The sequence below is a fragment of the Nyctereutes procyonoides genome, unplaced genomic scaffold, assembly GCF_905146905.1.
Source record: "Nyctereutes procyonoides isolate TBG_1078 unplaced genomic scaffold, NYPRO_anot_genome, whole genome shotgun sequence".
In the NCBI taxonomy this organism is placed as follows: Eukaryota; Metazoa; Chordata; class Mammalia; order Carnivora; family Canidae; genus Nyctereutes; species Nyctereutes procyonoides.
The window spans coordinates 50,598,522-50,886,879 of NW_026575043.1; the positions used below are offsets into that span (position 1 = coordinate 50,598,522).

The 288,358-nt window shown below is 47.5% G+C and overlaps 3 protein-coding genes, 1 long non-coding RNA gene and 1 other non-coding gene across 20 annotated transcripts; 3 read left to right on the top strand and 2 right to left on the bottom strand.

Annotated features, from left to right (window-relative positions):
- The first annotated feature begins 6,831 nt into the window (after window positions 1–6,831).
- On the top strand, window positions 6,832–22,634 carry HRK (harakiri, BCL2 interacting protein). The gene is made up of 2 exons (XM_055322961.1): window positions 6,832–7,163; window positions 21,865–22,634. The coding sequence occupies exon 1, from the start codon at window positions 6,832–6,834 to the stop codon at window positions 7,105–7,107; it is 276 nt and encodes a 91-aa protein (XP_055178936.1). The 3' UTR covers window positions 7,108–7,163; window positions 21,865–22,634.
- A 5,650-nt stretch (window positions 22,635–28,284) lies between these two features.
- RNFT2 (ring finger protein, transmembrane 2) lies at window positions 28,285–96,858 on the bottom strand. Of its 12 annotated transcripts, XM_055322012.1 has the most exons (13): window positions 96,620–96,858; window positions 94,746–94,918; window positions 94,435–94,527; window positions 94,179–94,237; window positions 89,002–89,480; window positions 88,536–88,612; window positions 85,477–85,577; window positions 81,891–82,044; window positions 41,720–41,869; window positions 40,402–40,467; window positions 40,186–40,287; window positions 37,394–37,537; window positions 32,549–36,604 (listed from the first exon to the last, which is right to left on the bottom strand). In XM_055322012.1, exons 2-12 carry the CDS (start codon window positions 94,767–94,769, stop codon window positions 37,412–37,414), a joined length of 1,431 nt encoding a protein of 476 aa, XP_055177987.1. In that variant the 5' UTR covers window positions 94,770–94,918; window positions 96,620–96,858; the 3' UTR covers window positions 32,549–36,604; window positions 37,394–37,411. The 12 variants fall into 12 exon arrangements, with proteins under 12 accessions (XP_055177980.1, XP_055177991.1, XP_055177981.1 ...); XM_055322005.1 differs by lacking the exons at window positions 32,549–36,604; window positions 37,394–37,537 and adding an exon at window positions 28,285–29,468; XM_055322016.1 differs by lacking the exons at window positions 32,549–36,604; window positions 37,394–37,537 and adding an exon at window positions 28,285–29,468 and having other exon boundaries at window positions 89,002–89,195; window positions 96,620–96,857.
- A 96-nt stretch (window positions 96,859–96,954) lies between these two features.
- On the top strand, window positions 96,955–151,527 carry SPRING1 (SREBF pathway regulator in golgi 1). Of its 5 annotated transcripts, none has more exons than XM_055322018.1 (6): window positions 96,961–97,217; window positions 107,288–107,444; window positions 111,330–111,481; window positions 111,871–111,984; window positions 138,947–139,005; window positions 141,173–141,307. In XM_055322018.1, exons 1-6 carry the CDS (start codon window positions 97,107–97,109, stop codon window positions 141,198–141,200), a joined length of 621 nt encoding a protein of 206 aa, XP_055177993.1. In that variant the 5' UTR covers window positions 96,961–97,106; the 3' UTR covers window positions 141,201–141,307. The 5 variants fall into 5 exon arrangements, with proteins under 5 accessions (XP_055177997.1, XP_055177993.1, XP_055177995.1 ...); XM_055322020.1 differs by lacking the exon at window positions 141,173–141,307 and adding an exon at window positions 151,500–151,527 and having other exon boundaries at window positions 96,962–97,217; XM_055322021.1 differs by lacking the exons at window positions 138,947–139,005; window positions 141,173–141,307 and adding an exon at window positions 115,867–116,263 and having other exon boundaries at window positions 96,962–97,217.
- LOC129507546 (uncharacterized) lies at window positions 142,390–153,852 on the bottom strand. Its single transcript, XR_008664030.1, has 3 exons — window positions 153,518–153,852; window positions 144,335–144,556; window positions 142,390–142,522 (listed from the first exon to the last, which is right to left on the bottom strand). It is a non-coding gene; the product is annotated as an uncharacterized LOC129507546 (long non-coding RNA).
- Window positions 153,853–243,770: 89,918 nt separating this feature from the next.
- Window positions 243,771–243,874, top strand: LOC129508444 (U6 spliceosomal RNA). The gene has a single exon (XR_008664182.1). It is a non-coding gene; the product is annotated as a U6 spliceosomal RNA (small nuclear RNA).
- The last annotated feature ends 44,484 nt before the right edge of the window (window positions 243,875–288,358 follow it).

Genomic DNA, 288,358 nt, shown 5'->3' on the forward strand with positions numbered 1-288,358 from the left:
AGACACAGAGAGAAAGAGAGGCAGAGACACTGGCAGAGGGAGAAGCAGGCTCCATGCAGGAAGCCTGACGTGGGACTCGATGCCAGGTCCCCAGGATCAGGCCCCAGGCTGAAGGCAGCACCAAACCGCTGAGCCACCCGGGCTGCCCAAATAAATAAAATCTTAAATAAAGAAATAAGTCTTTGTTTCTTAAAAAACACTTAAAAAACACAAAATAAAAAACACAAAACAAGATGGAAGGTTGAATTTGGCCTGCAGGCCATGGTTTGCCAAACCCTGGTAAAGGCAATAACGGTGAGGCAGAGACTGTCAGCTACTATCTGTCCTTTCCCTCCCTTCTAGTAACAGAGCTCTAACATATATTAGCTAGGGACAGTGCTGCTTAGCTAAAAGACTACATTTCCCAGCATCCCATGTAGGTGTGGCCGTGTGAAATGAAGGTGTTAAATGGTAATTCTGGGAATGTAAGAAGTGTGGTGGGAATTCAAGAGGATCAGGAGACAGTGTGTTATGCCTCCAAAGGCTCTAGGGATGAATCTTTCCTTGCTTCTCTCTTAGCTTTTGGTGGTTTTCAGCATTCCTTGGTGCTCCTTGGTTTGTGCCAGCATGACTCCAGTCTCTGCCTCCCCTCGGTGTCTGTACAAATTTCCATTGTATAAGGAAACCAGTCATTGGATTAGGTCCCCACCCCCCCCAATTCCATATGACCTCATCTTAACTTGTTTACACTTGCAAAGAAAGATCTTATCTTCCATTAAGGTCGAATTCATAGCTTTCAGTTGGGGATGAACTTGTGAGAACTTCTGAAAACACAATTCAGCCCAGTACATGTGTGATATCTGGAGCTGTGGCAGCCAGCTTACTGCAGTGAGATCATCCTGAGGGCTAAAATCAACATAGTAAGGATGGTGGAGCAGAAGCATAGGCATAGTCTGATTCTTTTTTTTTTTTTCATAGTCTGATTCTTAATGAAAATTTCTACTCTAAACCCAATCTTAAATTTCCCTTTCTCTGGATTAGGGATTGACACACTTTTTCTATACAGGGCCAGAGGGTAATATTTTAGATGTTGCAGGCCATACAATTTCTGTTGCAACTACTTAACTCTGCTGTCACAGCACAAAAGCAGCCAGAAATAATGCCTAAATGAATGAACATAACTGTGTTTCAATAAAATTATTACAGAAACAGGCAGTTGGCCAACTGGTCCACATACCATAGTTTGCCAACACCTGCTCTGGACTTGTCAAGCAAATAATAAAAATCCTTATGATTTAAGACTCTACCAGTTGGATTTTCTGTTACTTGTACCAAATACATACTAAATGATACATCCAGGACAGGGTTTCTCACAGGTACTATTGACTTTTTGGGACAGATAATTTGTTATCTGATCATCCAAGGATGTTAAGTAGCATCCCAAGCCTGTACCCATTAGATGCTTGCAGCACCCTTCAGTTTTGATAACCAAAAAATATCTCCAGACACTGCCAAATGTCTCCTGGGGAGCAAAATTGCTCCTTGTTGAGAAGCACTGATCTGGAAATAGCTAGAAATGGAATCACCTGGTCACAGGGCATGTGTCTGTTCAGCTCTTCCGGGGTTTGCCAAACCGCCGTCTCGCATTTACCCTCATTTACCCTTTCAACAGTATAATTTCAAGTCTAGCGATTCACTTGTTTAAACTCAGCTCAGTTGCCTTCAATACAGTGATTATTGCCTGAGCAAAGGACAATATGTCTGAATTTTCACAGCAGGAGTGCAGCTTTAATTAACCCTATGTCTTGTGACTCCAATAATCAAGGCATTAGGTTTTATTTAAGTGAGGTTTACCATTTACACTTAAAGTATTGATGAGACTATAATTATGGGCTGGTTAATTTTTTTCTCCCCCTGCTGTGGACATTCGTTTGCTGTTTCCTCTTTACTTACAACAAAAAGACCCTTAAGGGAGAGGTATCAAATGAATAATTAGGAGATCCCTGGAGAAAGAGTTACCCTATTTTTTCAGGTATCAGAGGGTGAAAAAGGATAAATGTGAGAGATGAGAGCTGTCCTACTCTGGGTCTATTGAATGGAGGGAACTTTCCTGGGAATAACTGTGATGTAATTGAATATTGGACTCAACTGAAATCTGAGTCCTCTCGTTTTCCCAGTGGGTTTGGGTCAGGGTCCCAGTTCTGTTTCTTAAGTGGATGCTTAATAATCCCAATAGAATAATGAGGACCATAACTAATATTTATTGAGTGCCAAATACTTTGCTCAACACTGATCATTCTTTTAATCCTCATAGCAAGCCAGTGAGGTAGATACTATGATCACTATTCCTATTTTACAGATGGGAAAGTTGGAGGCTCAGAGAGGTAAAGATATACGCCCAAGGCACCTACCTATTTCGTGGTGGGGCTAGGGTTCAAACTCAGATCTTTCTGGCTCAGAGTGTCAAACCACTCTGCTGTAACTCTGACTTCGATTCAAGAACTCTGTTGTTCACCAAGCCGACTCCTGGCATCAAATCTGGCCCTGGCATTAATACATGGCTTCAGGAAACACAGCTGTTTGGAGGAGGCAACAGCTGTTCATTCATTTACCACTTCACCAAGCCACACGAATTAAAACACCATAAGGTAAGGCTCACTCAGTCTCAAACACCAGGATAGGTAATTATTGCTTTAATTAAAGAAAAAAATACCCCTCCCCCTCCTGCTTAAAACACTTGAGTATTGATTTCTGTAGGAGGGAAGGGAATGATCGGGGCAGGAAATTTTTGTATGTTCTTGATGATAATTGTATATTGTGTATGTTTGAAAGAGAAAAAGACAAATCAGGATGCTTCCCATTCATTCAGTCCCTCACTCATTCATTGAGTCTGTCTTTCAACGAATATTTACTGAACATCTGTTATGTGCTAAGCCCAGTGTGCAGCACTGGGACACCATAGGAAACCTTCATGGATGAGAAAAATCTGTCTTATTTCTTTATGAGAGAGAGGCTGCACATCCTTGCATCTTTTAGGGAAAGTTTTCTCTGAATAAGGCACTAACTTGATTTCATGAACTATTTCTCGAATCATCCCCTAAAGCCTATCCTCCCTTAAAAACTTCCAGCAGGACATGGAAGAGGAAGAAGGGAACGTGTAAATGGTCCTAGAACTCAGTCCTTCTCAAGAACCCAGGAAAAGGTGCAAGTGCATACCTGCCAGTCAAAGTGGCCATGGTCTGGCAAGTATCTGCTTCTAACTTCCCATTTAGGACATCCCCTGTCCCTCTATTGCCTCTATATTCATCTGCTAGGGCTGCCATAACAAAGTGCCACAACACTGGGTGGCTTAAACAACAGAAAATTATTTTCTCAGATAATAATAAAACTCTTAAGGAGTTGGCAGGGTTGGTTTCTCCTGAAGCCTCCCTTCTTGGCTTGCAGATGGCCGCCTCCTAGCACTCCTGGTGTCTCTCTTTATATCAGGACACAAGGCTTCTTGGATTAGGGCCCACCCTCATGACCTAATTAACCTTAATTACCTCTTTAAAGGCCTTGTGTCCCATTATGGTCACCCTGAGGTCCTGGAGGTTAGGGCTTCCACATAGGAATTTTGGGGAAGACACAATTCATTCCGTTAATAGCCTCTCTCCCTCTTCCCAAGTGCCCAGTGGTGACATAATGCTAATGAGCACACACCCTGGAGCCAGGCAGCGATGTGACCTTGGATAAGTTCTTTAAACATTTTGCTTCCATTTGTTCATCCCTAATATCCAACTAATAATAGTACCCATCCAATTACCTAGGATTGTTAGGAAGGTAAATGGAGTTATTATGTCTAAGGCCTTAGACCAGTACCAAGTACTAAATAAGTACTATATAAGAGTTTATTAAATTGAACATTTAAAGGAAAAACTCATTTTTTAAAAGATGTTATTTATTTGACAGCACACAAGCAGGGGGAGTGACAGGCAGAGGGAGAGGGAGAAGCAGGCTCCCCCCCTCAAGTAGGGAGTCCAAGGTGGGGCTTGATCCCAGGGTCCTGGGATCATGACCTGAGCAGAAGGCAGATGCCTAACCGGCTGAGCCACCTAGGCGCCCCCAAAACTCATTTTTACTGAAGTGTTAGGAGGGTGTAATGTTACTGTCCCAAAGAATTTGCCTTTTCTGATTGATACTAATGTCAGTGACGGAACAGCCAATTCACAATAGGGGAATAATATATAATTGAGGGTGCAGGTCCTGCAACATTCTCCAAAGCAGACTGCTTAGTGACTACATAATCTACTTTAAAATCTTAATAGTAGCCACATTTATTAAATGCTAACAATGCACTGGACACCATGCTGAGAGCTTTACCAGTATGAGCTTTTTTTAAAAAAAAAAGATTTTATTTATTTATTCATGAGAGACACATAGAGAGAGGCACAGACATAGGTAGGGGGAGAAGCAGGCTCCCTATGGGGAGCCTGATGCAGGACTTGATCCCAGGACCCCAGGATCATGACCTGAGCCAAAGGCAGATGCTCAACCACTGAGCCACCCAGGTGTCCCTGAGTATAGGCTTACTTAATTCTCATAAGGTAGGTACTATTTCCACTTTACAGATGAGAACGTGGAGGTTCCAAAAAGTCTCATTTCTAGGCCAACTTCCCCAGTTCGTGAATGGTAGGGATAGGGCCAAAGTACTCCAGTATGAGCAAATCAGGGACTGTCAGATGTAGAGTACGGAGGGGGGGATGTCTTCTCTTTTCTCCAACTTCCCATCACCCTTCACTTTTCCCTCTGCTGAGTGACACATCCCCACGGCCAAGGCTGCACTCTCTTTGCTACAGAAAACATCCAAGCGGCTGGGACCCAACCCAGCGCCACCTTGCGAGCCTAGCATTTCAAGGGGCAGGCTTCCAAACAGGGTAATAATCGTCCCATTAAAATTAATGTCCATGAAGTGAGCCGTTAAAAGCGTGCAGATTAAAAAGGGGGGGGGAGGGAATTGTTCAATTTAAATCCAAAGGGCTTTTCAAATAGACACTGTATCTTCATTCTTGGAACGCTACACCGGGCAGTGGATCAGGTCCCCTCTGCAAAGACTAGGGGGGATTAAGGAGGTGAGTCCCAGGAGAGTGAGGAAGTGGTGCTGGCCAGAAGCAAAGGGAACCAAGGTTTATTCAGGGCCCGCTGCATGCCAGGTGCTTGGCATACATTTCTCTCATTTAATCTCTGCCCCAATCCTGGGAGGGAGGTATTATTATTCCCAGATTACAGGGGGCAGTATAAAACCATGGTTAAGTGCTTACAGTCTGCAGCATTGCTGCCCTAATTTAGATCCAGGATTACTCTTCACTAACTCTTTGAACTTGGGCAAGAGGCCTTACCTCCCTGTGCCTCAGTTTCTTCATCTGTAAACTAGGATAGTAATAGCACCCACCTCCCCCCTCTCAAGTGTTGGGGGATTTACTTAAGGCAGCCCCGCGGGGACCTGAGCCCCAGAAGCTGCACAGAAGGCACTCAGAAGCGGAAGTGTTGATCCTTACTAAAGATAGGAGAAGTCTGTTTGAGGGCAGGGCCCACCAAGATCACACTGCAGAGCTGGGACCTGACCCTGCTGGAGGCCACGGGAAGTCTCTCTGCAGGACAAACGCAAACCCAAACGATGTTCCTAGTCTTGAGAATGTTTTTCTAGAGACCAAAGGACTGGGTGGGGCCTTGGCAGCCTTCTGCCAGAGGGTAAAGACACCATCGAAGTTTCCTCATCAGGTCCCGGACAGCTGGCCTGCAGCCACCTCTCACTCCTCCAGTTTCTTGAATCCCAAAGTTATCTGAATCCCATTAAATTCAAGCTCAGAGAAGGGCTCGTTATCTGCCCCCAAATCCTGAGCGTCCCTCGCCCGTCGGTACCTTCGCGAGCAGGGACGACTCCAGCCTTTCCAGGCGAAAAGTCCCCTGAGCCCCTCCCCCTCGTCGGCTCCTCAGCGTCTCCAAACGCGTCTCCAACTGTAACCCTGGAAAAGGATATTCACAAGGAAGCACACAAAAATAAGTTTCCTTCCAGAAAGCCCTTCGCGAGGGTCTTTCGGGCGCGCGCCCCCGCGGCTGGGGACGACCTCCAACCCCCCACCCCGCCTCCATCGAGCTCTCCGAGGCGCCGGGGTTGCCTTAGGGTCTGGCCGGGAAGCCCAGAGCGGGGTGGGGGCGCGTGTCGGGTGTGTTCAGACGCGAAGCCTGTAGGTGCCGAGTCCGACCTGAGAGTGGGCAAGTCGGGTTGGATCTGGCTCTCCCGGGAGATTCTGGAGTCAACCCACCTCCCCCAAACAACACAATAGCCTCGGAGTATTTTCGAATAATGCAGCCGAATTCTCTATCAGCTTCATCCAAAACGGCAAACAAGCCTGCTTCCCTCGCCAAATCGGAAGCAGAGCTGAATTCAGGAAAAAGGGAAGGAGAAGGCCTTCCCTCGCGCCCTCCGCCTCGGCGGGGGTCCCACGCGACCCCCCCGGCCCGCGGCCCGTCCCAGCGCGCCGCGCCCCCCGCTCCCCCGCTCCCCCGCGCGCGCCCTCTCGCTGCCGGCGCCGCTAGGGTTAAAAGTTACCTCTCGGTTTCTTCTGCCTGCAGCCCCCCCCCCGGGGGCCGGATGATGTAACCCCCCTCCCCGCGCCCTCCCCGCCCCCCTCCACCATGTGACACTTTAATTAATAATAGCGCCGTCAGCACAACAAACGCACAACACAAGGAGAAACTTGGTGTCCAGGGGAGGCCCCCGGCGGCTGGAGCGCGGCGGAGGCAGGCGCGGAGGCCGGAGGCAGCGGAGGCGAGGGGCGGCCCGAGCGCGGGGAGGGAGCGAGGCGAGCGGTCATGTGCCCGTGCCCCCTGCACCGCGGCCGCGGGCCCCCGGCCGTGTGCGCCTGCAGCGCGGGCCGCCTGGCTCTGCGCTCGTCCGCCGCGCAGCTCACGGCCGCTCGGCTCAAGGCGCTCGGCGACGAGCTGCACCAGCGCACCATGTGGCGGCGCCGCGCGCGGAGCCGGAGGGCGCCAGCGCCCCGCGCGCTCCCCACCTACTGGCCCTGGCTGTGCGCGGCCGCGCAGGTGGCGGCGCTGGCGGCCTGGCTGCTCGGCAGGCGGAACTTGTAGGAACGCGGGGCTTCTTGGTGGGGCCGGAGCCGACACCCAGCCGGAGAGAGCAACAGGTACGCGAGCGGGCGCCGGGCGCGCGGGGCCGGGGGCTGGGCACGCCGCGCGGCCTGGGGGCGCGAGGGCGGCGGACGCCTTTGCTTTCTTCTCTTCGCGTCTCCGTGCCCCTCTGCTCCCTTCTCGCGCCGGGATCGCCGGCCCCTTCCCGTCCGGGTCCCATCGCTCCTTCTGAGGGCCAGGTCCGCGGTTTCGGGCCTCTTCTCTCCACTCCTTGAGCGCCTCTTGCCACTCTCTCCAGCGGGATGGCTTTGGGGCGGGCGGGGGAACTTTAGCCTCCATCATCCCCAAGTAAACACGCACTGCGAGTAAAAAGTGTGTTTGCAGTGAGGACGCAGTTACAAGCCAAGCCAAAGAATTATCATCCATCGCGGATTCGAGGCAAGTTCCCCCCCCCCCGCCCCCCGTCCTCTTGCGAGCCATCTGCAGCTCCTAAGTCGCCACAGGCTCCGAACCCACTTCTTTAGCGGCACCTCCCTCGTCCCTCTGTCCCCGCGTCTCCCCGAGTGCCTCTCTGGATTTCCAGGGTTCCGCCGGAGCCGTCTTTCCCCCACGGCCCGCGCACTTTACAGTTTTCCTCCGCTTTGCCAACTTCTTCACTCCTTCTGCAACGAGGTGTCCCGTTTCTGGAGCTGGGCCTCCTCTCCACCGGAAGGTTGGAACTGAGATGGAGAAGGAGGTGCCCCCAAAGTGGGCTGAGACCTGAGGCTGTTAGGGAAGCCCCAAGGGGGAGGCTTTATAAGAGAGCATTTATCGAGCTCCTTCTGGGTGCTAGGCCGTCAGTGTTCAGGGACGGAATGTTTGAAAGCTTGCGGTATGCTGGGCGCTGCGTGCTGGTGGGCGTGGAGAGTCAGGATTGAGCACCCACTGTGTTTGGTCCCAGTGGGAGAACGGTACTGAGCATCCTCGGAGCACTGGGCCCTTGGGGTTGGGGAATTATTGAGCACCAGCTGTGCGCCTAGGGGAGCAAACGTGTAAGGGATTGTCTTCTCAGATTCTGGAACAGAGCAGAGCGGCAGAGAATGAGAAGGAGAGAAAATCAGCCTGAGCTCACCACAGGTGGGTCTAGGGCTGGAAGGTGGAGGTCGAAGGTGAGAAAGCCACGGCCCCAGGGTGCCCCCACCCACAGATGCCGAGCGCTCGGCCCCGGGGCCGAGCCGCGCCGTGCACCGACACCCTGAGAAGCTGGCGCGGCGCCCGCGGGGAGAGGCGGCAGCCGGAGCGTGGGGGGTGGCAGCGCCCGGGGAGCTGCGGGGGTGCGCGGGGTGTGAGCCGGGAGCGCGGGCGACAGATGTCGCGTGGGCCGGCGCAGCTCGGGCGCTGGCGAAGAGAGGTGCGTGCTTCGGGGCGCTCTCTGCCCGGCTCCCTCCCGGAGGTCCCATCCGCTACTCCCCGTCCGGGGAGAGGGGCTGCCCTTGGCCGGAGGGGACCCGGCTGGGGCTGGGACAGGATCCCAGGGGCAGGAACAACATTTTGGACGGGGCGTTGGGCGGGGGGGGGGCGGAGGGAGGAGCAGAAACAGGGAGTCGAGCGGGAGACGCGAAGCCCACAGCCTGGAATTTAAGGGGAGGCGGAAAGAAAGTGGAAGGAGAGGGAAAGAAAAAGCGGACAGTGAGACCAGGAAAGGAAGACGGAGCACCTGGAGAAGAAGAGACAGGACAAGTCGCAAGATAGTGGGGATGTGAATTAGAAGCAAGATGCGAGCGAGAGGCACCCAGGAGGACGGCGAGGGCAAGGCCTGCCGCGGTCTCGGGGTGCAGGGAGGCTGGGAGGGCGCTCCCTTCCCAGGACAGACAGGGCGGTGCACGCGAGGCCGGGCGCCCACCCCGGGGTAGAACAGACCTGTGCGCGTCGGGGCTCCGGGTGCTCCGGGGCCGCGCGCGGGAGGACCGGGGGCGCCCCTCTGCACCCGGGGCGCGGGAGGAGCTGGGAGCCGGGGTCCCACGCGGCAGGGGAGGGCTCCGACAGCAGTGTCGCTACTGCAGATCGTCGGCGCCCTACACTTTATTGCTCCCTCCTCACTTTGCTTCTGCCCCAGAGTTCCCGGCTGCCTCTCGACCCCAGGCCACTCCCGGGTTGTTCTACCTCCGGCGGGGCCCCGCCTGCGTCCCCTGCAGCCACACCCTCCCGGGTGCTCCCTCCTCGCGTGCCCTAACCCCCGAATGCCCGGCTCAGCTTTCCTGCAGCGCCGCGCCTCCCTCCCCCGGGACACGCGTGGAGTTATGTACCGCGCGATTCCTGCGCTCCCGCCCTGGGCTTCACCAGGCTTGGGCTCCCCGCCTCCCTGCCTGTCCCAGACCTCAAGATCTCCGGCCGCCACCTCCTGCCTGCAGCCACCTCCTGCCTGCAGCTCGGGCTTTGCGTTTGACTTAATTGGGGGAAACCCGTCTTTTCCCAGCCTCTCTGCTAAGTTAGGAAGACGGGAAAGAAGGAAAATCCACTGGAGGAAGACAGTGTGTTGAGTTCCGTGTGTGGTCCTCTCCACTTTTCCTACCGTGGGGAAGTGGGAGTGCTCAGAGGATACCTTATGTATTTCAGGGAGGCATGAGCCAGCCCTATTGGGCAGGCAATTCTCTTAGGTGTTTAGGGTGAACTTGACTATAGGCAGGGCAACAGTGTCAACAGACTGGTTTTGAGCCTCCACTGTGAGGCAGCAATACTTCTTTCAGAAGTCATCCTTAAATAAACAAACACATGCGAGACTCAGTTTTCCCCATATTTAAAATGGGGGCAATAATAGTACTTAATGGCAAAAGTGCTGTTAAGAGGGTGAAATGCATTCACATCTAGAGAGTTCTACGACAGTGCCAGATGCATAAGAAGTATTTAAATGTGAGCTCCCATGCTTATGATTGTGCACTTAATATATTTCTTTCCCAAAGCAGACAACACTCTGCCTTTGTTAGGAGGCAATTCCCCACCATCCCTGTGTGACCTCTTGGGGAATCAAGGCCAGATGGGCCAGGACAGTCCAGTGGTAAAAAGCATGGGTTTAGGGATCAGATGGAACTGGATTTAAGTCCCAGCCCAGGAACTTGCTGGCAGTGTGACCTTCGGTAAGAACCGTAACCTTTCTGAGCCTAAACTGGAGCTGTACCTCTTCTAGGACTGTTGGAAGTCTGATGGGAGAGCATCCATTTAAAGTGCCCAGTGCAGTGCCTGGCACTTAGTTCACTCATCAGAGGATGTTCTGAAATGGGTAATGCCATTCCTATTATTTCAAAGGGGAAACGGAGGCAGAGAGGGTTCCCTGGAGTCCCAAAGGACTGGTGGCAACATCAGAAATGGAATTGGAGTTTCTGTTTTTGAGCACACGGCCCCCCAGATGACTTGGGGTGGGGGGCAAGGGAGGAAAAGACACCAGGCAGCAAGCAGAGGGGGCTATGAGCTATGAATTCCTGCACTAGAGAGATTCCCTTCCTGCTAGAGCCTCAGGGGAGGCTCCTTGGAGGCTGGGGGAGGCCAAGAGGAAGATGGGTGGGATTTAACCAGTCACTGCGCGGCAAAGATGGGAGAGAGGGAACAAAGATGCTTTCTGGTGAGCACTGGCTGGTGGAGGCTGGGAGGCAGGGAGAACTGTGCCTTGGGAGGGGGCAGGGAGGGAGAGAGTACAGCCAGGGAATCTGGCTGTGAGAAGGGGCCCACAGTGTGCAGATCTCACCTTGGGACGAAGAAGAAGGGGGAAGAAGAAGGGGAGGAAGAAGACTCTGCAGGCCCAGGAGGCGCGACTGGTCAGCAACAGGGAGATAATGGGCCGGCACAGCTTGCTTTAATGAATTAATGACGGCCTGGCCTGCCAGCCAGACATGCTAACTGGTTCTTGGCAGGTACTTTGGGGCCTAAGTAGTTAAACCGAGAGGTGCATCCCTCCAGCCTCCCACCCGGCCTACTGCACCCCTGCCAAGATTACTTCTAGAGCTTGAAAGCCTAGGCCAGGGGAGGGAGCAATCCAAAAGGAAGGAGACAGCTGTTGGGGAGGTACCCCCCGGGAAGGGGCCAGATGTGCAGGACCTTGGCAGCCTTCCCACCACATGGTCCCTGTCTGGAGTCACCCGCTTGCCTAGTGAGAGGCCAGGGCACAAGTGACTGAGCTGTCAATGTAAAAACAGCTGCACCCGGGGATAATTAAATACACCCCCAGATGTGGGCTGGGCGGATTTGGCAACCTCTGACTTTTCACAGTCCGGTCGGCTCTTCAGACTGCTACTGGGGGAAGGGAGGGGAGAAGGGGGGACTTCTATTTCCCCTGTGGTCATCACCAGTGTTGTGTGTGATAGGATTTCATGGGAACAATGGGATGCCCCGCCGTATGTGACTTCCTTGTCACATAGTAGGCCTATAATAACTATAACTATGTAATTAATCAATTAATCAATCAATCAGCAACCATGAAAGATAGGTATTTCCAAATTCAGCTGCTTCTACTTACTCAGCTATTCATTATTGAGTACCTACGGGATGAAGGACTTTGTGGACACAGGAAGGATCAAGATACATGAGGTCCTCTCCTCATGTACATTTTAGTGGAAAAAGACAGATAAGTTAATAAAGATTGTTCTGGTTACTGTTGCTCTGTAACTACTTCAAAGCTTAGTGGCTTCAAACAATTGTCTGATTATGCTTATATATCCTATGGGTTAGGAAATCAGATATGGCATAGTAGGGGTGACCTGTCTCTGCTCCAGGCTGGTTGGGGGCTGGAATCATGGTGGGCATGGGGAGGAGGTAGCAGGGGCTACCCCCTGTTGCACCCCCTCTGGGGCCTGGGCTTTTCCACCGCATGGCAGCTTCATGGTGCTTAGATTCTGAGCTGGTGACTCAGAGCTCCAGGAGCAAGCTTCCAGGGGACCAGGGGGAAGCTGCTTTGCCCTTTCTGATCCAGCTTCAGAAGTCATTTAGGTTAGAAGTAAGTCACAAGCCAGCCCGTATTCAAGCGGAGTGGAATTAGATACCACTCCGTGGGGTGGTGACAAAGTTCTAGAATAGCACGTGGGACAGGAGATGATGTGGCCATTGGATTACACAATCTAACACAGAGATGATTTCAGAAAGTGCCAAGGACTCTGAAGGTATTACAGGAAGGGAATGTAATAGAGAGCCCAGGGGACTCCTTACCTGCAGTGGTTAGGGATGGCCACTTTCAGGAGGAGTCAGGAGATTGGTGACTTGAATGACAAGGACCTGGTCACGTGAAGATTTGCAAGAAAGGTGTTCTGGCCAGATGACAGCAAGTCCAGTGCTTGGGAGGTGAGATTTAGCAAGGTGTGTTTGAGGGAGAAAGAACCCCGAGTAGTGCGGCTAAGCCACATGAACTTGGGGAAGAAGTCTGAGAGGCAGGGAGTGGCTAGATGAGGCCATGGTAGGAAGGCTGAGTTTGGTTCCAAGCTCAATAGGAAGAAGAGGGTGAGAAAACCAAGCTCATAGAGACTTTCATCAGTAACGGGATCCATAGTGCAGATGGTGTGTGAGCAGGCACTTCACAAGGGCAGGGGGATTATGTGACGCAGTAAAGAGGACTATTCCATCATCATGCGCTTGCATAATGCATTGCGCACCAGCTAGGAGCCAGGTGCCAGGATGCAGGGATATAGGGATCAATGAGTCTCAGGTCCTGGCCTCAGATGCTCCTAGACTCTCACCCCAGCCTCTCAGTGGAAATGAACTAGTTCATCTCCTGCCAGGATCTGAGAGGTCCTGATTCCTGTACCAGCTCATCGATACTCAGCCCTCTTCACCCTTAGAATGTTGTAGATACTGGCTGGATTTCCATCACGTAAGGAATGTTACCATTCAACTCAGCATCATCTCCCTGTCTCCTTCCTGCCCTAAACTGGTGCCCCTGCTATTGGGTGAGGGATCTCTGTTTTAACCCACAACAGTGAGATGAATCCTTTTATTATGGCTGGATGCCCAGGGATGGAGAAATGTCCTTTACCCTCCCATGGAGAGAAAATTGGCTGCCCCCACAGAGTGTTGCCATCATTGAACCTTTGCTCCGTAGACCACAGACTTGGGCAAGATGGAATGAAATTACTTTGGGAAATTTTATGTGATATCCTCTCCCTTTTTAAAAATAGCCTTTTGTGGATTACAAAAAATATTACAAGTTCCTTATTAAATACTTGGAAAATGCTGAATAAAAGACCATTTTTGTCGATTGTTTTTATCTTACTGCTCACTGTTAACTTTTCTATAGGCTTCTTTCCATTTTCAAAAAATGCACCGATGGGGACTTCAACAAATGGAATCACTCGCTCTAGATATTTATTATCTGTAACCTGACTTTTCCATTATAGCACAGACATTTCTCTATGCCCTGTAATATTTTCTATGACACACTTAGAGTTGCTTGCTATTTCATGATTTGGCTCTTCCACCATTTACCTTCCCAATCCACTACCATTGGACATTTAGATTGTTTCCAAAATGATGGTGAGCATCCTTGCGTATAACTCTTTGGGCACATCGTGGATAATTTTCTTTTCTTTTAAAGATTTTATTTATTTATTTATTTGAGAGAGAAAGAGGGAGAGCACAAGTGGTGCAGATGGAGAAGCAGGCTCCCCACCGAGCAGGGAGCCCAACTTCATGTGGGGCTGGATCCCATGACCCTGGGATCATTACCTAAGCTGAAGGCAGACACTTAGCCGACTGGGTCACCCAGGCATCCCCATGGATGATTTTCTTAAAAATGGCTCCAAGTCAACTGTATGCTATCAAAGCATATGTCAACATTCTTTCATTGTAACAGTTGTCTAAAGGGCATAAAGCCTTGTGGTACAGGTCCAGAAGGGCTTTCTAGACAAAAATTGCCATTTACTGCCATGTCTCAGTTATGTCACTGGCCTCTTGAGTTGGCTGTCGCCATCCTCAGCTGAATCTGTGGATTTTTGTGTGTGGAATGTTCTTTGTGGAACACACCTCCAGCTATTGCTGGAATGCCTGAGAGTGCAGATGACTCCATGCATGCCCATCCCAATGTTGAGAAAAGCTCTGAGTCAGAGCAATGTTACTAAGGGTTTGGAGAGCTTCCCCTGCCTGCCTGGCTCTGCCTATCACCGTGGTACAGCCAGGTACTGTGTACATCTGATATTCTTGGATCTAGCACATGGTACTTAATAAATACTGAAAACCGCTCATACTGATGATGGGGAAACTTAGCTTTGGGCAGGGGGAGGTCTTCAGAGAGTAGGAATGTGTCAGGGACAATGGGATGGATTTAAGAAGAGGTACCACTTTCAAAGACAGCCCAGATGTAAAATATTTTCGGTGGCACACCATGGGGCCCAAGTCTTGATTCTGAGAATTTAACCATTATCTGATTCACCCAGATTTTATGCTGAGACAGGACAGCTTAAAATGTCTGTGGTGGAAAGTGACATGAACTTTGGAGTCAGGCTGACTTTTGGATCAGGCCCAGAGGCTGCCATTTACCAACTGTCCCTTTACCTTCTGAGCAGAATGGGGGCACGTCACTGATGTTCAGAAAAATGTTAGAATGTGATAGATGGTAGTATGGGATACGTATTGTTCTTATTTGTGATAAAATTCAGTCTGTGAGCCCATACTCATAGGATGGCGGGAACTCATAGGAGACTTTATAGAGCATTTTATTTGGAGCAGTTCCCAGTCTTGCATTGTGGCTCACAAGCAGCCTGCTTAGGCTTCTGTACCAGGGGTGGGGGAACCTCCAGGACAGGATTTCCCAACCTGGGAGACACTGGCCTCCACATCCCGTTAGGGCACCAATCATGTTGATTTTGCCCATCACTATATCCCAAGCTGGGCATGGTGACTAGCACAGAGCAGACATCCAGTAACTACTGAATAAATGAATGAATAAGTGGATAGATAAATGAATGAATTCGGGGAGGCCTCAAGGAATTTAGGATCCCCCCAATATTACACAAAACATTGGCCAATTTCATACTTCTGTGTTTCTTCCTACTTGAGAGAGAAACCAAGACTTTGGTCGAATCCTCAAACGATCTATGATCCAAAAGGTCACCATTCTAGAAATACAGCCAGAGCTACACAGGACTTTAGAGACCAGCTGATCCAAGTCCCTCACTTTCCAGAGAGGGAAACTGAGGCACAGAGATAGCTGCTGAGGTGCCTTTCAATGCCAGCTGACTCTATCTAAGAGTGTCCCAGTGTCTAGTCAAGGGTTCCAATCTTAGCCAACCTTTAGCCGGGTGGTCTTCCGGCTAAATCAGGCCTGCCAGTTGGGTTTTGTTTGACTCACATGTCCCCCCAGCACTGAAACATCAGGCACATTCTTGTAGAAGCCCGTATTTCTAGTTTTTCTTAAACAAATGGAAAGATCTGAAAAGACCGGGTCTGTATTCCCATGTGATAGCAAAGGCTTGGATGAGTATCAGAAGCCCCTTTAGATGGGACACAGATTCTCTGCTTACCCTGACCTCTCCTGGGCACACTTCACTGGATCCATGCATATATTTAAATTTGCAACCCCTGCTATTTAGGGGACCACTTGGCCAGACATCCCTTGATGCATACACACACCCACACACATACCCTATTTTAAATAAGTGAGATCATCTGTTCATGTTGTTCTGTAATCTGCTTTTTCTCACTAAAAATAGATTGCCGATCTCTTCCCATGTCAACAAAGAAAGGTTTCATCATCCTTTTTAATGGCTGCATGGTGTTCCATTGTTGGATAAACCATGATTCACTTATTTGGTCACCTCCCCAGGGGCATTTAGGTTGTTTCTCATTTTCTAAGAGTATGAACCAGGTGTATTCTTGTTTGGACAAGTTTGCAACTAGAAAAAAAAGTGAAGTTCCTAGCAGTGAAGTTATTGGGTCAAAGAACGAGCATGTTATAATGTGGGAAACATCAGCAAGGCTACTTTAAGAAGGGTCTGCCCATTTGATTTGGTGTCCATCCTCTGCTGCCTCCCAGATCTCAGTGCTACCCTCTGGAAGTCCAGTTAGTGTGCATTCAAAGTCCATCTGCTATAATTTCATAGTGGGCAGAAGCTCTCAGTTCTCTGCTCTCTCCTCACAGACTTTACGTAATCAATAACCATTCACTGAAGCACTGATGACCACTCAGTGATGAGCTTGGTAACCCCTCACTGAGGCACTGATGACCACTCACTGAGGCAACGATAACTCTTCACTACTAGCTGGGCTCTGGGCACAGGGGAGCCACCATCCCTTCCAGCAGCTGCCAAATGGCCTCTTCCTCTCTCACATGCCTCAGATCCAGCCTCTTGCTTTTTCCTTTCTTTTTATAAAAGATTTATTCATTGGGATGCCTGCCCCGCATTGGGCCCCTCCCCCACTCATGTTGGTGAGTTTGTTTAAAAGATTTTTAAAATTTCAAAATTTATTCATTTGAGAGAAAGAGCAAGTGAGAACATGAGCAGGTGGGGAGGGGCAGAGGGAGAGAGAGAATCTCAAGCAGAATCCCAGCTGAGTGCAGAGCCCCACATGGGGCTCGATCCCAGAACCCTGAGATCATGACCTGAGCTGAAACAAAGAGATGCCCAATGAAGAGTCAGCCATCCAGGAGCCCTAGCCTTCTGCTTTTTCAATCCCCTTATCCTACCTCCTCAGCACCTACCTTCCTAAGTGGGCAGCATGATGAACTTCAGGGATGGAGACTGGAGACACAGACCAGAGCAGTGACCCCTCTAGGAAGATTTGCATGGAGACCTTTGTCCCCATGATTCTTAGGTGCTAGGATCAACTGCTGGTCCTGTCTAAACTCCACAGTCAAAACCAGCTCCCTGAAACCAAGGACAGAGAGTGGGGGAGTTGCCACCATTATTCTCTTGCTCACATATCCACTCTCACCCAGCAGGTTGAAATGAGCACCTACTCTGGCCAGGGCATTATGATGGGCTCTGGGGACATAAGGATGAGGGGGAGAGACACGGTGTCAGTAAATGCACAGAAAATATTCTGGGAGGCTTAGCGGGTGGAGTGACAGGGGCTTTCCCTTTATTTCTCTCTCCTCTGCTGTTTGAATTTGTAACTTAACACTTGTGCAAACAGCAAGACCAAAAAAAGATCTGTTTATTGTTTTTTTTTTTTAATTAAATGTTGAGACCTCTTAGGAGGGGACCCAAGAGTCCTCATCTCAGATACAGGAACAAGGGAGCAAGCCTCTGGCTTGATCTACTGCTGCAGTGGGGCTTGCCTTCACAGCTTCCTACCTTTGCACCCACAACAGGGTAATAGCACGGTGCTCCAGGGAGGTAGGGCCCTGATGTTCCACATTCTCCCCTTTGCCCACCTGCCCCCTCCACACTGTGGGTGCCAAGTGGAAATAGGGACTTTTTTTTTAAAAGGCAAAGTGTCATGGCTCTCTTCAGCTGTGAGCTTTGGTTGTGAGTCAGCATTTGAGAAAGTTTTTTATGAGCCAAGTTTGAGGAAAAACATATCAGGGGCAGAACACTGGCTCAGAGGGGGTGGTGGACTTTATTTCTTAAAAATACAGCTGACCCTTTAACAACATGGGCTTGAACTGCATGGGTTCACCTATATGCAGAGTTTAAAAAAAAAATAAATATAGGACAGTATTGGCAATGTATTTTCTCCAACATGATTTTCTTAATAATGTTCTCTTTTTCCTAGCTTATTTGATTACAAGAATTACAGTATATAATACATAGAACATACAAAATATGTGTTAATTGACTGTTGATGTTATGAACAAGGCTTCTAGTCAACAGTAGGCTATTAGTATTTAAGTTTTGGGAGAACCAAAAGTTATGGGGGGGGTTTGATTGTGTGGGGGGTCAGTGCCTCTAACCTCCACCTTGTACAAGGGTCAACCATAGTTTTATTTATTAAAAAAAATTTTTTTGAGAGAGAGCAGGAGGGGTGGGGCAAAGGGAGAGCGAGAATCTTAAGCAGGCTTCACACTCAGCACAGAGCCTGACACGGGGCTTGATTGTGCAACCCCGAGATCATGAGCTGAGCCAAAATCAAGAGTTGGACACTTCATCAACCAAGCCACCCAGGGGCCCCTGGGCTCTTAACCATTACACTATTTTTCATATCTGTACGCCTCTTTATATGGATATGTAGATAGGCACATACACATATACATATTCATTAAAGGAAAAAAGATCTGGGATCATGCTGTTTGGCCATTTGCTCTTTTCAATTAAGATTCATAGCACCCTTAGGGGCTTTCTCCGTCTCTTGCCCCCCCCCAAATAAATAAATAAATAAATAAATAAATAAAAATATTAAAATAAAAGAACCATAGTACATTTAGATTTGCCTCTTTCTAACACACAGGTAGCTTAATGTGTTAATCCAGTCTCCCACCGATGCACTTACAAGATGTTTCCAGACTACTGCTATTACAAATAAAGTTGGAAGGAACACTCTTGTGCATATTTAGGTGACTACTTCCGTGGGCAAGCTTCCTGGCCTACCGTGTCACATTTAAGATCCCCAGAAGTATATGTGCAGGTGCCCACCATGTAGGGTGAGGTGACATGGCATCCACTGGCTGCACAGAGGCGTGCTTCTAATGTCCATCTGTCACTACGGACACCAACCTGCCACCAAGACATAAACAGGTGCCCAGTTGGTCCATGTAGCTGCTCTTGGAAGCTCTTAGAAATTTGACTCGTTATAGGTTTAATGATTTGCAGGAAGGAAAAGTGAAAATCCTTTACCTACTTTTGCAAGAAAATTCCATTCCTCCCATGGATGGAGCTGATCAGTGCCATAAAAGTAGAGTTCTCTTACCTCTCCTGATACCATCATCATTTTCCCTTCATCACCAACATTCGACTGACACATCTACACAGCCTCACTCTGCACAACTTTGGGATGTAGGTCCCTGATCATCATGATCCCCTGATTGAGCTGTATGTGTCACTGCCCTTGTGCTTTGCTCTGGCCCTTTCCCCACTTAAATGATCCTTCCTTCTTCCAGTTATTGAAAAAAAAATATGAATGCATCTTTTAAAGACCCAGTTCGAATCGTGGTTCCTCTCAGAAGCTTTCCTGGTGAGCACAGCCACATCCTGACTCCTGGGCTGTCCATACAGCTATGGACAGTGGTCTTCGCCGTTCTGGCCTCTGGGATGTCACATCTCCCCGAGAAAGGCTGGAGGCAAATCAAGGGCAGGCTCTGGGGCCTCATCTAGTGTCCAGAGGAATGCTCAGCACAAAGTCAACACGCTCGGTAGCACATAGGTGTGATTCCTTTCTTTCCCTCCATCCTTCCTTTCTGTGCATGCTCAAGGCAGCGTGATTATCTTAGGCTAGTGCCGCAGGGTTCCACTGACCTTTGAAGATCAGTGTGACTAGGCACCAACAACGTGAGTTTTTTAGAGTTTACAAAAGCGATTTTCATAAACCAAATTGAGTGTGTTTATCAACTGAGTTAGTGGATGACTGCGTCAGTATCCCATGAAAACCCAGGGCGGCAACACAGTAATGCAGATGTCCTCCTTTGCTCTCATGGAATAGAAGGAGAATCGGGGCTTAGGTGGTCGTAAAGGTCTTTTTGCCTTCACCTGAGCAGGACAGAACAAAAGGACTGAGGTCACTGATTTGGATCCTCGTGTCAGCTCAGGGGTCCATGGGATTGGAACTCATGTGGTTCACACGGTCATACATACTGATTAAGGGTACAAGTAAGAGGCAGAGAGTCCCTCCCCAAGCTGAGTAATCAGAGAAGAGTTTAGTGAAGTTTCGGTGACCGAATGTAGACAGGGTTTAGGAAAGCAGGGAGGAGTAATGCAGCACCACCGGGCAGGCCACAGAGGAGAGCCGTCCACCCCTGCCTGGAGGGTTGAGGTGAGGGAGTAGGAACCAGAGCCTGGAGGGGGACTTGGAGTGCAACCAGAGTCTAGCCCAGCAGGCACTGGGGCCCCACAGAATGGGAGCTGGGGGAGTACACACCCTGGACTCCTACCCCATCGGGGCCTTCTGTTGACCAGACCCAGCAGGAAAACCCATTAGTGCTGTTCATACAGGTCGATATCCCGGATTCTCTCCAGTTCAGAAAGTGATCTCTCTCCCACTTTGTCTCCTACACCACTTGGTCTGTCCTGTTCACATGGCAATTCTCATACCCCCTGCTCTGGACCAACGTGCCGTCCTCTGCGAACTTCTTGCCCGTGCTAACTCTCTGGCCTCACCCCTTCCCCGCCCCATCGCCCAGGCTTTGCTGGAGTCTCATCAAGCACCTTGACCTAGTGGGGGTATTTCATTGCTCTGTTCTTTCCTCTGTCCTGCTTCTTCCCTTTGTCCCTGCCACTCCCCCATCCCTTTCCTCTGCTCCCTCTTCCTCCTCCTCCTGATGTAACTCACCTGCCAGAAAATCCATCCTTTTGAAGTACACAACTCAGTAGTTTCTATTGTATTTCCAGAGTTGTGCGGCCATCCCCACAATCGATTTTAGAGCATTTTCATATCCCCAAAAGAAACCCTATCCCCACTAGTGGTGACTCCCTCACTCCTTCCTCCCCACAGCCCTGGACAACCACTAATCTACTTCATGTCCCTAAAGACTTGTCTCTTGGTGACCTGTCATACGTTGGAACCGTACAGTATGTGATCTTTTCTGTCTGGCTTCTTTCATTTAGCATAATGACTTCAAGGCTCATCCGGGTTATAGTGTGTCCATACCTCCTTTTCATGGCTGCACAATACTCAATTGAATGGAAATACCCGCTTTGATCAGTCAATGGACTTAGGGGTCGTTTCCACTTTTTGGCTATTATGGATAATGCTGCTCTAAATACCGATGCGCAAGTTTTTGTACAAATATATGTTTTTCAATTCTCGGGGGTAAGCACTGTTTTTTCTGCCCTTCCCAGAATGCCTCATCTTATCCTGGCTAATTTCCTAGCATCGCTCAGTACTCTTTCTCTTAAGGGCTCTGACTCCCCCTTTCCCTCCTGGGCTCCCATAGTTCGTGTTTATCCAGACTGCTCTTCTCACGACAATGTCCTTGATATCAAGTTCTTCTTATCTCTTTCTGTTGGTTTCTGAACCCCTTAAAGGGCAAGAGCTATGTCATTGGGTTTGTGACACCTAACATGATTCTTGGTATGTTTTGGGAATGAATGAATAAATGAGAGCAGAGACTATCCTATAAGCCTGCCTTGAGTATGGATCTGTGAAATGAATAGATGAAGGTCCTGTTCCTGATTTGGAGGAGCAAAGGGGCAGAGTGGTTCTACATTCTCTCTCTCTCTTTTAAAGATTTTATTTACTTCTTCATGAGAGAGAGAGAGGCAGAGACATAGGCAGAGGGAGAAGTAGGCTCCCTGCAGGGAGCCCCATGTGGGGCTTGATCCCATGACCCTGGGATCACGACCTGAGCCAAAGGCAGACGCTCAACCACTGAGCCACCCAGGGCCCCTACATTCTCTTTTTTAATCACAGAAGATGCCTACATCTGAAAACAGAAATGGGTGTGTGTGTGCACAAACAAATGTTTGTTTAGGGATGGCTGCTGTGTGGACAGGGCTTTGGCCATGGTAGGGATGGGGGCGGGTGCAAAATCTAGCTTCTGGGGAGCCCTTCCTCCAAATCAAAGCTTTGTGTCTAGCAGCTCTCTCCCATCCCCCTCTGCCTCCCTCCCGGACATTTCGGGGCTGGCAGTGCAGAAGCCCAAGGCACTGACGTCATCCCCAGCAGCTGTCTGCACGTGCCTACTGACCGAAATACCAATCTTTATTTCTGCAGGTTGGTGAAAAACCCTGTGTCCTTGGAGAAAGCTGGTTCCCGTTTTCCTGAGGGGGAGCCCAGAGCTTGAAAGGCCGCAGTTGGCACTTCGAGAAGGAAGTGAAGAGGAGCCTGGAGCAATAGTAGCAATGTGTGCGGAAAGGAACTGGGGAAGCCCTTTGCATATCCAGCTGCAGAAACAGACACCCCAATGCTATTTACATACAGCTCTATATATATAAAAAAAGAAAATATGAATATTACTACTCAGTGCATGTGTTGTCAAGGACACAGTCCCCTCCCTTTTCTGCACCTTCCCATGTGAACTTTGATGCTTCTGTGTCTGGGGCACCGGAAGAGAGATGCCTACTGTGTACCTAGGAAATCTGCAAAGACTGGTGGGAGTTAGCCCCAGAGTTGACCCACCACCTGGGGAGGGATGCTGGTGGAGTGAGTGGTGAAATTGCAAAAAGGCAAAATAGAGAAAAAGCAAGGAGGACAAGGAGGAGCACTGTAGGGGCAGTCTGGGATTCTCCATTTCTAAAGTCTTGACAAGTCCTAGTCTCTCTATACCTATGTAGGTAGATAGACGGTCCTGCTGTCACATCAAGACAATTGAGATTTTTTTTTTCCTCCTACCAGTCTGGTGTCTCTGGTGCTTCACTTAAATTTTGCTGGTGCTGTGTTCTTGCCGGTGCTGCCATGGTGTTCTGTTGCCAGACTGCAAGGCCAGGGGACAAGAGAGATTTCTATTTTGCTGTTTCAAATTCTCTTTTTAAAGGGACAGGTCGCAAAAGTGCCACTTGAGAGTCTCTTCTCTTTCTCTGTGGGGATGAAAATCCAGAGGCGTTTTTTGGAGCAAACCGTGGGATCTGGCGGGGAGGGAGGGAAGGGATGGTATGGAGTGGCTTGCTGGTTACTGAGGCGGAAAGCTGACCTCATATGTGACTTGTTTGCTATGTCCTCTACCCCCGCAAAAGTATCTTGGGAGTTCAGCCCATGGCCTCCCCCACTCCCCAAGGGGATTTCAGGGCTTAGGTTTTTATGGATTAAAGAGCCAAGGAATGGCTACGTTCTGGTCAAGGGTGATTTATAGGAGGAGGCACTGGGGGAGGGAGCGGGTCATTTAAATGAAATGCACCAGCATCTCACTGACTGACAGAGGGTCTGATTTTTTTCCCCCAGGATAAGCTACTATTTTCATAAGTTTCTAGAAGGGCTTAAAAAAAAAAAAGATGTGTGCTGGACTGAGAGTTGGCTGCAAAGCCTCTTCAGGGAGCAATTATTATTTTTTGCTTTTATTTTTTAAAATGCAAAAAAACACCAGGTATTATTCCTCTGAGCTGGGTCTCACACGGTGCCCTGTGCAAAGCTGAGGTGGTGGTGCTCCAGACTGTGAGGGGATCAGACTGTCATTCTGCAAGGCTGGATCTGCAGGTCACCACCCAGTCCCTATGGACAGGGGGTCCACTGGGCTGATTTGCAGACACCCTTGCAGTTTTAAGAAGCCAGCAGAGGGATCAGCCGTTGCTAAGGTTGACATGGGGTTGAATTATTCCCCACAGGCTTTGTTGAAAATTGCCAGGTCCTTTAGAATGCAGGACCTTTTAGCGCTGTTGCAAGCTGGGAGCTGTCTTTCTTTCTTTCTTTTTTCCATGCCTTATGTTTTCCTAAATAGCCCTTTAAAGACAAATGTAACCCAAAGCACTGAAGGTGAGGGCAGTCTGTCCGCCTCCACCTCCAGAAGGCTTGTGCAAAAGGAAAGCTTGTTAATGGAGAGTTTGCTCCCTTTTGTTGAGGGGGGCCCTCCCCACATTTATGTTTGCAGGGGATGAGTGTGTGGGCAGGTCTGCAGAGAGCAGCAGGCAACATCCCCACCAAGCCACGAACTTAAAGAAGGCACATTAATTAGAATGATATGAAACACGGTGTCTGCCTCTGTATTGTCACTTTCCGAGCCAAACACTAGAGTCTTTCCGGCTCAGCCCATTTTCTGGGGAGGGGGTTTTCATTACTATAATGGTACGTGATCACAGCTACTCTGCTGCTTTAAGGCTGTACCCTCAACACTGCAGTAGGGCCACACTGACCATCCAGACACAGGGGAGAGGTGATATGTCAGAGAAGCTCTTTTTTCAGCCCCGACTTACCTACTAGCTTCTGACATTTTCGCAGGAGGATCCAAACTCCAAATGCTGGGGTTGGTGTTTGGGGCAATTTTGATTTCAATGAAGCCACACTGCTGAGAACTGGACACCCGTGACCTCCTGATGGAGCTTTATAGCCAAGTCCCTTGTACATATTCTCTTATATTAATAGAAACTGTGTATTTATCTAATCCTGGCTTTTTCTTGCACATCATTAATTTGAGTGCACTTCTCGACTGCCCCGATTTTTGACAAGGGGTTGTTTTTAATGCTTGTTTTTATATGAGATTTGACTTCTTGATGGACATTTGTATTAGGAAATTGAAGCATGATATATATGTATATATTGTCTCCACCGTCTCTGAGGCTGCATTACTTGGATTGCATGAGATAGTGGGGTGTTTTTTTTTTTTTTTTAAATATTTCCACAGTGTGCAAAGTGCTGGCACCATCCCTCCCTCTCTCCCCCGCTTTTCTCCGGCTGCCAAGGAGTCATTGATTTTGATTAGCTTCACTGCAGAGCGTCTGTGAAGAGAGGGAGAGGGAGGGAGGCTTTGAAATAAATTTTAAAAAAGACCTCATATCGGGTTTCAGCAGACAGCAGTGTGTGTGTGTGTGTGTGTGTGTGTGTGCGTGTATGTGCGCGCACGCGTGTCCGTGCAAAGCAGAGGGAGGCCTCTGAGATCATTGTTTAGGTAGCTGCTGCATAATGAGGTGAGGAGCAAACAGAAGGGCCTCCTTCCTGATGGTACTGGTTGCTCTCAGAGGGTGGGGGTCCAGAAGCCACAGGGACAGGAGCCTCCTGGGACTTTAACATTCCCATTCCAAATTAGATCTGTTCCCTTCTGGAAGCTTCTTTCCCCATCCCCCATAAGCAAGTAGGATCTCCTTACCCCATTTCAAATTTGGGATTCCATTTCATGTTCCTCCTGGCCTAGATGTAGCTGGAGTAACAGGTTTCTAGGAGGAAGCCCATTTCCCTCTCTGGCTGCTGTCCATGGTCCTAGGCCATGAGCCTCTCCTAGAACCCAATTCCCATTTTGTTTTCCTCTCTTCCATTGAGCTACTGGAGACTTCTTTTCTACTTCTCCCAGTGGTCTCATTTAAGAAATTCTTTTCTATTTTGATGGAAAAAAATGGTGATTTAAACAATATTGTCACAGACTGATGAAACTGTGACTTTGGTTTCACAACTTACGTAGCAGATCTCGTGCTATTATCATGTTTCTGACCTTGATAAAATATCACTTCCCCTAGTTGGGAAACTGTGAGAGTCCATATCTGATCCTGCACAAGTCTCTTTTGGGGACACTGGTTTGCCACTGTGGACTTTTTGAGTGTCCACCTGGTATCAGAAGCTGCCGTGATCAGAATGCAGATTTTTTTTTATGTTGATACCAACTCCTTTTCTGAATCTTTCCTTAAGTCAGCCTGGGCCAATCAGAGTCAGAAGTTGCTTGGAGGGTGAGGGGGCACAGGCTAAACACCCTAGCCTAGTCCCATAGGAGCTGATGGAGGATGTTGGTGTCATTAAGTGTCATTTTAAAGCTTAGACCAAAACTTTCTTTTTAAAATAGCAATTTTTTCCATCCAATACCTATTTATTGAGCACCTACAATGTGCCAGGTTGTAGAATCCCATCTGGGAAGAAACTTATGTATGGAGTGTGGAGGGGCAGCCCTGCCTGGAACCAGATGATGCTAATTGTCCCTTTCCAGTCTGGTTCATGGTCTTTAACAGATTTGTCAGGCCATCCCTATCACCCCAAGCCTTGCTGGCAGATGGTTCTATAGTATTTATATTTACAGAGCACTACTAGTCATGGAGGAAATTAAAAAGCCTGTGATCTCAACTGACACCCAGCATGAAAAGCCTAGCTCTTTCTTGCTGCTTCATGCAGTAACAAAAGCCACCATCTACAGCGTGCTCACCACTCCTGAGCCCTGTGGAGAGTGCTTTACACGTTTCTGCAGTTATTCCTCATACCCATTCTGGAAGACAGTAGTTATTATTCCCATTTTACAGTTGAGGAAGCCGAGACTCAAAAGGTTTTCAACTTAGCCTAAGGCTGCATACAAAGAATGAAGTGGCCAAGCCAAGATTTGAACTCAGGACTGTATGACCCACCCCCCCAATCCCCCCAAGCAAACCCATGAGCTAACTGCTCTGTCACACTGGATTCCCTCCTCAGCTGGTCCAGAGCATTGCTAGTTCAAGGGCAAGCACAGCCTAGGGCCCAGCAGGGAGCAAGAGAGTGTTGCATTTGGGAACACTCCAGAACAGGCTGGATTGGTTGAGTTGGCAATTTTATGTATTTATGCCCTGCCATTTGTGTCCTTAATTTCTCTAAGGTCCCTTGGAGGAGCGTCTGGTTTGCAAACAGGGCCTGTTCAACTTACTTCCTAGGACATGGGAAGCTTTTCTTACCTCTTTCCTGTCCCCTCCCTGACCGGAACCCTTAAGTCTTTTGCACTATAAGTGCCCAGGAGTCTATGTGTGTGTGTGACAGGGATAGCTGTGGAGGTGTTTGGAACCTCGGTGAGGCCTCTGGCTCAGCCAGAGAGGCAATAAGCTTGGGAACATTCCATTCTGGGTTCTAACCTTGCTGGTTTGTTGTGCTCTTTTGTAAGAGGAATTTCATACCTTGGAGACGCTTTGTACATATTTGTAATGACTTTATTAAAAAACTGGTTGTGTGCTTCCAGCCAAAGGCCTTTGCGTTTTCATTTCATTTTGAAAGATTGGTCCCCAAAGATTATGGGAGGATCTGTCTGTACACCCCAACCTTTCCTGGAGCAGGAGGCCACACTCACCTCCCTTCTCTGAGGGTATTTCTGAGAACTCCCTAAGGGGAGGATTGGCCTAAACAGTACCCTTGGGTTGGCCAAGACATTGAGGGAACCCGCCTGACAGTTCAAGATCAGTGTACAGAACCATCACTTAGGCACGGTGCCATGCATATAAGCTATAATGGCTGTGCAGACTGATGTCTCCAAACATGGGCACAGGGGTCTCTCTGGTGGGCTCCTTTTACCTACATTTACCTGGTCTAAGATACTCTGAGCAATCAAGTTGTAGTCTTTTCCTAAGAATGGTGAGTTAGGGACAGGTGGTTTTTCTAGATAGTAAATGCTTTCTTTTTCCTTAGGGACCCACCCCTGCCTCACTCTCCATCTTTGTGACTTAGAGGTGTTGACCCTATCCTTCTACACACCCCTGTCCCCACAGCCGGGGCTCAACACCTGATGCAGTCCTGGCCAGCAGGACGCCAAGTCCCAAAGGCCATAGGGGTTGGTTTGGGGACAAACTAGCAAGTCAGCCTCAGGATTCCTGCTGTAGCTCTGAGGAAGCAGAAGCTCTTTGCTGGGGTTGCTAAGCTGGTAGAACAGAAGCAGAGAGCTTTTGGAGGCCATCTTACTGGCACATGGGGAGTGACTGCCTCAAAATCACCCTATCTTAGAGGAAAGCAGGATTGAGGGATGGAAAGACATGACTCTATTATCACTAGAACCCCTGAACATAGCTATACTCGAGGCCCATACTGTCACATGAGCCAAATAAAGCCATTCTCTTACTTAAGCCATATTTGAGTTAATTTTCAAATAATTGCAACAAAAAAGTTCTGCCTGATGATGTTTTTGTGACATCAAAGTTTTGGTTTCATATCCATGTCCTGAGAAGCACACACTGTCACCTAATGCTATTAATTTACATTTTAAATGTCCTTCACAATCTGGCACCCAGGCAAACCCGCCTTGAATCATTAGCTCGTACATTCTGGGTCTGTCCTCTGGTTAATCACCATGGTAAGCCCTGCAGGTGACCTGCCCAGATCCCTTCTGACCCCTCCTACCAGTTCTGTATCCCCATCCTGCACTTTTATGTGCTTTGTGGCTGCTGGCACCTTCAGAGCCTCAGGGGCTCCTCCACCAGCAAGCCATATCCAAGGACTGATGGTGCACAAACAAAAAAAACCTCAGGATGGGACAAACCCTGAAATGCAGCTGATGCTCTAGAGCTCCGAGAGACCACACTGAGCTGGGACTTCTCTGAAAGTCACCCTCTTACTTGGTTTCTTCCCCCCTCCTTTACTGGTTTCTCCTGGGAACACTTCCTAAGCATATGCAACTCAACCGATCCGCTTGGGGGGCGGGGGGGGGGGGGGGGGGGAGCAACATCAGACAACCACCCACTGCTGCCTGAAGTGCTTCTCAGCATTCCTCCTCCAACACCTCCACCCAGCTTCAAGAGGCAAATGGAGATTCAAGACCACGAACCGAAGTTTCATCGATAAATGATTATTTATTAGCAGAAAGGAACTTAAGGGAACATTAAAAACATCAAAGGCCGCTCTGTCCAGCCCAGAGGAAAATTACTAAGAGATTCCAGGACTTGCTTTACATTTCCTCTTTCCAACCCAAGGTCCCAGGCGCCTGGAGCCTCCAAGCGTCTCTCGGGTTCTCCTCTTAGGAAGGTAATGAGCCTGTTCCATCCAGGTCTAAAGCTTGCCTTTTTATTCTCACATTAATTATGCTCATGATCTTCTACATTAGGAGAGCCATTTCCAAGAGTTTCAGGAACTTGAGTCAGTGAATCATAAAATATTAAGAGCAGGATACTCCAACCCGATACTCGATTAATCCTGCTTATAACAAAGGAGTTGCAGAGCCAGGATGGGCAATGGAGAATGTTCTTTCCCAATGACAACCCTTGGCTGCTTTTACCAAAAGGGATGCAGATTGTAATCCCTTCACGTGGTGGGGAACATATGTAGTCTGATGTTTGGGAGACTCTTAACCGGCCGCTGTTCCTCCTCAGGGCAGAAGTTCCTCCCATCCAAAAGAAAACCTCCAGAAGGAACTTTCCTCAAGGGGATAGGGAATGAATAAGTAAAATCTTAAACTAAGTCCTCGCACCTGCCCCCAAGTATCCCCTGCGTGTGACACTGTTTATAATGTCAGAGTCATGGCTCATTATTTGAAGACTATTAGAGATGTGTGGGTTTCTTTTCTCTTTTTTTCTGGTGACATGAGTGAAACTGTCAAGCCCACCAGTGCCTTCGCCGCTATTCTACACTGTTAAGTTTTCCTAGCTCCAGCAGCTAATCTACAAGGTTTCATCATCCTAAAGATGGCTTCGAGGAGGTGAAGTGAGTTCCCAAAGTCATGTGGAGTTTGGAATCAGAATTCTGGTCTATCTGCTCTGTCACAAGCTAGCACTTTAATAAATCTCCAGCTCCAATTTCTTGTGTCTCTTTGATGGCATCTGTAGGCAGGGTGATCTTTCTGATAAAAACCAGTCACAGAAGCTCCTGTTGCTTCTCTTTGGTTCTTCCTCAAGGCAGGGAGAACAGAGCAGCCACATCCACCCGGCCCCCTTTCCCTCCGCTTCCCCTTCTGACTTGATTATCCAGGCAAGTGGGATTGTAACATCGCAGCCATTGCCATAGTAACAGAGCTTGAAAGATGCCACGCTGCCCTGGAAGAGATGTCTTGCTGGGTACCAGGAAAGAGCCAGGGATGTCAGGCACAGGAAAAGGTCCTGGCTTGATAACACATGGGGGCAAATGTCCTGAAACTATTGGGGATGGGGTAGACTTGTTATTACTGGCTGAGAGCGAGGTGGCAGTGAGTCTCCCACCATTTCTGCTGGGGGCTTTGTTGCTAATCTGCTCACGAGCCACAAGATTGATTTCTCTGTAATGCCGTTGGCACCAGCCCATCGTGCTGAGGTTGATGGTGAGTGAACAGAGTGGGGAGAGGGTTAGGGCAGGCAAGATTCCAGAAGCTTCTAAGTGATCACCTGTGCCATCTCCTTCCACATTCAAAGCAAGTGGAGAACTATTCTGTTATGGAGATTAGTAGTTCTGCAGTAGAGATGACAGAAACTCTGACTGCTACTGTACTCTATGCCACCACACTGCCTTGTGGAAAAATCCACCACATGGATCATGCATTTTGCTCTCAAGGCCACCAGCAGAGAAGGCGGTGGCCACAGGCACTGTGGACAAGCTGAGACTTTAGTGATGGACAGGACAAGAACAGAAGGAGGAGCAGAGAGATGAAGACAGGTGTGGAGACCCAGTGATATCTGCATTGGGACCAGAGCTGGCCATTCTCGATATCCAAATGCGATTGTGCATCCCAGCCAGAGCCCAGCAACATTGCGATTTTAAAGACCAACTCTTTCCATGAACCCAGCCACAGCTAGATTTCCAGAGCCAGGCCTCACCGTTGGCATCTTCAGTGAGACCCAAAGCAAATGTGCTATGCACCTGGGCCACTGATGGGCACCAAAATCACCTCTCATGCTTCTACAAATCCATGTCTGCTGGGCCCCACGCCTGCAGCGTCTGAGCAGCAGGGGAGCATGGTGGTTGAGAGCGCAGGCTCTGAAGCCAGGTGGGCCTGGTTGGAAACTCGGTCCACCACTGCTACCTGGATGACCCTGGGAAGTTACCACATGGGGCTTGGTGCCTCAGTTTCCTCATCCTTGAAAGAGAGGAAGCAACAGTACCTCCAACCCAGGGGCTGTTGCAAGGATTACAAGAGGTCATCCAAGCAGGATGCTCATCTTGCATGAAGTGCTTGGTACACTCAGTTATTTAGGTACAACATGGGGCCCCAACATTTTTATTTGGGAAAGGCTCCATGGTGATTCTAATCTGCAGACCTGTGCCATCTCAGGAGGGGCTGTAACCTCCAGGCCCCTCGACCTCCAGGCCCCTCCCCACCCAAGTACCACGTCAGGTCAGCATGAATTAAAATAACAACAGGCAGGACCTGTGTGTCACCTGTCCCTTCACGTGGAGGGGGCAGGCGACCCACCTGGAGGAGGCTGAGTCTGAGACAGGAGGTTTGTAGGGGAGAACGGAGGCATGCGCTATGCCCAGAACACAAGAGGAAGGTGAAGGTCAGGACAGGGGGCTGGCTTTAGGGAAATTGCTGGAGAAAGGCAGCAGGCAGGATAAGAAGTGCTTGAAGCCTGTTTTCCAGGAAGCCCCCGGAGCCGGACCCATCATGCTGGCCACCCCTCAGCTCCCAGAGCATGCCTGGGAGCCCAGAGTCTTAGTTTTTCAGTCCCTAATACACCTGGAAGTGAGCCGAAGTGGCCCCGTCTTTCCAGCAGCGCAGGGTGTCCACAGCAACCGAGCGGCAGAGCGGGCAGGTGCGCTCCCGATCCAGCCAGAGGCAGAGGCACTCCTCACAGAACACGTGCTGTGGGGACAGCAATCAGTAGGACTGGGATACTTTGCCGAATGGCCGCTATGTGCCAGCCTCGCTCCTAGGAGCTGGGAACATAGCAGTGAACGGAATAGATGACTCCTGCCCTCATAGAGCTTGCACTCTTGTTGGGGGAGATGATGGGCCAAATCAATCTCCAGAATACATTAGGGAGTATATCAGTGATAAGTGCTGAGAAGAAAAACCTGGGGAAGTGGGTAGGGAGTGCTTGGGAGGGCTGCTGTGTTCAGCATGGTGGGCCAGGAGGATGTCACTGAATACTGACATCCGAGTGAAACCTGAAGGAGGGTAAAGACTGAGGCCTGAGGATCTCTGGGGAGAGTGCTATAGGCAGGGGGAATGGCTTGTGCAAAGATCCTGAGGCAGGACTATGCCTGCTGTGCTGCTGAGCCTGGGGATGGAGGGTTATTGGGCAGGCGATGGGGTCAGAGAAGCTATGGAGGGATGTAGATTGTATAGGGCTCTATGAGTATCATGAGGCCTTTGGCTTTTATTCAGAAAGAAGTAAGGAGCCATGGTCAGGCTCTGAGCAGAGGAGTGACCTGAACAGGATTTGCATGCATGCATGTATGTATGTATGTATGTATGTATTCATGACAGACACAGAGAGAGAGAGAGAGAGAGGCAGAGACACAGGCAGAGGAAGAAGCGGGCTCCATGCAAGGAGCCTAACGTGGGACTCGATCCCAGGACCCCAGGATCACGCCCTGAGCTGAAAGCAGACACTCAACCACTGAGCCACCCAGGTGCCCCCAGAATTTGCATTTTTAAAAGAGCCTTTAGCTGCTGGGTTGAGAACAGAGCTCAGGGGTTAAGAGGAAGACAAGGAGACTGGAAATACCAACGAGTTTTACCACTTTTTAGCCACTGGACAAATGACTCAACCTCCCAATCCCTCAGCTTCATCTGTAAAATGAGAGGTCAGGTGAAGTGGAGAGAATCCCCTCTTTTTCTAAGTAAGCTCAATGCCCAGTGTGGGCCTTAAACTCATGACCTCAAGACCAAGAGTCGCATGCTCTACTGATTGAGTCAGCCAGGAACCCCCAAAATGCAGTTAAGAGTACTCCACTCCTAAGAAGACTGATGCTCATTAAAAGTGTTTAGACATAACAAGTGAAGGCAGTATATGATCCTCAATTGGAGCCCGGTTGGGGGTGAAGCCTAGCTATGCAGGATATCTTAAAGACAATTGGAGAAAGCCATATATATGCTATATAATATTATGATATACTATATTATTATATTATAATACTATGTCTTATATTTCATATAATACATAATACTATATATACTAGATAATATTTTATACCAATTTTAAATTTTCTGGGCATGACGGTGGAATTACAGTTACGGGAGAGAATGTCCTTGTTCTTCAAAGATGAACACTGAAATATTTTGGGATAAAGAATCAAAATGTCACCAACTTATTCTCAACTGGTTAGGGGGAAAATCATTAACATCAAGAAAAGACAAATGTAAAATGCCAATGATTAGCGAATCCAGATGAAAGATAAAAGGGTGTTCATTCTACTATCCTTTTGCTCTGAGGCTTTGCAATTTTTCAAAAGAAAAGCGATGATTTAAAATGATAATATGAAAATCCAAATACAGTGTTTCTTAAAAAGTTTTAAAAAATTAAATTAAAAAGGCACTTAGAGCCCTGCCTGGCAAACACCAAATGTGCTATAAATGTTGGCTATCACATAGTAAGAGTTATTATTACATTATACCTATCTATCTGTCCCTCAGTGCCAGATTGTAACCTTGTTGTAAAGTGTATAGTAGGTGCCTACTTGTAAACAGTGCTCTAAAGGAGAGCTCCATTATCCTCTATGCAACAGGGGACCAGTCTAATCCTGGAGGTAGTCAGGAAGGCTTACTGGAGGAGGGCACACTTGTGTTGAGGCCTGAAGGACATTTAGGAGTTAAATGGGTGAAGAGAGCGGGTAGGGATAGTGCATTCCAGGCTGAAGGGAGCAGCTGTGTGAAGCCCCTGAGATGGGAAGGCATTGAGGCACACAAGGATGGCCAATGTGGCTATAGCTGGAGAGTGTAGGGAGTGGGCGGCAGGAGGTGAGCAGGCCACAGAGCCTTAAGGGCTGTGCCTGGACTCTCACCACGGTCTGAAGGGCAGGACCCAGGGTTCAGCAGGCCCAGCAACTTCTCTAGACTCCCACCTAGGGCACTCAAGGCCCTCCATAATGGCGCCCTCCTCTCTACCCCCTTCTCCTCACCCTTCCACCCTGTCTCCACCCCAGGGTAGCTGATGTCACTGACACACTGGATGACTTGCAATGCAAAGCTCTTCCATACTGCTAAGCCTCTGGGCAAGCTGTAATGTCAGTCTGGGATGCCCTTATGGCCTTTCTCCATCCTTAGCAGCCGGTAGGTGCCTACTCCTCTTAGAAGACTTAGCCCAAGCCATCACACCTCCCCTGCTCCGGGATGTACCTCCTCCATGCCATACAGTGCCCAGCAAAGCTAAGTGCTGACTGTGCCTTTCCCTTTCAGGTCCTCCTGGGGAGGACCCTCTCACAACATCACACTCATGCCTCTACAATGATCCGCAAACTCATCTATCTTGTTCACCGCATTAAGGGCTTCTGGAGGGCAGGGACCATGCTGCCCACAGGGTCTTGAGAATGTGGCTGATGCTCAGTAAATGTCTGCTCAACAAATGAGGGAGACTTAAACTGGTTCCCTGGGAAAAGGAGGTACTTACATAGAATAAAGCAACACAAGCCCTGTTCACATGAAGCTCAATACCTGTGTCAGGTGAATGGGAAAGGGGCAGCTTTTCATTCTGTCATCCATAAAACATTCATGGAGGCTCTCACAGGTCTCATTCAGTAGTTCTCAAATATTTTGGTTCCAAGACCCTGTCTTTATGGTCTTAAAAATCATTGATAATCTTAAAGAGCTTTTATATATGAGGGTCAAATCTGGCTATATTTGCTGTATTAGAAATGGAAACTAAGCTCTATTGAAAACACAAGACTCCATGAGCTAATGAAAATGAAAAGGAACACCAGGGGTTTCCTGGACTACACTTTGAGAACCACTCTTCTAACTGCTCCTTTACCATTTGACATACCCTCCGGGTGGCAAACTTCATGAGGGTAGCAACTGTTGATGTGTTCCCACTGCCCAGCCCTGAGCCTGCACAGACCAGGGATTCCATAAATGTAGCTGACAAAGGAATGCCTTCCCAGGTAGGTCAGGTGGGAGATTCTGGAGATACCAGGATGGTTCAGACCTGGCTCTTGCCCTCTGGGAGCTCACAGTCTCCTTCTCAGACAATGAGGCAGGATGGGATCCAGTGCCAAATAAAGAGGTCTGAAGAACACACATCAACCCAGGAGTCCAGCTGGAGAAGGTCACCATCTTGGACCTGCCCCCAGCATCTGGAGAGAAGGACTAGACCCTATAGAGGGAAGGGAAGGAGGGGCCCCTCTTGGGCTTGGAAGTGTAGGATCGTGTGGGTTTATGGTCAGTGGGGAAGGCAGGTGGCATTGGGTCACTGACTGTTCCCTGGCTGTGCCTCCTGGAGCACAGAGGTGGGTGAGGAGCCCCTGGTGTCACCCTCCCCTCCCCCTGAGTTCCATCCAGACTCCCCAAGTCTTGCTCAAAGATTTGGAGCAGATGGGTAAAGTGAGATAAGAGATCTTATCTTGGGACAAGAGCCCCCCAAACCACAGTAGTTAACCCCCATTTGAGTGAGAGAGGGCAGCTCCTAGCCTGGCACTTGGGGTTTGGTGTGAACTGAGAAAAAAAAGGAAGCAGCCAGGCCAGGTCTAGGTGGATGTGTTCAGGTGAGGAGTACAAGTAATGATTAATCATAGGCCTTATCCTTCACTGAGCACAAATGCTGTGCCAGGCACTTCTAATGTCCTTTATGTACAGTCTCATGACAGCTCACAGAGCAGTGAGACTCAGAGAAGGAGAGCCACCAGCCCAAGGGCACACAGCTGCTAAGTAGTGAGGCTGGAATTCAATACTTCAGAGATGTGGTAAGCTGACTTCTATCATGACTCCCAGTAATCTTCTCCTCCTGGGATTCACACCCTGTGTAGCCAGTCCCCTCCCCTTGAGTGTGGCTGTACTTAGGGACTTGCTTCAAGCCAACAGAATAAAGATGATGGGACATCACTTCTGAGATGGAAGTTACAGCAGACTGTGCCTTTCATTTTGTTCATACTCTTCCTTGGGCTTCTCACATGTTCACTCTGATGAAGTCAGTGTGACAAGCAAGTTGAGGTAGCTTTTGGCCACAACAGTCAGTGAGGACCTGAGGCCCTTGGTCCTACAGCCCACAAGGAACTGAATCCTGCCACCACCATGTGACTGAGCTTGGAAGCAGATCCTTCCCCCAGGGTACCCTGGCTGTTATGGGAGCCTGGGAGAGGCTCTGAAGCAGGGGACCCAGCTGTGCTGTGCCTGGATTCCTGACTCCTGGAAACTCTGAGATGATAAATGGTAGTTGCTTTATGCCACAGAGTGTTAGAGTAATTTGTTATGCAGCAATGGGTAACTGATACAAGAGGTATCTGACTTTACAGTACTCTCGCCCATTATGTTCTATGATGCATACTGGTCACACATAGAGATTGTGGGAAGGGGTGTTTGTAGCACTTGACTGTGAAAATGACATTACTGAAAGTGGGGCTTCTATCAAACAAGACACACACACACACACACACACCTCCTAACCACAGATCCTCTTTAATCACACAAACCCAGCCAGCTTTGTCCAGATTTAGAATTAAACACTTACACTGAGTATTGGCCTTACAGGCTATTCTTTTCAAAACCCATACACAGATATACATGTCACCTCATTGGACTATATTTTAAGAGCCTGCAAGCGGCTCAGGGCAAGCATTTTCATTCCTGGGTAACAGAGGACACAGAGGGTTAGTGCTGCAATGACATGTGTTGCTCAGGGTTGCAAAGTTGGTGCTGGGACGTTGTCACTGCTTGAAAGTACCTGATGCGTAAATGCAAGGGTCGAAGAGTCAGGTGTGGAATCTGATTCCAGCTCAGCTGTTCATTCACTCCTTGGAGAGGATGTGCACAAGCTTAGCTGAGCAGGAATTTCCAGGAAAAGGGCTCTAATCTTTTAATGCAGCCTAGAGGGCATCCCAAAGCCAGAGGCTGCATCTGGTAGAAAGGTCCTGGCCTCTGAAATCCAGGGCTCTGGGCTGGAATCTGGTTCTGCTGCTGAGGAGAAAGGAGCCCTCAGGCAAATCTGGCCTTTCTTCTTGCTGAGCTCACCTCCTTCTCTGTAAAGAGGGTCACTGTTTCCCCCACAAGGTGTCTGGAAGGATGGAAATGGCTAAGGCCTGCTATAAAGCATTAAGTGTGAGACACCTGTAAGCACAAAATCAACAGGAGTCACCATTCCCTTGCCCTCTTTCCTTTTTATTACCAATACTCAAACAAAGCAAAACAAAAACAAAACAAACTCATAGTGATGAAGAACCTTGACTTTCCTCTGTGGAAAGAAGTCCTTTAAATAAGCCAAGTTTCTGACTGTGTGTTCAGCACGCCCTTTCCTTGATCCCCCGTTGCCTGGGAGGAGGCAAGCCGCAAATACTTGTGGAATGACTAACTGGGCAAGTGCATCTGAGTGGAGAGCTCTCACCTCTGGGCATGCTCAATGTCTGCCTGAGCAGCTTCCCAGGGTCTGATGGGTGGGGGTGGTGGGGCAGAGAGGTGGGACATGTGTGTGAGTGACACACTGTGCTTAATTAGATGCCCCTTTGAAGGGGAGATAGGATGTTCCTTTAGCCTGGTGGGCTCTTCATCTACCTACTCATTCATCTGTCCTGTTCATCTAACCATCCATCCGCCCATCCATCCATCCAAAATTTACTGAGTCAGTACTGTGATTCTGCTGCTAGCTAACAAGACAGCCATGGTCACCACTCTCAAGTTTGCTTACACTTTAGCAAAGAGGAGACAGGCCTTTCATAGCCAGTTGTCCAATTAACTAGCTGACAACTGTGATAATTGCTATGAAGGAAAAACACAAGGATCTCTGAGGCCATACCACTGGGAGCACCGGCTAGTCCTGGGAAGCAGAGTCAGGGAAGACTCTGAGGAAGAAACATTTGACTCATCATTCAAAGCACTCAGGAATTAATGAAGCCCTTTTACCTGTTGAAATCATCTGTGCTAGTCCAGGCCCAGCTCCCGGCAGCAGAGCGACACTGGGTTGGCCAGGACTGTGGGTTCCAACCACTGCTGCGTGTGGCCAGTGCTCCTAGATCTAGGACAACCCTCCCAAGAATTTGAATCCAGCTTTGGGAAGACGTCATGGCACCAGGAGAAGAATGGCAGAGAAACAAACACAAGAAGGCTGGGAGAGATTGCCAGAAAGGAATAAGGAAGACTTTCACCTTGATATCATGTTCAAATAATTGCTGCCACTGAGAAGGCTCTACAGATGGCTCTGAACCATGTGAAAAGATGCTCAAGTGCACTTGTAATTAGGGAAATGCAAATTAAAACTGCACTGAGATAGTGTTCGTCACCTGTCAGATTGGCCAGACTCAGAGAAGGCTGGAACATGCAATGTGCTGGTAAGCGAGGGGAGCAAGAGGTCACGTCAGGCTCCGCACTGGGAGCGTAAACGGATACACTCTTTATGAAGGGCAATTTAGCAATATCTGTCAAAACCGTATACCCTCTGACCTCATAATTCCACCACTAGGAATTTATCTACCAAGAGCTTGCTGCACATGTGTGAAATGGAATGTGTGCCAATAAGAGCCGATATGTATTGAACACTGACCACATGCTAGGTGTAGTTTTAAATGCTTCACTTGCATTAACTCATTCAATCAACACGATGGGCCCAGGCAGGTGCTGTAGATCTCCCCACTTCTGACCTCTCAGGACCGCCAAGCATTGTAATAACAGAAGATTATAAGCTACTTAATGCCCACCCACAGGAGAATGATAAAACCAATGATGGTCCATCTACAAGGAAATGCAAAGAAGGAGCTATTTCTTAAGATAGAGTTTCAGGTCAAAGAGTAAGGATGCAGAACACAGCTTGGGGAGAATATGCTACAACATGGGTCTTTCTGAAAATGACACATTTGCATGTGTGTGTGCATGTGTACATATGGGTGTTTAAAATCTATAAAGCATCTCTATGAAGATATATAGGATACTGTGAAACTGGGAGGAGGGTAGGAAGCTGGCCACCACTTTCCTTTTTGTGTCTTTAAAACATCAAAAAAAAAAACCTTTTAATTTTGGAATAATTTTAGACTTACAAAAAAGTTGCAAAGATAGTGCAGAGAGTCCTTGTCTGACACCCTCATCAAGTTTTCAGTGCCCCAGTATCATCAACTGGCTTTTCTGGCTTTATTTTCTAAATCAAAGCCAAGAAACCCCCATTGAAAACAATACTAACCACTAAACTCGGGACTGTATCTGGATTTCCTCAAACCAGTTTTCCTCCTTATGTCCTTTCTCTGTTCCAGGATCCAACCCAGGTCCCATGCTGCACTTAGTCCTCCATGACTCCCTGCTCCTGAGTTCCTCAGTTTGAATTCTGAGTCATGCAAAGATAGTCTCAATTTAAAAATAAATAAGGGGTACTTGGGTGGCTCTGTTGATTAAACAATTAATTGTCTGCCTTCAGCTCAGGTCATGGTCCCAGGGTCCTGGGATCGAGCCCTGTGTGTGTGTGTGTGTGTGTGTGTGTGTGTGCGCGCGTGCGCGCGTGTGTGTATACATATATACATGTGTGTATCAGGCTCCCTGATTATGTGTGTGTGGTATACACACAATCCCTCCCCAGGCATGGATTGCCCAGCTAGTCCTGAGGAGTCTGCTTCTTGCTATCCCTCTGCCCCTCCCCCTGCTTGTGTGCACTCTCTCTAATAAGTAAATAAAACCTTAAAAAAATAAACAAAAACCTCCTAGCATCCCCAAACAGCAAAATAAGAAGTTTTGCTGGTACAAAAAAAGGACCTCACCTCCTGCCCTCTGAACCCGGAGGGTGGTGGTGGTGGTCATCAAACGGGGGAGCATCTGTGTTCCCATTCCTGCCAGTGTGTAGGCTGTGCCTCCTGCAAAAAGCCTTCCCAACCTGGAACTCATCGCTCTCTATCCAGGTCCCGTGGGATGCTGCATGAATCTCTCTTACACAGCACTTATCACTGCCTGCCTTGTTTCATAGTTATTTATGTATGTGTCTGTCTCCCCAAGGAGACCGTGAGCTTCCAGAGGAGAGAACAGGGTCTCTGTGCCCTCTGCCTCCCCTCCCCGGTATCTGACAGGATGCTTTGACTCATACATCTGCTGAATTGACATCTTAGTCCCTGATGTCAGGAGCAGGAGGAGGGGTACATTGAGGGGGTAACCAGTACTTACTGCTATGGCTTGGTGACCCACAACTAATAATGAAAACAAATGGTAATAGGAATTATGATGATGATAACAATTTTATCAAGAGCAATTTTTATGGGTGAATAATTCAAATTTGGTTCTTTCATAGATGATCTCATTTAATCATAGTAATAGCTCTATGAGGTAAATATATATGATGCCCATTTCATAAACGAGAAAAACCAAGGCTCAGGAAGATGGAGTGATCCATCCCTGCATGGTCCAGAGTGCCACTGGGATTCGTACTCAGACTATTCTGACTCTGCACCATCCCGAATTTTTCATTTTTGACACTTGACTGATAAATCCAAGGCTCAGAGAGGTGAAATAACCTGCCCAAGGCCACCCACCGAGTAAGGGGAGAACTGAGATACGAACCCAGGTCTGAATGACTGACTCCAGTCTTCACCATGTTGTTCCCAAAGACCCATCCCAGAGCCCCAAAGTTTGGTCCTGGGGTTAATCACATGGAATTTCTGCATGGGACAGGGCCCCAGAGGCACCCCCAGCTTCAGGCCCCAATGGTTCTGCCTGGCCCTGCTCACCTGGCACATAAGGATCAGAGGCTCTCGGAACTCAGCTTGGCAAATGGCACAGGTATCGCCGGCTTCTGTGCACTGCTGCCCTGTGGCCCGGACGCCGTAATTCTGTTTGAGGGAGGAGAGAGAGAGAAATCCAGCTGTGGACCCTCACTGGAGCAATGCCCTCAGATGCACTGTGAGATCTGTTCCTGGCTCCTGGTTCTTTTGAAGTTGGCTCACCTGAGAGGTGCAGAGAAGTTTCAGGGCTTTCCTAACTCCGCCCACTCGACCACAGATGTCAAATGACTGAAAGGAGAGGAGAATGATTCTTGAAAAAGTGTCCAAGGGTTGTTCAGGATCTCTCTCACCACCCCCAAGCAACCCCCACTGACCCCTCGTCTTTGATGACAAACATTTCAGGGCACTCTATCCCATTTGGGGCTCCTCATTCCCATCAGCTTTGCTTGGCATTCGTCTTGCTCCCTATGTCAACAGTCTTCCTTGCTACCTGACCAGGATAGCAAATACATGACACGCATACTGCATTCTTCCCTTGCCAAGCCCAGCACAGGCATTGCTAATTGATCACAGCACTCTTCTTCTGAGCCCACTCCAGTCAAGCATTACCAGTCAATCAGAATCAGTAGGCAAGAGAAGCCCCAGTGGTGGACAGGGCATGGATTGCCCGGCTAGCCCTGCTGGGAGGAAGGGAAGGGAAGAACACATGCATTCCCCCAGGATTCTCTAAAGCCAGAAATAGGGAAGGGAGAAGAGAAGGATGTGCTTATGGTTGGAGGGGGGGGAAACCTGACTGGTACCCATGATGGAGAGAGAAGTACTGCATCCTGACTTACGAGGAATGGAAACAAGTTTGGGGTAAAGTGTTGTCTATGGGTAAGAGCTCTGGGCTTTGGAAGCAGACTGCCCAAGTTTGACACTCACTCTGCTATCTTTAGCTGAGTGATGCTGGGCAAGTTGCTTCTTTCTGAGCCCCCATCTCCTCACCCATAAATATGGAGTAATAATGGAAATACATGAAGGGAGAGCATATGGTGAGCTTTATGGGCAAGAAATTACGGTGGATTTAACCGCAAAAAGGAATGAAGTATTGATATATGCCACCACGTGGATGAACTTTGGAAACATGATGCTAAGTGAGAGAAGCCAGACACCGAAGACCACACAGTGTAGGATTCCATTTATGTGAAATGTCCACAATAGGCAAATCCTTAGAGACAGAAGGCAGACTGGTGGTTGCCAGTGGCTGCGGGAGGGTAGTGAGCAGGAATGGGGAGCGATGGCTTAATGGGTACAGGGTTTCTTTTTGGGGTGATGAAAATGTCTTGGAACTAGAGGGTTGGGGTGGTACAGTCCTCTGAACCTGCTCAGTGCCACTGAGCAGTACACTGTGAGGTCATTAGTGGTTAATTTTGTATTGTGTGTATTTTATTTCTATATATAAAAAAAAAAAGATTCCAAGCTCCCCACTCGCCCCCAAGGCCCAGAAAAATGCATGAATCTTCCTTGGCCTAACCCTCCAGTCCCTGGCCCACCTCACCTTGCAGAGGCTGTAGAGAACAATCAGGACCCCTCCTAGGAAGTAGCTGTTGGAGGAGTCATCTCCCATGATGTATTTATACCACAGCTGGATGGGGACGAGCGATCGGAACAGCTGGCTCAACTCCTCAATGACCAGATAGAACTTTCCCTGCAACCACACAGAAAGCATCAATTATTATTAGCTGTAAAGACCCAAAGGACCCTGACGGAGGTCCCCCAGCCTGGGCAGTAATGACGTTCCAGGTCACAGGCAGGCCATTAATCAGCTTTGGAAAGCACTCAGACCTGCTCCTAATGGGTTTGCGATATGGCTGGGGAGACGTGGCCCCTGCCCGCTGCCTTCACCCACTGCCCACCAGCCCTGAGGAGCAAAGCTCTGAGGATCACATTTCAGGGAGGGAGAAACTGGACACTTCTGTTGGAGGGTTGGAGTATCGGTTGGTCACTCCCTAGTGCCTGCTGTGGCTTTGGGGGCACAGTCCCTGGCCCCACACACAGATTGCCTTTGCCTTGAGGGCTGACCTGCCCTCAGTGCATGGGCAGGGTGGACAATAGGACACAGGTAAGGGCAGGCCTGGAAATGGGGAGGGGATATGCATTCTCCTTCCCAGCTCTACCCACCTACTGTCTGCAAGGAGGCAGGATGACATCTGGGCAAAGAAAGATGCATTTGGGGCTAGGCTTGAAGCTTACATTGCTGCAAGTTCACGAGCCCCAGCTTCCTTATCTACAGAATGGGAACCACATGTCCTATCTTACAGGGTTGCTCTGAAGATTCTCTGAGATAAATGGGAAGAGCATCTAGCACTGTGCCTGGCACGACGTGGCACTCAACAAATTCTATTTCCCTTCTTCCCTTTGCCCTTGGACAAGTCCCTCAAGCTTTCTGTGGCCTGAGCTATAAAAGGAGACAAAAATAACTCCACCCTGTTGTGTCTAATAAAGTTAAACGAACATCTACTTATGCCCCAGCAACTCTCCTTCTAGGCAGGTACCAGGGAGAAATGAAAATATATGTCTGCTTATGTGCCAGTGATCAGATAGCAATTCTATTCATAAAAACTCCAAACTGGAAACAGCCCAAATGTCCATCAGTGGAAGAATGGATAAACAAATTGTGGCATATTTATACAATAGGATACTGCTCAGCAATAAAGATGAACAGATGACTGATACACGCAACAACATGGATGGATCTCACACGCATTACGTCCAATTGAAGGAGATGGTTATAATACATATTGTACAATTCTCACACGAAATCCTGGAATAGGTTAATACTAATCTGTAGTGATAGAAATCAGATCCGTGGCTTCCTGGGGTGAGGAGGAGGACTATGGAAACCATCAAGGAACTTTTGGGAGTCACAGAGATATTTTATAATGTGATTGGGGTGCTGGTTACACAATGGCATACATTTGCCAAAATTCATTGAAAAATATGCTTCAAATCTGTGCATTTTTTGTATTTACTGACTTAGTTTAAAAAAAAGATTTAATTTATTTGACACACACACAGAGAGAGAGAGAGAGAGAGAGAGAGAGAGAGAGAGAAGCAGACTCCTCGCTGAGCAGGGAGCCCCATGTGGGGCTCGATCCCAGGACCCTGGGATCATGACCTGAGCAAAGAAAGCAGGTAGATGCTTAACCACTGAGCCACCCAAGCACCCTCATGTTTTGTATTTAAATTATACCTCAATAAAGTTGATTAAAACAAACATAGAAAGAAGAAACCATCCCTGTCTCATGCATGCATAGCCTTAGAAACGTGAATAGCATTTGCTCCAACAATTCTGTTTTTAGAAATTTATCCTAACAAAATAATCAGGGATGTGCACTGAGATGTGTAAGAACAGTCACTGCAGGATTCTTTGTAACAGTCCAAACAGAAACAAGTAAGTTAAATGTATAACAAGAGGGTGTGATTATGGTAGAGATCCTAACGGAAAGCCATACAGCCATTCAAACGTTATGTTGAAAAATAACAACTTGACTGAGAAGAAACCCAGCACCTATCATATTAACCAAGGGATCAAGATTTACATCTTCAGCAGTAAGTTACACTGACAGCACAATGTGATTCACTGATAACATAGTATCACCTCCGTGGTGAATTCTGGTCAACAATTTATAAAACCTGAATTGAGTCATGAACTAATAAGAGACACATTCAAATGGAGGGACGTGCCGCAAAAGCAATGTCCAGCACTGGGGCGCCTGGGTGGCTCAGTGGTTGAGCGCCTGCCTTCAGCTCAGGGCGTGATCCCGGGGTCCTGGGATTGAGTCCCACATCGGCTCCCCACAGGGACCCTGCTTCTCCCTCTGCCTATGTCTCTGCCTCTCTGTGTCTCTCATGAATAAATAAAATCTTTTAAAAAAAGGTCCAGCACTCTTTGAAAGTGTCAAGGTCATAAAAGACAAAGGCAAGATCAAGGAAATGTCAGGTCAGAGAGGATTAAGGAATAGCGCAGATGAATGTAACACAGAATCTTGGATTTGATAATCTCTGGACTATGAAAGACATGTTAGTGGGACAAGTGGCAAAATCTGGTAAGGTCTGTAGTTTCGTTAATAATAAGGGCAATGATGTTAATTTCTTGGCTTTGCTCATTGTTCTGTGTCATAGTGGATGTTAACAATAGGGGGAGCTGGGTGAAGGGCACGTGAGGACTCCACTGTTTTTGCAACTTTTGCTTCAGTCTAAAATTTCAAAAGGTAAAAAAATAAATCATTGTAGTGAAGGATATCTCTTGACTCAGAGAAATATTCAGTTCTGAATGGGAAGGATATAAAATACAGAAACACTTATTTTCTTTTTGTTTTTCTGCCTTTTCCAATTCTTTTCCTTTTTTGTACTGAGCATATGAGATGTTTACATTAGAAGGGGGAAAAGGTTATAAAAACATGTTGCATATCCATCAAGTGGATGATGTCTGGGATGACGATAGAGATGTTACATCCAACCCATGATATTCCACCTTGATGGGTGGGGGAAGGGGACTCTTTGAAGCAGATGTGACCACATCTCTCAGGCCCAAGGAAGGGCATCCAGTTGTCCACTCGTCCCAGTGCCTGACCTTAGTGACTGTATGGCTCTGTCCTCATTGTAAGGACCCTTTACCCTCTCCAGACTCCCACCAGTTCTGGACCCCTGGACATATGCCCAGAAGGGAATGCTGGTTACCTCTGCAGTCTGTGGGAAGGTAGGGAACTAAGGTATGAGGTGGGGGTGAAGTGACTAGGTAAGTCTTCTAAGACCCATATAAGCTAAGCTTGAAGGGCTCGCTACTCGACCACCAGCCTCAGCACTGTCAAGGAGTTGGTTAGAAATGCAGAATCTCAGACCTCATCCCAGACCTGCTGGAACAGGACCTGCAATGTGACCAGTTTCCCAGGCAATCTGTGTGCACATTCAAGTTTGAGAAGCTCCGTTTTAGTGGATAAGTAGGAAGCAGAATAATGAAGGAAATGTAGGGAGGATGAGGACGAACAGGTGTTCTAGAAGCCCAGAAGTGACAGAAAGGATGGACAGTGGCCCCATGCCATCTTGGTGGGCAGCCTCCTACTCTGTATGCCTGGCCTCACGGTGGGTGAGGACATGGCCATCTCATGAAAGGTCCTATGTCCCTGTGTCTCGGGAAATCCCTGTAGGCTGGCATCTAGCTGACTCTGGGGACAGACCCTGCTATTCTCCCCTCTCAGCCAAATCTTGCACAACCAGCCTGGCTTGGTGGTCAAGAGTGCAACCTCAAGAGCCAGATAGCCTGGGGTCAGATCCTGCCACCCACCACCTTCTTACTACTGCTTTAATCCACCAGAGCTTGGTCACTGTCTTTGGATCCCTAATTCTCAAATTCCATTAGTTGTGGGCTAGTTCCCTGGTCCAGGCCCCAAGCTTCCTACTTGCCCACGAGTGGGTCTAGATCAGAGGTTGGCAACATTTTTCCACAAAGGACTAACTCATGAATACTTTGGCTTTGCAGGCCATACAGTCTCTGTCACAACTATTCCTCTCTGCTTTTGAAACACAAGACCAGCTTTAGACAGTAGGTAAATATAGAGGGATGGCTAAAACTCCAAAAAAACTTCATTTACAAAAACAGAAGTCAAGAGCATATTTGATTTGTGGCCTCTGGCTTACCAACCCAATTCTAAAATGCCAGATCCTGGACAGCCCTGGTGGCTCAGCGGTTTAGTGCCGCCTTTGGCCCAGGGCGTGATCCTGGAGACCCGGGGTCGAGTTCCACGTCGGGCTCCCTGCAGGGAGTCTGCTTCTCCCTCTGCCTGTGTCTCTGCCTCTCTCATGAATAAATAAATAAAATCTTTAAAAAAACAAAATAAAATGTCAGAACCTGGATAAGTCAAACCATGGTGGGGACTCCAACACATCCCCAGAATTTCAGAGCAGGCTCAGGTACCAGCTTCTTGGCCCTTCCTTCTGTTACTTCACTATGCAGACCAAAACTCTTCTTCTGCAGATGGAATACCGTCCCCTACACTCTGGAGAGTGAGCTAACACCTGTTCATCGTCTAGGTGTCAGCCACCTGTCATGTGCTATGAAAAGACTCCCACAAGTCCTTAGTTAGATCAGGTGCTCCTGTTAGACCCACTAAATCACTCCTTCAGAGCACTTCTCATAATAGCTAGAAAATTATTTTAGTGTCTGTCTCTCCCACTGGACTGAGCCCCATAAGCATAGAGATGATCTGGCTCCCGGTCGTGTTGCCAGCATCTAGCAGAGAGTTGATGCTCGTTTAATAACTGGGGACCTTTCTGGGGCTAGAGATTCCACCCTCATTACTCATGTCAGCTCCTCAAGTTCACTGATGGAGAAGGAGAGGTGGAAGAGAGAACTTCTCTTTAGAAGCAAGCACCGATGTCACAGAAAATAAAGGGAGCGAGTGTCTGTGTGGCACCATGCTAAAGGTAGCAATTAGCTGCTGGGGGGGGGGGGGCCACTTGGAGAAGGAGATACAACCACCAGGGAAAAACTGGGCATATCCCAGTGAAACCATCTCTCTCTAATTAAGCAGCTTTGTAATTCCAGGTTTCTTGAGCATGTTATTTCTGACGACCACCAAATGGAATGTGTGGTTTCTCTGGGGTGTCAGGGAACAAGGAAAGTGATCAGATTGTGAGTCTGTCTGGCCCCCCTGCCACCCGTGAAGGGGAGCAGGAGCAACTGCCACGGGACCAGGACGCACGAAGAGTTCTCTGCTGGGATTCTGAGAAAGGGGGAGGCGGGAGCAACAGAGATGGGAAGGCGGATTCTGAGCTGACTTCCATACTGCCAGGATGGGAGGGGGGTTACCCACAAAGTGACATTGGAAACAAGGAAACAACAGAGGGCTGACTCTGGGAGGGGGTGGTGGTAAATGCAGGAGAGCAGGCAGCAGAGAAGCAGAAGAAATGAACAGAGAAGGAGAATTTTTGAGAATGCACCTATGTGGGAAAGGGGATTTGAAGAAATTTGGGGGTGAGAGGTGACACATAATCAGATAGTTATTAACATGGGGATCCCTGGGTGGCTCAGCAGTTTAGCACCTGCCTTCGGCCCAGGGCGTGATCCTGGAGACCTGGGATCGAGTCCCCCATCAGGCTCCTGGCATGGAGCCTGCTTCTCCCTCTGCCTGTGTCTCTGCCTCTCTCTCTGTCTCTCATGAATGAATAATAAAATAAAATCTTTAAAACAAAAAGATAGTTGGGCAGCCCGGGTGGCTAAGTGGTTTAGCGCCACCTTCGGCCCAGGGCCTGATCCTGGAGTCCTGGGATCAGGTCCCACGTTGGGCTCCCTGCATGGAGCCTGTGTCTCTGCCTCTCTCTCTCTCTGTGTGTGTCTCTCATGAATAAATAAATAAAATCTTTTTAAAAAAGATAGTTATTAACAGTGTAATATATAAAGAATTGCGTAGACAGGGATGAAAGATCTTTTTCTGAATCAAAATTCATAATATTTATAGTTTTGCCTGTTTATGAATGTCTTTCATACATATTTCTCATCTACAGAAGCAGAACAGTACAGAAGTTAAGGAACGGGATTTGTGACTCCAAGATCAGATCTGTACCTACTAAATTGGTTGATTTTAGACAATAATTTAATGGCTCTGAGCCTCAGTTTCTTCATCTGTAAATGGGGTTGAATATATATATATACATATATATATATGTACACACACTTACAAATATATATACATACACACACACAGTGGTGTGCAGGCAAACCAGGTCTCTGGAATACAACCAAATAAGGCCCTGATTTGTGTGTTTGTCAATTTCTGTGGTGTAAATATTCCCACAAGGGCCATTTTAAGCTGCCAAGGGTTTAACAACTGCTTGCAAGTTTCTTGAACATTTAACCATTGGCTCTGGCAAGCCAGTGCAACCTGGCAAATGAACCTAAGACCCAGATATCCAGGAAGGCCTCAGTATGTGACAGGAGCCAATAAGGACTCTCATGATCATCCGAGGTTATGGGCATTATTACTGCTGACTTCTTTTGGAGATGAGAAACGTCAGGTTCAAGAGAACTAAGGGCCACCAGAAGGAGGCTGAGGTGCTGTCTGGGACTTCCCAGCCTGGGCCCTGTCATACCTGGCAGCCTCCATGGCCTTCCTCTTCCTCCTACAGGTTGTGAGAAGCCCAGGCTACAAAGAGAGACCATGTGAAGAAGATTTATGTACATCATTCTGTGACCTTCTCAATGAGGTGACATTTGTGCCAAAATGTACAGAATGATGTACATAAATCCCGTTCCTTAACTTCTGTACTGTTCTGCTTCTACCTATAAAGAGGAAGAGGCTCTGAGACTATAGGTTGGAGAAAGAGGCAAGGAACCCAGCCAACAGTGAGAACTCAGGTCTGGGACACAGGAGCCTGGGCAGATCATTCCAGCCACTGTAGCTGATGCATCGCACCTGTGAGTGAACAGGCGATCTCAGATGATCCAGCCCCAGTAGACACCACGTGGAGACCAGCTATCCCGGGCATACCTTGATAGAACTCCCGACCCATGGAATCATAAGTGATAATATCATGGTGTTTGTTTTGAGCCAAACAACACAACACAAAACAAACCCAAAAAAACTAAAGCACTTGGGTGAATGGGTGACGGGCACTGAGGGGGACACTTGACAGGATGAGCACTGGGTGTTATTCTGTATGTTGGTAAATTGAACACCAATAAAAAATTAATTTATTAAAAAAAAAACTAAAGCACTTATCTAAGGCTATTTAGCTGGTGCTGTGGATTGGATCAAATCCCCCACCAAATCCCTATGTAGAAACCTAACCCCCATGTGATGGTATAAGGAGGGGCCTTTGGGAGGTTATGAGGCTGGAGCCCTCAGGAATGGGATCAGTGCCCTTATGAGAAGAGACAGAGCTTGCATGCATGTGTGCTCTCCCTCTTCTCTCTCTCTCCCCCCCCCCGCCCCCCGCCGTCCTATGTGGGGACACAAAAAGAAGATAGCCATTGGCAAGCCAGGAAGAGGGTTCTCATCAGGAAGAAATCAGCCTTGATTTTGGACTTCCAGTCTCTAGAGCTGTAAGAAATAAACGTCTGTGGTATTTTCTTAGAACAGCCTGAGCAGACTGACACAGGGAGCACACAGCCGACCTGTGATATGGATGCAGGTCTTCTGTTCTATTGATCGGGTTCAAATCCCAGCTCTGCTACTTTCTAGCCATCTACCTTTGGCAAGGTACTTCCTCTCCCTGTGCTCAAACCCCTACAATCATCTTGATTGTCCTCTCTCCGATAACCAACATCCAATCCATCAAATCCTATTAGAAACAGCTCTTTGCTTCTGCTTGCCCCTATGTCCTCGTCCTTCTATGTTTGTTTTTTTTCATTCGCACGGTATCTAAAATGAGCTTTTCAAAATACGAGGCAGATCAAATCATCCCTGAGCTTGAACCTGTGAAAAATCTGTTTCACTCGGAGTGACATTTGAAAGCCTTGCCATGTCTTCCAGATTCTGTAAGATCTGCTCCCTGCCCACACGTGTGATGGGGCCCATTTCTCAAAAAACAAAACCAAAAACAAGCCAGGCGCAGGCCTACCCTAGGGCCTTTGCACTTGCTCTTCCCTCTCCTTGGAGCACCCTTCGTCCTGAGATCTGCCAAGTTAGCTCCCTCACTTCCCTTACATCTTGGCACAAATGTCACCTCATCGAGAAGGTCACAGAGTGATGTACATAAAGCAACACCCCTGCACTCCTTCCCCACTTCACCCTGCCACTCTCCACCTTCTTTATTCTGCTTTCATGTTCTTGATCGTACTCACCTCTGACACAGTGTATACTTCTTTGTGATGAGAAGGTAAGCCCCTGCAAGGGGCTTGTGTATAGGCTCTGTGTCTTTCTAGTACTTATTTCTGTCTGCAGAAGCTAGAATGGTGGTTGGCATCAAACAGGATGCTCAGTACATCTCCGCTGCATGAGGAAGTAGGCCTCAATGTCCTCCTCATACATCAATGGATGTAGTAATAATATATCCCTCAAAGGGTTGTGACGCTAATAATAACAAATATATACACTGAGGGCTATTTACTTGTCAGGTGTTGTTCTAAGCACTTTGTATTAATTCATTTGGTCTTCACAACAACCTGGGGGATAGGAGATCATTATCCCTATTATATAGAAGAGTAAACTGAGGCACAGAGAGGTTAGGTCTGTGCCTCAAGGTCACACAGCTGGTAGGTGGCAGAGAAAAAGTTTGAACCCAGACAGGCTGGCTCCAGAGGTCAGTTTTAAATCCTTCCTGGTCAGAAAAATAAGTCACATGCAGAAAGCTTAAAACAAGGTGTGATGTGTCACAGTATTAAAATACTGGGGGCACCTGGGTGGCTCAGTTGGTTAAGTGTCTGCCTTTGGCTCAGGTCATGATCCCAGGACCCTGGGATTGAGCCCCAGATTAGGCTCCCTGCTCAGTGGGGAGCCTGCTTCTCCCTTTCTCTCTGCCCCTCTCCCTGCTGTGTTCTCTCTCTGTGTATGTCAAATAAATAAATAAAATCTTTACAAAAATAAATAAAATAAAATATTTCTATTAGTATTATTCTTCCAACTGCCTGTCAGCTAAAGGAAGCTCATTTTGGAGTAAAGAGCTAAGGAGAGACGTCACAGCCACTCTGGGTGCTGGCTGACCCATAGGCCAAGTTTCCTGGGTAAGTCTGGTATGTGGCTGGCAGCCAATGTTTGCCAGCATTTTTTTAAAGCTGGCTAAGGGCTGGTTAGCACTCCAGGACTGTGCCAAAAAAGCCAGCCACGATTCTATGTGGAGAAAGACAGCTGTGCCTCCTCCTAGGATGTTCCTTGGGGAAATCTGATTATTGAAGACCCCCGCTTATAACTTTCCATGGCTCCCCACTGCCCTCCCCACTGCTGTGTAAGTCTACACAGCTTATCCAGCCCTTTCCATGTGGCCCTGTCTACACTGGAGCCATATGGCCACCTTGCATGTGCATGAGGCTCCTGCTCACTTCTGCACAACCTGGTCATTTCCTTCCCCCATCTTACCTTGCCATTCTTTCCCTGAGTTTCCATGGATCACCTCCCAAAATCTATTCTGCTTCGGGGGAGAGCTTGTGACCTTGATTGTGCCTACTGTACAGGATTCCCACAAGCATCCGAGTAAATCAGTGTTCCTCAGAACATGGTCTGGGACCCTGATGGTTCCCCAGGACCCTTCCGGGAAGTCTGTAAAGTCGAACTATTTTCATAATAACACTAACACATTATTTGACACCTTTGCTCTCTACCAAGTGTACATTGGAGTTTTTCCTAAGGCTTATGACATGTGATTTGCAACAAATGGGAAAATGCAGGGATCTTCTCTTGAGCCAGGTATTAAAGAAATCTATAAAAAAATAAAATGCCTCTCTTCTCAGTAATTAAAAAATACAATTATGTTCCATTAATATTATGTTATTAATGTTAATGTGCAATTGGCTGAATATTTTTAATTAATTAGTATTATACAAAGATCACAGTTCTTTTTTAAAGCTGTATTTATTTAAGTAATTTCTACACCCCACATGGGGCTCGAACTCATGACCCTGAGATCAAGGGTGGCATGCTCCTCTGAGTCAGCCAGGTGCCCCAAAAAAGTCAGCTTTAATTTCTATTGACAGTGAATGTGGATAGCTGTGACTCATGTAAACAGAAGCTCCCTTGGTTCTCAATACTTCTGAAAAGTTTGAAGAGGGGGCACCCAGGTGGTTCAGTGGTTGAGCATCTGCCTTTGGCTCGGGTCATGATCCCATAGTCCTGGGATGGAGTATTGCATCAGGCTCCCTGTAGGGAGCCTGCTTCTCCCTCTGCCTATGTCTCTGCCTTTCTCTCTCTCTCTGTGTCTCATGAATAAATAAATAAAATCAAGGAAGGAAGGAAGGAGGGAAGAGAGGAAGGGAGGGAAGGAGGGAGGAAGGGGGAGGAGGGAAAGGGAAGGGAAGGGAAGGGAAAGGGAAAGGAAAGGGAAGGGAAAGGAAAGGGAAGGGAAAGGGAAGGGAAGGGCAAGGGCAAGGGCAAGGGCAAGGGCAAGGGAAGAGAAAGGAAGGAAGGAGAGAAGAGGACCTGAATCAAAAACATTTGAGAACTTTCAAGAAGCACCTGGCACAGAGTAAGCACTCAATAAATATTACATGTTTCTTGGACTAGACTGTGAGCTTCATGAGTGCAGAGAATCATATCCTGTTCACCACCTTTCCCCTATGCCTCATCAGAGTGGGTCCCTAGTTGCTGGATGTCACCCTAACCTTTCTCATCTACTTCCTTAGTCCTAGAATCCTCAACTTTGTAACTGGATGCAGAACTATCTTGAACAAAAGACTGTATCTTCCAGCTTCCCTTGTATCTAGATGCCACTTTGGTCACTAAGATAAAGTATAAATGTAATGTGATAACTTAAGAGAACCTTTCACCTTATTCTCCCCCCTTTCCTCCATCCTGCTGTCTGGAACTTGGACTTGATGGCTGGTGTTCTAGTTTCCATTTTGGACCATGAACAGAAGTCCCATACCCTAGCATTAGTGAAGCAATGAGCTGAAAGGTGTCACATTACTAGGTTTAGGTTGCTCACCTTTGGGTTTTATGTGAGAAAGAAATACACTCTTTTTACATTTAAGCCACAATTATCTTGGGTTCTTTGCTGTTATTAGCTTATTCCAATTCTAACTAATATGGGGGCTTGGCATCTAGTAGGTGATCAACAAATGTTTATTGAATGAGTGAATAAGTGAATGAGTCAATGGGTGGGCTCAATGGTCATGGTTCAAACTGCTAGGTTTTTCACAAGGGTAACTCAGAGAGAGCCCTAATGCTGAAGGTGCTAGGAAGTGAGGGTCTGTGTATAAGGAAGGGTTTATAAAACGGTGAGGCTGAAAGGAAGAGGCTTGTCCAGTGCACCATGTGGGAAAGACATGAAGTGCAGAAGGAAGAAGGGCTGTGGCAGTGGGTGCAAGTCCCAGCTCTGCCTCTTCCAAGCTGGTAAGGCCCTGGAGTCTGAGTGAGGACAGTGGTGAAGAGCACAGATGCTGGAGTCAGATGACCTGGACTTGAATTCAGACTGTCTCTTACCGACCAACCTAGGGTAAGTCACTTACCCTAGGGTAAGTCTACCTCTATGCTTCAGTTTTCTCAATGGTAAAACGGACTAAAGGTAATACCTATCTCCTAGGGTGGCTGGAAGGATAAATGAGCTACTGCAAGTAAAGCACTGAGTCGGGTGCCTGGCACATGAGAGTACCACAGCCCCTGCTATCAGTCTGGCAAGCATAAAACATCTTTCAGACAAAATGAATTAAAGCTTCATTAAACAGGATGGCAGTAGATGAGGAAGGCAGGATGGAAAAGAACTGATTGTCATCTGTAAACATGTGTAATGGGAAATGGTGTCAAAGCACCAAGTTGGAAGTCAGATAGTTGGGGGTGCATCCTTTGTAGCTGTGTGGCTTTTGGGCAAGTTGCTTTCCCTCTCTGGGCCTCGATGTTGTTTTGTGTGTGATGGGGGTTTTGACCCAGCTCTGACATTCTGGATTTTTCTTTTCTTTTCTTTTCTCTTTCTTTCTTTCTTTCTTTCTTTCTTTCTTTCTTTCTTTCTTTCTTTCTTTCTTCTTCTTTTTCTTTCTTTCTTTTTCTTCTCTCTTTTCTTTTTCTTTCTTTTCTTTCTTTCTTTCTTTCTTTCTTTCTTTCTTTCTTTCTTTCTTTCTTTTCTTTCTTTCTTTATTTCCTTTCATTCTGAATTTCTAAGCACTGTTACAGGAACTACTGGTAGAAGAGTCTGTATTGTAGCGTCACTTCGGCTGTAAGTGATAGAAAGCTAACTTGAAGTAGGTTAGAGAAAGATCGTGTTGCACTGGTCATGAAACTGTAAAGGCAGAGGTGCTTTGGTTCCAGTATGGCTGGGTCCAGGAGTGCAAACAATGTGGCCAAAGATGTCTATTTTTTTTTTTTAATTTACTTACGATAGTCACAGAGAGAGAGAGAGAGGCAGAGACACAGGCAGAGGGAGAAGCAGGCTCCATGCACCGGGAGCCCGATGTGGGATTTGATCCCAGGTCTCCAGGATCACGCCCTGGGCCAAAGACAGGCGCCAAACCGCTGCGCCACCCAGGGATCCCTATTTTTTTTTTTTTTAAGATTTTATTTAGGGCAGCTCCAGTGGCTGAAGGCAGGTGCCAAACCGCTGGGCTACCTGGGCTGCCCCCAAGCCAATACTCTTAAAGCTTTAACTCCAACACGAAGAGAGATCTGTTTCTCCCTGGACCCATTCACCAAAGGAATAGCAAACCTCCATCTTTGCATCTTTGGAACCCAGCTCAGAGGACAAAGGAGGCCACTGGCTTCTATGATTGGTTGGGCCTGGACACATGGTCAGGGTGGACCAGACACCATGGCTGATAGCCTTATCAGAATTACAGGGGAAGGGGGATGCAGCTCCCCCAGCCATAGAAAAGGGGTGTCAGGAAAAGGAGGCTGGAAAGCTTTCCCGAGCTAAAGCTAGCACAGGGCCACACAAAGTCCTTGCAAAGCCCTCCTTTCCCATGGGGGGAAATAAGCAGGACTTGCATCCAGCCTCCTGGGCTGGAGGGGCCCCGGGGAAGAGCAAAGAGCCCCTCAGCCTGCCCTATGGTTTTCCCACATTTGCTTTGCTTGCCCTGAACTGCTCGTTATCTTTTTTTTTTTTTTTAAGATTTTATTTATTTATTCATGAGAGACATAGAGACACAGGCAGAGAGAGAAGCAGGCTCCATGCAGGGAGCCTGATGTGGGACTCGATCCCAGGTCTCCAGGATCACGCCCGGGACTGAAGGCAGCGCTAAACCACTGAGCCACCGGGGCTGCCCTGCTCATTAGCTTCTGATCGTGACCAAGATGGAGACTTCCTGCTCCGAAATGGACAGGCAGAGCAGGAGGCCTGTGGGTCTGCTATGATTGGAGGCTGCACGGTGACCACAGAGCCCTTCAGAACAATACAGAGAACAGCGACCTCTGAAGTGCTGTGCCATCCGTGCCTGAACTAGTCTTCTCCATCTCAAGAAGGCTGCCGGTGGGGATGGCCCTGGAAAGTGACTTCAGAACAGGGTAGCGAGGAGTGGTGGGAGAAGTGTTGAGGGAACAGGGGCTGAAGGAAGGCTAGAGGAGGGCAGGAGATCATGCAGGAGGGGAAAGGAGCAGAGAGTGATCTCCTTATCAAGCACTTAGCATGGGCCAGGAATTGCACATCCGCTGTTTCCCTGGTGGCTAGTTATGGCCCGTTCCCATTTCCTGGATGAGAAAGCTCAACAGAGAGAGGGAGGGCGGAATAGATTGTGGGAGACTAAGTTCCTTGGGAGAATTACAAGAGGGAAGAGAGAAGAAACCAGCAGAAAGAGAATTAGAACCGGCTCACAGTTGGGTGATGAAATTTCTCTTTGGAACACTTAGTACCTACATGCTGCCCCAGACTCCGAGAACCTAAGGAGATGGACCCTGTTATCACCAGTCACAGTTAAGACGTGACGAAACACAGGCTCAAAGCGGCAAAGCAGATTGTTCAACTGCTAGACAGGGGCAGGGACAGGGTTCGAATCCAATCTGACTTCCCATGCTCCGAGCCACTAGGATGCAGACCCGAGGAGTTAAAGTGAGAAACAAAAGACACAAGATGTGTGCATGTGGGGCCTGGGAGAGAACTGAAGAGGGACGATGGATGTCAGAATAATGGGTGCCCTTGTCAGGGGTACTGACCAGAAGGAGGAATGAAGGAGGCTTCTGGGAGCTGGAAATGTTTTATATCTGTGCTGCCCAATACAGTGGCCACTTGTCACATGGCTACTGAGCATTTTAAGTGTGGCTAAATCCAGATTGAGACGTACTGAAAGTATAAAACACACAGGGATCGTCCAAGACTTAGAGAAAGAGCTCATTAAAATTTTTGTACTGATTACCTGTTGAAATACTACTACTTTGGACACACCGGGTAAAAGAAAATGCGCGGTTAGATTAATGTCACCTGCTCCCTCTTACTTGTTTAACGTGACTGCTGGGACATGTGAAGTTATCTAGGCGGCTTGCATTACATTCCTATTGAAGAGCGCCGAGATCTTGAAACATATGGACATACATATACATGTTTTACATATAGATACATGCATATGCAAAATCTCATCGAGCCTGTACATTTATAATTAGATCATTTCACAGCATGCAAGTTGTACCTCAATACCAAAAAAAAAAAAAATAATAAATAATAATTAAAAAGAAAAAAAAAAAAAGCCGAGAGCCGGGCAAGCCAGGATGGATGAGACGAGAACGCGGCAGGTGGGGGGCGGGGCCGGCGGCCGCTCGTTACCCGGCAACGGGCGCTGCCGGTGACGTCACCGGCCGGTGGCAGCCATTAATCCCCCTCCGGGCGGCGCGGGCCGGCCGGGCCGCCTGCCTCCTCCTCCCCCGGGCCCGGATGAGATCACCGCGGCGGGCGGCCGGCTGTCCCCGCGCTCCCAACAAATCGACTCCTCGGCGAGCGCCGGCATCTCATGATCTCATGGCCCCGCGGGACGGCGCCGGCCGATGAGGTCACAGCCCCGCGCCCCCGGCCGCCCCGCTCTGCGCGCCGCGGGCTCCGGGGTCCCCGGGGTCTCCGCGCGCCCCGCGCCGGCCGCCCGCTGACCTCTGCGGACAAAGGAGGTCGCTGTCGGCGAGGGGCAAAGCCGCCTTCTCCGTCCGTGCAGCCCCCCGCCGCGGGCACGTGCCAGCCGGCTCGCCCGCAGGACGTGGCAGCCGCCCCGGGAGGCGGGAGGCGGGAGGCGGGAGGCGGGGGTCTCCTGCGCCCTGCCCGGCGCGGGCTCCGAGGCTCAGCGCGCTCAGGGACCTGCCGCGAGCAGGGCCTCGAACCCGGGCGGGGCGGGTTGGCCCCTGGCCGCTCCCTTTCCCTGCACCTCCGTCCCAGGCCCTGCTCCACTGGGCCCGGCGGTGATGGCCTCGCTTGCTGGCTGCCCACGGCCTAGGGGGACAGCTTATAGTACAGGTCACCGTTCCACGTGACAAACCAACCCACGGCGCAGTACCGTAAGGGCTGGTGTGCATCCCTGCAAGGTGAGATGACTGGCCGCAGAGCTGGGATGTGGTCCAGGAGCACAGCCTTTGTATTACTCTTCGCCACCTTCTCCAGAAGAGGAGGAGGACTTCCTACATACCTTCTCTCCTCTCCCACCCACAGGGTCGGCCATCAGTCGCAGAGCGGCCAATGAGACTCTTAGAAACCTTCACAACTCACTTGCCAGCAGCAGGTTCAACATCACCCACTGCTCACTAACAGCTGCTCAGCAGATCTCAGCAACCTGCATTGCCATGGCGGACAGGGAGGAGGGCGAATGACACCGTGCCCCTGTGCCGCGCCAGACACGGAGTCGGAGCTCATTACCAAGGGCAGAGCTGTTGGGAGGGTACTTTCCAGCTCCGTTTTGCAGATGAGAAAACTGAATTTACTTGAACCAAACTCGGATGCCAAAGAAGTACAAGTCTCACTTTCAATGCCATTTGTGCAGAGGAAGCCCTTCTCGTTGCCCTAAATGAGTCTCCCGTGAATTATTTTCTGCCTAGTGCTGATCACAATTGGAAGTTTTGCATGTCTGCATGTTTATTTGATGATGAGCTCCCCAACCAAACAAAAGCAGGGACCCGGTCTGTTTCATTCACGGCATTCCTATACCTACACAGGGCCTGTCATACAGTAGATACTTAATATTCTTGGTGTGAACTCAAAGAATTCGTGGCTCAAGCTGGTAGGCAGTGCTGATTTTCACATCCAGGTTTGTTTGAGTATAAAGCCTGGGCTTGTTGCATTCTCTCTAGGAAGTCCAAGGTTCTTGGTACAAGGACTTTATTCACTGTAAAGTTCCTCAGGTGCTCACTCAGAGCCTATTAATTCTAAGTTTATTACAGGATCAACAAACTTAATGTTTGGGTCTTCCGACCAGCAGCATCCTTGCTTGGTAACAGGAGAGAATTGAGGAGAAATTCGTAGGAAGTATGAAAGACGGTAGGGTTATACGTAATAGCTCAGCAAGAAAGGACACAAAAAAACCACACATAAAGGCAACGAGGAAGGGTCACTGCAAAACTCAGTGGTTTCTCACAAGCAAAGGAAGGGAGGGAGATGGATGGAACCCAGGATGCGCACACAGGGAGTTTCTAAGGTGCTATTAATTTTCTACCTTTTTTTTTTTAACACTTTATTTATTTATTTATTCATGAGAGACACAGAGACAGAGGCAGAGACATAGGCAGAGGGAGAAGCAGGCTCCATGCAAGGAGCCCGATGTGGGACTTGATCCCGGACTCCGGGATCAGGACCTGAGCCAAAGGCAGATGCCCAACCTCTGAGCCATCCAGGCATCCCAATTTTCTACTTTTTAAACACAATTATTTGTTATTATTTTTTGTACCTTATATGTGTTATTTTTTAAAAAGCCACAAGCAGAGGGCACCTGGGTTGGGCTCAGTGGTTGAGTGTCTGCCTTTGGCTCAGGTCCTGATCCTGGGGTCCTGGGATTGAGTCCTGCATCGAGCTCCCCACAGGGAGTCTGCTTCTCCCTCTGCTGATATCTGCCTCTCTCTGTGTCTCTCTCATGAATAAATAAATAAAATCTTTAAAAAAAAAACCACACAAGCAGAAAATTTGCCCACTCCTTAAACCAACTGTAACAATTTCATGAGCCAGGGGACAAATCAGTACCCTTATCTACAGATGGGGATACTCAGCTCTGTTACAGAGAAGTTCATCATTTTGCCTAAGATCCCGGAGCTAGTAATGGGCAGACAGGATTGGAATCCAAATCTGTCTGATGTCAGCATGGACACTTACCCACTATCACATCTTGGACACTCGATATTAGTCAAAATGTCTGTTGTCACTTTCTCCCTCACATCCCCAATTTCCTAAAAAAAAGTCCTCTTTCTACTCTTCTGGCTTCTATGCCCAGGATGAGGTGGAGGCCAGAAAGCATGCCAAAGGCTAGGCTAGGTCTCTGGTGCTGTGGCCCTTGGGGCCGGCTGACAGAGTCCTTTGGGGCCTGCCGTTGGCCCCACAGGAGTCACTAGACTGGGAGGAGAGCTCTGCCCCTCAACTGTAGCAGGCATGCACCCAATTTCATTGGTTGTGGTTCCCTTGATTTAAGAGCTTCAGACCCATGAACAGGAAAGGCTTAGGCCACGTGTCCCAGCAACATGCACATCAGGAGCCTCCTTACAAACAGGGCCTTGCTCCCTGGGACCCAAGAGAGGCCCAATTATAAGGTGTTGATGATTAAGCCTGAAGTGGCCTGGGATCCTGTTAGCTGCAGAAAGGCGGTCTCTTCCCTCTGTCTCAGTCCCAGGTGGATGGACGTGCTTATCTGTCCCCATGTCAGCTATAGTCTTAGGCACAAATGCTCTGGCCACAACTGCCTGAGCCTGCCTGCCTCCTAAAGCACTGGGTGTCAGGTGGAAGGAAGAGAGACAGGCAGAGATGGGCAGAAGATGCCTCCTTCCTGGCTGTCTAGAGCCCATGACTTGGAACTAGATGGACATGAGCCCCAGTTCCAAGTCTGTCCTTTAGCTGGGAGGTGACTTTGCCCAAAGGTGACATCACCTCTCTGGACCTCAGTTTCCTTATATCTTCAAAGGGTATGGGGAGGGTGGTGGTGGGGTGATAGGTTTAATAGTGGGCCCCCAGAGGATGTCCACATTCTATACCTTGGAACCTGTGATGGCATCTTGCAAGGCAAAAGGAATTTTGTGTCTGTGCAGATGTGATTCAGTTAAGGATTTTGAGAAGGAGAGATCACTCAGGATTATTGGGGTGGGGGGAGAGACAATGTCATCACAAAGATCCCGTCAGAGGGAGGCAGGAGGGTCAGAGTGAAGGGAGCAGAGGTTGGATAGATGTGCTCCGAAGGCAGAGGAAAGGGGTCAAAGCCAAGGAATGCAGGCAGCCTCTCCAAGTGGACAAGGCAAGGAAAGCGATTCTCCCCTAGAACCTCCACAAGGAACCGCTCTGCCAACACTTGACTTTAAGACTGCTTTTGGATTTGTAACCTCCAGAACTGTAAGATAATAAATGTGTTTTAAGCCACTAAATTGACTTAAAATTGTTACAGTAGCAATAGGAAACTAATACAGGGAAGAAATTGTTCCCACCATCACAAGGACAGTGTCAGGGTGGGATGTGCAGATCGTCTTATTTTAAGGTCTCTCCCTGAAGGGCTGGCTCTATGGCAGGATGGGAGGAAGCCAGGATGCAGGCCAGGGCTGGGACAGGGAAGAGGCCTCTGGTGTTGTAGTCCCCTGTCGCCTCTGTGACTGTATCTACCACCAGGACCAGTTACATAACTTGTAATGTCCAGTGGAAACTGAAACTGTGGAGCCTCTTAAAAAATCATTTAGAATTTCAAGACAGCGGCAGCTGATCATTAAACCAGGCATGGGCCCTTCTGCACAGGTTGCATGTCCATGAAGTGGGCCCTGTCCCCACCCACCACTGCTCCGGCCACACTGACCTGTTACTCCTTGAGCTTGCCAAGCATGCTTCAACCCCAGAGCCTTTGCACATGCTACTTCCCTTGCCTGGAACGCTCTTCTCCAGATGTATGCATGTACACTCCCTTGCTTCTTTCAAATCTTTGCATGAATGTCCACTTCTTAGTGAGGCCTTCCCAGACCATCCTATTTAAAACAGCGGCGCCTGCCACTGCATTCCATTTTATTTTTCTCTACCTCACATACCGCTTATTTATCTCAGCATCTCATTCACATCAGTACCTTGAAAGCGGATACTGTGTCTCGTTCATTGCTGAGTCTCTAGAACCTAGCACAAAAATACTTTTTGAATGAATGAATGGATGGATGTAAAGAGAGTAGAGCCTGGGTGGCTCAGTCAGTTAAGTGTCTGCCTTAGGCTCAGGTCATGATCCCAGGGTCCTGGGATTGAGCTCTGCATCAGACTCTCTGCTCAGCCGGGAGCCTACTTCTCCCTCTCCTCCCTACTTGTGCTCTCTGTTACTATCTCTGTCTCTCTCTCTCAAATCAATAAATAAAATCTTAGAAAGAGTAGGATCACGCTTGGCATGGAGTAAGTACACTGTGACTGGTTTCTGCCTTGTTGCAGTGGCAACATTATCATCATTTCCTCCTAGGGAATGTGGGATGGGGGGGGGGAAGTCATGCCTTCCAGGGCCCCCTCTCCTCTGCTACTCTGTTTCTTCACTAAATAATAAACTGTGACTACCACTTACTGAGCTGCAGTGATTAGAAAGCTTCACTCACAGGCATGATCTTGCTTAATCTTCATATCAGTATGATTATTATCCCCACTTTACAGATGACAAAGCTGAGGCTTAGAGCCTCACCGAAGGTCCCATGGCTAATAAATGGAGCGACTGAGATGGAACCTGCTTGTCTGACTCCCAGTAGACCCTCTCCACTGACTGCACACAGCCTGCTTCAGAGCAAATGTGCCTTTGCCACAATCACAATTAATTACATAGTTCATCCTCTGTGTTTTGAGTGCCTACGGCACCATGCACCAGGCCAGAGAGAAAAATGAAACATATGAGACTTAGCTTCTGCTCTTACCAGGCTTGGAGGGTTTTTTCCGGGGTGGGTTGGGGTTGGGGGAGACAAGCCAGCAATCAGAGCATCATATGATGCACACAGAAGTAACCCAGGGACTGTGGGGGCACATGGGTGAGTCACCAAGCCCACCTGGGGCCAGCTTAGGCCCAGGCCTCCTGGGGGAAGTGAGATGTTAACACAGACCTGTGAGCAGTTAGAGGTCAGCCAGATGGGGTTGAGGTCAAGAGGACAGACAGTGTTCTCAGCACGGGGAACAGGAATTGCAAAGGTCTGGAAGTGACATAAGGGGGGAGGGACCAAGACAACTTCAAAGCCGGCAAGTGATGGGTGGGATGTTAGGCCAGAAAGAGACAAAGGCCAGGCACGCAGTCAAAAAGACTTTCCTAAAGGAGGGTAATTGAGTGGGTAAAAGTTAGAGAGGAAGACAAACCATGAGAGACTCCTTATTCTGGGAAACAAACATCGGGTTGCAGAAGGGGAGGGGGGTGGGAGGATGGGGTAACGGGGCAACAGGCTTTAAGGAGGGACATGATGAGATGAGCACTGGGTAATACACTATATGTTGGCAAACTGAATTTAAATAAAAAAACAAACACACATACACAAAGACTCCCTTGCCTCTGAGAGGCTGCAAGATTATGAATAAAGTGCTGAAATCCTGGGGATGATGGTCTCCTCCTCTTAAAACAGGAACAGCCCTAGACCTGGAAGCCTGGCTGCAGAAAATCCCTGCCTCACCTAGTGCAGGGACACGTGCGTTTTCAGTAATGCCAAGCCTCAGGGGCCTGCAGGAAGCCAATCAAGGCCAAGCCGACCAGGAACCAGAGAGCACGCCCCTCCTCTCTGCCACCATCTTGCTGCCCCTGCACACCTCTGTTGCTGTCGCTCAGCACATATTTATAGAGGGCTGTGATGAGCCAGGGACCCTGAATATGCACACAGTAAGGGAATACGTCTCTGCATTCCAGGGGTCCACTCTTTCTGTCCTGTCCTTGTTCTTTGGTGCGTGTCTCTCCCCTATCTTTGTCAGCCCCCTGAAGGCAAGAATGGTCTTGCCTTCACAAGGTCTATCCTCACAGCAAAGATGTAGCAGGGGCTGCAAACTCTCTGCTAAGCCTCCCTAATTCATGATTTTATGTGCTCCTCACCGGGCTCCTCCTCGAGGCAGGTAATATTATCTACTAGTCCTCTATACAGATGTGGCTCGGTGGAAGCCTGAAGCTGTGAGCCTGCTCACCTAGTGTCAAAGCCAAATTCAAACCCAGGCTGCCCCACGATCCTGTCCAGGGCTGGGCACAAATAGGTAACTAGGAAGTGTAACCCTTCCTTCCTTCTTTCTTTCCTTCCCTCCCTCCCTCCCTCCTTCCTTCCTTGGGCCATTCTGACCTTGGCATTTCTGAGCCCTGAGGAGAAGAGTCAGAGGTCAGCCAAGTTTTAGTGGGTTCTGAGCCTCTGATCAACCTCCAATCTCCAACCTCCTGCTGAGCCCTGTGAGGGTCATGAGGGAAGACATGCAAAAAGAAAAGCATATACACACATTGAGCATCTACTACCTATCAAAAATTGCCGAAGGCAAATTTCACCTGTTTTATTTAAAATTTACTTTCTAGCTCACCTCATATCTTCCCTAAAGCCCTTCGAGGTAAACAGAATGATCTCCTTTCTCAGAGATGAGGAAACTGAGGCACGGAGCGGGCAGGTGACTGGCCAGAGGGCGCTACCCACAGTAATGGCAGAACCAGGGTTCAAATTTGGATCTGCCTGCCTCCAGAGCTCACTCTAGGATCTTTTTGGACAAGCCGAGGGTTGAGAAATGTAAGCAAGCTGTGGGCTCCCTTGGGCTAAATCTGTTCCAAGCCCCTTCTTTCTCCCCAGGGAAGGAGGAGCATCTGGGTGCAAAGTGAGGGCAGGACAGCCCCAGCCACAGCACTGGAAGCCCAACAGTGGGAAACCTGTAGCCCACCGCACTTCTGCAGGCCTCCACCTGGAGGGCGGACGTGAAGTGGACGCCTCCGAGGCCACCACAGGGAGCTGGCTGCCTCCCTGATCATTTAGCTGAAGAAGAGCAAAATAATCACCACTTAGATGGTTAATTAATCCTTGCAGCACTCCAGAGTCAGTAGGGGTGGCCACCACATAGCTGTAATGTTGCCGGGAAAGGCAGAGTAGGGACGTGGGCCTCCCTGCCTGGCCCTGTGTACTCACACCAACCATTTGCATGCTCCCAGCTATTTGTCTGAGAGTCACTGCACACCTGCCATGTGTCACTGGGTCTAAGCACGAGAACGGCAGATTTCCTCTCTGCCCTCCTGGAACTTAGAGCCCAGTGGGGAAGATGTTCTACAGTTACCAGGAAAAATGCACACGCCAAACTGGTTCCTACTTCCCTGCCATGGCTCTGTCCGGCCCCTCTCCCTGGCATGTTCTGTTGGCTTGGCCTGGCCTGGTTAACTCCCACACATCTTAAAAACTCAATTCTGAGGTCCTCCTATGTAGGAGGAGGTCTGAGTGCTCCTTCTGTTTCCCAAGAGGGCTCTGTGGTCACTGCTTCCCTGCCTACCGACCCATCAGACCATGAGGTTTGAGCTCGAAAGTCTTGGGTCACCATGGCTCCCACGCCCAGCACTCGGTCAATCTGTAGAATGAATATATGAGATGGTCAATCATGTGACCCGGTAACCTGTGGTTCCCCCACCTGTACAAGAGTGTTCTTCTGGGTCTAATGTCTGTGAATAACCTCCAAGAGACTGGAGGGGCCTCTGGGATGTCCAAACTGGCATTACTCATCACAATTGACCCCTACTAAAGTCATAAGCAGGCCAAGGCCTCATGCACCCCTCCTGCATCAGCCAAAATGGCTGGTGTATCCATCCCGGTTCTCTGTACCTGCAAGGAGCCGAAAGCCAACAGGGACTTTGGCGGGATTGTGGCTTACCTCGGGCTTCAGAGGAGCACTGGAGCGCCTCACAGTCCAAGCAGAAGGACCCTCCTCTTGACTGCCAACTTGCACATACGAATGGATCACCTGGGGATCTGGTTAGGATGCAGACTGCCCCAGGTGTTGAATGAATGCACTCAGCTCCCAGGTAACTCAGTTCCTGGGGTAGGGCTCCAGATGGACCCTGCTTGGGCCAGGTGTCTGTGCAGGATTTTCAGCAATGGACAGGTGGGTGGGGAATAAAGGGACACCAGGAACAGCCACAGCCCTGGTCCCCATTCCTGTGTATCCACTTTTTCCCCAGGCGGGCCCTGGGCTGGGGTGGCCACACTGGGGTGGGTGGTGGTGGGGGGGTATTGACTGCAGCTGGGGCAGAGCCGGGCCAGCTCCCTACGCAGTGACCGTCTGAACTGGTGAAACGTATCATCTTTCAACCTGGAAAGTGATTTCCAGAGGCCCCGGTGCAGGGGGCCGGGGTGGGGGTGGGGGGGAGCCAAGTGGCAGGAGAGTTTAAATAGCAGCTGTGTTCCTAATTTCCCCAGGAGGAGGCCTGGCCGCCCCTCCTCCGTGCTGAGTGTTTGCCATTAAAAACAAACAGTATCATTTGGTTCAATATAAAATGAATTAAGGGAAATTAAACTGCGGGGGCCATGTGGCAAGCCTTGTCCTCCATTGTCTGAAGCCGTTTTTCATCTTCCCCAGTGAGGAACAACAGCTTGGGGGGTGTGGAGCAGAGCAGGACTAGATACATAAATAAATACTACCCCCCACCCCCACCCCACTGCCTTCCAGCATGAGGGGTTTGGGAAATCTCAGGTGGCTGCCCTGTCCCTCCTGGGTCCCCTGGCAGCAGAATGTAGCCTTTGAGAGTCTCCCAGGGAACAGAGTGAGGGAAAAAAAACAAAGCACAACAAGAACAACAGAAAACGAGGTGTAGGCCCCTGAGACTGAGCTGGGCGGTCGGGGTGGCAGAGGGGGTAGATCATGGACCAGAGGCGGCTGGGGGTAGGGGGTGTGGTCCCTGGATTACTGGGGAGCCATTCCCACCAGTCAGCCACCTCGCTGTACCATTTGTGTTGGGGGAAACGGAGTTAGGAAGGTGTGGCACAGGGAATGATGGGCAGAGAGGGCTGTGTGATGCTTAAGACTGCGGGTTCTGGAATGAGACAGCCAAGTTCAAATCTGCCCCCCCAGCTGTGTGACCCTTAGCAAGTCACTTACGCTCTCTGTACCTCAGGCACCTCATCTGCAAATGGGGGCTACAGGAGTATCAACCTCAGCAGGTTGTTGTGGGGATCAGTTCATGTTTACGAAGCTCTTAAAACAGTATTGGGCAAATTACTTACTATTATGTATTATGATATTTAATATATTCTGATGGTTGGCCCTTGGGGCATTTCCCTTGGCACCTGGAAGACCTCGCCTTAAGTCATAGCTCTGCCACAGGCTTACTGTGTGACCCTGGGTAAGTGAACACAAACTTGCTGAGCCTCATCTGCAAACCAGGGATTCTCATGCTGGGACACAGACTGCTAGTGCATCCCCATGTCCATTCTCCTCTTCTTCCTTTAAAATCAGAAGCCTGGGGGCACCTGCATGGATCAGTGGGTTAAGTGTTTGCCTTCAGCTCAGGTCATGATCCCAGGGTCCTGGGATGGAGCCCCATGTTGGGCTCCCTGCTCAGCAAAAAGCATGCTTCTCCCTCTCCTCTGCCCCTACTCCACCCCACTCATGCTCACTTTCACTCAAATAAATAAAATCTTTTAAAAAAATAAAATCAGAAGCCTGATTTTTTTGTTTTGGTCCCTTGGCACCCAGCTAAGAAGATGCTCCCAGCTTCCCAGGCAGTGACTGTGACTGGTAGCCAATGAGATGTCAGTGAAAGTGACAGGAATTATTTCTGGGAAGTCACCCACAAAGCGACAGGGATACTAATGACTGTTGATGAAAAATCCTAAGTAAGTAACATAGTGGCATGCACGATCCAGAAGCATATCAGAGGATACTACATCAGGCGCAAGTGGGTTCATTCCAGCAATGCGAGGCTTAAGAGGAAACCTGATGATGCAGGTTTTTCACTGTAATAGATCTAAGGAGGAAAATCATTGTTCAAGTTCAATGACCAGTTTTTATCTTAAAAATTTCAATAAACTGGCCTAGGTAGATATTTCCTTGATGTGATAAAACATTGGCCTCAGCCCCCAAATCAGCATCTCGTTAAATAAGGAACAGCAATAGTTCGTTTCAAGCTTTGACTTAGGATCTAGCATCCAGTTATGCAACCAGACTAATTTAGGGCTTGCTACCAGAGGTATTGTGTAAATGTGATCAGCATCTACAATCAGTCAACTTTAAGTAAATGAGATAACGCCTTGATAACCTGGGTGGACCTCATCCATCACCTGAAAGGCCACAGAACTCTGCAAATGCCAGAAATTTCCATTTTCTTTACATGGAGGAACTAAAGTTAAAGGCTTCATCTATGTTCCAACAGTGATTGGTTGGGGCTATCTGGGTTGCTGCATTGAGATGATCCTGGGTGAAGCAGGGTCGTGATAAATTAGTGATGCCTGACACAGGCTGGTAAGTGGGTGCTTTCAGACTGTTTGCTATCTCAGGCTTCAATACTTCAGGGAGGAGTAGGCACCTAAGCTACAACCTTTAGGCAGAGCAAAGAAAGAACAAATCCTAGGGGTGACTGTGGTGCTAAGAAGCCTTGTAAGCCACTTGTTGCTTTAGAGTAAAATTAAAAATTAGCCTGGCAATTTCAAATAGTCAAGTCCTTAATAATGACATTTAGCCAAACTCACTTCTGTTGGTTTCTAGCAGAGCCTCTGGCCATATTTCACACTTTGGGGTCTTCTAGTTCCTGAAGTGGCTGTCTGCTGTAGATTACTGAGTTCCCCCTTAGACACAGCTTTCTTACAAAGGCCAAATTATGAGGAATTAGGAATGTTAATAGTTTCAAACTCCTGATCAGGGTTAGCTAACTTTTTCTTAAAGGGCCAGACATTAAATCTTAGATTTTGTGGGCCATACAGACTCTATTTCCACTACTCAACTCTGTCTTTACAGCATGAAAGAAGCCAAAGACAATGCTTAAATGCACGAGCGTGGCTATGTTCTAGTAAAACTTTATCAAATAAGCACTAGGTCTACAGGTTGGGATCTGCCAACTCTGAACTAGATTTTGCAGCATATTATGCTCCTCAATAAAAGGATTCCATGGTTAAAAGTTGGGGAAATGTCAAACTAAGTGAAATGAATTTCTTGACTGCAGGACTTCTCAGAGCCTCCACTATGTTAATGTGCAAGCAGGGTAGGGGGTGGGATTTATGGCTTGGAGGAGGAGACAATGGTCTAGATAATTACCAAGCAGTGCCTCTGTGCTGGGAGGAGGGGCTGTGGGAAAATGAATCAAAGAAATGAGCATTGTCTTAAGGGGAGGGGGGTGGAGTGACATTTAAGTTGAGTCCTGGAGAATCATAGAATCAATGTGTCAAAGAGTACTAAGCAATTCACAACTATCTAAGGTATCCTTAGAGGAATCTCTATGAAAATCCTTAATAAATCTAAACTGGGGATGCCTGGGTGGCTCAGCAGTTGAGCATCTGCCTTTGGCTCAGGTCATGATCCTGGGATCAAGTCCCTCATCAGGCTCCCTGCAGGAAACCTACTTCCCCCTCTGCCTATGTCTCTGTCTCTCTGTGTCTCTCACGAATAAATAAATAAAATCTTAAAAAGAAAATTTAAACTGTTTCCACATTACAAAAATCCAGCTGATCCCCATCTCCCCAAAAGCTAACTTTTATATATTGCGTGCCATAAGATATGCAACAGAATGCTCTCAACACCCTTTGAGGTAGTATATTGTGCATCCCCCCTAAATGTCCCACCTTGACCCTCAGGACTCTACTAGAATGAGCTATCTCAACTGGAGTCTGTTTTATTACAGATTTTACAGATGTAATGAAGGTTACAGATCAGTTGACTCTGAGTCCATCAAAAGGGAGACTATGTGGGTGGGTCTAATCCAATCACTCAAGCCCTTTAAATGCAGAAGGGGAAGAAGTCAGGAAAATATGAAGCAGGAGGAGGAATCCACAGCCCATTTCTAGCTTGAAGTGGAAAAGCCCCAGGAAAGGACAGAGAGTGGTCTCTGGGTGCTCAGAGTGACCCCTGGTTGACACCCAGGAAAATGGGGTCTTTAGTCCTACAACCACACAGAAATAAACTCTGCCAACAACCTGAATAAGTCTGGAAGTAGGTTCCCCTCCAGCACGTCCAGATAGGAGCCCAGCCTGACCAACACTTTGATTTTGACCTTGCGAGACCCTATGCAGAAAACATGGTCAAGTCCAAGCCTGGCTTCTGACCTACAAAACTGTGAACTAATAAATGGGTGTTGTTTTAAGCTGCTAAGTTGGTGGTAATTTGCTAGGCACTAATTGAATAATAGTGGTAGGCCCTATTATTATCTTATTTTATAGATGAGGAAAGGTGAACAAGCAGAGGCGAAGTTGCAGGGTCCCACAACTACTAAGTGACAGTGGATTTCCCAAACAGAATTTGAATGCAAGCGGTCTGGTTTTTAACCATTAGGCTGTGTGAAATGTGAAATGATCTCAAACAAGTGAGGTGGAAGCTGCATGTAGAACATTATTGTTTGATTAAACAATAATAAAATCAAATATAAAGCTGAGTGGGATAAGGGTACACGTGCGTTTGCTTGAATATGTATACAACAAGCTATAAAAGATCCAGGGAGGGGATCCCTGGGTGGCTCAGCAGTTTAGCACCTGCCTTTGGCCCGGGGTTTGATTCTGGAGTCCCGGGATCGAGTCCCACGTCGGGCTCCCGGTGCATGGAGCCTGCTTCTCCCTCTGCTTGTGTCTCTGCCTCTCTCTCTCTTTCTGTGTCTCTCATGAATAAATAAATAAAATCTTAAAAAAAAAAAAAAAAGATCCAGGGATAATCATGACCTCCTTGGGGGGGCAAAACAGGTGCCTGGGGGCAGGTGAGGGAAGGGGATTTTTCCTTTCTAAAAAACATATGCTGTTTTTGGTGTTTTAACTTCTGAATCCTGTGACTCTATAACCTATTTAAAAAAAAAAAAATAGGGATCCCTGGGTGGCTCAGTGGTTGAGCATCTGCCTTCAGCTCAGAGTGATCCCAGGGTTCTGGGATCGAGTCCTGCATTGCGTTTCCCATAGGGATCCTAATTCTCCCTCTGCCTATGGCTCTGCCTCTGTTTGTGTCTCTATGAATAAATAAAACCTTTAATAATAATAATGTATCCTCAATAACTAGGGGGATGGCAGAAAGTTGGGACACACAGAATGATTGCAAAAGCACTCTCAAGAGAGGACATAAGTGTGGGGAAACCGGTGTGTGAATATATTAGTTTTCCAGGGCTGCCATCACAAAGTGCCCAGACCGAGTGGCTTGAACAACAGACATTTATTTTCTCTCAGTTCTGGCGGCCGGAAGTCTGAGATTGAGGTGTCAGCAAGGTCGGTTTCTTCTGAGGCCTCTTTCCTTGACTTGCAGATGCCTGCCTCCTCCCTGTGTCATTACATGGTCTTCCCTGTGTGTGGGTGTGTATATAAATTTCCCCTTTGATAAGGACACCAGTAGGATTAGGGCTCACCTAAAGACTTCATTTCAAATTAACTGCCTGTTTAAAGGATATTTCTCCAAACAGTTGTGTTCTGAGATACCGGGGGTTAGAACTTCAACATATGAATTTGGGGCAGGGGGACACAATTCAGCCTGTAACAGTAGGGGAGTTGACTCAGGATCATAAAACACATTTAACCTAGGGTTTCTTGACCTTGGCACTGCTGACACTTTGGATCATTCTCAGTGGTGGGGCACTGGCCTGTGCACGTAGGATGTTTAGCAGCATCCTTGGCCTCTATCCACTAAAAACCAATAGCAATCCCTCCCAACCCCATTGTGGCAACCAATGATGTCTCCAGAAATTGCCAAAGGTCACCCCTCACCCCACTAGTTGGGAACCACTAGTTTAACCCCTTCTAGCACCCCCAGTACAGGACTCTGGGGCAAATGCATCTGGCCCTGGGAGAAGTTCTGCACTTTTATACACAAAATGATGTGCCATAAGGACTGGAGCATAGGCCTAGGCCATCCAGACCTGCCCTAGTGTAGTCAGATATCTGCTCAGGAGGGCAGGGCAGAGAGGTGAATGCCTGACCTCCAGAAGGGGAGGGAGACACACTCAATGGGAAATCACTCTGAAAGTAAAAGTGCTGGGTTCAGGACCCAGAAAATAGAGGGATTTTCACAGTCTGAAAAGCCGCATGAATCCTCTCTGCTCTCACATCAGAGAAAACTACCTTTCCTAATTTTTGTCTGCTCTCCCTCTCCTGCCCTGTATGTGGAAGCGAGCTGGTGAGGCTGGCATCTCGTGGAGTCTCATTCAACAGGAAGATCGGGTTAAGATGATTTTGGACTTAGGAAGGGCTTCCTCTTTCCTATTCTTTTTTTTTTTTTTTAAGATTTTATTTATTTATTCAGGAGAGAAACACAGAAAGAGGGAGAAGCATGTTCCCTGTGGGGAGTCTGATTGGGACTCAATCCCAGGACCCCAGAATCATGACCTGAGCCGAAAGCAGACACTCAACCACTGAGCCACCCAGGTGCAGCCTCTTTCCTATTCTTACAGCAAAGACAGAAAGTTAATCAAATGCTGGGTTCTTTGGAGAAAACACTTGAGCGAAGCCTTTCCTTGTTTTCAGTTGTGGTTGATGCTAGTAATTACCCAGCAAGCTAGGTACATGGCCTTCTACCTTCTGAGAACCTAAGAGGCTGAGAACCTCAAGATGACCACTTTAGGGATGAGGAACCTGAGATGTCCAAAGAGTGAGGTCACTTACTCAAGGTCATGTAAGGAATACATCAAGGTGCCAGAGTTTGAATGAGGTTTTGCTCAAGGCCAGGGTCTTCTGTTCTGTGGAGCCACCTCCACTTACTAGAGCTGGAGAGCTCTTAGACAAATACCAGCTTTTATGTTTCCCTCTATCTGAGAAATGGGCAGAATGACAGCTGCCTGCTACCCATACCATTGGAAGGTTGAATAAACCCTGTCCTCAGAATGTTCCAGAACAGTGATGTCCAACGAATGTTCTGGGATGACAGAAATGTTCTATATCTGTGCTGCCCAAAATGGTAGCCTCCAGCCATGGCTGGCCACCGAGTGCTGAAAACATGGCCAGGGCAACTAGGGAATGGGATTTTAAATTTAACTGATTTAAATGTAAATAGTTACATGTGGTGGAACCTGGCTGGCTCAGTTTGTGGGGCATGCAGCTCTTGATCTTGGGGTTTTAAGTGTGAACCCAACATTGGGTTTGGTGATTACTTAAAAATAAAATCTCTATTTAAAAAAAAAAATAAAATAGTCACATGTTGCATGTGGCTGCCATACTGGCCAATGCAGCTCTAGAATTCTGGATGAAGAGTATTTCATTTTAATAAAAAGAAGGAGCACTGCGTACAAGCCAGATTTTTTGTTCTTTCTACTTAATAGTAGGAGTTAGAGATGCATGTTTCAAGAACAAGATTTTTGCTCTTTTAACTAGGTCTGGATTAGGTTAATATAAAAACTGGTTTCATACTTATTTTTATATTCTCAGGGTATAGGATCGCCCATGTCAGTCCACAGGTCCTAAATAATGTTGTGGGTTGGGCTGGGGAGGGAAGAATGTGGGCAAGAATCCTATGTTCCCAAGGAAGGAAATAAAATAGGGGTGTGGTAATACAGGTTGAGGACAACCATTTTCAGCAGGGTGGCCAGGGATATGACACGGTCTCAGAGTAAGTGACCCTGGAGCAATGGAGCAAGACTTGAATGATGGAAAGGAGATAGCCATGGGGACAGAGGGAAGAAAACTGTCCCAGAGGGAGGAAACAGTAAATGCAAAGAGCCTGAGAAGGAAGGTGCTGGGTACATCGGGGAGACCCTGAGGCCACTGGTGGTGGATCCAGAGTGAGCAAGGGAGACAGTCACTGGTGATAAGGTCAGATAGTTGGGTAGGAGCCAGATCAAGCAAAGCTAAGACATATGGATCATATAAGTTATCTGGATTTATAATGACAAGTGAGTGTCTAGACATGCAGCCAGTGTGATGGTTTAGGGTCAAGGTTGCCAACCAGTGGTTGCCAACCTTAACCCCATCCCCATTTTGGCTGGCCAATGAGCAAAGCTCTCCTGGGAGGCCCAAGTGTGAGAAGATTCCTGACAGGCATTCCAGTGTCTGGAGGCACCTGGGAATTGGTGGCTCACCCAGCCTCACACGTCAGGGACCACAGAGCCATCAAGCAAATCAAAATGCCAAAAGCCCTTCCAGTATAACGATTATCATATTAAAAACCAACCCACCCTCTCAGTGGATGGCATGGAGGCACAGGACAGAGAATCTGTGCTGTGTGCCATTAGGGGTCCCTGACAGATGTGCTCTTCCCCCTCCCTCCCACCTCCCCAGCTGCAAATGAAGACCCATCCTTTTCTTCTGCCCAGACAAGGATTGATGAGGATTCGGAAGAGCACTCAGACAGGCAAGGAAAGGCTGTGAACCTTTTCCAAGCCTGCAATTTATCTTGAAGAGACTATTCACATCACTTTTTACAGGCTGGATTATGCTCTGACCTGGCACATTAATCTCGCCGAATAAAATAATAATAATCAGAAAAAGGGAGCTGGACAGTTGCCAGGGAGGCATTAATAATTGTCACCCATACCTTGGCGGCGCAGGGAAAGGGTGTCAGGTCCCATCCCCACCCCCTTGCCCCCAGAAGTGCCTGCAAGAGGGGGAAGGGAGTGAAGAAGCCATAGTCTGAACTTGGGGGAATTTTGTATACATGGTGGGGACCCCTCTCCTTAATCAACACTGAGCAATTTCACAAACCAAACCAGGGAATGTACATAGGAGGGAATCTGGCCCTAGTAACTCAGACCAAGGATTCTGGAGTCAGACTCCCTGAATTCAAATCCCTGCTCGGCCACTTACAAGCTGTGTGGTCTTGGGCTATCTCCTGAATCTCTCACTTTGATTGTTTTCTCCTCTGGAGAACATGGATAAAGGCAGTACCTGTTGGAATGTAAAACGGTATAGCCACTGTGGAAAACAATATGGCGGTTCTTCAAAAAGTCAAAGAATTATCCCATGACCCAGCAATTCCACTCCTAGGTATGTACCCAGAAAAAATGTGTTCAAACAGATGCTTGTTAACAAAACATAACAAAAAAAACAGATACTTGTACACAAATGGTTGGAATAGCACTTTCACAATAGCTGAACAGTGTCCATCAAACCCAAATATACATAAATGGGTGAATGGGTAAATAAATGGTGGTGTACCCACGCAATAGAATGTGATTCAGTCATAAGAAGGAAAGAGGTCCTGACACCAGCTACAATGCAGATGAACCCTGAAAGCATTATGTATAGGGGAAGAAGCCAGGCACAGGGTCACATAATGGATGGTTCCACTTATTTGAAAAGTCCAGAAGAGGCAAATCCAGCAGATTAGTAGTAGTTGCCAGAGGCTAGGGGTGCATGAGGGGGAGTGACTGTGAGCGAAGTGGGGAAGGCTCCATTTGGGGTGATGAAAATGTCTTAGAACTAGACAGAGGGGACAGTTACATATAACTGTGAATATACCAAATGCCACTGAATTGTAGACTTTACACTGATTACTGGTTAATTTCATAGTATGTGAATAGGACTTGGATTAGAAAAAAACACAAAAAACAACAGCCCTTGCCTTGTAAAATGTCATAAGGAAATGAACGTCTGGCCCGTTCAGAGCGAGCGCCGACTCCACATGAGCTGCTCCTCCTGCTAGGTGGTAACTATGGGGTTTGCAACCTTTGGCATGTGATTTAACCCAGTTTCTGCTCCATGACAAGAGAAACCAACATCTACCATCCCAGGATTAAGGCTGAATGAGACAATGTCTTCTGTAGACTATAAAGTCCACGAGTATGGGGGATTTTTGTCTACTTTGTTCACTGATATATCCTCAGTGCCTAGAACAGTGCCTGACACACAGTTGGCACTTAGGCAATATTTCTTGAATGAATATCATGGCTTAACACACTGCCTAGCTCCTAGGAACTGCTCAGTAATGCTTGGCTGTATTTATCATTATTAGTTTGACTTCTAGGTTTCTTTGAGGCTCCCTCTGTGGTCCTTCCTAGCACAGAGGAGTAACTGCCTTGCTTTGTGGATTTCTGCGTCTTCATGACAGAGTTGTTTGGACAGCTACCAAATACAAGAGGTTTAAGCTGAGCTGGGAAAGGAATTTAACTCTTGCTTCTGGTATAAGAGGAGGTGGTGAGATTTAGTGTAGCTGGCTAGGCTATCACTCATTCACTCACCTATCCATCTACCCACCTGTCCATCTGTCTGTCCATACGTCCAGCCATCCATCCATCCATCTATCCATCCATCCACCCACCCACCAACCTTCCTCTCCAGTCATCAAATTCATCCATCTACCTATATATCTAATGCATACATGTACCTCTATATACATATAACAAATGCTTCTGAGTGCATATGAGATGCCAGCAACCCATTGACAAACAAGCTAGATGCATTCATTTCTGCTGTCACAGAGGTGACAAGCAGAGAAGGCAGACAATTAAGCAAGCAATTATAGTCAGGGTAGGGAGTGCTAGAACAGGAGTATAGGGTGCTCTGGGAGTCCTCGTCAGGGGCACCATCCCTAGCCTAAAGGGGCAGGGAAGGTTTCTATGAGGCTGTGATCCAAGGAGTGGGAGTTAATTATGACACAAGGCAGGGGAAGGGTCTTTGAGGCAGAAGGATCAGCAGGTGCAGTGGGTAGGAGACTGGATGCCACACAACCCACTCTGGAAACTGTACAAGCTAGTTATGCAGTGTCTCAGTGCCTTGGGCTTCTCATCCAGAAAACTGGATAAGGAGAACATTTATCACGTGTTGGTACTAGTCAGTGTGTGTAGAGACACGAGAGAAGTAGAATTGGGCTGAAGCACAGAGAACAGGGTGAGAGGCTGGGGGAGGGAAAAGGCAAGTGTAGGGAGAATGCAGGTGGACAGGTAGGTGGGACCAGTGGCAGAGGGCTGCAAAGCCTTGCCTGCCTCCTGTCCAGCAATGATCAACCCGCCCCTCCCTCCATCCCATATCCAGAAAGTCTTTTTATCTTTGCAGCATCTCAGGCAGGGTTTTGTTAATATCTCAATTCTTCACAGGATGAAACGTGTTCAGGGGCGCGAAGTGACTCACCAGAGGCCTAATGGCTAGAATGTGGCAGGGTTAGGAGGGGCCAGGAGCTCTGGCATGTGGCTGGTTCAGGGCCTGGCAGGGACCCTCCTGCAGTGGCCAGCCTTGGGAGTTGGAAGATGTGGGTTCTTACTCTGATTCTATCACTGAGTGGCTGGGTGTCTTGTACTTCATTCAGCCTCAGGATAGTCAGTGAAGAAATGGCCAAGGACACCTGCTCCCTAGAATCTGCAAATGTGACCTTATCTGGAAAAGGGGTCTTTTAAGAAATCATTAAGACTCTTGGCATGAGGGCGCCTGGGTGGCTCGGTTGGTTGAGTGCCTGCCTTTGGCTTAGGTCATGATCCTAGGTCCTGGGATAGAGCCCAGGCTCTATGTCAGGCTCCCTGCAAAGGGGGGGGGGGAGGTCGAGTCGAGTCTGCTTCTCCCTCTGCCTCTCCCCCTGCCCATGTACTCTCTCGCGCTCTCTCGCTCTCTCTCATTCTTACTCTCTCTGTCTCTCAAATAAATAAGTAAAAATCTTAAAAAAAAAAAAAAAAAAAACTCTTGGCATGAGAAGAATATCTTGGATTACCCAGGACCCTAAATGCAATCACTTATATCCTTAAAAGAGACAGGGACACTTCATGCACAGAGAAAGCCACATGGCCAAAGAGGCAGAGACTGGAATGGAAGCCACAAGCGACACCAGCAGCCACCAGAAGCTGGAAGAGGCAAGGAATGGATCCTCCCATAACATCTAGAGGGAGTGCTGCCCTCCAACACCTTGATTTCAGCCTAGTGATATGGACTTTGGACTTCTAGCCTCTGGAACTATGAGAAAACAAATTTCTGTTGTTTTAACGAACCAGACACAGGGTGATTTGTCTCAGGATCATGAGTTTTTCATCTAGAAAGAGGTGATAATAAATTCTCTCTTACGGGGCTGATGAGAGCCTGAAGTAAAGATATGGGAAAGAATCTAGCAAGAATCAGACTGTATTAGGTGTTTAGTAACCATACCTGCCTGCTTTCCTTATCCTTCTCCCACATCCACTTTGAAGTAGAGCTTGGGCTGTGAAGCTGTGAGGCTCTGGGTAGCCCAGCAATAGCATGAAGCGGTAACAGCTCTGTGACACTGAGAAGCCACCTACCCCCTCACAGCCCATCTCCTACCCATCCATGAGAGTGATGGTACCCACCTAAAAGGAAGGGGCCACATAAGGAATCACACAAGAAATACTCTTAGCAAAGTTTGAGGTACACAGTTGGTGCTCAATAATTCCAAGCTATTATTATTCCAGACAGTTGATGCTCATTGAGCATCATCACGTGGCTAGGTTTATGTCTCTTGCCCTCAGTGGACACTGAAAAGATTTCCCATCTTATTTCTATCTGGAGATAGTCCACAGGAAGGCACAGGGTAAGGACTGAGTAAACTCCACTTTCTTCACCATGTCGCTCACCCACCTGTTTATTGAGACCTACCCTGCCTGATGCCGCACTCAGTCTTGCAGACAAAACAGACTTTCAGTTCATGGGAAGGAGGACATGGGCCTAATAATCACATGAACAGGTAATCCCAAAGTGTCACAGTGCTAAGAAGGAGAAGGTTTGGGGGATCTGAGTGGAGGCCCCAGAGATGAGCATCTGGGGCCATCCCCTGACAACAGCAGCCCAGACTGGGGAGGGACTAAAGCCAGTGTAGATGCAACAGTGGCCCCTGCTCTTAAAAGTGTATAATTTGGGCAGCCCAGGTGGCTCAGCAGTTTAGCGCCGCCTTCAGCCCAGGGAGTGATCCTGGAGACCCAGGACTGAGTCCCACGTCGGGCTCCCTGCGTGCTTCTCCCTCGGCCTATGTCTCTGCCCCCCTCTCTCTCTCTCTCTCTCTCTCTGTCGCTCATGAATAAATATTTTTTTAAAAGTGTATAATTTGATAAGCTCATTACATGCACACACCTGTGAAACCATCACCGCAGTCAAGACAGTGACTACATCTATTACCCCTTGGTAATCCCTCCCTCTGATCCCTTCGGGCAACACTCTAGCTCAGTTACATTTTCTGAAGTTTATATAAATAGGATTATAAGGTATACTCTTCTTGGTTACAGTTTCTTGTACTTAGCACCATTGTTAACTATTTTAAGATTCATTTATCGTTTGTAACAACAGAGCTGACCCTTGAACAGTACACCATCAGGGGCACTGACCTTCATGCAGTCAAAAATCTTCAGATGATTTTGACTCCCTGAAAACTTTACTAACAGCCCACTGTTGACCAGAAGGCTTACTAGTAACAGAAAGTTGATGAATACATATCTTAGATGTTATATGTATTATACACTGCACTCTTAACAATAAAGTAAGCTAGAGAAAAGAAAATGTTAAGGAAATCGCAAGGAAGAGAAAATACACGGACAGTCCTGTGCTGTGTTTATCAGAAAAAATTCTTGTACAAGTGGACCTGTGTGGTTCAAATCCATGTTGTTCAAGGGTCAGCTGTGAATTTTGACAGCTGTATTTTGAGCTGGAGATACCAAAATCTGTTTCTCTCCTCACCTATTAATGGAAATGTGGGTGCTTTCCAATTTGTGGCTATTATAAATAAAGCTGTATGAACATTCACACAAAAATCTTTACATACACACAAGCTATCACTCCTCTTGGGTGCATGCCTATGGGTGGGAGGGCTGGACTATACGGCAGGTGTTTCCCTCATCTTTTAAAAAACTGCCAAACTGGGGCACTGGGATGGCTTAGGGGTTGAGCCCAGGTCATGATCCTGGGGTCCTGGGATCAAGTCCCGCATCAGGCTCCCTGCATGGAGCCTGCTTCTCCCTCTGCCTATGTCTCTGCCTCTCTCTGTCTCTCATGAATAAATAAAATCTAAAAAAAACAAAAAACAAAACACACACAACCCCCCCCCCCCCCCCGCCAAATTGGCTTCCAAAGAGGCTGTATCACTTCCATTCCCACTGGAAGCATCTGAGTTCCAGTTCTCCCACAGCTCTGCCCACCTGTGGTATGTGGTGTGCTCGGACCTTTTCACGCTGGCCACCATCATTCACGTGTGTGCCATCTCATTGTGGTTTTCATTCCTAAAAACTAATGATGCTGAACATTTTTTCAGGTACATATTTGCTACCAGTAGATCTTCTTTGGTAAAAGGTGTTTAAATATTTTGCTTGCTTATTAATTGAAAAAGAGTTTAACACATCTGTTCTTGACGAAGGTGTGGGCAGGATAGAGGGAAGGCAACCAGGAGTGAAGAAGCTTCCCCAGGAAGGGAGCTGTTATCTCCCTAGAGATTCATTTACTGTTTGTAGAATAAATGGAAAGAGTGAAAAGGGCATAATTACTAGTTCTTGACAGGAAGCTGTCTGTGAGGGGCTGCCCACGATGGGACCTGTGTGTTCAGAGCGGTTTCCTATGTCTGTGAAAGGGGATGGTAGTCAAAATAGTACATCCATGGGGCTGTGCAGATTCAATGAGCTTATGTGTATAAAGCACATAAATAAATAAATAAATAGATAGATAAATAAATAAATAAATAAATAAAATCTTAAAAAAAAAAAGAAGCATTGTGAATCATTCACTGAGCATTTACTATGTGCTGAGCATGGGGCAGAGCAGTTCCAGTTTCCTACCAACAAAATTTCTTATGAGGTTGGCACTCAGGAGGAAGCTGCCATTCTTATCATCATCTGACAGATAAGGAAACTAAGACTCAGAGGCATTTTGTCATCTGCCCAAAGTCACACAGCTAAGAGGGGGTATAGCTGTGACCTGAATGTAGATATGCCTAATGCTAAAGTCTGCGTGCCTGGCCATCAGGCCACACTGCTTCCCACTGTCAAGTCCCTGCCGCCTCCCTGGTACGTGGTCTGAGCTCAGGGGGTGAAGGGTAATGGTGATGATGGTCTTGGAGGGGCAGGTGGGGAGGCATCTCAGGACTTCCTGAGGTCTGTTTCCTTGTTGTCTTTCTGTCTATGCCATTTTAGACTTCCTGACGCTGCCTCTGAACAGCAAAGCTGTGGCTTTGTCTAAGGAAACCGCAACAGCCTAGGATTGTGGTTCAACTGGATAAACTACATGGTGGGAGAGTAAAGGTGAGATTGGGCGGGGGGGCGGGGGGGGGGATCGAACTCAGATCTCTCTATTGGTCTCTGCCCCCAGTTGCTGACAATGAGCTCCTAAATCCCTTGGAATTTCCTGGAGTATCCTTGGTTCTAATGAGATTCCTGGTGGGCTCCGGGATGGGGGTTGCTCACCAGAAAAACCAAGCCATGATTAGAAGCTTAGGACTTTCAGCCCTACCTCCGTTATTGCAGAGATGGGGGGATGGGCTGGAAATGCAGTTAGTGATTGATCGTGCCTATGTGATATGGCTTCCACAAAAATCCCAATAGTGTGGGGTTGAGGAACACATCCACATACCGGGAGGGTGATGTAACCCAACTCCATGGGGACAGGAGCTCCTGTGCCCAGGACCCTTCCAGACCTCACCTTATGTGCCTCTTCATCTAGCTATTTATCAGTATCCTTTATCATATGCTTTATTACACAACAAGTAGGTAAATAAAAGTGTTTCCTTGAGCTATTCTAGCAAATGACTGAACCCAAGGAGTTGGGGAAGCACAGGTGACAATCTCAGACTGGCAATTGGTACCTGAAGTGGAGTGGGTACATTTTTGTGGGACTGAGCCCTTCACGTTGTGGGATGGGATGCTGTCTCTAGGTAGATAATGGTGGAATTGAGTGGAATTGTAGGACACCCAGCTGGTGCCAGAGCATTGCCTGATGTGTGGGAAAACCACATGTGTGGTCAGAGTGCTGAATGTGTGAGTAAAGGAGGGACACAGTAGTGTTTTTCCTATTCATTTGACCAATGGCTTTGGGCACTGAAGATGGACAGGCCAATTCCAACCTGTTGTCCTTCCCGCCAATGCCTGGTATGAATTCTGAGTGTTCTGAAGATGAAAAGATGGCTGCCTTTACCGAATGGAAAGCAGGATGCTTCCAAAATTCTTTAGTGCATCTCCCTCTGTCTAGATTCCCTGCTTCAAGTCTCCTTGCAGAGGCAATGGCATTAACTAACCCCTAGAGATGCTGTCTTTTCCCAAGTCTGCTCAGTCCTCTGAATTACAGTAGTTACCTCCCAAGACCTCTCTGGGCCAACATCTGCCTGCAGGCCTTTCCAGTGGGCAAAGCACCATCACCTCTGCCCCCCATCTTATGTCCACAGCAGACATCCCTCATCAATCATGGAATTTGTTTCTTCTGAGCCTCAGGGACTTTCCCTCTATTTTTTTTTTTAAAGATTTTATTTATTTATTCATGAGAGACACAGAGAAAGAACCAGAGACATAGGCAGAGGGAGAAGCAGGCTCCCTATGGGGAACCTGATGCAGAACTCAATCCTAGGGCCCTGGGATCACTCCCTGGGCCAAAGGCAGACGTTCAACCGCTAAGCCACTCAGGTGTCCCAGGACCCTTCCCTTAAAAAAAAAAACAATGCTTCTAAAGTCACACAGAATTGAAACCTATGATAGCCATCCTTCCCTGGGAGAAGCAGGACCTAGGGCATGGCGACATGCTTTTTTCCTTGCACAGATGAAATTTACAGGCAAATTGCAACAAGGGCCATTTCGAACAATGAAACTTAGAAGCACCCTTGCAGAAGAGAGGAAGGGGACAATACAGAACATGCTCAGGCTCAGGGAACTGTAAGAGGTGGGTGACAGGCCCTGTTTATTTGATATGCTGGCATCAGCTCTGCCTACACTTATTCTTCCCTCCTCCAGAGAGTGCCCCAAATCCCCTGCATGGTCAGTGGGACTGGGCTACTGGGTGGCCACAGCCAGTGCCTACCTTGGATTTGACAGCCAGGATGATCTTGGGCAGGGCCACTATGAGGCACTTGAGGGCGATGGTGACATACTTGAGCACAAAGTCAGCAATGCCCACAATCCACAGCAGGTCGAAGAAGTCCAGTGTCTCCAGGTTGGGCTTCAGGAATATGAGGCTGGTCGGGGGGGGGGGGGGGAGTAAAGGGGAAGATGGTTCAGAGAGTCAGGATGCTCAATGAGGATCCCTGGCCATTGGCAGTTCCTCCTATTCACTCTGGGAGGCTTGTAAGTATTACCCGTAAAAAGAGTACTGAACTGGGAATCGGACATCCTTGTGCTGTTTTTGAATCTGCTACTAACTTGCTGTGTGATCTCAGTATTAGAGATACCCTCAGAGGGTATTTAGCCTCTGAGCCTCTGTTCCCGTGAGGGCTATGCAACAAGATTGGCCAGGAACATCATTAATTAAGGTGTCCTTCAATTTTAGAATCCACAACAGGCTTCAAAAGAGGAAGAAAAGGAAGGTAGTCAGGCAGGCTAGCCAACACTATGTTTGGAGGAGGGGAATTGATGTGTAGGCACTGTGCTAAGCCCTCTATCTATTGTATCTCTTTGCCCTGCACAGTGAACACCGCTTATTCCCACTTTATAAATGAAGCACTGAAGCTTGGAGAGGTGGAATAAGTTGCCTAAGGTCACACGGCATGGTAAGTGTTTGGGCATTAGTATCAGAGAGACCCACAACTTGAATCCAGTTTTCTCCATTTATTGAACCTTGGGCAAATAATGTTATCTCTGTAAGCCTCAATGTCTTCATCTGCAAAATGGGACTCATTCCCTCCTTCATAGTGTTATTGGTGGAAATCAATGGGATAATAGACACCTATGGACCCCGCCGTGCAGCAGTGACAGTAAGAGCAACTCTACGAGGTAGGCACTGTTACAAACCCATTTTGCAGATGAGGAAACAGAGGCACAGAAAGTTAAAGTAACATGCACAAGGTCCTACAAATACTAAAAGATAAAGGTGAATTCAGACCCAGGTATCCTGGCTGTGGTTAATGCTTTGGATCTTTTTCTATAGCAGCCATACTCTATACTCTATACTTGGAGTATGTAAACCTATTTTACTGATCTGTGACCAGGTAAGTTAACTTCACGCTCAGTTTTTGTACTTGCCCTGTTAAACACAGACAACAAGCCATTCTGCACCTGACATTGGTCCATGGACCATGCTTTGAGTAGCACTGCTCTCTACCACCTGAGAATGATGTTGTTCATAATAATAATATAATAGCTAAGTTATCTTGGGTGTTCACATCATGCCGGTCTATTCTATACACTTTACATGTCTTAACTCATTTCATTTTCCCAAAGACTCTATGAGGCAGGTTCTGTGATTATTCCAATCTGTGCTGGAAAAATTGGAGTCCTAAGAGATACAGTCACCTGCCCATGGCTCTTGATGAGAATGGGAGCCAGGATAGGAACCAGCACCCAACTGTGCTGGTCCACTCATTTTTCCTCCTGCTTGATTCAAGGCTCTGAATGAAGGCCACATCAAGTCCTCTCTGTGCCCCCATAAAGCAAGGAACAGTGCACACAGCCCAGCGTGGATGCTTTCTGAATGCTTCTGCTATATTCTGCTGGGCTGGCAGGAATTAGCACAAACTGGGCTCTCTTATTATAGCATCCTAGCAATGAACCAGTCTATTTCTCACTTTTATTTTTAAAAATATATTTCTATTTATAATAAAGATCCTCAAAGAGGAAGAATGGAGCAAAATCAATAAAAACCAATCTATTTTGGCAACCACTCCTGATTCCTTCTGTGTCCCTTTCACGTTCTAGTCTTGTCTCGGGTGGACACCTCACCTCTGGGTTTGAACGGCCATCCACGTTATAGCCCAGGGACAGGCTGGCAGTCCTGGGCACTCTCTACCTCTGCTCCTGTCCTACCCTGGGACCTCAGGATGGTCGGCTGACTTCCATGCTCTGCTTCTCTATTACACTTCTGTGATGGCAATACAATGAGATCTGCCGTCCACCTTTATCTGAGACACCAGCTGGTATTAGATTCACCTGTCTGGGTTATAGTCCACCGTCTTAAGTGTTTTTTCATGTTTTTGCTTTGGGAGGAGAGGCAGGGCCAGTATTTTTGCAGATTGATCGCTAAGTCCACTTTTTTTTTTAATTTATTTATTTGAAAGAGAGAGCTCAAGCACATGTGGATATGGGGGCAGGGGAAGGGCAGAGGGAAAAGAGAATCTTAAGCAGACTCCACACCCAGGGCAGAGCCTAATGTGGGGCTTGATCCCAGGACCCTGAGATCACGATCTGAGCAGAAACCAAGAGTCAGATGCTTAACGAACTGCACCATCTAGGTGTCTCTAAGTCCACTTATTTCTAATGTTTGCTATGAACTTTAATGGACTGATGTATTTTATTGTCAGTTTCACCCTTTGTTAGGCATCACTGCCAACAAGGACGGTAATTCACCATGAAATAATATCAATCATGATACGATTATGATATATCAATGTTTCAGTTTACCCAGTACTTTTCATGTATTCTAACATCTGGTCTTCCGAATAATTAGCCTGTCAGGTGGATAAAGCAAGAATAACCTGGTCCTGGTTTCACAAGTGAGGAAACTGGCATAAGGAGTTTCCATTATTTGCCGAATGGCACAAAGCTGCTAAGTGGAAGGATGCTGATCGTCAGATTTCAAATGCTAGGAAGATTTAATCTCCTAGGAAGAAGAAGATTTAATCTCCTGTCAAGGACTGCCTACCAGGACGAAGACTCATTAGGAAAAGCTTCTTTAAGCCTCAGTTTCCCCACTTGCAAAATGGGGCCAGTAATACTCCGCTGGGTCACTGGGAGGTAAAATAAGGTAATGGCTATGGATATTACTTACAAACACACTCTAGACCACTGACATTATTATGGAATGGGGCTGAGCTCTGTTACTTTTCTCCTAAGCTTCTCTTTCTCTCTCTCTCTCGCTCTATCTCTGTTTCTCTCTCTGTGCTGCCAATTTGACTCAGCCCTGGTTCGATGGGGGCACAGAGGTCTAAGCCTGCGAATGTAATCATGCCCAGAGATTGGCATGAGCTGGAAATTCATCCAAGTTTCTGGGAAACTCTACCTCCTCCACCCTCCACCCACCAGGACCTTGATATTCTGGGCCAGACAGTAATGCAGTGTGGGATGTGTGTTGATGCCTTAGAACTAAGTCCCCAAATTGCTTTTATGGGGTGGTCCCAGAAAGTGGAGAAATTGCCCATTCCTCAAAGTCTATTTTTAAAAGAGACATACATGATTTGAAAGTTTGGCTGGAGTTTCAGCCTACAGGCCCTCACTGGCCAATCCTCTCCCACCTACCCACCATGTAGTTACTAGAAAGTGTAAAATCACACATGTGGCTTACGGTATATTTCTACTAGAGAGCTCTGCTTTAGCATGCATGTATACAAGAGGGTGGAATTTAAAACTTACATGACACAGAGCCACTGCATTATTCTCAAGTGAAGGAGTTGTGTCCTAAGCCCCACAAAGCATCCCCACACGCACTTTTCCACTAGGGGCCAGACCCCTCTGCTCACCTGTTGTACAGCTGTTGAGAACTGAATGTATAGAGCACATATAGGGTGTTTCCTGCCAGAAAGGCCAAGATCCATAAGATGACCAGCACCGACCTCTTCTCCTGGAGACAAAGCAAGAGATTTGTAGGGATGCTGCAATACCAAAGGTGCACACAACAAAACATTCCAGAACGTTCTCTGACAAGTGGAAACTTTTCCCTTTCTCAAAGGTTTGGAAGAAGCAGGGCTGATGATGAAGGGAAGGGCACTGACATCTTCCCACCCTGCTAGAACCCAAGGGGTGGTCCCAGAGAAGGTGACAGAAATGTAGAGCCTGCTATGTGAAAAAAGCAAGAAGGCTCTGTGGTTAGCAGCACAGATTCTGGAACCAGATGACCTGGGTTCAGATCCTTGATCTGTAATCACAGGACTGGGCAAGTTACTGAAACGCTCTGCATTTCCTTCTCCTCATCTGTAAAATGGATACATATGAGACTCCATTATAGAGTTATAAGAATTGATATCCACTAAACGCTTAGAACAGTACATGCATGTAGTGAATGTTAGTTCACATTCATTATAAGGACCTGACACACACAGCAGGCAAGCAGCTCTTGCTCAAGGGCACGTATTTTGAGCCTCAGTATGTGAAGATGGGAGTTTTGTTAAAGATTAAGTAAAATTTATAAATGTGAACTTCCAGTCTGGTATGGGCTCATGTTTTGAGCTCACTAAGTGGCAGGATTCAGACTTTACAACGCAACACTAGATTCAGATCTATAGGCTAGTGAATTCTGCTCTTGCTTTTTCCAGCCTGGACAGCAGGACTACTATCCCAGCCTGACCATTCAACACAGGGCCACAGTTATAGGGTTAAAATTCAAGCTTACACACATGGCCAACAAAATCTTTCCCCAAACTGTCCCTATTCTTTCTCCAGTCCCATTTCTGATTAGACTCCAGGAATACAAGCTGGAAAACCTTCTTGGTTTCCTGTTTCCCAGCAGCTTCTCAGCCTGAGAGCCATCCCAGGGAATTTCTAGAGGAGGCACGGGGCAGGGTATGCTCCTGCCCATGTGCTCTGGGAGATACACACAGACCCCTGTCTGCTGATTCCCCAAAGCTCATCTTTTCCTGGATCAGGGCGGCTGCATTGCTGGAATAAGATGAGGTCATAACTTTCTCAGTGGAACCTTCTCTGTGGTTTGGTAAATGCTCCACTGTCTCCAGACACAGCTCAGTGCCCCATGCATGGTTATAGAGCACATTTCCATAGAGGAGACAAAATAAATGCATCTCCATCCACCTATTATTCCAGGAGTGGTCAAGGTTAATAACCCTAGAAACCACCTCTATCCAACCAACTGCTCTTATCAATGTGAATAATCTGCAAGGCAGCCCTTATTACGCCAATAAATAATAGATTCCAGCTTAATCCCCCTGTAAATCCAAATCAAAGGTGGAATACAAAGAGAGAATTAGCAATGCCCTGAAAAGCCAAACTCTGAAGGACAAAGGGGAGAGTTCTCTAGTAATAAGCTGATATTTCACAGAAAATAGGCAACACCAGCTGTGTCTTCAGAGGGTTCAAGGATGCCTACCTAGAAAGTCTATTCATGGATATTGGAATCCTCTGACCACTAAAATTTAAGCCAAGGCACCATTTGGAATGTTACTGCATATGAGAGCCAGCCCCAAAAGTGTCCCACTCTGGTGTTGATCAACCTGCTGTTCTAATAGCAGCAGAAGGGAGTTTGCATTTAGAAGATAAGACCAAGGGTCAAGAAGAACCTCTGGCTCCACGCCTAGCTCTGGACCTCAATGTGCTCATATGTCAAATGGAGACTGAGCTGCCCTCTGTGCCTTATAGAGGCCCAGATGCTTTTAAGAAAGCACCAGAGAATGACAGAGAGAAGATGGGTCAGAGAGGATGGTGGCTATTAGGGGATCACATGCACGGCAAAAGGCATAAGCTTGTTAAAAGTAGCTCAATTAAATGTCTCCTATATGCCAGGTCCTATGCTAAACATCTCCTAAGCACTACATCATTTGGTCCCCTCTATGCATGTATAAGATTGGTGTGAATGGTTCATTTTCCAGGGTGGCACCAGAGACTGAGATCCCCAAGGTAACCTATCCTAGGGACTGCACGCAGGTGGCTGGAGGAGATGGGATTTCAATCTGGGGGGGAGCACAGCCCATAGGCCCAAGGCCTGAGTTCATAGCCGGACACTGCCACTTTCACAGACTATGTGATCTCATACACAAGACACTTGATGTCTCTGAGCCACTATCTCCTCATTGGGAAAATGAGGTAAGAATGACTCTGCCTCCCTCCTGGGATGCTGGGATAAATCTGCAAGATGAACTATGCTGCTGCCTGCCCAGCTTTTTGTGTGTGGCATGGTTAGTGCTGAGTGGGGATTAGATGGGAATTCAGGATGATGGTGGTGAGGCTGGATGGTGAAGCTGGTGAACCAGCAGCGCCAGTGGGATGGACTCAACTGCGAGAACAGCCAGACTGATAAGGGTGCTATGGGCATGTCAGGGAGACACTGCTGTTCGGAGGGTGTGGGGTAAGGATGTGGGGATCTGCCCGGAGGTGGCAGGCAGAAAAGTGGCCTCCCAGAGATGTGCCATCCTACTCCCCCATAACCTCCAGATATGTTAGGGGAAGTTCGATTGCTGATCAGCTAACCTTAAGATGAGGAGATGCCTGGATTTTCTAGCTGGGCCTGATGTAGTCACAAGAGTCCCTAAAAGTGGAACTGGAGACAGAGGGGAGAGGCCCAGGGACAGGTGGGCACAGAGGTGCAAAACTGTGGGCACAAAGGAGAAGGAACAGGGCCATGAACTACAGAATGTGGGTGACTTCTAGACCCTGGGAAAGGCAAGGCAAGGGCATCTCCTCTGAACCCTCAGAAAGAACAGTCATGTTGACACCTGATCATCACCTGGAGAGACTCCCTTCAGACTTCTGATCCACAGAACTATAAGGGAGTAAGTCTGTTGTTTTAAGCCACTGAGCTTGGAGTCACATGTTACAGCAGCCTAGGAACCCGGTTGGCCAGGTGACTCACCTTCAGAGAGACCTGTTCTCGCAGCGTGGAGTTGGCATAGGCAAAGGTGCTGGCCATCCCGATGCACACGGCAATGCCTGCAGGACAGAAGAGGTCCTGGCTGCCCGCTCAGACTCATCAGGCCTGGCCCCGGCTTACCAGGGAGCAGGGATTACCAGGGATTAAAAAGTCACTACCCTTTATTCTTTCACGCCAGCCATGCAGCAGCAGAAGTTTCTGTAGGACACACAACAACCCCCACTGGACAGAGGACAAAACAGGCTCAGAGAAGGCGAGTGACTCGCCCCAGGTCACACAGCTGGTTGACCAGGATCGCAACCCACGTCTGACTCAAAATTGCATATTCTTGAGCACCATGCACCATGAAGGCCTCTACAGCCTTGCCTGGTGCTTGGGATAGGGGGCCCCTGACCTGGCAGATGAAGCCCCACCCCGGCTGCCACACCTGTGACCCCCTTGGACTCACCGAGCTTGTGTTGGAAGCACACTTTGGCCAGGAGAATCAGGATGAAGGGCAGGCCTTTCTGGAGCCAGCAGACCACGGCCTTCAGCTCGGACAGGGCAGGGGCGGGCGTCCCCGGCTGCTCGTCACCCCCCTCATCCGAGTGGGCACGATGGTCCCCGCCCACATGCTGCAACAGCGAGCTCCCGCGGTGGCCACTGTGGTGGAAGTGGTGGTGGGGCTGGCGGTGGTGATAGGTGCCCCCCTCGCCCCGGCTCCCGCCCTCCTCCCTGGATGCAGGCATCTGGATGAACACGTCCCCGCCTCCAGCCGACGCCCCCAGCACCAGGCTGGACGGGAATGGGGTGGCAGGCAGGCTGCCTGCTGGGAGGCCAGGGAGGCCGGAGAAGAGCGCAGGTGGGGAGGCCGACTCTGCCTTCAGACTCTCAAAGACACCGCCTTCATCCACGCTCGCCTCGGAGCTGAGTGCTTGGCTGCGATTTCTGGGCCAGGAGGGAAAAGAGAGCCCCACCAAGTCAGGTGGAGGGAAAGACAGCACCCCAGTGGAGAATGGGGGGCACAAATAAAGGTATCAATATTGTTGCAGGCTGAATTGTGTCCCTGCTCCCTATTTCTATGTTGAGGCCCTAACTCTCAGACATCAGAATAGTGACTGTATTTAAAGATAGGGTCTTTGTAGGGGTGATTAAGTTAAAATGAGGTCATTAGGGTGGGTCCTCATTCAATATGACTAGTGTCTTTATAAGAGGAGATCAGGACACAGACACACCCAGAGGGAAGACCACGTGAGGATCTGGGGGATAAAAGGAGGCCATCCACAAGCCAAGGAGAAAGGTTTCAGAAGAAATAGACCCTGCCCACACCTTGATCTCAGACTTCTAGCCTCCAGAACTGTCACACAATAAATTGCAACGTTTAAGCCACCCACAGTGCGGTACCTTATCACAGAAGCCCTGGCAAACTGAAACAAATAATACTAGCAATAGGGTCATAATCTTCACTGAAAACTTACAGTGTGACACGTACTTTTCTAACGGCTTCTCGTTGATGAAATCATGAAACCCTCCTATCAACCCTGTGAATTAGGTACTAATATCACCCCATCTTACAGATCAAGAAACTGAGGCACGGAGAAAGTAACACATCCTGAGTCACATAGCTGGGAGGGGACAGAGCAAGAGAGATTCAATTACCTCCAGAGCCTGCTTTCTTCACCACTCTACACAAAAGGCTGCACAGATTCTATGATTCTAGAATAACCTCAGGAACCCCTGGTCCTGTAATCTTCAATGACTCCCAGTTTCCAAGAGGTCCCCCAGCCTTGGTCATAGCTGGTATTTGGAGGGCAGCAGACAATAATTTCAAGAAGACTCAACAGAAAAGCCCACCCTTTCTAGGGGCCTTAGCAACCCTGCACTCACTGTTCTCATCTGAAGATGATAAAAAAAAAAAATTCATGGATAGAATTCCTATGGGATCAAATTTAGAACAGCCTTTTCTTAAGATTTTATTTATTTATTTAACAGGGACAAAGAGCACAAGCAGGGGGAGGGGCAGAGGGCGAGAGAGAAGCAGGCTCCCTGCTGCGATGCAGGGATGGAGCCCATGGATCCTGAGATCATGACCTGAGCCACCCAGGCACCCTCAGAACAGCCTTTTCAACATACTCAGCACATAGTAGGTGCTCAATACATGGGAATGATGTTCTCTAATCCCTAGGGAGAAACCTCCAGGGCCAACTGCCTTCTGTAGTCCTAAGCGCAGCCTCCCATACTAGAATTCAGCAAAGGATTCTGTGGCTCTTTCAGAGCCATTGCTGGAGGAGCAGAGAGCCCAGAGTTACCCCCTAGCAGAATGGAGAGCCCTGAACTGGGTACATTTTCCCATGAGCACCATGCCCTGGAGTCAGGAGGTCATCTCTCTTGGGTTTGCCTTCTTTTCAAATGGGAGCATGATGTGGAAACTCAGGGTATATAACAGATGCAAGTGGAGCTGATTTGCTGGGTGTGTATGTGTCAGGGAGAGGGGCAAAGAGCCTCCCTCCCCTCTCTCTTCCCGCCAAGGCGCCTCCCAGACCCCTATGGTACTTAAAATATATCATGACCTTACTGAATGTGTGAGCTGAGTTCCACTTATCCTCTGGACCCCACAACCAAGGGCACACAGTAGGTATTCAGTTAAATATGCGCTAGCTTTCATCCAAGCACATCACACTAGACTCACTATAATCTACTGTCCACTCAGAGACCCAGATGTATTGTCAAAAAATGCATATTTGATTAGTTTGCTATCCCACTAAAAGGACTTCCCATTCTAAATTTCTTCTTGCAGGCTCAGATAAACATTATACATAGGGACTAGTATCATTCCCATTTTATGGATAAGGAAACTGAGGCTCAGAGGGGCAAAACTGTCAGATGTCCTGGACTCTGTGGCCTCAAACTCAATGTCATCATGTGCCTTGTTCTCATTACCCAAGGGCTTCTTACTACAGGGTCTTTGCATAGACACCAGGATGTCTTCCCAGCCCATCCCATCTGGGTAACCTACGCCTGCCTATTCATCAGATTTCAGCTAAAATCCCTCTTGCTGGGTGGAGCCCTCCCTACCTCCCAGACAATGACAGTGTCCTTGTTTCTTGTTTTCACTGTACCCTAACTCACTGCATGGTATTGATCCCAAGTGTCAATTCACTGCTTACCTCTGGCTCTCAACCCTGGATGCCCACTGTAACTACTCAGGGAAGCTTCTGAAAGATACAGGGGCCCAAGATCTAGTGTTAACCAACTGAATCAAAATTTCTGGGTGAGCCTTGACATCTCCAGTCCGTGAGAGCCCTGTAGGTGATTCTAACGTTCAGTCAGCACCAAGAACAGCACTTTAGACTGGGCCCTGCTCCAAGAGGTTGAAGATCATGATTGTTCTTAACTGTGTCACTCCTGCCCAGCACAATGCACTGGGCACACAGCATGGTCAATAAATACTGTTTCAAAGAATGAATGAATGGGCAAACTCAAAGCTCTGAGAAGGCCTGCAACTGAAGAAAAAAATCAATTCTGTTGAAACTTGGCGTTACCCAACCTTATTTGACAATGAGATTCTTTTATTCTGTGGGAAACCTATTACAATCTTATAGGACACTGGTGAAACCCAGCAGGGGAAATGGTGGCCTGGAGAAATCTTGGGGTTGGCTTCTCTAGCTCCATAAACTTGAGGAAATTATCATAAATCTGGTGCAAGGGAGGGATTGGAGATGGCTACCCACTCTCCCACCCCATAGCCCATGCCTGCTAAAAACCCAGCAGATGTATGTCCTACTCCCTTGGGCATGGGATAACAATAAAAACAATATTAATAACAACAACAACAGACACCATGGCTATGACCCTCAAGGGGCCGTGAGCTTTTTCTGCACATCAAGAAACTGAGCTCAGAAAGCAGGAGTCCTGGCAGGTGCCCATGCTGACCCACAGAGGGGCCAGCCTCTCTCTGCCATTGGGCCCTAGAAAGCCTTCCTGGCCCCCTTGAGCTCACCAGTACTGAGTTTACTGGGCTCAGGGGGCCTCTGGTACAACCAGGGAAGACTCAACCCACCAAAGAGCTTTTTATAGCTGGCCTCCCTTCCCTGGGCCTCTCCTCAGTATCCAGCTGAGATTTCAGCCTAAATGGGAAAGAATATTCCTTGGAGGACAGAGGCTGTGCTTCCACCTTAACTATTTCAGGGTCAGAATGTGAGGCAGCCCAGGAGGAGAAGTGGATCCATCCAGATAGGATGCAGTCATAATGTGGTGACTCAAAGTATGGGCAATGGGCTGGGGCCTGAATCTCACTCAGCCTGCTGCTTCCTGGCTATGTGACTTCAAGTAACTTACTTACCCTCTTTAAGCCTCAGTTTCCTCAACTGTAAAAATAATGGTAAAAGTAGTCCTGACCTGAAGAGGCTAATGTGAGGGTGGCACATGGTAAGCACGCAATATACAATGGCCATTATTTTTCTGCTGTCGTCTTTAGGAGCAGACAGCGAGTCTGTGTTTCAGAGGCTAGAGAAAAGCTCAAGAGGCGCGATTATGTGCCAGATGCCCTGTTTGTGCATTTCCATACTCACTTGCTCATTTACAAACAACCCTGTTTTCTTATCTGCATTTTATGGATGGAGAAACTGAGATCTGGGGATGGAGTCGCTTGCCAAACGCACCACGGGTGGGAATGGCTAAGCTGGGATTTTGGCCAGTGTTCCTCCTTGTAGAATGGGCAGTGTTGATGTAAAACTCAGTCTTCAGGGGACTGGTAGACAGTCTGTGACTTCATTGTCAACCTTGGGCCTGCAGGGGACCCGGAATGGGATGTGAAGGTGGAGAAGTTCAGCTGCCTGCTTCTCGGAGGTATGTGCCAGCACAGGCAGTGTCACAGTCTGGGAACAGACCTCCATGGTGCGTACTCTCCTGGCCTTCACTAGACAGTAATTCTAGCACATGAATGTTTTCGCGGATTTTTCTATTTGTCTCTTAGGCATCTGCTAATGAGAGGACCAAATTAACAGTCAAAGTTGTTTATATCCCCAACCACTTCCTTACCTGACTCTGACACACCCAGCAAAAGTTGCCCCTGCCCTAAGCCCCCCAGGGCCAGGTACCAGAAAACTCGAGAACACCCCTATAGCCTGAGCCCACTGACATTTTTCACACAAACCAATCCTGAGTGTTTTCCCCTGCCACACAATAAAAGCTGTGGCCTCTGCTTTCTCCCTGTTTCTTTCTGCCTCCTGACTAGACTGCCTCCCAGCTGCCTCCTGCTTCCCCGTGAGGGCCTGTCTAGTAAGGTGTGCCCCACTCTCTTGGGAAGTGTAAGTAACAAAAATCTTTCAGTGCCATTAGCTTCTCTATGTCCTCACTCACTCACCTCTGTAAGGTAAAATCTGTGGGAACAATCATTGATGCAATGACTCAGGTGGATTGCCTGTCACACAGGCTTTAGGAATTACCCTAAATGCAATAGCAAGCTGCTGTGCATTGAGGAGTATATGCCATCACTGGGCAAAGCTGTTTCCAACCAGATCTCCTTTGCTCATCTCACAAGTAACTCTGAGAGGCAGGTCTCATTGGATCGAGATTTGGATTGCTGCAGACCAACTGAAGCCCAGAGCCTCCAGATGGAATGAAACCAGGAGAGGTCCTACCTACCTTTCAGGTGGACCGTTATCCGTGTTACTGCTGTGGCGCCTCTGCATTTTCCTTAAGACCTGAAAGTCAACAGAGGGCATGAGCCAGAGTCTCTCAACATTCCCATTGCTGGCTGGACTGCCAAGGCAACTGTAAACAAGTATTATTACTCCTACCTCGCATCCCCAGAGCTGACATTCTGCAAACCCTGCTTGCATCTGTTAGGTCATCGGACCCTTAATTCAACATTCAGTCCCAGTGAGGAAAGTGTTATTACCCCATCTGGTGGATGCGGATGTTGAGGCCAAGAAGCGGAGAAAGTCCTCATGTGACAGGCAGCGGTGAAATGTGTGGTAAAGAGGTGCTGGTGCTGGAGGATGAGAGTATAAGGCGTGGTTTTGGAATTGATGCTACTCCTAACCTTCCATGTGACCTTGGACCAACCAGTTACTTCTCTGTGGCTTCAGATTCTCCATCTATAAACTGGGATGCTGGGGGTATGGAGTGACTGAAACCCAAAGCTACCTAAGAGCCCTCACGTTTAATAAAGTGGGAATAAGGATGTGAATTCTCATGGACACATGTCACCTGGTTCACTGTGAGGAGCCACATGGACTTCAGAACTCCATGTTGATGACGCCTGAGGTGGGCCTTCAGGGCTCGGATGGGGTTGTGACCACGAGAGTCTAGGGAAAGTAGGCCTCTCCCTCCTCTTCCTCCAGAAGGTGCACAGGTCACCAGAGCTTATCAGCCTCCAAACCCTGGAGGGAACAGAACACTTCAGGGAACAATCTGTGGGATAGCTTGAACCTGAGAATGTCTTAGGGCATTGTGGGTAGCTCTAAGCACATGGTCCTATCTGCTCCTTACATCTGGCTAGCCTCTCAATGATCCCTCTTTAGGACTCCTGAGGATACTGTGTTAACATATTTTGTCCTATTGTCAAACTATGAGTCCTGATTGGGGAACACAGAAAATATGTATTAGGCCCTCTAATGGCTTCTGATTATAACCAGAATAAAATCCAAACTCTGTTCATTGCTTACAGGTTCTGCCCAAAGCAGCTTCACCCGTGTCCAATCTCATTTTCCTCTACTCTTCCTTTAACTCCTCCCCACCGGCCTCACTGGTCTTTTTGATTTTCAAACATGTGGGCTTGTCTCTGCCTCAGGGCCTTTGTACTTGCTGTTCTCTGTTCCTTGAATGCTGTTCCTTCTGTGTAGCTCCCTCAGGTCAAATGTCACCTCCTCCCAGAAGCCTTCTCCTCACATCCTCCTGAGTCACCATATGTTGCCCTGTTTTATTTATATTACTTATTTACTTACATGTTTGCTTATTTATGATCCTTTAGAATGTAAATGCCACAGAAGCAGGGATCCTATTGTCTGGCTCACTCTTGTACATCAGCATCCAGAACACTGCCCCGCACAGAGTTGCATTCAACAAATAAATATTCAACAATTTATTCAATACCTATCTGTGGGTCTCAGTTACCTTTTTGTATATCCCTTCCTCCTTCCCTAAACTTTCACCCTAGAAAATAAAAGCTGTAAACTTTCCATGAATAGATTGAGACTTGAATTTTTTTTTATTTTATTATTATTATTATTATATATATATTTTTTTTTTTGGTAACAGGACCAAAGATGGTATCTTTTAGTTAAGGACATCATAATTGGTTGTTGAATGATTTCCTAATCCTGACCACCTTCTTCTAGGGACAGCACTGGCATTACTAGGACCACTGATTAGAGATAATTCACTGGCTAAACCTCTCTTCTCTTTGGGAAAATCTGTTAAGAGACGGGTCAGTAAAAAAAAAAGAAAAGAAAAGAAACGGGTCAGTAGCACCATTTTCACATCATGGAGCAAAGCTCATTATGTAAATATTTTTCAAGAACATGCAAGGTCACCTTAACGCCCCCTCCCAAGGATTCCCCATCACTTGCAGATCCTTGGGGAAAATAAAATACAGCCTCTCCAAAATACAAATCTCAAATCTGACACAGCTCCCTAAATCACATGCCCAAGATTCTACTTTCAGATGCTCGCTCTCGAGGGGCTTCAGATTCACTGTTGGGAGCAGACGACACACAATCATCCCATTATTGCATTCAGGAATAAAATTCTGCACGTAAAATGCCTCCGAATGACTGAATGAAACGCCCCTTAAGCCTCCGCTCCATTCATTGCACCACATCCCCGTGAAGAATCACCCTGAGACTTCTCAATGCACGCTTTGTTCTAAGTTGCGCCCCCAGGCCGGAACACGACTGCACCGAAAGGCACGCGAGGGCATCTCCTGCGTCCCCGCCCGGGCAGCCGGCAGGTGCGCTTGCGGAACAAAGCCGCGAGCATCTCTCATCCCCGCAACCGACGTTCAGCACAAAACGCCCCAGGACTGCAAGGGCAGGCGGCGACGCGGACCGTTCTGGAGGGGAAAAGCGCCTTCTCTTTTTTACCTGCCCGGACAATTCAGCAATCACAGCGGCATCATTCGCGTCCTCCCAAGCCAATCACTCGCGCGGCCCGGGGAGCACGTGACTTCCGAGGGCTTCCGGCCTCCGGTCGGGTTTTCTCGCAGGTGGCCGCGGCCCGGCGCTAAGACCGCGGCGCGGCTCCTCCCGCGGCGCGCGCGCGATTGCCCGCCCCCTTTCCGCGGCTCAGCCAATAGGAGGCGGCCGCTTCTCAGGGACCAATGGGGAGGGGCCGAGCGAGGCAGGTGGGCGACGCGAGCCGAGCGGAGGCGGGGGGCGGGGCGCGGGGCGCGGGGCGCGGGGTCACGTGGGGCGGCGCGGGGAGGCTGCCGGGAGCTGGCTGGGCTGGAGGCCGGGGGGCCGGCGCCCGCCGCGGGGGATGGGGCCGCGGGCCGCCTAGGGGCCATGCCGCCCGGGCTCCGGGCCTGCCCCGCTCCGCGCCCCGGCCGCCGCGCCCCGCGTCCGCGCCGGCATGGTGAACCTGGCGGCCATGGTGTGGCGCCGGCTCCTCCGGAAGAGGTGGGTGCTCGCCCTGGTCTTCGGGCTGTCGCTCGTCTACTTCCTCAGCAGCACCTTCAAGCAGGTGAGTGGCCGCCCGCCCGCCGCCCGCCCGCCGCCCGCCCGCCGCCCGCCGCCCGCCCGGCTCTCCTCCGGGGCGGGGGGAGCCGCCTCTGCGGCCGCGCTGCGGGTGTGTCCGAGGGGCCGGTGCGCCGGAACCGAGACCTGCCCGTTCCGTTGGTGCCGGAGCTAGAAGGCGCTGCCCGGCCGGGGGCCCCGCGGGGACTCGAACCCAGGTCTCCGGGCCCCGGGCCGGGGCTGCCAGCCTTACTGCCTCCGTGTGCCTTCTACCTGCCGGCCCCTGAGCGTAGAGGGGCGTGCGTTTCTTGCGTCGCCCCGCCGGCAGTCGTGGGGAGCGGGCGTCCCCACGTGGCAGCGGGGGAAACGGAGGCTCGGCGGGTCGGAGGTGTGGGTAGCCAAGCTGCGAGGCCAGCGCTGGCGTGCCGGGCCTGCGTTTACTCTGGGGGCTCAGTGACCCAGCTGGGAGACCCAGCAGGACCCGCGAGGTTCCCTTTCTGTGCGTAACTTGGTTGCATGAACTTTTCTTTTTTTCTTTTCCTCTTTTGCTTTTCTTTTTTTAAGATTTTTATGTATTTATTCACGGGAGACATAGAGGCAGAGACAGGCCGAGAGAGATGCAAGCTCCCTGCAGGGAGCCGGATGCGGGACTCCATCCCGGGACCCGGGATCACGACCCGAGCCCAAGGCAGCTAGCTAGCTGCTCAACCACTGAGCCACCCCGGCGTCCCGCATGAAAATCTCTGGTCACCTCCCCATCCACTTAGTTTTTCTCCCGTGTGAGAATTTCTGGAAGAAAAGGCAATGTGGGAAGTGTGACCAAAGCGTTGGAAGTTTGTTTAGGAGTCGGGTCTGAGCCTTTTCAGTTTTTAGGGTGAACATGCCCAAAGTGTGTGGGTGCAATACCGGCTTATGCTGTTGCTCTGATGGTCTCAAGGATCACGATCATAAGTAAAATATATTAATGAACATAAAATAAACTACGTGGTCACCTTAGTTTAATAGGATCAGTGGAGGAGCTGCAGAAGGGGAAGATGCGGAGCTGTACCCCACCTCTTACCTTAGGATGTGTTTGTGACATTCAAGAACTAAGTGCTTCTGGGACTGGTGCTTTCTGCGACCTCACAGTCACCTGCTTGTTGTCACGTGTTTTTCCTTCTCTGTCTGGCAGACCTCTGAGTATTCTAGTGAGCCAGGACTCAGATCTCTGTATTCCTCCCTACCTGACCCAGGCGATTTTTGGGCCGTTGTTTAAATTCTAGCTGTGTGCTCTTGATGCCCAGATTTGTAATTTTAGCCTAGATCTATCCAGAAAACCCCCAATTCTTCTATCTAGTTGCCTGCTTGACGTCTTTTTGAATGTGTCAGCGGTTTCTCATTCTTGGCCAAAACAGGACTCTTGGGACGCCTGAGTGGCTCAGTGGTTAAGCGCCTGCCTTTGGCCCAGGGCATGATCCTGGAGTCCTGGGATGGAGTCCCGCATCGGGCTCCCTGCATGGAGCCTGCTTCTCCCTCTGCCTGTGTCTCTGCCTCTCTCTCTCTGTGTGTCTCTCATGAATAAATAAAATCTTTAAAAACCAAAAATCAGGACTCCTGATTTTCCATCACCAACAGTTCCTCTTTAGTCTTCCCAGGCTCACTCAGTGGCATTACTGTTCACCAGGTAGAAGAGCCACAAATAACTTCCTTCTTTTTCTCACTCCCCACATCCAAAACATTGCCTCTGCCTCCACAGTGTATCCTTATTCTGTTATTTTGTCCTCATTGTCACTGGGTTCCTGGTGCTTCCCGAGGTCAGGCTACATTGTCTGGACTACTACAGTAGCCCACCAGCAGGTCTCTGCTTCTTTTTCTTTTCTTTCTTTTTTTTAAAGAGAGAGAGCTCACGAGAGCTAGCACACAAGCAGAGGTAGGAACAGAGGGAGAGGCGGGGAGAGAATCTGAAGCTGACTCTGTGCTCAGCGTGGAGCCCGATGTGGGGTTCACTCCCATGGCCCTGAGATCATGACCTGAGTCGATACCAAGAGTCCGATGCTCAACCGACTGAGCCACCCAGGTGCCCCAGGTCTCTGCTTCCTTTCTTGTCCAACAGTTTCTTCTCTACCCAGTGTTAATAGGGGTGATAATCTGGAAGAAAAAAATGTCACAGTTCTCCCCTAGGTATAATTCTTCTTTGGGTGTCTGTTGCACTCCGATAAAACTTCAGACTCTATTCCAGGTTCACTGCATGGTGAGTTGAGTCTTTTTTATCCTTTCAGGCCAGGTGAACTGTTAACTGCCTCAGGCCACAGTGGGTGACACAATCTAAATTAAGATGCCTTGCCTGTGGACCTGTCTTATTTTCTTTGTACTAGGAATCACTAACTGAACATTTCTTGTTCATAAACTCATTTATCTGTCTTCCCTCCCTCTCCCTTCTAGGCAGTAATGTTTTTAAGAACAGGGACCTTGTCTGTGTTGTTCATGGAATTTCACCCCTAGAATATTGCCAGGCATTTAATGGATATTTAAGTATGGTTTGAACAAGTGAGTCGTGAGTCTTTGTAATTGGGATGACTTCTCCTTTCTTCTCCAACTAATTTTTTTATGTCTTGACTCAGATGCTGTCTACTCTGTGACCTTCCCTACAACCATCTTTTAAGTACTCTCATGCACCTTGTGTATTTATTTTAAAATTAGTGTTGTCTTTTTTAAAAACCTGTGATCAATGGCCATGATTGATTGGGGAGGGGTGATTGTGATTCTCCTAAAACTGTTGGCAGATTTCTCTGGGTTTGATCCCTCCAGCAGCCTAATAAACACTAAGAAACGCTTTAGCTGTAACGTCTCTAGCCCTGCCCATCAGCTCTTGGCAGCCCCTAGTCAACTCTCTGTCTCTGTGGATTTGCTGTTTTGGACATTTCATATTAAGGAATCATATAGTATGTACTCTCCTTTCAGTTTGAAGCCAGTGTTTTCAAGGTTTATCCGTGTTGTAGCATTGATTAGTACTTCATTTTATATGTGGATAATATTCTGTTGTATCCATCTACTGCATTTTGGTTTTTGTTCATCAGTTGGTGGACACTTGGCTTGTTTTTACCTTTTGGTTATTAATAAATGCTGCTATGAACGTTGGTATACAAGGTTTTATATGGAAATATGTTTTTAGTTCTCTTGGGGTATGGTCCTAGGAGTAGAATTGATGGGTCATGTGGTAACCCATGTTTAACTTTTTGAGGAACTGCCAGACTGTCTTCCAAAGTGGCTACACCATTGACAATGAACTTTTAAGAAACTACACTTGTCAAGTTTTGATGTAGTACCAAAGAACATTATCTGTAATTATTTGAAAAAGCCATTAGGGGACGCCTGGGTGGCTCAGCGGTTGAGCATCTGCCTTTGGCTCAGGGCGTGATCCCGGTGTCCTGGGATCACGTCCCACATCAGGTGTGGAGCCTGCTTCTCTCTCTGCCTGTGTCTCTACTTCTTTCTATGTCTCTGATGAATAAATAAATAAGTCTTAAAGAAAAGAAAAGAAAAAGCCATTAGAATATCCCTTCCAGGGATCCCTGGGTGGCTCAGCGGTTGAGCACCTGCCTTCAGCCCCGGGGCGTGATCCTGGAGTCCCGGGATCGAGTCCCACATCGGGCTCCCTGCGTGGAGCCTGCTTCTCCCTCTGCCTGTGTCTCTGCTTCTCTCTCTCTCTGTGTGTGTCTCTCATGAATAAATAATCTTAAAAAAAAAAAAAGAATATCCCTTCCATTTCAACTACACATCTGTGTGAGGTAGATTTTCCTCATATGCGTCAGCCCAAACAACCTATAGCAACAGGTGAACTGCAAAGGGAGATAGGAGAATCCAGCTGTCTTCTCTTCAGCCAGATTTTAATATTTGATTTTATTTGATCTTATTTGATTAGATTTTAAGATTTGCAGAAAAGTAGTATTTTCTCACCAAATTTGTTTTTTGAAAACAAATCTTTTTTTTTAATTTTTATTTATTTATGATAGTCACACACAGAGAGAGAGAGGCAGAGACACAGGCAGAGGGAGAAGCAGGCTCCATGCACCGGGAGCCTGATGTGGGATTCGATCCCGGGTCTCCAGGATCGCGCCCTGGGCCAAAGGCAGGCGCTAAACCGCTGCACCACCCAGGGATCCCAAAGATCCCCAAATTTGTTTTTTGAAGAACATTTCTTTCACAGACAAAAAACCCTGTTAACATATAATAGGTCTATTATTTTTAGTTGAATAGATAATTTAAGTATTTTAAGAATTTATTTTTTTAATTTCCAATGTGATAAATATCAATAGCCGTGATCCTTATAAACCCACATATCAAGATTCTCAATATAAAGAATAAGAAAGGTCCTTGGGACCCACAACTCAGAGCCCATTCCGGTTGATGCTGTTCATATACATTTGAGTTTGCTCCTCTTGCTCTGCTCCCTGCTGCAATTCTGGTTATCCATCACCCCTGAGCTGTTCGACTAGAGGTGAGTTTGACGTATTTTGCCTAGCCTCAATTTCTCTTTCTGTGAGACGGAGATATTGTATGGAGTGTTTGGGGCCCTGGTGTGTGTGTGTTGGGACTGAATTGAGAAGAGGCCGTGAAAAGTTGTAAGGCTAGGTAGGGTCCCATGCTTTGCTTTGGAGAAACTCTGAACTTGGAGCAGATGCAGCTGCTGTGCCTGGAGACTAGCTGATTATCCTCTGTTGCTTTGAATTCCTCTTTTCTTTGGTTTTCATGTTAATTAATGCTTTGGGGGATAGTTGAAATTGTAGAGATGGGAGTGCAGGAGAAATTAATGACAGTGCTGGGGATGCCGTTGGGGGAGAGGAATGGGTGCCAACTGTCTTGAGCACGTTTACTTAACAAATGTTTAGTGAACCTCTGCCGTGGGCTAGGTCCTGTCTGCTAGGTGGTGGAGACACAGCGGGGGGCAAAGCAGATGAGGTCTCACTCTCCAAGAGCCTATAATCTGCCAGAGAATAAGGGGGCAGAAATGGAGAGTGGCCAGAATGATTTCAGATGACAATTTATGTACCAAAGGAAGGAAACAGCAAGGTGTTGTGACAGAGCAGCAGGGTGGGCCTACCCCTGTGGGGCATCTAAGCTGAGACGGAAGAAATCCCAGTCTTGGAGTCAGAGGGTCCTTAGAGTCCTCTCGTGTAAATAAATGTTCTCACGTTCAGGTGGAGCAGTCCTTGAAAGTCTCAGGACTCTTGGCATAACTCACTGGAAATATATTAACATCTTTAGCTTTTAAAATAACTATGTGGGATCCCTGGGTGGCGCAGCGGTTTGCCGCCTGCCTTTGGCCCAGGGCGCGATCCTGAGACCTGGGATCGAATCCCATATCGGGCTCCCGGTGCATGGAGCCTGCTTCTCCCTCTGCCTGTGTCCCTGCCTCTCTCTCTCTCTGTGTGTGACTATCATAAATAAATAAATAAATAAATAAATAAATAAATAAATAAATAAATAAATAAATAAATAAATAAATAAATAAATAAATAAATAAATAAATAAATAAATAAATAAAATAAAAAACCTAAAAAAAAATAATAAAAAAAAAATAAAATAACTATGTAAGTTGCAGTGGATTAAATGTGTGAGTTAGATACTTCTGAATTGTTAACAAATCATAAGAGAATTGCTAATCTGTTTTTGTTTTGCTTTGTTCGGATCACCAAGGTATGTGTATTTTTCAGAAAGTTTGTCAAGTACGGCCCAGGGTACAGAACATGACCCGTAATTCACCAACCATGGGACATTTATCTCATTTGACCCTTGTCGTAGCCCCTGGAAAATAGATGGGGCAGCTATTGAAATACTCCTTTCAGAATAAGGTTAAGTACCATATACTAGTAATGAAAACATTACTATAGTGCTTTATAATTGATGAAGAAAGGTATCATGTTTTTCTGCTTGTTTTGCTCCTTTTTGTTTCCACTCTTTGTACCCCCGTGCACCCTGTGTGGATGTATGTTGTGGTTGATTGCACTGATTTTTGTACACACTTCTTTATCGATTGCTCTGGGGATTCTGAGAATAGAGTACTGGCTCCCCTTGTCTATATATCTTTAATGCATTGTGAGGACTTGATACCTTTGTGGGGGGAAACATACATGCAGGCACTCACACACATGTGCATGCATGTGTATATGTACAAAAGCCTAGAATGAAGACAACCTAATAGGGTAGGTCAGTTTGGAAAGGGTTTAAAACCATGGAAGGAATCCCCTCAGCGCCCCTTCACCACACTGTTGGTGAGACTGGACCCTCAGAAAAGCAAACGTATGCTAATTCGTGACATTTGCTACTTGTCTCACTCTATCTCTTGTACAGTCTTTTTTGATTGTGCAACTCTTACCAAATCCTCTTGGCAAGGTCTTGAATATTCATATTTGAAAACAAGTTTAAGTGCTGGAAGACTAGCCTCCCTGTTTACCAGGAGCAGAGTTATATGGAAGAAGCCCTTCTGGGATGCACTTACCTGTGAACTTCTGTTTTCTTTCGGGAAGAGATAACAGGACAGTTTGAGAGTAGTGGTAGGAGTACTTTTAGCCTCATTGTGAGATCCAGGGTACTTTGACCAGCCGCTTACTGATCTTTATGGCTATGAATTTATCTAGGGCAGCGTTTGAAGCTCAATTTCATTTGCACAACGCTTGATTCTGCAGTTAACTGATAGGGTCCCAGCAGAGCAGAGGAGTATAAATTTACAGGTAGTCAAGCCGCGTCCACCAAAGTGATTCGTCCCATATTCCCAAGGCTTCTGCACTTAGCCCCTCTTCTTGCGCCAACCAAGGAACACAGATGCTGTTTTTGTATGACCTACCCGGTTTCTGCCAGTGCCAGTTCCTCCCTGTAAATGAAGCCAAAGGAAGGACAGAATAAAAATTAAAGCCACTAAATGTGACTACTTCACACTTGGTAACTTAAAAAACAAACTCCAGTACTGGTGCAGTGGTGTTGAAATTGTAAACACTGTTACGTAAATGCTGGTAATACCCTGAATGGCACGTAGAACTCCAAGGAAATTATTTGGCACTATACAGCAATGACTGTTTCTAATAATTATTATTACAAGTCATTCAAGGGAATAAACAAAACTTCTGTTTTTATTTTATTTTTTAAAAGATTTTATTTATTCATTTAACAGAGAGAGAAAGCCTGAGTGCTGAGGAGAGGCAGAGGTAGAGGGAAAAGCAGACTCCCTGCTGAGCAGGGAGCCCAATGTGGGACTCAGTCCTAGGACCCTGAGATCATGACCTGGGCCGAGGGCCGACACTCCACCAACTGAGCCACTCAGGCGCCCCCAAAACCTCTGCTTTTATTGCAATTGCTATCTAGGATAACAAAAACTTGGTATGGGTCAACGTTCTGTAGAGAGTGTTTACTGAATTAAAGCACATCAGCATGATGATTAGATAGCCTTGAAAATGTTATTATCAAGATAAGGTAGGTACTTGAATGGTTTACCATCCAATTAGTGTCAAGAGCTGAATGCAGGGAATTTGTATTCTAAATGCTGGGGTCAAAGGTTAGAAGTTAATATATAAAAATTGATAGTTTTATTTAAGCAATGGGATTGTGAGCAATTTTTTATCTTTAATGTTGTTAATCACGCTTTTTTTAAATAACATTTTTATTTTGGAACAATTACAGATTTAAAAGTTTCAAGGCTAGTACAGAGTTCACATAGATACCTCAGTGTCTTGTTAATAACACTCATGTTTTTATTATTTTAATTTAAAAATATTAATAAAAATAATAATTTGCCAAAGATGGCCGAAGACCTTATCCCTTCTACGTTAATAGTCTGTAGAATATCTTTCCATACTTTTATTTCAGTTCTTACAAACGTGTATGTGTATGTTATTACAATTGTTATCATACTGTGTGATAATATGCACATCATTTTGTAACTTTTTTTTTTTTTCACTTAATGTATTGTGGACATCCATCCAGTGGTCTACACACAGTGCTTTTTTTTTTCTTTCTTCACTTAATGTATTGTGGACATCTATCCAGTAGTCTACACACAGTGCTCTGTGTATTAAAATCATTCAGGTACTTTAACAATAGTAATTCCCAGGTCTCATCCAGAGAGATTTTTACTAAGTCTGAAGTTGGACTCAGAAATCAAGAGTTTGTTTTAAAGTTGTACATGAGTGTACATGAGCCCGGGTGGCTCAGAGGTTTAGCACCGCCTTCAGCCCAGGGTGTGATCCTGGAGACCTGGGATTGAGTCCCACATCAGGCTCCCTGCGTGGAGCCTGCTTCTCCCTCTGCCTGTGTCTCTGCTTCTCTCTCTCTCTCTCTCTCTCTCTCTCTCTCTCTCTCTCTGTGTGTGTCTCTCATGAATAAATAAAATCTTAAAAATAAATACATAAAAAAATAAAGTCGTACATAATGTCCAAGGCAGGGTTTAAGAGCCATGCTAGATAAATACATATCACTCTCATCTGGGATTTTTATAATAGCCATAGCTATACCAGTGTTGTTCAGTCATTTCTCTGTTGGGTTTCCAGGTTTTTCCTACCATATAAGCAGTGCTATAGTAAACACCCTGGTTCATCCTTACACATTAGTACTTTCTATAAAAAAAGCTCAAAAATATGTTTGCTGTGCCCAAAGTACATGTGGATATGTATATCTTAAATATTAATAGCTCTTCCTAGGTTGCTTACCTAAGGAAATATTAGTAACCGTGAAGCTCTATTTCATTGTTTTAAAGTATATATCCTTTGCCATCAAACTTTCAAGGCTAATCCCTTTTGCTGGTGACACATGTCAGGTCATTCTTAATGGTAAAAGCCAAGAATTCTATTGAAAAGGTAGGATGTTTAAAACATATAAAAAGTCTTTGGGAGAGAGTCTTGTATGATTGTGGTGTTTTCCAACAGCAGCTTGAAGGATTCAGAAGATGGCTGTCTCGTGCTTGGCTTGTTTTCTGGTAGTTAGGCACCTTCCCCCTTAGTTTCTGCAATAATATAGGAAAAGCAGTTTTGAAAGCTTGGCTGCAGTTTGGAGGCTAGGAGAAAAGCATAAGTGCTTGCCTCTGGAGCAGCATGGCCCTTTGCATGTGTAGGTTAAGGGCTGGCTGGAAGTCTATCTTAGGAAAAAAAGAAATTTGCAAGTTAACATGCTTCTTCATGCTCCTAAAACTAACCTCTCAATTCAGTATTCCCCTAAGCTTACTTATCCCTGAAGTACTCATAACAGCAAATGAGAGTGAATTTGTGCTTCAGATGAGTCCAGATATTGTCTGAAATGACAGTTGCAAAATTCCTTTGAAGTTTCTTCTTCTATTTTAAAGGTGTTTTCAAATTTTATATTCTATTCAGTAATGTATTTGTTTTATTATAAGAAAGTATTTTAAATGATTAACCATCAGAAAGAAAAAGTTTAGAACTTTTTCTCTCCTAAGTTTTGTGTGAAATTAACCTTTTCATACACATTTACAAAATGCATCGAATCCAAAGGCCGTTGATGTAAAAGTAAGCCACTTTTGAAGCATAGCTTTAATTTGTTATTTTTCCTACAGGTTTATTTTGCATCTTTTTTAAGATTTTATTTATTCATGAGAGACACAGAGAGAGAGAGGCAGAGACACAGGCGGAGGGAGAAGCAGGCTCCATGCAGGGAACCTGATGTGGGACTCAATCCCGGGTCTCCAGGATCAGGCCATGGGCTGAAGACAGCGCTAAACCTCTGAGCCACCCAGGCTGCCCTATGTTGCATTTTAAATAACAGCTTTGGGGATCCCTGGGTGGCGCAGCGGTTTGGCGTCGGCCTTTGGCCCAGGGCGCGATCCTGGAGACCCGGGATCGAATCCCACATCGGGCTCCCGGTGCATGGAGCCTGCTTCTCCCTCTGCCTATGTCTCTGCCTCTCTCTCTCTCTCTCTCTCTCTCTCTCTCTCTCTCTCTGGGACTATCATAAGTAAATTAAATAAATAAATAATAATAAATAAATAAATAAATAAATAAATAAATAAATAATAAATAAATAAATAAATAAATAACAGCTTTGGCTGGGAATGCAAGAAAGGATACTTTAACCTTCACATTTGTGGTCTCTTTGTAGGAGGAAAGAGCAGTGAGAGATCGGAATCTCCTCCAGGTTCAAGACCACGACCAGCCCATTCCGTGGAAGGTGCAGTTTCACCTGGGGAACAGCAGTCGGCCTGGCAACCAGTGCCGGAACTCCATTCAAGGGAAGCACCTCATCACGGATGAGCTAGGTAGGGCTGGCTCCCCTCTTCTCTGCAGCCAGTGAAGGGCTACAGTGGGAGTTCATTGCTGTGGTTTTATACAGTGCATTTCCCAGCATTTCTCACATCTCTGTCTTTCATACCTTACTTGTCATTCAAGGCTCCCTTCACTGTCAGAGAAGTTTAGTGTGGTGATTCTGTCTTTGAAGCTCCTTGTGCTCATGGTTTCAGCAGTTGGTCATGAGCCAGCCCCTGTGCTAGCTAGTTCCTACCCATCTCTTCCTGGCCGCAGGATGTTCAGACCTTGCCAGTGTTGTCTTATTTTAGTGGTGAATTCTACAGGGTAGCTAGTGTTCCTCCTTGGTGGCCTGCATAATAGCCACATGGTTCTGGCGCTTAGGAAATGTGCTTGTTAACTGACTGACTAGGTGATGAATGAATAATAAACATATTCATTTTTATTAATAATTTACTTATTTTTTAAAAGATTTTATTTGAGAGACAGAGAGCTCACAAGCAGGGAGAAGGGGAGAGTGAGAAGCAGACTCCCTACTGAGCAGGGAGCCCAATGTGGAACTCGATCCCAGGACTCTGGGATCATGACCTGAGCCAAAGATAGATGTTTAACCAACTGAGCCACCCAGTGCCCTATTTACTTATTTTAGAGAGAGGAGAAAGAGTACTTGTGCACATATGTGCATGAGCAGGGGGAGGGGCAGAGGAAGAGAGAGAGAATCAGACTCCCCACTGAGTGTGGAGCCCAACACAGGGCTTGATTCCACAACTCTGAGATCCTGACTTGTGCCAAAATCAAGTCGGACGCTTAACTGACTTGAGATAACTAGGTGCCCAAATGATAAACACACTCAACATGTGTTACTCTTACAGTGAAAACGGCAGCCTGTCTGTCTGTATCCTTTTCTCCCAGAGTTTTCTTGCCTCCTTTTAGTCTGGAAGAAAGGCAATTCCTGTGCTGTTGAGGTGATTGGATTAGCTGTTTGAGATCTCACCATTTGAAGGCTGGCCCAGTCTTCCTGAAGAGGAACTCCCATGAATGCACGATTGAGCTCTTATCTGCGTGCTGGGCACTAGGCTAAAACCTCTCCTGGAATATCTCTGATTTTTACAATAGTCCTACAACATAGGCATTGCTCTTGGCACTTTATAGGTGAAGACACAGGCACCAAGAGGCTCAGGAACTCACCTACAATGACAAGGACTCATAAACCATGATCAGGGCAGCATTATCACACCAATAGGGTAGCATTATCCCTTAATGTCAGCTGTCTAAACAGTTTTCAGAGTTCCCTGATAGTTCCCTGACTCTTTTTTCTTTTTTCAACTGGTGGTTTGCAAATAATCTGATTGGTTTGTTTGCAGGAGTAAATTTTGCTCATTTCAGAGAGTCTCATCACAAATGGATTGTGAATGTGGCAGTACTGGAATCAACACAGGTCAACCTTGAATTAGAATATTCAGCCATACATGATGACTGAACAAAATGCAGGCATGCTATCTGTAAAATGAAACAAGAGTTCATTTACTGTTCTTTTCAAGAAAAGTTGCATTCCCAGCAAAACACAAACGAACAGAAACCACAAAAAAAAAAAAAAAAAAAAAAAAAAACAACTTTCCCAAAGAGACTTCAAAGGCATCAGACCAGATGAGATTACTTAGAATTAAGAGAAGGGATCAGAGGAAATATACCCACCTAAGGTAGAGGAACTGGAAAATTTTGCGCAAAGATGGAGTGACAAGCCAGCAGTGATGCCAGTGCCAGATTCTGTCTTGAAGATCATGTTAGATAAGCAAATAGTATTGCAAATAGCCTCTTGTTTTGTTTTTTAAACAAAGTTTGACAAAGGAAATTTACTTCCATAAGATGATACAGCTGGTCAGCGGGGAGATCTAGGGCTGAGACAGAACTTGGGAGTTCAGTCCTTTTTTTCTTAGAAACTGTTTTGTTTCCATGACACCCAGTGAGAAAACATGAAATCATATGCTTTGACTTTAATAGTTAATACTAGGTTACAAGTGACCGTCATTTTCTTTTGTGTTAGCTAACACAAGAATAATTTTCCTCTGATTAATTCAAGTGAGACAAAGCCTCTCAGACTTCTTAAGTAGAAAGTTCCAAGAATCCATTAATAAAAATCCTGGGGCCATAGGTTGTATTGTACCTCCATGACCATGAGAGGAAATAAACAATTTCATAAAGAAAACTTGCAGTAATTGATGCCTTTGCATAAGCAGATGCCACCACGAATGTTGCCAGGGTAACAGTTATTAAATAAGACAACCAATTAGAATGACAAACTTTTCCAAGGTTAGAAGTTAATTTCCTAGTCAGTTGAGACACACTCTGAGGTTGTCATCTTACTGAACTCCTTGTTGGAAACAACATTGGCATGAGTTGAATTTACGATGCAAGAGGAGAAATCCTAATGCGCTCTCTTACCAGAAATCAGAAAGCCCTGTGGTTTCAAGGCTAAATACTAGCAGTGAGCACCGGGGCACCAAAGGAGGGGCACAAAGGTAGATGACGAGATAGGATAGAGAAAAGAGAAAGAGACTGAAAGATAATTTCAACAAGTGGAGTTTAGGTCATGTTATATTTTCCGTCTCCTGACAGGTGATAAGATTGCAGTGTATCATTTGGGGCTGAATTTTGAGAAACAGTGCCAGCTTCTTTGGATTTGTATTGATTTATATAATCCCTGTGAAGAAAATGAGTCAAAGTAGTTAAAAAAGAATCCCAGAAGCATATATTATGGCATTTGAGTAGTCCTCTCTTAGTTTTAAGTACATGCTCTGGAGCTTAATCTAACTTTAACATCATCTGTTCTTAGGTAACTGGGGTCTGGTTCTTTCCAGGCCCTGGTTTTCCAGGTGTTAACTGAGGGCCCTCTGCATCTCTTCCATTGTTATTTTACTGGTGCCACCTGCTTTTGCACAGACTTTGTTTTCCAGAGTAATTTCTGAAAACAACTTTATACTTCACCAAGTCTCATCCTTTGAGGATTAAGAAGCTGGGGTATTTGGAATGGAATGATGCTGGCAACAGCTGCTCTGCACCTGTGGGCCCGTGCATGCACCTGGGAGTTTCCCAAGAGCTGTGTGGTGTCCCTCATGCACTTCTTACATTTTTCTGTCCCACTCCCAGAAGGTTGTAGAAAAATGTCTGTTTAGCAGCTCTGAACAATAAAGTAGTTTTTATGAGGAGAGTCTTTACTTGAGTTGGGTTTCGGTTTGACTAGGTTGGAGGCAATGTGTTTACAGAGGGATTTATAAGGAGTGGAGGGAATTAGGATTTTTCTCCCTTGGGTATTAGAGAACCTGCATTCCTAGATTCTGAGAATTCTTGGCCTATATACTTACAGCCTAAATCAACTTATGAAGGTTCAGCGTGACTATTTCTTTTTCAGAAATCTTCCAAATAAATGCCAAGCTTTTCAAAGATATTTGTAAAGATTGGAGAATTGGTTGGTTGGCTCTTAAATCTAGATGGATCTCACTTTCAGGAATGAAACCTTTGGTTTTTTCTATTTTCCTTTTTCTTTTTTTTTTTTTGGAAAACAGTACCATTTTTCTTCAGTGTGTTGGTTAAGCATGACTTGATATGGTGATTAAATCAAACACACGCCAACAGAGCAGAAGGTCATTTTAGGTAGATGAGAACATGTAGCCTACCCATCACATGGGAGCCCATGTTGCCTGTACACTACGGCATGCAGAAAGCAAGTCCTGGTCACGTGTCTGACTCCTGGCCCTCTGGTGCTTGGCATGCTCCACACTCCACGTTCTTTCTCTCTGTTCTTTGTGTGCAGCATTTGTATTGCTGCTTCGTGTGTGATCACCCGGTAGAGAGGTGGGAGGACTGCTGGCTTGTTACTCAGGTGAGTCTCTGACTTCCAGGTTACATTTGTGAAAGGAAGGATTTGCTGGTGAACGGCTGCTGTAATGTCAACGTCCCCGGCACGAAGCAGTACCGCTGTGATGGCTGCTTGCCCCATGGCTGCTGTGGTGCCTATGAGTACTGTGTGTCCTGCTGCCTGCAGCCCAGCAAGGTATGGGCGGTTGCCGCCACCTCTGTGTCCTTTCTCTATGCCTTTATTGGATGGTGAGCATCGAAGTCTCCACACAAGAGTCTCTGGAAGGTAGGGCTGAGAAGGGAACTGTGTAGATGGCAGAGATTGCTGCTGTGAGGCAGCGTCAACAGGGAAGGGAGTGCTTCCTGCTGACATGGGTGGCTCATTTGCGGGAGGGGCCATTGTGTTGCTCATCAGCTCTCTGATGGATAGGGTATCAGGCTCCTGCTCATTTGAGCTTGCTCTCTCCTTCTCTCTGCCCCACCCCCTTCCATATCAGCAGGGTCTTAATTTAGGAGAAATATCCAAGGTTACCCTGTGCTGCTGAGTCTGGAATTTATTACAGGTGCTAACTTTTGTTTCCATAGCAACTTCTCCTGGAGCGCTTCCTCAACCGCGCAGCCGTGGCATTCCAGAACCTCTTCATGGCCGTCGAAGATCACTTTGAATTGTGTCTGGCCAAATGCAGGACCTCATCCCAGGTCAGAAGCTGTGATGCAAAAATAAATAAATAAATAAAAATAAAAATAAAATAAATAAAAAGAAGCTGTGATGCCGCTAGCTGGGGGATGGGTGGGTAGGAGTCAGGGTGGAGAAGAAAACTCAGTGGGGGCCACTTAGTGGGATAATAACAGAAGAGATTTAAGCAAAGCTGTGTCAAATTTTGGTTAAAAAAAAATTTTTGTTTGGTAGAGTGATGGTATTTAGAATGTCACTATGAGATTTGTACATTCTGGGAAAGTAAAATCTTTATATTAAATCAGGGTCTAATCAGCTTGCATCTCCCCCTATCTGATTGGCATATCCGCACTTCAAGTGGAAGCGTACAATTATTTCTAAGTCTGGGGGAGTCCTAATAGTCCAGTTCCTGAGAGCAGTTCTCTCCTCCACATCTCTGAAACATGACTAAGGCTTTCCAGCAACCACTTGTTTAAAGGAAGTAGTCATTTGTTGTGGAACAAAGTTGTGGTTTATTTTAGGATTCAAGAGGATGGGGGCAGGTGGGCATTTAAAAATAGGCGAATAAATCTGTGGGTGGTCAAGCTCTCAGTACTCCTAAGCATGTTGTCAATAAATGCTTTGCTCTTCGGGCACTCAGCACTGCCCCTAGCCCTGCAAGTGTCTGCATGTCTGGGCCTTTGCATCACTCTGCTCCCTCAGCTCTCCACTTCTGCGGTCCGGTGGTCGTCGGGGCTCTCAGTTTTAAGACCGCCAGCTGTGTGTAGTGTACAAGTGTGCTTCTTCTGCCTTCTGTTCATGGTGTCTCCCAAGACTGTACTGGCTTCATCTGAGATAGCAGACTCGTTTGTCATTCTCTGTGCCTCTTGCACTTTTTGCCAGATTTCTGTTAGCCCGTTTTTTGATTTTTATGCCGCTTTGTGCGCCTCTGGTCTGCTCTCAGAGCATTCAGAATCACGGGGTAAATTCTTCAGGGATTATAATGAACATTTGAAAACATGAAGAAATTCCTGATGGTCTTGTGTTGCTGGAAGAGCTTTCCTTTTGAATGGGCTTTAAAGGAGATGGAGAAGAAGGCCGAACACATGACTCATTTTGATTCAGAGTCTCTCATTCTGAGAAATGCTAGAAAAGGCGGAGTATTGTCTTTCCTCAACTGATAAAACCCAGACACCATTTCCAATCTTGAGGGAAGATGTTAACCTTTCTGACTTTATCTTTTTATTGTAAAGCAAGAGTTCCCAGTTCCTAGTTTGTTTTGATTGTGGTATCCCAAAAAAGATTTGCTGCATGTCCATAAATTGGATTAATACTTAACAATTTAGATGTTAAGCATTGGCCTTGGGCTAATTAATGAACTCCAGACTAGCCAAAAACTCAAGTTGCTTGTTATGAAAACAAATTGCTGAAAAATTAGCCGTCAGGGATGGTTGTCTTTGTTAAATCCCACGTTCCATTTACTTAACCAAATGAGGCTTGTGTGGTATTGTGGGATTTGGCTTGTGTGCCAGACCTCAAGGTACATAAAACTTCATGAAAACGCCTTGAAGTGGCATCTCCTTCACCTCTGCAGGGTTCAGTACCAGGAACTGAATTTCTTTGGAGCACAGAAGTTGGGAGCAAAACAGTCTCTGGATTTTAATCTAATTTAGCATCATCTGAGAAAATAGTTGTCTTGAGTTGCCCAAGTTGTAGCTAGGTTGTTTTAAAAAAACGAACAAAACTCACTTTTGACATTAAAAGAAACCATTGTCATGCAGTGATGTTCTGTCCATTTGCATTCTTGTTGTTGGCATTTGGTCTTGAGCATTCACCTTTGTTTCAAACAAGTGCCTGGCGTCTCTTGCTGGCATTTGAAGATAGCTGTGCCAGGCTCCTGCAGGGTGTGCTGGCCCACAGTCCTGGGTTTGACCTCTACCATCCCACAAGGGAGATGCTCTCTCTCTGCTCTCTCTCATGGCGCTCTTATCTTCCCTTTGCCAACAGAGTGTGCAACATGAGAACACCTATAGGGACCCTATAGCCAAGTACTGCTATGGAGAGAGCCCTCCTGAGCTCTTCCCCGCGTGATAGGCACAGCAGACAACACACGGGCGACCAGGTGCCACAGGAGAACTTGTGGCCTGAAGCTACCCTCCAGCGTTCTCTAGTCCGCGTAGAAGAAGAGAGGCATTGCATGGAAGCCTTGGCTTTGACCGCCTCTTGTGCTATATATACTCTTTGGCCTCAGTCACCACTGGGCTCTACCCTGTGGAACTATTCTGTGAAGCAGCTTGAAAACACCAGTGCATCACATTCAAGAACAAACTACAGGCGAGCCTGTGGAGCTGCTGGTGCTCTGGGGCACTTCTACTGTTGCAGACTCCTCGAGCCCTTCACTGTAAATTTATTTATTGGACTTCTTTGGAGTAGTGGGAACATGATAATGGTTTATATAGGAAGATATCTTGCCTTAATAGTCAAATATATTCAAGGAAATTGTTGTTGTTTTCTTGTGTCCCTGGGTTTCCTGAGTGAAGTCATCCCTTTACCCTGATAAAATTGAACATGCATGCCCTCCCAAGGTAGTTGTTTGGGTTTCGTTTTAAAAGCTCCTTCAGGAATGGGCCCTGGACACTATATTCTGACATCTAAAATTGTCAACAAAGATACTATTCCGTTCCGGCCCTCTACCAGCCCCCTTGCAGGTGGCACCAGTTGCCCACAGGTTTTCTAATCATGGTTTTGAATGTGTTTGCATTACCTGCATGTGCGCATCCTCTGAGCCAGAAATTCCAACTCCCTGTTCCGGAGGATTTTCTCATTTCCAATGCCACTGTTGAAATGATTGTGGTCTGCTCAGCCATGGTACCCTGGGAGCCTCCTCCCTTCTCCTGTCATGGAAACCTGCTGTTATGGCAATTCCTAGGTGAAGAGACACCTAATAACTGGCTGTAGGCAGTCATCCTTCATTGCTTTCAGCATTGGGACATATAACAGGTTCAGACCTTCAGTTTCCTTACGACCTTTGAAGAAGAAGGCCCAAGTTTATGTCAAGGTGCTGCTGTAAGTGAGTCACTCCTACCCTCAGTGGGGCGAGCCCGTGAACACTGGGCATGCCAGTTGTGGGTCCACGTGCTCAACATCGAATCTCTCAGGGTCAAGGTCAAGAGTATTTGGTCCCAGTATTCTGCCCATCAAGTACTATGGCTCTTTGCTCTCAGGAGACATGGACACACAGCTCTTTTCTGGAGCAAGCCCCTTACTAATCCTGGGATCACACCAGGTCTTTTTCATTTTTTGATTGTTCAAGCTGTTGACCTTGGAGCCAGGTACTAGTTTTACAATCCACTTTTGACATTTTTTTTCAGTAGGGTTTTTCTTTGGACCATGTTTGCCTTCCAGTATGTTTCTGCAGTATGTAGCAGTAATTCCCCATGATTTTCTCCTATTACTTGTTAAACCTTTCTTCCCAAAGGGGTTTGTCCTCCTTAAATAAGCCATCTCCGAGGGCTTTGTGGCAGTTGTTTTTTTACTATTTTTTCCCCAAAAAAATCTATGTAGTTTGCTTTGGACTTTTTGGATTCTATGTGCATTCATGGTGCTAAATCAAACTTTGTATGTGAAAGAAATGTGCGTGTCTGGATGTTTTACCATCTCATTCTTTTTTGGTAATTCGAGTCTGGTATGTGTTTGTCTCATGTGAGTTGTCACTGGTATCAGCTTCTCCTTGGAGCTTATTTGAACTTTTGAGCAATGTAACAGAGATTTAATGTGAAAATGGCTTTATATCAAAGACTAACCCCTGCCTCTTTACTTCCTACTTGAATTATTGATGAGTACATTCTGCATTTTCAGTGCTTTTACAAACAGTATCTAGAACCATGTCATAGAGTTAAGCTCACTTGTGTTCCCACCTCGTACAGGAGGAAGTTGTGAGAAGTAAAGTGACTTCCAGAATCCTCACTGAGATTTAACAACAGAACCAGAACAAGAACTTCATCTCCGGCTTCAGATCCTCTGTCCTTCCCCCTGCCTCTCGCCAACCCCACTGCTGACTCATCCATAATCATCCCCCCCACCCACCCACCCACCAAGAGCACATAGATTTCAGTTATCCAGGCCAATAGAAAGGAGAGGTAATATCAATAGCCAAATTGGGTCGATAATTCATTTGGCCCTGGAATATGTTTTTATTTGTGGGGTTTGTTTTTATTTTTGTTTTTGTTTTACTTAGGTCAATTTAGAGGCATGTTCACTGTTTTGGAAACTCAAAATGCTGCCAACTACATAAATAAAGCCATTGAAGGACCTGGACCATCACTCAGCTTCCCCAGCCTTCCAACCCAGAACCCCTCCCTGCTCTGCACTCTCTGGGTGGTTTCTGGTTTCCTCGACTGAGGGTTTCTAGAATTAGGGTCCTCATCTTAGTTTTTCTTGCCCAGAGTTTAGCAAAGTATGTGTTACATGCTGGGATTTTAGGGAAGGATCGAAGAAGGGACAAAAAAAGTCACCAAATATTGAGTGTTGGGGCTAAAGTTAACTCAAAGCATTTCCCCCCAATTCTGCATCTTTATTGCCTTGCTCATTGCTGGAGTGACAAATACCTGTCATAACAGGGAAGGAAACGGCAGAGCATACAGGAAGTACTGAGATGGGCAGGTACACAGGAGAGGTGGCCCTAGGCCTGGTGATGTGGGGCTGGCATGGAAGTGGGGGATAGGACTTCAGAGCAGAGTTTTCAAGGGTCAGCATGTTCCTGAAAGCCGACTTGGGGCCTCTGGGAAGTGTGTCAGTTGGTGTGGCTGCAAAGGAGCTATGGGGACAGGTGGCACAATCTATAAGCAAAGCCTTTTCCCATCATTGAGATTAACAGATAAATTGTAAACATGCAGAGATGTTGCTTATTTGGTCTTGGGTCATTCCCTCAAGGACAGCAGAGAATTCTGCGTTGCAGCAAGGAACTACTTGTGAACAGCATGGCTTTGGGTAGTCATCTCTTCAGAGTCCCAAGCCCTTCATCTGGAAAGTGGGATCATGTGGGTTCTGAGGCATCAGCGGGAGTGAAGCCTGGTGTTCAGTGCACAGTCCAGCATCTGCAGCCCAGTGGGGGTACAGCGTAAGCAGAGACCACATGAGGGTCAGTGAGCCCCTCAGGTGGAAGGGTGGCAATTATAGAACTCTCAGTATAGTTTTTATTACTGTATTTTAAAGAATTCAGGCAAAAAATGAAATATTTCAAATAATTCAGGAATATGTAAAGATGAAAGTAATAATAATTAACATCCTACAACCCAGAGATCAGCCCTCATATTTTTTTCTCTTCCTCATGCTTTCCAGGCAGAAATGAGAGCACTTTTTCCTCTTGAAAACAATCCTGTAATGGACATCCTCTTATGTTACATATAGGCCTATAATAATTTTAATGATCACATGATGTCAATTTTATGGATTACAATAATGTTATTAATCCCCTGCTGAGGACTCTTTGCTTATTACCTTTCTTTTTTTTTTTTTGCTACTACAAACAGTGCATTGATGAACGCTTTTACATGCATGTTTGTATATTTATTTGATAACTATTTTCACCAATTTTTGCTCTCACCTGAAGAATTTGGGAGTGTCTTTTTTGCCATGCCCCTGACAACCCATGCATTATCATTTGTTAATTCTGCTCATAGGTCTCAAGTGTTTTTTTTTTTTTATTTTAAAATGACTTATTTATTTATTCATAGAGACGAGAGAGAGAGAGAGAGAGAGAGAGACACAAGAAGAGGGAGAAGCAGACTCCATGCAGGGATCCCGACGTGGGACTTGATCCCCAGCCCCCAGGATCACACCCCGGGCTGCAGGCGGCGCTAAACTGCTGCGCCACCGGGGCTGCCTGGTCTCAGTGTTTTAATCTGTATTTATTTAATTGCTGCTGAGGTGAACTCCTCCATGTTCTGATTGGCCATTTATCGTTCAAATATCCTGAACTATTTGACCCTGACCTTGGCCAACTTTTCTCTTATTCTTAGCATTTCTAAATGAAGGAAGCCCTGTGTGACTCCAAAGCTTATATGTGAGCAAACTAACTTTTCCAGTTGACCTAGGGCAGCAGAAGGGGGCAGTTTTGTCTCAAAGGGATCTTTGGCACTATCTGGAGACATTTCTGTTGCAACTGGGGAAGGATGGTCCCTCAAGTGGGCTGAGGCCAGGGATGCTGCTAAACATACTGCTGTCCACAGGGCGGCCCTCACGACAGGATTACCTGGCTCCAGATGTCAGCAGGGCCTAAGTGGAGACCCTAGCCTCCGGTCACATTTCCCCCTTAGGTTGAACAGAGGAGCTACCGGGAGCTGTGAGCTGACTTTATTATTTCCCTGCCCTTGCTTTCAGCTGCACTAGAGTGCTGCTGATTCAATTACCCTGGACTCCCCAGGGACCTGCTACTTCCTCACAGGTCTCCCAGCCCAGTGCTGCCTCCAGGAATGGCATTATTACTCAGCCACGCTGTCCTTAACACCTAACGTGATCCCAGAGCAGACACCCTCCCAGCTATAGAATGACCTGCGAGTTTACAAACTGCCCCCTCCCCAACCTGACAGATTTGTTCTCTTGTTGCCCCCGCACCCCATAGCAGCTCTTTGCATGGAGTGATGGGGGGGGGGGGATAGGAAATGCTACTGTAAAAAGGTGCCACACAAGTATATAGTAAAAATTTTTTAAAAAAGAGAAACCAATGGATTATGAGAGTTCTTTCCTACATAAGTGCTTTCCTGACTGGGGCTTTTCCGTGCATTGCCATTTAGGCTCTTCTCTGTGGATTTGTCTTGCATGGGCTATTATCAGACTGTGGGTACCAGGTTGCCAGCTCTGTCCTTGCTCAGTCACGCATCTGCCCGGTTCCTCATGCTTTCACAGACACAAAGAGAAACCAGTGACACTGGCAGTATACTGTGAGCGGGGACAATGGCGGGGGTCACGAGGGGGACCTGTCAGTTATTTTGTATGTACCACTTCATTTGTGTCTGATGACAGAGCTGAACTGCTGGACATTCTAAAAATGAGAAGACAGCCTTTAACATATTTATTTGAGAGAGACCTCACACATGGTGGGGGAGAGCGGCACAGAGGGAGAGGGAGAAGCTGGCTCCCTCTGAGCAGGTCTGCATCCCAGGACCATGGGATCACTTAACCAACTGAGCCACCCAGGCATCCCAGCTTTTAACATTATAATAAAGAAACAGGGGCACCCTGGGTGGCCCAGCGGTTTAGCCCAGGGCCTGATCCTGGAGACCCAGGATCGAGTCCCACATTGGGCTCCCTGCATGGAGCCTGCTTCTCCCTCCGCCTGTGTCTCTGCCTCCCATTCTCTCTCTCTCTCTGTGTGTGTGTGTCTCTCATGAATAAATCTTAAAAAAAAAAAAAAACCAACTGGCTGGTTATAGCCAAAACACAACGCAGGCAATTAAATACTTGAACAGGTGTCCAGTTTTTGTGTTTTTCAGAGCTGTTTGTTCTGTTGGACCCAGAGAGACCAAAACATGACTATTAGAAATACATCATTTTGGGGCAGCCCTGGTGGTGCAGCAGTTCAGCGCCGCCTGCAGCTCAGGGCGTGATCCTGGAGACCCTGGATTGAGTCCCACGTCAGGCTCCCTGCGTGGAGCCTGCTTCTCCCTCTGCCTGTGTCTCTGCCTCTCTCTCTCTCTCTCTCTCTCTCTGTCTCTATGAATAAATAAATAAAATCTTTAAAAAAATACATCATTTTGATACCCACTTTGAAAGTGGGTACTTTCAAAGTTTTTGATAGGGTAAGTAGTTCCTTTGTCTTTGGATTTCTTTAATTTGTTCACTTCTTATGCAAGGTAGAGTATGCAAGTGAACTCTGGCCCGCTTGCACCCAGGTTGTCACAAAATCAGAAGTGTTGGCTAAGTGAGAAAAGGTAGCGTTGACTCTCAGTGAAATTCAAGATTTCATGCTCTGTTGGCTACACCTCACTATTACCAAGTGTGAGTGTGTGTATGTGTGTGTGTGTGAAGATTTCAACTGGGGCTAACCATTTTCTGCCTCTTCCTCCTCACATTTTAAAATAGACACTATTCTCTGCTGGGACCAACTTATCAGGGATTGCTGCTCCACACCTGTGAAAGCAGCTGTTGTATTTCCCGCCATAAAAACAGCCGCCTTTTGGCAGAGAGGCCTGGGACTGTGCTATGTAGCTGTACCTTAATAGGACGCAAAATTATTCAGGTGTGCCCAACCTGTGAGGTGCCCCAAACATCCTGGAATTCCTAAGAAGGGCTTTTAAGGTCATTCCTTAGTAAAAGGAATTTCTTTTGTGACTACCAGGCAGAAACCTTACAATGTAGGAAACTACGTTTTAAAATGTAGGAAATTACAAAGAAATTAAATTGTGCCAAATCAGAGAGGCTGCTAGGCCCCAAAGAGAACTATTTCAATTTTGACGTAAATTTTACCTATGTTTTGTACATAAGCGTGCACTTTATGTTAGTATGCAGATCAAGGAGCATCCTGGAGATATTATTTTAAAATGAACAGTCCCTGTTTGATTGATTTAACCCAATTATAGCTAATTAGCTTACAGAGCAGGAAAGTGCACATTTTGCTCGTATCATCCGGCCTTTGAAGTAAAGCCAAGTTGGAGGCAAAGCCCCTTTCATAGTGGCACACAAGTGTGGCTCTGCGTTTCTGCATCCCCCATCCCTGTCTGATTGCCACGCGGTGGGGGAAGAGGTCTTTTTGTTCTTCACAAATAAGTTCTAAGTAGTCTACCTTGGCCAGACTCAGCCTGCACAAAGCCTGCTGCTGGGGACCACGCCTGACTTCCACTTTCTTTTGTTGTTGTTGTTAGGTATGCTCCACTCCTAGCACGGAGCTCCCTCCATACGGGGCTCGAACTCACCACCCTGAGATCAGGAGTCAGACGCTTACCCGACTGAGCCACTCAGACACCCTATACTGCCACTTTCTTGAGAGCTAAGAAAAGGATGGAGGAAAGCCCGCTCCAAATCTAAGAATGCCAGAGTAGCACATCACTAGATGCAGAAATGGAGGGGAAAATATCTTAAGAGTTGGGGAAGGATGCGTGGATTGTCCTACTGGATGTCTGGTGTGGAGGAAGGGTGATCTGAGCTCAGGGCAGCTCATGTGTCCCCCGAAGCCAACTCTGCTTTGACAAGTGTCCGGTGACACGATGGCTTCTGAGGGCATGAAGGACCTCCATTTTTAAAGATATTCCCATGTGCTCTCTCCTCTAGAGGCGCAGAGGCCTGGGATCTCCCTCATGTGCTGCGCTGCATTTCTCCTGGGAGGTCTTTCACCGGGGGAGCGTTTTGTGGCGTGCTCTAGAAGCTCAGTCCCCGACACGCACACCCTTCCCGTGCTTTGCCTGCAGCCTACTCAGTGCCAACCTGGAAGCCCGAGATAAATAGCCTTGCAGCAGCTTAGCAGTCGGCTGGGCTCATTTATTTGACACAAATAAGCTCATTGACCTGATTTAGCGCAGGGAGGAACTATGGGGCTGAGTCAGAGGCGATCTCCAAGCCCGTCTCTTGTCTGCGGCCTTTTCAGACCCCCGAGGACAGCCGCCTGGTAAACGGTGCCCTCTGATGCTCTCTGATGCTCTCTGATGCTTTCTCTCCGTGCGCTTGGGCGCCATTTCGAGGGCAGAGGGGGAGAGGATGGAGAGGTGGAAGGAAGAGGGACGGAGCCGAGAGGGAAAGGAGATGCTAGTGGCACAGACTCCAGCAATTGTTTTCTTTGCCACTTGGTGGCACCAGTTCCATAGGTTTTCTGTCTCCGCGCGCTCCTAGTCCAGCTACCGCAGGGCCCTATGCCCACGGACTCTCCCTAAAACAATGAAGCTGCTTCTGTCAGTGGAGGACACACCGGGGCTCTTTCTGGGGTCCCGTCCCTTTCGCGCATGGGGCCCGGGGCAGGCAGCCTTTGGTCCCCTGCTCATGTCCCTACTACCCTGTTTACTTTTCTTCCTGGTTCACTGAGAGGAAAAGGAGATGGGTCTGGGAACTGGGAAACCAGGCAAGGACAGCTTTTGGGAAGCGCTCACAGCCTACCTGCTGCATCCACTGCATCTTCTGAGGCAGATGTTCCTTCTGGACTCCACGTCATAGAGGAAGACACGCACAGGTTAGCTTTTGCTCGAGGCTACGCTGTGAGACACCAGAGCCACATGCACACTTCAGCCCTCCGGGCGGCACACGCAGGCCCAGCGAGCAGCACAGGACCTTGGCCCCTTGTGATAACAGCACCCTTCTTCTGATCATTTATGGTGCTAACAGCTTCTTACTGAATGCTAACAACCACTCCTGTGAGGTAGGTAGATAGGCCTGTTTGTTCTTGTTTTAAGAAAATGAACCCGAAGAATAAATACTGTGCACAGGGACACACTATCCTGGTTGTTTAAACCCAAGATGGTGATTGAACCCAGATCTTTCTTGCTCTCGAACATAGACGTTTAGCCCCTGTAATGCAGTAAATGGCACACTGGGTTCTGAGCACTAAAGTAAGGGGGCAGGTACTGAGGGAGGACTGGTTTGCATTTGCTCTGAAATTTGCACTTTGGCCTCAGGATTGGATCTTCCTTGATATAAGCAAAACATTTCACCTTTCGCTGCTGGTTCCTGCTAGGAAGGGTTTTTGAAGAATCTATTGGAAGGAGAACGTACCCTTTCAGCACTAGTGAAAGGGCTATGTCTTAAGATCCACTGAGCAGAGTCCTTGTACTGGGCTGAACGTGTCCTCCCACAATTCATACGCATATGTCCCTCGGAGTGTAACCATATCTGTGGAGGGGAGGCCTTCAAAGAGGTGATTAAGTGAAGATGAGGCCGTTAGGGTGGACTCTAATCTAATAGGACTGGTAACCTTCTAAAGAGAGAGACACACCAGTGGTGTGAGAAGGTGACTGTCTACAAGCCAAAGAGAGAAAGGCCGCAGGAGAAACCAAGCCCCACTGACACCTTGATCCCGGACTTCTGGTCTGCAGAGCCGAGAGAGAATAAGTTTCTGTTGTTTGAGCCTCCCAGTCTAGTGCTTTGTTCTGGCGGCCTGAGCTGACGGATCTAGCCCTTGGCAGAAATGAGTGCTCAGTAAATAGTATAGAACCTAAGGGCAGTTTGCACAAGGGGAAGACACGGCTGCATTGTTGGAGTTCTGGCTTGGCATATCTCGTCCCTCTGGGCCTCTGGGCCCCTCTGTGAGGAAGGGTATACAGAATCATGCATGAGGATCCTTCCACCCCTGGCATTCTGGGATGCCAGTCGGTGGTCTCCAGGACCTGCAGAGTATTGGTTGAAACCAGCAGTGTTTAACCAGAGGGAGATTTTGCCTCCTAGGAGACATTGCCAATGTCTGTAGACCTTTTTGATGGTCACTAGTATGTATGTGGAGGTGTTACTGGCAGGTAGTAGATAGAGGTCAGGGATGCTGGTCAGCACTCTACAGTGCACAAAACAGCTTCTCCACAAGGACTCAGCAGCCCCCAGTGTAGTGGAGAAAGCCTAGGTCATACTTGTCACCCCTTGAATGGTGCTGACACTGGATTACCAGCCCCAGTCATTTATCTGGCAGACTGCTGGGTGCTTATGCTGACACTGGATTACCAGCCCCAGTCATTTATCTGGCAGACTGCTGGGTGCTTACTTAGTGCCTGCTGGGTGCTGGGGAGACCACAGAACTACAGGATGGCCTTCTCACATTTAAAATCACATTTAAAATGGAGTGGATCCTGAGCCTCTGGTTTGGCGAATGTAGTACCTGAGCATCCTTAGGTATTGATTTACCCTTAGGATAAAGTGTTACTTTGGGTTTTTTAAAAAAATCTTGGATGCTTGAGCTGCACAGACACCATTTATTTATTCCTGCTTAATTCACAGGTCTACACTTGTGTAGCTTGTTTATTTTCTAAGAGGATTTGAGAAAATACATGTTTATATACAATATGGATTGGTGAAATAGAAACAAAATTAGGACCAATTTAAAATAGAATGCAGGCACGCAGTTAAACAACACAGTTGATGCAGTTGAGTCTCCTGGCAGCAAGAGCAAAAAGAGAACTAATCCCTCATGTTGGTGCAAAGCATCAATGGCATAAATGCACAGCATTTCCTCAATGCAAAGTCTAAAACGAGATTTTTGTATAGGCTTTAGACAGAGGATACTGACTGATACTTAGATATATAGTATGTGTAGCAAGCATACCAAAACCGGGCATTTTTGGATGGTGGGTGGAATGATGAATCAGAAATGGTCTCTGCTTTCAGATAATACAGTCTGTTGTGAAAGAAAGGCAACAATGTCACTGTCTGCCATACAGGATCATAAATGTGAGGATAGAGGAATTGTTGCTCTGTGGCTTCCTTATAGAGTAAAATACCATAAATACTATATTTTTTCTAATTTTTGTAATTTTTTCTTTTTAGAGAGAAAGAGCTTGAGTAGGGGGGAGGGCAGGGAGGAGAGTGGAGGAGCAAGGGGTGGGTGTGGAATCTTATGGAGACTCCACACTCAGCCTGGAGCCCGATGCAGGGCTTGATCTCACAACCCTGAGATCATGACCTGCTTGATCTCACAACCCTGAGATCATGACCTGAGCCCAAAACGAGTCAGACGGCTAACCATCTGAGCCACCCAGGCACCCCAAATTCATGTAATTTTTTCTAATTACAACGTAAAACACTGCATTAACGAAAATTAGGGCAGTATGAAGAGAAGAGAATAAAAGCTTTCATAATTCTTCCATCTATAGATAACCACTATTCTTTGGTGTATATTTATTTTCATACACATATATTAATATATTTAACCAAAAAGAAAATTGGGATCCTATTATATTTTACCATTTTGTAGCCAAATGAATGGCCCTTGAATGGGGCTTTGAAGTATGAGTTGGAAATGACCAAGCAGGGAAAGTTGTGAGTGTGCCAGGCTGGCTGTGGAGTTAGGTAGCCAGGACCCATGAAGATGGATGAAATCACACATTTCATTTCACAACTCCAGCGAGCGTCAGAAATTCCCATGGTAACAAAGAGAATGTTGCCCCCCACCCCTGGGTTGTACAACCCAGCAGCCTTGTTTTTTGTTTCTTGTTTTTTCACTTATCAGTGTAATGGGAGTGGTTTTGCTAGTCTACTACATCGTTGTTTTTTTTAACAGTTTTATCAAGATGATATTTACTTGCCATACAATTCACCCCTTTAAAGTGTACAATGCAATGATTTTAGTATATTTGCAGAGCTTTGCACCCATCACAATTAATTTTAGACATTTTCATCACCCCAATAAGAAACCCATGCCCATTAGTAGTCACTCCCCATCCTTTCTCCCCCGAGCCTCTGGTGACAGTTCATCTGCTTACTGTGTCTATTGATTGACCCATTCTAGGGGTTACATATAAATAGAATCATGCATATGCGTTCTTTTGTAACCAGCTTCTTTCGCTTAGCATATTTGCAGAGTTTACCCATGTTGTAGCATGTGTCAACTTCATTCTTTATTATTGATAAATAATTTTCCATTAGAGAGAAAGACCATATTCCCCTGCCCATTCTTAAGTTGATGGAGGTTTGGGTAATCTCCACTTTTTGGCTCTTGGGCGTCATGCTGTTATGAGCATTCATGTGGACACACGTTTTCAGTTCCCTTGGGTGTATCCCAAGGGACTGGAATTTCAGGGTCATTTAGGAACTCTGTGTTTCACCTTTTGAGGAAGTCTACCAGATTGTTTTCCATTCCTACCAGCAATGTGCTAGGGTTTAATTTCTCCACATCCTCTCCAGCACTTTGTGTTGTTCATCTTACTGATATAGCCATCCAATGGTTATAAAGTGGTATCTTGTGGTCAAGACTTGCATATCCCTAATGGCTAATGACATATATCATTTTTGGAGAGATGTCTGTTGTCATCCTCCCGTCTTTAAATTGGGTTGTCTAAAATTGTTGAATTGTTAGAGTTCTATATATAGTTTTGATTTTTTAATTTAATTTTATTTTTTTATTTATTTATGATAGTCACAGACACACAGAGGAGAGAGAGAGAGAGGCAGAGACACAGGCAGAGGGAGAAGCAGGCTCCATGCACCGGGAGCCCGACGTGGGATTCGATCCCGGGTCTCCAGGATCACGCCTTGGGCCAAAGGCAGGCGCCAAACCACTGCGCCACCCAGGGATCCCTATATATAGTTTTGATGTTAAGTCCCTTATCAGATATATGATTTGCAAATATTTTTCCCATTCTGTGGCTTGTCATTTCACTTTCTTGATGGTGTTCTATGAAGAATAGAAGTTTATATTTTTTATTTAAAGATTTATTTATTTATTCATGAGAGACACAGACTGAGAGAGAAAAGCAGAGACACAGGCAGAGGGAGAAGCAGGCTCCTCTCAGAGAGTCCAATGTGGGACTTGATCCCGGATCCCAGGATCATGACCTGAGCCGAAGGCAAACGCTCAACTACTGAGCCACCCAGGCATCCCTAGAACTTTAATTTTGATGAAGTTTAATTTAACTTTTGTTGGTTATGCTTTTGGTGTCATATCTAATACCACTTGATTTTTTTTTTACCACTTGATTTTTAATGCATGATCATACTCCTTAGAATGACTATAACATAGGAAGATAATTATTTGATTCTAACTTGCATAAAGTCATGTATCTTAAATGCCCCTCACCAACTGATGTCTGTACTCTAGATGGCTGCAGTTAGATCACAGACCATATTTTGTCCCATCCTGTAGCCTTTACAAAACACTTCATTGTTCCACATGCTGTTTTTCTCCTCCATGAATGTGTCCGGCTGCACACAGACCTCTTCAGAGTAGTTGGCAAGGAGCACAAGTCTCCAGGTAGTACAGCTTCAGATGCCCTCTGTCCTCATCATGTCTTTGCTAAGGGGTGCACTCAGGCACCCTTGCAGGACCACGTCGCCATCTGCTGGCAGAGATGGGCAAGTGCAATGCCACGACCAGGAAGATGGTTCTTGCTCACTGTGGATTGCCAAAGAGCACAAGCTAATTCTCTTCACGCTGGCCTACCCATTCCTCTTGCTTTGAAGGTCTTCCCACCATTGGAGGTGGTGTTTAAATATTAAACCCTTTACTAAAATTGAATCTGTTTTTACAAGGCAAGGAAGCTCGTGCAGTTCTGGTCACATGAGTGTCCCCAAGTGTGTGAAAACTGTCATCAAGTAGGAAGCAGTACTGTACTTCCGGTGCAGAAAGGGGGATGGATAGGAACCATTTTGTACCATACATACAGGTAATGTTATCATTGCGTATGTTGAGTCTCCGATGCTCCAGAATCCTCTCAGGGGTGTCGTTAGACCTGCTTCTGCTGGCTTTCCCAGGTATGTTGCTGTCACTTTGCAGATTAGGACAGTGAGGCCCTGTAAAGATAAACAACTGACCTTTGTTTTCTAGAACAGCATGGGTAACAATCTGATTTTTTGAAATAAATGATTAAAGGGTCACCTTGGTGCCTCAACCAATTGTGTCCGACTCTTGATTTTGGCTCAGATCATGACCTCATGAAGGGTTGTAATATCAACCCCTCATGGGTTGGAGTGTGCTTAAGATTAGCACACTGCCTCCACACATAAATGAATGAATGAATGAATGAATGAATGAATGAATGAATTGTGCAACAGCCAGGCTGTGAAATCATTAGTACCTTAGTATATTGTCTTATATTCTATTTTGATAAATATTTATTGGATGAATGAAAAAAAAAAAGAAAAAAAACTCCTGCCTCCCAACTCCTGACCACGCCCAGCTGCTTCTACTGTCCTAAATGCTGCAATTATTCCAAACATATTTGTAATGTTCAGCAAGAGAACACATGTTTATCCTTTGTCTTTCAGCCTTTAATAAAGGGATTATAAAAATGTGCTTTGTTAAAAAAAAAGTGCAAACTTGTACACAAATATTCATATAAGCGCTATTCACAACAGCCAAGGAGTGGAAACAACCTGAACACTCATCAGTAGATGAATGGATGTGGTCTAGCCTACAACGGAATACTGTTCAACCCCAGAAAAGGAATGAAGCACCGACACAAACTAAACTATGGATGAACCTTGAAAGGATGATGCTAAGGAGAGGAAGTTAGACACAGGCCACATATTGTGTGATACTATTTCTGTGACATGCCCAGAGGAAGCCAATCTGTAGAGAGCAGAGGCAGGTTAGTGGTTGCCAGGGGCTAGAGGGAAGGAGACTGATAAGGAGTGACTGCTAAGGGTTATGGGGTTTTTTGGGGGTGATGAAAATATTCTCAAGTTGATTGTGGGAATTGTTGCACAACTCTAACACACTAAGAATACCATTTGAAATGGGTTTGCATTTTAGAACGTATTCTATCCCAATAAAGCCATTTTTAAAATGTGCACAGTATAGCTTAGCACAGGGCTGGTGTGTGAGGTTAGGGGATTGCACTGGGGACCCTCACAGAGGAAGTGGAATCCTGGCTACCTAACTCCACAGCCAGCCTGGCACACTCACAACTTTCCCTGCTTGGTCATTTCCAACTCATACTTCAAAGCCCCATTCAAGGGCCATTCATTTGGCTACAAAATGGTAAAACATAATAGGATCCCAATTTTCTTTTTGGTTAAATATATTAATATAGAAGTGTATGAAAATAAATATACACCAAAGAATAGTGGTTATCTATAGATGGAAGAATTATGAAAGCTTTTATTCTCTTCTCTTCACACTGCCCTAATTTTCGTTAATGCAGTGTTTTACGTTGTAATTAGAAAAAATTACATAAATTTGGGGTGCCTGGGTGGCTCAGATGGTTAGCCGTCTGACTCGTTTTGGGCTCAGGTCATGATCTCAGGGTTGTGAGATCAAGCAGGTCATGATCTCAGGGTTGTGAGATCAAGCCCTGCATCGGGCTCCAGGCTGAGTGTGGAGTCTCCATAAGATTCCACACCCACCCCCTGCTCCTCCACTCTCCTCCCTGCCCTCCCCCCTACTCAAGCTCTTTCTCTCTAAAAAGAAAAAATTACAAAAATTAGAAAAAATATAGTATTTATGGCATTTTACTCTATAAGGAAGCCCTGGCTGCCTCGCCCACAGAGCAACAATTCCTCTATCCTCACATTTATGATCCTGTATGGCAGACAGTGACATTGTTGCCTTTCTTTCACAACAGACTGTATTATCTGAAAGCAGAGACCATTTCTGATTCGTCATTCCACCCAACATCCAAAAATGCCCGGTTTTGGTATGCTTGCTACACATACTATATATCCAAGTATCTATATATCCTCTGTCTAAATCTTGGCTCACCAGGTAGACTGGGACTCAAACCCCTGTGTAGTAGCATCATTTTGTGCCAATTCTTAGTCACTCTGAAGCCTGGTTTCCTTCCTTACAAAAGAGACATGATAATACCTTCCTCAGTTTTTTTCGGGCTAGCAGAGAGGGAGATTATATTGATAACATATGTAAAGTTTCTTGGAAACACCATGTCTAACAAATATTTATTTCCGTCTCCCAACCCTGAGCTGCTATGACTCTGTGGCTTTCAGGCTAGTGAAAGGGCTTTCTACTAAGTACTCTTGCCTTCGAAGTTTCTGGTGGGCAGTGTAGCTGAGTGGTTTCAGAACGTGAAATGGGTTTGGACTGAGCCGTAAGTGTGGTCCATTGCAAGGAGTCTGTGATTTCCCTGTTCCTTTCCTACATTATGTGTCTACCAGAGTCCACTGTGTTCTACCCTGAGAGATCCTGATCCTGCAAATGATGATCTGTGGGTTGGTGGGCCAAGTGCATCATCCTCTACCTTATTTTGAAACGACAGTGCAGGGGCACTTCTGCTTGCTACAGGCTGTTCCCAGCCCTGCCTTCACCAACTCATTCTGCAAGGGGGATTGATTTGCAGAGTGGCCTCCTAACAAGGGTGATGCTGGGAGTGTGGCAAGCATCAGAGTTTTTCCAACACTCTCTTGAAACAACTTTATCCTGGATGAATAAGGACCCTTCAAACTACTCCACATAAAGAACGTATTGGATAAAGGCAAATGTTCCACCAAGGCTGGGAGAAAAATATAAGGGGGCATTTAGAAACATCTCTGCTGTCCCCAAGCCAACAAGTCACAGTGGTTCACCCCCCCCCACACACACACACACATCTCCGGACCCAGGTGAAGTTGATTCTATTGGTGATTATTGCTCTCCCTGCCTTTGGAAGAGGCCTCCCCCCGTGCATGTGTGGTGTCCAATTGTGGGTAATGAATTCTGAGCATGGAATTTTCAGATTGGGCAGTATGAACTGGAGAAGGAGAACGGTTTAGGATAAACTTTAGGAGAAAAAGGAGAAAGATTCTGTTGGGCTTTGAAATGTCCAAATTCTCACCTTTACATTGGGGAGTAAATTCAGATTCCCTTTTTAAAAAGTAAAAAGCCTTCATTTGGGGGTCTAATCTGTTAATAACTATAATGAGGCTATAGGGGATGCAGCTACCAAGCCAAGAACCAGGAATGGGGAAGTGGGATTCAGATCCAGCCTCTACATCGTCTCCTCTTCCACCTGGTCCCTCAAACCATGATGCAATGGCATTAGGCCTGAAATGACTTTAGATGAAGGTAGTCTGTGCTTTTTCTCAGGCTCTCACCTATGGTTTGCCAACAATGTGCACATGTCATGGCTGAGCACTGCCGTGGAAAAGATGGCTTGGTACAGGGGTCAGCAAACAACTTCTGTAAAGGGCCAGATAGTAAATATTTTCAGCTTTGAAAGTTGTATGATCTCTGTTGCCAACTGCTTAGCTCTGCTGTTGTAGCAGACAGTAGGTACACCAGTGAGTATGGCTGCGTTGCAAATAAAACTTTATTTACAGAGAGACAGGCAGGCCGAGGGCCAGATTCAGCCTGCGGGCCAGAGGTTAATGACCTCTGGCTTCATGGACCGCCTTAATTGCTCCAACTCCTTTCTTAGTGTTGTCCTTTATTTTAGAGACAAGGCGCTAGAAAAGCTGGACTGTTTTCCTCAGTGCTCCTGGAAATGTTGCTAAAATCATGAAAGGCCACCTTCAGAAAGAAGGACCTCAACTGAGTGGAAGGAACAGGAATTTGGAGTTTTAAACCTACAGCAGATGCTGAGAAATGAAGATTCTACTGTCTTTCCATTGTCCCGCAACGGAAGGCTGGGTGTTTTAATTAGCTAATGTTGGCAAATTGCTTTGAAGAAAATCGTAAAATGTTTTGTGCTATAAGTGCCAAGATTCCTAATTAGCTTTCCTTAAAGATACCACCTGGAAGTGCGATACTTTGTTGCTCAAGGTCCAAGCCAGCAAGAATAACCTGCAGATCAAAACCCGGGTATTAAGCAAACATAACTGAATATAAATGGATCTCTGCATCGACGTCACATTTTCTCCCTTCTGCCAATCTGGTTCCTAGCAGCTGGGATATTAAACCCCGTAAATGGAGGTTTTCGTGGGGTTTGGTTGGTTGTTTTTTCTTCCAAGAGAGCTCGGTGGCGACGGGGACATGAAACAAATTAACCCATCCGTGTGTCGCTGCTGACGTTGACTTTTGGGTTTTTGGCTCATGCCCCAGAGGCCCTGCCCTGGCGTGTCAAGGTCATGGAGAGGAGGTGGCCAGCAGCCACTCAGTCATAGAGCAGGGCTGGCTCTCAGGTCCCCAGTCCAGGAGAGATGTGTGCATGCTCTGTCGCTCTTAACAGCTGGGTAATGAATGTGCTTTGCAACATTCCTGTTTCATGCGGTGGCAGCAGCTACAGCAGCAACATCTGATCTGTGTCACCATCAGAAGCAAGTGAGATGTAGTTAATATGGACCTTAGCCACCGACGTGCAGTGATTTGGAATCTCAGTGCTCTGATGAAGTCCCTGCTAAACTAGTGGGGCCGGCCTGTGCAAGAGGAGGCAGTGGGGCCAGGGGGATTAGGTCAGGGGTCCTCAGCCTCAGCACTGTTGACTTTTGGGACTGGATGATTCTGCGTGTGTCAGGGGAGGAGGCTGTCCTGTGCCTTGTAGGGTGCTGACCTGCATCCCTGGCCCATCTGCCTATCAGATGCCAGCGGCAGCCCTCATTCCCAGTGGTGATAACCAAAAACTGTCCAGATGTGGCCTGATGTCCCTTGAGGTGACAGTTACCCCTCATTGATAAGCATAGGGTTAAAGGGAGGGCTAGGAGACCTATTCTTCAAGGAGATGCTTGGAGCAGAGACCTAATGGGAAGTGGGCCCCAGGTGTCACTCCTGACTCTTCTCTGTGTCTCATACCCTCATCTCATCCATTAGCAAACTCCAAAGGCAACCCTACCTTGACTGCATGTTTGTGAACTGACCACTTCTTGCCGTCCAGCCTCTCCTGCCCTTTTCAAGCCCCCACATCTCATCTGGACACATCACGTGCCTAGTCTCCCAACAGCCCCCTGCTCCCCTCTGTGCCCCACAGACTATTCTCCACCCAGCAGCCAAAGGGAGCTGTGGGAAGGGTCAGTGAGAGATCTCATGGTCCTGCTGGGAACCCCTGGCTCCATGACACTTACATGTAAATCCTCCTCCTACCTGGCAGTGTGCCCCACATACATATGCCTCTCTCACCTCTGTACCTGTCCTCCCTGCCCAGATGTCCTTCACTCTCCTAGTGTCTGCTCAGATGTCCTCCAGAGGTCCTCCCCAAATCCTGACCTTGAAGAGCACACCTCAGTCTTCTCTGGGCCAGGGGTCATCAACCTTGGTTCTAGTGACATTTGGGGCAGGACGGCTCTTTGTGGAGGGGGGGCTGTCCTGAGCCTTGTAGGTAGGATATGGAGCAGCATCCTTAGGCTTTCCCTATCTACCCAATACAGCAAGAAAAAATAAAATGTCTCCAGACATTGCCAGTGTCCCCTGAGGGGCAACATCGACCTAGTGACCACTACTGCTCTCCTCCTGCTGCTTTATTTTTCTTCATGGCACTCTCCGATGGGACGTCCAATCTATTTGTCTTCTTCACTGGAAGGCAAACTTTATGAAAGCAGTCTTAGATTTTCCCCTGTTATGCTTCCAGGGGCATAGAATAGAACTTGGTGCATAGTAGGGGCTTCATAAATGTGTTGGATTTTTTTTTAAGATTTTATTTATTCATGAGACAGAGAGAGAGGCAGGCTCCCTGCGGAGAACCTGATGTGGGACTTGACCCCGGGACCCCAGGATCACAACCTGAGCCAAAGGCAGATACTCAACCACTGAGCCACCCAGGTGCCCCAAATATGTCGAATGTTACAAACTTTGTACTTCTAAACAACCAGTGGGGCAATGGGGTCATGGATTTTGGGCAGGACTGGGCCTACAGAGTGTATCTTACTCATCCTAGATGTCAAAATTCTGTGCCTCGGATGCCTACAAAGTCCTTAAAGCACAGAGAAACTGTAAGGAAAGCTAGGCCAGGGGTCAAAGGACAGCTCCAGGGCTCCACCCTCCCCGAAGTGCTTACCACACAGGTTAGAAGCAAAGGTGGAAAGCTGTTTCCCTGTAGAGGCCCAGTTGAGCCTGCGGAGCACATCTGGGGAGACACAAGGCTCTGTTGAAAGGGAACTGTCCCTGGCCTGCAAGTGTTTGCAGACAAGGATTCAGGCGGTCTGGAGATCCTAACTTCCATTTGTGGATGTGCTGGGGATTTCCTCTCTGGCTGCAGGTAGTACCTAGAATGTGATCCCTGAAGGTGATTTCATCCCTTCCTTCCCCCTCCCACACCACTCAGACATCCAAAGGAACAGCTGTGATGTAGTGTGCTGAGCGCCAGGCACACGGGCACACCCCTACACTGGGGGCCGGGGCCATGCGCAGAGACTCTTCTCTCCCCACCCTGGTGGGTGCCGCACTGCCGCTGCCCATGTAGCTCCTGGAGCTGCACCTCCCCACTCTCTCTCCCCAGTGGAGGTGGAGTACTGTAAAGGGTCGTGACCCTGAGATATCTGACTTCAGACAGGTTCCTCCCCTCACTGTAGGACTTTGGGCAGACAGATTTTTCTCAAACTCAGTCTGCTGATCTGTACAATGGGGATAATCAGCTAGCTCTCTGGTTCATCGTAAGGCTTAAATGAAGTGAACAGCGCTCCTCACCTGGCCCGGCCCATGTCCGAGGAGGGGCTGTTGTTATTCCCGCCTTATCCGGGTGCCCCTTTAGCGGGCTCAGCCCCTGGCCTGGCTCCCCTGCCTCCCCCTCTGCTCCTGCTGCCTCTGCCATGTGAGGCGCCCAGCTATCGCGCCCTCCCCCTCCCTCCCAGCATGCGCATCTCATCACTGTGATTACACCGTATTAGCTACCGTGATTGCTCCATGCCTTGGCACCTCATTACTGAAATAAAGTTAGCATTAATGGGAGTCCTGCAGCTAATCCCTCTGCTCACCTCTCCTGAAAATGCATTCCGGTGATTAGCAGGAGAGACACATGCATATATTCATTTTTAAAACTGTTCCCTCCTCCCCCTCTCCCCGCATGTCTCCTCACAGTCACTGCAGAGCTGGAGGGGGGGGGGGCTTTTAACTGCCAAAGGGCAGAGAAGGTAGTGAAATCGTCTTGAACTGGGGCAGGGCCGAGCTTTGAGGGCAGCCAACTGCCACCCCCCACCGGCCCCGCCCAGAAAAAGGAACAAATCCGTTTCCTTTGGGTGGGTGCAATTAAAAACAAAACCAACCCACAAAACAAAAGGCCAGGGAGCGAGGCAGAGCGGGGATGTGTCCCAGCCTCACCGCCTTCCAGCTCTGAGACCTTGGCAAAATTGCTTTAACCTTCCTGAGGAGCAGTTTCCTCCACTGGTGAAGGGTTATGTCTGATAAGGACCAGGCAAGAGCCCTGAAGGCCCTCCGCAGCTCGTCCCCCTCCCCTGGGCTAGGGAGCCGGACGTCAGGTGTGTCCACCGGGCTCCTCCCCCCCCCGCCCCCCCAGGACTGGGACAGCCCGTTTCCTTTTCCACGCAGAAGCCGCCGCCGCTGTCCCACGCCAGGCACAGTGAAGGCTAATTGCTCAGAGGTGTCGTGGGGGAGCGGAGGGGGGAGGTGGTCGTGGTAGGTGTGAGCAAGGTTGTGGAAGCGATGACTTATGGCGCCCCTGGGGAAGTCGAGAAAATGGGGGCAAGACGAGTTAAGGTGGATCGCTGTGCCGCCGGGCGGGATAGGGGAGGGATCACGCCCGGTCCAGCTACAGGATATAATATGTGCAATCAAAAGGGCTACCGCGTTGGGACTGATAATAAAAAATGGGGAGTGGGGAATGTACAGAGGAATATTAAATAAGATGAAGAGAGTTAGGTGAAGTAAGGATGATGGGTGGTGGGGGATGGGTAGTAGTGGATATGAAAAGTTAATAAAATGAGTGATTGGGGGTAGAAAGGGTGGTTGATTTTGGGGTATATTGGATTAAGAATTGAAAGGGAAATTTTGATTGGGGGTAAAAGGTGGTAGGTTGGAAAGGAGTGGGTATTGGATGGAAGAGGATTTGTGTTTAATAGAAGAGAAATGTTTGATATTGGATAGATCTGGGAAATATTTTTATTGTAAATGAAAAATAAATGGGTGTTAGGGGATGTAGTAATGGCAAGGGACATATTCTTGGTTTAATTTAAAGGTGGATCGGGGAGGGATGCGCAGTGTGTAGGAACTTATGCTTTGGGCTGGCTGCCAGCAGGCACCTCACTGGAGCATGACAACAGCCCGAAGTGTCAGTGCTGGGAGAGAGACAGCGCACACAGGATGCCTTTTAAAAAATAATTATATTTGAATTTTAAAAGCAATCTTCATATATGTTCGTAGAGTCATTTATATGGAAAACTATGCTGGTTCCTCTACCCTTTTAATATTTGATGTTACGTCAGCTCCCTTCACGGTTGGGATAAGCGTTCTGCGGACTCCCGAGTTAGGAAGGAGCCAGGCGAGGGCCAGTTCCTGTCATTCCTCTCTCCTTTCTCTCTTGCCCTCTGCCCCCCACCCCCACCTCCTGCACCTCAGCCACAAACTCTGCTCTAAATTGACTGGAGAGGGCATGAGGGGGCAAAGAGGCAAAGGGGCGGGACGTCCAAAATTAATTCGGTTTGGTGGTGGTGGTGGTAGTGGTTGTCTGTTTTTATTCCAATTTAATTTTTATTTTTTATTGTGGTAAATTATACTTACCATAAGATATAGACCATGTTATAGCCATTTTTAAGCGTAAAGTGGCATTAAGTCCATTCATGAGACTGTGCAGCCATCACCACCGTCTGTCTCCAGAACTCTTCATCTTTCCCAAGTGACACTCTGACCCCATAAAACATCAACTCCCGGGGGATCCCTGGGTGGCTCAGCGGTTCAGTGCCTGCCTTTGGCCCAGGGCGTGATCCAGGAGTCCTGGGATCCAGTACCACATCGGGCTCCCTGCATGGAGCCTGCTTCTCCCTCTGCCTGTGTCTCTGCCCCCCCCCTATATATATATAATAAAATCTTTAAAAAAAAAGAGAGAGAGAAAAAAAAAAAAACATCAACTCCCCGTTGTCCCTGGCCCTGGCCCCGGGCACTCAACCCTCTACTTTCTGCCTCTACAGACTTGATGACTCCAGGTACCTCATACAATCAGAATCATACAGTATTTGTCCTTCAGTGTCTGATTTCTTTGATTTAGCACAACGTCCTCAAGATTCATCCCCGCTGGAGCCTGTGTTAGAATGTCCTTCCTCTGTACAGCTGAAGAGTATTCCAACTACGCATACACCACAGCCTGTTTACCAGGCGTCTGTCCACGCACATCTGGCTGTCTATGACGATTTGGTTGATTTATGTGGGAAATGAAAATATAATATGTTTAGGGGGGGTGGGTGGGGCGGAGAGCTTTGTATTTTGTTGATTAGAGAATCATTGGAATTAATATGGTTGTTATAGGTTGAAATGGTGTGAGGAGATATATATAGAATTATGATTTGTTTTTGTGATATGTGTAGGGGGGGTGGGGGAGGGTAGTAGATTTTTAGTGGGGGGGAGATAAGGGTGGGGTGTGGAATGTGGAGATGGGTTGAAGGTTTTTTGGTGGAAGAAAGGAAAGGTAGTTTTTGGATTTGTAGTGGGGATTTTTGTGTTAGGTTGTTTTATTAAAGTATAGGTTGTGGGGGGAGTTTAATGGGGATTGAGATTGTGGAAATTTTTTGATTGGGGGTGTAGTAAGTGTATAAGGGGGATGTGTTGGTTAAGGGGGGAAAAGATAAAGTTATGGGGTTTGTTTTTATTGGAGTGGTTTGGGTTGTTTGGGGAATGTTTGGATTATATTATGGGTAGGGATGGGGGAGGATGGTATAGAGAATTAGGTTAATTTATTTTATTGTGTGTTGTGAATAAGTTTTATGTTTTATGGATAATATAAATGATGGAGGGTGATTTTGGTATGTGAGAATAAGTGTGTTAAGAAAGTGATTTGGTTGTGATAAGTTTTCCGGAGTCCCTATGACAGGACCATCACGGGGCTATTTCCTGTGGGTGAGCCAAGGTGCAATACCGACGAGCAGTCCAGTAAAAACAGACCTAGAGGGACTCCTGGCTGGCTCAGTTGATGGAGCCTGCGACTCTTGATCTCGGGGTCATGAGTTTGAGCCCCACGTTAGGCATAGAGATTACTTCAAAACAAAACAAAACAAAACACCCAACAGACATAGAGATGATCCTGCCGTTTCGAGGTTGCTTTTTCTGTAGGGGTGTAATCGAGTTCTGTGTGTTCTGAAACGGGTCTTCTTGCTCCTCAGCAGCTTGCAGGCCAGCCTCAGCTGCTCCCTACTCTCTGGTTCCTCTCCTGAGCCTGCAGGCCTCCCCGCCCCTAAGAGAGGAGCCCAGCAGGGGCCTCTGCTTTAATGACTAGGACGCTTGTCTTTAAAGTTTGCAAAGCCCTCGGCCTCCAACCAGTGGCCACTTTGGCCCTTCCTCCTTCGGCATGCAAGAAAAGCTGCTGTCTGGTTGAGTGAGTTCTGCTATAAATCAAAGTGTCACCACTTAGCCAGTAGAAGTGATTTAATTAATCCGCTGTGTTGTCCCCTGAGCATCACTCCACCTGACTGCTAATCAACTTCCATCAGCAGGAGGAAAATACAGGCCCCCTTTTTCTGAACCGCATTGCATGAGATGAAGGAGGAGAAGGAGGGGGAGAAAAAGTTAATTGCAGCAGGGAAGCTCAAACTGTCACAAGAAAAAAGTCTCTTGTCTGGCGTCTGCCTCTTTATACACTGCTGTCCTCGTCTCGGGTGAGCTACAGGAGAGGACCACGTTTTAGTGATATTAATATAGACATTATCTATTGTCCATATCTATTTTTCAGAAATAATATCTTGCCTGGAAACCCATGACAGCTGGCATATTGCAAAGAGGAACCATTCTTTTGTCATGCACCCAGCATTTAGACCCTTAAAACACACACCACACATACAAAACCTTCATTGATAATCAGATAAGGCTGAAAGTTTATGTACCTATCTCTCAGGCATGGGAACGTTTTCGACAAATGACCACCCCAATTTCCGTCACATGCAGCAACATAAATGCAAGCCATTGCTCTGCAGTGTAATTAGGCAGACCTCGTTAATGCTATCGTGCTTTGAAGGTGAAACAAGCCATTGTAATGAGAATTCCAAGTCTGAGATTGAAATCTTCTTTAAGAGCCTCACATTTCCTTGAAATCGCTTGATGAATAATAGTAGCTAGTGTGGCTCCATTTGACAGATAGGAGAAAATGAGGCAAACAAAGGTCAGGGAAGTTTCCAGAAAGATGCAGAGCGTTCAGAGCATTCCGAAGGTGGGATCCATCCCTTGTTGGGGAAGAAGAGAGTGTCCACGATTCTGTTTTAAAGCATGGGCTTATCTGGAATTGGATTCTAAAGATTACTGAGCACTTACTCTGTAAAAGGAAATTTATAGAAAGTCTTTTTAGTGGGATGAATAGCAGAAAATCTTTTATCTGATCCAAAAAAATGACATCTTGCATCAATTATACATAAACTTTGGTTTTTCCCCACCAGAAAAAGCCGCCCCCCGTCCTGCCCCAAGCAAACACGGAGTTCCTGCCCTGCTTATATGGGTGAGTCATTCTGTCTTTAAAGATGGGGTGGGGGCAGTGTTTGCCTGCCCAGAACACTGTGTTGCTGCACAGATGTGCTTGGGATCAGAGCTTCTGCTGCGCTGAAGTTGATGGATGTATTTTTTTAAAGCAAAGATGGCCCTGGAATCTAGTTGTGCTAACTCTGAGAACCCAGGGTATATAAGGACTTCCCTGGCACATCCACATGTGGCCTCTCTATGTGCACCGCTGGGCCAGGGCCACCCCCAGAATTCTGCATGGGCGACGGGGTGAATGACAGAGTGCCTCTTCTTTATTACGAAGTTGAAGTCTGATTCACATGGAGGTCTGGGGCACCCTGAAAGGGAAAGAGCTGTCCTGAGACGCGGAGGTTGTGTGTGTGTGTGTGTGTGTGTGTGTGTGTGTGTGGTCCATCCAACACGAGGGGGCAGCACCGCCTCCTCCCTCCTTGCCTGTGGATGTGGCTTCTCTAGAAACAGCTTTCCTCTGGCCTGAAGGCAGGTTAGCACTGCCAGGGTGGAGGAGGGAGCGAGCAGCGGAAAGTGCGCCCTCCTTGCAGAGGAGCAGTGTTGAAAGGGCTGGCTGGAATTCTGGCTGCTCCTGCCTGCGTGTCTGCGTGCACATCCCTCTCTGGACTCAGTTTCCTCACCTGCAGAATGGGAACATCCATCTCGGACATGGGGATGATAGGAGATTATATATACAAAAGCCCTCAGCACAGCACTAGGCACCTAGGAAGCTACTGAGTAAATGCAGCTTCCTTCTGGTCCTGCACTTTCCCTTTCCTCCTTCCCCTCTCCCTCATTCTTCCAGTGGGTGACAGCAGGGGACCCTTGATCCAGCCATACCTGCCACCATCCTGCTCTCCCTCAGGGCAGGCTGCGGAGGGTGCCAGCCCCGAGGCTCAGGGCGCTGGGGCCCCTCCCTCCATCCCACCCAGTGTGCTGCTGCAGACACTGCGAAGCTCAGCACAGCTCCCACCTGGACCTTCTCGGTTCAAGGGTTTCCCCCCACGACCATCAAACCACACTCCAGCCTGATGCTGGGCAGGTGGGGGCCAGCCAGGGAGCCCTTTACCGTTGGTTTGCTTATTTTTATACACAATTTGGAAACATCTGTTCTGACATTTTCCGGGGTCACGGACAGGAAGAGAACAGGGTTGATATTTCTCAGGTGCTGGTGCCTTCGCATAGGTAATTGGAAAGCAAAAGGGTTCCTGTTGCCTCTGCATTTCATTGCAAACATTTCATTTGAAAGAGAAGGCAGGGTTATTGTGCCCGGGGGTTACATTGTATGCAAACAGGTTCCCATTAAAGGGAAGTCTCCTAGGTGAGAAATGGCACAGCATTATGAAACCAATGGCAAAGGTCTGTGTGACTTTCTTTTAGACAAAAGACCAGCCACTGGGAACTGGGAGTTCACTGCAGCCCTCTTCTGCCTCCTTGAACTGGAAGCATATTTTCTTTTTCTCCGTTAAGCCCTTTCTCTAGATGAACATGATAAAGTTCACTGAGGGTAGGCGAGCAAGTGTATTTATTCTGAACCATTTACTGAGCACCTACTCTGCCCAGATCTAAGTGATAAGGAAGACACCACCCATGCCCTCCTGTAACATAATTAAAATACAAAGTGGTTTAAGTCACCACGGGCAAGTGAATTAATCCCCTTGGAATGCAAAGACGAGGGTGGCAAACATTCAGGAGATGTTTGCCAGGCAGAAAAGGAGGAAGGAGATTGAAGAGTGGAAGGAAGAGTTTCTACTTAGACCAAAACAGGTGACAAAAGAACTTGCTGGAGCCATCACACTGCACCAGTGGATGATTACATGCCATATTATATGCTCGCTGCTCTAATGTACATCCTGAATCCTCCAATGAATGTTACTGAATCCTCCAAAGTCCTGCAAGGACTAAGTGGTATTATCCTTGCTCTTTGGGTGGTGTTGGGAGAGACTGCATTGCTTGGCCAAGGCCAAGGCTAATGAGTGGCGAACTAAGAGCCCCCCAACAAGGTCCACCTGTCTCCTCCCCACCCCCCACACTTCCCTCAGTGGCGCACTGCTTGCTTGGTATGACAGGGACTTACAGGATGAAGCTGCAGAGGTGTGGGGGCGCAGGCTGCAAAGGACCCTGCATGCTGTGTTAAGAGTTTGGACTTTTTCCTGCAGGCAGTGGGAGACCAGCAGAGGTTTTTAAGTGGATATTGATTCCATGACCAGTGGGAGATGGATCGGAGAAATACCCAGTGCCAGACTGCAGCCCGGAACCACGACTGCCCATCGGATTCCAGCGCTGCCCGCCCCACTGCTCCCCCAGCCTCCAGTATGGCAGGCTGCTCAGCTGAAAGAACACACTATTGGGGAGGGCGAGTCTCTTCTCTTTTTTAGATCAGATACGCTTTTCTGTTTTTTTTTTTTAATTTGGTTTCTTTGTTTTGTTTATTTTTTTGCTATAAAGCTCACATAGGCATATAAGCTTAAAAATTAAGTGGCATGGAAGAAAAGGAATGAAAGTGAAAGTCTTCTCACTCCCAGGTGTAACCTCTGGTAACAATTTCTTGTACAGCTTCCCTGAAATTGTGTGTTTCTTTATGTATATATAAAAATGGCTCAACATTCAGAAGGGCTTTTCTCCCTCTCACTGCTGCCCCCAGCCTCTCTGTTACTTTGCAAAGCCACCATTTCCTTGTATTTAGGCAGAGATAGTTGCTGTGCGCACTGATGGATACCTGCACGTGTTGTCTTTTTTCCTTGAAGACCAAAAGCTCTATAGCACACTGCCTACACTGTTCCACTTCTTGCTCTTTTACTTCCTGATAATTTTTAAAAGCCCAATATTTAGGTAGTGCTTACCGGGTACCATGAATTCTTCTAAATGCTCTCTATGCACTGTTCTATTGTACGTTATGACAGGGGCACTCAGGATCTCCAGTCTCTGGGGAGGAGACTGAGGCACCAAGAGATTGAGTAACTTACCCAAGGTCATTCAGTTAGTGAGTTATCCCTCACCTCGGGCTGGAAGTGGAATAAGGCAGGAGAGGAGATGCCACGGTAGTCAGGGCTAGTCTGAGGATGTTCTGGGTGTTGCTTATTTGCTTGTTGTTTCGTTTTGTTTGCATATGTTGGAGATCTTTCCAGATGGGCACATACAGACTTCTCTCTTCTTTTTTTTTTTTTAAAGATTTTATTTATTTATTCATGATAGTCACACACAGAGAGAGAGAGAGAGAGAGAGGAGAGGCAGAGACACAGGCAGAGGGAGAAGCAGGCTCCATGCACCAGGAGCCCGACGTGGGATTCGATCCCGGGTCTCCAGGATCGCGCCCTGGGCCAAAGGCAGGCGCCAAACCACTGTGCCACCCAGGGATCCCTTCTTTCTTCTTTAATGTAGCTGGAGAATACTTCGTGACTTCATCATTTGCCTACAGGTGGCTATTTGGTGGCGCCTTATCTCCTACCGATGAGACTGTAGCTGAAGCATCCTTGTATGTAAGTTGTAGAGTGCTTGAGCAAACATCTCTGTAGGATAAATGACTAGAAGTGAACTTGCTAGTCCCTGGCTATGCATCCTTTAAAAATTCACTAGATATGGCTAAATTGGACTCCATATCGCTGCACCAGTTTGCCCTCCCCGAGAATACATTAAAGTACTGATCCCACATCCTCACCCATCCTGGGCATCATCAACCTGTTTAATCTTTGCCAATCTGACTGCTGAAGAATTGACTCATTTAAATTCACATGCATTATGAGGTGCATTTTTTTTTCACATGTTTATTGGCCACTTATATTTCTTTTATGAACTGGTTTTCATGTCCTTTGTACATTTTCTGTTTTGGCTTTGTCTTTTTTATAGAGATATATAAGAGCTCTTTGAATACTAAAGAAATGCATTACAAATATTTTTCAGGTTTATTGTTTGCATTTGTAATTTTTTTCACCACATAGGAGATTTTAATTTCTATGTAGTTGGTCATATTAATCTTTCCTTATGGCTTTTGGGTTTTTGTGTTTGCCTTTTCCTCTCCATGATTATATATATTTTTAATGACCATTTTTTTCTCCCTAGACTTTTTATGGCTTTAATTTTTAAATTGAACATTAATCCCTTTAGAATTTATTTTCATGCGAAGAGTGATTGAGGGGTCCAGCTTAATTTATTGGCCTTGAGGGGAACTTGTTTAGACTCCTTAGTGCCCAGGCTTCATTGAGGCTGGGGCAGCCACTAGCAGGAAGCTGGGCACTGGTAGAGGAGTGTTATCGAAGGGAGGGCCAACACTGCAGCTGGCTAGGACTTTGGCTGTGGGGGGCTGCCAGGACCCAGAGCAGCCAGCCTGGGGCACTTGGACGCATTGGGGTGAGCCAAGCACAGAGCCCCTATCGCCATGGTGAGCAAGGCATATCTGACTTGTCCCTATATTGCCAGTGCTTCTTCTGGGCCCCAGTACATGTTTGCTAATTGGCCTGTTGTATGGAATGAACCATTTCTGACACCCACTGTGCTGCTGCTTGGGTGCATGTGACTGTGGGACCTTGAGAGCATTCCTTCACCTTTCTGAGCCACACTGTCCCCACCTGTAATCAGCCTCCATGAGCTGTTGTAAGGGGTTTCTAGAATAAATGGAAAAGTGGGCATGATTGCACATGTCCAACCCCAAAGAGCTCTGCAGGTGGAAAGTTGAAATTTTCAGTCACCTCTTTGCTACTGTTACTATATCTTAGGTATGTCCAGCTTGTAACAAATTTAAGTTGTAAGAATTACAATTTATCTCCTTGTGGGATATAGTTTTTTTTTCTTTCTTTTTAAACTTGTAATGAGAAAAGGAAGCTTTCTAAACATTTTTTTCTGAGTAGGTTCTTGTATCTCTCCAAAATGTTCACTGCTACTCCCAAATCTCTGACACTTGGAAAAATAATGATGGCCTAGAATGGGACGGTCTCTGTCCAGTAGCATCAGGTACCTACATGAAACAGCAGCCTAGGGAATTTACTTCTGGTTCTTTTGGAATAAAGTCCCGGGCACTCAGGCTTTATTTGATCCTAGGTGAGACTTGGGTCTCTTTCATGCCTCAGTTTCTCCCATTAGGTTAAAAAAAAACAAACACCTTGTACCAAAGACAAATCAATCTAGAATGGCATGTAGACTAGTGGTTGCGAAGATATGTTCCAGACTGACCACTGACTTCAAACCCTAGCTCCACCATTTACTGGGCAACTTACATACCTTGCTTGTCTCTTCGTGGGGTAGGTAAAAACCTAATCATCTAAGTACCCAAGTCCTGAGTTGCTTAGAATAGAGCCAGATACACAGTAAATGCTTAATAAGAGTACCTGTTATCATCTTCAAAGATTTTGTTGGAAGTGACAGCCGGTCACATACCAAGGCGTCTTTAGTCAACAGTCCCATAGCAGGTGTTGTAGGGAACTGGGGGCGGTGGCTACTATAGAAGTTACAGGGATGATCCTCAAAGAACCTGGAGATCCACTCTGATAGGAGAGAGGCTGCAGACACACGTGGGAAGATTGTAGGCCAAGGGCTGCAAACACCAACGCCTGTAGGGAGAGGATAGAGACAGGCATCGTGCAGGAGAAGATGCGCGCTATATATCAGAGTTGTAGGCATATGGTTGTGCATATTAAATCATATAGGAATAATTTTTTCTCCACAAAGAAATATGCTTTCTCTATTTGTCCTGAAGCTTGCTCAGCTAGATTTGCTCAGGTGGAGGCCTGGCTACAGAGAACTGGTTCTCTATCATCAGAAAAACACCAGTGCATGTGAATGATAACTGACAGCTGAGCCTCAAAACCAGAGGGATGAAAGGGAGCCGTGGGGTCTTGGCAGCTTGGGAGAGGGTGGCTCCATCTCAAAGGCAGAAAGAGAAGGCAGAAATCAAGATTTTTATCCATTTTGATTTTTAAAAAAATTTATTATTATTTTAAGATATTTATCCTTTTTAAGAAAATGCTAGCTCAGATAATCCAAAGATAATATCCTGGCCCAACATGGCATGCCTGTGGGAATGAATTTGGCCTCTGGGCGCAGGTTTGCAACCTCCGCATATGGCCTGCCCCGTAAGAGTGCATATGTGCAAATTAACACACCCTGCAAAGTTATCACATGAAAAATACTGCCTAGCTCAGCAGTTTTATTTTTCCGAATCATTAAAGCATCATCTCTTCACAAAATCCACTGTTCCAACCCACAGGCTACCAAGATCCCTCCATAAAAAACTGCCTTTTAGGAAAAGATAAGATTGTAAGTAAAGTATATTGTCATGCACTCTTAGGTCCAAAGAAAGTTAGAGAGGGTTTGAAGTCATAGGAGAATTGGGGCACTTGCAATTTTGTCACCTGGTTGAGTGCACCTGTGTTCCCACCAGCACTATTCACAACAGACTAAAGGTGGAAACCACCCAAATGTCCACCTGTGATGAATGGAGAAGCAAAATGTGGCGTGTCCTACAACAGCATATTTAGCAGTGAAAATGATGTGGTGCTGAGAGATGCTCCAACACGGATGAACGTTGAAAACACTATGCTAAATGGAAGGAGCCAGCTCCGAAAGACCACATCGTGTGGTTCTATTTATACGAAGTATATAGAATAAGCAAAGCCATAGAGACAGAAAGGAGATTGGCGGTTTCCAGGGAATAGAGGGAAGAGGAACTCAGGTCTAACTGCTACTGGTGTGGGGTTTCTTTTAGGGGAGACAGAAATGTTCTAAAATTAAATTGTGGTGTTGCACAACCCTGTGAATATAACAAAAACCATTGCATTGTGTGGCGTGTGAGCGATATCTCAAAAAGCTGTTTGAAGAAAAAGACTATATGATTTGTTCTTTTGGTGATCTTTGCCTCGTAGAGGAACAGTATCAGCCGCTGTCATCCTTGAATACTAAGGACAGTGATGAGAATTCTGACCTATCAAATGTACTGGTGGTTGGTTGCCATAGGCAAATAGAACTGCAGCTCCAGTATTGGATCCCTGGGCCATTATTATGTTATTTACTAATACTATGTTCCAAATCCATATCTAGCGCTATAAACAGTCATGTTAATTTTAGGTCTGTGAGGACAGGGGAATTTTAAGAATGCCGGTGCCTCTTCCCATAATCTGCCTAGTTCCTGCAAGGGGAAGCTGGGGCTGCTATGCCACCAGGCCCGAGTCACATGTGAACCCAATGGATCTTGGCACGTGGCCACTGGTCCATCCTGTTTGCTACCAGTTGGGGGTTTGTGTGTGTGTGTGTGGGGGGGGTAGGTTTTGTTTTTGGCAGACTTTCAGACTTCCCTTTCACCATCTTCACCCTCCAACCCCCTCCCTCCCAGAGCACTTCAACCTGGCCATGAGGGTGAAGTGAAAGCCCCTGCTGTCTTTGTGAGCAAGAGTGAAGGAGGGCAGGCAGGGAGCAAGGTGAGCACCACTCCTGGCAACAGCCTCATCTGCTCCCTCTTCGTGGCCTCCTGTTGTCCTCTTTCTCACTAGCTGTGCACATTTTCCCTCCCCGGAGAAAGGCACTGCTCTCCATGCCTCTGGCCAACGTCCTTCCCCAAGAGCACAGAGTCAAAACCATTATCACCCCTCCCCACTCCCCAGCACCTTGCCCAGGACTTCAGACCACACTTGGCCTATTCCCCACTTCATATGTTTTTGTTACCCCTCCTATTCTCTGAACCCTGAGGTCAGCGCCCCTTCCTACTGCTTATTTCATGCTCCGTTGTTTCACTCGGGGACCGTCACTTAGCACGCTTCCTGCCTGAATGGGACAAGACTTTTTAATGAAAGTCCCTCTTCACTCCAGGGGCCCTTGACCATTAATGGCCTCTGGAAGCAGATATTGTCTGACTTCCGGGAATCTAAAGTGCTTGACCCGCGCATAATTACAAAATGACCTACCAGACAAGGAAATGTTTGTTTACACTCCGTCTCTGCCACCCCTCCCACGCTGCTTCCCAAGGGGAGAAGTTTGGCACTGTCGCTTCCCCCATGTCCACTGTGAGTCTTTCCTCTCGCTTCCTGTCGCCCTGTCCCCTCCCCTCGGACCTGCTAGCCAGCCAGGTGGTTAAAAGCAGATCGAGTGAGTGTTCTTGCTTAGGACAGGGCTGAGCCTCAAAGGTGAACTGCCTCAGCTTAGCCACACCTGCAGCAGGTATCTATTGAGCATGCGCAATGAGCCAGGCTCTGTGTTACGATGCCGTCTGGAGACCTGTCTGCTGTGCTCCTTGCTCTCATGGAGCTCGAAGTCTAGAGGACACGTAATGACAACTGTGACAAGTGCTTTGATGGAAGACTTCAGGGCACAATGAAAGCATTTGATGGGAAGACCTGGCCAGTGCTGCTGGGAGGTTGAGAGGGCTAGAGCCCAGTTATTCATGCCTTGGTGGGCCCTTTTCAAATTAAAAAAAAAAAAAAAGGGACACCTGGGTGACTCAGCTGTTTAGCGCCTGCCTTCAGCCCAGCATGTGATCCTGGAGTCCCAGGATCAAGTCCCACACCGGGCTCCTTGCATGGAGCCTGCTTCTCCCTCTGCTTAGGTCTCTGCCTCTTTCCCTGTATCTCTCACAAATAAATAATCTTTAAAAAAATTACCTTTAACAACTGCATTAGTATAAATCCAGGCTAGATTCATCATTATATAATAATCATTGTAGTCACTTTATTCTTCTGATTCTCAAAGAGATTAAACATTTTTTCCATGGTTCCTAAATGGATCATGGATCCCAAAGCACAGTCCCTGCTGTGTATAATGGAGAAATCCGGCCCTGGAAAAGGCATCCCTGAGGAGGAGACAACTGAGTGATAAACAGGAGTTAGTTCAATGAGCCAGGTGTGAAATGAAGTCTAGACAATGGATATAGCATATGCAAAGGCCCTGTGGTAGAAGAACTAACACTTAACACCAGTGAAGTATAGTTCAGAGAATAAAGAGACGCATGGATAAAAATGAAGCTAGAGAGAAAGCAGGACCATATGGCCCATGAGGAATTGTAACCTTTACCCAGAGCAGTGGGAAATCACTGATAGGTTTCAAGCACAGAGTGTTGAATGACTCCTGAAGATATCAATAGGAACTGAGCTGCATTCTATAGGACTTGGTTTCCGAGCTGCCTGGAAGAAGCCTCCCAATGTTTGCAACTCAAAGGACACTTTCCAGCCAGCCTGCTTTCCCCAACCCCCACGCAAATGCAAATGGTAATCACACAGCACAGAATGCTCAAAGGGAACATTTGGTCTCAGTTTGCAACCCCAAGATCCACAAATTCCAGGAAGAAACTAATAAAACATCAACCTTGAATTTCACCCTTGACTTCAATCTCTTTCCTCTACAAGTGTATATACCCCCAACCTGCACTTCACATCATTGTTGGCCGCTGTTTAATTTGGGGGGTGAGGAAGTGATGGGGTGGGGAGCCAGAAGGCTATTTTAGGGAGCCTCGGTTCCCAAAGTATGTTGAGGAATTCATTCATCCTTCCGAATGCCTGTGTCACACCTGACTCCTGGGGCAGATTTCTTCTGGCACAACGGAACTTGGCAGAGGCTTTCTAATCTGTTGTCCTGTTTGGCTTGTTTAACCCCACCCCACCCTAGTTCCTGTTTTGTTCGATTTCCTTCCTCTCTTATGCTGGGATTATTCCACTTATCTCGTGGGAGAAAAAGGTGCAGGGTTTCAATCTGTCACCCAGTAGTGTGTGGGTCCCCAAAGGTAGCACATGTTGTGACAACTGGCACAGGAGGTGGTGGCAAGTCTTTTCCGTCCTCTTTTTGCACCTGAGTCGGGGTGCTATTTTCATCTTCTGATAAAACCCATTAGCATTAGCCTTATTGGAAGATAGTTGATAATTACTAGATCAACTAGATGTAAACTCCTACAGGCTCCAGACCATGTCTTGTGTTTATTTGTTCTGTATCCCTGCAGCGTCTGGAATACAACAGCATCGTAGGGTCATGTGTTGGTTGATTGGACAAATCCAATATTTCATAGGTGAAGTATTTCTTGGATCCCATCCTCCCTCTGTTGCCCCAGGCCCTCATCATCTGTTTCTTGGGCCTTTGTAATAATTTCTCGTTTCACCTTCCCACCCATTCCCTAGACTTTTCAGACAGCTGAGCCCATAACTTCCACTTTTTGACTTAAATCAGTTTGGTGGGGCTTCTAACATTCAGATTTTCCTGGCCTATGTGAGGTTGAGGGCACAGCCCATTTTCATCCATCTTCATATCATCCGTGTCTTTAATAAGACCTGGCTGTTAATACACAGTTAACAATGTGTATTGAATGAATGAATGTGAAAAGGGAGAACCTCTATAACTCCACCAGCCTCCAGCTTTCTCTAATCCCCATGCTGTGTGATTACCACCGGGATGAATTCATGCAAAATTCTTCTAGCTCATCATTTACTTGAAGTTACTACAAAATCTTCCTCAAAGGAGGGATCCAGAAGAGTTGCAACATTAAATGAGTCTGAGTCTGAGGAGAGCTGTATGCTCTTACCATGTTTTGAGAGTGACCATGACTTCGGCATTTAAAAGACATCCTGTGTTTAGAAACCTCTTTAGTTCTCTTTATTTTTAATTTTTAAAAGGATTTTATGTATGTATGTATGTATGTATTTATGAGGGCAGAGGGAGAAGAGAGCACAAGTAGGGGGGTAGGGAGAAGGAGAGGGAGAAGCAGACTCTCCCCTGAGCATTATGCCCAACAACAGGGCTCAATCCCAGGACCCTGGGATCATGACCTGAGCCAAAGGCAGACGCTCCCAGGTGCCCTTCTCTAGTTCTCTTTAATATGGAATGTCCCAAACTCATTTGACCACAGAACACCTGTTTCTCAGGGAATCTTCCAAAACTAGTCTTCCAGGCCTCATGAGCATAATATGTACATCTTGTATCTGAATTTCTAAAATATAGGAGCACAATGCCTGGTGCCTCAGTATAATTCTTCTAGGCCCTGAAAGTCTGTTTAGATCATCCCTAAGAACAAATGGTCAGTCCACAAAAACATGCATTAGTTGTGCAGACATACACAGAAGTGGGTATCTCTTTGTGATTTCAATTTCTTTGAATATGGACCCAGAATTAGGACTGCTGGATCTTATGGTAGTTCTATTTTTAATTTTGTGAGGAATCCCCATACTAGCTTTTCATTTTCTTAATGGCTGCACCATTTTACATTCCCATCAACAATGAGTGAGGGTTCCACCTTTTCTGCATTCTTGCCAACACCTGTTCTTTCTGTTCTTCCACTAGCAGCCATCCTAATTTTACATTCCCATCAACAATGAGTGAGGGTTCCACCTTTTCTGCATTCTTGTCAACACCTGTTCTTTCTGTTCTTCCACTAGCAGCCATCCTAATGGGTGTGGGATGACATCTCATTGTAGTTTTGATGTGCATTTCTCTTATGATTAGGGATATTGAGCATCTTTTTCTATGCTTGTTGGCTATCTCTGTGTCTTCTTTGGAGAATTGTCTGTTCAAGTCTTTTGCCCATTTTGAAATCTGGTTATTTGGGTTATTTTGTTATTAAATTGTAGGAGTTCCTTGTATATTCTGGATATTAACCCCTTATCAGATACATGATTTGCAGATATTTTCCCCCCATTCTGCAGGTTAGCTTTTCACTTTCTCAGTTGTTTCCCTTGATACACAGAAGTGTCTACGTCTGAGGTAGTCCCATTTGCCTATTTCTGCTTTTGTTGCTTTTGCTTTTGGTGTCATATCCATGAAATCACTGCCAAATCCAATGTCCTAAAGCTTTTCCCTTGTGTTTTCTTCTAGGAATGTTATAGTTTGGGGGCTTAATTTTAGGCCTTTACTGCATTTTGAGTTCATTTTTGTATGTGGTATGAGGTAAGGGTTCAACTGCATTCTTTTGCGTGCAGCTGTCCAGTTTCCCCAGCACCACTTGTTGAACAGACTGTCCTTTCCCTGTTGTATAGGTGATTACCGATTTTTTTTTATTTTTTTTATTTATTTATGATAGTCACAGAGAGAGAGAGAGAGAGAGAGAGAGAGAGAGAGGCAGAGACATAGGCAGAGGGAGAAGCAGGCTCCATGCACCGGGAGCCTGATGTGGGTTTCGATCCCGGGTCTCCAGGATCGCGCCCTGGGCCAAAGGCAGGCGCCAAACCGCTGCGCCACCCAGGGATCCCCTGATTACCGATTTTTATACCAAAACTGAAATGCACAAGGATAGCAGTGGTAGTAATGAAAGAGGGGATCTGTCAGCTTTATCTGGGCCCTAGAGACATCTTTCAACTAACTCTACCCTACCCAAATCTGGTTTGTTTGGGCATAAGAGGCATGGGGACTGGCCAGGTGAATGTTGGAGAAGTTCCAAGGTGATCTGATATGCATTTCTTTTACTCTGCGTAAAAACCCAGAACCAACAGGGGAAAGAAATCATCAAATTGGTTAGAATGGTCATTGTGCAATGTAGAGACACCTTGCCACAGGTGTCCTCTTTCTAAATATTGCGTTTTCTCAAAGCAGGGCACACCTGTGAGCCATCCGGAGGCTTGCAGATCCAGCTGCCCAGGTACTGATGAGGAGGTGTCAGCTGCCCCATACCTGAACCGGCAGGGAAGCCTCCTGAACATCTGCCTACAGTCTGCACACTTTTTTGAATGGCCATCTCGGGGGAGAGGGAAGGAGGAGCAGCTAGAGGGAGGTGGGGAAAGAAGGGCAGACAGCCCATCCGCTTGGAAGGCAGCAAGCACAGATGTTTGCAGCAGCAGATGGCAGCCTGCAGCAGAGCCGTCCACAGTACCCCTGGCCAGCAAGGGGTAGGAAAGGGAGAGGGAGGCTGCCCAGGCTCCTCTGGATCCACCGTCTTGAACAACAGCGGCTCCCTCTGCGGACATGGTGAGCACATCCGCTCCTCCCCTCCCGAGTACTGATCCCACAGCAAGAGTATGTAGGCCGGGATCCCTGGGTGGCGCAGCGGTTTGGCGCCTGCCTTTGGCCCAGGGCGCGATCCTGGAGCCCCGGGATCGAATCCCACGTCAGGCTCCCGGTGCATGGAGCCTGCTTCTCCCTCTGCCTATGTCTCTGCCTCTCTCTCTCTCTCTCTGTATGACTATCATAAAAAATAAAAAAAATTTAAAAAGAGTATGTAGGCCTCTTGGAGAGCCAGGTCCAGCTGTAGGCTCACGAATGCTCTTACACCATTATTGCCTCGGGGTTATCCTGCAGTGTTTCTGAGTACCCACTCAACCAGAGGCCTGCCAAGCCGGTCAGGGGAGGAGGAAGCAACCGGGGGCATTCAGCATTTCCTCCTGCAAAGAACTGCTCCACAGGCTGCTTCACTCAGAACCGCCCACCAAGGCCCCTTTGGATCAGGTGGAGAAAGAAAGAGGCCCAGAAATGCGGCCTGAGCAGCCTGAGTGCCGTGAAGTTTCTTTTCCTTACTATCAGTGAAGGCATTAATCCCCGCAGGGAAAACCGTGGTGGAGTAAGGGGTGGAGGGGTGGAGGGGTGGAGGTGAGTGGTGGGGAGCAGGAGGGCTGCAGACACACCACCACCAGCACCCTCGTGTGTTCACGGCAGAGCATCTTTCTCCCCAAGAGCTTTGCTGCACTTCAGGATCTTCCTCAACCCGGCTCTTTGGGAGACTACCGCTGGCTGGTTGGAGTGGACCCTGGAGAGGGAGAGGGAGAACTTGCAGGATACCAGTCCCGGCTCTGCCTCAGTGGTCTCCGTGTCTCTGGAGCAGTCCCATTACCCTTGGGATCTTAGTTGTCTCAGCTGGAAGAAACAGAAAAGCCACTCCACACTGGGCTGAACTTTGAAGAGGCAGTTGAGAAGCTGCAGTGGTGCGCATGGGGGCTGAAGCCCAAGTCCGGAGTTCACGCCTCCCGAGTTCTTTCCCAGCCTTCCCTGTGGAACCTGGGAAATGTGGGGAGTCATCTACACTACCTTGACAGGGAAGGGGCATGGTGGGTGGTGGGCATGTGCCCAGTGTCATGAGTGACCAGGGAGTCATAGCAGTGACAATAAAAGCCAACGCCTGATCTGAGCTCTCGACCGTGTAAGTCCGTAAGCCCTCCCCACCACCCTGTGACTCGTCCACACAGCTGCCGCTACTGCTACTCCTACTCCTACTCCTACTCCTACTATTACTACTACTCCTACTCCTACTCCTACTATTACTACTACTACTATTATTATTAGTGCTGCTGCTGCTGCTGCTGCTACAGGACCAGGATCAGATCCCAGGCATCCTGGGTTCAGAGGCCATGCCTCTAACCACTCTGCCATGCTACAAGACAAACAGGAAAACAAACCCATTTTTTAATCCTCCAGCCTGACAAACAGCAGGTTTGATACTGTTGAGCCCTGGTGACACTGTGGTGAAGGACCTGCACTTAATTACCTCCAGGAAGGACTGGGGGGCCAGGACTGAGCGAGGAGTTGGGGGCATTTTGTAGTACAGAGTACAGTCCCGTGTTACTGGGGCTCATCACCCATCGAAGAGAGAAGAGTGAAGAGGATCAGGGAAGAGAACTTACAACAGATGGAAGGTCCTCAGAATCCAGAACCACCTTGAACATGACCTCTGGGCTGCTGAAGCCCAGGTGGCTTTGGGCCTTTAGGGGTCTTGTTCTTTCTTCTGTTTTGCATGCAGGACTCGTGTGTTCCAGGCGCCGTGTTGGGCTCTCTGTCCTTTCCATGCAAAGGCAGGGTGTGCCCTAATGCTACTACCCTGCTGCTGTCCCCAGTTCCGGTGCCTCTGTGGCACTGAGGTCATGGCCGCATCCAGGGAGGAGCCCGTTCACCCCTCGGCTCTGATCTGTGATGGGCCGTTCCCCCAGAGCAGCTGCTGCAACAACATTGACTTTGTACAGCGGCCAAGAGAGAGGGAGAGAGGGAGCGCGGGAGCGAGCGAGCACGAGCCTACCCCATTCCAAAACGTTTCTGACAAAATCTGGCACTCCTGGTTCTAATCAAAATGCTGAACTTTGGAACAAATTAACATTCCACAGCCCTCGCAGGGAAGGAGAAATTCAGCCGAGACACACTTCAGTTCACAACCACAACAAAAATAGCTTCTCCCGGGGAAGACACACTCTGCTAACAAGGTCACTTTTGTTTTGCTTCCCCTGCCATCTGGCTGAGCGGCACCAGGGGGCTGGATTTGGTACCGGCTCATTCTGCCGAGGGTGGATGGGAGCCGGGTGGCACTGCAGACGGCTTCCCAGCCTCCTGGCAAAGGGTGCCGGCACAAAGTTACCTTCAGACGTCCCCCAGCAAGCACGCGGGCAGATGGAGCCCCGGTTTCACCCAGCCCGGCTCTGCTCTGAGCTCCGAGTGTGCAGAAGGTGTGACACCAGCAGACAGCAACAAGCAGGTGGGAATCAGAGGAGAGCGAAAAACACGACAGGATGGGAAAGCTATCTTCGTCTCGAAAAACATTCCAGAACCCGATGTAATGCTCGCTCCGGAGAGTTGGAAGTCTCAGTTCCAGAAGGGAAACAAAGACGCATGATTTTGGTTTGGGTTTTGTTTTTTTTTTTTTTTTCCTCTCTCTCTCTCTCTCTTTCTTTTCTTTTCTTTTCTTTTCCCCCCTCTTTCCTTGTACTTCCAAGACTCCACCTCTCTCAATTCTCAATCAGGGGTGTTCAGTAGCCTTCCTTGACTCAGTTTCCTCATCTGTAAGGTGGAAATCATGTAGTGGGTAGGAGTGTGGGAAGAGGTGGTGGGTGGTAATTGCCTGGGGGTCCGTGGCTGGCTGGGGCTGTCAGAGATCCCGGGTACACTCAGACCTTTGTGGCTCTCATGGAGTGGATCAAGGAGAACCTCTTGGCAATGCTCTGCAGAGCTGTTGCAGAACGTAAATGGTCTGCCTACGGTTACCCTGTTAAGGTGAAGACCTGGCACCTGAGCACAGCATTTGGATGACAAAGACCCTGCTGCTTCTATTGCCCCAGTGATTTCCATTCTTTTAAACTAGGGGACTATGAATCTGCACAAGGGGTTTGTGACTTAATTGAAGCCATGTACCTCCTAAGAAGAGGCCAGGGGCCCTGTTCATTAGAAAAGTATACCTGCTGGGAAAACAAACAGCCAAAGTTTTCAGTTGGTAAAACAGGGAAGGAATCCTTAAAATGACCCAAACCCTCCCTCCCTACTCTTAAATCAAGAAAATAAGTTCATTAGGGCATCTTCTTCAGGCATTCTAACCCCCCCCCCCCAAAGAAAGAGACATAAGGAAACTTAGCTTTCCAGGTGAATTGAATCTGATCTCTGAGGTGTGGGAGGTGTGTGAAGGGGTCTTGGTGCCCCGTGTGTCACCACTGCCCCTGGGGAGTAGGGTGAGCAAGGGAAGCCCAGGGTCCTACTGTTGCACATAGTTTCTGGACCAGAACTGAGCTCTGAAATCTAGCAAAGGATTAAAAGTTTGGGAAGAGCCCTGAAGCCATTGCAAGCATTAACCAGTATTAGGAGTGAGCCCCTCTCTGCTGCTGGTACACCAGGGGCTTGCCACCCACCACCCCCTAGCTGCATGGGGAAGCCTTTGTACTACTCCCAGCAGGGAACATCAGGGGCAGGTCACTGCTCCCCTTGGCCCTAGGACCTGCTCATCTGCACCCTGCCTCTGTCCTCTTGCCTTGGGCCCCCCCCGCCCCAGATTTCAGGAGCTTTGTTTACTAAGAAGTCCCCTGGAAACCGTCCGGTCTTTCATGTCTGTGCAACACATTGAGTATTAATTGTATGCCAGGCAGTATGCTCGGCTCTTGGTATAAAGCATAGAAGAAAAGAGATGACGCTCTTGGCCTCAGAGGGCTTTCAGCCTAGTGGGAAGCTAGACATTGAACTCAAACAGTGGGATGAGTTGAATTGGGCCAGAGATTGACTTTCTAGGTCAAGAAATACAGGCCACTGAAACATCTTGAAACAGGAAAGAACTCTGGTGGCTCCAGATTTTTCTGCCCCAAAGACACATAACCTATATCATGTCTCTAAGCTAAGTTTAAAATAGCACTTTATGTGACTTTGAGGAAATGAGAGTGGTCCAAATCAAAGACTGCATGAAGGAGTTACTGATGGAGATTGGGGGCTGGTGGCTAAAGCTTCTATAAGGCCTTCCTGGACCCTGCCCCTGGGAGGACTTGGACCCTGCCACAGAGGAAGGGTAGGGACTTCATGCACTCTGAGGTCATGGGCCAGGGAAGAGTGAGCAGCACGCGATGGGAGGAGGTAGGGGAGGCCCATTCTGGAGGACAGACTTTCTGAAGCGGGACTCGTGGGTCACCTACAGCACGATTTTCCCAGGGGCTTGTTGCCAGTACAGAAGCCTGGTCCATCTCAGACTTCCAAAACCAGCATCTCCAGACCAGGAGCTTAGAATCTGCTTTATGGGCAAGCCCCCTAGGGGATTATGGCATGCACAGGGCTTCATAGTCCACGGTAAGGCTTTCTGGATTTTATCCTAAAAGCAAGGGGGCCATTAAAGGTCTTGGAAAAAGAAATGATGCAGTGCACTTTAGAGATGTTGCCCTGCCTGTTGGGAAGCAGCTGAATGGAGTGGGACAAATGAGGAGATGGACAGACCACATGGACGACTAGGACTAAAATCTGCCTCGCCTTCCTCATCCCTTTGCTTCCTTGCCAGTAGCACTGGGTAGACTAGTTCCCGACCTTAGTGCCCAGTCCTGGGGCACCGGCTGGTTCTCCCTGGTCATCTAGACCCTGGTGTAGGAGCTGCCTGGACCCTCGAGTGGCAGGTGGATCGGCACTGGCCCTCAGATTGTCCTTTAACTACTCCTTGAGCATCTCAGACGGTCGCTCGCTGTCACCGCAGTGGTTGGTTGTCCAGGGCAAACTGACCTCCCCTGTCCAGGATGGATTAGACAGTGTTAGGCCCAAGAATGGGGCAATTTCATGGTTCTCTCTGGCCCTATTAGTCTGTAGCATGAGCTTAGGTTGGGAGGGAATCAATCAGTGAGACTGTCATCTCTTAATCAGTCACACTTCTCACACCAATCCAGGTGACCCCACCAGGGCCCCTGGGTTTGAAGAAGCACTAATGAGGCGCCCAGTCTCCCAACTCATTCCAATTGGAGGCTGTGCCAAGTGGCTCTTGATTCAGGGCGCTGGTTACCAAAACCAGCCTCCTTCTCCCAGGTAAATGACAAATTGTTCACTCCCACTGCATTTTCAAAGAGAGGCTGACAGAGGGAATGTTACGAATCACAATCAGAGTTTCCTGCCGCAGAGCACACAAGATGAGAATTGATCTCAAACCTTTTACTGTCATCATTTACTGAGTGCTAGAAAGACATACACATAAGTCAGCAGAGAAAAACTCAGAATCCCAGTCTCTGACTGCCTGTCAGCAAAACGCCCGGATAATGTCGCCTGCTAAAACAGAGAGCGGGATCACGCCGCAGCCCAGCCAGGCCTCCTTAGGCTCCAGAAACACCACGGGGCTCCCTGCCCTGCCTTCCTTATTCCTTTAATCAACGTATTGAGGTGTAATTTACCCACGAGAATCGGTATCCGTTTCAAGTGTGCAGATCGATGTTTTGACAAATGTCTACACCCAGATAACCATCACCTCAATCAGCACGCAGCCTGTTTCTATCTCCAGAATCCTTTCCAGTCTCTCTGAGGTCAGTCCACTTTTACCTCTGGCCTCAGGCAACCACTGATCCACTTTCCGTCACTATAGTTTCACAATTTTTATAATTTCATAGAGTGGACCCGGACAGTATGTACTCTTGCGTCTGGCCTCCTTTACTGGTTTTTGAGATTTGGCCATGTCGCTGTATACGTCAGTAGCTTGTTTCCTTTTATCGCTGAGGAGTCCCCCACAATTTGTTTATCTGTTCACCTGTTGTTGGACATTTGGGCTATGTCCAGATTTCGGATATCATGATAAAGCTATTATCATAAACACTTGTGTAAAGTCTTTGGACATGTGATTTCATTTCTCTGGGGGCAAACACTTAAAAGCAGTTGTTTTGGGGCACATGGGTGGCTCAGTCGGTGAAACATCTGCCTTTAGCTGGGGCCATGATCCCAGGGTCCCGGGATCAAGCCCCATGTTGTAGGGGGGCTGTCGTGTGCATTGTAGGATGTTGAGCAGCATCCCGATTTCCATCTAATAGATGCCAGTAGCAACTGTGACAACCGCAAGTATTACATTGCCAGGGAGCCTGCTTCTCCCTCTCTTCCCCATTCATGCTCTCTGCTGCTCTGTCTCCCTCTCTCTCAAATTAAAAAATATATATATATATTTATATTTATATATAAATATATATAAATTTTATATATAAAATATATAAATATATATTTTAAAGCAGCTGTTTTGTATGATAGGTATATATTTACTTTCTAAGAAACTGCCTTTTCCCAAAGTAGATGCACCATTTTTACATTCCCGCCAACAGTGATGAGAGTTCTAGTTGCTCTATATCCTAGCCAACGCTTGGTGTTGTCTTTTTATTTATTTACTCATTTTTTAAAGATTTTATTTATTTGACAGAGAGAGAAAGAACACGAGTTGGGAGGAGAGGCAGAGAGAGAGGGAGACAAGCAGACTTACCACTGAGCAGGGAGCGTGACTTGGGGCTCTTTTCCTGGACCCTGGGATCATGACCTGAGCAGAGATCAAGAGTCAGATGCTTAACTGACTGAGCCACCCTGGTGCCCCAGGTTGTTTTACGAGTAAGTTCCAAGGGTTCTTTATAGATTCTGGCTACAAGTCCTTTGTCAAATGTATGAATATTCTTTCAGTCTGTTGCTTTTATTTTTTTCCTCCCATTTTCTTAACTGTGTCTTTAACAGAGCAAAATTTTTAATTTCGATAAATTGTGATTTAACCTTTTTTTTCTTTTATGGTCTGTGTTTCTTGTGTCTTAGAAATCTTTACTTACCCAAGTAAGTACTTACCAAGTACTTACCAAGTATGAACCCAAGTTCATAGATTTTCTTCTATGTTTTCTTCTAGAAGTTTATACTTTTAGCTTTTACATTTGTCTGTGATTCATTTCTAGTTAATTTTGTGTACGTTATGTAGTAAGATTTGATGTTTATTTTTGCCATGTAGGCATTCAGTTGTCCCATCACCATTTGTTGCAAAACTTTTTTGTCCTTACTGAATTATCTTGGTGCCTTTATCAAAATCAATCAGCCATGCACTTGTGGGTATATTTCTGAACTCTGTGATGTTCCATTAATCTGTGTCTAGCTTTTCAATCAGTTCCCCATGATCAGATAAGTTCTCCAACTTCTTCTCTTTAAAAAATGAATCGATTCTAGGGCATTTGCATCCCCACATACATTTCAGGATGAGCTTGTTTCTCACTGGAATTTTGGTTGGGTTCATGTTGAATCTCTTGATCTATTTGGAGAGAATCAGCAACTTAACAATTTGATTGAACATGGTACATTGTCCCACTTATTTTAGCCTTTTAAAATTTCTTTCAGCAGTGTTTTATAGTTTTCATTATATAGGTTTTATACATACTTTGAAAAATTTATTTTGTGTTTTTTAGTATTGTAAATGGAATTGTATTTTATATTTGCTTCCACTTGTTCATTTCCTGCTCCTGTTCCTGCTCTTTGGCCTTCATCTTTTTCAGTTATTACTTCCTTCCTGGTTGTAACCTGACATTAAAGTCTTAAATACATCTTATCATTGACACTACTTATATCCAGGGTTTGAAAAGATCTTAATTGACAGTTTGTTCAAAAATTGGCATTGGTGATATCCTTCATCTTGCCTCTTATTTCAGCATTTATGGCTACTCTTGGCATAATTCTCACCTTGTGAAACCATCTTCTTTCTACCACTTTTCTCTTTTCTCACAGATCCCACAATCACACCTCCTCCACAGGGCCTTCAAGAAAGATGCAACAGGTTCTCTGATACCTTTTCAACACTGAATCTTTCTGTACTCACCACCACATTGATGGAAACAGTTATTCAATAGATTGTTCAAAATTAAGGGACTTTACACCATTTAACTCTTGCATGTCTATATTCATTTTCTAGGTGCCACAAAGTGAGTGCCTTGAAACCACAGAAATTTATTTCCTCACAGTTCCAGAGGCTAGAGGTTTAAAATCAAGGTGTTGGCAGGACCATGTTTCCTCCAACACCTGTTAGGAGAATTTTTCCTTGCTTATCCCACTTCTGGTGGTTTTTAGCAATTCTTGGCATTCCTTGGCTTATAACCTCATACCTCGATCTCTGCTTCCATCCTCACATGGCATTCACATGGTGTGTGTCTGTGTTTCTTCTCCTCTTCTTGTCAAGACACCAGTCCTATTGGATTAAGGTCTCACATACTCCATTATGACCTCATCTTAACTAACCACATCTGCAGTGACCCTATTTCCAAATAAGGCCATATTCTCCAGTATTAGAGATTAGGACTTCAACATATCTTTTTTTTTTTTTTTTTGGTGGGGGGAAGTGGGGACACAATTCAAAATATAACAATGTCTTAGCTCTTTCTTTGTCTCAAATATTCTTCCTCATTTTTTTCTCTTTAAAGATTACCTGGAGGACCCAGTTCAAAATTCACCTTTTCAGCTATCCCAGAAGAAGCAAATTGCTTCTTTTCCTATCTTCATAGCGTTTGTTTTAGGCAGCCTATCACACTATGTGCAATCTGAGAGAAGTCACCTTATTCATCTGGGAATAGAGGTCAGAGTCCCAGAATCCCATATAGACTTCCTCTGTTGAGTAGCCATTCCCACCATGGCACATATTCAAGCAATCTCTGATTCTTAAATTTGTAGATTAATGAAAAAGATGAGAAGCTTTTGAGATCCTGTATTATTTAATTTAAAAATTTTCTATTTTAAGAATTTTATCATTAGGAAATACTCCAGATAACATTTGGGGGTCCTATCTAAATGTCTTCTTATGTAAAATGACTTTTTCTGGTTGACTACTTTATGTTCAAAATATAAGCTAAAAATAGTCTTTTAATGTAAATACGGTAAAACTGAGTTTCTCAGCCTTGGCACTCTTGATGTTCTGGGCTAGATTATTCTTTGTTGTAGGGGGGCTGTCGTGTGTATTGTAGGATGTTGAGCAGCATCCCGATTTCCATCTAATAGATGCCAGTAGCAACTGTGACAACCACAAGTATTACATTGCCAGGCATCCTCTGGGGGACAGAATCACCCCACAATCACAGTCAAGAGCCACCATAGAATCTCATAAGGCAGTTGAAAATCTTAATGTAAAAGTCCTAAAAAAAATCTTCCAAATTTCTCTTTAGTTTGCTTTCTTGTTAACACTCTCCTTGGCTTGTAAGGCCACTCTGCATCGAGACCACTGGCACCATAAGTGGATTGCATGGCTCGGCTTTTCCTTGCTCCTGCCTCTGTACATCTGGAGCCTGTGGGTGGCCTTCTTCACGCAGAGGGAAAAATTAATGCCCCTGCTTATCATAAAGACTCAAGGACTCAAAGAGGGGAGAGAAACCACGCTAGTGCTCAGGCACGCAGAGCCTTGTTAACTTCATTCTCGACACCCCAGAATCTTCCAAAGCCCTTGCTGAGTTCTTCCTGGAGTCAATGAACTAGAAGGAATAAGATTGTGGTTTTAGAAGAAAGACCAAAAACCAGGGGTGGAAATCATCCGGAGGAAATTTAAAAAACAGTGTGTGGAAGGCAGTGCTGGAGAGAGTTGAGGCGGCAGCCAGAGCTCTCCAGAACCAGAGCTACTTCCTGCACTGGCTTCCAAATGTGGTCAGAGGGGAAGCAGCCCTCATGGGCAGGCACACCAGGCTGGGACCCTTGTAAGTGTTAGTTCAGGCCTGGGGTGGGAGGAAGGGGGAGGGCAGGGCAAACTCTGGAAGTGGCTGTGAGTCTGTCTACTTTCCACAAACTCTTAGTTTCAGTTTGAGAGCTGCTGTGCTCTTCTGATATATTGGCAGCTGTTCCACAGAATGGGGAGAAAGTTGCACCACAGTGGAGACCCTGCCCTGGGCTTTGGGATCTGCTCTGTAATATAAACCCTTTGATTATAGGACAGATAATTTGCTGAACCAGGAAGCTGTTCCTCTCATCCTTTTTTAAAAAAATGAGAAGGGGCACCTGGGTGTCTCAACGGTTGAGTGTCTGCCTTCGGCTCAGGTTGCGATCCCGGGGTCCTGGGATCAAGTCCTGAAACATGCTCCCCACAAGGAGCCTGCTTCTCCCTCTGCCTATGTCTCTGCCTCTGTGCGTGTGTGTCTCTTGTGAATACATAAAATCTTTAAAAAATAATAAAAAAATTAAAAAATGAGAAGTTCACATAACAGAAAGTTAACCATTTTTTTATTTTTTATTTTTTGAAAGTTAACCATTTTAAAGTATATAATTCACTTGTATTTACTATACTTCTAGTGTTGTGTAACATCACCTAATCTATCTTAGAACATTTTCGCCATCCCCAAAGAAACCCTGCACCCACTGCATGGCTACTCTTCACCCTCCCCTCCCCCAGCCCTTGGCAGCCACGAGTCTATTTTCTGTTTCTGTGGATTTGTGTATCTTGGACGTTTCATATAAATGGAATGATACCACATGTGACTTTTTGTGCTTGGCTTTTTTTTTACACTTAGTATATATCTTGGAGGTTGACCCATGTTTGTTGCATGTATCAATACTTCATTTCTTCTTATGGTTGAATGATGTTCCATTGTAGAGAGACCACATTTTGTTTATCCACTCATTGGTGGATGGACATTTGGGTTACTTCTGCCTTTTGGCTCCCGCGAAGAAGGCTGTTAACAACATTTGTGTTTCTCAGACTTAAAAAAAAAATTGTACAGCACACATACATAAAAATGTGCCAGGCTAACCATTGCAAGTATACAATTCAAGGACACACACCAGTGACACCCATAATGTTGTGCCACCATCACCATGATCTAATACCATATCTTTTTCATCACCCCCAAAGGGAAGCCCACACCCCCTAGGCAGCAACTCCCTCACCACCATCACCCCTGACCCTAGCCCCTGGTCATCTGTAATGCACTTTCTGACTCTATGAATTTGCCAAGGTGAGAGAATCCATGCAAGTGGAATCATACCTTACGTGTTCACGTGTCTGGCTTCTCTCACTGAGCATCACATTTTCGGGGTTCATCCAGGTTGTATCACGTGTCAGTTCTTCATTCCTTTTCTACATTTGGAAAATATCCCTTTGGAAGACACACCCCATTTTGTTCACTAGTTTATCTGTCGATGGACATTTGGGCGGCTTCTGTCTTTTGTCCGCTGTGAACAGAGCTGCTGTGAACACCCGTGTTTCTTACCGGTGAGTAGGAGTGTCTGTAGCCCTCGGCACGAAGTGCTGATTTTTCAGCATGACACTCCCCACAAGAGCTTCTGTTCTTCCCTCCCTGGGGTATAACTGCCAGATGGCCTGGCCCCACAGAAGGCCTTATAACTGCTGGAGTCAGACCTTCCCCACCCCCGTGTCTTTGCTCAGGTACATCATCAGCTTAGAGCAGTTTCTTCTGTCCCTTCTCCTCCTGCCTACATCTTATGGGTCCTTCGAGACTACGATGAAGTGTCACCCTTGCAGGGAAGACTTCTCCAGCACGGTGCAGCTCACTTTGCCTCCCAGAACCAGGTTGGTGTAGGTGGGTAGCCAGGTAGGGGTGCAGGTAGATCACGAGACAGGGAAGGCACCCAGAGGTCCGGGTGCTGGTGAGCAGGTGGGACGGGGCAGCTATGGTGCAGCAAGGCCAGGGAGCATCGTGAGTGATGTCGAGGTGCCAGGGACAGTATTACTAGGAGTGCTGTCTGGCTCCAGCAGGATAGGTGCTCAAAATGCGTCCCAGAGCTGCTGCTTCCTATTCCTTTCTGCTTATCTCTGTCACCACCCTTAGCGGATCACGGAGTCAAAGTCCATTAAATCTGACTGTCTCCTCCAGTCGACACAGAGCTCCTAGAGAGGGGGGATCCTGGTGATCGTCTTTGTATCTCCAACGCCCAGTCAGTAAGACGAACCCCAGTGAGCAAGGAGGCTGGATTAAATTTCTAGGAGGTTTGAAATAAAACACAGTTCTTATTAATACCAGTCATTAAATCACTAGGATTCATTCACATTAAAATAAATATATAGCTTTTTGGATTACCAAGAAAATTCCTGCAAAACAGGTACACTTTTCGAGGACACTGGGCCTATTCTTATTTACTGAATCTTTTAGACTCTTTTCTTTAAAAAATGTATTTAGGGATCCCTGGGTGGCACAGTGGTTTGGCGCTTGCCTTTGGCCCAGGGCGCGATCCTGGAGACCCGGGATCGAATCCCACGTCGGGCTCCCGGTGCATGGAGCCTGCTTCTCCCTTTGCCTGTGTCTCTGCCTCTCTCTCTCTCTCTCTCTCTCTCTCTGACTATCATAAAAAAAAAAAAGTATTTATTGAGGCACTTGGGTGGCTCAGTGGTTGAGCATCTGCCTTTGGCTCAGGTCGTGATCCCAGGGTCCTGAGATCTAGTTCCACATCAGGCTCCCTCTAGGGAGCCTGCTTCTCCCTCTACCTGTGTCTCTGCCTTTCTCTCTGTGTCTCTCATGAATAAATGAATAAAATATTTAAACATATATATCTTTATTGAGATATAACTTATCCACTTAAAATATGCAGATCGGTGGTTTTTAGAGTATTCACAAAGTTGTGCCACCATCAACCAAGAGCCGAATATCTATTAGCAGTCACTTTCCATTCTTGTCCCTCACCTGGTCCTGCCCTTGGCAGCCCCCTAGTCTTCTTTCTTACACTGAGTCTTAAGTACTCTGAGCACTAGACACCCTCCCTCCCCTCTGCATGTCAGGCTTGAACATCTGTGTTAGTGAGAAGGTTTTTCTTTTTTCTTTTTCTTTTAGCTTTTATTTATTCATGAGAAACACAGAGAGAAAGAGGCAGAGACAGAGGCAGAGGGAGAAGCAGGCTCCATGCAGGGAGCCCGATGTGGGACTCGATCCCAGGACTGTGGATCACTCCCTGGGTGGAAGGCAGACGCCCAACCACTAAGCCACCCAGGCGTCCCAGTGAGAAGGTTTTTCCAGGCAGAGAATGAGAGAGAGGAAGGGATGTCAGAGTCAGAGGAAGGAGGGAAGGAAGGGAGGGTGTTAGGGAGAGAGGGAGGGAGGGATAGACCTTATGGGGCAAAGAGGCCGCAGTTTTATATGAAATTGGGACTGCCTAGCATAGAAGAGTCTCAGGAAAAAAAGTAGGAGATACAGAGAAAAAAAGAGCGAGCCAAAGCATATTCCTTTGGAAAAGTTTGCTGGGTTATTTTCTATCGAAAAAAACACTGATGTCATGGAAATGAGGTGGCTGGGAATGCTGCAAGGGTGAATGTTCCCGTTGGCTCCATGAGCTGCTGACAAGCTGCAGCAGGAATGTGGCTGGGTGATGGGTCTCCAGTCATCCCCTGACGTTTTAAAGGAAAATCAGGAACACTGTCCCTTATGGCCATCCCCCATTGCGAGGTGTGTGAGGCAAGCAGTCTGCCTGTCGGATTCCAAGTCTCCTAATTTAACAGGCTCGTGAACATGTCCAGGTGACTCCTAGGTACAAATATTGTGCTTGAATGCATATTTCAGCTTTTTCCACTGTGTTCAATTTTTTTTTTAAAGAAAAGAGCAGGTCCATTTGGTGGACTTTCTTCCCTCTGATGGATAAAGCAGAGTGGTCAGGTTTGTGTGGCAGACAGAATAATGATGCTTGAAGTGTTACATCCTAATCCCTGGAGCCTATGAATCTGTGACCTTATATGGCAAAAGGGGCTTCGCAGGTGTGGCCAAGGGTTTTGGCAGGGGGATTATGCAGGTGGGCTCAGTGCCATCACAAAAGTCTTCAAAAGAGGGAGGCAGGAAGATCAGAAAAGATATGACCACAGAAGTGAGACTGGACTGATAGAAGACCAAGAGCCAGGGAGCCTTCTAGAAGCTGGAAAAAACAAGGAGGTGGATTCTCCCCTAGAGCCTCCAGAAGGAGCCCCCCCCGCCCCCCGCCACCGACCCATTGTAGCCTCCTGACCTCCAAAACTGTGAGATAACAAATTTATGTAGTTTTCAGCCACCTCGTTTGTGGTCATTTGCTACAGTAGCCCTAGGAAACTTGTCCAGATTTCTACCTTAAGTCTGAGTTTTGCTTTGAGACGCTGCCTTTTCCCTGTTGTAAAAATAGCTCGTAGTTACTGAGTGGTAATGATGTGCCGGGACCTCTGCGAGACCTGGGGCAGACATCATCTCCTGTAGTTTTCCTGGCAACCTGAGTAGAGAGGCATCATCACCACCCTTAGCGGGTGCCTCTCTCTTCACATTGCTTTCTCTCCTCTGTGTGTCTGAGTGTCAGATTTCCCTCTGCCTCCCTCTTCTCCATACATGTGATTATATTTTAAGGCCTGCCCGGATAATCCAGGATGATCTTCCCATCTCAAGATTTTTAACGCAATCACATCTTCTGCCAATGTAAGGTAACAGGCACAGATTGCAGGAAATACGAAGTAGATATGTATCTTCAGAGGGCCGTTTTTCAGCATACCACGAGGGGGTAGGCACCCTATTCACCTTTCCTTCCCACGTCAAGCCTAAGAGCCAGCTCTCACATCTGCACTCTCATAGATGAGGAAGCCAGGGCTCAGAGAAGTTTACCACCTTGCCTGAAATTCTCACGCAGCTGCTAAGTGGGTCGGGCTCTTTCCGCTACCCCCCCACCAAGAATGTTCGTGGAGAAGTGCAGGGCTTGCTCTACCGGTCTACGTGATTTCAGGGAGCTCTCTTAGTTTCTTGGATACTTCAGTGTTTTCAGCTGCAAAATGAGAATCGTAATACACCCTTCCTGATCTAGGTCAGAAGAAATTAGACAATTTTTTTTTTGTGAACATTCTTTGAAAAATACTATGTTATAGAGATGCAACGAGTTATTATTATCTAGAGCGGGTTCATAAAAAGAAGTCTTCATGTATGAGAAAAGAGATGACTTGGCTGAGCATCATGAAGGAAATGCCAAAATATTTATAGAAATCATCACCCTGGCTTGGAGTGCTGAGTCTTCACTTAAGATAGTGAAAAAAGTTCTGATGCAGAGGCATTAAAAAACCCTCCCTGTTTAAAGAATTATACCTGGAAGCCACTTCCCAAGGGAGGATGGCAAGAGAGGCTGAATTATTTCAAGTTGAGAGGGGGAAGGAAGGCGAGCTTTGTGCGTGATGATGCTTACCCTTCTTTCCACGCATCTAGGTGTACATAACCGGGACGTTAGAATTTGATGGCAGGCATACCATGTGCTGCTTTTGTCTGTGATGTGATGTGATGTCTTCTGTGGTTTCTGTCACCAGAGTGATAGAGAGAAGATGGTGGGAGAAGAGAATGGGCAGGTAGGGGCAGGGGAGGTTGCATAGGTAAGCAGTGAAATGACACCAGGAAGAAAAAGTCAGGCCCGATGAAGAATATTTAGTAAGAACCTAGACATCTTTATCAAAATTGATTTTTGACCTTTCAGAAAGACCTTTACTCTGCATTCATTCTGTATTCATAATTATAAATTCTAGGTAAAAATATTGCACTTGAATGCATATTTCTGCTTTTTCCACTATGTTTTCCCACAAGGAAAACACGTCCACTCAGAATAGACCGCATCCAGTGCCATGACAGACATTACTAATCAATTATAGCAACCCAGAGCTCCAGGCAGCCCCTCCTCATCAGTGAAGCCTGTCACCTCTGCTCTCGATGAGAAGACTAGGACACAAATATTACTGCTTTTGTTAACTTACTTCAAAAGACTTTCTGACCTTCTACTTATACCCAAGCTCAAGCTACTCATTTGCAATTTTAGTAATTCCTGGTTTATTGGTGACCCAACAATACCAGCTACCATTCGATCACTATGTGCCAAGGACTCCACGTTTAATCCTCACGAGTGTTAGTTTTCTAAGTAACTGAAGCTCATCTGAATAAGATATCCATCAGGGGAAGGGTTCTGTGACTTGCAAAGTGTTGGAAGATACTGCTCTGGAGACGAGCAAGACATTGCACCAGTGTATATTGTTAGATAGTTGGGGAATGCAAAAAAAATTATTTTACCCTCAAAAAACTTGTGGTGTGGCAAAACGAGCACACATGATCCAGTGAAGGAAAAAAAACTAAGCCACATGTATGCATGCATGGGCAGAAAAGTAAATATGACAGGGTGTTAGCTGTTGTTGAATATGGGCAGAAGATACCAGGCATTCACTTTCACCTTTTGCATGTTAACGTTTTTACAATAAAAAGCTGGGGGTGGAATAAAACACAGTGAATGGATGTATTTGGGGAAAAAAACCATTTGTGAGCTCTTTGTCACTTCTGTTTTTATTTATAATTTTTATTGAAATGCCACTCACATAACATAAAATGCACCTTTCTAAAGTGTACATTTCATTGGTTTTTAGGGTTTCTGCTATGTTTTGCAGATATCATCACTATCTGCTTCCAGAACATTTCCATCACCCCAAAAGTAGCCCTATTACCTATTAGCAGTTAGTCTCTATTTCCCCCTCCCCCAGCTCCTGGCAACCACTAATCTACTTTCTGCCTGCATGGATTTGCCTATTCTGGACATTTTGCATGAATGGATTCATACAGTTATATGGCCTTTTGTGTCTGGCTTCTTCCACCTGGCATAATGTTTGCAAGGCTCATCCACATTGCAGTGTGTGTCAGCCCTTCACACCTTTTTATGGTTGAGTAATATTCCATCCTGTGGGTATGTCACATTTTATTTACTCATTCACCCAACTGATGGATGTGTGGGTTGTTTCTACTTTCTGGCTCTTAGGAATAATGCTGCTAAGAGCATTCATGTCCAAGCTTTCATGTGGACATTTGTTTTAAATTCTCTTGGATATATATGTCAGAGGAAAATTGCTGGGTCATATGGCAACTCTATGTTTTTTTTTTTTTTTTTTTTGGTAACTCTATGTTTAGCCTTTTAAGGACCTGCCAGACTCTTTCCAAAGTGACTACACCATTTTACATTCCCACCAGCAGCGTTAAGGAGTCCAATTTCCCTATATTTTTACCAACCCTTGTCACAGTCCTTTCATAGCCATCCTAATGAGTATGAAGTGAAATATCATTGTGACTTTTTATTTTTTATTTTTTTGAAGACCCCATCTATTTATTCATGAGAGACACAGAGAGAGAGGCAGACACACAGGCAGAGGCAGAGGGAGAAGCAGGCTCCATGCAGGGATCCCGGATCCCCAGGATCACACCCCGGGCTGAAAGCAGGTGCTAAACCTCTGAGCCACCCAAGGATCCCCATGTTTCCAAGATCATTCTTGTTGGTGGTAGAAATCGGTGACTTCAAATGGCTATTAGAACCGAGAAGAGCACTCTCGGTTCCAAGGGACTGTCCACATTCCTGGCCACACGGGCCCCTCCATCTTCAAGCCAGCAGTGGCATGTTGAGCCTCATTCTTTGAATTGGTGACTTTTCTGTCTGTGATGTAAGGATCCAGCTTCACGGGGCTCATGTGATTCGGTGAGGCCCACCGGGATAATCTCCATCTCCTCAGGTCAACTGATTTGGGAACTTAATTCCTTCTGCATAATCTTTTCTTAGTGGTACCTAGATTAGTGTTTGTGTAACTGGAAAAGATTGTACGGATGGCAGGAGCTGGGAATCTCAGGTGGGGCGGGGAAGGGGGAGCGTTTTAGAACTCTGCTTCTCATAATGCTTTTGACACGAATGCTAGAATATGTCTTTTGCTGAGATGGCTTCAAAATGTTTTAATGCACCAGCCATGCACAAAGTTCCAGCTTTATGGCTAACACTGGCTAACAACTGTTAAAGTATGATAGCATTCTGCAAATTCATTGACACTGTTCATGCTGACTCTTGTCGCTGATCATTGAATTGAAGGCTCCTGTTGGTTTCAGGAGCTCCTAGCATGTGGACCAGGACCTTGCTGAACCTTGACAAAGTGTTAAATTGTACTTTTATGTCCTCGTTTGATTCCGTGGCTCTTTTGAAAGGAATACCCTTCTGATGTGCCCAATAAAATCCTCTTTGGTGTGCCAAATATGGACAATTGAACTTTTAAGGAATTTGAAGCACAGAAAGTGAGTATTTGCCCAGATTGACGCAAGCACAGTCTTTTGTTTGTTCCTTATGATGGACATTAGTTTTCGGAAATGCTCCTTATTCTTGGCAAAGGCCTTTTCCTCCTCTGCGTACTCGTCTGGCTCTCATGTTCTGAAACAGGAATAAATTGCCCCTTGTTTTATTAAGTAGAATAAACTAACGTGAACACATGTGAAAGCAGAAATGACTTTGAAAGAGAAAGCCAGTGGGAGCTGGTTCCCATTGCAGAGGTCAAGTCAGAAGTGACTAGAAATTTTTATCTCTTTTAATATTGTTGAAATGCAGTAAGTTTCATCTGGTCTAAAACCAGTATTTCCAGTGTGTGTTACAGGGACACTGGTTTCATGAGATGAATCCTAAGTGTTAAGTGGAAATGGGTACTGTGGTCAATCAAATAGGTTTGCATTAAGTACATGAAAATGTCCTGGGGAGAGATGCAGTGTGTTATGATTTCCAAACCTAAAGGTTGAGTCGAATGCTCATTTGCTTTGGGAAATATTTATGAAATTCAAGCTTTGCAGAACACAATTTGGGAAGATCTGTGTGGAACAAATTTTTTTACTTGGGAAAGTAGACATATGCCTGGTGGCATATATATATTTTCTAAAGATTTATTTATTTATTTGAGAGAGAGGGCGAGAGAGCAGAGGGAGGGGGACAGGGAGAGAGAGAGAAATCCTCAAACAGACTCCCTGATGAGTGTGGAGCCTGACATGCAGCTCTACCTCACAATACTGAGATCATGACCTGAGCCAAAACCAAGAGTTAACCGACTGAGCCACCCAGGAGCCCCTCTGATGGCATATTTATTGCACAAATCCAGAAATGGACACATCTACATTTGGGTCATAAGTACATGTATGTGGGTCATAGACACACCTATTTTGGTCATATAGAAGGATAGTAGTTTTTCTGCCTCAAATAAATTTCCTAGTGGGATTATCTCCTAATCCCTTCATAGTCTATTAATACCTTTCCAGGTCTAGCCTTAGAAGTAGCCTCAGACACATCAGCAACAATTGTACATCTAGTGACTGGAGAAGAGAAGGAAATTAATGCTTATTGATCATCCTCAATGGGGATGGGTGCTCTGTGTGCTTTATCCTATTTAAACTTCATAGTAACCCTGTCGAAGTGAGTCTTAGTTAACTTCAGTTCATAAACAAGGACACTGAAACTCAGAGAGGTTAAACAGTTTGCCTAAGGCCACACAGCTTATTAATAGCAGAGGGCAAATGGATCCAGGATCATGATTGTCTGACTCCAAAGCCCCTCCTCTTCTCAGTACAGCCCCTGCTTCTCTGTCCTTGTTGCTGATCTATTTTAATTTATGCTCTAAATGAGTAGTTTACGAGAAGTTGGGTGTAGATCAAACATTTCCAATTGAGCTGTATGTTCCCACTGACCAGCATTGTGATTTCAGTCACTCTTCATTTTCAACCAATGCCGGCTTCAGATACCTGAGTTCCTGGCTTCCCTGTCCATTCCCTACTCTCTCTCAAGCGATGAACGTTCTGGAAAACAAACTTGAATAATGCACCGGGGAAAATGAACTCTGATTTCTGATTTTATTTTCCATCTTCCTATGCTTCATAAAGGGAAATGTATCTTTTCATTATTTGAACAGATATGGGGAGCTTTAGAGCCGCACCAAATTGGGCTGAAATCATTTGACCTTTGGCAACTGACTTCATTTTGAGCCCATTTCCTCAATCTGTAAAATGGGAATGAGAATTCCCTGTCAGAGGCTAGTCGGGGATGAAATCAGGTCATGAAAATTGGGCATGAATTCAAAGCATTTACATAGGAGTGCTTAGTAATTGTGAACTTCTCTTCCTCCTTAATAATTGGAACTTTACACTGGAGATAAAGATGAAAAACAGGAAAAAGAAATGCCAGGACACCTAATTTTAGGGGCCCTAGAAATAGATTCAAAGAAATGACCACCTCTTCTCTCCTTCTCTTACTGGTCTAGCTACTTCTAGCTCATTTATGGCCAGTCAGGACCAATTCAGACTATACTTGAAAATTCAAGTAAACATGAACATACATTAATATTAACCAAAGAACAAATATTTGTGAAACTCCCTTGGCCATCATGTTTACTTTCACTCTGAGAAACATAGTTAGCAGAAGTGACATCAAACAAACAAACAAACAAAAAAACTCTATTCCCATCACCCAGGGAAAGTTATGTCCTCACTTGCCACCCTGGGCCTTCAGCTACTCTATGTCCTAAATTGGGAAAGACAGTTGGTGTTTAAACACAAGGTATTCTTTCTTAAGCATATGTCATTCGAAAATGCTCTTATCTTGACATCCGCAGAGCTATCCAGCACCGTGCCTTGCCTGTGGTAGGATCATTTTGTTGAATTAATGAGTATTTACGGAAACATGCTAAACTCCCATCTCCACATTTTTAACTCCCATCGAGATGAACAGGTTTTGTTTTGTGTCTGGAAATAGTCCGGCTCCTGGAAAATATTTTCCCAAGGAGCATGGTGGAAGATGGAATAGCCTGATTTTGCTCAAAATAAAAGCTATGCCAATATTTGTTACCCAGACTCACCAGCTCTGACCTTCAGCTGTTTGAGACAGACTTTCATGGCTTGGCAGATACAGCAGCAGGGAGTCTCACTTCTGCCTGAAATCTCAAGTTGACTCTAGACCCTTACACACACACACACACACACACACACACACACACACACACACACACAGCAGTCCTGCTCAGAACCATCAGCTGTCCAGTTCACTCATAGCTCCTTCTATGGGGTAAATAAAGAGTGCTGAAGCGATCTGGAAAGCTCACTGCCTCTCCACCCTCTTAATTGATCCCATTGTGTACACACTTCATGACCCATTATACTCTGCCCCTCAAGGTTGCTTCAGAGAGTCTCCTAATCACTGACCAGGGCCGGCTTCACTTGGAGCACGCTGGAGCGGCTAGGGTTTCCACCCTTGCACTCTTGCTTTTACGAGCCCTTCGGTATCCATCTTCTGGATCGTATAGATTAACCCCACTTACAGCAAATTCCACACAGAGCCCTGGCGGAGCCAGCCTGGCCACTGAACAGCACAGGCTCCGAGAGAGCACTTTGCATAAAGCCCATTGAGAAGGTGACAGCCGGGCCTCCCTCTAATAACTCACAGTGGCAGATCAGAACAAACTGTTCTCAGTTTTTCATATTTGGAGGAGGCCGTGGGTTGGGCTGGGCGGAGAGGGGAGGTTGCCGACGGTGCAAAGGTGGTCTCCCTTTCTGCTAACAGGGATTTAAAAATAGTGTCTCAAGAAAATCGTTGCAAACAAGAGACCGCAGAGACACTACACAGAAGCTCGCAAGGAGGGTATTGCTATTTCTGTTAGCTGCTTGGGTTAGGACGATGAGCGATTTTTAGAAATTGGGGAGGGGCAGTGTTGGGGGGAACACGGTAGGATTTAAGAAATAGAGAATGCCATCCAGGTCTTTTGTGGATAATCGGAGTCTCTCAAGCCTAGGACAGCAGAACTTGTCTCTGACGGTAAGCGCAGCTCTGGGCGTCTGCTGTCCTTCCTCCAGGCTGGACAGGACTCCCAAAGAGAGACAGGAATCCAATACCCAACCCCAGTGCTTCTGCCCTGCTCCTGGCATTTCCCTGTTGAATACAGCTCCAGTTCCTGTTTCGCTTTATATTATTATTTTTGATTGTGGTAAATACCCATACATAAAATTTACCGTCTTAACCATTTTTAAGCGGACAGTTCAGTGGCATTAAGTACATTCACACGGTCGTGAAACCATCACCACCTTCCGCCTCCAGAACCCTCTCCGTCTTGCAAAACTGAAACCCCATACCCATTAACCACCAACTCTCCCCCTCTACTCGTCCCGCCCGCCCCTGATCACTAACCTCTGTTCTACTTTCTGTTTCTATGATTTTGACTACTCTACGTACTGCACAGGAGTGGAATCCTATAGTATTTGCCCTTTTGTTTTTGGCTTATTTCACTTAGCAGGGGTTCATCCATGTTGTAGCAGGTGTCAGAATGCCCTTTCTTTTAATAGCTAATAGTCCATTGTATGTGTGTGTTTCATCTTGTGACCCACTCACCCATCGTTGGACACTTGGGTTGCTTCCCAAGTTGTTTGGTGACTGTAAGTGATGCTGCTGTGAACATGGGTTATGCCTAGATTTTTAATTAAAATTCTAGTGCTCATCTCTTTCCTTTAGCTCCCCTGGAGAGCTCTTCCGTACAGAATGATCTGGTGAACCCAACTCAGGTGTGCAAAGCTGGAGACTTGGAAGTTGCACGTGAAGTAGGGAGATCTCCTTGCCAGGCTTTAGACGCAAAACAAGTGCATCCTCCCCTTTATAAGGAGAGGCTTATGTTATGGTGGCTGTATGTCCCTATTTGACCAGGATGGTCTTGGGTTACAACTGCCATCCCAGGGTAATTCTTAAGGCCACACCCTTTCACTCTTAGAAGGATCCTGGTTTGAATAAGAAATTATATGGAGGGGATCCCTGGGTGGCGCAGCGGTTTGGCGCCTGCCTTTGGCCCAGGGCGCGATCCTGGAGACCCCGGATCGAATCCCACGTCGGGCTCCTGGTGCATGGAGCCTGCTTCTCCCTCTGCCTGTGTCTCTGCCTCTCTCTCTCTCTCTCTGTGTGTGTGACTATCATAAATAAATAAACATTAAAAAAAAGAAACTATTAAAGAAATTATATGGAGGACGTTGTGAATGGGTGTCATCCGAGGAGAAGATGAAACTGGAGAACAAAGTGGGTAAATCCTAGACAGACGTTGGAGGGTGATATAGGATCCAAAATGTGTAACTTTGGGGCCCGAGGAGAACCAAGGATTGAGTAATAGAATCAAGTGCAAGTGTCCCCAGTCTGCTGAATTAGGAGCTTTCAGTGTCACCGGTCATTCTAAGATGGGGTTCCCAGCTGATGGAGCTTCTGCCCCCCAAGGGGGCCATGTGGCAATGTCTGGAGACAGGTTTGGTTGGCACAGCTTGGTTGGGGGGTGTGCTCCTGGCATCTAGTGGGTAGAGACCAGGGATACCTCTGAACGTTCTACACTGCACAGGACAGCCCTCTCATGACAAAAAGGTACCTGCCCTAAGCGTCAGTAGTGCCATGATTGAAAAATCCAGTTTAAGGGGTACAAGGAAGAGGAGAGGGAGGAGAGGCGAAGGGAGGATTAAGGGTGGAGAGAGAGAAACCACAGTAGACACCCACCACGGATAGCCGGATAGCCGTGGGCAGAACTGCAGCCCTGGAGTCAGGCAACAAGCTTGGCTTTCCTTCTCTCCACTGAGCCGCTCTCCTCCCCAAACCACCTAGACCCTCTCCCCCTCTGCTCAGTGGGGCTCACACCAGCCTCCTGTGCCTGACACAGTGGCTGAGAGAGACTTCCCCATGTGACCACCCACCAGCCCTGGTGTGCAGGTCCTAGCCTTCCTAGCCTGGCAGAGAGGTAGGAGGTGAGAGAGCAGGGAGGGAGCACGGCCACGCCTCTAGAACAGTTCCCAGGTGCATTTTTGCCCAGCACCAGCATCCCTTATGCAACACGTACTCCCCTACTCTCCAGGGAGTCGCTGTGTTTCATATCATCAGTTGATATTCCCAGAACACCCAAATGACGCATGGCTTTTTCAAGTCCTGTTTTCTGCATTTTAAGGAATTCTGGGTTGGTGACAGAATGTGCAAAAGAGCAGGTCCCTCTCCCCTTGGGTCCTGTTTGTAATTTGAACCATTTTAATATGTGTGCACATCCTAACACCGGTGATGTCATTGTCTTGCTTGCAAGTGCTCACCTGTCTGGTCTGAGCTCAATTTGCAAATGCTCCCAACCAGCTCTCTATAAATATTCATTAACGATGAGGTCAGATGATGAATGCAGCAATGGATCATTAACACAAACCACAGCCTTTTCCCCTCCTGAAGGGATCCTGTGCCTCCCAATAGGAGCGAGGAAGAGATAGGATCACCTCTCAAGAGTTTAGAAGAAATCAGACTGAGTTTGAATGAAATCAGGACAGAAGAGGATGCGCAAGATGTCAATTACAGGGGAAAATACCCACCCGGTGAGGAATGTGCTATTCCTTTAGGGCCTTGCTACTCTCATTTACTGTATCGTGGTAATTTCCCTAAGTGCAATGGGACTGGTGAAAAATCTTTATGCCAATAAATATATTTGCAAGCCACTTTTTTCTTTTTTCTTTGGTAAGCCCACCTAGAAGCCTGGCTTACATGTCGATGAACTGGAAAATCAAAAAAACCCACAGAAGTCACCTTCCAACAGGGGAAGGGGACCACGTCAACCCCGAGATTTATTTCCATTCACCCACGGGTCACATGCGAACAGCCTCCGCTGCCGGGGTTCGCCGGCCCCGGTGCAGGTCTTCGGGTTTCAGGGAGAGGGTGAGGTGGGCTGCCTCAGTTACAGACAAAATAGATGACTAGCCTGGTGCCAATTAACCTCCCTTTAATTGATAATTAATTTTAAAACCTATTTACTCTCCCTGGAACAGCTGAGGCTTTAAAGAGCCCACTGTGAAAACAAATGGAGAATCAAGTCATCTCTCAGGAAATGAAAGGGGCCTCTCGGGCACTGGGAGAGGCCAGGCCCCTTGGACGAGCTGCTTCTCTAAGGAGTTCTGAATGTCCACAAAGGTGACAAGATCAAAGTCAAAGGGTGGCAAAAGCTGCCTCTTAGGTTTGCTGTCTCTCAATATCCCTGGTGCAGTAACCAACTGTCCCTGCATGCCCTGGACCGAGGATTTTCCAGGGCACGGGATTTTCAGGGCTACCGATGGGAGGGCTTCATGCCCTGCCTGGGCTCTGTGCCCCCCAGGTTCTTCGGTCTGCAGGCATCTGCCCGAGCCCCCCTGCTTTTTATTCAGCAGTGTTCTGAATGCCCCCCATCCCACCTTTCAACTTCAGGGCTCTGCAGAGCTCCCTGTATGGCCAGATTGCATCATTGATGGATGCCCAGTTTAGTCATTAAAACTTTCCTCTGATTACTTGTTTGAAATTAGGTTTATTATTTTTTCCCCGACTATGAAAGCAACTAGAATGTGCTCCCCAACAAAGAATACCAACAAAGTCCAAAAATGCAGAAAAATATAAAGGGGATATAAATATCCAGAGACCATAAATATCAAGAGCAAAGCAGAGATGGTTTTGAATCGCAGCTCTTGTGAAAACCACCGTCCATATTTTTGTACAGATGCTTTGTTAATCTTCAAAACCGTGAAGTCGCAAGTCTCCTGGCCAGTGTCATATTTCACTCGTTCCTTCGTCAATGGCCTGGAGAGAGTATAACTGTGGTCTCCACTGTATCTCCGCATGATGGTTCTAGATACTCAGAAGGGACCCAAACACGGAGAGTCTGCTATTCAGAAGGTAATCTGATAATGTTTTGGTATTTTCTACCATTGCTAGTGAAGACTGCGCTTGGGCTTGTTAAACATTCAGTCCAAAAAGTGTTTGGGCTGGGGCAGTTGCCTGCATTTCACTGCGTCCAGGGTGTGACAAGAGGCACCTCTGAGGGCTGTCCATAGCTGAAGTTCTAGACCTATCGACCAGCCCAGTCACTGGGTTTAAACTGATGAGCTCAAACTTCTCTTCCCCTGGGGATCTCTGAGTTCCACAGGAGGTTCTGTGATTCAGCACACAGTAAAAGATCCATGACTCAGAGTTTGAAACCCTAATTTCCTTGTGAGACATGGATGTACTAATATTTACCAGTATCTGGCAGGGGGGTTGGTAAAATACCCAAGTGCTCCATGAGTGCAAATTCTCATTATGTACCGCAGCCCCAGCCAGCTTCTGCCCAACTAAATAGCAGAGTCCTAGGACTCAAAGGAATCTCTAGAGATCATTCTGCTTCTGGAAATACTGGATTTATATAGTATTTTCCACTCATTATCTGTCACCCTCTCTCTCTCATTTCCTTCCTTCCTTCCTTCCTTCCTTCCTTCCTTCCTTCCTTCCTTCCTTCCTTCCTTCTTCCTTCCCTCCCTTCAAGGCAACTCTACTTGAAACCATGGATTCTCAAGCTAGACCATCTGGGTACCACTCTCTCTCATTTATTAGCTGTGTGCCCTTGAGCAAATTACTTAACCTTTATGTCCTTGTCTTCTCATCTGTAAAATAGGGAGAAGAGGGTGATTGTGAGGATCCAATGAGCTAATATGCATATATAGCACTTAAAAGAGTTCTAGCACATAATGAATACTGTCATTATAATCCATTCACTCAACTAAGCTCTATTGAGTTATTACAATGGATCAGGCATTGTGCTAGATCTGGGGAAACATGAGCTCTGCTTTCAGAGAGTCTATAATCTAGTGAGGGAGATGGTCAATAAAGAATTCACAAGTAAACCAGTGAAATGAGCACAGACTAGGGTGTGTCCTAGGAAATAAATGGTGTGGTAGGTTGGAGCATGATGAGGGGATGTGCTTTGGGCTGCAGGGTGGTGTCCAGGTAAGCCTTCCCAAAGAGGCGACCTCAAAGCTGGGATCCAGGGGTCGGTATGTGTAGAGCTGAAGGGAAACCTTGCCGGGCAGAAGAAATAGCTGGAACACTGTCTGGAGATGAGGAAGGGCTTGTCTTAGAGCTGAGCATGGAGAGCTGAGCAGGGTCCCCCCTGCACATGGCCGTGTAGAGGGGGCAAGTGGTGCAATGTGACTTTAGTTTTTTTTTTTTAATTTTTTAAAATATTTTATTTATTTATCCATGAGGGACAGAGAGAGAGAGAGAGAGAGAGAGAGGTAGAGACACAGGCAGAGGGAGAAGCAGGCTCCATGTAGGGATCCCGACGTGGGACTTGATCCCGGGTCTCCAGGATCATGCCCTGGGCCGAAGGCGGCGCTAAACCGCTGAGCCACCCTGGCCTGCCCATGACTTTAGTTTTTAAGAGATCCTTTGGACCACTGACAGGAGAACAGATGGAAGAGGCTGTGTCAGGTCTTGGGGTAAACAATGGAATCTCCTCTGGCTAGTTTAGGCAGAAGAGGGATTTCTTTATTTAAGGATATGAAGTCATTCACAAAGTTACTGGAGAGAACCAGACTTGGATTTTTGCTTCCAAAACAGTGCCTGTAATGTGCCTGATGCCCAAACCCCTCAGCTGCCTCTGAATGGAGGCCAAGAGCACAGCTTCCCACTACTGCTGCTGCCCCAGCACCTGTGTCCCATCTCAGCTTGGCAACCTGTGGGCCACTGCCTCTGCTCTTGGGGCCACAGGCAGTCAGGAGTCTCTCCTGCCACCTGCCCCAATGAAAGCAGACCTTCTAGATCAGCACATGGGGAATGGCCGGTGTATTGGGCCCTGGGCCCACAGAGAGCCTGGGAATTTGCACCCAGACTTCTAAAACATTGAGGATGTAGGCTCGTATGATGGAAATTGTTTATTCTAAGAAGGCAGCCAAGAATATGTCCTGTTCCAAGACTGGTTAGCAGGGGAAGCATGCATGGAACCAGTTAGGAAGCCATTATAATACTGTGGGCAAGAGCTGATGGAGTTTGGACTAGCAGTGCTGTGGAAACACAGAAGGAGCCGCAAGGCTTGAGGTGTGACCTGGAGGCAGAACCTGTAAGCTAGGACTCGCCAATGGCTTGGATATGAGGGCAGTGGGAGAGAAGAATCAGGATGACTGCTGAATTGTTGGCTTCCAGTCTATAGATATTGTGACCCTATTTTTTTTTCCTAAGGAAAAAAAGACATTTCACCAAGCAACAGAAGGGAATTTTGAAAATAAACAATTCCTGGGAAACTGAGGCTATGTAGGATCTACCTACCTGCTCCTAGCTTATCAGTTATCCACAGATTCCTCTGCATTGACATCTTACATAATTACATCTTAATTATTCCCAGGTATGCAGGGAATGAGTAACTAAAAGAGCGTGATAAACAGGAGTCATTTCAATTCCCTGTCTCCCATACCCCTCTATCCTTTCCTCTAAATGGGCTATTTTGAGTTTCCTCTCCTTTCTGACAAAAGTGCTAACAGGCTGTGAAATGGCTGAGAGGCAGAGGCTGAGGGAGGGGTGGGAGAGGCCCCATCCTTCCCAGGCACCTGCAGAAAGCAGGACTCTCTGCTGCACCTGGCCGGCCTATACCAGTTCTTAATGGGGATGATGGGCAGATTCTGTGAGGAAGATGCAGAGCCATCAACCCAAAGGCTTCTGGGTTTGCCTTTGGCTCATATAGAGACAGTCCAAAAAATAACTCGATTCTATTGACCATGAGCCATCAAAGCCTGCTTTGCTGCCTTGGGAGTTGGAGTCAAGCAAGGATGAGAAACCAAGTTAGATGCAGAGGAAGGGCCAGAAAACCCCCAGTCTCTGTGGTTTGTGTCTGGATGGCTTTTCCTCCCAGGGTGCCTGCATTCTTTAAAAAGACCAAAGGACCAGGCAGTGTTATTCCAGAGTAGTGGGGCCCCACGGTTGTTCTAGAAACATCTTTCTTATCACTCCTTAATTCACACCATGGAGATCAGTGCTCTCCACCACTGCCATTGGGGTTGGCGTTGCTTTGTTGTTGGCTTCTCACTGTTCCCACACATTTACCGTGGCTTCATCACCTGTCATCTTGGCTGAGAGTTCCCTCCCCTGTATGTTTCTGATGAAAGTGGCCACCGGAGAGGCCCCAGGAAGCCTGGGAGGTAGAAGTGGTACAGTTAGCTGTTTTGCAGCTCACACTCATGTGCTGGCTCACATGGTTAGCTTGAAGCAGGGGCCAGGCCTTGCAACTGCCCCAGCTCCTCCTCCAGCAACATCACCTCCTGGGCCGGGGGTATGTCTTCAGTTCTGTCATGAAGGGCCCTGCTTCCTCAGGATGCCCACACCACTAATACCAGAGGCAACAAGAACAGTCATGGTTTTCAGACCATCCCCATGCTGTTCCAGCATGTTCTGGACCTCCTCTACTTTACCTCTGTTTTTTATCTCTGGTTCTCGGGACTGAGATCAAAATCCTTGAACTTTACCACATAATAGTAGTGTCCCTGTTATCTCATGTGCTGCTTGGATCAGTCATCAATGAGGGGACTCGAGGTGCAGCCATCTAACCAGGATGGGACTGGTCAACTAGAGAGACCAGCTGCATGGTGAGCACGTTGGAACTTTGAGCCTGCCTGACCTCTGGGGAGGGCTTGGGGCTGAGACTGAGTTGAATTATGTGGCTGATGTTCCAGTTGATCATGCCTATGTGATGAAATCCCACTTAAAACTCTGCACCCCAGGGCAGCCCTGGTGGTGCAGCGGTTTAGCGCCCCTGCAGTCTGGGGCGTGATCCTGGAGAGCCAGGATCGAATCCCATGTCGGGCTCCCTGCATGGAGCCTGCTTCTCCCTCTGCCTGTGTCTTTGCCTCTCTCTCTGAATAAATAAATAAATAAAATTTATTTTAAAAAAAACCCCAAAAACTCTGTACCCCAAAGCCCTGAAGTTCTTAGATGGCAGCCACACTGATGTGCCGGGATTCACAGTGATGGCAGAACAAATGGATGAGGCCTTGGACCCACGGGAGAGAGCATGGAAGCTTCATGGTTGGGACCATATGTGTCTTTCCCTTTGTCTGCTCCCGATCTGGTGTGTCCTTTGCAATACACTGCAATCGTAGATACAGCACTTTGCTGAGCTTTATGGGTCATTCTAGTGAGTTACTGAATCTAAATGAGTTGTGGGAGCCCCCTCGGTTTGGTCGGAGACGCAGGTGGCCTGGGGCCCCCATGTGTGGCTGGCGTCTGAAGTGGGGGGCCATCTTCTTGGGGACTGTGCCCTTAAACCTGCAGGGCCAGATGCTAACTCCAGGTGGTTCTTGTCAGAACTGAATTGCAGCACACCAGTTGATCCCAGGTTAACATCCTTCTTAGCCTTCCTAACGCCTGCCCTGAGGACTTCAAGCTCCCGCATCAGATACAGCGGCTGCTCACTGGCTCCCACAATTGCGGAAGGTCAGATTTCTCTGTAGGAGCATGTGGATGGGTGCATGGGTGCACGGTGGCCCAGCCTCCCCGACAGAACTCTGACGGATACACATGCCCCATCCCTGGGCACCCACCTGCCTTCTCTACCCGGCACATTCTTCACTCCACCCAAACCCTCTGAGCATTTATCACACACCTGCCATTTCCCAGTTACCTGGGTGTCACAGAGGGAAGGACGCCGTTCAGTCGTGCAGACACCGGATGGATGAATATTGCAATGGTGCTGCAAAGCAAGGACAAAGTCCAGGCACATCTGGGCCGGCTTAAAGGAATCTAGCACTTCTCTGGCTTTGGAAGCACACGACAGATTTCTGTGGACTAGAAATTGAAGTCTTAGCAGGAGTTTTTCCTTCCTGAGAGTTTTTCTTACACTCACTGTCCAAGGTAGCCAGCCCTGGGACTGTGTATGCTTTTCCTCCCTGGTTGATTTCTGTTTGCCTTTAGGGATCTTTCTCGGCTACACTGCTCTACCGATCATAGCAGCTGCCATAGGTGTGGGGCCGCTCTGTGCCGGGGGCTTGCTGTGCATTATCTCAAATGCTTGCAGACCACACATTGGTATTATTATTATCATTTTTAAAAATCAAGATTAGTGTCCTCTTTGAAGGTACATGATCAGTACTGGGTGCTAAAATATATGTTGGCAAATTGAATTGAAATTAAATTTTTAAAAATTAAGGACACCTGGGTGGCTCAGTGGTTGAGTATCTGCCTTTGGCTCAGGTTGTGATCTTGGGGTCCTAGATCCAGTCCCATATCGGGCTCCCTGCAGGGAGCCTGCTTCTCCCTCTGCCTGTGTCTCTACCTCTCTCTGTGTGTCTCTCATAAATAAATCTTTTTAAAGATGTTTTAAAAATAAAAAAATGATAATAACAAAAAAGATTAGTGTCCTCTTAATTTCCATGCCCTATTTCACTCATCTCCCAACCCACCTTCCCTGGTAACAATCTGTTTTCTGTAGTTAAGAGTCTGCCTTTTGGTTTGTCTCCATCCATTGGTATTCTTAGCTCCACTTTACAGATGGGAAAACTGAGGTTTATAAAGCCCCACGCTTTGGGCACAAGATCATACAAATGAGTATCAGTGGCAGAGCCGGGATCCGAACTCAGACCTCTCTGGCTCTAAAGCCCACTCTATGCCCTCACCTCTCACGTAAGCCTGTTCGACACAGGGGAAACACCTCTGCATCCCTGCACACAACGCTGGGTCTGGCAGGAACCACTGTTGCTAGCGTTTGTTGAATTCACCTCCTGCCCCACCATCCCCACCTCCTTATCTGGCCCCCTTTTCTCTCAGAGGACCGGGAGGCAGAGGGAAGAAAGGTTTCCCATGCCTGCTCCTGCCTCCAGCAGATCCCTGGGTATTTTTAGCAGCCCGGGAAGGCTCGGAGTGAACCGGGCTCAGGTTTTGAACTTGCCTTGTCAGCCCTGCCTCCTGAGTCCCCCCGGCAAAAGGTTTACGGCCGACTCTCAGCAGCTTTGCTGATGCAGCCGGTAATGTTTATAACCACAATCAAGCACTCCGAGAGCCGCAGCACTGATTTCTCGCCCATCTCTACCCAGTAACAGAAGATTTTTCAATCGAGTGGGTTCGTCTCATGCACAACATTAGTTTTAAAATAGCTCTAACCCGGCTCTGAGGATTGCACAGGGATTTGTACTTGAAGTCATGGAAATACATTTATTTTACCTTCCTCTTACTCCCTCTATGAGGGATTTTAATACATCATGCAGGAGTATTTCTCATGTGTCAGGAAAAAGACTGGTTCTGCGGTGTGGACAAAGAACTGAGTGTATTGTGCTTGTTGAAGAGAAGAGTTCCGTTTGGGCTCACCCTGTGGGCTTCTCAGGGGTTCGCAGTTAGGGAGTTCCCTGGTGCTTGACCCCGGGGGCATCCGCTGGAAATCTCCTCCAGTGGGGATCTGCCTGGAATTTAAATGCTGGTGTGGGGTCGGCAGAGGGAACGTGCATGGGAAGAGGCATCGCCCAACCAGCTTCTGTGGAGCAGGAAAGACGAGGCGTGCCTTGGTTTGACTCGGGGCCCCCCGACAGCATGAGAACACGGCCTGAGCCTGTACGTCGACAGGAAGGCAGGCCTGCAGATACCATGAATAACCCCAGACATGATCACCGTGTACCTGCATCTGGCGCGTGAAGTCCCGGAAGAGCAATTGCTAACTCGAGGGGTGTATTCGTCCCATGGCTGCTTAGCCACTAACTAAGTGGCTTTAAGGCACCATGACCTTACCACGACATTACTCTCTCACTGTCCTGGAGGGTGGAAATCCAACATCAGTTTCACCGGGCTAAGATCAAGGCGTCGCAAGGTCAAGTTCCTTCCTTGACTTGCCTTCTAAAAACTTCACCCCATTCTAATCAGCCATAGGCATAAAATAGCAAGTTTGGTATGCCTCTTCTATTTATTCTTGATTCCATACATTGAAATTTTTTTAGGTACACACCAAAATTCTCTCCTTGTTTCCCTTCAGTGGTACTCCTAACCACACATTTTGGAAACATTGCATTTCCTGATGGGAAATGATGGGCTCTCATTATAGCTGCCCTCTATTAAGCACTTGCTAAACATCAGATGCTTCATTTAGTCCTTATAACAACCTTAAGAGACTAGGTTTTTCCAGTTCATGGAACAGGAAATAGAGGCTCAGAGAGGTTGGTTGACTTACCCAAGGTCACACAGCCATCAAGTGGCAGAGCTGGGATTTGAGCTCAGGTCTTTCTGGCTCAGAAGGTCTTGCATTTAGCCCAGGCCCCTGAGCCTGGATGTTCGTTTGCTGTTTGAAAAATCAGGCACCAGTTGGCAATGGCTGGTCAGGAGGTGGGTGCTCCCTAAGCTGGGTAAATACAATGAACCCATTTATGAGCCAGGCAAGCAGACAAGTTATGTGATTCCCTAAAGTCACCCAGTAAGTAAGCCAGCTGTGTAGCCAAGAATAATAAAATAATATTATTTCAGGAGACTCAAGCTCAGTGAACCAAAGAGCTTCCCAGGGCCCCGTGGTACTCTGGCTGTCAGAAAGGTGTTTCCCAGGCTGTGACCCTACAAAAGCAATGCTTCCCATCACAGCAGAGGTTTGGGTGCACCACTTAGGTGTGGGAGTTACTCAGACTGTCCCTGTGAGCTCAGACCACCTCGAGCATTTTCTCTCCATTATTCTATTCGGATAATAGCTTGATTATTTTTTTCCATCAAGAGTACGGCACTACACATTTTGTCTTGGTAAAAATAATACAGATTTTGCCTAAATGGAATGCTTCCAGGGTTACTGGGAAGATGAATGGATTAGCATTCAGAAAGCACTTTTGAATCCCAGACAGGCTGAAGTGGAGGGCAATTCTATTGTTATTCACCTAACAATAGTAATTGATTGGAAGTGGGGGGTTCCTTGATAACCTTTGGATTTTGCTACGAAAAACTGGTGGAACAGAAGGTTGCTATTTCCCAGAGGCATAAAGACAATTCATTCCATCTGACCTCCGCTTCAGCCGTCCCCCTGGTATCCTGCGCTACACGATTCCAGCAGCCAATGTGACCTCCACAACCAGAGTAGATTCCTTCAGCCTCCCCTGTAGACTACAAACTGTCAGAACGATATTCTATGACAGAGACACAGCTGGTTCAGTTTGAGACTTGGAGAGCTAAAAACTTGTGTCCACACAAAAAGCCTCCACGTGGATGTTTATAGCAGCTTTATTCATAATTGTCAAAGCTTGGAAGCAACCAAGTTGCCCTTCAGTAGGGGAATGGATAAATAACCCGTGGTCCATCCACACAATGGAAGAGTATTCATCGCTAAAAGGAAGTGGGCTATCAAGCCGTGAGAAGACGTGGAAAAAGCTTCAATGCATTTGACTAGAGAGGCCAACCTGAAAAGGCTTCGTGCTGTAGGATTCCAACTACATGGCATTGTGGAAAAAGCAGACTATGCAGAGAGTAAAGAGCAGATCAGTGGTGGCCAGGGGACGGGTGGGGGTGGGATGAAGGGGCAAAGCCCAGAGGACTCTTAGGGCACTGAACCCATTCCATATGGTACCATCATGGTGGTACTCGCATGTCATTATGTATTTGTCCAAACCCAGAGGACACACACCAACCACCAAGAGTGAACCCAAATGCTCAGGATAGACTGCGGGTGATAACAGTGTGTCAGAGTAGGTTCATGGCTGTAACAAAGGTACCATCTGGTGAGGGATGTTGATAGTGGAGGAGGCTCTGTGTGTGGGAGAGAACGAGGTATTACCTGGGAACTCTCTGTACCTTCTGCTGCTGTGAACCAAAGTCTGCTCTAAAAACTAAAGTCCAGGGGCGCTGGGGTGGCTCAGTCGGTTAAGTGTCTGCCTTCAGCTCGTGTCCTGATCCTGGAGTCCTGGGATTGAGTCCCACAGAGGACTCTCTGTGCAGCAGGAAGTCTGTTTCTCCCTCTCCTTCTGCCTTCCACCCCCACCCTGCTCCTGCTCTCTTGCACGTGCTCTCTCTCTCTTTCTCTCTAATAAATAAATAAAATTTTTAAACAAAACAAAAACTTGGAGGCTCCTGGAGATGCCTGTTAGGGAAACTGAGGACAGACTTGGATGTGCAGCTGGGATCTGACTCCTGGGCTCCTGACCGTGAAGTCACTCTTTCCGTGGTGCCTTACCTGCCAAGGAAAAGGTCAGTATCAGCCCATCCCTGACCCGGTCACTCGCGCCCAGGATGGAAGCCCGCCAACTCTGACGTCTGCGGTCCTTCCTGCCCCTCCCTCCCGAGCACTCTTGCTGTTAAAGCGGGTTAGTGGCCACCATCTCTTCCTTGCAGTAGTGCCTGTAGGCTTGAATAATAGTTGGAATCTTGCGGGTTCATTGCCTAGACATTAGGGGATGTTTATGTTGTGCCTTGAGCAAAGGAAGGCTTTATTCACACCAGCATCTAGTCCAGAGAGGTCTGAAAAGCTCAATTATTCAGCAGAGCATCACGGAAAAATAAAACCTGAGTAGATGTGTTTAAGGTGATCCTTTGGCTTATTTGAATGCGGGGAGCCGGGAGTCCTGACTTTCTCAGTGGCCTTACCTGCTGCTTGAGACGCTCCAGTCTTAACTTTACCTCCAGGAAAACAAATGTCTACATCACTAACTTTATGTTAGTTAAACAGCTTTATACCAAGAAAACAGTTGGCCTCTTATATCTTTGAATTCACATAATTTCAGTTCACACAGTTGGATTAAGACGGAGGAGCCGACTTGGGATCCTCACGGGGTGTTTACTCTGCTCCTAGAAGCCCCTGGAGGAGTCCTGGCCCCTTAGCTGTTTCCTCTGACCAGCAGCTGATTCCTTTGGTATGTCGTCTTGTGTCCTGTCCAAAATAAATGATGGGAGTGATGCAGGCTCCAGTAGCATGGAGAGACCGTCTGCTGGTGCCATCTGATTCCTCAGCAGGCAGAGCTGCACAATCCTGGGATGCAGCGGCCACCAAGGCAGATTTGGGGGCTGCCAGTGGGGGCTGCCGCCTTGCCCTTCACACAGGAAAACAGCCTCCAAAGGAGGAGCGCTTTGCGCAGTCTCAGGTTCTAGTTCCTGGAACTCATGACAGGAAATTACCTCTGATCCTACAGGAAGCTGCCTGTGTGATGGATTGCCACCAACTTGCTGTGTGACCTTGGGCAAGGCACTTTCCCTCTCTGAGCCTTACTTTCCTCATATGTAAATGGAAAGAGTATCATCATAATTAATGAGTATATTCTAGACATTCTCTTAGTACCCCCCCCAAAAGGACCTCTGTGGTTGGCATTATCCCCCCCCCCTTTTTTTTGGCAGATGAGGAATTATCACCAAGAGAGGGAAGTCATTTGCCTACAGTTATTGGTGAACTAGTGACTGACACAGCCAGAATTTGGGCTCAACCTGTCCGACTCTGGGGCCTAAGCTATTAATATCCTACAATATAATAGCCAACACCTTCTGCACATTATCTGATTCTCAGAGCAGCCATCTAAGGTCGGTCTGTCATTGCCCACATTTTATAGACGAGCAGAGGTCTCATAACATCTTTTCCATCTATATGACATCTATTATTTTTAAGTTCAGGAGAATGGTGGGAGAAACTTCAGAGGAGGAAGGTCAGGGCTCAGACTTCCTGTTGGATAAAGAGATGGAGCGTGTGAAGGGCAGGCGGGGAGAGAGGGGATTCCGGAGAATCCAAACTCCTAGGCCAGGTCTGCAAAGCTCTTTCTAAGGGGTGTCTCCACCCTCTCCCGAATCACAATGACCTTTCATTGCTACAACCTTGGGAGGCAGACACTGGTAACCATCCACTTTTTTTTTGTTAAAGATTTTATTTATTCATTCATGAGAGACACACAGAAGGAGAGAGAGAGAGAGAGAGAGAGAGAGAGAGAGAGAGAGAGAGAGGAGAGACACAGGCAGAGAGAGAAGCAGGCTCCATGCAGGGAGCCTGATGTGGGACTCAATCCCAGGTCTCCAGGATCACGCCCTGGGCTGAAGGCGGCACCAAACTGCTGAGCCACCTGGGCTGCCCACCATCCACTTTTTATGAAGGAGGACCAGGAGACAAACGAGAGGCCCCAGGTCACGGATCTCGAGCCTGTGGGACTCAAACCCATAGCCTGTCTGATTCCAAAGAGCTAACTGAGCCCTCATCCATCCCTCCACCTCCTGGCATGGACCCCTCCCAATTCTACAAATGCCCCATATGCTTTTCTGACACGCTCTCATTGTGCAGTCTCCTCTGTCCAGAACCCCCTTCTTCCCTTTGTTGGTCAGATTCCTTCAGAGTAATCCCATCAGGGCCAGCTCAGGGGCCACAGCTTCTGAAAAGTCTTTCCTGACACCCCAGGCAGACGTCACACCTCTCCCTCTGTTTCTCCCAAATGCAGTCATGGAAGTAAGTGTCAGAGGATAATGATGCTGATATAACAATAAGCATTGCTGTCCTTTCTTGGTCCTTCCATGTGCCAGGCACACTGCTCAGCATTTACACATACCTCATTTGACGCGCTCCCATCACACCCGTCTTTTTGATGAGGAAGCAGGCTCAGAGAAGTTAAATACCTTTCCAGTGGCTCCCCAGCTAGCACACACCTGCACCTGGGCTGTTGTCAATAGCAGGAGATGTGACAACAGAAACAAGAGGTCCTAGTGATTCTAGGAAGGGGCCACAGGCCGAGGAATGCAGGAAGCCTTTAGAAGTGGAGAAAGTCAAAGAAACCAATAGTCACCTCCTCTTGAAGTCTCCAGAAGCAACCAGCCCTGCAGACTTCTTGATTTTAGACTTCTGGCCTCCAGAACAGTAGGATAATAAGCTCGTATTGTGGGATCCCTGGGTGGCGCAGCGGTTTGGCGCCTGCCTTTGGCCCAGGGCGCGATCCTGGAGACCCGGGATCGAATCCCACGTCGGGCTCCCGGTGCATGGAGCCTGCTTCTCCCTCTGCCTGTGTCTCTGCCTCTCTCTCTCTCTGTGACTATCATAAATAAATAAATAAAAATTAAAAAAAATTTATAAGCTCGTATTGTTGTAAGCCACTAGGTTTGTGGTCATTTGGTAGGGCAGCAAGAGGAAACTCATACAGGTGGAAATGCTTTCTGAGAGACCACATGATAACCAGAGCCCAGCCTCCAGAAAGGGCCCCCGTCCGTGTCTGTTCAACGAAGATGCACAGGGCTGGTGTCATCGTTGTACAGGACTGTCAAAGACTCCAGCCCTGGAGACTGACTTGTGGAAATGCCGGCTTTTAATCCCGGATCTCCTACATCCCAGCCTGGCCTCTCCGTCCACCACTCCAGAATACTGGACCCACCCCACTCCTCCCCCTACGCGTCTCATTCAGATGAATGGCTCTTTTCCGTCTATACAAGAGATTATTGTTTCCAGTTATTTGTGCATCTCTATGGAAACATTCCTTAAAAATACTATACATCAACTCAAATTTTCCACCAGCAACGTTTTTGGAACATCTGTCTGTGACCATGGACCATGGTTTACATTGAGGGAGGAGGTACTTCCCTTCTGTCCACTCATCAATGATAGATAAGGCAATGGAAGAGCGGCCTCTGGGTGGCAGGAAGCCTGAGCTCTGGCCCAGGCCTGCCCTTAACTTTCTCTGTGACTCTGGACAAGTCACTTCACCCCACATCCGCATGCTTGATCTTTACTTCCCTACTTGTAAAGTGAATGTCTCGGGCTGAATTATCACAAATACTGTCTGCCTAACATTTATGCTTCTCCATACTCCCTTAGTCAGAAATGATACTGTTCCACCTACCAAATGGTCTTGCTGTTTACCGCCATCCCTTTGTACTGTGTCCAAGGTTTACAGAGCGATCTAAATTTTTCTCAATATAGAGTAATGATAATAATAATAATAATGTAACAATATCTTCTTCCCATTTGATGCTGCTCTGCTAAGCACTTCACATGCATGATCTCATTTAATCATTGCTGCCTCAGGAGTAGGGTTTTTTTTTTTTATTCCTGTTTTGCATATGAGTAAACTTAGGCTCAGAGAAGTTAAGTAACTTTCCTGAGGTCACACAGCTCACGAGTGGCAAAGTTGGCATTGAAGCGAGCTGTCTGTTTTCAGAGCCAGTGACACCCTTAACCACTAGATCGTACACCACCAAGAATGTTGGAAGGACCCCAATGGCATTTGAAGAATGTTTGAATGAGTGAATCTGAAAATCATCCCCCAAAGTAAAATAGTTACCACGCTTCCCTTTTGGGGGCTGAATGTGCATCTTAGACCAGCCAGCCCCCAACTGAGAGCACATGTAGGGGCTTCCTGGTTGGTTTATGGCATGTCCTGCCTTGGGGGCATGGCCGTGGAAGAATGACAAGTTCTGAAGCTCGGGCTTGGATTGTTCAGTCGAAGCCAGAAATCCCAGGGTGGCAGGTATCCCAGATGAATGCATTTTGTTGCTTTTGGCTCAACTGTCACCATTTATAGCTTGTATTTCCCGCTCATAAGCTCCTTCTGAACTTGTATTCTTAGCCACAGTCCTGGGATAGTTATATATACGGAGACAAGCGCCCATCAGCTCCACTGACTCTGGAGCAGACCCGGAAAGAGTTTCAAGCTAGCCAGCAGCTTCCCGCCTCTCAGCCAGCTGCTCCTCTCTGCAGCCAGTACCTAGTGTCTGAGGAGGAACTCCAGGTAGGCATTCTCAGATGCCGCAATGAAAAATGACCATCATTTCCTGCATCCATTTCCCCTTCCTTGGCGAGGAAGCAAAAAGAAGGCCTGAGCTTTCCCTCCAGTACATCCCAGAAAGTCTGAAGGTCTAATTCTGTTTAGCAGAAGACTAGTCCCTTCTAGAGCTCCCACAAACTGTTAGAGTTTGTGGTCTGGGTTGTTTCTGGAAGGGCACAAGAGAAATGCGTCTTTAGAGGCTCTAGTAGTCTTTTGGAATAGATTTATCCTCTTCGCCTTTTTTGGGGAACTCGCTGTATACATGCTAATCGCTTAGAGCAGGAGTTCCTGATGGGGGTGGTTTTGCCCCCCAGAACATTGGCGATGTCTGTAGACATTTTTGGTTGTACAATTGGGTGGATGAAGGGATGCACCACTGTGATCTGGTGGGGGAGCCTGGGGATGCTGCTCCACATCCTACAAGGCCCAGGACAGCCGCCCCTCCTCAAAGAGTCATCCCGCCCCAAATGTCACTAGTGCTGAGATTGAGGGCCTCTGGCCCAGAGAAACAAAGGTGTGCTCTTCAAGGTGGGGCAGGGGAAGATCTTGGGAGAGAGGCATCTGAGCAGGGAACTGGGAGAGTGAAGGACATCTGTGGGCAGAGGGGACAGGTGCAGAGGCAGGGTAGGCACACACATTTGGGGCATACCACCAGGGGGACTGAGGATTTCCACCATGGAGCAGGGAGTTCCCAGAGCACCATGAGATCTCTTGCTGGCCCTTCGGGGGGCTCCTTCTAGGCAATGGGTGGAGAACAGTCTGTAGTTGGGGGGCAAAGGAGAGCAGGGGGCCGGGAGCGGGGGAGGCCACTGGCATGTCTAGACACGATGTGAAAAGGGAAGCCTGAGTAAGGGCACTACATCTTGTGTACCTCCTACACACCTAGAACTCTGCCAATGCTTGTGTGTTGGTTGGAGTTGGAGGGGCTTAGTAGGAAACACATGGTTCGTGTTTTTAGGAACCTGTAATACCATCAGACGATGAACACAGGACAAGTCATATGTAAGAGTTTGATGACTGGTATTGGCCATGAGTATCATAGCTGCCTACAGCCATTTCTGTATAGTTTGGGGGGTTCCACGCAAAGAGCACTTCTCTGCCGTCTATCCAATAAATACTATGTAGCACCTATGATGTACCAAGCCCAAGGAGTCCCACAGATCCCCTCCGGACATTTACTAGCTGTGTGACCTTGGGTAGTATGTTTCTTCACCTCCCTGAGTGACAGGTACATCGTCTGAATACTGGAGAGAGATAATAATGGTATTGACCTCGTGGCATTGTTGGGAGTGGGGTGAATCACTTGGCACCATGCCTGGTAACCAGCAAAGTCCCAGTGAATGGTGCTGGTGATGAGATGCTGTTCTGTGGCCCAGGAGCCCACAGCCAGAGCAGAGGGCACCACAGAGCACTCTCTTTAATGTCATCATTTCATTATCAAATTGCATCTTAGCTCATCCCTACTGGAATAGATGTCCAAGACATACTGTTAAATGCAAAAACATACTGCAAGAGTGCATACAAAGCATAGTCCCATTTTTGCAAAGGAAGAAGTTTTACGTATTACATGTTAGCATGTAGTAGAATAGGTTATGAGCAATATACATAAATAGGCATCTATTAGAGGACTGTCTGCAACGATACGAAACGAGCAGTTAACAGGAGTACAGTGTCTCTGCACAATGGGATTGGGGCCTGGAGGTAACTTGCTGTTTGTGGCAAAGACAGGCTCATTTCTGTTTCCTCATTTCCATGCGGGTTACAGTGGGGCTGAGGACTGGTCTGACCCCTGCAGTGAGCATGCCTATGTGTCCCTGCTGGGCAGAGGTTATTTAAAAGCATGTGGGAGTCTTCTCTGCCTTCCCTTGTTATAGTGATTCTGGGGTTGGAGGAGTCACCAGTGTCTCACATGAGACTGTGTAAGTGAGAGATGAGCTTGTCATGACTCAGACTTCAGGGCTTGTTTGTTATCAGAGCAGAGCATAGCTACACAGACTGGTTCACGCTGGAAGTAGCATAGGCTTCTGTACAGTTGGATTTTTCGAAAATAGGCATGCTTTTGTTTATTTATTTACTTATTTATTTAAAATATTTATTTATTTATTTTAGCATGAGATTCGGGGGAAGGACAAGGGGAGGATCATGGGGAGGGGGAGAGAAAGTACCAAGCAGACTTCCCGCTGAGCACAGACCTGACACTGAGCACGACCTCATGACCCTGACATCACCACCTGAGCCAAAACCAAGAGTGGGACACTCAACTGACTGAGCCACTCAGGTACCCCCTATTTATTTATTTTTAAATTTAAGTTAAATTTTTTTAGAAAGTTTACTAAACATTAAACTTTTCTCTAAAAAGGGTATATACTGTATAAATCCAACTATAGGACATTCTAGAAAAGGAAAGACTTACAGAGAGAGTAAAAAGATCAGCGGTGTCCAGTAGTTGGGTTGGGGGAAGGATGAATAGGTGGAGCTCAGAGGATTTTTAGGTCGGAGAAACTGTTCTACATGATAAGGTGGATAATGGTAGATACACGTCATTGCACATTTGTCCAAATCCATAGGATGTACAACATCAAGCATGAACCTGAATGTAAGCTATAGTCTTTGGGGTGACGACACATGGGTGCAGGCTCATCGACTATAACAGATGCCCCACACTGGCGAGCCATGCGGACCGTCGGGGAGGCTGTGTATGGGGGGGGGGGGGAGGCGTATGGGGACTCTGTACTTTCCACTCAGTTTTACCGTGAACCTAAGAACTGCTCTGAAAGAACTATATATATATGAAGTCTGTTTTTTTTTGTTTTTCAATTAAACGTTTGCTGTGGAATGGACCATTCATTCCTAAGATTTCAGAAACGTAAAAATTCCTGAAACACAGATCATTATACTTAGGAATTAACCAATCGTGGAAAGTGTAGGTGTTCAGGGATAGGGTTGGTGGTAGATCTGTGTACTTGAGTGAGAGGCCAGCTGGGGGCCTCCCAGTAGTCTGGGGGCTCTGGGACTCCATGGCACTAGAAAGGAAACAGGGAGTAAACCCCTTCCAGAGGATAGTACCAAAAACAGAAGTCTGCGAAACTGAAGGCAGGTTTATTTTTGTGAAGCCGGGTCTGTATGAGCTGTGAGCTGCCTCTTTCTTTTGGTATCTTTCTTCAGAAGGAGACCAACAGCCCCAGCCAACATCTATAAATAAACAGCCCACGATGATCTGTGCCTCCTGGTTGCAATTGTCCCAACAAAGGAACATAGCCCGTTCCCAGATCCAAGCCCCCGTGACCACGCTGAAGCCTCGGCAAACATTTGAGCCTCCAAAAAGAGGTTTTCGTGGTTGCTGTGCAAGAATCCTCAGAGGCGTTTTCAGCTCGGTCCCCTGGCCACAATTTAGGGAGAGGCTCAGCCAACGATTGTGAGGCTAAGTGGGAGGAGAAAAGGCAGAAGGACAAGGCAGTTCTTAGTGCTGGGGGGACCCAGGGGAGAAGCAGTCTTTAAGCGACTTGACTTCTTTAAAAATCACTTCCATGCTGACACACGCTGGCCCTCGATCTCGGCAGTGGAAGGACGTCTGGAGATTAGAGGGCCAGGGCTGCTCTGCTGTTGCCTCGCTTCCACGAGTCCACTGCATCGCACTGTCTGGCCTCGCCCCCTCGCTCCCGAGAAACGGGGCTGCGAGGCCAACAGCAGGGTCCTAACTGCAGACAGAGGGGTGCCTGCGTCCTCCTGTTCCTGACCCTCTTTCCTATGACTTCCGTCTGCTCTGTGGCTCTGACCCCCCCCTTCCCCTGGCTCTGACCCGCTTCGTGGCTCTGTCCTGTTCTCCGTGGCTCTGTCCCATTCTCTGTGGCTCTGACCCACTCCCTGTGGCTCTGTCCCGTTCTCTGTGGCTCTGACCGACTCCCTGTGGCTCTGTCCCGTTCTCTGTGGCTCTGTCCTGTTCTCCGTGGCTCTGACCCACTCCCCAAGGCTCTGCCCCCTCCCTGTGGCTCTGTCCCGCTCCCCGAGGCTCTGACTGCACCCTCCTCCTCCTCCTCCCTGCCACCCACCACCCCCTCCTGCTGCTGGCAGTGAGTGTGGCCCTCAGCGCAGGCCTATCCCCAACCCACTTCCTTAGCGGTCTTCTCTAGCCTTCTCCTGGTCTGCCTCTGTGCCTTTACTGACATGCTCTGCAGCAGAGCAGGCTTCCTGGGACACCCTCAGGACACCCCTCTGCTTGGTTTAATGTCAGGCTGTTGTCAATCATCGATCATCTTGAAATTCTTAATAAATGTTGACCAAGGGAGGTCCCATTTTCACTTTGCAGGGAGCCCCACAGATCCCACAGCCGGTCCTGCCTGTGCGAACCTTGGACTTCAGCTCTTACACACAAAGTACCCCGGCAAGTGACTTCATTTCTCTGTCAGTCTTCTTGGTTTCTTAGGTGAGTCCAGTGGCATCGTGCTGGGAAATCAGTAGGCACAGTGCCTGGCAGGCATGCGGCAGGCACTCAACAGGTGCCTGTGAGGGTTATTAGGGCTTCTCGCCTTCTTTCCTCCCTCGATCTGGTTCCCTCTGGCTCATCTCATCTGGGTCAAAGGGAACACGAGTCATTCAAAAGTTGGCTCCTCCCACTTCCACTCCCCACATCCATCAGCTCCTTTTTGTTCTGTATTTGAAATGTTTATTAAATCTTTCTTCTCCTTACCTCTCTGCTGCCACTGTGCAGATTCCACTTACACAGGTCGTTGTAAGAGTTTCCTAATTAATCTCCCCACCACTTGATCTAGCCGAGAATAAGTCAAGCTGGCCCAACAGGAATTTATGCAAATACCCATTTGTCCTTGAAGATGGAGCACTGCTCCTTTTGAAAGAGGGTGGGAAAATAAAAGCCAACAGCAGTGGCTGCTTGCGTGCAGTGCATGCAGTGCTGGGCTTGGAGCACACGTTCTTGCACGTAATCATCATCATCGCAAAGGCCCTGTCAGGTAGACGTGGTGACCCCCCTCTTTTGACAAAAGAGAAACTAGGGTTTAAAGAGACGGTAGTATGGCGGGACAGTTTGGGTGGCAGACTGGGATTCCTCCCCAGATCTCTGTGGTGTGGAAAGTACTTGCTCTCCAAGAAAAGGCCACCGGTGGAAAAGCGAAGGAAATCAGAACAGAACCTGTATTTTAGTCACTGGTCACGTACCAATGTCGGTTTCTGGGTGTGGATCACCTGCGATCATTATGTAAGCCGTTGGCGGTAGAGAAAGCTGGGGGAAGGCCCTACAGGAGATCTCTGTAGCGTGTTTGCACCTTTTCTGTGCAAACAGAAAAAGAAACCACCTGCCCTCTCCACTACGTACTCCGTCCCTGTCGCAGAACTCTTTGATCTTACTGTCCACGTCTCCTGACCGTCCCTGCAGACATACACATACACGTGCACACACCAGCTTGCTCCCGCAAAGTCGATGTCTTTGCACGGGGAATACTGGCCCAGGTTGCTGCACCCATCGGCCGACCCAGCCCTGCCAAAGCGGCGGTGGGAGTCAAGAACCGAGACAGGAACCGGGGCACGTGAATTTCACCAGGGCCACATTCATCTACCCCCCCCCCTTTGGCGACAAAAATGCAGCGGTGTTACTTGCGACTTATACATTGCAAAATGCCTCCCCCACCCCTCCCCGTCCTGTGCATCGCCTCCTCCCCTCTCTCTTTGAGTTGGCGTGTAACCCTGATGATCCAGCCAAATGAGTTATTTGAGATGGAAACGTTAATTTATTTGAGCAGATGGGTGTCAACGCTGCTCTGTAAAAAGGTGGCGGTATGCCGCCTTGGCCCTGGGCACCACAGATGAAGTCCTGGCTGCGTCGCTGAATCACCGAGTGTGAACGGAATCATATGTTAACAGCACTAAGGGAAATGCCTATTTAAGCCGAGCCCTTCCAGAAAACAAACCATTACCCCCCAATCTTTGTTTCAAATCTGGATTTTCACGTCTCTTGATTTGCCGAGGGTCTTGAAAAACCTGAAACTCATTATTTCTCGAAGTGTGGTCCAGTGACCGCCCACATCAGAGTCACCCGGGGGCTTATTAAAAACGCAGATCCGTGAGACTGGCCCCCCCGACCTACAGACTCCCACTCTAAGGGGTGTTGGCTCGAGGGGCCTGCGGTTTTAACAAGCTCCCTGGGTGACTGTCATGCACCTAGAATTTGGATCCCTGTGGCTGAAATTGTGCCCTCAAGCTGCCCAGGAAAATCCTTAAAACGAAACAAGAAACCCAGGGATTTGAGGTGTTGTGTTTGTTTGTTTTTTTTTTTCTTCTTCTGATCCTGTTTTGTTTTTTTCTTGTTTCCTCTATCCTTTCAGATATTTGTGCAAAAAAAAAAAAAAGTATTGCTTTTGTGGTCAGAAAGAAATGAAGAGAATAAATAGCACAAAGAGATGATTTGTGCACGAGAAGCAAAAGACGGTTTGGAAATTTCAGGAATTTCCAAGACAAGGGACCTCCCTGTCCTTGGCACTGAACTTTAAGCCTGGCTTCTCCTCGGACGCCCTCCCTCCTGCCTGCCTCCCCCTCCCTAGCCACAGCCTTCTCTAAGTGTTACATCCAATTTTCTCTTGAATACATGTAGTGAGGAAACTCAATGACTTCCCAGGGGACCCTACTTATGGGGAAGCAGCGCAACGAGAAGATTTATGAAACGTCTGTAAAATATGTGTGTAGGAACTCAAGACATTTTGATCGCTACCAAGGAGAAAAATGGACAGTTTCTTACCAGTCAGTTTCATGAGCCTTTTTTTAATATGGGTTTTTTAAATTAATTAATTTTTTCCCTCTTTGTTAGGAATTCTTGGCACAGACCCGAGCCCCGGAGAAGGGAAACATTGCCCACGGGCTCTATGTCCAAATTGTCAGGTTCTCAATCCCAAATCTCTGGGGGCAAGGCCAGACTCCGTGTGCTTCCCATGGAGTGGGGAAAGGCCTGTCAATGTCGTCAAGAAGGGGGGGGCATCTTATTAGCAGCGCGGCTCCCACTGCTCTAACAGGCTTCGTGCAGGGCCTCTTCCCTGGGCTGGCTCCATCATACCCACTACCAATTTTTGGGGATGGGAAGGAGCCTGGAACGTTCACCACGCCATGCCAGGCCTCTCCACCTCCAGCACCCCTATCAACTGCGGGACCATCCTTTCGGCATTTGGTTTTTCTCAGCCCCAGAGGTCCCATTCCCTCCCCTGGGGACTTTGCAGCCAAAGACAATGAGCAAAACAGAATTTCCTGCCTGGTGGAGGAAGAGCGGGCATGGGAGGGGTGGGGGTGGGGCTTGGGGGGGGTGGACTCTCTTTGGGTCCCCATATCCTGCTTCTGTCACCAGCTTGTCCAGGATTCTCTCTTAGCCACAATCCCTTCACTTGTGAGAGAAAAATCCAGAGAGTCTGCTTTAGCAGAGTGTGATGAAGATTAGAGAAAATATGTAAACAAACGCTCCCGCCCTGACCCCCAGGGGACATACGGAGACATTTTCAGGTTGTCACACAGGGGTGGGGATGGGGGCTGCTTGCCACTGGCTGCAAGGTCAGGGATGCTGCTCAGCACCCTCCTATACACAGGACAGCTCTCCACAATCAATAATTGTCTGGCCCTGGTGTCTTTGGTGCCAAGGTTGAGAAACCCTAATAAACATAAAGGGCCTGGCAAACGGTTCAGTGATTAAAATGGTAATAATGGAAAAGGCTGCGGAGAAAGGAATACAGTAGGTGTGTTCAATAAACCTTACTATTATTAGTAGATCCCAGATAATTGGTAGTTGCTTCCTGGAATGCCTCGAAGGATTCTCAGGCTACAAACAATCTCAGCTAGACAGTGTCATGATTGATTAGTGATGTCTGCTCTGGGCATGGCAAGGGGAAGTGGCAGCGTGAGTGCAGTGTATTTTCTGACCCTGGACACTATGATGTCTAGCATCTGTTTCTGCTCTGACATCCTGTGATTCTATTGCTATGATTCTGTGAGTCTCTCTATAAACTTCTGTAGTCAGCATTATTTACAGAATATTTGAGCAGCCCAGGCTCCTGCAGGCTTGCTTGGCAGGGCAGGCTGGTGAGCTGAGAGCCAGGAAGACAGAACCGGCTCTGTGCAAGGCAAAACAGATCGTTGCTGACAGCATATGATGTGGGTGACGTGGCAACTCCCCGCTTACCCCCTAAAATAGTCCCCATATCTCTCGGGCTAAAATTTTTACTATTAGTCACTGCATTGGATTAAAATATTATCTCCAGGAGGCCTTTGTTTCAAAGCACAGATATGGCCTAGAAGGGGTAAGCACGCAATCCACGCCAGTGTGTTCACTTGCTAAATCTATTGTTTGTTGCTCAGCGGAACAGAACTGAGAGGGATGGGGCAGGGGAGAGGGGATTTTTGAGAGCAGGTTCGGAGGTTCGGGAAAGTATAACGTACAGGGCAAGACTCACTGCATGGCTCCAGGAGGTGCTGTGTACTCTGAATTAGGGTGACCACCTCATTCTGGGGCTTTCTTAGTGTTAAAATGAAGACCTTATGTTCTAAGGATTCCCTCTGTTTCAGGCACATGGGGGTTGTTGATCACTTAACTCTAGGCCCTGAGGTGTGTGTGTGGGAACTATGTAGTCCCTGCTAGGACAAGGACTATGTAGTCCTTGTAGTCCCTCGTGTGGCTGCCTGAATTCTCTTTCTGGACATGTTCCTCCCTTGCTTATGAATCTTCTGTGGCTCTCTAGGGCCCGCTGTCAGAGGTCTCCTTATGGTGTTCGAGGGGGCCCTAGCTGTGCTTCCTGATGTCACCTCATCTATCACTCTCCTGCGAGGTGTCACATCAACTAGTTGCCAACCTGGAGACCCACTGGGTTAGACAAGGAGCTTTCCCTTTGGGGTGGGGGGCATTCCTTGGAGGGTATTCAACTTGTATCAGTAGCAAAAGAATTAATTAGCCCGGCCTTTCTGTTATAAAACTCATCCAACTCCCCCAGTGAGTTGGGACTTGGCATAAGGCTGCCACTTTGTGTCAGGAGGGACCCCACTTGTACCACAGAGCCCCAGGAACCCTTGGAGGAAAAGCAAAGCCACCATGAAAACACTCCAAATGAAAATAAAGACTCCTTCCTTCATGTAGTCTTTAAGCTTTCCAGAGTGGTCAGTCATACATTACTTGGCAGATCCCCTCCTCTCTGGTCAGGTAAGACAGGTGTCATGCCCATGTGACAGGTGGAAAAACTGAGGTCCCAGGCAGAGGGCCCATACGCAATATAAAAAGGTTTCTGGACAAGGAGAGGCAGGTGCTGTGGTATTTAACGTCTCATGGCACATTGGTGACTAGACGGTAACTAATCAAAGTCTCCTGAACTATGTTCTCTGGTGTTTTCATTCATTCGTTCCTCAGATATTTATTGAATGCACACTATGCGTCAGGCAGCATGTTTGTCTCATAATAATGATTATAGCTAGACTGTGGGGGGATTTTACTACCTGCAGTCCCTCTACTAAATTCCATATGCACCCTCATTTTAGTGCTCATGGCAACCCATTGGGGCATGGTTACTATTACTGTCCCCAGGTAGCAAGACGGTAACTGAGATAGAAGAGGGACAAGCAGCTCTCTCAAGGTCGCGCAGCTCATCGGGGGGGCTTTGCTGAGGCTTGTCCTATGTGCCGGTGTGGTCTGCCTTGGTGGAGCTCTCCCTCTCATAAGGAAAGAAATGGGCCATTTTTCTGAGGCCGGCCCTTTGCCTCAATGATTCCCTGAGCTGCTCCTGCCCAATGAGCGACATCCCAATCAGGAGAGAACGAAGACAGTGTTGCCAGAGCATCTTCTTTGGGCCAGAAGAAACCGAGGCTTGTGGGGTCGACTTGGTTGGCCAAAGCTGGCACAGCAGGTTCGCGGGGAGCAAAGACCCAGGCTTGGATGGAGATGTCGCTCGACTTGGCTGTTTCCTCCAGGCAGCCAGGGCTGTCCCAGAGGACCGGGGCTGGGGGTGGGGTTAGGGGGAGTTTGCCGTGAGTCTTCAGGTCACAGGAAAACCACAGGAGCAGTTCTCTGGCGGCTTGGTACGTGCTCTGAAGCACAGACTCTCGGGACAGGAGCCAGAAAGCCACTCTCCCACCCACTGTAAGCTGGGGACCTGGGGTGAGGACCCAGGACTGGCCCCTGCGGAGTCCCGCTGCCCACGAAGGGCAGCAGGTGGCGCTGTGGCCCCGGTTTAACAAGGGCAGCGGGAAGGTGGAAAGGAGGGGCGAACCCAGAAAGAAAAACTAGTGGAAAACAAGGATTTAAAAGAAGAACAATTTGTTCCAAAACATTTGCCTTGTAACGGGGTCATCTATAAATTCTGGGATTTCCTGTTTGCTGCTGGGCAGGCCGGCAGGCAGGCAGGCCGCTCTCCTCTGTGCAGTCTGGAAGAATCATTTCAGCCCCACTCCTGGGCCCGGGCCTCCCCTGGCCCAGACTGGCTCTGAAATTTCCCGGCTTTTGTGCCCTTGAGCAGGATCCTGTGACAGCAGGTCCCGAGCTGTGCTCCAGTTTCCGCTGGGTGGGAGGAGGAGCAAGATCGTGGTCTTTTTTCAAAGGAGAGACTGTATCTTTCCATCTCCCCGTGCTAGCCACGCTGCTGGGCGCTGGGCTTGTGTTGAGTCATCAGGTAGGAGAAAAGAATATGAGAGAGACAGAGGTGGCCCTCTCGTTTTTAGTTTTCGTAGTTAAGCGATTTTGTGCGTGCGGTGAGAGGATTCAAGGTCTGCCCCCTCTGCGAACCTCAGGTACACGGTGCTCAGCCACAATCACCGGGCTGTGCTGTACCTGAGGTCCCCAGAACCGTCTTCTCCCTGGAAGTGTGTCCTCTGTGACCAGCACATCCCCATTCCTCGCGCCCTCCCAGCTGCTGGCAAGCGCCATGCAACCCTCTGCTTCTGCAAGACTTTTTAAAATTCCACATAGAAGTGATCCTCTGCAGTATTTGTGTTTCTGTGTCTGGCTTATGTCACTTAGCATAATGTTCTCCAGCTTCGTGTTGTTGCGAATGGCAGGATTTCCTTCTTTTTTTTTTTTATGGTTGAATAACATTCCATTGTGTGTATATACCACATCTTCTCTGTCCATTCATCTGTCAGTGGACACTTAGGTTGCTTCCAGGTCTTGGCTGATGTGAATAAAGCTTCATTGATCATGGAGGTGCAGGTATCTCTTCGACATAGTGATTTCATTTCCTTTGGATATACACCCAGAAGTGGGACTGCTACATCATATGGGTAGTATGTATTTTTAAGTTTTCTGAGGAAGGAGGTGGCCCCTTTCAAAAGAAGAGAGCTGTTCTAGCTAATATGGGGACGGAAACGTCATTGGAAAAAAGACAAAACTCTTTATCAGTCCAGTAGAAAGAACTTGAACCAAGTCCAAAGCCCAAAGTGTCGACGGATAAATGGCTAGAGAAAAGACACTCATCCACCCATCTACCCACCCATCCACCATCCACTCATCTGTCCATCCATCCGTCTATCCATCCACCCACCCATCCACCCATTCACTCATCTATCCATCCATCCATCTATCCATCCACCCACCCATCCATTTATCCAATTATTCACTCATTCATTCAGCAGACAATTATGGAGTACCTACCATATGCTTGTACCTTGTCTTGTTTTAGGCTGAGGCTAAGCCTAGACCAGCTCTATAGTCTCCTCCTGGGGGCCAGTGGCATGTGGAGGGCATGTGAGTACCATCTGGAGATGGGATCCAGAAGGTGGGCTCAGGATTCCTGGACAACAGCTGTTGGGACCTTTAACGAGAATTGCAACATATTTGGCCAGGGTGAGGGGTACAGTTTGTGGCTGAAAAACAGAGTTTTTCTCTGAATAAGTCAAACGAGCCTGTCTGGGATCAACTCCACGAGGGCTGGACAATCTGGTCCCAGCAAATTAAAACAACATGGGCACCAGCCAGCTACATTTTTGAAAACAGTATTTTTGTTGTTTTAATCAAGGACACCACTCCTGTCCCCTGCCCTCGACAACAAGCTCTGAATTTAAATGGGGCAGAATTTATAAGAAAATAAAACAGATCTTGGTTATTCCAGCACATGCTCATTTTCCTTCTCACGAGCTTCACCACTGAAGCGCCTTTCTGTACCCCATTTTACCCTCTGGTCTGCAGGCTTGTTGGGATTGATGAGCCTGTGCCAAGATAGTGTCTTAGGTGACGCAAGAGCAAAGAAGCTCTTCCGGGTATAGCTGAAGCCAAACGGTTGTGGGTTGTGTTCTCCTCCCAGGTGGGGAGTCCCTCTTAGCCAGGGCCTTGGTCTCTGCAGGGACTGTGGGCAGCCAGGGGATGCAGCATGAGTCCCAGGCTGAGTCTGTGTGTTAACTGGGCTTTTATTTTCTGTATTCTGTTGCTTTGACATCTTGAGACCCTGCCTGTCTGTGGGGACTGCCCAGCCCAGAGTTAGCAGGTCCTAAAGCCGGTGAACAACTTGCTGGGAAGTGTGATGTGACTTTCAAATGCAGACCAGCCAATCCAGAGGTCAGATCTCCAACCATCACCTTTGTGGGGCTCTCACACACACACCCCTCCCAGGCCACTCACCACCTGCCCTAACCACCCCAGGGCACACAACTAGGGGCAGCCCCTATGCCCGAGATCTCACTGAAATTATTGAAATGAGCCCATCCCAAGCCTGCTCACCCTCCCTCACCGCTTCCTGTAAAAACCACAATAAAGACTCTTACCCAGGTTTCCCCTTGCTCCCTCTGCCTTTTCACTGACCCTAGGGCTTCCTTATGTGACCCTGCCCCGGGGCTGTGCCCTTTGTTTCTAGAGACCCCACGAGTATAATAAACTTCCTTAGTGACCGGCACTTGCCGTGTCCCATTAAAACAAATCCAGGGACCCTTTAAGACAGCCTCCACTGTCTCAACATCTCGAGCTGGTCACCCTGCTAGCTTACCTGCAGCCCCCTCTTTCATAAAGTGGAGACAGTGCCATCCCGTGGTTGAGCTCGTGGGGATTGGGTAGGGGACAAAGTGATTTCCCAGCCTCAAGTGAGCACCTCTTCCAAGCCCCTCTTTACCCCCCTCCATGTTCTCCTTTCTTTGTAACACTTATTTGCATTTGAAGTGACTCATTTCTCTCTTTGAGGCTGCTTCCCCCTACTAGAATGAAAGCTTTTGTTCATTGCTGAGCGCCCAGCGCCTGGAACAGTGCCTGGCACAGCCTAGGTGCTCCCATAACAGCATGGAATGAACGCGAACGTGCCGGCACTTAGGTGTGCTCGTGCGCCTTTGCTTTCCTCCCTCCTCCATCTTCTGGGGCCCCTCCTGTGTGTGACCCGGTGTGGATTTGGGCCACTTCACAGATTGGAAGCCACTCAATGAGACTCCTGTCCCTTCTGCTGGCCTGTGAAGCTTTGTATTCACGTGGAGGCCCTCACCCAAGACACCCAGGGCACTTTGTAAACACTAATGACGTAAATGGTGCACTTTGCTGCAGGTGGGGCATAATCCTCTGAAGCAAGATGGTTGCCAGCAAAGCCAAACCTGTTCTGGAAGAGAGTGGAAAGTTTAAGCAGAGTCCTCAGGGGTCATTGGGCCATTTGCCTGGTGACGTCTGGCCAGTGGCTCAGGTCAGCAGAGATTCCTGGAAGGCGGCCCCTCCTAGGAACCCCTCCTTCCCCTTACAGCCCTAAGCCCTGGAGCCGGTATTGTTTTGCTCCTTTGGCAGAACTTCCTGAATCAAGTGAAGAGGATTCTCCTGCTGCCAGAAGGCTCCTTGCATGGATTTATTGAGTCCCACTTAGCAGAGGCGCTGAGGCTGCGAGTTGTATCATGTTCGTACTCATGCATTCAACAGATCCTTTAGAGCATCCAGTCTGAGTCAAGCGCTCTGGATACAAGGATGGGGATACCAGTGAGGGGACACTGACTCATGAAGGAAGTACGTGGCAGGGCACATGGCACAGGGTCTGTGGGAGCCCAGAGAAAAGGTTTGGGTCAGGATAGGCTTCTTGGAGGAGTGCTGCTTCTGTTGATACTCAGAACTCTTGAAGTTGTGGGTTACAAAACCCCAACTAAAACAGGCTTAGGCCCTAAAGAGAATACATTGGCTTATGGAACACACAAAGCTAGGAGTTACTGGCTTCAGGCGCAACTGGATCAGGGTGCTTAATTGAGAACTCCGTCTCTTGATGCTGTTTCCCTCTCTGTGTTGACCTCATTTCCTCCAAATGTGGCCAGAATTTCCCCCACTTGGTGGATAAGATAGGAATATGTTTAAATTTTTATTTATTTATTTGACAGAGATAGAGAGAGCACAAGCGGGGGGAAGGGCAGAGGGAGAGGGAGAAGTAGAGGCCTCGCTAAGCAGTGAGCCCGACGTAGGGCTCAGTCTCAAGACCCCGGGATCACCACCCGAGCCCAAGACAGACACTTCACCGACTGAGCCACCCAGGCACCCCGAAAAGATAGGAATTCAAAGCTTTTGATTCACATTCTTCTCCTTCCATTTGTATATTTACTTAGCCATTGTTTACTGAGTAGTGAACAAGACAGTGTCCTACAGATTTATCCTACAGACAAACTTATGTGCCAAGACACATGTACAAGAATTTTCATTTCAACATTGTTTACACTGACCAAAGCCTGGAAACAACTTAAGTGGCCACCGACAAGGGATTGGTTAAGTAAGTTTCGCAATGGCAGACCGGACAGCCCTTCAGAAGAATGAACTAGATCTCTATCAGTAGTCCTTGCTCAGGGCAACTCTATCCCCCAGAGGACATTTGGCAATGTCTGGAGACGTTTTCAGTTGTCACAGTTGACTGGGGTGGGGGGTGGGGTGGGGGGGTGGGACAGCACTAACAGCTTCTCATGGATAAAGGCCAGGGATGCTGCTGAACTCCCTCCAGTGCCCAGCAAGGCGCTCCCCCACCCCCATCCCAACAAGGAATTATGCAGCCTGAAATGTCAATAGTGCCCAGATTGAGGAACCTCGATCTGTATCTGCTGTTATAGAAATCTTTAAGAAATGTTAGGTTAAAAAAGAAAAAAGAAAAAGAGAAGGCATCGTGGAAAACAATAGATACAGGAGACCGCCATTGTGCAAAACAAGGAGCATACCTATCTGTGTGCTTATACATGCATAGCTTTATCTCTGGAGGAATAAATAAGAGAGTGAGGGGCTGTCTTGTGAAGACCTAGGGGAGAGGTGTGGAAGAGAGATTTATTTTCACTATACAGCTTTTGTACTGCCTGAATATTTTTAGACCACGTACGTGTATTCTTAAAATAAGTAAGTAAATAAATAAACACACAACACACAACACACACACAGTCTGAAAGTTTGACCAGACCCACCCACATTCCCTGCCTTCCAGGTCTTCTCTTTCTGGGATGAGTAGGTTAAGAACATGCCACTGAGTCACAGTTGGAAGAGCTCGTAGAGATGTTCAAATCCGAGGAGTCATCAGAGGCTTTGGAGGTGCTGGATGAGACACATCTGGATGGGTCTTTACAGTAGGACTGCCTAGAGCCTTTAATGCAAGTGTGTCCATTAACCCTTTCGGAGGGGTTATGGTAAAGAGAAATGGTAGATGTCCTTGACTCCTTTTTCCTTCCCTAGGGCTGCCATGACAAAGTACCACATACCGGGTTGCTTAAAACAACTGAAATCTGTTGTCGCTCAGCTCCAGAGCCTAGAGGTTCAAAATCAGAGTGTCTAGTCGGCAGGGCCTTGCTCCCTCTGCAGACACCAGGGAAGAATCCTTCCTTGGCTCTTCCAGCTTCTGGAAGCCTCTAACAATCTTGGGCATTCCTTGGCTTGCAGCTGCATCCCTCCTCTTTCTACCTGCAGCACCATAAGACCTTGTCCCTGTTTATCTGTCTTTGGATGCCGTGTTCTTTTTTTTTTTAATTTTTATTTATTTATGATAGTCACACAGAGAGAGAGAGAGAGGCAGAGACACAGGCAGAGGGAGAAGCAGGCTCCATGCACCGGGAGCCCGACGTGGGATTCGATCCCGGGTCTCCAGGATCGCGCCCTGGGCCAAAGGCAGGCGCTAAACCGCTGCGCCACCCAGGGATCCCTGGATGCCGTGTTCTTAACAAGGGCACCAGCCGTGCTGGATGTAAGGCCCACTGTGCTCCAGCATGACCTCATCCTAGCTGAGCTCATCGAGATTATTCTATTTCCAAATCAGGAAATATTCTGAGGTACTGGGAAGACTTCAATGTACCTTTTTGGGGGAGGACACACTATAACTCATAACCACTCCTAAGAACACACACGTATGTAAAGAGTTTTTTTCCATTTCAATTTTTTAAAAAACCCTACTGTTCTACTTATAATGCTTCAAGAAAAGCGGATCTCATATAATTTCTTCGATTTATAATCGAAGGGTCTGAAGCCCAGAGAGAGATAGTCATTAGCCCGAGATCACATAGCAAATTAAAGGTAGGGCTGAAACTAAAATCTAAGTCGGCTTTCTCCTGGAGGACAGAGTCCTTAAGTCATGTCTGTCCTTGATGGGAGCTGCTCTTTGTATATGAGGCCATGGCTGACTGGTGGTCAGTAGGGCATCCATCAGGTTCATCCATCCACCCACTGCTCCCACCTGTTACCTTCCAACATGCAAGCACAGCTACCTGGCAGAGTGTCCTGTTCCTACAGACACATAGGGACTTAATATGAATATTCCCAGGTGTGTTTTTGGGGACACTAGGTTGTGTGTGACAGAAACCACTGCAAACGGATTGAAGTCAGAGGAGGGATCTCTTGACTCTTGTATCAGGGGAGGCACAGCTGGATCCAGGAGCTCAAGTGATGTCCTGATCCATCTCTCTCTCCTGCTCACTGTCTTGCTTCCCTGTGTGTTTGTATCATCCCAAAACACATTCACATCGAGGTGGGAAGCATGGGGCCTGGCCACTCCAGGCTGGTCAGCATTTGAAGGAGAGCTTGCCCTTTCCCTAGGCTCCAGCCAATGTCCCAAGGACGGCTTGGTGGCCACATCCCAGAACCTATGCCTAGAGTCAAGAGTATTTGGTTCTCTGCTTGGCCAGACCTGGAGCAGTGGGTGGGATCCGCTCCACCCAAATCATGACAACTGAAAGTGGGAGAGCACTGGTTCCCCCAAAAGGTTCTGGTCAAGTGAAGTACGTGTGTCCACTGTGGTGAGTTAGCTCTGCTCCTCCTTTGCTGACTCCTCACCCACTCGGCAGCTACATACAGCGGTGATGGGACGAGGAGACTGACCGGCTCTGGACAACCCCTCTCTGCTGCAATGGGCTATTTTGCACCATGGACTGTTGGCTTCCTCTGGGTTTCTGAAGCTCTTCATTCCCACTACTGGATGTTTACTTTTCCATCCTCCACCCACTACCAGACTGCAAGCTCCTTCTGGGACCCTGGCCTATTCCCCTTTGCAAGCCAGCATCTAGCACAGCAGGCAAATAGGAGGCTCTTAATAAATGTCCATTGAATTGGGAATCTCTAATAAAAGCCAAGGATGTGGTAGGTACTCCATAAAATCTTGCTGAATGAATGAGTGGTGGGATAGATGGATGCATGCAGGCATGCACAAATGCCCACACACGCACGTATGTACGTATAGATGAATGGATGGATAGATGCACGGATAGGTGGGCGGGTAGCTGCATGAATGGGTGGATAGATGAACAGATGGAACAATAGACTGATGGATTGATGGATGGGTGGATGCAAGGGTAGATGGATGGATGGGTAGATGAGTTGATGGATGGAGGCACAGGTGGAGGGGTGAGTTGACAGATGCTATCCTGATCACCACTCAGGCACAGTCTCCTATGCAAAGAGCTACTTCTATCAAGGGCAAACATAGCTCACTGATTCTTTCATTGTCTGGCTATCTGATTTCTGTCACACAGCCTACTCACTTTCTTTTACAATACAGGGGACTTAATGCTCACTTGCCTAGTGAATTCCATTCTGATTCTGCTGTTTATCATTGGAGACAGTGACAAACCATGCTGCAGAGCATAAGGGGCCAGGTGTCTGTTCCAAAAGAGAAGGAAACGGTTAAGAAGTAGGAGCTGTGTGCCCCTCTCTCTCTCTTCCTGCAGACAGATTTTGGTGGTGAAGATGGCTGGGGTAACCCTCAAGACACGTCCTTCCAGCTCTGTGGTTAGAGGCAGCTCTCTGACCCTGGTTTTTACAAACCAGTCCAACCCAAGAGCCCCGGATACAGGCTCTGGATGCAGCTGTATCAAGACTTTCCTACATGTGCCACTCTTGGAGACTCAAGCTCTTAGCCTGCCTCTAATTCAGATGGGAGTTGGTCCCACCAGGGAAAGAATCGCCTTCCACCCCTAAGGAGCTCTGGCTTCCTTATTCCCTTTGCTGTTGTCCTCACGCCTCCTGGGAAAGGGGCCAACTCAGCAGTCAGTGTCAGAGGGAAACAGCTCCTGGGAAATAGCCCCAAGGGCCCACCTGTGCAGGCAGTGGTTATTGATAGTCAGACAGCCCTCTGGGGTCCAGCTTGCTGGACAGAGAGTGCTCACACCACTCCCTGCAAATCCATCATCTCCCTTGGGCTTCAGCTCTTAGGAGGTTCAGTTAAATAGTCTGCTGGATACTGAGCAGAAAGGCTGATTCCCACTGCCTCTGCCACGCTCTCCATGGGGCGCCGTACACAAACAGCCACGAGCATGCATTCAGCTCCCGCTATGTGCCAGGCTCCCTCCTACTCTTATGAGACAGCTATTAATATCCCCACTTCATGGAAGAGAAAATGAGGCTCAGATGGTGAGGTCGGTGGACTCACTCATGCTCACGCAGCCAGTAAGTGGCTGAGCCAAGACTCAAACCTGGGGCTCCCTGCAAATTCGCAGCTGTCTCCACGGACTGGCATGGCCAGGACTTCACTGATGTTCACTGCCGATCCATTTTGGAGTTTAATCAATGGAAACCTCACTTAGCATTTTATTTTCTCTATCAGCAATTCGTGAACTGTAATAGCCTATGAGGGAGGAAAAATGGCCTATGGAAACAAAGATTGATGCTAAAAACTGGAAACGAGTCAGTGTTAGCACTTGTGTGCTCTTTCTGTTTTGGCTGCTGGAATTACGTAAAAAGCATGGGCCCCCAGGAGATGTGATTTAAGGATCCCTGGATGTTCCATCACCTAATAGCTCCTCTGTTCCCTAAGATTTCACCAGGAGACTTTTATTTCTTTGGGTCTGAAATCCTTTTTGATTTTCCAAAGGCTTTAATTAAAATGACAATACCTCTGAGAGCGGTCATAATAATCTTTGAGCCTGTGCATCAGCTAAAAGCTTCAGCAAAGGAGCAGATAGTGAGGACTTTGGAAAGGGGCATAGGATTCACAAAGGTGGCCAGGAAGCAACTCCGGGCCCCAAAGCGGGAACTCACTTTGCCTCTGTTACAGTTCCATCCAAGGCCAGCTGGAAAGGGAAAAAATCAGGTCTGCTAGCTACTGGGTGCATTGTAGATTACCCTGACACCTAGACATAAAGTGAAAATGAACATTTACTCTCACAGTTTCTGTGGGTCAGGTATTTGAGAGTGGCTTAGCGAGGTGGTTCTGACTCTGGATCTCCAGGGGGGTGCAGTTGAGATGTTGGCTGGGCTGCGGTCTTATCTGTAGGCTCGGCTGGGGCTGGAAGATCTGCTTCTGCTCCAAGGTGACTCACTCACATGGCTTTGGGCAAGATAATGCCGGCCAGTGAAAGGAGGCTTCTGTCCATCATGGACCTGCCCACTGAGCTGCTTGAGTGGCCTCACAACACAAGGGCTGACTTTCCTTAGACCTAATGAACCCACAGAGGAGCAAGCAGGCCAGAGGGGCTGCAGTGTCTTTTATGACCTTGACCCAGCAGGTCATACTCCTAACTTCTGCAACATTTTCCACATTACACTGTTCAGTGGGAGAGAGTCCTACACAAAGATGTGAACTCCAGGTGGTGACGTTATCGGGGGGACCATCTTGGATAGTGATTTGGGGCTACCACGATCTCTGTCTTTAATACTTAAGTGATAAAGGGGAAGCATGAAGAGCTCACCTGACTGTATTCTGGATTTTTCATGAGGCAGGGACCGTGCCTGATTGTTCACTACAATATTCCTGGAAGCACCTGGGATAATGCCCAGCGTTTAGTGGGTGTTCAGGAAACACTTGCTGAATGAGATAGGCAAGTGATGGATACTTGCTCCAAAAAAAAAGCGGTTCTTGAAACTCAGTCCATTTTACTTACTGCTCTGTTAGATGTTCATAGAGGGCAGGGATCGAGCAACAGGATTTTGCACTGCTAGACTTCTCATATCATTGACTTTTGTCACCTGTGTATCATTGTGGCTTTTTGTTCAGTGAGTCTTCTGTTACTGTAGGACCCAAATCATCTGGTATGTTGTCGAGGGAAGAGGTGTACAGAAACTGAACAGGGAGACGCCACCCCTTTTTTGGATGATAAAAGGGTCACTTTAATTGAAATAGAGTTATAACTGGTTGCCAGATTTAAGCATAAGGTCAAAACCTCAGAGCAGAGAGATTATATATACAGGCAGCATGTATATAAATGTATGTATAATTTATGCAATATTTTTCCTATTCATGCTCTCTACTTAAGCTATCCATTAAAGCCCATCACATTAATTTAATTGAAAAATTCTGGGGGAATTGTATTAGCTTTTTTCCCATTAAATTAACATTACAGCCTTTAAATAGATGTCCTGGATGCCCATTGTTGCTAACAAAATTATTATGCAAATTGAAATCTGCCCTTTCTGGATTCGGCCACCAGCGTCCCACCCTCCCCTTTTTTTCTGTGACCTCTTTAATGTAATTGCCCTTTCCCTGAGCTCCCAGGCCACAGATGTGGGACAGAAGCCCCAGCCCAAGCCCGAGGCTCTGTATGGGGATGTGAGGCCTGGTCTGCACCAGCAGAGGGGCATGGAGCTCCAGTCTCTGGTCTTCATCACCATCATGAAAACCCTCTCATCTCAAGAAAGGAAAAGGGGTGGGCAGTGTCCCTCACTCCCACCTCCCACCCCCGGCCTCTTGGGGCTGAGAGCATGCTTGGTGTCAAAGAGCATAGGTGTGTGAGTCAAATGGGCTGGGTTTGAAATCAGATTCTGCACCTTGGTGACTCTGAGATCTGTGAGCAAGCTTCCTAACCTCATAAGACCTGGAAAACGGCTCCTCCCTCAGGGAGGCTGAAGGGACATGTGAAGCAATGGCTAGTGCCTGTGCCGAGTGGATATTCATCATGGGTGGCTTTGGTCACTTATTCACAAACTCCCTTCCTTCATCCATTCGCTGAGGAAATAATTCAGAGCACTGCCCTGTGCCCACCCCTGGGCTAGGGGCAGGGGAGGTGCTGGGAACCAGGTGGCCCAAGTCTGCAAAGGCCTATAGCTTGTCTATGGGGCAAGGGTGGGTAATAAACAGTATGTGGATGGTGGCCGGTGTTATTACCATTATTAGCCTAGCAAGCAAGTGTTCGAAAAGTGAAAAGTGCAGTTCTGTTAATTAACCAACCGCCCTGATTCTGCTCTGCTGAAGCTTCCAGGAAGCAGAATGAGCCACTTCCCTCAGGCTGGATCAGAGAGGCCCGGTTAAACCTGGGGCCCAGTTGGGAGGACTCTTTTCTCCAACTTGAGCTGCTAGATGGCTGCAGCCAGGAGGTGAGTGCCAGGGTCTGCAGAGCAAGGAGATCTCTTTGTGAAATCAGCCATATTTTCTCTTGTGGATGGGGTAAAGATTCCCCCAGCCCCACTCTGTGTCTTCTCTTTCTGACTGAGGCTCGTGAAGTAATCCCCAGCTAATCTCTGGATGAACACCAAGACTTCACCACTCTTCAAGAATTTCCAAGGGGGACGTCTCTCATCTTTCCCATCTGTTTAATCTCCAGGAGTCTTCCCTGTTTATGAATGTGCTCTCCTATTTGCATAGACACTGAGTAGATTAAAATGAAGCTTGAAAAAAGAAGATCAGAGCCTTTGGGGTTGAAGACACACACCAAAAACAAGCATGGGGTTGGAAAGCAGCCTATCCCGGTCCACAGGTTATGGTTCTCTCAGTGAAACTAGTGCTAAATGAGAACCTGGAAAGATGAGTAGCTTCCTTCCTGCTATTCTAGTCATCCACTGTGTAACAAGTGAGCCCTAACCATGGAGCTTAAAGCAACGGGTACTGATTATCCTTCATAGTTTCTGTAAGCGAAGGATTCAGAAGCACTTGGCAGGGCGGTTGTAGTCCAGGTATCTCATGTGCCTGGGATGGAGGTCATCTGGAAGCCTACTTCATGCTCATCTAGATGGGGAAGGCTTGTACAGCTGAGGGCTGGAACAGCTGGGCTCCTTTGACATACATTGTATCTCAGCATGGTCTCCGCACAAAGTCTCTCCAATATGGTGGGTTTGGGGCCCTGGACTTCTTACCTAGTGGTCAAGACACCAAGCAGGTATCCCGACATACAGAGAACCAGGTGGGAGCCCTTTCACTTTCTATGACCTATTCTTGGAGGTTGCAGTGTCATTTCTACAGCGTTCCGTTGCTTGGGGTCATGGGGTCTGGTCCAAGTTGAGAGGAAGGGGAAGTAGACTCCACTTCTTGATGGCAAACGGCAAAGTTCCAGAAGACCATGAGACTGAGAACATTGTACTAGGTAATGCCTACTTCCAAACATTCCTGGTTAAGACTCTTCCAATGGTTATAGACTCAAATGTTCAAAGGAAAGCAATAAAGCTTCTAGAGGAGAACATAGAATATATTCATGACTTGAGGATAGGCTGATGTGACATGATAAGAAATATATATTGGTCTCTGCGTCTGGTTCCTGACACAAAGCCCCTGAATCCCTTATGATTTCCTGAGTGATGGGTGTGATTGGATCATCTTACACAGAGCTCTTAAATCCCTTTGGAATTTCCTGGGTGATAGGAGCATCTTTTGTTCTAAGGAGGTCAACTCTTGGGCTCCTGAATAGCTTCAGGGTGGGGGCCAGTCACCAGAAAGATTAAGCCAGGATTAGAGGCTTAGAACTTTCAGTCCCTCTGGGGGGAGGTTTGGGGCTAGCAACTGAGTCAGAAGTAAATCACTCCTATATGATGCTTCCATAAACATCTGTAGACGTGGGCTTGCAGAGCTTCTGGAGTGGTGATCCATCCATGTTCTGGAGGGTGTCTCCAGGGGAACCAAAGCTCATGTGCTTGAGACCCTTCCAGATCTTGCCCTGCCTACCTCTTCATCTGATTGTTCATCTATAGACTTTATAAGAAGTGAGTAAAGATAAGTAAATGCTTCCCTGAATTTTGTGAGCTGTTCTAGCAAATGATCAAACCAGAGGTTGGGGCTAGTGGTGTCGTTGTGGCAACTCCTGGCTTTGTAGCCACGTCAGAAGTGTGAGTACACGTTACTTGTGACAGGCATCTGAGGGGGTGCCATCTTGTGGGACTGGGCCCTTGACTTGGAACTGATGCTGTGTATGGTTAGTGCCAGAAGTGAATTACAGGACACCCGGTTGTGTCCCAAAAGTTGTAGAATTGATTGATATGAGGGGAAAAAACCCCCACACATTTGGTGTCAGAAGTGTTGTAGGTAGAGAAACAGTTTTTCTTTAGCAAATATTTCTGAAACAGGACACACATGCATACACACAGATGCATAAGGAAAATAATTGACCATTTGGACTTCACTAGAACTTCTGTTCATCAAAAGATTCCATTAAGACAATGAAAATGCAAACCAGAGTGGGAGAAGATAGTTGGAATAAAGATTCCAACAGAGGGGGTGCCTGGCTGGCTCAGTTGGTTAAGAGTCCACCTTCAGCCCAGGTCATGATCCTGGAGTTCCAGGATCGAGCCCCACATAGAGCCCCACGTCAGTCTCCCTGCTCAGCAGCAGAGGACTCATGTCCAGAATATTGAAAGAACTCCTATAAATCAATAAGGAAAAGACAAACAATTCAATTTTTTTAATGGGCAAAACACATGAATAAGCTTTTCACAAAAGAGTAATCCAAATGGTCAATAAGCCTATCAAAAGAGCATCAATATCATTAACGATTAAGGGAATGTAATACAAACCACAATGAGAATTTTTATATATGTAAAAACTTAGGTGGACACCTAAGATTTTTGAACTTTCTGTATATGAATTTTACACAGACACGTGCAACAATGGCTAAAATGACAAAAAAAGAAACCTGTGAATACCGATGTGTTGACAATGCCTGGAGCAGCTGGAACACTCATATACTGAAGATAGGAGTGCAGATTACTACAAACACTTTGGAAAATTATTTAGCAGTATTTACTTAAGCAGAACGTAGTACGTATACTCTATGAATATGCTCAGTAGCAAGGTGTCCATGTGTGCACCAAAAGACATGGCCGAGAATGTTCATGGCAGCATTATTTGTGACAGCCATCTTAGCTTCTTCAGGCTGCTGTAACAGAATACCGACTGATTGGCTTGTGAAGAACAGAAATTTATTTCTCATGGTTCCAGAGACTAGGAGGTCCAAGATCAGGGTGCTGCTAGACTTTGTGTCTGGTGAAGACCCACTTCCTGGTTCATAGATGGCCATCTTCTTGCTGTGTCCTCCCTGGTGGAAGGGACAGGGATCTCTCTAGTTATTCTTTTAGAAGGGCACTAATCCCATTCATAGGGACTTCACCCTCATGACCTAATCACCTCCCCAGGGCACCACCTAATACAATCACACTGATTAGGTTTGTTCCAACACGAGTTTTAGAGGCACGCAAACATTCCAGCTACAGCAAGCTCCAAACTGGAAACAACCCAAATATCATCCATAGTAGAAAAGATACAGAAAGCGTGGCATATTCTTATGATGTTATAATTGCGACACTATATATGGAACATACACAGCAATGACTTTGGACAAACTCAATCATATGGTGAGATCTCGCTCACATGCCATTGAGTGAAAGACAGAGCTACACGATTCCGTTTACATTAGATTTACAGCCGAGCAAAACAAATTGTGAGGATAAAAGCAAATTAGTGGCTATCTTTGGTGAGGGGGGATGGGGATAACCGGGAAGGGCATGAGGAACATTTTTGAGGCATTGTAAATTTCGGCATCTTAATCTGGGTGGTGATTATGAGGTTGTGTCACTTTGTAAAAACTCACCAGGCTTCTATACTTTTATATTACACTTATTACTCATAAGTCGATGAAAAAGTTTCCTTTTAAAAGATAATTATGCCCAAGGTCTGTAGCAGAGGTCAGCAAACTGTGGCCCTTAGGTCAAATCCAGCCCACTGACTGTTTTATAAAGTTTTATTGGGACACAGCCATATTCACACATATTCATATACATACTGTTTAGGGCTGTTGATGTGCTACGATGACAGGGTTGAGTAATGTGACAGAGGGAGGCTGGCCCACAAACCCTAACATATGCACTACTTTTCTTTTACAGAAAAAAATTGCTGACTGCTGTTCTATAACATACAACCTTGGGGCTTCATTTAATCCTTCCGTGTATATTAGAGAGTCCGGACTCTTTTTCTTTTCTTTCTTTTTTTTTTTTAAGATTTTATTTATTTATTTATTCATGATAGACATAGAGAGAGAAAGAGAGGCAGAGACACAGGCAGAGGGAGAAACAGGCTCCATGTAGGGAGCCCGACGTGGGGCTAGATCCCAGGACTCCAGGATCACACCCTGGGCCAAAGGCAGGCGCCAAACCGCCGAGCCACCCAGGGATCCCCAGACTGTTTTTCAAGAAAGATGTTGGCCCTATTAAAAGGCTCGCCTTCGGCCCACACTCATGCATAGTTGCGGTGCCTTCTATTAGCCAGATACCCCCTTGGGTTCAGTGCTTTAAGATTCCATACCAGGAGGCCAGCCCCACCCTACCTTCCCGTGATTCTCAAAGTAATTTGATTTGCTTTAAATTTTCTTGCCTAATTCTGCTCTTAAAAATTCCAATCATTTGAATTATGAAAGTAATACATATCTTTTGTAACAATTCAAACAACAAAGAAGTGTCTAAAATAAAATTAGCAGACTCCCCTGCACCTCTCCAATCCAGCTCCCTCAATGCAATCACTATTAGCAGTTTGATATAAATGTTTCCCCACTGTTTCCTTTATTTATAAAAACATATAAAAACCTACTGAGAGGGTGTGACTTTTTGGGGGGTCTTTTTATTTATTTTTTTAATGAAAATAGAATCACACTTGTTTTTATTCTATTTAGCAAAGTATTGCAGGCCTCTCTCTCTGTCAATATGTATGATTTTATTTTATAATTTGTAATAGCTATGCTGCATTCCTCAATGTAAATATATCCTGATTTCTTCAGCCATTGTCCTATTAATGTACATTCAGATTGTTTCCAGGTTTTTTGTTGTTGTTGTTTTTAACTATTACAAACGATACTGCAATAAACTTCTTCATATATTTATGTCTTTATATACTGGCATTTTCGTTTCTGGTGGATATATTCCCAGAAGTGAGTATGGCGGGCCACAATTTAAATTCTCAAAAATACCAACAGTTAATTTTCCACGACGCTATAATAATTTACAGCCTCTCCCCCCATGGTGTTGGAGCAAACTGGATTCCTCACACCCTTGCCAGCTCTGGATGCTACACATATTTTCCATTTTTGCCAATCTGATGGGTAAAAAATAGTATCTCATTGTTCTCATTTGCATTTCCCTGACAAGTGAGCCTGAGCATCTTTTCATATGTTTATTGGCTATTTGCATTTCTGCTTCTGTGAATTCTGTAGCCTTGGCCCATGCTTCTCCTGGGTGATTGGTCTTTTTCTTATTAATTTGTAGGGTCATTTTATAAATTAAGAATATTAACTCTTTGTTAATTATCCGGCTGCAAAGATTTTCTTTGTTTATTGTATGTTTTTCCATGGCTCTGCTTTTGATTAAAAAAAATTAAATCTCTGTCCCCCAGGTTCTTGCTAAGAATATAACTAAAACTGTTTGCTCTTTAATTCTTATCAGAATCTCAGCTGTGAGAAATAATATATGTGGTGCTCTGTTTAAGCAGTGGTTCTCAAACATTTTCTAATTTTAAATAACAGACACTGCCCCCCCAGCACCTCCCCTCACCCCAGCCTTTTTCCCCCAGACACATGATTAGATAGATAAAAGAGGAACTGCACGGTGAACTTGGGTTTGGGGGCTCAGCGATCAGTGTGCAGAGGGTCTGTCACTTCTGTCTTGCGGCCCCTGAGATGCTGCGAGAACCACCAGTGCTCCCTGGAACCTAGTTTGAGAATCACTAATCTAAAGGCTCTGCACCCCCTCCATCTATTTAATCAGTTTTGTACAGTGTGTTCCATAGAATATTAAGTAGGATATTAACAAGTGCTTTGTGAAGAAAAGACTCTGGGATTGTTCCATGGCCTGCCAAAATGAGGCATGCTTTCCCTTTTTGAACTAGATCACACTTTGATTCTTTTGAGATGGAAATGCTAGCGTACCAAGAGACAGGAACTGGACAAAGGGTGACACACACCCTTTATTTCTCTTCATACGCAACGCCAAAACAAATAGACAGTTATTGCCCTAGCTGCTCCTGGCCATCTGCTGAAGTTGCAACTCTAGTTTTCTGACTGGTCTGAGCGAGTACTGCTCACTTAGGGATCAGGGTTACGGAGCACCGAGGGGACCAGCGAGGGACAGGTGGGGGCTGACCCCTTTTTATTTTCCCAGGGGCAGAAGTTGTGGGTTCTTGGTGACACTCAAGCTCTCCTGTCTTCTGCCTTATTTGGAATTTGGAAGGACACATTTCTCCCTAATCTTTTTTATTTTTTTCTATTTTTCTGAGCCATACCTATAACAAAGAACAGGTAAAAAGGACTTTACACAAAGGTGCTTTAAACAGGAGATTTGCAGATACTACCTTTTATTCTTCCTAGGTCCTTTCAAGAAAAGACAAAGGAAAGAGATATTGGCATAACTTGTTTAAGAATAGCAATCTGGTAATCCCGTATGCTCTTAAGAGAAAGAACTCTGCATAGTAGGAGCAGTGAACCTACGTCCCATTTGGAGACTATGCCTAGGTTCTTGCACAACAGTGGTGAGAGAAGCTTGGGAAATGCTGGGCTTCTTTCCTGCGGGGCTTCTCAGAGCCTTCTCAGAGCCTTCTCAGAGCCCCAGAACGCTATAAAACCAGTGTTCACTGTGAGGTTCCAAAAGGAAGACATGGGTGAGTTTCCTACTTTTTGTTGACCACAGAACCCCTTGTGGGCAGGAGGTCTCCAGGAATGGTAATCTGTTGTCTACCCTTTAGAAAAGGCTGAGCCGGATAGTCTTATATTTGGCCTTGGCTAAAACCAGACTCTCAGAGAACTGCACTCTTCTCTTTGGCAACTTACAGATTTGTTTGTATTAAAGTTCCATTAACTTACATTGAGGGACATAATATGGAATTCATTGCATCAACTTGCTATAATTTTTGCTGCAAGGAGGTTGTAATTTGGGATCTCTGGGTGGCGCAGCGGTTCGGCGCCTGCCTTTGGCCCAGGGCGCGATCCTGGAGACCCGGGATCGAATCCCACGTCGGGCTCCCGGTGCATGGAGCCTGCTTCTCCCTCTGCCTATGTCTCTGCCTCTCTCTCTCTCTCTGTATGACTATCACAAAAAAAAAAAGGAGGTTGTAATTTTATGTAGCCCATTGCTAGTAAAAGCTGGGGTTCCATAAGCAATTGGTTTGTTTACATCTAATACCGGGAATTTAGTATAGTTTCCTCTTTGCCCTTACCACCAGGATGCTCAAGGCCACTGCAAATAATGGTCTTGAAATCTATGGTATATATTTTGGGTTCCAATCTTGTCCTTTATTTCAATATATCTTTCTCCCTTTTTATTTTCACTTAGTCCCTATTTCCTTTTTTTCCTTGTTTAAAATTTTTTTTCTATTTCATTGATATACGTACACAAGCTACCATTTAATCCTATTCGTCAGATATAATGGGGTGTAATAATAAAACAAGTACCTACCTACCTATATATTCTAATTAGCATATATATGTATATATTACGTTTTTATTTTAATCACCTGGGGTTTGTCACAAGTGCACTCCTTAATCCCATTACCTATTTGACCCATCCTCCTGCTCCTCTCCCCTCTGGGAAGATGTTCTCTATAGTCCAGAGTTTGTTTCTTGATTTGTCTCTCTCTTTCTCTTTTTTCTCTCTTTGCTCATTTGTTTTGTTTCTTAAATTCCACATATGAATGAAATCATATGGTATTTGTCTTTTTCTGACTATTTTGCTTAGCATAATACTGTCTAGCTCCATCCACACCATTGCAAACGGCAAAGATTTCATTCCTTTTCATAGCTGGGTAATATTCCATCGTGTATATATGCCACACCTTTATCTATTCATCAGTTGATAGACACCTGGGCTGCTTCCATATCTTGGCTATTGTAGATAATGCTGTTATGAACATAGGGGTGCATGTATCCCTTTGAATTAGTGTTGTTGTATTCTTTGGATAAATATCCAATAGTGGGATTGCTAGATCATAGCGTAGCTCTATTTTTAACTTTTTGAGGAACCTCCATACAGTTTCCCACAGTGGCTGCACCAGGATTCCCCTTTCTCCGCATCCTCGCTGACACCTGTTGTTTCTAGTGTTGTTGATATTAGCCATTCTGATGGGTGTCAGGTGATATCTCATTGTCGGTTTTTTTTTTAATTTTTATTTATTTATGATAGTCACACACAGAGAGAGAGAGAGGCAGAGACACAGGCAGAGGGAGAAGCAGGCTCCATGCACCGGGAGCCCGACGTGCGATTCGATCCCAGGTCTCCAGGATCGCGCCCTGGGCCAAAGGCAGGCGCCAAACCGCTGCGCCACCCAGGGATCCCTCATTGTCGTTTTGATTTGGATTTCCCTGATGGTAAGTGATGCTGAGCATCTTTTTATGTGTCTGTTGGCCATCTGGATGTCTTCTTTGGAGACATGTCTGTTCATGTCTTTTGCCCATTTTTTAATTGGATTCTTTATAATGGTATTGAGTTTTATTCTTACTTGCATATATTAAATGCCTACTATGTGCAAGGCACCTGCTAGGGCCATGGGGAAAAAAAGATTAAACCAGCTGTGGTCCTTGTCAGTGAATGACTTAGTGTTGCTGTGAAACAGATGTAATTACCACAATCAATGGTCATGAATAAGCACCACAGTGTGATGTGTTAAGGAATAATGAAGTATGTTCAAAGCACATGCCAGGGGGACTGAGTCAAGACACCAATCAAGACAGGCAGAGCTGCCTAAGGACCCCCAGCTTTGGGGTCAGCTCCCAGCTGTCCAGGTCTTTGGTGTCAACCACAAGCCAGGTGAGCGAGCTAGTTTTCCAATGATTCCAGCCCCAGAAATACTGAGTAGAGCAGAGACGGCACCTCTAAGCCCTGCCCGAATGACAGATGTGTGACCAAACCAAATATGGTAGTTTTGAACTAAAATGAAAAAGTGCTGTTGGAATCCAGTGAAGGAATAAATGACCTTGTGGAGAAGAGGGTGAGGAAGGCTGGGGAGAGAGCAAGCAGGGGAATTATCAGGCTGAAGCTATGGGCAAGATCCAGGGTATTTGCTCTCAACTAAAAAGATGTGCAAGATTGTGTGTATGAGTCTGTGACTTTTCTGAAAAGAAGGTCCATTGCTCTCATCAGATTCACAGAAGAATTCGCGGCCCACAAAAGCTTAATATCCACTGCTGTGAAAGGGTGAGTAGACAGTTGCCAGGACAGCAAAGGGCAGAAAAAAGCTCAAAGACATGGAAGCAGTGGAGTCTGTAGGGTAGAAGTGAATCTCCAGATTCACATTCATTCACTCACTTAATCATTCTTTCCTTCAATAGATAATTTATTTAACATCCACTATGGATCAGGCATTGTGAACACGATTGTTTGTTCCTTTACAGACCTCACAGGCTCTAGACACTTTCCCAGAAGGCTGTCCTAATTCCCACATCTCTCCCACTGGCCTGGAAGACGGGCCCCAGAGTCTACCCTTCTTCCAGGCATTTGGAGTTTTATTTCTTCTCCCCCTGCAGCCCTTGTAGTAAGAGCCGTCAACAAGCCACGAGTCCCTAAGACTGCTCCAGGAAGTAACTTTACCACCCTATCTCAGCCTTTTTCTCAATCAGCATGAAAGTACTATGATTTCTGTCTTGAGAACCAAAAAACCCCCATAAAGAATGAAGGCTTCTTTCTAAGTTGAACCAGTAAAGGGCCATGGCTAAAAAGCAAAGCTGGAGAGAGAGCTTAGCCATGTGATGTGAGATGCTTTCACTGCACTGTGATTTCAGTTTAAGTCTTGATTGCGCACAAACGGCACCTCCTAGCACGCAAGTCTCCAAAAACCTGGGCGTCTTTGAAGACTTGTTTTCCTTTTTCTCTTTCCCCCCTCCCTGTTCTCCCTCTGCCTTGCTTTCGCATCATCCTCTCCGCACATCAGGAGAGCTTTACCCTATATTCACGAATGGGATTCTTGGTTTTATCACACTGACTCACAGTTTCATGTACTGTACCTCAGATTTTCCATCTCTGAAATGGGTATGATTATACAGGAAAGTAATGTTTGCGGAAACTTTAAGGACTTCAGGTGGTGAGTTTTGTAGAAGTTGCACGCACGCACGCACGCACACGCACAGTATCTGATTAGCCTCCAGGCAGAGTAAGGACAACAGAATTTCCTCAGAACAGTCTAAGCAGAGAACATCTGGTTCCCTTACCTGTTGATGCATTTGTCTCTATGTTTGGTTGGATTAAGCTGCTGATAAACTAGCCTGCAGCCACCTCATACTCACTCTTGAAACTCCAAACCTTCTTTTTCAGGCAAGGAGCCACCAACTCTGGGTGGTTAGAAGTACAGGAAGGGGAATGTACATGTTTCCTTTCCTACTCTGTTCCCAGGACACAGGTTCATGCTTGCCTTTCACTCCCAAGTGAGTTTAGCCATTGGAAGTCTTCCCTGAACACTGGTGGACTCAGAGAATCTCTTCCCAGTGTCCCCTAGACCAGTATTTCTGTCCTGATGCAAAATTCATATCACCTATATGTTGTCCGGAAAGTGGAATTGTCATGGGGAAGTCTTTCTGTGTTGCAGTCAGGGATGTCGGGGAAAGAAGACAGCTCTGTAGCTTAGTGGTTAAATAGAAAAAAAAAAAAAAAAGCAGGACAAAACAAAAAACAATACACACACACACACACACACAAAACAAAAAGCAAAATCCCCACAAGGCTCTGAGTTTAAAAGCCAATCCTACTTAAAAGATTTTGTTATTTCCTAAACATTGTGTAATGTGCCTGTTGTTTTTGCCTGTCTAGTGGCCATTCCCCTTACCTCTGGAAAGAACAATCCAGTCATCTTGGTAGTATCATTAAACAGAGTGTCTTGCCCTCCTCTGGCCATGAGGTAAGCCCATGACTGTGGCTATGCCAGACATATTCTCCCAGAGATTTGAATCTCAAAGATCTCCATAGGGTTGGAGCTCATTTATCCAGGTGTCTGTGCCCTAAAGAGACTGTCTCTTAATTCTCCTAGGTCTCCAGAATTTCTCTCATCTCTGTCCCTTCTGAGAACTATTCTTTGGCTATGACTTCTATTCTGTGAATCCCCCAAGCCATTCCAATGTATTTTCTTCCTTTCTCTCTCTCTCTCTCTCTCTCTCTCTCTCTCTCTCTCTCTCTCTCTCCCTCTTTCTCTCCCTCTCTCTCTCATTCTCCCTCTCTTCCTTCCCTCTTTTTTTTTTGCTTAAGTTCGTTAGTGTCAACTTCTGCCTCCAGCCATAATGAAATAATTAGTACCAGACTTGTTTTCCATCTGTACACAACTAAAAAGCTGAAAAAATATATATACAAAACAACAGTTTTCAGATATTGAGCAACAGGCAGTGTGGAACTGTGAACCCTGAAAAAATCGAGACAAATGAAGTAAGCCCTGATCACCTTGGCTTTCTGCCTAGAAGTACCTTTTAGATTGCAGCACAGGGAGGGGAATCCCAAGCAGGGCATGGAAGTTTCTCTGAGTTGAGGACATATAGATTATTTTATGTGGAGGTTGAAGAGGCTGCAATTTGTGAGGCAAAGTCCAAGAGAGAAGGTGCTGCAATATAAATAGTGACAAAAGTCTGTATAGGGAGGCCCATGGGTGATTGGTTGAATACAAAATTGCCCAGGCATTGAGCAGAATGCTATAAACAACTACCAGAGGAATAAACTGAATAATTCCCAGAGCTCTCAAAAGACTGGGAGACATTCAAGTTTTAGCAAACCAGAATGGGAATAACTTGTTGAACATCCAAGTCATTTTTTAGCGACAACAGTGAGGTCACACCAAAGTAGTAGGGCTAAACTTGCCTTAGAAGAGAGGCTCCACAGGCCACCTGGGTGGCTCAGTTGGTTGTGTCTAACTCCTGATTTTGGCTCAGGTCATGATCTCAGGGTCCTGGGGTTGAGCCTCTTGTCAAGCTCTGCGCTCAGTAAGGAGTCTGCTTGGGATTCTCTCTCTCTCTCTGCCTCTGCCACTCCTCTGCCAAAATAAAATAAATAAATCTTTAAAAAGGAAGGAGGAGGAAGAGGAGGAGGAGGAGGAGGAGGAGAAAGAAGAAGAAGAAGAAGAAGAAGAAAAAGAAGAAGAAGAAGAAAGTCTCTACTTCAACAAAGCTTTCTAAGAAGCCTCAAAAAAAATCAAACTGACCAGTAAGTAACTTAACTGCCTGCCAAATGAATTCTAAAGGAAAATGACAAAAATCTAGACATTCAAAATCATAATATTTATGTCTAGCATCCAACATAAAATTACTAGACATGTAAAGAAGCAAGAAAATGTGGCCCATTACCATTAGAAATACCAGTTAGTATAAACCCAAAATGACAAAGATGATGTAATAAACAGACATGGATTTTCAAACAGCTATTACAGATATGTTCAAAGATTTATTTATTTACTTATTCATTTTTATTAAAGATTTTTTTTATAAATAATTTTTTTTAAATTTTTATTTATTTATGATAGTCACAGAGAGAGAGAGAGAGAGAGAGAGAGAGAGGCGCAGAGACACAGGCAGAGGGAGAAGCAGGCTCCATGCACCGGGAGCCCGACGTGGGATTTGATCCCGGGTCTCCAGGATCGCGCCCTGGGCCAAAGGCAGGCGCCAAACCGCTGCGCCACCCAGGGATCCCTTTATTAAAGATTTTATTTATTTATTCACAAGAGACACAGACAGAGAGAGAGGCAGAGGGAGGAGAAGCAGGTTCCTTGCAGGGAGCCCAATGTGGGACTCGATCCCAGGACTCTGGGATCATGCCCTGAGTTGAAGGCAGACACTCAACCACTGAGCCACCCAGGCGTCCCTGTTCAAAGATTTAAAGGAAAGCATGAACATAAGGAGAAGTGGAAGTCTTTTTAAAGAACAAATGAAACTTCTAGGGAGGAAAAACATAATCTCTAAAATGAAAACTTCACTGGATAGGCTTAACAGCATATTAATGATTGCAGAAGAAAAATATAGTGCACATGATGACATAATGAGATAAGCTTATACGGCACAAGGAGAAGAAAGGAACCACTGCAACAATATTAGATGGTCAACCCTACATGTAATCAGAGCCCCAGTAGGAAAGGAGGGCAGAACAAAATACTTGAAATGATAATGGCTGAAGATATTCCAAAAACTGAAAAAAGACTATAAAGCTACAGATCCCAGAAACCCTGCAAGGTACAGGCAGGATAAACACAAAGAAAACAACTTAAAACAGGCAATGAAAAGAAAATCCTGAAAACAGCCAAGATGAAAAGAAATATTACATTCAATGAACAAAGATAAGAAATACCACTGATTCTCCTCCTTAAAAACAATGCAAGCCATAAGACAATGGAATGACATCCTTAATATGTTGAGTTAAAAAAACAGAAAAACAAAAACAAACAAAAAACCTGTCAACAAAGAGGCTACATTCAGTGAAAACCATCCTCAGAAAATGAAGATGAAATAAAAATGTTTTTCAGACAGACAAAAGGTGGTAGAATTTGTCACCAGCAGGCTTGCACTGTAAGAAATATTACAAGTTCTTTTTCAGGCTGAAGAAAAATGATACCAGGTGGAAACTCAGATCTACCCAAGGAATGACGAATACCAGAATTTTTAAATATGTGAATAAAGATAAGAGAATTTGTATTTTCGCTTTTTATTTTAAGTTATGCAGACTCAGCCTGCCTTTCAGAATCTAGTATCAAGACACAAAGGATTGTATGGATTTTTAGAAATTATCTCACCTTTGTAGCAAGTATGTAAAATGCTAACATCTGTTAGTTATGGACAGAAAACACATGATTAATTGTCATAGTAATCTTTATGTATATAAATATTTAATATTTATTCATTTATTTATTCAAATCTATAAATGTCTGTTAAAAACATTAAAAATAGGAGCACTTGGGGTGGTTCAGTCGATTAAGCATCTGCTTTCGGCTCAGGTCATGGTCCCAGGGTCCTGGGATGGAGCCCCATGTCGGGCTCTGTGCTCAGCAGGGTGCTTGCTTCTCCTTCTGTTGTGCACACGCACACACATTCTTCCTCTGTCAAATAAATAAATAAATAAAATCTTTTTAAAAATCAAAGAATAAAAACATTAGAAATATAGCAACTCTTCTATTTTGTAGATGAGCCACACAAAGCCTTGAGATTTTTGTGATTTTCATGAGGCATGACACAATAGTCTCAGTGCACTAACTACATCTTTTGTGTTCCCAGGGCTGAGGGGATCACATCACAGCCTGTGTGACATGGATGGTGTCTCCTGTCCCCAGGCTCCCACTGGAGACCTACTGGCACCCTACCATCAGCTCTGGACTGTCTTTCCTTCTCTGTTGTTGGCCTCTGGCAATTGCCCCAACTTCCTTAGAGACTCTGGTATGCATTAACAATAATTATCCTTTTCTTTTTTTTTTAAGATTTTATTTATTTATTTTAGGGAGAGAGAATATGAGCGGGAGGGCCAGAAGGAGAGGGGGAGAGAGAATCCCAAGCAGACTCCCTGCTGAACGTGGAGCCAACACAGGGCTCGATCTCATCACTCTGACATCACATCTTGAGCCAAAATCAAGAGTTGGGTGCTCAACTGACTGAGCCACCCAGTAGCCCCAATAATTAGTTTTTTCAACATCTCCATTTCCTAGCAGGGTGGTTTTCAGGTCATACCCCCAATGCACAGAGGCGGAAACTGAGGCCTCAAGAGGTTAGAAACCTCACCCCACACCACACAGCTAGCAAGTGGCAGAACGGTGTTTAAACCCAGAACCTGTCGTCTGTCGTGCAATGTGAATGGTGGCTGGGGGACGAGGTCACACGCTCGGCCTGCAGCAGACTCTTATCCAGAACCAGAGATCCCAGCTCTCCTGCCTAGTCCCTGGAGTCCTCAAGCCCTTCCTGATAATCATGAAGCCCCAAGGAAAGGGAAGCTCCGTGTCCACCTAAGACACCTGGCAAGCGAGATGCTGTTAATGTGTTCAGTCTGCCCAAGGGGAAGGGGTGGCTGGGGCCAGGACCCCGCAAATGCAAGCTGGGGGTGCTCTGGTCATTTCCTACGGCTGCCATAACAAATCCTTGGTGTTCCTCAACCTGTAGCTGCATATAACACCCATCTCTCCTCCATCGTCCCCCTGCCTTGTCCTCTGTACGTCTCTATGTGTTCTCCTTCTGTGTCTGATTTCCTTCTGCCTCGCTCTTGCAAGGACACCTGTCACTGGATTTACGGCCCACCCAGGTAATCCAGGATGATCTCCTCTCGAGACCCCTGTCAGTTAATCACATCTAAAAAGCCCCCTTTCCCGGCGGATCCCAGTCACAGGCCCCAGGGCCTCAGGATGCCCTCACATGGCTCTTGGGAGGGGGCATGAGGGGACCCACTGCAGTCAGAAAGGCTGCCCACGACTCCGCTCTGCTCTGAGCCCCGGGCCTGGGCGAGGGGCAGAGCCACACAGGGCTGCCGCCGCCGGTGCCTCTTTTATTGTCTCGTCCTCTTCTCTTTTGTTTTGAGGTTTTCTGCCCTCTTTTCTGGAAGGTGCACGATGCTCGGCTCTGTGGTTATTTTCGCCTAACAGCTGTGTTTCCGGTGAGCAGCTGGGGGGATGCTTCTGAGTCAGCAAAACGGGAGCAGTAACCGCCAAGAAGCCGTTCAAGCAAGGCTAGAAATAAAGCAGCAGTTTCTTCCCCGTCCCCTCCTCCTTTCACTTCCCCACCCGTGGGCACCTTTTGAAAGTCTCAACAAAGCACTTGTAAAAAAAAAAAAACAAAAAAAAACTCCCTTGGAGCAGCAGACGCAGGCCTGGCTAAGGGTGGCCCTCGGCTCAGCTTTCCAAAAAACCCCCAAACCGAGAGAGAGATCCCGGGAAGGAGTCCGCCAAGCCAGCTGGGCTGTGTGTCCAGGAGGCCCCTCTCGAGATGCCCCTGCGCCCCGCCGCCCCCCTTGGCTGGTGTCTTGCAAGTTTCCCACAGGTCAGAGCAGTGAAAGCAGAGGCGGCCGGGCCTGGGGTGGTTTTCCAGGGCGTGGCTGCAAGTTGCCTTCCCCCAGGCCCGGGGCTCTGCGCTCTGCAGCCTGTTTTTCAAAGGTGCTGGATTCCACCCTGGGGCCTCCGAGGCAGCCTCCAGACTTCTGCCCCGGCCCGGGGAATGTAGCCCCAAAGCACAGCGAGGCTCTGCATGCTCCTGCCCAGGGCAGGCCTGGAACAGGCGGCAAGGCAGCAGCCCGGAGCGCCAGGCTCCGTGCATGCTGGTGCCTGCAAAAGGCTCACGGGAGAGCGAGACAGCTGCACTCCGGGGCTCGCTGCTGCTGTTCTGAGAAAGAAGGGAACAAATAAATTTAGCTCCATCCTACGCATCCTTCACAGCTGCTTATTGACCAAACAGAAAGAGGCCTCTGTTTCCACCCGGGCTTCTCAGCTATTTTGCCTGCTGAGGTCTGTCACCGCAGCCCGCGCGGGGGACTTTGCCAGGGGGCGACTGCCACCGGCCACCTCGAGCCCCTGGGGAGATGGTTGCACGAGGAGCTCGTGCAAGGTGTGTGCTGCTCTTTGGCCATCCTGAAACAAAATGGCACACGTCAACGTTCCCGCGGGGGCCTCGGCTCCTGGAACTTCTGATGTGTCCCTCTGGAAGCCAGAGCGCGCACAAGGCTCGAGGGACGTGTGGCTGCTCCGAGGCCGGCCTGTGGTTCCCGGAGCCATTAGTTTAATAGCACCATTTGTGGAAATAAAGAACTCGCTGACTGGGTTTGCGAGTTAAGAGACTGGAACAAAGCACTGAGGAGGTTTCCTGCAGCTCACCAGGGGACAGGAGTTTCTGGGGGGGGAGGGCCGGTAAGCTGGGGCCTCTGGGTGGAGCAGGTCTGGGTTCAAGTCCTTAGCTCCGGGATCCCTGGGTGGCGCAGCGGTTTAGCGCCTGCCTTTGGCCCAGGGCGCGATCCTGGAGACCAGGGATCGAATCCCACATCGGGCTCCCGGTGCATGGAGCCTGCTTCTCCCTCTGCCTGTGTCTCTGCCTCTCTCTCTCTCTCTCTCTCTCTCTCTGTGACTATCATAAAGAAATAAAAATTTTAAAAAAAAGTAAAAAAAAAAAGTCCTTAGCTCCTAAGGGCAGGGTGGCTCTGGGCACAGAAGGCTGTTCCTGCACCTGGAATGGAGGTGCTGGCCATGACGCCGAGCCTCCCTGAGCCCCAGCAATAATGCTATCAGGTCGGGAGGGTTAAAGGGCCTTGTGTACTGCACACGCCACACCCAGTTCTTGGTGCGCCATGAGGGCGTAGGGCCATTCTGCTTCACCCGGCGGGTCTGTTCCCATCCCAGTCTCCCTCTTGCCTGATCTTCTTCATAAGATTCAGGGATCGCCTTACCCTCAAACTCTACAGATGCACAGGTAGCTCAGGCCGTCTCGGAGAGTTCCACACACCTCTGGCAATAGCGATTAGTTCCTGGATGTGCAAGGGACCCAACTATGCTGGGACAGCCAGAGTCAAGTTTAAGAATGTTGATGAAACTATTGGAATGGAGAAAGTTTTTCTGCTGGGTTTCTAAGTGCTCAAGTTTTAGACATGGTGTTGTTAATGGCTCTCTTAGTATACAGGTGGGAAGAATGAAGCTATCGAAGAGGAAAACAAATATGGAGTGATTGTCCTATTTGAGCTCCTTGATCCGACCATGCCTGAAGCCATTGCCCCTTGAACTTCCCAGTTATATGAGCTGGCACATTCCTTTTTTGGTTTAAGCTTGTCTGAGTTAGGATTCTGTCTCTTGCAATCAGACAAGTCCCAAGTAATTGACAGGTCAATAAATATCTTTTTGAATCTGAATTTACCTGTGTCTAATCTGGAACCAGGAGGCAGGCAGATGACTGCTCAGTGTTACCTCCATTAGTGAGAGTCTGTGAAGAGTCTGTATCCTGGCACACTGATTTAATCCGGGCCCCTTTTGCTGATAGGGAAGCAAAATAGTGAGATGGAAAAGGGGGCAGATTTTAAAGTAACACAGATTGGACTCAAATCTCTGTCACTTCTTAGCTCTGAGAGCTTGAGCAAGTAACAGACTCCCTGTGATCCTCTTTCCTCACCTATGCAATGGGGTGGTAATACCACCTTTGAGTCCCAGTGTGTATGGGTACTTGATGCTACAGTCAAGGAAAAACTGTGCATGAAAATCTCTTGTACTTCCTTCCCCTGAAGGAATGGTATTGCCATCTCTGAAGACTGGCACAGCACAGACACTTCTTCCCCTCACTGCACCGATCTCGGCTCTTGCTGTTGAACACCAGGTGAGGTGTTCAACCAAGGCTCTTGGGCCTTGAAAACCTATTATATAAAACACATGCATGTTACACTATAGAGCAATGGTTGTCAACCAGGGTGATTTTGCCCCTAGGGAACATCTGGCCATGCCTGGAGACGTATTTGGTTGTCACGATGAGGCAGGGGGGTTACTATCATGTAGCGTGCAGAGGATGCCTCTAAACACCCTGTAAATGCATGGGGCAGCCCCCCATGATGAGTGACAATCCAGCCCAGACTGTCAACAGTGCCGAGGCTGAGAACCCCACTCTGGAGTGATGCATGGTACAGAGAGCTACTCATGCTAGGAGAGGCTCCCAGGCTTGGAGAGGGCCAGATCACAGATCCCTACATCCCACTTCTGTGCTTCCTGGGCAGCAAGTCACATAGGGATATGACAGGTGGCATTGTCCACATGCTTTCAATGAAGATTTCTTCCCTTTCTTTTTGGCCAACTACATACTGTTGAATTGGTGCGAGTGAAATGCCTGCAGGATATGCAAGCTCTGCTTCCGCCTCATGGAGTTACTGTGAGCTCCAGAGAAGGTCCTGGATGGAACATACTTTGCCTTCACGCTTGTCGTCTTTATTATTTTCACACATAGCACAAGCCCCGTGCATAGTAAATGCTCCACATGGCTTTACTGAATTGTCTTAAATTCACAGCAAGGACTCGGGGGCCATGAGAGAGGAGGTGACAGTTCCCAAGGAATCTTGATGCATGGTTCCTGTCTGGACTTCCAGCTCAGACAAGGCCTCCTTCCACCACCTGCTTCATAGCTGTCACCCTTCTTGGCTTTTCACAGCCCTTGGCCCCAACTGCAGGGTGCATGGGATCAATTTGCTTAGACATCACACTCTGGCTGCCAGCACCAGTGGCTGCACTTGACCCTGATCCAATCATCCTACCTCTTGGAGACGCAGTTTCCTTCCAGTAAAGCAGGGATCCTAACCCACACCTCTGTGCGAGATTGCCCGTGGGGCTCATGCTAACCGTAAGCCCCACACCAGACTTAGACAAGGGCATCCCCAGGCCTCAGAGTCAGCCTGTGGGCTTCTTTTGGCCCACTTTTTAAAAATCTCTTAAATATTTAATTTTCTCAGTTTGTTTTTTTTTAACTGAAGTGCAATTCATATAATGTAAACTTAACCATTTTAAAGTGAACATTGTTCAGTGACAGTGCACTCACAATCTTGTGCAACTGCCACCTCTGTCTAGTTCCAGAACATTCTCATCATCCCCAAAAGGAAGCTCCATACCCATTATTCACTCATCCCTGTTCCCTCCCCCATCCCCCACCCCCAGCCCCTGGTAACTGCTAATCTGCTTTCTATCTCAGGATTTGCCTACTGAGGACATGTCTTATAAACGAAATCACAGTATGTGACCCAGTTCGTGTCTGGCTTCTTTCACTTAGCATAATGTTTTTGAGGCTCATCCGTGCTGTAGCAGGTGTCAGTAGGTCATTCCTTGCTATGGCTGAATAATATTCCCATGTGTGGCTAGACTGCATTTGGCTTATCCATTCATCAGTCAGTGGACATTTGGGTTTGTTTTTCCACCTTCCGGCTGCTTGTGAATAGCACTGCAATGCACGTGCGTGTGGCGGTGCTTTTTTTTGAGCACCTGCTCTCGGCTCTCTGGGGCACATCCCTAGGGGTGGGATTGCTGAGTCATATGGCGATTCCAGTTTAACTTTTCGAGGAACGTTCCGACTTTCCTAACAGTGGCTGAGGCATTTTCTATTTGCCCCAGCAACGCACAATGTTTCCTGTTCCTCCACAGCCTAGCCAGCCCCGGTTACTTTCTGTTTCATGCATTTTATCAAAGCCATCCTGGCGGGCGTGACTCGGTACCTCCTCCTAGTTAAATTAGATCATAGCAGGTAAAACGAAAAGGTTTCAGATTAATGACTTCTCTCAGAGAAAGGGAGGATCTGTCAACGCTGGGACGGCACTTGGGCGGGGAACAGGTGTTGTCTGAAGCAGAGTGACAGCATGGGGACTGTGCTGCTGACCCCAGGCTGACAGAGACAGGCCCGCTGGGCTTTCCTTGGGACTCGTACACACGCAGTCCTTCCTTCTGGAACTTTCTGTCCTCCTTTTGCCCAGCACAACTCCAGGTCCCCGACTTAGTGCAAGTGCTGTTTTCTCCACAAAGTCTTTGCTGGTGTTCCATAGCAGATTAAGTGTCCCTGCTGTGCACGCTGGCTGGACCGCAGCCCTCCGAGCCCTCGGCACAAGCGTCACTAAGGAATCCCTTATAGGATTTCTCCCTTCTTTCTATAGTTTGGACTCGATGCACACATTCATGGGACACGCTGCCAGTTTATGCCACACGTTCAGCTTCTGTTCAAGGGCCCCTTGTGCCTTCCCGTATTAGTTTGTGCCTTCATCTACTGTTACCACTTCCCACTGCCTCCCACAGGCAGCAACTCCAGCGTCTTCAAAATAAATCCTTCCAACCCACTTTCCGATGCTTATGAAACATACATAATGTTGTTCTTTGGGTAAATATTTCAGATTTATGTCAGTGCTATTATGTCATAAATCTTAGTCTAGTTTCTACTCTTTTTCATTTCACACACTGTTTTAAAGCTCTATCCATGGCGATATATGCAAATCCATCGGATGATTTCTGCCTGCTGTGCGTTTGTCCATCATCTGCATGTATCACATCTGGTTTGTCCGTGGACGGGCAGGTCACCTCTGGCTTCTTGCTGGGACGAACCGCGTCTCCACTGATGGCCTCACGCGCGTCTCTTTATCATCCTATGCAGGACTGTCTCTAGGATACACATCTGGGTGAGGCGATGCTGTTTAATGGATTGCTACAGGTTGAGTTGAACCCCCCAAAAAGATATGTTGAAGTCTCAACCCACAGGACTTCAGAATGTGACCTTGTTTGGAAACAAGAGTGTTGCAGGTATAATTGAAATGAGGTCATATTGGAGGAGGTGGGCCCTTAATCCAATAAAACTCATGTCCTGGTAACAAGGGGGAGAGTGATGTGAAGACCGAAACACAGAGGGAGAATACCATGGGGGAGTGGACGCAGGGATCGGAGCGATGCAACTGTGAGCCAAGGACATCAAGGGTTGATAGCCACCATCAGACTCAGATGAGGCAAGGAAGGGTCTCCCCAGAGTCTCAAGAGACATGGCCCTGTGGACATGTACACTAGGTCTGCACCCATGAACTTTTCTGAACATTTGGAACTGAGAACTTCCTCTCAATGCTAAATACTGGCATTGTGGGTCACTCTCATGTACGGATATACTACATGCATACATACATACGCACATCATCTACTCATTCATCCTTCTGTCTGTCCAACTACCTATCATCCATCTATCCATTCATTCATCCATCCATGGATCCATCCATCCCTTATCTATACATCCATACACCATACATCCATTTACCCATCTATCCTTCATCCATCCAGAATGGACCTATCAGTCCATTCATCCATCATTATGACTCATCCATCCATCCACTCATTCTCCAGATTTTTACTGGGTGCCTTCTTGGTGCTGGAGTCACAGTAATGAACAAGACAAATAGGTCTTTGTCCGCATGGAACTTGCCGTCAGTGGGGAAGGCAGATACTAAACTAACATTTAGTTACAGGTGTGATCAGCTCTGTAAAGGAAAAACACAGTGCCTATGAGAGCACAGAATGTGGATACTTGACAAAGCCTGGGGACCATGGAAGACTTCACTGCCAAGGTGACATTGCAGCTGCAGCCTGGGGGATGGGTAGGGATTGGCCAGAGGAAATATGTGCAGGAAGAGCTTCCCACACACGGGAGAACAGGTGTGCATAGTCTGAAGTTGGAAAGCACTTGGTGCTTGTAAAGATGTAAAAGAAAGTCAGCAGAGCTGGCTGGCATGGAGGGAGGGGGGGAGCACGCAGAGATGGGGCTTAATAATTGTGTCAGAGCCAATATCTCCTGAGTGTCCCCAGGGGACCCGTGCAGTGGCGGTAAAACACCACACTAGATTAGGAGGAGGAATTAGTTCCAGCCCATCAACGTGGCTCACTTCAAGCCTTCGCTCAGTTTGCTGATTAAGAAATGGGCACATGCCACAAAAGAAGTGAGCGATAATACGACACCCCCTGAAATGCTTCAGGGCTCCCCAGGAAAACAAAACAAAACAAAATTGTATAAATCCATTCATTTTTGCTATTATTAAGAAAAAATTCCCACAAGTTAGTAACACGTGTAGCAAAAAGAAAAGAAAAGGCTCTCCTTTGCATTTACCTGGTTCCAGTATTTCTGGAAGACTAAATGGTGTAGAGCCTTGTCTCATTTATCCTAGAGTATAACTATGAAGTAATGAAAGGTGGATCACTACAGATGAGGCGGCATAGAAGCTGAGAGGCAAAGTCACCTCCCAAGGTCACGCCACGAGGCTGGGGGAGAAGACAGGCTTCTTGCCTCTTGGTCCGCTGCCAGACACATTACAGCCAGACCAGGGCTTTTCTCCGTAATTGGGAATACCACTGAGAGCTAATTTCTCCCCACTAGATCCACGGAGTAGAGAAGAGCACTTGACCTAGAGTCTTGTTAGGGGGGCGGTCTGTCGTGCAGACTGTGAAAACAATCAGCTGGCCATTATATTTCCATTTCTCTCAGGCTGCTTCTGTCCACAGAGAAAGAGAGGGAGCCCCAATCAGGGCTGGAAGAGCCGGCCTGCAACACATCCACTCAGGGCTGTCAATAATCGGGTTTTACAGATGCCCAGATTCAGAGGCGATAGCTTAGTGCCTCTCCATCGATTTAACTATCATTTCAGCTCCATAGCTCACAGCTAGAAACCAGCCTACATAAAACCTCACATTATGATGCTTCTCTTCTTCTTTAGGACACTGCATTCCATTAGGAAAACCAAACTATTAGAGGAGGGTTTGATGGATGAGCCTGGCGCTATCATCTTGCTGAACAATTACAGGGCTGTCCTATTAGAGGGGGATACCCTGGTACACATGTAGGATTTGGTAGATGAGACGTCTCGAACATGGGGAGGGGCTGGGAAGATGGAGGGTAAACCAGCAAGCCCAGGCCCCCAGCTCTTCAGTGGACATCCAGCTTTACCCTCAGCAGCCCTTAGGGGATGGTACTTCAGAGAGAACTTTCTTCTGACCTAATTTCAGATCCCAAACAATGAAGGTTAATTACTGAACAAGTATTTATTGTCTCCTCCATCTAGATCCTGGGTGGGAAAAATATAAAGGCTTTCAGCTAGTGTGGTGGTCTGAATGTTTGTATCCCGCTAGAATTGATATGTTGAAATCCTGATGCCCAAGGTGATGGTTTTAGGACATGGGGTCTTTGACAGGTGATGAGGTCACTAAGGTGGAGTCCCCATAAATGAGATTAGTGCTCTTATAAAAGAAGCCCCAGAGAGCCCCCTTGTCCTTTCCACCACATAATGACACAGAGAGAAGTTGCCATATGTAAACCAGGAGAGGGCCCTCATCCAACCATGCTGACACTTTGATCTTGGACTTCTTTCCTCTAGCACTGTGAGAAACAAATTTCTATTGTTTATAAGCTACCTAATCTGTGATGCTTTGTTATAACAGCCTGAATGGTCTAAGATAGCTATAGTCTGTGCTCTCCATGAAATTTTGATCTCTCTAAGAAGGCAAATAGGTAGATATAGATGATAGATCATAGATAGATGATAAAGGACAGGTTGGTAGAAAGATTAGATAGATGGTTGGATGGATGGATGGATGGATGGATGGATGGATAGATAGATAGATAGATAGAGAGTTAACGGTAGTCATAGCAGCCTATGCTTATTTCCAACTAAATGGATACCAAAAGTGCTTAGGGCACATTTGGGAAATTCATGGTCCTTTCCTTCACTCATGAAAACCATTCCTAATTGTTCATGATATCCATTATGGATTGAATTGTATCCCCCCACACAATACACTGAAGCCCTAATCCCAGGGACCATCAGTGTGGTCTTTGTAGATGTAATCGAGTTAAGATGAAGTCATTGTGGCAGGCCCTAATCCCATGACTGATGTCCTTATAAGCAGAGGGAGTTTTGGACACACACACACACACACACACACACACACACACACGCAGAGGAGAATGCTATGCAGAGACACAGGCACAGAGGAAAGACAGCCATCAGAGATGGAGAAGAGACTGGAGTGAGCAGCCACAAACCAGGGAATGCTGGGGGCCACCAGAAGCTAGAAGAGGCAAGTAAAGGTCCTCTCCTAGAGGTTCTGGAAGAAGCATGGTCCTGCCTACAACTGAATTTCAGGCATCTAGCTTCCAGACTATGAGAGGATAAGTTTCTGTTGTTTCAAGCCACCCAGATGGGGGTACTTTGCTGCAGCAGCCCGGAAACTAACACAGCATCATTTATCCCAGCTCAGATCAGTTCTTAGTATCCTCCTCAACATGGTGCTCCAAGTAATCCTTGCCAGTTTGGTTCAAGTTGGTACTAGAGATGAAGCCTATTTGTTGTCTCTGCTCTAGGAGTTCAGAGGATGATCAAACAAGGCTCCTTGATAAGGTGGGATGAGTTAGGCTTTGGATGATAAGTAGAACATCGACAGGGGAACTGGGATGTTTAGTAAGGCAGTATTTTGAGATAGGCCAGTGTTTATCCATTTCCATTTGCCATCCATGGATAGCTTAGCTGATCCAGGACTTTGGTGAGGTCACCTGAGGGCAGATTTGTAGACATCTGCTTTGCAGACACTCAACAGAGCACACACATGGAGTGCGTGCACGCACGCGTGCTCGCACACACACACAGTATATCTATTCTAGGCATGCTCATTAGCAGCTAACTTTAATCATCCTTCACGCTTGCATCTCAAATACCAAATACTTTGGTGTGTGCTGTCTATGAACACACACCAAAAATAGTTCTGGGTAGATAAACACATGAGCCAAGAGGCTGGCTGATTGCAATTTGAGTCTAGTGAAGTCACTGCCTCCTGGATCCCTTCAGTGCAGCCAAAGCTGGATTCTTAACAGGATATCAATAAATAACTAACCTGAACCACCCCCAGCCAGGGATGCATGCAGCTGACCACCCTCTATGGGAAAGTGAAAGTGCTTTGTCCCAGGACGAGTCTGTCTGAGGGTCACAGCTGGTAGCTGAAACTCACTGCTTCATGTACTCCATCCCTCCCACCCCCAGGGTGCAGTGGCTCTTGCAGTTAGATATTCAATGCTGCAAACTTGCATCATTGAAAGACTTGATGAGCATCAGTGAAAAAGAGGAGTCAGAAGTGACTTTCCGCCACCTGCTTCTCTTTCCTCCCAGGTTCCCAAGTACTTGATGCTGGCTGCCGACTTGACTTATTCGTCATGACAAGGATAAAAGAAAAAAATTAAATTACAGGAGCATCCAACCCTCTCCCCTCCCACCACCCACAAGAGGAAGGACCCAGTGTCATTTCATAGTGGGTTGAATGGTGCCCATCCAAAAAAGATATGTTCACATCCTGCCCCCTTGGAATCTGTGAATATGCCATTATTTAGAAAAGGTGTCTTTGCGGATGTAATTAAGTGCAGTATCTTGAAATGAGATCATCCTGAATTTTCTGGGTGGTCCCTAAATCCAATGACAAAAGCTCCCATGAAGGGAAGGCCATGTGAAGACAGAGATAGTGGTTGGAATGATGCACCCACAAATCTGAGGATACAAACAGCCAGTAGGAGCTGGAAGAGGCAAAAGACAAAGTCTCTTCTAGAGCTTTGGAGGGAGCACAGCCCTACCAACACCTTGACTTTGGACATCTGGCCTCCAGAGATGTGAGAGAATAAATCCCTGCTGTTGTAAGCCACCAAGTTTGTGACAATTTGTTTTGGCAGCCCCAGAAAATGAATAGACATTTTTTTCTTGCATTAAGGGAAAAGGGGGCTAAATTAAAACAAACAAATAAATTAGAGAAGCCAATAGGATTTAAATAAGAAGTTTCATTAATTAATCACTTACCACATGCCACGTACCTGTTCCAGTTAGAAGGTGACAGAAATTTGAACCCAGCAAGACGAACCTCAGAGCTGGTGCCTTTAACCAGCTACCTTGTGCTTTTAGGAAAGAGTAGAGCTGTATTTTTACAGAAAGGGTCATGGGAAGGGAATGAGAAAAGTTAGGAAAATTTGGAGGAATTTTAGGGACCTTGAGAAATTTGGCAAATATTTAAATTGCTCTCCAGTTATTTTTTTTTCTAATTTTGATGCAAGCCTGTGCTGAGACTTGCACATAGGGTACCTGTGTTTTATACGGATTACTCTTTCACCCGGTTGCCATTCATTCATTAAGCTCCATTTGGCTTATGTGCCACCGTCTGTGCTCAGTGCTAGGCAGACCTACAGATGAATAAGAGCCAGACCCTGAAAAAAAAAAAAGAGCCAGACCCTGCCTTGGGGGGCTCAGCTTGTCCTGGTCCAGCAGGCAGAGATCCCTGAGTTTGGACATCATTCTGTGGGCAGTGGGGTTTGTATGCAGGGAGGGCAAAGCTGAGAGAGCAGGAACTGGCTCTGTGTTCCCAGGCTGCTGAGCCTTCTGGATCTCTGAACCCCAAGCCCCAAACTTTGGTGGGCTGTTGGCTAAGGGGATAAAGTGATCCTTACTATCTACTGAGGATTATAGAGCTACCTCATTCAGGCAGCTCAATCAGATTTTAAAAATGAAAATGTTGTCTGGGGCACCTGGGCGGCTCAGTCAGTTAAGAGTCTGCCTTCAGCTCACATCATGATCCCAGGGTCCTGGGTCCTGGGTCCTGGGATCGAGTTCCGAGTCAGGCTCCCTGCTCAGGGAGGAGTCTGCTTCTCCCTCTCCTTCTGCCCCTCCTCTTTTCCCCACTTGTGTGTTCTCCTTCTTTCCCTCTTTATTTCTCAAATAAGTAAATAAAACCTTTTTAAAAATGTTTTTGGGGCACCTGGGGGGCTCAGTAGTTGAGTGTCTGCCTTCAGCTCAGGTCGTGATCCTGGGGTCCTGGGATCAAGTCCCACATTGGGCTTCCTGCGGGGAACTTGCTTCTCCCTCTGCCTATGTCTCTGCCTCTCTCTGTGTGTCCCTCATGAATAAATAAGTAAAATCATAAAGAAATGAATGAATGAATGAATGAATAAATAAATAAATGTTTTCTTTAGGGTTCAGGTTTTTTTTTGTTTATTTTTGCAGGGGAGTGGGTGTCAAGGGAATGGAAAGCGGGGTGTAGCATGGGTTAATGGACTTTCTTTGGTGGGCCCTAGTGAACGCAGTTGTCTGGTTAGTCCTGGCTTTCAGAAAATATTTGCCTTGACAGTATGGGCAAAACCAGATTCTCTGCCGTTCTAAGACTCTGGGGGAGTCATCTCTGATGTGGCAGGGGCAGCTCTATAGTCAGTGCAGCTCCTGGGAGGAACACACATGCCTAAGGTGAGAAATGACCTGTGAAGACCCTTGGAGAGGCATTAAATTGGAGGCTGGTGTGTTTTCTCCATCAGTCCAGCGCAGCCAGGTTGCGGGGATGTAGGGGAAGGTTGTCTGATTGTTCAGTTGAGCACCAGATGAAGAAATTGGCCAGCTATTTGAGGCCATGTTGCATGAAAACAGTAGATATTTAAGCACTGGACTCCTGCTGGGGGCAGAGAGGCGCTCAGGAGCCGAGGCTTACTGAACGGGGCCCAGTTCCACGCCGTGAGAAGAATGGCAGGTGAAAGCTACCTGGCGCTTAAGTTCATTTATCCCGTCTTTTCTCTCATTATTATGTTATTGTTATTTTTACTATTCTGCTGAGTGCCTATAGTTGAATTTGCATAACATAATTGCATACATTAGAGAACTACACTCTAATGGAAATTTTTCTTGAAACCACTTGCTTTTTGATATGAGAGTTCCACCCTCCTGGCTGCCGAAACCGGGCTTTAGGGAAATCAGAGCATTTTCGTCTCTGATCCTTTCTGAGAATAAAACTTGGCCAGCTGAACTGTCCGTGTGGCTCTGCTGAGGGATTGCATCTTCTGGCCAAGTTGGGTCTTGTCCACAGTGATCCGGAAGCCAATTTTCTGAATAAATCGCAAAATTGTTCCTGAGCTGGTGTATTTACTCAAAACTCATCTTCTATGGCTCTGAATGCATAACAGTTGTGGATAGATTTTGTATCTTACAGTATTTTATGTAGTCTAGTACTTCCCAGAGTGTGCTCCGGGGAACACCAGGGTAGAAGCATGTTCTGTGGAAAAATCGTTTCCTGGACTGAACAGGCTTGGAGACCACCAGCTCTTGGATCTGCATCCACACTCCACTGAGTCTAAAGTAAACACATCTGGGTAGCTTGGTTTAACGTACACTGGCCAAACCTGGTCATCCATGGAATCATCTCTTTGGTGCACTTTGGGAACCAGAAACATAAAGAAGCCTTAGGAAGGAGCCAGGGTGAGGCCATATCCATACCAGGTCTCTCAGGCCCTGGGGTAAAGCTGAGCTGGAAGGTCCTGGAATGTTTTAAGCTGATCTGAACTGGACTGGCCTGATAAAGACAGGAAATTTGCCAGAAAGCTGTAGGCTCTGCCATGAGGCCACTAAGGGCCAGGAAAGGAAGATTTGTAAGAATATAGGGCTGGTTACTGTCCTTGGAGGAAAATTCAACCCTTTCATGTTTGTACCCACTGGGCTCAATAAACCTGTCACGAAGACTATCAGGCACATCTTCTGTTTTGCTTTTATTTTTTTATTTTTTAAAGATTTTATTTATTTATTCATGAGAGATACAGAGAGAGAGAGAGAGAGGCAAGACACAAGCAGAGGGAGAAGCAGGCTCCATGCAGGGAGCCCAACTTGAGACCCCGGGAATCCAGGATCACGCCCTTGACCAAGGCAGGCGCTAAACCGCTGAGCCACCCAGGGATCCCCTTCTGTTTTGTTTTTAAGATTTTTATTTATTTATTTGAAAGAGAAAGCATGCACAAGCCAGGGGGAGGGGCAGAAGGAGAAGCAGACTCCCTGATGAGCAGGGAGCCCCACATGGGGCTTAATCCCAGGACCCTGAGCTGAAGGCAGATGCTTAATCGACTGAGCCACCCAGGTGCCCCATCAGGCACATCTTCTATGTGAAGATCTTGCTAGTGGTCCGAATAGAGTTTCCCCCCTAAATCCATGTCTACTCGGGGTCTCGGCATATGACTTTGTTAGGAAATAGCGTCTTTGCAGGGATAAGTAAGGTCAGGATTCAGGTGATCACCCTGGATTAGGGTGGGCCCAATGACAAAGTGTTCTTTGGTCGAAAGGGACACACAGGGACACACAGTGAGAGGCTGCGTGAACACAGGCAGAGATTAGAGCAAAGCAGCCACAAGTCAAGGAACACCTGCTGCCACCAGAGCTGGAGGAGGCAGGAAAGAGTCCTCCACCAAAAGGAGGGAGAGTGGCCCTGCTGACACCTTCACTTCGGGCTGCTGGGCTCCAGATCTGTGGGAGGACACATTTGTTCAGCCACCAGTTTGGGTCGATATGTCACGGCAGCCCCAGGAAACTGATACAACCGCAATGCTAGTGTCACCTTTGCTTGGGACGGGATTCCCCATCCAGATTGCCACTGTAGATCATGCACATCTCTGACAATGAAAGTATAAAGGGTGCATGTGAACTTGCAAGGTGCTAAGTTTTGCACCTGAGGTGGATAATTAGTAAGAAGCAGCGTGCCGGCGTCAAGAGCTCAGACACAGGGTGGTACAGGGGAGAGAGTGCAGAGCAAAGGGGCGGTTTGGGGAACACTGGGGGATGACAGGGTATAGGGAGGGCAGGAAAGCCCATTAACCAAGGCAGATGAGTCACCTAGAAGTCCTAGGGCAGGCTCTCAGGGAGCCTGGCCTTGGCAGACCTGAGAAGGACCTGCTCCCTAAAGAGACAGCAGCCAGGAGGAATCGAACGGGGAGGGAACCCCCAGGCCAGGTTTGCTGTGATTTGCCAGGTGGAGGGCCCAGGCACTGATTTTACAGTTAATCCCTTCTCCCTGGAGACAGCCCTGACATTCCAGTGGACTCCTGGTCACTTCTCACATTGTCCTTTAACTTTCCCAGATCTCCAGTCTTTAGTTGTGTGACCTTCAACTACTGGCACCATCTCTCTCTGCCTATTTTCTGACCTACAAGATGGAGAGGTGGGCTGTAAATCATATTTATCTCATAGACCATCGTAGGCACTATGTGTGGTAACGCAGGCCTAGCTCCTGGCACGGAGCAAACACTTGCTTTGTTAGCTACCAGTACTGTTACTGCCACCGTGTTTAGAACCGTGTTCCTACCTACCAGCTTTCACGTATTGAGCACCTCCTGTGTACCTGGGGGTGCTGAGCAATGTAGCCATGATTTTAATTCTCCTGGCAACTGCAGGAGGAAGCACTTGTGAGTGTCACCTTTTTACCAAAGAAGAAACTAAGGCTGGGAGAGGACAGGAACATTGACCTGGAATCACACAGATGGCGAAGCCAGGTGTCAAGCTCATGGCCCCGACCACATGCAGTATCCAGTCACACTTATTATGGCTCTATCTGGAAGTGTGCGGGATGATTGTCTGTGCTATGCAGGTGTAATTTGTACGCCTAATACTTATGTATGTATTTGGCTGGTCTATTAGAGAAATAGAGATGTCCCTTTTACAGTAATTTCCTTTTAAGCTCAGTGAGTCCTCACTTTGGCAGGACACAGATGAAAATCGGAAGGCTACAAAGATTAGCATGGCCCCTGCCCAAGGAGAACACCTAAATTTGTGAAGCCTTCCAGATTTTCATATCTTATGTCACTTATATCTCAATAAAATAAATAAACAATCTACATTTATTTATCAGCACCATTCACAACAGCCAAAAGGTAGAAACAGCTCAAATGCCCATCAACAGATGAACTGATAAACGAAATGTGGTCTATCCATAGACGAGACTGTTATCCATCTATAAATAGCAACGAAGTACTGATGTGCGGGGAAAATATGATGCTGAGTGAAGGAAGCCAGTCACAAAAGGCCACACGCTGTATGATTCTGTTTACGTGAAATGCCCAGAATGGGCAGACCCATAGAGATAGAAAGCAGATTAGTGGTCATCAGGGCCTGCAGTGGTGAGAATGGACACCAACCTCTTCACGGGCATGGGGTTTTACTTTAGGGGGACGGAAGTGTTCAGACTAGCCAGGGGTGGTGGTCTTACAACACCGCAAAGGTACTAGACGCCACTGGATTGTTCTCTGCAAAATGGTTACTTTTATATTGTGTAATTTTCACTTTATTTTTTTAAAATATTTTATTTATTCATTTATGAGAGACCCAGAGAGGGAGAGACACAGGCAGAGGAAGAAGCAGGCTCCATGCAGGGAGCCCGACGTGGGACTCGATCCCAGGTCTCCAGGATCACAGCCTGAGCCAAAGGCAGATGCTTAACCGCTCAGCCACCCAGGCGTCCCTCATTTGCACTTTAATAATTAAACTTGGGGCCCCTGGGTGGCTCAGTGGTTGAGCGCCTGCCTTTGGCTCAGGGCGTGATCCCAGGGTCTCAGGATCGAGTCCCACATCCGGCTCCTGGCATGGAGCCTGCTTCTCCCTCTGTATGTGTCTCTGCCTCTGTGTCTCTCATGAATAAATAAATAAAATCTTTTACAAAATAATGAAAAAATTAAGTTTAGAGAAGGAAATTAGCTTACTTAGAGAAGGCTGTGAAGCACATCATAACACAGGGGGCTTGCAGATGCGGGGGAAATGGTGCAGGCGGTACTTAGAGGCGCTGCATTATGCCATGAGGAGCACAAGGCATCTCCTCGAGGGCTGAGTCTGGCAGGGTCTTGCCCTCCTTTTGTCCCCCCCCCAACCACCCCCGCAGCCGGCTCAGTGCTTAAGAAATACTTGTTGAGTTCAGCTCAGCCCGGCTCAGCCTGGCTTAGTTAATTGAGTTAAGGCGAGCTGCGTAGTACTGAATGCACCAGCTGGCTGGCCTGGAGGAGATCCAAGCTGAAGATGTTACGAATCACGCTAATTCAATAAGCTGCTGCGAGGTAGTCTAAGTAATGAGACTGCGCGCCTGCCCGTACCTGACTCACCCGTGTTCCGCTGGCACCTTATGAGCCGAGCCCACTCGTAATATAATAGTTCTTTCCTTGGGATCCCCTGTGTGTGTTTGCTGGGGACGCCGGGCAGGGAATGTGGGAGAGAAGTAAAAAGGAAAACACAGCGCTCCTCAGACTCAGCTGGAAGCCCCCTGGGTGGTGGAAGGAAGGGTCCCAGTGCAAGAAGCAGAGAACTTTCTGTCTGCCTGTCTGTCTGTCTGCCTGGGTGCAGGTGCCGTGACCACACCCACATGTAGACAAGTCTACATCTTCCTTGTCCGAAGCACTCCCCGTGCGTCTAGTGTAGCAATATCACCAAAAGCTCATGCGCTGGACTCTGATTGCCTGAGTCTGAAGCCGACTGAGGATCTTAAAGGAATGAATTCATACGTCTGCACCTCTCTCTCCTCACCTGTAAAGTGAGGGCAATGATTGTACCTACTGTACAGGGTGACGGGAGGATTTAATGAAGTGATACCCGTCGGGCACTTAGCACACAGCTCCGAGGACAGCCTAAGCGCTCAGGAAGGTCAGCTGTGAGGATTTGCAGTGGCCAGTGCTACGGAAAGGTGTGTTTGAAACACATGGCTCGGCTGGGGTGCGGAGACCAGCTCTGCAGACAGGAGAGCACAGAGCAGAACAGTTAGTTGTTTGTAAACATCCTAAACAGAAGCACATGGCTCACTCCTGGAGGTTCTTCTGGAAGGGTGATGTAAGCTCCCAGAGCGAGGAGGGAGTAGTAGGAATCTGGCTGTTGTTCTCCCTTCTGGCAGGATCCTACCTACAAAGTGAGTCCCCAGTGGCAGCCCACACCCAGAGACTAGAAAAAAAAAGTTGCAGAAACTTCCCTCTTTCTGCTCCATTCCGCGAAACTGCTCCATTAGCGTGACGATCTGCGTCCTTGGCTAATAAATCAGGCCTGTGTGGCAGGGGTGCGTGCGGTGGTCTCAGCCCATGGGTCTCTAACTATAGGGTCACCTACAGGGTTACAGGTGGAAAAGGTGGGAGATGGGCATCCAGAGATTCACCGAGCACTGTGCTGCTGCATGGTCTTGGTTAAGTTCCTACCTCCTTCTGAGCTCTTGTTTCTCATTTAGGAATGAGTGAGAGGGCAAGGGTTGCAGAAAAATCAGTGATCTCAAGCCTTAAAAATATGATGAGCTATTTCTTTAAATGAAAGCGTACAAGGGAGCTGAATGTACAAATAGACACAAGAATTGCTTCACAAAGGAGGGTCCTATAGGCACAGCCTCCCGTCACCCACCCTCCTTGCTCCCCCCATGTCTTCCTCCCTCCCCCAGCTCCCAAGGTGCACATTCTGAAACCTGCTGACTAGAATGAATTCATGTGGCAGGACAGGGCTAGAGTCCCAGGGTGGGCGAGGGCATGAGGGGGTCCCTGAAGTGGTGTCCAGAGCACGGAGAAGGTAGAAGGCAGATCTGCATGCACGTCCACCTGCCCCTTACTGGCAGTGTGACATGGGAGTACAGGATATCAGGTCTTTCTGCCCTTTATTCCTCCTTCTGGCAAGAGCACCCTGGTGTTCTTTGGGGACCCACGAACTCTTACTCCATGCATGTGGTTTGACTATGCTTTGGCGATGGGCACATGACTGAGGCCTGGGTAATCAGATTATTCTGTCCCCCTTGCAATAGTCATTGGTTTAGTAACAGGCAGCTGAACCTATCAGACCCCACCACACCTAACCTTGAGACTTTTACAGGCAACCAGAAGAAAGCTTGGATTTGACTTCAGGAAAAAGTCAGAATGGTGGAGAGAGGCCATCTAAAAATGAAACCAATACAGGGAAAAGCAGAGCCAAAGAGATGAAGAGAGGCAAATTCCTGAAGATTTCATTGAAGGCCTAGATCCCGCCATGCCTGAAGCTAAGCTAAGACAGTCCTTGCTCCTCAGTTAAAGAAACCAATACATTTTTGGTTTGGCGAAAGGCCATTTAAGATAGGAACTTGTCGTTTTGCAGCTGAAACCTCATGACCAATACACACAGGCCAGTTATTTCTCCCGTAAGTTTCAGTTTTCTCATCTAGTAAGTGTCTCTAAAAAGCTATAAACCTAAACTTTAAGTGGCTCTATAAACACATATATCACAGCAGCCACAAGACATGAGCGATAGCGGGCAGTCCTGAATATGTCTCAGTTCTAAGAAAAAGCAAAGCACGTCCACTTTATTCTCTCAGGGAGGGTCGGGGTCGGGGAGAGCAACAGATAAATAGACGTCCGTTACAAATAGGAACAGAGAAAGCAGGGGAAAGTCACATACCAATCGGAAAATGCCATGGGGAGGGCATGAGGCCCTGATTTGGGATTTTTCAATTAGATGGGAGTGGTCAGCAGAGGGCTAAGTTTCCTGCAGTTCTGGAAGCAGGGCTGAGTGTGAGGGAAACCCCCAGCCATATAAGCCCCCAGGCTCTTGGGGCTAGGGAAATTCTAGGGGAACAGTTGAGATGAATTTATCTTGGAGCAGAAAGTCCAGAAGACAGAGCTCTAGAGCTGCGGGTACACTCCTGACAGTCCATTGCAGTTCACAGCCAACTTCGCACACGTGGAATGTTCCCTGGACAGACAGGCTGGCCTTTTGTGGCTCAGGAGAGCTGTTCCTGGGGAATGCCATCTCAGAATGCCCTTGTGGTCTGCTCAAGAACCCTTGAAATCGAAAGCCCGGAGCTCCCCTGTCACAGCCACGGCACATAAATACCACCAGGGGGGATTTCCCACGGGATTTTTTGCAACCACTCAAATGTTCCATTTCCCATTGTTTGCCAGCCCCTCTTGGAGACTCAACTGTCAAAGCAGCAGCAAACACAGGCTGCTTTTCCCCCAGGATCCCATAGTGCTCGCTCTTGCTTCCCTTCCGCGTAGGGAAGCTGGTGTTGGTCGGATATTAGCAGCTCGGCCAGGGAATACGGTCTGTTAGTCAACTAGTGAAGCAAGTCAGCAAAGGGAATACCCGGCTCTACCCTGCCCACCCTGCAGAGCTCGGGCCATCCCCCTGGTTATTATTATTATAATCGTGGCGACTAATAATTATATTTATAGAAAGAAATCCCTCCCACAAATCCAAGGCACTTGACCAAAATGCATGATGCAGCTGTTAATTTTTCACTCTTTAAATATGGACCCACAACAATTTTTCCCTCTGACTCAGCGTGTTTTAATGGAATTCTAAGTTGTATTCCATACATCCGTGTGTAGAAGAGATCATCTGTATTGACTGACGGCAAAGCATCTGTTTTAGACAGGCACCTTGCTAGGCATTCTGGGGACTCGAATACGAATGAGGTGTAGCTGCATGTCTGTAAGGAGCCCATCGTTTAGGGAGGCACGGAGATTTCAAGGCAACATGAAATGTGATGATGATGGGGAGTCTGTCCAGGGGGTGCTGGTCTGAGGGGTAAGTAGGAGTAGCCAGGGCAGCCCGGGTGGCTCAGTGGTTCAGCGCCACCTTTGGTCCAGGGCCTGATTCTGGAGACCCGGGATCGAGTCCCACATCGGCTCCCTGCGTGGAGCCTGCTTCTCCCTCTGCCTGTGTCTCTGCTTCTCTCTCTCTCTGTGTCTCTCATGAAAAAATAAATAAAATCTTAAAAAAAAAAAAGAATAGGAGTAGCCAGAAGGATGTACACGTGCTTTGTCACCAGTTGGCACCGTCTGAATACATGTAGTAGGCATCGCCCTGGGCACCCAGACAAGGCTGGGCACACGTGGAATAGCAATGATTCCGTGAGGTCAGAAATGGTGAGGATATCTGTAAACATCCCTTCACCAGGGCCAGCCCCCATCACAACAGAAGTTGCTCCCCATGACAAATTCATTTAAGTAGCCATTCATTCATTCATTCATTCATTCACCTATCCATCCATTAAAGCCATGCATATGAACGAATTTCTTTAGGATGTGCCAAATAGAGACTGGGGCTGAGGACAACCATTAAATGAATATATAAAATAATAAAGAAATACATGATACAGGAACACTCACTTACACCTATGAGAATCTGTGTGCCCCTCATTACCCATCTCCTACTTTTTGCCCAGTGCTCCGCGGGCTTTAAATTTGGGTCAGCGCTTTGTGCTGCAAAACCCTGAAGACCAACCAGAACTCCCAATGTAAAGAGGCGACACACCCCAGCTTGCGTGGCCCTGTCTACAGCCATGGACACTCTGGATCCCGCCAGCAAGACCGGGGCAGGCAGTTTAGGAGCTTCTCTCTTCCCTTCCGCAAAGCAAGAGTGCAAGGCTCAGAGAGGTGAAGGGACAGAACCTGCCTGAGGTCACAGGGTCACAGAGCCCCGGAGCCTGGGATCGCTGTGCCCACTCTTAGGACAGCAACAGTGGAGGGGAAATGGCCATTTTCTTTTCCCCAAATCCCACTCCGTGTCCTTCCTTGCAGAGGAATCAAACATGCAAAATTCCACCTGGAAGGGAAACCTAAGATCTTGAGACAGCCAAGTCCGAAAGTAGGGACTGCAAGATTTTAACACAGGGCACGAATTCCAAGGCATCTCCTAAGAGGACCTCTCCTCCCTGCCGCCTCCGAGTGCGGAGTGCGCGGGTGTAAGGCTGGCCAGAGGGTGACCTGAATGAAGTCACCAGGACTGACATTTATCCGCATCTCTGATAGCCCAGCCATCCCACTATTCCGCGAGGGGGGTTTTAAGACTGCCATTTTCCAGATAAGGAGGCCGAAGCCCAAACCACACTGAACTAGCCAGTCGCAGAAGCAGAATCTGAGCCCGTGGAACCTGTGGAGCTGCCTCCCGCGGGGGCCTAGGCAGGCCCGCAGCTGGACGCGGGCGGGGCGTGCTGCTGGCGAGCGGGCCTGCGGGGTGGGGGGGTGGGGGTGGGGGCGGGGGCGGGGCAGCGGCGGCGGCTGCAGGCGAGGCTGCTGGGGGCCCGCGGCCCTGCACGCCCACTTTTTAACATGGTGGCATCCCTGACAGGCACCCTTGTCCTTCCCCTGTGCTGGCCACCGTAACACAATAAATAAAGCCTTAGAGTAACGTGACCTGAGCCAGGCAGTAAATGATGGCACTGTCAGTCGTACGCGACGGTTGAAACAAACACAGACTGCAATCATCGCGCTGTTCGGGGAGAGAGACATTTGGCAAATGAGATTCCATTTTCACATTGGTTTGTGCTGAGCATATAAATTTCCTGCGGGCCGGCCAGCGTTGGGGATGTGTAATTGATTGCCTGCATTATAATAAACAAGCCGTGACAGGTGATCATTCATCATATTCCGCTGAACGTTCCAGCACACCAGCGAGCGGGCGAAGAGGGAACGCGCGAGCGAGGGCGCGGAGGGGAGGGGAGGGGGGGGAGGGGAGGGGAGGGGGAGGGGCAGGGGCGCGGGTCGGAACCGGAGCCTTCCCGACTGGGGCGCGGGGGGGGAAAGTGAAAGCAATTACTAGGATTCTTTTGATTATCTAATTTGTTCTTTCTGGCCGTCGCCGTCGGGCCCTGCCCCCACCCCACTCCAACCCAGGAGGTCCCCCTCGGGGACTGGGGAAGACACGGAGAATGCTCCTCCCGAGACTGGGGGGAGGACCGCGGAGAGGCGGGGGGAGGGGGGAGGGGGGAGGGGCCGCCCCGGCGGTAACCGGAGCCGACGCAGTCGCGGAACCTCGGGGGCGGGATGGGGGCGGGGACGCGCCGCGCCGGACTCCTCGCCGCCGCGCCGAGCTGCCTCCCACCAGCCGGCGAGGAACCAGCCTCTTTAAATGCGAAATTCTTAAAGGGTGTGTGAAGCACACGCACGCACACACACAAGCGAAAACTTCCTTTTATTCGAGACAAGGACAGACTCGAAGTCGGCAGGGGTCAGTTTCCAGAAGCCAGCCCTAGGGTGCTCCCTCCCCCCCCGGGCCCCGCCCCAGCCTCCCGGTCTCTCGGTCTCGGTCGCTGCGCCCTTGGCCCGGGGCTGGGGGTCGAAGCGGAGCCGCTGGGAGCACCCTCCCCTCCAGGCGCGTCCACGTAGGCAGACACGAGGCGGAAGCACGTTGGCTTATGAAGGACAGAAAGACGAACGAGGAACTCTGGGGCCGGGCATGCATTAAATAAATACTCACATTTTGCAAAGGCCCCGGCCCTCACCTAGGGGCTGAGCGAAGAGCAGGGACAGGGTGGGGGGGATTGGTCCCCCCAGTTCCCACCCTGCCAATTCCCAGCCTCCCCGTCCCCGCCCACCAGGTGCCCTCTCATCCCGCCCCGGCACCGAAGGCTTCGCGCAGGTGGGCGCCTCCAGCCCCGCGAGCCGGGCGCTGAGGGGGCGGGGCCCGCGCTAACATCGGGGGCGGGGCCCGGGCGGGGCTCAGCCGGGGGCGGGGCAAGGGCCGGGGGAGGAAGGGAACGTTTTGGGGCGGCGGGGGGGGGGGGGGGACTTTGCTTTTCATCTCACGCTGCCTCCTGGAGCCCTCTGCCTTTTCTCCATATCCTTAACAACTGCCATCTGTTACCTTTGAGATTATTATAAAAATCACTGCTTTTGGAGAGTCTCTTCAAGGGACCTGCCTTCCCAAAACTGACCTCAGCCCCAGGAGCAAGGCGGCTTCCCTGGGTGATGGGTGTTCTTTAAAAGATTAGCAGCTCAAATTCCGGGAGATAACTAGGGCGGGTGCTGTTGTCCCGACATGCTTATCCCTTCCCTTCTCCGCCTAGCAACCTCTGAAGTGGGTAGGTTTTAGGGTCCTGATTTTACAGGGGGAAAGACTGAGGCACCAAGAAACGAAGTTACTTGCTCCAGGCCCGGCAGCATAAAGAATAAAAAATTGAATCCGAGGGTCTTCTTCCAGCATCCCTATGAGGGCGCATATTTTCTTCCTCCAAGCCCCATAAATAAATGCACAAATGTATATAAGGGGGCAGAGTTCAGTCTGTTTGGAATGGTTGTGTGTCCTAGCCCTCACCAGCCCTCTTGCTTTTTTTTCTGCTGTGAATCACTCAGATCTGCCCACTTTTCTTCACCAGCACTATGCCCCTTGGTCCAAGACATCTCTCTCCTGGACCACCGCTCCCAGCTCCTCGCTGGTCTCCCTCCCAACATATTTGCCCACTCCCATCCCTTCCCCACCTGCAGCCAGGCTGGTCTGTTGACTGTTGTCAGCGTGAAAACATTATCCAGCCACATCGCCAGCTGGCTGGCCCTCCCCCCCCCCTAGTTCCACATTATGATGATGATGATGATGATGATACACACATAACATAAAATTTACCTCTTAACCATTTTGAAGTGTGTGACTCAGTGACAGTAAATAGATTCACATTGCTGTACAACCCTTAGAACTATCTAATCCAGAACTTTTTCATGACCCCAGTTGAAACCCCTTACCCATTAGGGATCACTCCCCATTCTGCATCCTCCCCCTCTACTCCATACCTCCTCCCCACCCCAAGCAGCCACCAATCTGCTTTCTGTCTCTATGGATTTATTTACTCTGGACATTTCATATAAATAGAACCCTATAACATATGGTCTTTTATTACTTGGTCCTTTACTTAGCATCATGTTCCCAGGGTTCATCCATGTGGTAGCAGGTGTCAGGACTCCATTCTTTTTCGTGGTCAAATAGTATTCCACTGGATGGCTGTGTCACCTCTTGTGTATCCGTTGATGAACATTAGGGTTGTTTCCAACTTTGGCTCTTATGAATACTGCCTCTCTGAAATTTGTATACAAGTTTTCATTTGAACACCTGCTTTCAGTTTCAGGAGGTATATATACTCAGGAACTGAATTGCTGGGTCATATGGGTAATTCTGTGTTTAACCTGTTGAATCAATGCCAGACTATTTTCCATCTTGCCTGCAAATGCACAATCTTACATCTCCACCAGCAGAGCATGAGAGTTCCAGTTTTTCTAATTCCTTGCCAACACTTGCTATTTTCTTTTTTTTTTTTTTCTTTCTCTCGGCCATCCCAGTGCCTAGCTCCATCTTTTAGGTCTCACTAAAAGAGACCTATCACTGTTATACTCTGACCTGTCATATCCTCAAAGGTACCACCTTCTGTCTGTCTGTCTCTCTCTCTCTCTCTTTAAGATTTTATTTATTTATTTATGGGAGACACAGAGCAAGAGAGAGGCAGAGACACAGGCAGAGGGAGAAGCAGGCTACATGCAGGGAGCCCAATGTGGGACTCGATCCCAGGTTGCCAGGATCAGGCCTTGGGCTGAAGACAGTGCTAAACTGTTGAGCCACTCGGGCTGCCCTACCACCCTCTCTCTTAAGAGGGGTCTTGGTATATGCGGTGACTTCCATTTTCCTCATCTCCAAGGCTAGAGCAGACCCTGCCCTCCGAGGATGTCCCATAGCCTTCCATTCATTGTCCCCCATTCAGTGGCAATTTTACACTTCCAACTCGACCATGACCTAACCGCCTCCCCCCGCCAGGCAGGGGCCACTCTGCTCTTGCTGTCCACCGCCTCCCCGGCACTTTGCCCCGTCCCTAGGAGATTCTCGGTTGTTCAATAGATATTTGGTAAATGGAGGGAAGAACAATGAATGAGATCCATGCTTGGGTCCTACGTCCTTGTGAATTTCTTTTTTCTTACCTTCACTGTCCAGTGGAGTTAGCACGCTTCGATAAGTCAGGAACTGAAAAACCTGCCTTGTCCATAAGGCATCAGGAGACTGATGGGGTCCTGGCTACAGAAATAGCACTCAACTAACATCTCCCTTCAGAGCCATAGTGATTCTGGCACGGGACTCTGAGTCTTGCCTGGGAATTATGTCAGTCCTGCCTGCCCCTGTAGTGCTGCTCAAGGTTTAGGAACTTGAAATATATTTGCTTGGTGTAAACATGACCTCAGCATGACAGGGTGATCCCTGTGTTTGCCAAGCCATTAATTTTTATGTAATAACAACGACCACAACAAACTGCTATCCACCGCCCTGCCCCCTCCACATTCCAAGCTGTTCTTGAGGTCAGATCTGTGGGATTGTGCGACACAAAAAAACCTTATAAGCCAGAAGGTAGTGGTGGGTTCTCAGTGTTTACAGCTCTGCTCCTAGACGCAGCTCCAAGGAGCTGAAAATTGATTAAAAATTCATGCAGCTACTTTCTTCCAAGGAACTCCAAATGCTTCCGATGCTCTTTATTCTGTGAAGTTATTAGTGGTGGGATAACACCATGCCCATCTCGAAGATGGGGAAACAGAGGCCCAGAGACCTGAAGAGACTCTGCAAGGGCCCCCCTGATAAGGAGGCAGCAGGCTCAGGCGAGAGCCCCCTCCCACCTATCTTTCTAGTCCACATCCTTTCCATTAGCTTGATTAGGACAATTGATTTATTCATTCTTAGTGGTTAAGGGGGCGGGGGGAAAAACCCAACATGCCATTTGTGTGATATAAATATCTCTGGAAAAAGCTAAAAAACATTGTGTCATACATATTTTCTTAATACCACAGTCAATCACATATGCTCAAGTGCATAGTTCCATCAACCAAGAAGGGGGCGGGGGGCCAGTGAGCTTGAGGAGACTCAGGAGAGACTTAGGTCCAGATACCTCAGTCCCAGCTAAAGACACACTGCAGCTTTTTATCTTTTCTTTAGCATATTGCCTTTAGAGAGTCTATCCTACAGGTCTCAGAAGCTTGGTGTTGGGCCAGAATGTTAGTAGGCTGGGAAGCAGGAGTGCCGGGATACCTGTTAAGCTGGCCAATTTCCAAAGAAAAAAAAGATGGGGATTGTCACTTTCTCACTTCATGTATTCCTTGAACTCACGGAAGGATTTGGATCTCAACGTGGTTCCTCTCCTTCCACCACCATCCCCACCCCCACCCCCATCATCCAAAGGCCTCTAATCTCAGTGATTCTACTGTTAGGAATTTAGCTCAAGGAAATAATTAAAGACGTGTAAAATGGCTCCGTGGCAGGATGTCCCTCACAACACGCAGACCATGGTGAAAGATTAGAAGCCATTCCCACAGACAATCAACCATAGGCGATCAATAAGTAAGGTCTGTGGTTCATCCCCTAAAATCCTGCTCAGATTTTAGAAGAAGAAGAAGAAGAAGAAAAAGAGAGAGACTGGAAAGAAGTAACCAAGATGTTCACAAGGTTTGTCTTTGGATGTGGAACTGTGGCTAATTTTTTCTTTCCTGTAGTAAATTCTTATTTTGGGGCGATCTATTCAAAATCTGATTTAAATTTGGTTGACTCTAATAGAGACTTTGCGAAATCGCTAAGATTTAGGAGTCAGAAGCGGAACAGGAAGAGCACGTAAGTAAAGGCCGGGAGGCAAATCAGGGTCAAAGGGGCAGGCAGCCTGACTGGACTTGGGGATTCCAAGTGCTGAGTGCTGAGAAATATGGCAGATTTGTGGGCTGGGGACAGATTTTTTATCTTTTGAAAGCCAGGGAGAGGAAAGTACACTGGATATGACAGGCAATTGGGAGCCACTGTAGATTCTTGAACAAGAAAAGACACTGGAAGTTCCAATCAGACCACGAAGAGCCAGTTCAAGAAGTGAATATGCTGGGGGTGAGTCTGGTGGTCTCCTAATTCTGTTATGGAAGGGTCTGATTTCCCTGGATCTGGGGGTAAAGTGTTTTGCAGAATCACAGAATGCTGGATAGGCAAGAAGTCTTGAGATGGCTTTCATTTTACAGATAGGACAACTAGAGCCCAAAACGTTTGACGGATTGTTCCCAGACCCATACAGAAAGATGGAGGCCAAGTTGGGACTGGCAACCCGGGATCTTTATTCCTAGTTCCAGTCCAGCCCACTTCTCTGCTGCCTGGGATCCCATTTCTGAGATGTTAACCACACATCCAGCCTTCTAGGAAAATTGAAGATCTTGGCTTACGTTTTGGAGTCCCACCTAAAACTCTGTCTTTTCATTCATCTGTTCATCCAGCACTGAGTAGAGCACAACAAGCCCAGTGTTAATGTGGAGACTGAGAGGAGATGATGATGGCATCCAGCATGTGCTCAATAAATACTTGTGGAAGAGGAGAAGGACAGGAGAGAAGGAAGGAAGAATAGTTTCTTTTTCTTTCTTTCCTTTTTTTTTTTTTTTGGAAGAATAGTTTCTACCCTCAAATCACTCTCAGATCTAATTCGGGAAACAGACCCAACCTTGTCTGGAGGTTGCACGCCATGTTTGCAGGCTCAGGCAAGATGTATAACAGAGCCAAACTCAAAAAAAGTCGACTCCCAACTTCTTTTATACAAGTATTTAATTCAGCTGATATTTACAGAGTCCCTACAATGAGCCAGATCAGGAGATTAAGATTTCTGTTATTTCCCCACGGGGAAAATGAACAGGAGGAGGGATCTGTGGAAGGAGAAAACCCAAGGAGTCATCCAGCACTCAGAAAGGATTGATATTGTGAGTTTCTTTGGACAATCTTGAGTTCTTTTTCAAACTCCAGCCACTTGGTTTGATTTTCCTTTTGCATTCAGGTTTTGGGGTCCATGGCTCTCGTCTGATGGGGGAGGGCTAAGCATAAGCCACAACCAGACCCTCCCACCCGCCCCACCCTTCTCCATCGCCCTGTTTCCAGTTATTCAGGCTTCTTGGGCCATTTCAACCTCACGTTGCCAAGCAAACATAAATCAAGAGGCCACGGCTCCAGGGCTCTTTGAGAAACATGGAGGGACTCTGCAGAGCCTTTCCAAGGGGGCACGCGGGGGAGGAAGGGGAAAGAGACATAAGGAGAAAGTTATATGTGGTTCCTTTAATCACTGGGTGGAAGGAGAGCGCAGAACGTTCAAACAGCCCTGAAAGAAAGCTTGCCGAGAAGTCAGCTTTAAGCTGCACTGTTCCAGCAACTGCTGTTGGCACCACTGGGGTTTGTCTTGGCCCAAACCTGTCCTGGGAAACAAGAGAAGCTCACGCTCTTGGAATTTGCTCCCTTAACGATTCACTCAGCAACTCAGCTTTGGTGGACAATAAAAAAAAAAAAAAAAAAAAGAAGAAAGAAAGAAAAGAAAAAAGAAAAGAAAAGCCATCGAGCCAGTGGTTAAGCGTGCACTGCCAAATTCATCAGCTTGGGCTGGGCTGGGCTGGGCTGGGTGGTGGGGAGGAAGAAAGAAACTTTCTGTGGCTCCCACCGGGAGATTGTCCCAGCTGTGCCCAGCCACGTCCTGGAGTGGGATCCCAAGTGTGACAGAGAAGCAGCCATCTGGAGAGGTCTGATTCAAATGCTGTGTGCTGTACTCCACGGGCACTAACTAGAGAAGCAATGAAGGTGCAAGGTGGTGCTCAGATGGTTGTCTTTTATTAAGTGCTTTACACAAACAGGCACTGGACCCCCCACTTTCCATCCCTTATCTCCTTAGGTCGTTCCAGCAACCCCACCAGGACACAATCTTCAGCCCCATCGTACAGCTGAGAACCCTGTGTCCTGACCGGTTATGCACGAGCGGGGTCATCTGAGTGTGAATCTGGTCTCCAGGCCCCCCTTCCAGGGCCATGCTCTTGCCTACTGTGCCTTCCTGCCTTTATTTCCAGCTTGATCTCCCGTGTCAAGACCGAACGCTCCCAGATAATATGGAAAATCCAGACAGTCCCACACTCAATCAGAAGGAGATAGGACAGTGACCTCGAGAGGTGTCCTTCCAGCTGAGTTACTGGTGGTCCTCGCAGAGGTGGGTGCTTATGGACAGCAGCACACTGTAGGGACATGCCCCTGATTCATAAGGTCCTAAGTTCGGCACTGTCAGCTCCTGGTAGGTGCGTAGCTGGAAATCAGGGGTCCATGCAGATAGCTGGTGGAAAATAAAACCATTTTTGCTTTCAGTAACCTCACATAGAAAGGCATGAGAAGCATTTTTCTTCTATTGGGAACACAGGTGACAAACCATGGTCGTGTCAGCAGTTCCTGTGACTTCCGCACTCATGCAGACTCAGAGCCTTCCTTATCACTATCAGTTTTTGCAAAATACCATTTGTGCTCCTGGAAACTTAGAAACTGCAGAGACACCTAGACCAGTGGTGAGATCTTGTTACTTCAGACATAATAAAGAAGCTCATGTATTACTATTTCACAAACTTGGCTTTTCATGTTGTGATGTCTGTATTACAGTATAATTGGTTTCCTTTGCAATCCTATGTGCTTTATTTTATGCACTGAAAAGCATGGTTTTGAAAAGGGATCTATAGGTTTCACCAAACTGCCCAAGGGATCCTGGGGAAGCTGAAGTGAGGCTCCCCCGCTCTTAAAAGTATGCAGCCTAACACAGAAAGAGACAAATACGTCAATGTGAAAGATGCGATCTTAAGTGTAAAAGAGTCAACTCTTTGAGGACAAGGACTGCATTTTTTTTTATTCATCTCCATAACACCCAAAATAGTGTGTGATACTCTATAGTGACAGGTGATCAATAAGTAGTGCCAAATGCATGAGCTCAACCATCTCAACCTACACCGGGAGCCACTTAGAAGCTGAGTGATCGTGGGTGAGTGACGATTGCCCTTCTGTGCCTCTCTTTCCTCATCTGGAAAGGTTTAACAAAAACTCTTCCTGGACACTGTCGACCCAATCAAATGAGATGGAAGGTGTGCGTGCACCTAGCGTGGTGCTGGGCTCACCATCTGTGTGTGGCAAAGGTCAGTTCAGTTCGACAAGCAGCCCCTGTGGCCCCCAAACCTTTCTTCTCAGAAAGATCAACCCTGAGAACCGTACCCTGCAGGCTCCACCCCTGGGTTAGAGGTGAGTCACCCTGGGAGAGTCTGCATCTGAATGAGAAATCAGGGGATGTGGTGGGTCTGTCTGTCCCTTTTGGTGTCTCTCTGAGAACCCAAATGCCCCACGATGCCTCGCCTTCCATTGTCCCCAGGCAGCAGGACAGGGTGGGTGGAGGAAGGACAGGGTACCAGGTCCCCTGGCTGCCTGCCCCCCTCTCCCCGCACGCCTGGGGGTATGATCTGTGATTGGAGGGTGCCTGCCTTATCTTGCCAGGGATTGCTTCACCACTCTCCTGCTGCCATATTTGCTTGGAAGATGCCTGTGTCTGTGAGGGCTGGTAAGGACCTGGAACAGCCTCTGTAGGTATCCAGCCAACTGAATTTAATTAAACTGCAATTCCAGAAGCCAGCAGCATTTTCCTAAGAAAGCAATACAACTTCCAAAAGTCCCCTGACACCTCTGTGCTGCCCATTGCCTATTCTTCAGACTTTGTCACAAAACTATCCGTAGGGTGGTTTCCTTAGACAATGGATCCGACGGGCAAGACTTTTTCTTTAAGCCAGCATCACTGTCTTAAGATAGGAGCATCATGACCTGCCCTTTACACAGCATTTCTTCTGCTTCCCAAAGCTGATGTTATAGGATCTTTATCTTTTCAACTTGGTTTCTTGGATGGCCCCAGAGGCCACCACCTTGGCAAGTCATGATCCCACAAGCTCAAGATTAGGGCAGCATCACACTCCACTCTGGAGCCAAATGGTGGTTGTATTACTGCACTCAGTAGGGTAAAGTGGTGGCTGAGGAATATTCCTGCTTCCAAACATACTTTTCAGTCATTCATTCTTCAGTAATTAAGCCTTCACTATATGCCGGGGGCTGAGGTTGTAAAGACAACAGGGCTCCCACCCTCATAGAACTTTAGATGGTCAAAGGAGTGATAGATAATAAGTACATAAGCAAATAAAGACATGAAGCAGCCACAGATTGTTATAAGTGCTAAGAAGAAAGAAACAGATGGCTGGAGAATCATGAAGGGATATTCTTAGATAAAGTCAAAGACGAGCTCTCTGAGAAAGTGACGTTCAAGCTGAGACCTAAAGGATGAGACTGAGCCAGCCACACGGGAAAAGCCAGGGCAAAAAAGATTCCAAGGCAGGAGGAACAGCAAGTGCAAAGGCCCTGGGGTGGCAGAAGCTTGGCAAGAGCTAAGAACTGACAGATTAGGGCTGGGGGAGTGTAATGAACAAGGAGGCAAGCGGCAAGGGGTAAGGAGAGGGAGAAAGGCAAGACGCGGGCCCTGTTGGAGCACGGAGAGACGATTGCAAAGAGTTTGAATTTTACTCAAGTGAGGGAGGGAGCTGAAATTTACCTGGGAGGTGCTCCACAGATGAATTTGTTGGATGAATAGATGATTTAGAAATATTCTCCCATTTGGAAGCTTAGCCATCAAAGTCTTCAGCAATTATATCCCTGTCTGAATCCCCCCAGGACTCATTAGCTCTATCATTCGGTTGGCCATTTTGCATATATGCCTATAAATGAGCTCTCAAGAAATGGTTTCAGAAGACCCAGGCTTGGGTTGGCCAAGGCCGCTGTATCGCCTAGCTCCAAAGGGAAACCACTCTCCTTGTGTTCTCTGTAAAGGATGTTCCGTAGAGCACAACATGAACCGAACTGGATGAGATGGGGTCCCCCTGAGTTGTGCGGGGGTGTGGGTGGGGGCAGGCGGGCTCCTGGTCCCAGCTCTGCCACTCAGGAGCTGCAAGACTTGAAGCAAGTTGCATGCTCTCTCTGGGTCTCTGTTTTGTGGTCTAAGGAAGTGGGCGATGCTGCACCTATCTCCTAGGGTTGTTGAGCATTTTCAAACTGAGGAAGTGAAAGCTCAAGTGTCTGAATGCGGTAAAGAATTGTGCCTGACCGGGGTCCTGGCGTGGGCTGCAGGGAGCAGTGGACCCCGCACACTGCACACCAGGTATGGGCTGTGCGTGCATGCCTGCACACAGGGAAAGCGCAGTTTTCAAAGGAGAGGATCCCAGAGTCTCTGGTCAGTTTCTCGGAGACCCACGAACCACCCATGGTTAAAAAGCATCCTAGGCCCGGTAGGTTGGAACTGCCATTGGCCGTTGAAGTTGCTCCCTTGCTCTGAGAGCTAGTGAAACATTTCCTTGGTGGTGGTGTCTTATTTCCTCCCCTGAATCTGTAAGCCATTTGGCGGCAGGAGGCTGCCAGCATTGACCCTTCCCTCCCCACCTTCTAGTCTTGCGGACCCCTAGCCTCCCACAGACACGCCCAGCAGTGATCCCGCAGTCCTGGGCCGAGTCCTTCCCCACAGAACACACCAGGAGGCCCCGGGTTCCTGCTGCACTAAGGGCCAGGACGGGGTGAAATGAGCGAAATCAGTGTGTGATATTCGTGGACGTAGCAATTGCCTTCCTCCTCCCAGGTCATGAGAGGCCTTAACCCAGATGCACAGCTTCTGCAGGCTACCCCCAAGGAGCGGTAGCTAATGGCACGGATTTCTGGCACCATATTAGGCCCATGAGGAAGATGCTGTTCGCGGGAAGAGGATGGGGGAGTTTTTAACTTCCAGCCACCTGCAGAGGGTTGGCCCTTGGGTGGTTTATCTATGTCTACCTGACACATACATCCAGCATTGCACCCAGTCCCTTAACAAAAGCAATAAATAAATATTGGTCCTTTCCAGCCCATACACCCGCCACTTAAGATGCCCTCTGGGGAACTTAAGGCAGTACACTCACCTCTCACCTAGCCCATTCCTAACTGGTTCTCCCGCCTCTTCCTGACTAGTCATGAACCTAATGATACCTTCGTTGATGTTGCCTGTTCCTTCTCAAGATCTCCAAACACTTGGCTGTAATTATCACCTCATCCTCATTTCTGAGTTAGATGAAAAAGGCGGGGGTGGGTGTCCCACCCAGAACAAGGACCCCCCATCCCCCATTCCCCACCCTTCCCTGAATTCCATCAGCCCTAAGACTCCTGAAATCTTTCTTATCTGGAGGCAAAGCAGATCTTTCTAGTTCCGTTCATGTGCCCAGTAGCCCCCTCAGTCCTTGGATTTGGGGCAATACCTTTGCTTAGGAAGATGCCCCCAGGGAAGAAGAAGTCTCTGACCCTGTGCAGCCAGACCCTGAGAACTTGCTGCCACCAGGGGCCACAGTGAATTCAAATGCAGCCCCTCCAGCACCCCACCTATAAAGGAGCATGAGTTGGGGATTCTGGACAGACTTGCATCTTCATGGCAGGCTTTGACTCATCACCCGCCTTGGCTTCCAGAACAAAGCTCACTGTGGTGAGTGGTTCCACAGCAGAAGGAGGATGACCCGGGGGAAACCATGATATTTGCTCTGGGCTCTAATTTGCTGAATAACCCAAGGAGAGAGAGTGAGTTGGGAGTTTCCAGGCCTCGGCTGCTTTGTCAATTAGATGGGTTTAACATTGGCCCCTCCGGGTGCCTCATTAGGAGGTTGGTAGCACAAAGCAAAATAACAGGTGTGCAAGTGCTTTGAAAAGCATCCATCTGAGATTCTGGGACAGATGCAGTCTACTCTCTGAGGATCACTTGTAGAATTTCAGAGCCAGAGGGTTAAGTGTCACTTTCCAGAAGAGAGCAGAAGAAGAGTGTTGGCGGTAGGCTGAAAAATGCTGCTCCTCCCCCCCAAGATAGCTCCGTGAAATATCCCTGGAACCTGTGAATGGGATCTTATTTGGGTAGAGGGTCTTTGGCGATGTGATTAAGTTAAGGATCCTGAGATGAAGAGACCATCCTGGATAACCCGAGTAGGCCTTAAATACGATCCCACCTATCTTTATCAGTTAACCATGCAGAGAACAGGCGGGTGCAGAAGTCATGTCATCACAGAGGCAGACATCAGAGGGATGGAGCCCCCAGAAGCTGGAAGAGCCAAGGGAGGATCCTCCCCTGGAAGATTTAGTGCGAGCGTGCCCCTGCGAACACCTTGATTTCCGATGTCTGGGCTCTATAGTTGTGAGAGAATACATTTTGTGGTTTTAAGCCACCCAAGTTGGTGGAAAATTTGTTACAACCTGGTCAGGAAGCTAATACGTGAGGTGTGTGAACTCCCACCCCAGATGGATGGCACAACCACACATCTTGGCTCTGCGTCCAGTGTGCATCATGTCACACCTTGCCCCATCTCTTCGAGAGCTGATGAAAGGGAGCCATGTGCTACCCAGAAAGCCCTCTTCGAAGCTCAGGGACAGAGGGACATGGCAGCCGTCGAAAGTAGACTCTTTGCCTGGGCGGCTCAGTGGTTGAGTGTCTGCCTTCTGCTCAGGGTGTGATCCTGGAGACCTCGGATCGAGTCCCGCATCGGGCTCCCCGCAGGGAGCCTGCTTCTCCCCTGCCTGTGTCTCTGCCTCTCTCTGTGTGTCTCTCATGAATAAATAAATAAAATCTTGAAAGAAGAAAGAAGAAAGAAAAGAAAGAAAGAAAGAAAGAAAGAAAGAAAGAAAGAAAGAAAGAAAGAAAGAAAAGGAAGCAGCCTCTTCTGGTGGCGTGGAGGGAGGGGAGGAGAAGACCACTGGGTGCAGCAGCTGGTGCTAGAGCTCACAGCGTATCCCAGAGACCAGGCCGCTGACTCGCAGTGTCCTCCGCCAAAAGAGCAATAGATCTGAGCTACAGCCGAGACACCTAGAGACGCAGGCTGTTTCCTCCGAGCCACGGGCTAGCCCCCGTGTCTGGGCCCCCCACTGCAGCGCGGACATCCATGGTGCGAGCCGCTTGGACACGCGTCTGTGGAAGGTGGACACGCGGTGCTGATCAGGGTGTCTCAGGGATGGCGGTTTGGTTCAGTTCCCGCCTCTAGGGCAGCAAGGATGGCCGTCACCACTAGGATTCGACCTCAAAGGGCCCAGGAGAATAGTCTCACGTACCGGGAACTCCACAGATTGATTTCTGACCCCAAGCAGATTTTCAGAGAGCTGTCAGAAACGAGCACCTTCTGGCTTCTGGCCCCCCCTTAGCCAGTGGCCCATGAAAGAATGTCCTCCTGAAGTTCTGGCATCTTCTGGCCCCAGTTCCTATAGCGTGGCAGAGAGGAGTGGCAGCCGGGAGCACTACACTGAGATGCAGTGCGCCCACGATCGGGGAGCACAGTGGGCTTTGGGGAGGAGTCAGTCTTACCCCCTAGGACTGAGCTGAGCACTGACACCTCACACGAGGGGCCTCCTTCTGCTGACAGGAACACCGGCCGGTCCCGGGCTCCCTGCAGGTGTGCCCATTGTGTGTCATCCTGGGCACACCCAGAGACACGAGGAGGTCTGTCCACCCCAGGGATTCTCAGCTTAGGCGCAGCGGGCATCGGGGGCTGGCTTATTCTGCACGCCGTCCCGTACATTGTTCAGCAGCATCCTTGGCCAAGAGCACCCTTGACTCCACGTGACAAACCAAAGTGTCTCCAGACATTTCTCACAAGTCCCTGGAAGGGCGGAATTAACCCCAGTTGGCCCCCCTGGCCTACGCGCCCCTGGTTTCCCTTTGCCGGGTCATCGAGGCTCTCTGATGCACAGTCACCCCCGTGATACCTCGAACATCACTGTCCTTCACCCCCACTGCATGTCCTCTCTGTTGGGTGGGAAGTAAAAGTAATCACAGCAATGACAACTTATCACCTGCTTATTTTAAATCGATCACCTCATCAAAATCCTTGGTGGCGACTCTATAAAATTATTTCATTATAATGTGTTATGAGTGATCAGGAGTGATGGGTGACAAGAGGAGGAGACCGAGGCAGAGAAAAATCCGTGAACTCAGTCAAGGTCACACAGAATCAGGACTCAAACGCAGGCAGCCCGACTCTTAAGCTCCATTCAACACCACAGCTTCTGTAATACGGAATTTTGGGAATTTTTTAAGATTTAACTTCTCATTTATACCACTGGGCCGGCGAGGGCAGGTGATATGATTATTAATGTTGTGATATTATTATCATCCTCCCCAGTTTTCAGGTGAAGAAACTGAGGCTTGCCTAAGGCTCTGTGGGCCTCAAAGGCATTCCTGGGACCTGAGTCCTGGCCTCCAGTCGAGGTCGAATTCAGACTTCTCCTCCTATGCCAGATGGGAACTTTAGAGGGAGGGGCTGAAGGTGCAAATGTCCTCTCAGGTATTCTTGCTGCTAGTTGTTAACCAGGGAATTGAAAACAGAGGCTCTGTTTTCTCTTAGCCATTTTCCTGGAGCCAGAAATGAAAACCTATGTGAGTTGCTGGGTGGCTCAGCGCATGTTGAATGTTCCACGTGGGATGCAGAAGGTGAATTTGTCTTGAGCCACCCGGGGCCTTTCTGGAGACAGGTGCTCTGAATGCCCAGAACCCATGACTGTGATCTTTTTTGGAAATAAGGTCTCTGCAGATATAATTAAGTTAAGGATCTCGGGAGGAGATCATCCTGGATCCCTAGATCCATTGACAAGAGCCTGTGTAAGAGAGAGGTAGAGAGAGGTTTGAGAGACATCCGCATGAAGACGGGGCAGAGGTTGGAGGGGTGCGGACACAAGCCAAGGAATATTGGGAGCATGGGAAGCTGGAAGGGGCAAAGGAGGATCCTCCCAAGAGCCTTCGGAAGGAGCACGGCCCTGCCGACCCCTGGATTGTGGATTTGTGGCCTCTAGAACTGCGAAGGAGTCACTTTCTGTTGTTTACAGCCATCAGTTTTGGTAACGTGATACAGCAGCCCCAGCAAACAAATGTATGGTGTCAGGGCATCATTCCCAGCATGAAGAAAAGTGTTGTTTGCGAGATGACCCAGGTAGCACTGTTAAAATTCACCGGAGCAGACCCTCTCGTGCCCTGTCAAAACGACATAGGCAGGATCTTTGTGAAGACACTGAAACGAATGTAGTGCGATCTTCCAACCCCAAACTTCCAGGTGCTAAGAAAAAGGCAGCCGACAAGTGAGCAGGGTAATTAGACAGAGACAGCAGTCAGCTTGCTCCAGGCACCGTCGTGGGAAGGGTGTCATCAGCCCCAATCTATTCATTAATGTCCAAGAACTCCTCGATCCCTCCCTCTTTGACAAACAGGGACCGTGTGCATGCTCCACGGGAGGCCCTGTGCCAGGCTCCGGTATAGCACAGCCCAGCCCCTGTGCGCAGAGGCAGCACTCACCCTCACTGGGACGTACTGATGATACACGGACGGGGTTAAAATGGTGAAATACTTCTGTCTGTGGCTTTTGGTGAATAGCTGCTGACCCAAAGGCCTAAGTACCACCCACCACCTAGGCTGGGCCAGCCCCTCCTCTCCCAGAACCCATGGACCTTTCCACGATCTGGTAACTAAAGGGATAGTGGTACCCTGATCCGGCAGAGGGGCCCCCCAGGACCCTGCTCCTGTGCCACAGCCAGGATCTGTTCTGACTGGTCACGCCTCTGCTGTCCTGAGTGTCACATTTTTTGAGTATCATTGCTGATCGGGCCTCAATGCCAAGAGAACAAGAGGATGGCTTTGATCCCGGGCATCTCAGCTGCTTAGCCTCAGCAAGGCACCAGAGATTGCATGCCCTGGGAGCAGGGGAAGGTGGCATGCAGGTCTGCTGTGTCACTCCCCCAAGTGTTGAAAGGAGCCTCAGAGTTGCCACGCACTTAAGGGCACTGGAACGGGTCTAGAGAGAGCTCCGGGGACCCAGCCGAGCAAACAGAATGGTCAGGTCCACCCCCAGAGTTGTCAAGGTCAAAGAAAAGGCAAAAGCCAAGGCCGGGCTTCAAACCTCATGGTATGTGGCCCTGCTACACGTCCAGAGTTGCAGCTGGCAGGTGAGAAGGCAAGGCCAGGGCCAGGGGTCCAGGCAGGGGAGGCTCCCGAGGTTCCAGGAGGTGCCAGCTCAAAACCCGCGGGGGCCAGGCGACCAAGTTAATTAGTGACGCAGCCTTCACTAATACTGGGACGGCCTTCCCAAAGCCTTTCTCTAATTCTTGCAGCACGAAGGGCATTTTCATGGTGAAAGCGCTTCTGGCCCACGGCTACGCAGGAAATTGGCTGCAGGTGCTGTAGAAGGAGTGAGTTTCTATCCCTTCTTCTTTAGCTTCCTTGACGAGGCCAAGGGGCCAAACATGAAAGCTTCTCTAGTCATTGCATTTGGTTTTTGAGAGTTGAAGCAGGACAAGCCCCTTCCAGAGGGGCGAGGGGTACGCAGGAGGGAACACCTGGTCAACAGCATTGTTGCTGTTATGCAGGGCTGAGGCTGTCGGGTCCTTTAAAGGACAAAAGTCCCCAGTGGTTCCAGAAACCAAAGATGGGATGGACTGTCTTGCATCACTTAACCATTGATTCATTCTGTAAATATTTTCTGCAGTCCCACTATGAGCAGCCTTTAGCAGCTGTGGTGGAGAACAAGTCAAAAGTGGTCTTTGCCTTTCTGGCACTCTCAGCCAACTGAGCACCTGCTGGGTGCCAGGCACCTTACAAAAATGATCTCAAATAATCCTCACTACCCCCACTTGTCGGGGCTTATGCTGAGCCAGGGATAGTCAAATTGAAGCATATTCATTCAACTAATAATAGTGGCAACAGGAATTGAGCATTGTGCTGGGGGCTTTGTGACTATGATTGGAATGAAGCCCCCAGCGGCCTTTCTAGATTAAACCCAGTAGGACAGTCCATCCCAGTATGGACACAGAGGCACAGAGAGGTTGTGACCTGCCACCCCACCAGCTGGTAAGTGGCAAAGGAGGGGTTTGAATCTGATTCGAGGGCAGATGCTTCTTATTACGCCGAATGCTTATTAATTCTCAAAAGATCCTTATAAACAGTCACCCGTGGGCCCATCTCGCAGATAAGAAAGCTGAGGCCCTGACAGGGTATTTATTGTGGCTGCTGCTGCTCAGGGCTGGAACCGGGGATGCAAAAGCAAAAGGGACACCCAAAAACACAGTCGTCAAGATAAATAGTGTTTAATGCAATACTGGTTTTAAACTCTGAATGAATGCCAAAAAAATCCAGGGTGTACAAAACATCAAAATTTTATTTATTTTTTATTTTTTAAATTTCTATTTATTTATGATAGTCAGAGAGAGAGAGAGGGGGGGGCAGAGACATAGGCAGGGGGAGAAGCAGGCTCCATGCACGGGAGCCCGACGTGGGATTCGATCCCGGGTCTCCAGGATCGCGCCTTGGGCCAAAGGCAGGCGCCAAACCGCTGCGCCACCCAGGGATCCCAAAACATCAAAATTTTAAAGAAGGACGGGCTTCCAAGCTGTGCGCTGGACTCTTCTTTCTGTACCCTGATCTGTTTTGTCTTTAACTTTTGCATGATTTGTTCATCGTTGATTTTTTTTTTAGCATGGCTTTTCAGTATAAAATACTGTATTAAAAATTACTTATCTTGATTTCTGAGATTTGGGGTTCCCCCTTACATTTCCCCCCTTACATATTTTATACCTTGGCAAGTACCTCACTTGCCTCACCTCGAGGGGGGCCCCGCGGGGCTCACCCCCTCAGAGCCCCTATTACTGAGCATTTGCTAAGTGTCAGGCACCCTTGGCCTGGGTCTCTGTTTTGTGCTCCCAAAGTCCCAGGAGGCAAGTGTGGTCACCGCTCCGAGTTTACTGCGGCTACTGCGGACCAGAGAGGTCAAGAGCTTTGTGTAAGGTCACACAGCGGAGGGGGCGGAACCTTGAACCCAACTCCGCTTCCCTGCGGGAGGGAGGGGGCTCCGGGGCTGGGACAGCTGGGGGGGGGGCGACGGGGGCGCCCAGGGAATTCCTGCCGGGCGTGGAGGCGGGACTCGGCGACCTCGAGCCCCAGCGCCGCCCCGCCCGATCTCCGCTTTCTCCCATCCCATTGTTTCCTGAGCGAGGCCCCGTGACTCTGCGGCCCGGAGCCGCGCGCGGGCTGGGAGCGGGGCCCGGGGAGGCGGGCGGGGTCGCAGGGACCCCCGGGGACCCCCAGCCCCGCCCCGCCCCGCGCGGAGCGGCCCTGGGGGAGGGACAGGCGTTGCGTGGCAGGAAAGCTGCTGGTAATCAGCAGAATTGGGTTTTAATGGGGTTCGCATGGATAGGACAGAAATCAAATTAGGGCCTAATTGGCATGCACCAGGCAGCGAGCGCGGCGGCGGCGAGGCGGGCGCTGGGGGCACCCGCGTGCGGCCTGCGGGGGCTGCTGCGGGGGACCCCTCCTCCCGCCGCCCCCCTGCGCCGGGGGCGCGCCCCTCCCGGCCCCTGCGTGCGCCCCGCTCCAGGGTGAGGCTCCAGGGTGAGGCTCCAGGATGAGACCCCAGGTGAGGCTCCAGGTGAGGCTCCAGGGTGAGGCTCCAGGGTGAGGCTCCAGGATGAGGCTCCAGGGTGAGGCTTCAGGATGAGACCCCAAGTGAGGCTCCAGGATGAGACCCCAGGTGCGGCTCCAGGATGAGGCTCCAGGATGAGACCCCAGGTGAGGCTCCAGGATGAGGCTCTAGGATGAGGCTCCAGGATGAGGCTCCAGGGTGAGGCTCCAGGATGAGGCTCCAGGATGAGGCTCCAGGGTGAGGCTCCAGGATGAGGCTCCAGGGTGAGGCTCCAGGATGAGGCTGGGCGGCCGAGCAGCAGGCATGGCTGTTGTGCTTTGCGTTGACAGGAAGGAAAAAAGGGTGCCCGGGAGGTGGCGAGGGGCAAGAAGGACAGGAGAGGGGAAAGTTAGCCGCAGGAGGAACCGAGCACCCTCTGCGTAATAATTGGCAGTAGTCGCTTAAAGGTGATCTTGGGTGCCCACCCTGCGCCAGGTCCTCTGTGGGTACCTCGCACGGACTTACACGACCACCTGAGGTCCCTGCTCTTCTTTCTCTCCATGTAACACACGAGGTGTCGCGGGCACAGAGAGGCTCAGTCGCTCCCCAGAACTGCCCAATGAGGCCCCGTGGAGCTGACACTCCAGCCCCGGGCCGGCCACTCCAGAGGTTACACTTGTATCTGTGTCTGCCACAAACAGTGCAAGTACTTTCCTCTTTTTCTCTATTAAAAAAAACAACAACAAAACAACAACAACAAAAACAAAAAAAAACAAAAGAGACCCACTAGATTCTTTTGAGAATGAGGGCGCCTCGGTTTTATTTTAACAACGTGAAAAGTGATGACATTTCTGTCCAGGTGCTTCCTGTTGGGATTTTCACTCTACCTGAGGAATCTGACATCTACCATCGTTCCTTGGAGTGTCCTTGGAAGTCTGCAGGCCGCGTAGGTCCTGTGCCAGGAGCGCTCCTCCTGTTTGGGGGATAAAAACCCAGAGAAGCAAGGAGAGATCACTTCTGGGATGAGCAGGGCAGTGGTGACGGTGAAGAACTGCTGGAATTCTGATAGCAACGCTCCCTTCCTGAGCATCCCTTCTATAATATGTCTACTCCTCAGATAGTTCAAGGGAGGGATTTTTATCCCATTTTTAAATGTGGCAACTGGCTCAGAGAGGTAGAGTGACTTATCCAAGGCCACACAGCGAGCCCAAGATAGAACTGGTATTCAAACCCAGGTCTCTCTGACCCCAGACCTCACATTCTTTTCGTGGAACTATGCTACACACCACAAACTAGCTGTGGTGTGCCCTTTTGGCAGTTGAGAGGTGGGGTGCCTTGCTTCCATCCACACTACAAAGCCTTTGCTGTCTTCGGGGTATGACCAGACTGGGGGAAACTTGGAGCACCTGGTACTGACCCTTTCAAGCCTGGGGTGGTGCCTTGATCTGCCTCCAAATGGGATCAAACATTTCTTGGTGGCAGCTGATTGAGAACATTCTAGGGCAGCGTTTTGTTTCTGGACATGAAACAAACATGTCCAGAATTGTTCGTGAAACAGTAGACTCTGTGATCAAATGATTTGGGGGAAATTTGAGGTTGAACAAAATTAAACCTGCTTCTTTACAGCCGGACTTTTCAGCCTTTAATGTGCTCACAGACATGTGAATCTCTAAAAAGGTGGGTAGTGCGGAACAGTTTCCAAATCACTGAAGTCTTTTCCAGAGCATCTTGCAGGTCCAGGGCTTCACAGAACCCACTCAGGGAAATGTGATCTAGTGTGTTCCAGAAGTCATGCCTTTAGAATTCTGGTCTGGATTGGAGGTACAGCTGGTCCTCTGCATTGCTACCTACTGTCTCCTTTTGCTAGGGAAGACATTTTAAAGCCCCGCCTGCATAGAACAGAGCTCACAGATGAACAAAGTTGCCCCAATTGCATGCTTCCCCGAAGCATTGCCAACCACACTCTTCAAGCAAAAATGTTTATTGAGCCCTGCCCAAAGCTTTACAGGAGATCTAAAGATGTACAAGTAAATGAAATTAGCTGGACAACGTGTGTAGCTCTTCTGGCACTCAGCAAATGGTGGAGTTAGTGTTGTGATTTCTGTACCAGTTCTGCTATTAGATCCAGCCCCAACATCTTGGACCTCACAGTCTGGTCGAAGAAATAAAATACATGCACCCAACATGATAACTAACAGCTCGCTATGTCTGTGACAAAGGCCAGTTACAAATATTTTGGAAGCATCGCTGTTCTATTCCCCAAGCGCATTTAAAAATCTTTATTAGATTTTTACTTATAAAATTAATATAATGCCCATTGGAAAAAAAAGTGAACATGTTAGAATGTAGAAAAAAAAAGTTCCTATTCGTATTCTCTACTCCACCGCTCCTGACTCCCTAGAAGTAATCGTAGTTAATGCAGTGTGTACCCTTCCAGACTTTTCTATGCATCAACAAACATGTAAATATGGAGTTTCCTTTTTATAAAAAATTGGGTCATAAGACACACTGCCTGTAAGCTACTTTTTTCCCACTTAACTACTCACTCTCGACCTTTCCAATATGCAAAGATCAACCTCCCCCCACTTCCATCTGCTCCCCAGAATCCCACCCCTCAGGTGTAGGATAACTGGCTCACTGGTGAGCCCCTGGGGAAGAAAAAGCTGTAAGAGCCAGCTCATCTGTTGGACATTTACCACATCCCAAACTCATGTGTTCTGGGGCACTGGGAAAGGTGGAAAAGCATCGAGGTAAAGGGACCAGCACACTCAGGGAAATGTGATCTAGTGTGTGCAAAGGTGTGCAGTTGAGAAGTCAGGTGAGTAGTGCCAGGTGTGGGAGGTGCACATCTTCCTTTTTCAATGCCCATGGGTTATCCCATTCTATTCACATATGGTGATTTATTTGCTCAGTCCCTTGAATTTTGAAATGCTTTTTTATAAGACACACTGGAATGTAGCTGGCCTGGTGTGGCCAGAGCATAAGAATGTAGGAGGCAGTGGGTCAGATCACTATAGGGTTTTATCTGGCATCCTCTCTGTGTGTATGCTGTGACTATTAACTCCCTGAGCCAATTTTGTGATTGTTTCCAAAGGCACTATGAACTGGAATCACCTGGTGTGAGACCTTTTTACTTAGAAGTGCACAGTCAAATGGCAAACTTGGAGACACAAATGAATGACTTGAGCATGTCACCAGCCACTTGTCACGTTCATTCACACACTCAAGGGGTCAGTTGTAGATGCAATTAGCTGGTTAACTAGCATTTGTCGAGCTCTCAGGAGTTGCTAAAATATAGCAATGGTGGCAGTAGGAGGGCTTCCAATTGCAAGAGCCGGTATCGCCCTGTGGCAAAGGGGGAGAAGCCCCTTTAAGAGTTTCCCCGGGAGGCAGTGAAGAATTAGAAAGCGATCATAATTAGCCTTCAGAATGAAACTCGGTGGCCCAATGTCAGGCACTCATCCTGTTTCGATGCTGTGGACTCAACCAGACAGGTCTTCCTTGCGTCCCAGCACTCTGGTTCCCTGCAAGGAGGCCGGGAGACTCTATTAAAAAGCCCAAATAGCTGAGATTCTCCAGGGTCAGCAAATCCACACAGAAGACCTTCAATCAGCAGAATCTGCGGGCTTTCGCTTCGGTGGCTGGTGTGCAGGGCTTTTCAATTGTCTCCATTCAGTTCCTCGAGTGGATCTCATAGGCTGAATGAGATCTTTATCATTTGTCACAGGGGCGATGCACGCTGGGCATGCTAGCACAGCGTCAGTCCCGCCGCATAAAGACATCAGCCGCTCGACAGGGCCTGGCCTCTGCCCTGTTGCCTCCTATGGGCTGTATCGTCCCAGCTGAGGACACCGGGAGCCCCCTTACCCATCCCAGAATAGCACCACCTCTTTCCCTACTCAGCTACAGCACCCCCACCCCCAATCCTACTCCCGGGCCAAAGTCAAAACTTCAGAGAAGCAATGTGAGTGGCTTGTTGGACGGGGTGACCATAACCCAGCAAGCTGCTGTGGGCAGGGAGTGGGGAGGTACCCCGATCTGGGCCTGTCCCAGCTGTGCCACTTGCTTCCTGAGTGCCCTTGAGTGTATCATCAGTTCTCCTGGAGCCTCTAGTATAGATGCAAGTGATAAACCCTCCCAACATTCTTGAGAGGGTGAAAGGATGTAAACAATGCAGAGAATTAGAGTCTATGACTGTTCAGAATAGCATATCCTGTCCCCAGGAAAACTCACACCATTAAGGCTTCTAACAAAATAATAATAGTAGTAGTAGTAGCAGTGGTGGCAAAAACACTTACCACAGAGTAATGGGAATATCCTTGCTGAACTGTAAACCTAAAAGCAGTTAAACGATACATTTTATAGTATTATACCATAATTTAAAACAACATGTACTGAGGAGCAAGTGTTCTATGCTAAGTGTTCCACCTGCACTTATTCTGTAGGACTCCATCAGGAGGGAGAAGTTGTGAGATGAGAAAGATGAGAAAATTCTCTTCCAGTGGCCACCCAGCTAGTCGGGATTTGAGCTAAGCCAGACTCTCCATCTCGGCATTTTGAGGTCCTGTTCGCCAAAGCATGGTATCGTGAGATTCGTTACATGACAGGGGATCACGACCCAGCTCAGACACGCAGTCCTCAGACTTGAGTGAGGGCCCTACGGGTGCCAGAGACCGCGTTAGGTAGCAGGGAGGCAGAGACGCATGGCACCCCGAGGGCCCACCTATCACGGGCCCAGGCAGGAAACAGGCGGAAGAATAAACCAAATAATGAGCCCTTCTAGAGTGGACTGGGTTGTAGACAAGAGGTCCACGAGGAGGGTAGTCTTTGCAAAGGAAGAAACATCTGAGCTGAATTTTGCTGAGCTTGGTAACTTTTTCCAGGAAGTAGAAAAGGGGGTGGCGTTGGCCAAGGCATGGTGGCTGAGGGCACACGGCCAGTAGGTCCAACAGAGTGCAGAGAGGCTCAGGGAAGGGAGTTTAAGAATAGGCTGGAAAGATAGCCAGGGGCTGATGGTGTAAGCAACGGGGGCTGGAAAGCATCTTGCAAACATTGGGAGCCTTCAAAGGTTTTGGAGCAGTGGATGCCAAGATTATATTTGGAAGCTACCGGGAGAAGATCCCACTTCACAGTTTGGTTTTTGATGGTGATAAAAACAATATGACTGAGGGGCACCTGAGTGGCTCAGTGGGTTAAGCATCTGACTCTTGATTTTTGGCTCAGGTCATTATCTCGGGGTTGTGAGAACGAGCCCTGTGTTGGGCTCCATGCTGGCTGGGGAGCATGAATAAGATTCTCTCTCTCTGCCCCTCTGCCCCTGCTCACACACTCTCTCTCAAAAAAACAACAACAAAAAAGCCATTATGACTGACACCGCCTACTGATGAACAGATAAACAAAATGTGGCAGATCCACACTGGCTAGTCCGCAAGGCTTGTTATTCACCTATAAACAAGGAACAAAGTACTGACACATGTTGTAAAATGGATGAGCCCTGAGCACATGGTGCTGGGGTGAGAGAAGCCAGGCACGAAAGACCCTGTGTTGTGCCACGCATGGGAATAGGGAATCTAAAATGGACAAACCCATAGAGTCAGAAAAGAGGTCACTTATTGCCCAGGGCTTCTGGGTGGGGGAAGGGGGAACGGGAGTGGCTGCTAATGGGTACAGGTCTTCTTTTGGGGGTGACAAAATGCTCTGCAATTAGATCTGTGTACAACTTTAAGAACATACTAAAAACCACTCAATCATATGCCTTAAGAAGGTGAGCTTAATGGTAGATGAATGATACCTTAGTAAAGCTGTTACTGAAACATAATATAGCCATATTAAAAAAAAAAGAGTTTGAGAGGCACCTGAGTAGTGCAGTCAGTTGAGAGTCTGGTCTTGTTTGTGGCTGGGGTGGTGATCTCAGGGTTGTGGGATCTTGTCCCACATCAGGCTCCACGCTCAGCGGGGACGTCTGCTTGAGGTTCTCATCCTCTCCCTTCCCTGCCTGCTCTAAAATAAATAAATCTTTTTTAAAAAGGTCTGAAAAATAGATATCAGCTAGAGTATTCCATGCCTCCCAGCACGGAGTTGTTCTCCATTTGTGCATTTCCTTCTTTGTCCCTGCACCAACTTATCTTGTACGTACACTATCCAAGAGTATCATTTTCTGTTCCTTTTTCAACTCAGTGTTTCATCACAAACATTTGTCCACATTCCTGAGGTCCCCATAATTGTTTTCAGATCTGAGTTTTAGGAAGATGAATGAATTCATTCAACAAATATTTTTGAACACATGCCAGGAACTGTTCTAGGCACCAGACAAGGCCCCTGTTCTGGCGGAGCTCATTTTCTGCTTGGGGAGGCAGAAAAATAAACAAATAAATGAAGTCGATAATTTCTGATACCGAGGAGTGTGATAAGAACGGAAATCCAAAGGCAGATGAGACAGGGTTACCGTACAGAGGCATGGAGGGTGTGGAGGTCACTTTCTAAAGGATGGTCAGGAGCAAAGGTGACCTTTGAGAGAAGCCAACTATGTAAATACCAAGGGGAGGTGTTGTAGGAAGAGGATACACAAGTGCAAAGGCCCTGGGGCAGCAACATACTTGGCAGGTTTTAGGTACAATAAGAATTTGGGTGACAGTACAAAGGACAGATTTAGGGGAGACAAGATGTGTCAAGGGGATTCGACTCATCCGAAGCTACTGTGAACAATGCATTGGCCAGGAGCAAGCACCAGAGTAGTTCCCTTCAGGCCCGTGCTCGGGGAGGCCCTGGGTCAGAATCGTAGGTGCCAGTGCCCTGCTGCACACTTTGCGTTTCCCAGGAGCCCAGGTGCTTTCCGGCACAGACACACGAGGCCACGCCCAGAGAGGCTTGGAGGGTGCTACTGCGTAGGCACGGCCAGCAAGTGCCAACCTGACAGCTGATGGCGGCCCAGCCCCACCCTACCGCCTTACCACCTGCACTTCAAAGGGCCAGTGCTCCTGGCACATCCGCTTCCTCTGGCCCTGACCCCAAGGGGCTGGCACCATGCCCCCAGCACAGACCTCTTCCTCCACCTCCCACTCAGGCGCTCCCAGCGCTGGGCTATGTTATAACGCTCTCTTTCCCTCTCAAATCCCAGGCTTGCACTGGAGACACAACAGTGTGGGTCAGGTCCCCTGTGCAACTCACACGGCTCCCTGATTTCTGCTTTCCAACCCTCATTATCCACTCATTATTCTTTGGATTAATTACCTAATAGTGGCCTTTCCCTTTTGATTGTAAGCTCCAGGAAGGGAGCAACTTTAAGTCCACAGAGTTTAGTGAGTCATACAGTGCTGCCCAGAGACATATAATGTAAGCCATTCTGAAATTTCAAATTTCCTAAACAGCCACATTCCGAAAGTAAAAAGGAAGGTGGGCAGCCCTGGTGGCTCAGCAGTTTAGTGCAGCCTTAGGCTCAGGGCGTGATCCTGGAGACCCGGGATTGAGTCCCACGTCGGGCTCCCCGCAGGGAGCCCGCTTCTCCCTCTGCCTGTGTCTCTGCCTCTCTCTCTGTGTCTGTCATGAATAAATAAATAAAATAAAATAAAAGTAAATTGAATAGAGTTCAATAAAATTTAAAATACCATTCTTCAGGCACACTACTCTTGAGGCTCAGTAGCCTGTGGGGTAACGGCTACCGTACTGGACAGCAAAGGTGTGGTAGGTGAATGAATGGATTCCTATTTGTAGAATGAATGGACCGACAAATCCCGCTCCCACCATTGGCCAGTAAGAGGACATGGGCCTTGGGGTGGTTTCTGAGTGCTCACACATTTTTTGATACTTCTTTCAAGATATGGAGCCTGATTCCCATCCTCTACAAGTGAGGCTTTAGTGACTCACTTCTAAGGAATGGAATGTGGCTAAAGTGACAGAGTGTGACTCACAGAAGTGGGTCAGACTGTGCATTGTAGGTCTGTCGGCCTCTGCCCAAGCTCCCACTTGTTCTGTGCCTTGACCTTAGACTTCCCCCAGAGAGGGGTCTAACTGGCTCGCTCGTCACTGTGCAGGGGAGGCACCTCCTTTGGGCTGTGCTTCTAAGCAAGTCATGCTCTGAGTCTCCATCTTTGGGTCACGTCCATGCCTGGTCCAGGGGGCTGTGGTCAGGGTAGTGAGGTCATGAGGTCACAAGGTTAGTTTTCCTCTGAAGTTGGTCAAAGCACCAAGGACCTAATAGTCTTGCCTCAATCATGACCCTGGGTGAGTCCGCCAATGAATGTGGGCCTGTTTCACTATCAAGTGACAGATGATGATAACACCCCCACCACCTCTTCAGGAGGCTGTGAGGATCCATTGAGGCGGCCCACAGAAAGGCCCTTTTCCATCTGAAATGTCGCCTGCAAATATTATTGCTGTGACAAAGGCAACTCTCTATGTAGGCGAAGCAGAAAGGTGTCATCATTGTCATATTAATCAGGACCGTTCTATTCAAACAGGTCACAGAGACGTAGGACACTGGGTCCATTTTAAACACCAGCGAGATGAAGGAGATGAAGTTGAGTTAAAAAAAAAAAAAAAGAAGAAGAAGACGAAGAAGAAGAAGAAGCAGCTGTTTCTTGCCTGTGGCGTTTTTAGCTTGTGCATATATCGTCCCTGTAATATTTCTTCTTCCTTTTTTGTTAATGGCTTGGGGGTTTGAACACTGTTTTGTTCAGCCACACGGGGAAATGTTTAATGAATCCTTGTGAATATTCATTAAATGCTGTTAATATTTTCTGGTGGGGGAGGCCCCGCTGCCCATCCGGTGGGTCTCCGAACGGCGGCAGGGGAAGCAGCCCACCACTTGATTTGTGCTATTTGTTTTCCATTTTCATTGCCCTATTTTCTGAGACCTCAGGTGGTTTGCAGGGGCCAGGGGTGGAGGCAGAGCTGGCTTCCTTTGCCTCCTCTCCCTAACCTCACAAAGGAGTTTTGGAGAGTGGTAGTGTGAGGTTGGATGCATATACCATGTACACCGGCGACCGCACTCCTTGGTATGGACCTCCAAGAAACCCTCACACAAAGAAGTATCCAGGGACTGCACATGGCAGCACTGCTTATAGTAGCAACAAAGTGGGAAAACCACAGAAATGTCTGTTAGCAGAAGAACAGAGACGGAGAATATTCAGACTGTGGATTCCTATACAATCGTGAAAATGAATGGCCAGGCCCTTGTATTAACATAGTTGAATCTCTCTTTATTGAGATATAATCCACACATCATAAAATTCACTCTTCAAAGTGGGTGATGCAGTGGTTTTTAGTAAATTCACAAAGTTGTCCAACCATCGCCACCATCATGTCCAACATAAATGCATCACTCCAGAAAGAAGTCCCATATCCATTAGCTGGCACTCCCCATTCCTCCACATGCCCAGGCCCAGGCAAGCCCTAATTTATTTTCTGTCCACATAAATTTGCTTGTTCTATACATTCCACATAAATGGAACCATACCTGGGCACGCAAACTGGTACAGCCACTCTGGAAAACAGTATGGGGGTTCCTCAGAAAGTTGATGATAGAGCTACCCTATGACCCAGCAATTGCACTATGGGTGTTTATCCCAAAGATACAAAGGTAGTGATCCAAAGGGTCACCTGCACCCCAGTGTTTATAGCAGCAATGTCCACAATAGCCAAACTGTGGAAGGAGCCCAGATGTCCATCAACAGGTGAATGGATAAAGAAGATACAATGGAATACTACTCAGCCATCAAAAAATTGAAATCTTACCATTTGCAACGATGTGGATAGATCTAGAAGATATTATGCTAAGTGAAATAAGCCAATCAGAGAAAGAAAATTATCATATGATCTCACTCATGTGGAATTTAAGAAACTAAACAGAGGATCATAGGAGAAGAGAGGAAAAAAATAAAACAAGATGAAATCAGAGAGGGAGACAAACCATAAGAGACTCTTCATCATAGTAAACAAACTTGGTCGGGGGGGGGTAGGTGAGGGGAGGTGGAGGGCCAGGGTAACAGGGTGATGGGCATTAAGGAGGGCACGTGATGTGATGAGCACTGGGTGTTATATAAGACTGATGAATCACTGAACTCTATCTCTGAAACCAATAATACATTATATGTTAATTGAATTTAAATAAAATTTTTAAAAATAAAATAAGAAATGTAAAAAAAAAAATGGGGGCAGCCCCGTTGGCTCAGCGGTTTAGCACCGCCTTCAGCCCAGGGTGTGATCCTGGAGACCTGGGATCGAGTCCCACATCGGGCTCCCTGCATGGAGCCTGCTTCTCCCTCTGCCGGTGTCTCTGCCTCTCTCTCTCTGTCTGTCATGAATAAATAAATAAAATCTTAAAAAAATGGAACCATTCCTTAGATAGTCATTTGAGATTCTTTGCTATAACATCATGTTTTCATCCACATTGAAACATGTGTCAATGCTTTGTTCTTTTTTATGGCTAAATCGTATTCCTTCATATGGATATGTCACATTTTGTTTATCCATTCCTCTGTGGATTGACATTTGGGTTGTTTCTAATTTTTGACTGTTGTGAATAAAACTGCTGTGAAGTTTACATGCAAGTTTCTGTGTGGACATACGCCTTAATAATCGTTGAGTGTATACCTAGGGGTTGAATTGCTGGGTCCTATGGAAATTCTGTGTTTAACTTTTTTTTAATTTTAATTTATGATAGTCACAGAGACAGAGAGGCAGAGACACAGGCAGAGGGAGAAGCAGGCTCCATGCACCGGGAGCCCGATGTGGGATTCGATCCCGGGTCTCCAGGATCGCCCCCTGGGCCAAAGGCAGGCGCCAAACCGCTGCGCCACCCAGGGATCCCCTCTGTGTTTAACTTTTTAAGAGACTGTCAGACTGTTTTCCAAAGTGACAGTACCATTCCTACCAAAGATGTATGAGGGTTCTAATTTCTTCACGTCCTCACATGGTTAAATCTTAAAGGCATAATGTAGAGAAAAAATATAGAAGAATCAATTCAATGTGACCCATTTCTACAAAGTTTAGAAACATGTAGCACAATATTATATATTACGTAGGTCTGCACCATGTGCAATTAAACTATGGAAAGTCCTGAGAATGAAAAACACTGAAATACAGGTAGTGGTCCCCACAGGGGGAAGTGGGTGGAGAAACAGTGTTATCAGGGTTTATGAGCATGCGGGGCTTCCAACGTGTGAGTATTGTCTTATTTCTTCAGCTAGATGGTGGTTCACAGGAGCTATTGAATTACTCTTTATGTTTTGTTGTATATTTTTATTTTTAATTTTTTTTAAATTTATGTGTTTATTTTAAGTAGGCTCCACACTCACCATGGAGCCCAACACAGGGCTTAAAATCACAACCTTGAGATCAAGACCTGAGCTGAAATCAAGAGTTGGACACTCAACCAACTGAGCCACCCAGGCACCCAGTATATTTTTATTTTTAATGTATTTTCTGAAATTTATTTGTTTAGGTGATCTCTACCCTCAACGTAGGACTCAAACTCATAACCCCAAGATCAAGAATTGTATGCTCTTTTGAGTGAGCCAGCCAGGCGCCCTCTTTTGTTGTATATTTTTAATATTTTCTAGTAAATTATGTCTGAATGTATTTCTAGGTAGGACATGTTTATAGAGGCATACCAAAAAATATATACAGAGGCATACCTATCTTTTTTTTTCAGATCTTATTTATTTATTCATGAGAGACACGGAGAGAGAGAGACAGAGAGAGAAGCAGGCTCCGTGCAAGGAGCCTGATGAGGGTCTCAATCCCGGACCCTGGGATCACACCCTGAGCCAAAGGCAGATGCTCAACCACTGAACCACCCGGGCATCCCGAGGCATACCTATCTTTAAGCACGCTTACTCTGTGAGAATCTCATGGAACCAGAGCTTCTGAGTTAGAATGTCTTCTGAGGGTTTGGGGCGTCCCCAACCTCTTTAGCATACAGTTCCCACTGTGCAAGCTGGCAGTGCCATGTGGTGTAAAGAACATTGGCCTTGGTATCTTTAGATGTAAAGAAGACCCAACTGCAAGTAGCTAGAACAGTTTTAAGTCAGAAAAATTCTTTGATTCTGTTCCCTCGAAGAGGTAGAACTTAGGGGCTCCAGGACAGTTCAGTCGGCTAAGCATCTGCCTTCAGCTCAGGTCATGATCCCAGGGTCCTGGATGAGCCTCACACTGGGTTCCCTGCTCAGTGGGGAGTCTGCTTCTCCCTTTCCTTCTGCTTCTCCCGCCGTTCTCTCTCTTTCAAATAAATAAAATCTTTCAAAAAAAAGAAAAAGAAGTAGAACTTAATTTATCTCCCTTTGACTGTGACTTGCCATTAGTGAACAGAAAAAGGTAGCAGTAACATTGTGTGATTTTAGGGACTAAGCCACGAAAATCACTGTGGCTTTTTCCTTTCTTGCTCTTTCGATCACTCATCCTGGGGAGAGCCAGGCACCATGTTGTGAGGACACTCATGCCGTCCTATGGAGGAGCGCATATGGTGAGGAAGTGAGGCTGCCCTGCCAGTAGCCATGTGAGTGAACCATCTTGGGTAAAAGAGCTCCAGCCCCAGTCAAACCTTCAGATGACACCACATTCCCCATACAGCCGCTCTGAGTGGAAGAGGGCAGGACACCTCTCCCAAATGCACCCCGGTAGGCTTGTGTCTCATTGGTCCAGGCACATCACATACTCCTTCCTAAACTGAGCACTGCCCAGGAGAGTGGGATCACTTTGAATGAGCTGGACTAAAGCCATGCACCTATGTTGGCCATGGAGGCGTGCCACTTGGAGATCTCTTCAGGAGAACCTGCTGTAGGGAGGATAGAATAGCCTTTGCATCTGAGGCAGCAGACACCCACTCTGCCCAGGTGGCATCCAGACAGTTACTGTATGTGGCGGGGCTTGTAGAGCTGAGTCATTTCTGCCTATCATGGGACCCTAACTCCACATCAGACTGGCAGAGACTTTCCCAGAGATGCCCTGCCATTGGATGCCCCTCTGACCCAACCCCCCTTGTTCCCAGTGCCCCTCCCAGATGTCAGACCAGCGCTGCCATCTACAAGCTGTCCCCACCTCCTCCTGCCCCTTCCTTTTACCCTTCACAGATATCTTTCCCAATAAATCTCTTGCATGCCTGATGTCTTAGCATCTGCTCCCCAGAGAGCCCAAATTGCAACATATCCCTCTGGATATGGGGACAGGCCTCATTCCCTACAAGTGGAATGCTGTGTACCCAAATAAAATCGGTGAGAGGGGCACAGAGGAATAGCTACTGGGTAGCTAACCTGCAGGGCTTATGCAGTGTCACAGGAGTACGAATCCCAGCTCCACCTGGACTGCCCAGGAGACCGGGAAAGTTATCAACCTCCCTGGTCCTGGCTTCCTCCACAGTAAAAACACATACAAGGATCAAGGGCCACGTGAAAAAGCACGTGCAAAGCACCTCACTTGGAATAGTAACAGCTCCCATTTGAGTGATTTCTAGTCTAAGGTGCTTTTCACGATTTATTTAATCCTCATGATCATCCTTTGGGGAGGGTGCTATCTGTAACCCTTTTTTGCCCAGACTGAAGCTCAGAGAGGTGAGTAAGTGGCAGGACAGACGTGGAGCACAGTCCATCTGACTATCATGCTAGTATAAAATGCTCAGGGGGCTTTGGGCTTTGCTGTATGCTGTAGGAGTTTGACGAAGGCTCTTGCTGCTCTGGATGGTTACATTACAAGGGCAAGTTCAGCACAATGGCTGCTAACATTTATTGAGCACTAGCTGTGTGCCAGGGTCTTGAAATAAATCACCTCACTTAAACATCACAGCAATCAACGGAAGGGAGGATTTTGCAGGAACCAGATGCACAGTGAGGAGGAATCCCAGGAAGCTGGGATTGCAGCCAGGCAGTCTGACCTCAGAGTCCACATGCAGCCATTTCCAAACACGGGGGGTTGGGGGTGGGGGACTGATTGGAATCCCAGCTCCACCTCTGAGCTCTGGACAAGTTGCTTAATATTCCCAACTTTTAAACTGGAGATAAATAACACCTATCTCAAAATATGCTTTGTTTCCTTTATTGTCTTTCTCTCTCTCTCTTTCTTTCTTGTGGGTGAGATTTAAATGGGAGATCATCTTTAAAGCTAAGACAGTGCCTATTGCACCAGTAGGCTCTTAATTAATTGTCACAGGATTCCAGGTGTTGTTGACATTTATCTCTGATTTTTCTCTGTACAGAAATCATAAATCTGGTTCTGATTATCACCTTACACACAGATTCTACCCAAGGATTCACTGTCTTGCTCTTTTTATCTATTGTCTAAAATATGATCCAATTTACAAAACTTTGACTTACAACTCCTTTAGAAGCCCAGCTGATGCGTAAAAAGGTGCGTTCCACAGCGCACTGCACCACAAAGCACAGGTCCCCAGGGACCCGGCAAGGAATGGGATCTTCAGTTCTTTTGTACAATGAAGGCTCCTCTTGTAAAATGAGTAATACCAGATCACGTATCTGTTGGGATGGTCCAGATTTTCCTGTTTAACCCAGAGCCCCAGCCTCAAATGCCCACAGTGGAGGCCAGCCATACCTCCAGCTCTTTCAGAAGTCTTTAAGGGTGCAGGGCTGTGGCCACTACTCCCTTCCTCAGTTTCCTCATCTGTAAAATGGGCATGAGTAGTCACGTTCTCCAGTATCCTCCACCTTGCAGGATAAATGACCTCAGGCATGTGAAAGTCTTTCATGAGGCCAAACTTTGTAGAATCTGAATGGGTTTAGTCATTCACAATCCTCATTAAGAGCTTGTTGAGTAATTCCTTGGACCCAAAGAAATATAAGATATAAGCACCGCCCTTCCAGAGGATTTGTTTCCAGTTGGGAAGTCATTTTATTACATAGAACAGTCTTTCTTAAGTTTTGGTTAAACCTTTGCCTTCTCTAAGTGGACTCAACTATTTGGTGTTTTATTATTATTTGAAATTTCAAAACACATGAAACATGGACACTAAAAAAGAAAACTATTTAAACGGTAGGTATTCCCAAGAGAAATAAAAAGATATGTTCACATAAAAAAAGTTTGTACCTGAAGTGTTCATTGCTGCATTATTCATGACAGGCAAAAGATAGAAACAATCCATTTGTTCATCAGTGGATGAATGGATGCATAAAATGTGGTGTATCCACAAAATGGAATATTATTTGGCCATAAAAAGGAACCCCGTATGGATTCATGCTACCACATGGATCAACCTTGAGTACGTTATGCTAAGTGAAAGAAGGCAGTCCCAAAAGATTGCAGATTGCAGATACCATTCACAAAAGTCTATAAAAATTTATAGAAACAGAAAGTAGACATGTGGTTGCTTAGGAACAGAGGGAGGGAAGGGTTAGAAATTGGAGAATTAAAAAAAATAAGAAAACATTGACTCTCGCCCCTCCCCCATCTACTGAGACACCTGCCCCCAGGGACAACCACTGAGTAGAAATGCCCATCCCCAAACCTGTGAGTGCCGTAGGAGGTAAGTGAAGAAGGTGGGCTAAAGGTATGCAGGATGCCTTAGACAAGAGATGGAAATTATAGAAAATAAAGCATTTTCACTGGAGAGGGAGAAGGCAGGGGGCAAGGCACCAGGACCTGGGTTTGGGAATCACCAGGGAGTGTTTGGGGGATATGGAAGTGATGCTTCCGGCTGGCTGGAGCAGCAGGTTAATTTAAGGAGATAACTAGTAGAGGGGGTCAGAGCGCTGGACAGAGTGGGATCATAGGGGGCCTGGGGTGCCACAATTTCATCTTGAAGTTCTGGGAGCTCTCGGAGGCTTTTGAGCAAGGGGCTGGCATGATCTCATGACTTAAGATGCCACGAGGCTGTCCTTACACCCAGAAGCCTTTACACTTAAACACACATGCATGCAGGCACACACGCAGTCACACACACAGCAGCAGCCACGGTGGGAGTCCCAGGGCTCAAAGGCTCAAGCATTTTTGAAGGAAGCAACCAGACTGGCTCAAGTGGAAGGGCTGGGGGTATAGCAGGACAAGTGAATGGGGGCCCATGGTGGGGGAGGGGGGCGCGGGTGACCCTCGGGAGCTGACGGGGACACTCAGGTGAGCATCGGTCCCCACATGGCAGGGTGGCTGCCCAGCTGAGTGCAGGCCTCCCGCAGTAGCTCGCAGTGAGGCTGCCTGAACAGCCGCAGTAATCTGTGCGCATCCCGAGGGGGAGCCCCTAGGCTCCATCTCTAATCAGGTCGCTACTCTCATTTAGAGGGTTTAATGTACCATCCTTCATAGTGGGATGTGCGGTGTCAACCCATCAGCTGCTCAGAGGGCTGCTTCCCTGCCTCCTCCTTCAGCTTCTGCCTGCCAATCTCACCTGGAGCCTCTGACCACCGAAAGGTTGCCCCAGGCGGCCACACCTCTCTCCCTCTCTCCTGGGGGATGTCCTCCCGTGAGGTGCCAGAGCCAGCATCCTAAAGCACAAATCGGCCCCTACTTCAAACCCTTCCTGTTTCCAGGCCAGCTCCAAGCCCCAAGCCAAGGCGTCTTTGACCTTGCCACAGCCTGCCCCCATGGCTTTATCTCCTGCGTTGTCTCACTCAGTTACCCACTGGGCACCCACTGGGCCCCCAGCAGATGGCAGGCAGCCTGTGTGCCTGTGCCGTGTCTCAGCCTTGGCATGAGTGACGTTTGGAGCTGGATGCTTCTTTGTGGCGGGGGCTGTCCTGTGTGTCGCAGGATGTCGAGTAGCATCCCTGGCTTCGACCCACTGTGCACCCCCCCCCATTTGTGACAACTCAGAATGTCTCCAGACATTGCCAACCGTCCTCCAGGGGCCGGATCACCCGGGATTGAGAGCCACTGTTCTGTGGGCGTGGACAGAAGGGTCAAGACCACCTGCTCTCAAGCCCAGGATCCACTCCTTTGCCCCCTGAACTGCCCAGTACTGGGCAAGTCACTTTAAATGAAGATAAAATGATACCTGTCTTATAGGACTGTAAAATGAGCTGATCCATGAAAAATAGCTCCATGGCCAGCAGGTAATAAGCGTTGGCTGGCGTGTGCATGCCCTGTCTGTTCCATATTCCTGGAGGTTCCTTCTTCCTACTTCTGTTCTGTTGGTCAGCAGACTTGTATTTGTTCTTCAACGTTCAGCTTACACACCAGGTCCTCTCTCCATCTCTCCCAAATCCTGGTCACTTCTCCCCTGCCACTGGACTTCCCGCGTTGTACCGAAGGTGTGTGTTTCAGGATGCATCTCCCACACCTGCATAAGCAGCACTTGCGTGAGCCTTTAGGAGCTGAGGTCATCTACATGCATGCTCAGTCCCTATTTGGGGTGGAGAGGCAGGACAGGGTGTGTGCCCATTCAGACACACTCCAATCTCATCTGCAGAGACTGAAAGCCCACGAGTCTGGCCCAAGTTAGGAGCAGAGGGCTGAAGACACCATATAGAGAGTGGGAAGCTTATTAGCTCATAGAACATCATCCAAATGCTTGCCATCATTAGTTCAAGGCAGTGATGATGCAGATAAAGTGCCCTGTCCTCTGGCCTCAAACTCAATCTCTTGGTTTTTCCATTTGTATAATGGCAACCATCCAGCTACCTCCCGGGGTTAACTTTGAAGATGCAGGTGATGTGGCGAGAGCAGTTCACCTGTGATAAAGATAGGCACTGGCCCACAGGCGTGCACACCTAGTACGAGAAAAGAATTCAGAGAGCTCATTTCTTTGCTGTCGAAGACCAGCCAGTGGCGGTGGTGGTGGTGGTGGTGGATGGAATTGTGTCTTCACATCAGGGAGAGTTTCCTCTCCTTCGTTTGTGGTCTTAATCTGGGAGATGGATGGGATACACCGCTTATTTTTCTTGTCGGGATGTACAGAAAGGTCTCTGTGTCCACAAAGGATAGAAGCAAAAGAAAGCCACTGAAGTCATCGAAGCCGATATCTAGCTTGGAATCCAGGAAGAATTAATTGATAACAAGGGTCATTAATCCCCAGAGCAGGATGCCACCAGCACAGATAATAGAATTTCAATTACTAGAGGGCTTCTTGTCTATTAAAGCCCTCCTGTTTCTACAAGGCAATGTTTAACTACCACAGCCCCCAGGACACCTTCCCTGCCACCTCGCTGCGTGCAATTCTTATCCTCCTTTGACCTCTAGAAGCACTCACTGCCTGTGCCCTGTCTTGTACTGGGTGTGTGTAGAAGAGAGAGCCCCACATAGATCACAGAATGCTTCAGAGTAGGAAGCTGTGTCCTGTACTTGACTCTAGCCTTCTCTTCTAAAATGCCTTTGTAAGATTTTCCACCAATATTATTCCTGTTATAAAAAAATTTCAAAGTTGCACAGATAACACATGTTCGTTGTAGAAAAATCAGAAAAATCCTGACAAGCCACAAGAAACAAACAAACAAAAATCATCCATCACTTCTCTACCCAGAAAGATCCAGTGTTCAACATCTTTCCCTGGTTCTTTTTTGTTTTTCAAATTCAGCCAAGTATTACATGAATGCATGCAAAGTATTCAAAAAGAGGTGGAACATAAAAGAAAGAGTGCCCCTTTGGCTTCTCCCCCAATTCTTCCCCACAGAGGTAACCGATGTTAACTGTTCAGTGGGAGCCTGTCCAAGCTCTATCCATGCATGTGTAGACACCTGTGTATATGTAGATTGATATGTATAGTATTTTTTTAAATAAATGGAATAAAAAAAATAAATTTTAAAAATGAATGGAATCACATCATATCTGTGTTTCTTTGACTTTTTTTTTTTTTCACCTACCCATAGGTCTTGGGATGCTTTCTGCACCAACTCGTTTAGATCTTCCTTATTCTCTTTGACAACTGAATAGCATTCCATTGCATCAATACACTGCAATTTATAGACCCACTCCCCTACTGACGGGCAGTTAGGTTGTTTCCAGTTTATCACTGATGTAAGGTGATCCACCTTTGTCCACTTGTGCAGGAATTTTTGTGGGGAAGATTCCCACACATGAAATCATAGAGTCACTTGACTGAAATTTGGATTCACATTGTCAAATCCCTCTCCCCCACCGCCTTTTTAGGTGGTGCCAAATTAAAGTTCTTACCGGGCATGAGAAATCAGGTCTCCCATGTTCTTGACAACATAGGAAATTATCAATCCTTAATCATTTTTTGTCAATTTCATGGCTGAACATGGCGCCTCATCTTCTGCATTTCTCTGATTATGGTGATAGTAGGTATCTTTTCATATGTTTATTGGCCATCATCAGCCTTCTTTCTATACATATGCAGATAATATACACTCTTGAAACATACTGCATTGCTTTGCCATAATCTGCCTTTTCTTCTTTACA

Coding starts and splice junctions, on each gene's coding strand:
- SPRING1 (XM_055322018.1), top strand. CDS start 97,107: ATGGTGAACCTGGCGGCCATGGTGTGGCGCCGGCTCCTCCGGAAGAGG. Junction 97,218..107,287: donor TCAGCAGCACCTTCAAGCAG/GTGAGTGGCCGC, acceptor GTCTCTTTGTAG/GAGGAAAGAGCAGTGAGAGA. Junction 111,985..138,946: donor AATGCAGGACCTCATCCCAG/GTCAGAAGCTGT, acceptor TTTCCCCACCAG/AAAAAGCCGCCCCCCGTCCT.
- HRK (XM_055322961.1), top strand. CDS start 6,832: ATGTGCCCGTGCCCCCTGCACCGCGGCCGCGGGCCCCCGGCCGTGTGC.
- RNFT2 (XM_055322005.1), bottom strand. CDS start 94,769: ATGTGGCTCCTCACAGTGAACCAG. Junction 85,578..88,535: donor GAGAACAGGTCTCTCTGAAG/GTGAGTCACCTG, acceptor CTTTGTCTCCAG/GAGAAGAGGTCGGTGCTGGT. Junction 82,045..85,476: donor TCTCAACAGCTGTACAACAG/GTGAGCAGAGGG, acceptor CCCCCCGACCAG/CCTCATATTCCTGAAGCCCA.